Below are 241,821 nucleotides of genomic sequence, written 5' to 3'. Positions count from 1 at the left end.
TGGGCACTGTCCCTAAGCTTTTGTGCTCAAAGCTGGCTCTGTACCACTTGAGCCACAACTCCACTTCTGGCTTTTTGGTGTTAATAAAGAGTCTCATGGACTTTCCTGCTTGGCTGGCTTCAAATGTTGATCCTCAGCTCTCAGCCTCCCAAATAGCTAGGATTACAGATGCAAGCCACTGACACCCAGCCCATTTTAAAAACAGTATGCAAGCAGGTGTTAAGGGGCCTGGATTCACTTAGACAAAAGTCTCCATTTGTTAGTCCTACTTTTTGTAGCCCTGTCCCCTGCTTCCTACAGGAGCCAAGGCCTGGGTAGTTGGGAGTAAAGCCTAAGGAGGATACAGTGGCAACAATCTCCAAGCCTCTGGGCCAAGGCTGGATAAACATATCCCATACCCAAATACCCATTTATAAATAACTTTTTTTTTAGGGGAAGTAGTGTTATTTGAACTCAGGGTTTCATGCTTGCTAACAGGCACTCCACCCCTGAGCTACTCCATCAGTCCTATAGCATTTGTTATTTTCCAAATAGGGTCTCACTGTTTACTCCTGGGCTGCTTCCTTTCCTCAGTGCATGATGGCATGTGAGCTACTGTACCATTGTGCTTCCCTTGCATTTTAGGATGACAGATGTATCAACTATGCCTAGGCATTGACTGGATTGCAGTTGTGAACTTTTATGCCCAGGCTGGCCTGGAACTGTGATTTTCCCCGATCTTTGCTTCCCTAGTAGCTAGGACTACAACTTGAGCCACCACCATACCCAGCTCACAAATATTTTCTGCTATCAAATAATGGTGGTGAGCAGACCACTTTGTTTTAAAATTTTCATTTGTCATGAAAGCCAAATACTTTTTTTGTAAGACAGCCAGGATCCTATATTTTCTGTCATCTTTTTCCTTACCTCTTGCTTAGTCTTCAACCCATTATAACCTTCTACTCTGAACTTCCCTGGTAAAGATTATCACTAAATTGCAGAATCACGGTGCTGCTGTTCAGTCTTTATCTTAATCTTCCTCTGGGCAAACCTCTTTTTTTTTTTTTTTTTGGGTCTGGTTGTGGGGTCTGAACTCTGGGCCTGGGCGCTGACCCTCAGCTCTTCTGCTCAAGGCTAGCAGTCTACCACTTGAACCACTTTCGGCTTTTTTTTTTTTTGGTTCGGTCGTGGGGCCTGAACTCTGGGCATGGGTGCTGTCCCTCAGCTCTTCAGCTCAAGGCTGGCGCTCTACCACTTGAGCCACAGCGCCACTTCCGGCTTTTTTCTTTTTTCTTATGTGGTGCTGAGGAATTGGACCCAGGGCCTCATGCATGCAAGGCAAGCGCTCTACCACTGAGCCACCTTCCCAGCCCTCCCTTGTGGTTTTCTGGTGGTTAATTGGAGATTAGTGTCTCTTGGACTTTCCTGCCTCGGCTGGCTTTGAACTGTGATCCTCAGATCTCAGCCTCCTGAGTAGCTAGGATTATAGGCATGTGCCACCGGCACCTGGCTTTTTTTTTTCTTTTTTTAAGTTTATCTTTGCAATACTGGGGATGGGGGATGAAGGTTGAACTCAGGGCCTTGTGATTGCTAGCAGGCACTCCACTGCTTGAGTTATGCCCCCAACTTTTAGCTTGGTTTCAGATAGGGATCAGTGACTTGAATCTTCTATCTCTGCATCACTAACACCAGGGATTATGGGAATGTACGGCTACACTCAGCCCTCCATAGGCTTATTTTTCTTTTTTGTCTTTTTGTTGGTGCAATATAGGGACTTGAACTCAGACCTGGATGCTGTACCTTAGCTTTTTCTGCTTGAGGCTGGCAACTCTACCACTTGAGCCACAGCTCCACTTCTAGCTTTTTACTAGTTAATTAGAGATAAGAGTCTCATGTACTTTCCTGCCCAGGCTGTCTTCAAACCAAGATCCTGAGATCTCAGCCTCCAGAGTAGCTAGGATTACAGACAAGAGCCTTGGGCACCAATCAGACCGGTGGTAGCAGATAGATACAGAGGTCCACTTCCTAAAGTTGCAACCATCCAGGGATTCTCATCACGTCCTGTTAGGCTTTCCCTTAGCTTCTCCGATCTAGGACAATCTAGAGGGATGTGCAGGAAGGTCCTAGGGAGCCTGATCCACTAATTTTGCATCTGCAATTAGTGCTACTTTACCCCCATTGAAGAGAGGCGCTCTTCGTTTTAGGGTTTATTTCCTCCAGTTCGGACCAGGCGGGATAGTAGAGTGGGTCAAGTGTGAGAGTCACGTCAGAAGAGCAGAGCTCCAAAAGGTATCAAGAATGGCTGAGCCGGGGTGCAGCGCCCCTTGGCCAAGCTTGGGCTTCCCTTGGCCCCGCCCCCTTCGCTAAGCCCGACCCACTTTGGGGCGGGACCTCCCGCTCCAACCAATTCTAGGAGCCGAACCCTGGCGGTTTGTACTCTTTCTTTCCAATGAGAAAAAAAGGAAGCAGCTTGGCTCCAATGGCCAATGGGAGGAGGCGGCGCCCGGTTGTCAGGCAGGTTTGTAAGAGTTCGGGCCAATCGGAGACGCAGCCACCGCTCGACCCGGGCGCAGCGCGCAGGCGGTGGCGGAGAGACGCCGAGCGGGCCGAGTGCGGCCGAGCAAAGCCGGAGCCGGAGCCGGAGCCGGAGCGGGGCCTCAGGAGCGGGGCCGGGTCCGGACGGGCCGAGATGCCCTATAAACTGAAGAAGGAGAAGGTGAGCGTGGCCTTTTCCCCCCTCCGCGCCTCCGCCTTGGGGCCTGCGTGGAGCTCTGGGAGGGGCCCGAACCAGGCCCGGGACAGCCCCGGACTGACCCTCCCGTCCGGCCCCCTGCGGGACTCCCGGGGCCGGCCCTCCGCCCTCGCGGCCGGCCGGACCCCGTCGTCCGCGCCACGGCTGGGACAGCTTCCTCTCCTTGCCCCCACGTCCACCTTTCTCCCTTCCTCCGCCTCCTACCCCCGGCCCCGATAACTCCCCTCCTCCCTCCAGATCAGCCCCCCTCAGGTCACTCCCCTGCTTTTCCTCCTCGCCTCCCTCTCTCCCCGGTCCCCCCGCTGACTCGGGACAGCCCTGATCTGAGACTGCACCTCCTTCCCGAACTGCTCCTCCACCCCCGCCCTGCGCAGCCCCCTTCCCTCCTTTTCTAACCGGCCTAGGATGGCCTCCCCGGTTCCTCCGGCCCCTTCTCAACGCCAAGCCCCCTTGCTCTAGAATAGCGCCGCTTTCTCTCCTCCACCCAAATCTGGCCTAGGCCCCTCCCTCTAGTTCTTCCTTCACATACAAACTTGTAAGCCAGGACTGAGCCCTTCCTTCTGTGGATGGAACCCCAGAACGATCATCAGTGCTGGAAAGGAAAGTCCCTGGTGGTACAGATGAGGAGACTGAGGCTCCGACCAGGGGGAGGGAGTTGTCCAAGGTCACGTATCCTGCTGGAGGCCCAGCTGCAATATCAAGTCTCCTGACTTTAGGGCTCTCCTGTGCCAGTACTCTCCTAACTGGTATCAGCTGCCCCCTAACCGCCCCCCCCCCCCCAGGTTCATCCTGGACCAGACCCTCTTTCCTAGTCTGAGTAAGCTCCTTCCCTTAGGCCCACACTTCGCATAACCTTTGCATTTTTCCTTTGCACCAGTGTTGGATTTCTCCCTTTCCTGGGCCAGCAATAACCTCAAACGGGGTTATCCATCCTGTCTGAATAGTTTTCTTCCTACTTGCAGACCAGCCAACCTTGGACATCTATGCTTCTGACCCAAGCTATTTCTTGATTATTGTAATTTGCAGTGCAGGGGATTGCATCCAGAGCCTTGCATAGGCTAAGCATGTGCTCTACCACTGAGCCATCCTTCTGGCTCCATTGGGCATTTTCTTGATGTTGCTTTCCTTCACCTTCCTCTTCTACCTCCATACCGCCTTCACCTGTTCCTCATCCTTGCCTTTTTCTACCCTTTTGTTTCCTGCTGTTGCTGATGTCTGACTCAGAGGTGTGGTTCCTTTGAGGTACAGATTTACACAGAGGATGCTAGGATACCAGCTCCAGCCTCCTCCAGCTTCTCCTTTCCTAGGGATGGCCCCTTGAGGTTGGGGCTGGCTCTGGCCTAGTATTTGGCCACCCCCCTGATGACTCCAGGGGCATACTGCTTCCATTTGCCCTCTGTTTGATTGAGTTGCTGGGTTGCCATCTCTCACCATCTCAGTCAAATGATCCTGAGGCTGTTGAGTATTTATCAGACAGTTCTGACTCTAGGTTGTTCCCTAACCTCTCAGGGCCTGAGATTCTAAGCATAGAGTTGGTGATGGTATGCTTAGGCACCGGACCCCTGAGGTAGTGAGCTGAACAGGGTTGTACACCCCAGCTAGGCCCTGTCCTGGAGTGGGCAGATTAGCTGTAGGCAGTATACACACAAGACAGCTACACTGAGAGCTGGGAGGCTTGGGATTTCTGGGAAGTGGTGGGGTTACCATCCATCTGTAGTTTGTATTGCATCTGATGGACCAGAGACCGTCCCATCTGCAGAAAGCTTTTGCTTCCCAGATGCCGTGAAGCAAAGAAATTCTTAGACTTGCTAGGATTGTGGTGTATTCAGTTGAGAAAGGGTTTTCGAAGGATTGGGGTACATAGAAGGCAGACAGACATAACTGTGATTCTCCCCTGTGAGATTAACTTCTTACATTTGGTTTTTGACTGCATATGGCCTCTTTCAATGGCTGGCAAGTTGTGAGGGGGAGAGAGATGACAGTGTAACTGAGGTTTGCCTGAATGGGATGGCGGCACAGAGCAGGGTGTGTAGGTGGAGGCTCTTTATTGCTCATCCATCACCTGTCCCCCTTTCTCCTTCATCTCTGCTGGTCCTAGTCCTTGCTATCCTTTGGTGCATCTTCCTGAAGCCTTCCCTAAGCTCTCAGTCAGTACTGAGCTGTCTCTCCTCCCTGGTTCTGCAGAAAATACTTGCTAGACCACTTAGGGCACTTTTCTGTTGAGCCTCGGATGAGAAATGATTGTGGAAAAGTCCTGTCTTTCCCCTTTGAGATAATAACCATGCTCTCCTCCAAGCTCTCCTTTGCACACAGTAGGTGCTTAGTGAATCAAACTTTTTTGCATCTCTTCCCTTCTCGTCTGTTCTCATCTGGACCTATATCTCTTATGCTCCTGGGTAATGCCCCTCTGCTCCTTGCCACCTTCTTCTTATTTATAATAATAGTAGAATATTAGGATTTGCATGTACCAGACACAGAACTACAGGGAATAGGTACTGTGATTGTTAGTGTTTAATAGATGGGGAAATTGAAGCTCATAAAAGTCAGTTAAGCTGGGTGGCTTATACCTGCAAATCCTAGCTACTGTTCGGGAGGCTGAGATCTGAGGATCTCCATTTGAAGTCAGCTTGAGCATGGAAGTCTATGAGGCTCTTATCTTCAGTTAACTACCCCAAAGCCAGAAGTTAAACTGTAGCTTAAGTAGTAGAGTGCCAGATTTGATCAAAAAGCTCAGGGACAGCACTTAGGTCCTGAGTTCAAGACCTAGGACCAGCACACCCACACACAAAGGAAATAAGAGTTGAGCCCCACAGTGCTGGCCCCCAACCTGTTCCTAACCACCAATGTCATGAGCCCTTGATAGCTGGATTGGGCACTTCCCCTGTTCTGCAGGAGCTGGGGAGCAAGGCGTGGGCCCTGCCTTCCCATGCCCACTCACACCCACACACCAAGGCAGGCGAGTCTCTCAGACATTCCCTGAGAAGTATGTCTCAGGCATCCTGCTGAGCGCCACAGGGTGGGTGGAGGGTTACAAAAAGAATAAGTAGTTTATGATCAAGTGCACAGACCAGACTTGTATGAAGATGGGTCGGCTGTGTCTGGTGTGTGCAGACAGATCCCCTCACTGGTGTGTCCCTCTCATTCCCCCCACCCTCAATTCACCCCTTATCTGTTTTTCTTCACCCTGTGAGCTACTGACAGGGCTTTGTGGCCAGTCTGGTCAGAAGGCAGAGGGACAGTGCTCAGCCAAAGAAGAAACTCTTCTTTGCATGAGGCTCCTCTGAACCCAGGAAAGGCGTTTTCCCTCCCCACCCCCAAGAAGCTTTCCCCTATTCCAGCCCACACAACTTTCTTCTCCCTGAAATCCTTTTGCCCCCACAGTCACAATCACTTGATTTAACACTTCTTGCTGAAGGGGCTTGGCTGCTATTGAATTGCTGACTCTAGGAGCTGGAAGTGATTTCCAAGATCAGCCAATCCAGTTCTCATTTAAGGCTTGAATCCTTTTGCAACATGCCTTAGTGGACGTCACCCAGCCTTTGCTTGAATGCTCAGGGCTGGGAGCTTTCAGCTTCACTAGGCAGCCAGTTTCCGTGCAACTGGTCCGTGAGAAAATTCGTCCTTGTTTGGAGCCTCAGCCCGTCCTCTCTATACTTCAGCCCACTGTTCTTGTGCCCCTGATTCTGCACGGACAAGTTGCATCTTTAGTCCACATGACAGCCCTTCAGTTGCTGGTTAAGATCCATCTCCTTCCCAACGCTCCCCCCCCAGAGCTCCTCCCTTCCATTGTTAACTATCCCAGTTCCTGCAGCTGTTGCGCTTTTGAATTCACTGCCAGTATGGGTTGCATTTCCCCTTGAGAAAAGCTAAGGATTTCTCAGCTCAGCATGGTGGGGCATGCCTGTAATCCCCGCCAGCCTGTGTAGCTATGCAGAGGCAGGATAATTATGAGTGTAAGGGTAGTCAAGCCTGGTGCTAGTGGCTTAGGCCTGTAATTCTAACTACTCAGAGACAGAGTTGAGGATTGGAGTTCAAAGCCACTCCATGCAAGAAAGTCCAGAAGGCTCTTACCTCCAGTTAACTGGGGGAGGGAGGTGAAAGCTAGAGCTGGGCGCTGGTGGCTCACGCCTGTAATCTAGCTACTCAGGAGGCTGAGATCTGAAGATCACGATTCAAAGCTAGCCTGGGCAGGAAAGTCCATGAGACTCTTTTATCTCCAATTAACCAGTAGAAACTGGAAGTGGCTGTGGCTCAAGTGGTAGAGCGCTAGCCTTGAGCTGAAGAGCTGAGGGACAGCGCCTAGGCTGAGAGTTCAAGCCCCACGACTGACAAAAAAAAGCCAGAAGTGGAACTGTGTTTTGAGTGGTAGAGTGCTGGCCTTGAGCAAAAAAGCTCAGCAACAGTGTGTAGGCCCTGAGTTCAAGCCCCAGGATCAACATGAAAAGAAAGAAAAAGAACAAAAAAATGTAGTCAGGATGATTACTTATAGTGAGTTCCAGGCTTGTCTCAGCTACATGGTGGAGGTGGGGGTGGGAAAAGGAAAACTGGGATTTCTCATAGCTTCTCCCATAGCCTGCTGCTGACTGAGTCGGGTCCTCCAGGCCCTTTTGGTGCTACCAAGTCCGCACAGGTCTGTTAAACTTATGAAAGTCACCTGACGATTTGTGTTGAGCTTGCAGTCAGAGTTGCATCCCCAAAGTTGTTTTTACATTTTACATTTTCCCCATCCTGTCCCTGTACAGTTGCTTTTGTTTTGGCCCAAAGCATAGGAAGAGATGCTGGGCAGGCCAGGGCTCTGAGCCAGCTGCCAGGTTCCCAAGGGAAATTTCAGACTAGTGTTCACACTTCCCTAACAATTCAGGGCTTTACCTTCATCCTTGTTCCTGTGCTGGTTGACTGAGTTGCTCTTGGCATTTGAGGTGAGACTTTTCCTAGATCTATTAGTATCCCCTCGTAATTCTTGTCTTGATTTTTTTCTGTGTTGGAAAGCTCTGAGGGGTGGAGAGCTGGCAGTGTGGCCAGGGTTTTCATCTCCTTGTCTGGGTACTACTTGTGGCATCCTCAGATACTTCCTGGTCTTCTAGGTGGTCCAGCAGGGGAAAATGGGAGAGGGCTTCTTTATCCTAAAGCCTGTTATTTGTCTCCCAGTGTTTTCCCCTTAAGCTTCCTCTCCTTGATTCTGACCTGACCAAGAGCTCTCACAGGCCTGACACAGGCACCAGCGTGGGGAGGTGACAGATGAAAGAGCATACTCACATGTTAGGGATGACTTGTCTGTGTGTCCCCCCCGCCTCCCCGGCCCCCATACATACCAGGAATGGACACGTGGATTCATTGGTTGATTCAGTTAGACATAGTTGCAACAAAGACCTGAGGAGTCTAGACAAGTCTCCACTAACCCAAACTCCCTCTTCTCCCTGCAGGAGCCCCCTAAGCTTGCCAAAGGCACTGCGAAGCCCAGCAGCTCAGGCAAGGATGGTGGAGGCGAGAACTCTGAGGAGGTAATAAATGTGGATGGCTCTGGTTGTGGTACAGGTGTCAGCTCCCGCTCCTTGATGGCCTGTGGGCCAGAGTTATCGATTATCAGAAGGGAAGGAGACTTCCCCAGCCAGGGAGGAACCTGGAGGGCCCCTGTGGCTGCCCTCCGCAGGGCTCCCTTTGTCTGGTACGTGCCAAATAGGCTCTCTGATTTCTTTTTTTGTTTTTTGTTTTTTTGAGGTCCAGTCGTGGGGCCTGAACTCTGGGCCTGGGTGCTGTCCCTCAGCTCTTCAGCTCAAGACTAGCACTCTACCACTTGAGTCACAGCGCCACTTCTGGTTTTTTTCTTTTTGGCTTATGTGGTGCTGAGGAATCGAATCCACAGCCTCATGCATGTAAGGCAAGTGCTCTACCACTGAGCCACCTTCCCAGCCCTCTCTGATTTTTTTTTTCAAACTCTTAGATGCCTGTGAAAATTATTTTTCTGTCATTTTTGAGTGTTTAAGAATTCCTTTTCCAGGAATTAGAAGCTTGGCTCGAGCGGTAGAGTGAGAGTTCTAATCAAAAAGAGAGTTCCTTTTTTTTAGTGGTTGGAGTGTGGCTCTTTGGTAGAGCACCTGCTTAGCATGCTTAAGGCCTTGAGTTCAATTAGAAGTGCATATAATAAAGGAATTCCTTTTTCTTTGGCCAAAACTCTGGCCAAAGGGTATCTGGTGTGTGGTATACACCTGACTACATATAAGAGGCTCAGGCAGGAGGATCTCGAGTTTGAGTCTAGGCAAGACTATATAGACCCTGACTCAAAAAAAACAAACCAGGGGCAGGGAATGTGGTTGAGTGCTTGCCCAGCACTCAGCACCACATAAACAGAAAAAGCTGGAAAGTGGTGCTGTGGCTCAAGGGGTAGAGCACTAGCCTTGAGCTGAAGAACTCAGGAACAGTGCCCAGGTCCAGAATTCAAGCTCCACAACTGACCAAAACACACACACACACACACACACACACACACACACACACACACACACACACACACACACACACACACACACACACACACACACACACACACACACACACACACACACACACACACACACACACACACACACACACACACACAGCTGGGCACTGGTGGCTGGTGCCTATAATCTTAGCTGAGATCTGAAGATTGTGGTTTGAAGCCAGCCTGGGCAGAAAATTCCATAAGACTCTTATCTCCAGGAAATTAGTCAGAAGAAGCTAAAAGTGGAGCTATGGCTCAAATGGTAGAGTACTAGCTTTGAGCAAAAGAAGCTTAGGGACAGCAACCAGGCTCTGAGTTCAAGCCCCATGGCAAGCACAAAAACAAAACAAAACAAACCAACAAAAGGCTAGGTGATCCTGGGTCCCCGGCAGAGGGAAAAGTCCATAAGTGCTGGATGGTGTGCTGAGTAACATGTCCTAGTTCAGAGTGGGTGGGGTTTGGGAGTGCCGGGTGTCCCTGAGTTGGACAGGGCTGGGCCCACTACTCTTGGTCTCAGCCGAAAGAGAGCATGAGTGAAGGCCAGTTATGACCAGAGGTTAGCACAGCTCAGCAGTCTAGGTCTATAAAGCAATAAATGGCAAGTGAGGGAGCCACAGAGAGTGGAAGGGCTTAAGGAAGTCCAGGTATGCCCATGAACATCTGAGGAGGACTCGGGTTGGACGTGTGGACCCTGCAGCTGTCCTGCGTGCTAATGGCACTCTCCCTACTTTTGTCTAGAGCAACAGAGGGGGACAGGAAACAGGCCTTCATTAGCTATGGGAGGTCTTGTATTTTCTTGAGAGGAGACTGATGGGCAAGTGTTTAGATGTCTCTGGCTACTTCTGGCACCTATCACTTTTCACTCTGGGTTTTAGGCCTCCGAAGAGTTGGGGACCACAGAAATTGCTCTTTCCTGTGCCCTTCCCCAGTAATCTGAACTTGTGTCTGGACTGTCCTTATCTCTCTACACTGTAACCATTTGTTCCCTTCTAGGCCTCTCCTTTAGGCTGTGAACTCAGGGTGAGAGCTGAGGGTTATCCCTCAGGCTTCACAGTAAATGCTTCTAGGACACACTTTCAGGGCTCAATCTCCCCTGTAGGACTGATGGCATCGGCCTCTCACAGGGAAGGTAGTTGGGAGCTAGTGACTGATATTTAAGCCAGCAAGAGAGACTTAGAGCCAGGATGTAATGGCAGAGAAAAGATTTATTTAGGAGGCTATTCCAACCTTTACCTAACTAACTCGTCCTCTGGTACATTGGATGTCATTCCTTGCCCATCCACCTCTATCCCAAGACATGGTCAGGGGTTGTGGGCTGTTCTTTTATTTTTATTTTGGTGGTGTAAGACTTGAACTTAGACCGGGTACCAGTGGCTGTGGCTCAGGCCTATAATCCTAAGTACTCAGGAGGCTGAGGTCTGAGGGTTGTGGTTCAAACACAGCCCAGGAAGGAAAGGCTGTGAGACTCTTTTATCGCCAGTTAACCACCAAAAAAGCCAGAAATGTTGCTGTGGCTGAAGTGGTAGAGTGCCAGCCTTAAGTGAAAAAGCTCAAGGACAGTGCCCAGGTCCTCAGTTTCAAGCCTTAGGACCATCACCAAAAAAAAAAAAAAAGAGGGGGGGGTGGCGTGCTGGGAAGGTGGCTCAGTGGTAGAGTGCTTGCCTACATGCATGAGGCCTTGGGTTTGATTCCTCAGCACCACATAAGCAGAAAAAGTAGGAAGTAGCGCTGTGGCTCAAGTGGTAGAGCGCTAGCCTTGAGCTGAAGAGCTGAGGGACAGCGCCCAGGCCCAGAGTTCAGGCCCCACGACTGCCAAAAAAAAAAAAAAAGCTGAGACCAGTAGATTTCTCCACTGCCTTTTGAACAGTTCTGCTCAGTAGTCTTTTTTAAGCCTTTTAGAAGAGGAAGGCTTAAGTCTTATCTTGAGCTGTGTTTTGTGAAATGCTGCCCAGAGCTCATCTGTATGGGGCAGCTACAAGAATTTGCCATGATATTCCAGAAAAGATATCTCCCTGCATAGATGCTGGCGAAGTTGGAGACCAGATGTGAAGCTGTTCTCTCTTTCTTTTTCTTTTTTTTTTTGCCAGTCCTGGGGCTTAAACTCTTGGCCTGGGCACTGTCCTTGAGCTTCTTTTGCTCAAGGCTAGCACTCTACCACTTGCACAGTGCCACTTCTGGCCTTGTTTGTGTACATGGTACTGAGGAATTGAACCCAGGGCTTCATGCATGATAGGCAAGCACGCTACCACTAAGCCACATTCCCAGCCCTAATATATCTTTTTTACTGAACAATTATTTCGTGCTAGTTTCCAGAGGCAGCCATCATAAGTTACCACAACCTAGATGGCTTAAAACAATAGGAGCCAGGTACTAGTGGCTCACACCTGTAATCCTAGCTACTCAGGAAACTGAGATCTGAGGATCACAGTTTGAAGCCAGCCAGGGAAGGAAACTGTGAGACTCTTATCTCCAATAAACTACTCAGAAAAGGCCAGAACTGGTACTGTGGCTCAAGTCATAGAGCACTAACCTTGAGCACAAAGAGACTCAGGGACAGTGCTCAGGCTCTGAGTTCAAGCCCTGGGATTGGCAAAACAAACAAACAAAAATAACAACAAAAGAATAATAGAAATTTCTGCTCCAAATTTATGTTTAAAGTAAGGAGTATGAAGGCAAGGTCCACCAGGCCATGTCCTTCCGGAGTGCTAGAGAACTTGTTCCACACTTCTATCCAAGCTTCTGGGGCTTTCAGTAATCCTTTGCACTCCTTGGCTTATAGATGCATTGTTTTCAGTGTCTGCCTCCATCTTCATACTACATTCTCCTCTGTGTGTGTCTCTCTCTGTCCAAATTTCCCTCTTAATAGGACATCAGTGATTAAGGACACCCTAATCCAGTTTGACCTCATTTTCACTTGATTATATCAGCAAAGACCCTGTTTCCAAGTAAGGTCACATTTACAGATTCTAGGTGATCATGAATTTGGGGGGACACTGTTGAACTCAGTATACTATGCACCAGGGACTGCTTGTATTAAGTAATTTGCCCCACCTAAGGTTCTGATATTATCACCTCCACTTCACAGGTGAACCTGAGGGCTAGAGATGTTAGATGGCTTTTACTTGGGGAGTAAATGACAGAGCGGGGATTCATCCTGGGCTGTGGCTCTGCAGCCAATTCTCTATGGGCTTAATAAGTGATGTGCTGGCTCTAAAATTCTAGAAGAGAATCCTAGAATGGAAAAGAGTCTCAGGAGATCTGGCAGGACTCACTGTGACCTTCTAGGGTCTTTCCTGGTCTGTCTTTAGAGAGAAATCCATGCCATGGAATCTGGTGCATGCTGTGCTGTCCTGGGTTTTGGGTACAGAGACAGAGGGAGGAAGAAATGATTTCCCACTTCCCCACTCACCTCTTTAGGGACATCTTCCTTAATTCTTGCAGGCAGAATTTGTAGTTCAGCCGTCTGTCTTCCCATAGCCTTTGTGGCTCTTTCTGTTCTATTTCCCTTGTACCATTAGCTGCTTTTGCGGCTATCCCACCTATCCTGTGAGCTTTTTGAAGGCAAGGGCCATGTCCTAGTGACCTTTTCATCTTTGATGCTTAGCATGGTGTTTAGTGAATAGGGAAGGAAGAAAAGAATCAGCTGGGGGGTCTAGCTCAGAGGAATCGTGCTTGTCTAACATATGCAAGGCCCTGCATTCCATCCCTAGCACTGAAAGAAGAAAAGAATTCAACCTGGCCAAATAGAGCTCTAGATGTCACCTGGGAGAGAATGCCTCTGTGGTTTTGGAGGTTTTAAACTACATTATCTTCATTTGTTAGGCCAGTTAATTCACTATATAAAAGATGCAACATTTAACCTATGCATTTTGAATTTTATTTGAGATGGGAGTTTCACTGTGTAGTGCACGCCGCCTCTTACCTCATGATCCTCCTGCCTTAGCCTTCCACGTGGCAGGGATTACAGGCATGTACCACTTTGCTCAGCTTCTATTTCTGTGCATTTTGTGTTTCATTTTTCTCTTACAATACTTCAGTGCTTAAATTATATTCCAGTTTTTTTATATTTAATTATCTAGGTTTAGTGTACTAATGGTGGCTGTGTCAGGATTAGGTTAGAGGAGGATTTGTTCAGAGAAAGGAGGTTAGTTGGAATCAGCTGAGTAGAACCATGGTCTATAAATTCAGGGCACCACTCAATTGCTGGAGGCTTGAATTTAAGAAGGTTTCCTGGAGTACAGATCCTGATGTGAGTTTGGAAACAAAAGAGAAAGTAATTTGGGCCTCTATAGAGTCTCAGGAAGATTACACTGGACCCAAGTAGAGAGTAGAAGTCAGACCTGGCTTTGGCCATTGGTCAGTCACGCCTCCTCCCACCCACGGAACCAGCAAAGTACAGAGGAAGCGAGAGGCTGAAGAGTTTAGGAGAAATGCTTGGACATGAAGTGTGGCTGACAGATCCCCACACTTACCTGACGAGCATGCTTCCTAGTGAGGGGCGGGCACACAGAGGGCACCTCATTGGGCCTCAGCATCAGGGGCTCTGCCAGCTAACATGAGAGCCCAGGTCCTTGTCATACTGGGGTGGCCTCATGTATAAGGCTGGGCAGACTAAGACTGCTCAGAAGCTTTCTAGCCTCTCCAGCCTTCAGTAACAATCCTCCTGTAGAAGAAACTTTAGGCATTAGCTCATTGGCTTTTTGGGCATTATAATTTGTTTTCTTTTTTCTTTTTTTTGGGTCCGGTCATGGGGCTTGAACTCTGGGCCTGGGTGCTGTCCCTCAGCTCTTCACCTCAAGGCTCTACCACTTGAGCCACAGTGCCACTTCCGGCTTTTTTTTTCTGCTTATGTGGTGCTGAGGAATCAAACCCAGGGCCTCATACATGCAAGGTAGGCAAGGGCTCTACCACTGAGCCACCTTCCCAGCCCTCTTTTTTTTTTTTGTTGTTGGTCTTGGGGCTTGAACTCTGGGCTTGGGTGCTGTCTCTGAGCTCTTCAGCTCAAGGTGAGTGCTCTACCACTTGAGCCACAGCACCACTTCCAGTTTTCCAGTGGTTTATTGGAGATAAGAGTCTCATAGATTTTCCTGCCTGGGCTGGCTTTGAACCTTGATCCTCAGATCTCAGCCTCCTGAGTAGCTAGGATTACAGGCGTGAGCCACCGGCGCCCGGCTTCTTCTTTTTTTTTTTTAAATCCATACAAGCCTGTTCTCTTGAAACCTTACTAGGAGAGTTGTTGGGAAATGACTGATCTAGTCAAACACTATCTATTTTTAAAATTTATTTTTGGCCCATGCTGGGGCTTGAACTCAGGGCCTGGGCCTCTGTTCCTGAGCCTATCTGTGTTCAAGGCTAGTGCTCTATCACTTGAGCCACAGCGCCACTTCTGGCTTTTTCTGTTTATGTGGTGCTGAGGAATTGAACCCAGGGCTTCCTGCATGTTAGACAAGCACTTACCACTAAGCCACATTCCCAGCCCTAGACGTCTGGCTTTTTCTGTTTATGTGGTGCTGAGGAATCAAACTCGGCTTCATGCATGCTAGGCATCATTCTGCCACTAAGCCATATTCCCAGCCCCATCTCCGTGTGTGTGTGTGTGTGTGTGTGTGTGTGTGTGTGTGTGTGTGTGTGTGTGTGTGTGTGTGTGTGTGTGTGTGTGTGTGTGTGTGTGTGTGTGTGTGTGTGTGTGTGTCCGTCCTCATGCCTGGTTCCACAGCTTTTTGTTCATTGGAGATAAGTGTCTCATGGATTTTCCTGCTTGGGCTGGCTTCTAACTATGATCATCAGATCTCAGCCTCCTGAGTAGCTAGGATTACAGGCATAAGCCACTGGCCCCCAGCAAATACCCTCCTTGTTAGCAGAGAAAAATGAGGCCCTGCTTCTCTGAAAGACGCCTCCTTTCTTTCAACATTCCTCAGTATGAAAGTCATGGAGGTGTGGTGTCTCAGACTGACACTGCGTCCCTTACCCTAGAATCTCTAACATTTTTCCTCCTCCCTCTGCTGCTGGCGCTGCACAGCCAGTGCCCTCTCCTAAGGACAGGAGAGGAAGGGATTGTGGGGCAGAGCTTAGACAGAAACTGGTAGCCTTGACTCTTAGTCAGCCTCCCATTTATCGGAAGCCTGTTGGTACCAGTGCTAGGAGTCAAACCAGGGTCCTTGTTTTCAAAGAACTTGTCTAGAGGGGATGACACATATGGACTGAGCTAGAGGTATCAGTAACTAGAGTAGCTAGAGTGATCAGATCAATAGAATAGACGTAGTTACAGAAGGTTGAGGGGTGGCACCCAAGGGTCAGAATGAACTAAGAAAGGTTCTGGGAAGAAGGCAGGACCTGGCTCCTGAAAGATGCAATGGTTTCCTGGTGTCTTTATGTTCAAACAATGGGAATAATGGACTGGAAAGATCATTTGAAGTGTGCTAGCACAGGAAGGAATCTCCAGGTGCATGCACTCCTAAAATACAAGTGTGGAAATAAAGATGGTATCAGTAGTAGCTGCAGCAGCAGACTGCTATCCCTACTTGTTATATTTTTCTATGTGCCGTGTATATTTGTTTCAGTTCCTATTATGGCTCTATAAGGTAGGAACTATTGTCATTGCTATTTTACAGGTGAGGAGACGAGGAGAACTCCTCTAGCTCGGCTAGTAATTTGCAGTGTCGAAGCCACGTAGTCTGGCCCCAGTGTGTCCTTGAGCACTAAGCTTCACAGACAGGATTTGGTTGTTCCTAAGGCAGGGAAATGGAGGCCCGAGGCAGAGGAGATGTTTGCCAAGGCCCTTCTACCTTCTTTCTACCTTTCTCTCCGCTGTTCCTAAGGTTTGACTCCTCTACCATTTATACAAAGGAAGACCCACAGGGGACCTCGTATTGTCCAAGTAAACTGACACTGGCTGAATACGGGTCACAACATGAGACGTGTGTGATGCTTGCTCCTGGAAGAAGCCTTCCTTGTGTTCCCTGTCAAGCCAGTGTCTGGGACTGTTATTTTAGAAGGAGGAGCGTGAGATGGCCCAGGGGTAATGAGCTGGACCCTTGGGCCTACCTGGGGCCTGGCCCATTGTTCTTCCATTCTTTTTTTTTTTTTCTTTTGGGTCCAGTCTTGTGGCCTGAACTCTGGGCCTGGGTGCTGTCCCTCAGCTCTTCAGCTCAAGGCTAGCGGTCTACCACCTGAGCCACAATGCCACTTCCAGCTTTTTTCTTTGTGCTTATGTGGTGCTGAGGAATCGAACCCAGGGCCTCATGCATGCAAGGCAAGCGCTCTACCACTGAGCCACCTTCCTAGCCCTGTGTTCTTCCATTCTTTCATTCCCCAGAGAAGTCACAAACTCTGTAGAATTTTATGAAATACATGGAATATACAAAGGTTAACATTTTTTACACCTCTCTCTTAATCTAAAGGATTCCTAATTCTCCTATGATTTTACTTTTCAGTATTGGGGATTGAACTCTGGTGCTCTGCCATGAAGCTACATTCCCAGGCCCAATGACCATTTTTTCTGATTTCTGTCACCATCCATCAATGCATTTTGTTTACTCATGGGCTGGAATAAGAATGTTGAAGGCTGCTGACACACAGGCAGGCAGAGGATCCCATTTAGGAGATGGGACTTCTTGACCATGCCTTCCAGGGCTACAGCCCAAGGTTCTCTGTCCTTGGCCATCTTCCTTCTGGGCAAGGACAGCGGCTTGCTACCTGTGAACAGGCAGAAGCAGATTGGGGAGCAAGTAGCCCAGGCTTGGGGTGGAAGGGAGATGTTGGGAAGCTGACTTAAATGGACTGCTTATTTGACTAGGCCCAGGCTCAGCCCCAGGCTCAGCCCCAACCCCAACCTCAGTCTCAGCCACCGGCATCCAACAAGCGTCCCAGCAATAGCACGCCACCCCCTACACAGCTCAGCAAGATCAAGTACTCAGGGGGGCCCCAGATTGTCAAGAAGGAGCGAAGGCAAAGTTCCTCCCGCTTCAACCTCAGCAAGAACCGGGAGCTACAGAAGCTTCCTGCCCTAAAAGGTATTTGTAGATATCCAAGGGACTTAGAGGTGCTGAGTATTGGATAAATGATCCTGGGCAGGGGGGGGTTATCTTGGAAAGAAGGAAGTTCTAGGGAATCTGAGGGGAGTTCTATAAGGGGGGCGGGCAGTGGCAGGGTGGGAGAGCCCTGTAAGGTTAGCGGCGTCTAGCCTGGAAGATGGTAGTGGTGGGGAGGACTTGACGTCTGGGCCCCCACAGATTCACCAACCCAGGAGCGGGAGGAGCTATTCATTCAGAAGCTGCGCCAGTGCTGCGTCCTTTTTGACTTCGTGTCAGACCCACTCAGTGATCTCAAATTCAAAGAGGTGAAGCGGGCAGGACTCAACGAGATGGTGGAGTACATCACTCACAGTCGTGACGTTGTCACTGAGGCCATCTACCCCGAGGCTGTCACTATGGTGGGCATAGCAGAGGGATGCCGGGGATTGCGGGGGGGAGGGGGGGTTGGAGGCCTGGAGAAAGTTGGATGGTGTTCTAAGCTGGACCCACCCTTCAGTTTTCAGTGAACCTCTTCCGGACGCTGCCACCTTCATCAAATCCCACAGGGGCTGAGTTTGACCCAGAGGAAGATGAGCCCACTTTGGAAGCTGCTTGGCCACATCTCCAGGTACCAGGCCAGGGGGCAGGATGGCTGTGGCTGTAGGGAACAGGGGCATTCAGAGGCCTGCAGCAAAGTGGGTATCTGCATCTGCCAGGTCTTGGGCTCTACCTCAGTAGATGCTTCTTTCCCTCCACAGCTTGTATACGAGTTTTTCTTACGTTTCCTGGAGTCTCCTGATTTCCAGCCAAACATAGCCAAGAAATACATTGACCAGAAGTTTGTCCTTGCTGTGAGTCCCTGAAGTTCCTGTCCTTCCCCTCTCTCATCTGCAGTCTCTAGCCCACATCCATCACCTGTGTCTTGCTGCACTCCTCCCTTAGGCTAAGTGCCCTGGGGCTTCTGCTGTGTCTGGAACAAGAACACCATGGGAGGGAAGAGGGTCAAAAAGCCTACTGCAGGCCTGGTGCCAGGGGCTCATGTCTGTCGTCCTAGCTACTTGGGAGGCTGAGATCTGAGGATCTCAGTTCAAAGGCCAAGCCCAGGCAGGAAAGTCTGTAAGACTCTTATCTCCAATTAAACACAAAAAGCTGGAAGTGGAGCTGTGGCTGAAAGTAGTAGAGTGCTAGCCTCAGACACAAAAGCTCAGGGACAGTGCCTAGGCCTTGAGTTCAAGCCCTAGGACCTGCACACACACCCACACACACAAAGCCTTCTGCACCTTTAGGAAGTTTCCAGTGTAATGGGAAAAATCCAATGCAGTGCTGCCCCCACGCAGTGTATATAACATGCACTCCCACGTGCCACATGGGATAGAGCAGTCCAGTAAAACTTGCTTCCAGCTTTCCAAACGTGCCCTCACGCTATCTCAGAGGACCTCTCCCCCAGGCCCAGCCTCCCCTGACTGCTGCCTGTCTGCTTTCCTCCCTCCTGCTCCCAGCTCCTGGACCTATTTGACAGTGAAGATCCTCGAGAGCGAGACTTTCTCAAGACCATTTTACATCGCATTTATGGCAAGTTTTTGGGGCTCCGGGCTTATATACGTAGGCAGATCAACCACATCTTCTACAGGTGAGGCAAGGGGTCTGGTCTAAAGGGAGGTGGGGGCTATAGAACGCTAGAGGGACATCAGGGCCAGTGTCAAGAGTGCATGTCCCTTCCCTCAGGTTCATCTATGAGACAGAACATCACAATGGGATTGCTGAGCTCCTGGAGATCCTGGGCAGGTAAGAGGTGGGTTTGGATCAGGGCACAGTTTGAATCTGGCTCTTTGGTCCTAAAAAATAAAATCCTCCCTTCACTCCTAGTATCATCAATGGCTTTGCCCTGCCTCTTAAGGAAGAACACAAGATGTTTCTGATCCGAGTCCTGCTTCCTCTTCACAAAGTCAAGTCCCTGAGTGTCTATCATCCTCAGGTGAGCTGCCTTCCTCCTAATAATCCCCAGCGCAGCTGAGATGGAAATGGGACAGGGAAGGAAGGCATGGAGGGGGTGGGCCAAGTCCTCTTCTGTACCTTCGCTTGTGTTCTGGGATCTTGTCTCTGACTTCTATGAGACTTCCCAGGCCCTGCGCTTCATCGTTCTTCCTCACCTTTGGCAGTTGGCGTACTGTGTGGTACAGTTCTTGGAGAAGGAGAGCAGTCTGACTGAACCAGTAAGTCCCCTTCTGGCACCTATAGCCTATTTCTTTTTTTTTTTGTCGGTTGTGGGACTTGAACTCTGGGCTTGGGCACTGTCCCTGTGTTCTTCAGCTCAAGGCGAGCGCTTTACCACTTGAGCCACAGCGCCACTTCTGGTTTTCTAGTGGTTTATTGGAGGTAAAAGTCTCATGGACTTTCCTGCCCAGGCTGGCTTTGAACTGCAATCCTCAGATCTCAATCTCCTGAGTAGCTAGGATTACAGGCGTGAGCCACTGGCGCCCAGCTAGCCTATTTTTCTTTTGCCAGTCTTGGCGCTTGAACTCAAGGGGCCTGGGCACTGTCTCTGAGTTTCTTTTTGCTCAAGGCTAGCACTCTACCACTTGAGCCATAGCGCCATTTCTGGCTTTTTTTGTGTATGTGGTACTGAGGAATCAAACCCAGTGCACGCTAGGCAAGCACTCTATCACTAAGCCACATTCCTAGCCCTAGCCTACTTCTTACTACCCTAGGTATTGCTTGCAGACTATACCTGGTTTAAAAAAAAAATTCTGTAAGTGGGTGCTTAGGAGAGATGGCCTGATAGGTGATGTGGTTTTCTCTCTGGAGAAGTAAAACCTGCATATACCTAGAATGTATCCAAGCCAGAGAAACACGAGTCATTACCTATCCCCAAATGATACTCAGCCAGCGTAGGGCTAGGAGAGGGTCACAGGAAGGCTTCGTAGGGAAGCAGCAGTGCTGAGACTCTACCCTCATGTCCTCTTTCAGGTGATTGTGGGACTTCTCAAGTTTTGGCCCAAGACCCACAGCCCCAAGGAGGTGATGTTCCTCAATGAGCTAGAGGAGATTCTGGATGTCATTGAACCCTCAGAGTTCAGTAAAGTGATGGAACCACTCTTCCGCCAGCTTGCCAAGTGTGTCTCCAGCCCCCATTTCCAGGTAGAATGCAGCCCCAGGGTGCCCCAGCTCCCACCGCCCTGCCAGAGGGAAGCAGGCCTTCTGACAGGTACGCAGTGCCCCACCAAGTCCCCCCTTCTCCCCACCAGGTGGCTGAACGCGCCCTCTATTACTGGAACAACGAATACATCATGAGCCTCATCAGTGACAATGCTGCCCGCGTTCTCCCCATCATGTTCCCCGCACTCTACAGGAACTCCAAGAGCCACTGGAACAAGTAGGGCACTGGGCAGGGGCTGGGCATTGGGAATCTGGAAGAACTTAAGTGCTAGGAATGTTACCTGGGTACTCAGCAAGGAGAGCTGGCACCACTGCATATTGATAGGAGGGATTGAGAGAAAAGATGCCATATAAGAGATCTCTGCACTATCTAACAGCAGAAGAGACATCTATATACATTTATCTATACATACATACATACATACATATATATATCACTGCTTCTTGACCTCAGATATCCTGCTCTGGAGATAGAGAAGCAATGTGAGCTGCTTAGAGCACATAGGTAAAGCATCTGAGTTGTAAAAAGGCTTTCCTGCTAAAAGCCAGCCTTGTGTTGTGCCGACACAGCCTATCATGTTGCTAGAGGCTATTTGTGTGGGTTAGAGCCTTGGAACATGGGGTGGGGGAAAGGGGAGACTAGTGTACCAAGATTTGTAAATGCACCTCTGAAGTCACCTGTTCTGGTCAGAGTTGAGTGCTGAAGTTTGTGATCTAAGAGTAGAACGAGAAAGCTTTAGCAGAGACATCTCTGAGAAATGAGTAAATGGAAAGGGCATGCTCTGACCCCCTGTACATCTTACCTCCGTGGCAGGACAATCCATGGACTGATCTACAATGCCCTGAAGCTGTTTATGGAGATGAATCAGAAGCTGTTTGATGACTGCACACAACAATACAAGGCAGAAAAGCAGAAGTGAGTATATCTCTCCCTGGAGATTTTTCACCTGCCTTCTCTCAAGCCCAGCCCCAATCCTACTTTTGCTCCCTCAGGGGCCGCTTCCGAATGAAGGAGAGAGAAGAGATGTGGCAAAAAATTGAGGAGCTCGCTCGGCTCAACCCCCAGGTGAGACTTTTCTGCCACTGTCCTGCACTCTTGGGGTCGGGGTGCTGGAGGAAGAGGACGAAGCAAACACACTGCCTCCGCTCCTTTCAGTATCCCATGTTCCGCGCTCCTCCACCACTGCCCCCCGTGTACTCCATGGAGACAGAGACCCCCACGGCAGAGGACATCCAGCTTCTGAAGAGGACGGTGGAGACAGAAGCTGTGCAGGTTGGGGAGAGTACCGGGGGTAAAAGGGTTAGGGGGTGAATAACAGATGGGGGAGGGAGAAGCAGGAATAGTAATCAGTATGAGAAAGAAGTATGGCCATTTTGTCTTCTCCATGTCCACGAACAGATGCTAAAAGATATCAAGAAGGAGAAAGTGCTGCTTCGGAGGAAGTCAGAGCTGCCTCAGGACGTCTACACCATCAAGGCACTGGAGGCGCACAAGCGGGCGGAAGAGTTCCTAACTGCCAGCCAGGAGGCTCTCTGACCCCCTCACCTTCCCACAGGGTCACAGCCCACTCAGCCCTGGGACGCTGCCCTGGCCCTCTACCCTCTGCTCCCTACTGGTTGACTCGGGGCAAGGTAGCACCTCTCTGGCTACTCTAGAGGATGCAGGCACTTGAAGCGGGGACACCCAGTGTGGTCCCTCTTCTCCCCAAAATGTGTTCATGCCTCCCTGTGGCTACAGTACAGGCTGAGCTTTGAAATGCTCAGTGCTCAGACTACCTGGGGATGCCTGTCCCCTTCCTGCTCCTATCCCCCACAGCTACTTGAGGCTGCTTTGAGAAATACACACGGAATCATACTCTCCTCTCCATCCTCCTCTGAACTCTAGGTGTCTCCCCTCCTGCTGCACAGGCATTAGGGAGCAGCAGGGGGTTATTCTCACCAAAGTTACTTGTACATCAAGCTCCACGGGCCCCTGGAGTGGCTGGAGAGGAGCCTATCCCCAGCAGCACAAATAGGCCCCCAGACCCAGCAGTGTGTGCGCTGATGGGGTTGTATTATTTCCTCTTAACCCCTGCCTGACAAAGACAACACAGAGGTCAAAGAAGCAAAAGTCTAGGCCATGGACACTACATGGTGAATATAGGGCCCAGTGGACCAACTAGGGCAGGGCATAAACAGCGTGTCCCTATGACCCCCCCTTTGGTGAGCAGCAGCCCTGGGATTGAAAACACAGAAGGGACCACCCTGTGGCTGACTGCTTTCCTGTGCTATTGGTTCCAAAGTTAGAAAGAAGGAAGCAGGGAGCAGTGCCCCGAGCATGGCTCCCCCAACACCTATTTATTTCTTAGTTTGTGCTGATGCTGGGCGGGCCCTCAGTCATCCCCTTTAAGCACCTTGGAGGAGAAACAAGGGGCTGAGGAGGGCTGGACCCATATTCCAGGGGCACAGGCAGTGTGGCTTTTGGCTGTGTACACAGGGTGCTTTATTCTCCACAGAGTGATACATGCTACGGTAGGTTGGGCTTGGGCCGATGTCCCCATATGTACAGAACCGAATAAAGTGGGTCTCTGAGAAGTCTGATTTGCCTTGATGTGAAAAGGAGATGGGGAGGGTGGAGATGGACATTATAACCAGAGATGTGTTCAGTCCTGTCCTGGTTCCGGCCTGGAATGTAGGGAGATAAGGCAGCTCTTGAGATGGTCACTTCCAGGCAGGAGATGCCTGCCGGGCTTGGAGGGCTTTCTGTACCACATCTTCCCACTGGGCATCCGATATCTCCCGAGCCCAGGCAGGAACCCCTGGCGCAGGCAGGCTTACTCCAGCCATCGTCCTTTTCACCAGCTCTACGTGTTCTGAAATCACAGCCAGAGGCTGGTTAGGGGATAGAAAAAATGGGACCAGCTCCTCACAGCAATCCTTGAGTCAACCCTGACTTACTGGATCACCTCCAAGTTTAGTCGAACAGGATCGAGGAAGTCTACAAGCTGGTTCACAAATTACGGTTTTAGGGACGAGGTATGCCTCACTAACTTCCTTCTAACAGCTTGGCCTGTCCATTTCCCCCACAATTATTTCCAGGTGAAAGGATGGTCTTTTTTTTTTTTTTTTTTGGTCGCTGTGAGCCTGAACTCTAGGCCTGGCACTGTCCCTCAGCTCTTCAGCTCAAGGCCAGCACTCTACCACTTGAGCCACAGTGCCACTTCCGGTTTTCTGGTGGCTTATTGGAGATAAGAGTCTCACGGACTTTCCTGCCCTGGCTAGCTTTGAACCGCGATCCTCAGATCTCAGCCTCCTGAGTAGCTAGGATTACAGGCGTGAGCCACCAACGCCCGGCTAGGGTGGTCTTTCTTACCTGGGTCCATGGGAATGGAGCTGTGGCTGCTCAATGCTGTGGCTCCCTCCTCATCTTCATCCTCACTCTCTAATGGTGGATCTGGCAGGTGCAGCCCCAGGGCCTGCAGAGCCAGAGAAAGACAGTCTAGGTCCGGCCTTTGAGCAAATTCAGCTTCACCTGACGGGAACAATCCCATCCTCCATACCTGGATCCGATCCTGGATGTCAGCAACTACATCTTCTCCCTCACCCACTGGTGCCAACTCCACCTCTTGTTCAGGATCTTGGTTTAGGGGCTGGTAGGAGTAGCCAGCAGGACCTGCCCCGGTTTCCTCCTGTTCTTCCTCAGGTTCTTCACCGCTCCAGTCGCCGGTGCCTTCTGTAGGGCCCTGATGTGGCCCCAGTTCCTCTGTCTGATTGGGGAAGATACGCTCAGGGCCCATGGTGTCTCCCCCAAGAACTACTGCTGCCATCCGGGCAGGGGCTGCAACAACAAGGAGGCAGGAGGACAGGGATTGGATGAGGCCGGCTCACGTTCACCCTGTTATCCGGCTCCTGGCGGCTCTCCATCTGGTCTCCATCTACGTCCCCCGCCCCCGCTCGCCTCTCCCAAGGTTCCTGCCCGCCCCCGCCTCTCCCTTCCCACCCCAGCCCGGCCCCACCCGCCTCACTCCCACAGCTCTCAGCCACAGCCCCCATTCGGGGCCCAGCCCCTCGCCACGCCCCTCCCCGACTCGGGGGATCCCGAGTCCAGACTCCCCCGGGGCAGGGCGTACCCGCCCTCTCCTCCCCTCTCCGGAGGGCTCCCATCAGTACGGCCCGGGGCCGAGGAGCGCCCCCCACCCGCCCCCACCGACCCGCAGCGCCGGCGTTCCCGCGCGCCTCACCCTCTCAGAGCCCACGGCCGGACCCGCACCTTCACTTCCGGCGGGACGGGACGTGCTGGGGCGCCTCGGCCTCTGGCCCCGCCCCGTGCCCCAGACTGACGCGGGCGAGGACGAGGAATCCGCCCCTTGCCCCGCCTCCGCCATCCCCTGCCCGGACAACAAAGGACTACATTACCCAGTGGCCCCCACGGTCTTGGACATCTACCTGCACATGCGCAGAACTCGCGTTGGCGGCTGCCCACTTCTCGCTTTCGATCTTTAGGAAAGCTGCGGACTACAAATCCCGGAAGGCGTCGGGCAAGCAGCTCCGGCCGCACGTGCGCTCCCTGCTGCTCGCCGGAAGGACAGAGCCTGGCTGTGTTTATCTCGTTGGGCACCGCGGAGTCGGTTGGCGCGCAACGGGTTCTAGGCTGCAGGCAGCGCGAGGATCCGCGGCCCCGCCCCGGCCCGGCCTGGCAGGTAGACTCGGATGGGTTGAAGGGCCCGGAGGAATTGGGAGGGCAGGCGACGCCCATGCTCGGAGCCGAGGTGGTGGGGGAGGGGCGGGGCGGGGAGGTGGGGGTGGGGAGGCACTAGGGGGATGACGGGAAAGGAGAGTGTTGAGGGGCCTGGCAGGGCTGCGGGAGCATGGTGAGGGGGCCGGCGGGGGAGGCCTGGCGGCTGGGGGAGGGAACCGGGTGGGAGGGAGTCTGGGTTACGGAGACGAAGACCGGGAAGCTGGCTTAATGGAAGGGAGTGGGGGGTGTGGCGTTGCGGGGAGAGGAGGCTGGGGTGGAGGGTAAGGGGGGGAAGGAAGCATGAATAGTCATTTCAGGGGCCAAAGTCCAAGATGGCAAGGGAACAATGAATATCAGGGTGTTTTGTTTTTCTTTCTTCCCTCCGTGGAAGCAGAAAGATGGAGGGCTGTCGACCTTGAAGTGGTGGGAGAAGGAAAAAAGGAGAAAACCTGAAAGCTCTCAGGAGATCAAGAAGGGCCACCAATGACGAGTGGAAATTGCAAGAGATCAGGGATGGGGTGGGTACATTCAGGAAATAAGCTTAGTGATGGAGATGGGGCCACCCAGACACGGAGCCTCCGAGCCTGAGGCTTGTTCTTCTTGAGTTTAAGTTGCCCTTATGAAAGAAGCTAAGGTTCCTTTTCCACCTTGGCTGGGATCGCTTCTCTTCAGCTGTGTGCGCATTTTTAAATTTTAATTTATGGGGAGACTAGAGGGTGGGGGGGGGGACACAGAAGAAAGCCTTCCTTCTTTCCTTCTTAAGATCTTCAATCTCCTGCCCCTATAAGCCTAGATCTAAGGTATTTTGGACAGAGAGGTGGAGTAATGGAGTGAGAGTAGCTTCTGGCTGGAGCTGTTTCAGGTTAGACAGGGTGGCTATTTAAGACAGATGTGAGTTGGGGGGGAGTAGCTTGAGTGGGTAGGACTGGTAGTCTAGAGGAGTGAGAGCTATATCTTTCTTTCAAGAGGGTCTCCCTTACTTGGGTGGGTTTGAAAAAAAAATTCTCCTGGTTTGAGGTTCTCTCTGGTCTGTCTGCCAAGACTTTTTGAACAGGGAGCAAGTGATCTGCCCAAACCCAGCAGGTGTCTGCCAGCAAAGACATTGCCAATTTCAAGAGGATTTGTCTAAAGGCACCCTCAAATAAACTGTTATGACTAGGTTGGCAGATTGTCTTTAAGAGACCGTGACACTTCATGCTTGGATCTTTTTCTTGTCTTGCCCAATGGAATTTTTTACTTTTTTTTTTGTCGGTCATGGGGCTTGAACTCAGGTCCTGGGTGCTGTCCCTCAGCTCTTCAGATCACGGCTAGCACTCTATCACATGAGCCACAGCGCCACTTCCAGTTTTCTGGTTGCTTATTGGAGATAAGAGTCTCATGGAGGGACTGGGAAAGAGGCTTAGCAGTACAGTGCTTGCCTCCCATGCATGAGGCCCGGGGTTGGATTCCTCAGCACCACATAAACAGTAAAAAAGGCCGGAAGTGGCACTGTGGCTTAAGTGGTAGCATGCTAGCCTTGAGCTGAAGAGCTCACAGACAGTACCCAAGCCTAGAATTCAAACCACACAACTGACGAAAAAAAAAAAGTCTCACGGAGCCTGGTGCTGGTGGCTCACGCTTGTAATTTTAGGTACTCAGGAGGCTGAGATCTGAGGATCAAGGTTCAAAGCCAGCCAGCACAGGAAAGTCCATGAAACTCTTATCTCCAATAAACCACCAGAAAACTGGAAGTGGTGCTGTAGCTCAAGTGGTAGAGAGCTAGCCTTGAGCTGAAGAGCTGAGGGACAATGCTCAGACCCAGAATTCAAGCCTCATGACCGCCAAAAAAAAAAAAAAAAGGAGTCTCTTGGACTTTTGTGCCCCGGCTGGCTTTGAACTGAGATCCTCAGATCTCTGCCTCCTGAGTAGCTAGGATTACAGGCATGAGCCACTGGCACCCAGCTACACCCTCCCCCCCCCCCTTTCCAAAGCACCTCCTGCTATCTCTGTCCCCCTTTTAGGGACTCAAGTAGGGAATCGCTGCTAGACAGGGTTTATTCTCTACTACAGCATACAGCATTAGGATTGGGGAAGTGGCAGGAGAAAACCCCTCTTCCCTACCCCTAATCCCAGTCATACATACCACATAATCCCAGGCAACTGGCTTAAGTTTCTAGTCCTGGCAATGTATGCGGCACAGCTGTCAAAGGAACTCCTCGTGCCTGTGGGAGCCCTGGGTGATCCAGGGACAAGAGCTCATCTTGACAAGAACTCGCTGTGAGGGACCAATCAGCTATGGTCACGTAGAGTTCCTTGTCCTGGGTAAGGGCACTCTTCTACTCTCAAATCATCTTTGCTTTAAAGCACCTGTGCCAGTTTTCAATGGACTGGCTAGGCTATTAATAGCTGTGAGTATTTTGAGATCCCTTTCCCCACCTTTAAGAGCATGGAGATTCTTCGAGAGGTGGCAGTAAGCAGAGGAGGGCTAGAGACAGAAGAACACACCCCACCTGGGAAGGGGGCTTGGAAGCTTGTGCTAAGCCAAGGACAGGGTTGAGCCTGTACGAGTAGGGGGCCACTCTGATCAGCAGATTCTGAGTTGGCAATCAAGTTGAGGTGGCCCCACCCTTCACTGTGGGAGAACACAGGGCCAGGGCTAGCTCCTTGACCTCGGCAGCTCCCCTGGGGCAGGGCCTGCCACCTGAGCCGTGACTAGTAAACCCTGCAGAAGGGTGTGTAGGAGAGCCACCAGGGTTACTTTTGGAGGCAAGGGCTGGTCCTGGGGCTGTCCCAGCTGGGCAGAAGACTGGCCTAAGGAGCCTGTGGTGCTGACTTGTGTGCAGGTAGCAGAGGCAGCAGGCCGTGCCGGGGGGGCATGTTGCTGTAACCTGTGGCCCAGGGGATGTTACGGTGGACAGTGCATCTGGAGGGCGGGCCACGCAGGGTGAACCATGCTGCGGTGGCTGTTGGGCACCGAGTATACTCCTTCGGGGGTTACTGCTCTGGTGAAGACTACGAGACGCTGCGACAGATAGATGTGCACATTTTCAACGCAGGTGAGTCTTTGCTGGCACTGCCCCTGCGCGCCTCTATCAGGGAGAGAGGAGAGCGGGTACCTGAGTGCAGTTCAGTGGTGATTCCTGAGGCTCAGGGGACCGGGGAGGAATATCAGATTTGGCCGAAGGTGGGCAGCCTGGAGCCAAGTTCTTAGGTCTGAACAGAGCCGTTCCCACAGTGTCCTTGCGTTGGACAAAGCTGCCCCCAGTGAGGCCCGCTGTCCGTGGGCAGGCGCCTGTGGTACCCTACATGCGATATGGACATTCAACCGTCCTCATCGACGACACAGTCTTCCTGTGGGGTGGGCGGAACGACACGGAAGGGGCCTGCAATGTACTCTATGCCTTTGACGTCAGTGAGTATGGATCTCTATGAGACTGTGTTCCTCTAAATGGTGCCTTAGGAGCTTAGGAATAATGGTGTGGCTGGGGGGTGTTTGGGGAGTTGGGTGCCCTGGGATTGAAGAGGAAGTGACCTCACTTGCTGATCTAGGTCATTGCCTCTCTCCCTCAGATACTCACAGATGGTCCACTCCGCGAGTGTCGGGAACAGTTCCTGGGGCCCGGGATGGGCATTCAGCTTGTGTCCTGGGGAAGATCATGTACATTTTCGGGGGCTATGAGCAGCTGGTATGTCTGAGAAGAAATGAGAGGTTCCGTGTGAGAATGAGAAGGAAGGGGAAGTTAGCATGGTGGGATGGAAGGGTCAGAGAGTCAGAGTGAGACCACTGGCACTGTCTTTTTTTGTTTTTTGTTTTCCCTTTCCTCTTTCCACTCAGGCGGACTGCTTTTCCAATGACATCCACAAGCTGGACACAGGAACCATGATGTGGACCCTTGTTTGTACAAAAGTATGGCTTTGCTTCTTTTCCCAGATCCCACCCTTCATTGAAGAACTCGTAAGAAAGCCCAATGAGAGCAGATTCCCCCCCCCCCCCCATCTGACCCACTTCCTTTCCTCTCTCTCTCTGCTCTTGTCCAGGGTAACCCTGCACGCTGGAGGGATTTTCACTCCGCTACAATGCTGGGCAATAAAATGTATGTCTTTGGGGGACGTGCAGACCGCTTCGGGCCATTCCATTCCAACAATGAGATTTACTGCAACCGTATCCGCGTCTTTGACACCAGAACTGAGGCCTGGCTGGACTGTCCACCCACTCCAGTGCTGCCCGAGGGGCGCCGGAGCCATTCTGCCTGTGAGTGTCTGCTGCTCTCCCGCAGCCTCCCTTGTGCTGCCTGCACACTCTTGACATTTCTCTGTCCTTCCAGTTGGCTACAACGGGGAGCTGTACATCTTTGGTGGCTATAACGCAAGGCTAAATCGGCACTTCCATGACCTCTGGAAGTTTAATCCTGGTAAAAAGCACTGCCTTTAGGAGAACAGTTGAGATGGGAGAGAAAGAATAAGTCCTGAGTGGGTGAGGAGGGGATGAAGCTATATGGACTGGGCAGGTTTTGAATGTCCATATACACTTCTTTTTAGTGTCCTTTACCTGGAAAAAGATTGAACCGAAGGGGAAGGGGCCATGTCCCCGCCGGCGCCAGTGCTGCTGTATTGTTGGTGACAAGATTGTCCTCTTTGGGGGTACCAGGTAAGGAGGAGAGAGGCTCATCATGTCTGTGACTTACAGGAGAGAGTGAAGTATTAGAGCAAGAAGGCCTCATAGGTAGTTTTTTTTTTTTTTCCTCCAACCTTGCTCTCTTTGGATCCCTCCAGCCCATCTCCTGAGGAAGGCCTAGGAGATGAATTTGACCTCATAGATCATTCTGACTTACACATTTTGGATTTTAGTAAGTATAGTTTCTTCTGAGGTGCTGCAGCTATTGGGAGCCCTGGTCTTTGGGTGGTGACAGCTAGGGCTGGCCCTGTCCCAGTCTTTGACTATCTCCTTCCCCTCACCCCTCTTTTAAAGGCCCTAGTCTGAAGACTCTGTGCAAACTGGCTGTAATTCAGTATAACCTGGACCAGTCTTGTTTGCCTCATGATATCAGGTAAGGCCAGTGGTTGCAGGGTATGGACTAGTTGAGGGTGAGTAAGCAGCACAGGTGTGCGTAAGCAGCACAGGTGTGACCTGATTAGTTCCAGCCCAGTATGGAGGACAGTTGTTTTGTTTTGCTACAGAGGACACGTAGTTCTTGTGAGGAAAGAGAGGAAGAGGTGAAGGCATAACACCTTTATTATCATAGAACAAAGCTGTCAGCTGCATATATTATAGGAAAAAAAATTTAAAAACTTAATTTTTTTTTTGATCAAGCTCCCGGAGACCTGAGCCTATAGATTGTTAATATTGTGAGAACAGCTGATTAAATTTTAGAACCTAGCCACAAAGAAAAGACAAGGCTTTGTTTTGGGGGGGTGGGGTGGGGAGGGTGGGACTGGTACTGGGGATTGAACTGAAGATCTGGGCACTGTCCCTGAGCTTTTTTGTTCAAGGCTAGTGCTCTAACACGTGAGCCACAGCTCTCCTTCCACTTTATTGGTGGTTAATTACTGATAAGAGTTGCAACAGACTTTCCTCTGAGCTGGCTTTGAACCACAGTCCTCAGATTTCAGCCTCCTGAGTAGCTAGGGTTACATGCATGAGCCACCAGCACCTGGCAGGTTTAGGAGCTTTCAGAACTAAGGGAGGCACTGGCTGTTCTCTTTGGTTTCAGTACTTCAGTTCAGATCAAGCATCAAATACTTTTTGTGTCATTTTGCTCTTTGGATTATTCTGACACTCTCCCTCTCCTCACCATTTCACGAAACCTGAGTCTGCATATACTATTTTTTGGTACAAAGTATATAGGCTGGGACTGGTAAAAAGATCAGACTGGCCAAAGATGGACACATGAGCAACTAACTAACTAGGTTGTTTTTGGTCTAGGCTTAATGAGGTATTTAGTGAGCCTTTATATATTAAAAATTGTAGAAAAAGTACCTTTTAATGTTCAGGATGGATGGAAAGGCCTTGAACTGGTGGAAATTGACAACAGAAATGGAAAGCTGGGTAGGGCTACTTGGTTCAACCTGAGCAGAGCAGGAAAGGTGGATTGGGACATGTACTGTTATGGGTATACCGATCCCATCGGCTTGAATTCAGGAGGGGAAAAAAACACACACACAATGAGTCCACATGAGCTTGGAGGTGGAGGAGTAGGGGGTATTGGATTTGATGGTGGGTGAAGTCTGACCGGTAAGCTCTAAAGACTACGGAAAAGGTGGTTGTGGGTAGTTGAGCTTTAGACTGGTATGGGTATAGTTTCCTTCAAGGAATTCTGGGCTTACCCCCTTCTGTTTTTTCTGCTTGCCATTCATTTTTGGTCTTCCAGGTGGGAGCTGAATGCCATGACCACCAACAGCAATATCAGTCGCCCCATCGTCTCCTCCCACGGATAGGAGGAAGTTTGTGCCGCCTCCCTTCCTGAGCCTGCCATCGTCTTCACTGCCCCCGCCCATCTCTCACTTGCCTGCCCCTTGGGACCCTGGACTCAGTATACCTCCACGTGGAGTTGTTGGACTAGAGATGTTTTCTGTGCTGTGAATTCAGTGGGGAGCTGTGGGGGAAGGGCTAGGTCCCTCCTCCCTTGGGCCTAGGGCCCCCTCCCCTTGGTGCTCTGTTCCCATCCACCTTTCTCCGACTGCTCCTGGGTCTCTGCTCTGCCCCTGGCCAGCCAGGTGGCCAGGCTCTGCTGGGAAGGGAAGGGAATGGGGAGAAGGGAGAAGCAAGCAGTGTCGGAGCCTCAGGAGCTTCCCTCTCCCCCTCCTGTCCCCTGCCCTGCTTGTGATGCAGCTGTTGGCGCGAGACCTCCTTCTCCCTGACCTGGGAGGCGGGACCAGCAGATATCCCATCCTCCAAGGAGCTGTCGCTGGTACCCCGAAGCTCAGCCAGCTCAGATTTTATAAAAATAAACTAAAACCTCCCTACATGTGCCGTGTGTTTCTGGAATGCCGTGGAAGATGGCAGGAGTTTGCAGTGGGACGGTGCAGCCAGAGGCGCCCTGACGTCCCGGCTTCTTAGCCTAGTGGCCACTCGACCTCCAGCAGCCTCGGGGTCAGACCCCAGCAGCCCGCGCGCCGTCTTCCACTGGTTCAACGTCAGTCGAGCGGCGTCTCCGGACGCCGGAAAGGGCGGGCCTAGGGCCGCCGTAAGCGGAAGTGGCATCATTAGTTTCCGGAACGTCGCGGGAGCCGATGAGGAGAGCCGCTTCTCGCGCGGGACGCGGGGCCCAAGGGCCCCCGAAAGATAGGAACAAAGTCAGGAGCCCGGAGCTCGGGGCTGGGTCCCACGACCCGCCGAGGGGTGAGGACACAGGGTTGGGGGTGCGCCCCGGAGCCCGGGAGGGCCGGCGCTGGGCGCCTCGCGGGGTGGCGGGAAGCGGGGAAGGGTCCTAGCGGAGGTTACCCCCCCCCCCCCCCCCCGAGCTAGACTGCCGCCACCGGAGCCGAGGGTAAAGCGGCCGGACGCCAAGACAAGCCGAACTCGGGCGGCTCACACCTGTCATCGTAGCTACTCTGATGCCTGGGGATGGAGGTTTCAAGCCAGCCTGCGCAGGAAAGTCAGACGCTTCTTACCTTCAACCCCCAGGGCCGGCACACACACGCACACACAAAGCAGAGCTGTGGCTCAAATGGTAGAACGCCAGTTTTGGGTGAAAAAGCCCCAGTGCCAGGCCTAAGGCCAGGCGCCCATAGCTCATGCCTGTCATCCTAGCTCCTCAGGAACTTGAGATGTAAGGATCGAGATTCGAAACCAGCTTGGGCAGCAAAGCCTGAGAAACACTATATCCAATTAACCAGCAGAAAAGCTGGACTGAAGGTGTGACTCAAGTGGCCATCAGTCTTGAGTGGAACAAGCCAAATGAGTGTGAAGCCCAGGGTTCAATATCCAGTGCAGAGGGGAGGAGGCAAGAAACAAAACAAGACCATGTGGCCAGTTGTGTGGAGAGGAGCCAGAGCTTTGTAGATTAGTGACACCAATGGAGGCTAGATATATGGGGGTTTTCAGGCCTTTATAAGATGTATGGCTTTTGGGTTTGAGCAAAATGGAGGCTATGGAGGGGCTTTGAGTTCAGGGGTGACATGATAATTTATGTGAGGGAGTGATAATGTCATGTTTTCTTCCTTGCATCTCTCAGGCTAAAATGGAGAGCATTGGTCTGAGAAGAGTAAGATTGGAAGTTGAGGGTCTAGTTAGAAGATGAGGGCACTGTCAGAACGAGAGACATGCTGAACTATCAGCCAGTGCCTTGGCAGTGATAACTTGTTCAAGGGAGACAGACTCCTGTGAAGGAGTAATTTAAGAGAGGTGTAGCTTGCTTGTCCTCTGGTCCTACATCTTTCTTAGCAAGGTGAGGCCCCAGCTCAAACAGCTGAAATGTAACAGAAACACCAGAGCCGCTTGGCACTTGTAATAATGATGAGAGGAACAGCTCCATAGGGATGGGATATCTCTTTGGCCGTGGGAGATGCTGGCCTGAGTTGAATGACTCTCTCTTCCCTCCTCCCCATTTCTGCAGGCATGTCTGACTTGTCATTTGAGGAGCTGTTGGAATTGCAGAACCAAGTGGGAACCAAGGCATACAAACAATTGGTAGCTGGAAAGAGCACTGAAAAGCAAGGTTCTAGGCAGTCTTCATGTGTTGCAGATAAGCACAAGTAAGGAACAAATTCTGTCCTCAGAGTTGGGAGGGTACCTAGGACCTTGAGCAGGTGTTGTGTTTTCTTGGGTGGCAGATTAAAGCCTTTGTTGAAGACTGGAGTAGCCTTGACCCATCCTTTAATTTCTCTATAGGCCTCTGGAAATGTCAGCCAAGGTCCGAGTGCCATACTTACGTCAGGTTGTTCCTGTCAGTAAGAAGGTGAGGAAGAGTGAGGAAGCACCTTCTTGTGGAAAGGAGACCAAATAGATACGTTGTATATTCTCTCTACTTTCTCCAAAGGTGGCCCGGGACCCCCGCTTTGATGATCTGTCAGGGGAATATAATACTGAGGTATTCGACAAAACATATCAATTCTTGGATGAAATCCGAGCCAAGGAGAAACAGGTGTGCTGCATAAGACTGGTTCCCACCTGTGCCCTGGGTGGGAGGCCATGGCGGAGGGGAACAGCAAGTGTACTGGTGGGCACATGTTATTCTGTAGCCTGGTTTTTTTTCTGTTCAAATTCTTCATTTTTTTTTTTTTTTTGTCGGTCGTGGGGCTTGAACTCTGGGCCTCGGCGCTGTCCCTCAGCTCTTCAGCTCAAGGCGAGCGCTCTACCACTTGAGCTACAGCGCCACTTCCGGTTTTCTGGTGGTTTATTGGAGATAGGAGTCTCACGGTCTCTCCTGCCCGGGCTGGCTTTGAACCGCGATTCTCAGATCTCAGCCTCCTGAGTAGCTAGGATTACAGGCGTGAGCCACCAGCGCCCGGCTAAATTCTTCATTTTTTAAAAATTAATTAATTTATTTTGTTTATAGGGTACCAAGGAATCAAACCCAGGGCCTCATGCATGTTAGGCAAGCACTCTACTGCTAAGCCACATAGGAATTCTTCATTTTTTTTAACTGTGTGATTATCAAGTAACTTAATCTCTCTTGGCTTTAGTTTTTATTAGTTTTCTAGTTAGTGTATTTTTCTTAATTGATATATAGTAATTGTACATACTCATGGGATACAGGACATTTCAATACATGCATTCAATCTGTAACAAACAGATCAGGGTATCTGTCATACCTATTAATTCAAACATTTGTGTTGGGAGCATTAATAAACTCTGCTAGGGCTGGGAATGTGGCTTAGTGGTAGAGTGCTTGCCTAGAATGCATGAAGCTCTGGGTTCGATTCCTCAGGACCACATAAATAGAAAAAGCAAGAAGTGGCACTGTGGCTCAAAGTGATAGAGCACTAGCTTTGAGCAAAAAAGCTTAGGGACAGCTCCCTAAAAAAAAATTAGTTGTTAGCCATAGTTACTCCACTATGCTATATGGAACCTTGGAAGTCATTCTTCCTATTAACTATATGCACCGATTAACTGTCCCCTTTCCAACCTACTTCCCCACATCCTCCTTCTCACCTCTAATAACCACTACTCTCCACTACTTCTTAGAGATCAGTTTCAGAATATGTGGTGTTTGTCTTTCTAATTAATTTTCTTTTTTTTCTCTTTTTATTTTTGCCAGTCCTGGGGCTTGAACTAGACGTGGGTTCTGCTTCTGAGCTGCTTTTGCCCAAGGCTGGTACTCTACCATTTGAGCCACAGTGCCTCCAGCTCTTTCTGTTTATGTGGTATTTAAGGCCTAGAACCCAGGGCTTCATGCATGTTAGGCAAGCACTCTGCCACTAAGCCACATTCTTAGCCCTCTAATTAATTTTCTTTTTTTTTTTTTTTTGTTGGTCGTGGGGCTTGAACTCTGGGCCTGGGCGCTATCCCTCAGCTCTTCAGCTCAAGGCGAGTGCTCTACCACTTGAGCTACAGCGCCACTTCCGGTTTTCTGGTGGTTTATTGGAGATAGGAGTCTCATGGTCTTTCTTGCCCAGGCTGGCTTTGAACCGCGATCCTCAGATCTCAGCCTCCTGAGTAGCTAGGATTACAGGCGTGAGCCACCAGCGCCCGGCTCCCTCTAATTAATTTTCTAATCATACAAAGGATAAGAGGTGTGGGAGTACAGCTTAGTGGTAGAGCTTGTGCTTAGCTTATGCCAGATCCTAGGTTCAATGTCCAGCACCCCCCCCCCCCCCCACACACACACACAAATTCCTTTTTAATTTTTTTTTTTTTTTTTTTGGTGAGTCATGGGGCCTGAACTCTGGGCCTGGGTGCTGCCCCTGAGCTCTTCAGCTCAAGGCTAGCGTTATACCACTTGAGCCACAGTGCCACTTCTGGCTTTTTCTGCTTATGTGGTGCTGAGGAATCAAACCCAGGGTCTCATGCATGCAAGGCAAGCACTCTACCACTGAGCCACCTTCCCAGCCCCACACGAATTCCTATCATTACATTATTTTGTGAACCTATTAGAAATAATGCTTGCCACAGGATCTCAGCTAATGCTTACACACACTAACCATTCTACTCATTTTCTGCTGTGGAGCTGGTGAAAAAGCAATTGAAGAAGCACCGTTCAGGGGAGCAGCATGAGAAACTGCAGCAGCTGCTTCAGCGAATGGTGAGTGGTTGATAGTAGTGGGTAGGTGAGGAGAGCAGTTCAGAGCAGGAGGTGGTTGAGTCCCTCCTGTTCACCATCGCATCTTCCGATTCTCAGGAGCAGCAAGAAATGGTACAGCAGGAACGCAAGAGGCAACAGGCATTGCACCTAGCCCAGAAGCAGGAGCGGCGTGCTCTGGCCCAGCAGGGCCATCGGCCCTACTTCATGAAGAAATGTGAGTGGGACCCAACTGTATGGTCAAGTCACTGGGGTCCATGAGATTCTTTAAGGATGGACTCCCCGCTAACTTGGTGAATAGAAACAGTAGCAAGAGTTAAAGCCAGTTTTGTGTCCCTAATTAGGTCATGGCAGGGATCATCATGTATCTCTTATAAAAGAAATCGTTTTTATATACACATTGCTGTCTCACCCTCCTCTCTACTTCTGGCCACCCCACCTTCTACATACATGCTAGGCCAGGCACTTAGGAACAGCTCAGAGTTAGTTCATTTGATAAGGACTAGAGTCTTGTAAAGAGTATTAGCTTAAGGTGGGCTACGAAGGTGACTCAGGGGTAGAGTGCTTGCCTCGCATGCATGAGGCCCTGGGTTCAATTCCTAAGCATGACATAGCAGAAAAAAAGCCAGAAGTGGCACTGTGGCTCAAGTGATAGGGTACTAGCCTTGAGGTGAAGAGCTGAGGAACAGCGCCCAGACCTAGAGTTCAGGCCCCATGACTGACCCCCCCCAAAAAGTTAGCTTAAGCCAGGTGCTGGTAGCTCATGCCTGTCATCTTAGCTACTCAGGAGTTTGAGATCTGAGGATCTCGGTTCAAAGCCAGCCTGGGCAGGAAGTCTGTGAGACTCTTATCTTCAGTTAACCACCAAAAAACTGGAAGTGGCTCTGTGGCTCAAGTGGTAGTGCATTCACCTTGAACTGAAGAGCTCAGAGACAGCACCCAGGCCCATAGTTCAAGCTCCATGACTGACACAAAAAAAACCCTAAAAACAAAACAAAAAAGTTAGCTTAGGCTGGGGATGTAATCAGTGATGGAGTATTTATTTAACAGTCATCAGACCTGAGTTCAGCCTATAACAAAACATACACGCACACGCACGCTTGGTCACATACACCAGTGAGCTCCACACAACTCGTGTCCCAGCATAAGCACTGAGGATTAGCAACCTGAGCACAGAAAGGTCGTCTTTTCCTTTGCTCACCAACTTGCTTTCTCCCTTTTCACCTAGCTGAACAGCGTCAACTGGCCCTGGCTGAGAAGTTCAAGGAGCTGAAACGCAGCAAGAAGTTGGAGAATTTCTTAAGTCGAAAGAGACGTCGAAACGCAGGCAAGGACAAGAGACATCTCCCCTTGAGCAAAGAGTAATAAGAAACTGTCTTCTGTCTGCACTGTCTGAGAAAGACATGGATCTATGGTGACCAGGCTACCTGTTCTTGTTTTTTCCTGTTTAAAAGCTCTTGAATTAAGAGAGAGCTCTTGGACAACTCTTTGGGCTGGAAAAATAAGGGGAACAGCCTTCTGCCAGGCTATGCTGCCAGTTTGGGTGGTTCATCATGTCCTCGTGTCTGACTATTCTCGCCTCAAGTCAGTGATGCTGGTACAAAAGGAACCATGGCATTTGCTCGTGGTCCCAGGGCTGGGACTGTAGGAACCATTTCATAAAGTCATGTTACATGTCTTTTTACTCTTCTGTTTTCTTATGGAAGATCTAAAATCACTGTTTTAGTGGACTCCCAGGGAGGCCCTGCCTTCCTTCTACTTCCTAATCATGCCATCAAATTATGAATCCTTCGATGGATTCCTTGATTTGCTCAAAGCCCTCATGATCCAGTCACAGCACCAGCTTGGGACCAGGCCTTCGACACATGTGTCTTCGGGGGACACCTTGTATCTGAATTGAAACAGTGGGGATAAAAAGTTTCCCTGTTAATATGTGAATATAGTTGGTCCTCTCTTTGAGACTAGAATTTATACAACTCATGGCCTAGAAAACCCTTGTGCTAATAATTTAGTTGAAAGTAGCCTCTGGTTGTTAGTGTCCCCAGGAACCTGCTAGAAGCAAATGCAATCTTTTTTTTTTTTTTTTTGGGTCTGGTCGTGGGGCCTGAACTCTGGGCCTGGGCGCTGTCCCTCAGCTCTTCAGCTCAAGGCTAGCGCTCTACCACTTGAGCCACAGCGCCACTTCCGGCTTTTTTCTTTTTGCTTATGTGGTGCTGAGGAATCAAACCCAGGGCCTCTGGCATGCAAGGCAAGTGCTCTACCACTGAGCCACCTTCCCAGCCCCGCAAATGCAATCTTTTAAGGAATGTTCTTTATATCCAAGCTTTAACAAGGAATTGTGGCCTGCAACTGGAGTCCCAGCTGCTCAGATGGTGAGGCAGGAGAATCACTTGAGTGCAAGGTTTTGAGACTTTTTCAAAAAGAAAAAGAGTTGGTGCTAATAGTACATCCTTGCAATCCCAGCTACAGCAGGAGGCTGAGATCTGATGATTGTGGTTGAAGCCATAACACCAGGCAGGAAAGTCCAAGAGACTCTCACCTCCAGTTCACCAGAAAGCCAGAAGTAGAGCTATGCCTCAAGAGTAGAAAAGCTAAAGGATAGCACCCAGGTCCCGAGTTCATATATATGCCCCAGTCCTGGCATATAAACAAAAAAGAAAATTTCACCTATGAAGAAAAGAAAGGTCCTGTACCAGTGGCTCATGCCTGTAATCCTAGCTACTCAAGAGGCTAAGATCTGAAGATCATAGTTCAAAGCCATCCCAGACAGGAAAGGCTGTGAGACTGATCTCTAATTAATCACAGAAAAAAGCTGAAAGTAGAGCTGTGACTCAAGTGGTCAAGTGCTAACCTTGAGCAAAAGGAGCTCAGGGACAGTGCCCAGGCTGAGTTCAAGCCCTAGGACTGGAAGGGGAAAAAAAAAAGCTGGGTACAGTGTCTGACATTTATAATCCTATCTAATCAGGAGAACTGAGGTTCATGGCCAGCCCAGGTAAAAACTCATGAGGCCCTCATCTCAATCAGTAAAAATATAGGTTGAGTGGTATATGCCTCTAACATCTACAGCTTAGACTGTGCAGGAACTGTAGGTATAGCAGCACAGGGCAGAATCCCTCAGCCAGTGCATGCTGGCCTGCCTGCCACAGGAGGCAGATCCCAGAGGAGGGCAGAAAACTGGTACCTGAGCACTAGCTCATAAATAAGCCTGGCTCGCACCAATGAAAGGCAACCTTCTGCTTCCAAGGAGAGGTACCTAAGTGACAAACTGCAGCACCAAATCCAGAACGCTAAGCCCGCCAGTGATACCCTGCCTCCTGCGCCCTCACGGCAGCCAGGGGCCAACAGCACCTGTGTGAAGTGCCTCCAACAGTGAGTGAGTCCTGGAATACCCACTTCTATCTGGCCTTCCTGTACCCTGTAACCACCTCTTACCTCCCCCCCAAACTTTCATAGCTTTCTCCCTGTCACTACTGGACTGTGAAAAGAGTTTCAGATTCTTCACTTGTCGCTAGTGGCTCTGCCAAGGACAGGACTCCACTCCTGGTCCAGGCACTAGTCCTCTGCCTGCCTAGCCTTGCCTCTGTAGGGCCGCCAATCCTGCAGCATACAAGTCTTGCTTGGGGGCTAGACTGGATTTAAGGGTAGGATGTGTAGCCCACTTAAGCAGAGGAGAGGAGCCTGTAGGAGGAAGAACAAACTGAGCTGGTTTCACTCTGGCCTGCTTGGATACAGGTTCCTGGGTGCCTGCAGTGGCTGTAGACATCTCTTATGTCTGGCCCCTGGACTCAGTGCTGAGAGGTGGCCAGAATGAACTCATTGGCAGCCTCCGCTGTGCTTCCACATCTACTCCCCCTGTCTCTGGTCCAACTCCACAAGGAAAGAAAAGGAAGCCCAGCTTGATAACCTGCCCAAGTTACAAAGCATCTGGCCAGTAGTGGAGGTGGGCTTGGGACTTCAGCCCACCAGGGTGAAAGCATTTCTAACTGCTCATCCTCGAAGAGGCTGAGCTCATCCAAGGTCATCTAATCCCTTGCCAGGAAGGGGGTGCTGAGACACAGATTCCCTCCGTCCTTTAGGCCTCACCTTGACGACTCCTTGCATGCCAGGCCACAGCCTCAGTGCCAGTAGACTCCTTCCCCCAGCAAAGGGAATGCCCCTTCTCCAGACTCACCACACAGCTCACATAGCAAATTCCTGCATTTTATTTCTGTAGAAAGCCCTGGCCAGGCCTACCCTAGACCCCACCTCCAGGACTATCGGAAGGTGGAGAAGCTGTGAGTGCAGGAGGCATAGGGCACACCCCGGGAACGGATCTGCAGGGTGTGGAAGGTGAGGGGTGGGTTGGGGCCTGAGATGCCAGGGTTTAGGGACTCGGTGTGGGGCTCCATCACGGTCACAGGGACTGCGTAGGACAGCATATAGGGCCGATCATCATGGCGTCTCAGTGTTCCTTTGCCCAAGAGATGCAGGATGCACGAGAGGACGTCAGTGCTGTTGCATGCACCTCCCTTGCCAAGGCTGCTGACCAGACCCCTGGGAGGACACGGGCCCTTCTGCCAGGCCTCCAGCACCTGGTACCAGAGACCAAAGGGAAAACAGGTCAGAGGCCCTAACTTTGCCCCAATTGGCTTGCATTCCAGTGATGCGTCCCTGAGACACATTAGGTAAACCCGGTTTCACCTCTCCCACATTGACAGGCTGCACCACAAATGCCTGCAACACCCACCACCAAGCACGAGCTACACCCTCCTGCACCAGTGCCTACCACTGCCTACCAGGCAGACAAGCTGGTCAATGTGTAGGCCCTCGTCCCCGTGGGCCTTGACAATCCGGACAACAAGGCAGTTGAGAAGGTTCCGTCTCTTCTCCAAGTTCCGGCCCTCTTCATCCTCAGCTTTCAGGTATGTCTGAGGTGGGACAAGCCACACGTCGCCCCTCCTTGGTCTGGGCTCCTTACTGCCATCTCGTATCTTGAGCACCCCTGAAATAAACACTGGTTGTTTGGCGGGGGCCCTCCAGGGGGCCTGATTTCGGCATAGTTTGTTCTGTGGCACTGATTGCGCGTACCTCCTGGTACATCCTTCTGTTCCTGGAGGTCCAAGGGGCCTCTTGAAGAGGTGAGGGGCCCAATTGCCTGATTCAACATGTCCACAGGGAGTCCCGAAAGTGCCAATAGGCTCTCAACAGATACCACCTTAGGAGGAGAGGCAAGAAGCTTTCAGGGACTCCCTAGAGGTGGAGAGAAGAGGATGAAGGAAATTAGCAAAAGTGAGAAAGGAGAGGAAATGGCCCAGGTTACCTTCAGGTCATTGAGATACAGCAGCAGCCACATCTGCACAGTGGACACATGGAGAGTCTGGTCCCCAAACTGCAGCTCCGCCCGGCCCAGCCACGTCCACTGCAGTCTCCTCTGCAGACCTCGCTCTAGGGTAGGGTGGCTCTGACCTGGAGAAGTGGCAGGAAGGGGATGGGAGACAAAGAGTACAGAAAGCATGGAACATGTGTGTGTCATTGGCCAAGTTTTGCCCTGCTGACCTCAGCAAAACATGTAGCCCCATCATTTATGGATAGGGTGGCTCCAGATGTGAGATTCCAGACCATCTCAGCCTCTCTGGGCCCAGCTCCCCGGTAAATCGTAGGCAGTCCTGGGTCAGACAGGCTTATTTGTGTCTCTGAGTAGTGCCCATGTTTGTTTGTTTTAAATATATATGTAGTGCCTGTACTGAGGTTTGAACTCATGGCCTGTGCATTGTCCTTTAGCTTTTTCACTCAAGGCTGGTGGTCTACCACTTGAGTCACAGCTCTACTTCAAGCTTTGTGCTGGATTCAGGCTGGTTCTGAACTTTGATCCTCGGACCTCACCCTTTTGAGTAGCTAGGATTACAGGCATGAGCCACCAGTGCCCAACTAATGCGCTCGTGTTTTTAGGCAGACAAACCATGAAGTGAGGAAGGACCGGCTGAGGCTCTCATCCACCTGCAGTATCTTACGGGGAGCGGAAACTCATTTCCCATGTATCTGGGAGCTCCTGAGGGAAGCTGCTGAGTCTCCTGTTGCTGCCCAGCTCAGGGACCAGCCCCTAGTGGGGAATCTGGGACCACAGATGACTGGTTGGAAAAGAACCACACTCCCACTGTAATTGAAAATCTTTCCTGGAGCCAGGCACTGGTGGCTCATGCCTGTAATCCTAGCTACTCAGGAGACTGAGTTCTGAGGATCGTGGTTCAAAGCCAGCCTGGGCAGGAAAGTCCATGAGACTCTATCTCCAATAAAAACCACTAGAAAACCGGAAGTGGCGCGTTGGCTTCAGCGGTAAAGTGCTCGCCTTGCGCTGAAGAGCATGGGGACAGCGCCCAAGCCGAGTTCAAGCCCCCATGACCAACCAAAAAAAAATAAAAAGGAAAAAAAAAGAAAATCTTTCCTGGCAGCCTCACTCAGGCAGCCTCCTACCGCCACTTACTGGTCCCTCGCTGAGGTTGCTGGGATTTGGCTTCTGAGAGCATCTCTACCCCCAGCCAGATCCCAAGCTTCTCCCTTTCTTCTCAGATCCACTTTTTCCTCCTCAGATCATCTTTTCCTCCATTGGCTAAGGGAGTCTTGCTCCCTAAAGATTACGTTCTTACCCACCCAGGCCCCCATCTAGTCCCTCCCACCTGGCTACTCACTCGTGTTGTAGAAGTTGGAGTATCTAGTCAAAGTGCCCCTCAGGGAGGGGGGCAGGCAGGTTTGGGGGTCCAGAGTGTGACAGATGGAGTCAACAGGCCAATAGCGTGGGGACAGGACAATGACAGACACTTTTGGCATTGCTCCTTCAGAGTAGAGGTCCGCCTCCCCTTCCTCCTCTTCTTCCTCCTCTTGTTCTTCTTCTTCCTCCTCCTCCTCTCCTTGTGTCATGGCTATGGCTGCTGCTAATCCAGCATCCTCTACCTTCTGGCTTTCACGTTCCTGTCCATTGGCCTCATTGCCCACCTAAAGAGGTACAAAGTCCCCAGATAGCCAGGCCCACCTTGGGCCCATGCTACACATGCTTTTCTTCCTCCCTACTATTCCTGGTACCCACCTGGCTTTTCTTCTCTGTATCTTCCAGCTTCAGGAGTTCCTGATCGAGCTGCTGGAGCTGGTAGACATCGAACTGGTGCTGCAGCTCCTCCGAGGTACTCAGGCTCTGCAGCATCTGCTGGGGGAGGCGGTTGGGGAAGCAGAGGCCGATCTGCTCCAGCACGGCCCCCTCCAGCCAGCTGAAGCCCATGTTCAGGAGCCGGTCTGACATGTAGTGCCTACAGGACATACAGCCCCGACGGGTCTCAGGGTGAGTACAAGTACAGCCCATCCTCTCCCTCCAGAGCTCCCATCTTACCTGTATCTCAGATTCTCGGGATCCATCAGCTGACCCTGCCCCCTCCTCCCTCAAACTCTCTTGGGTCACACTCACTGGTAGTAATGTTCAAAGGTGGTGGCTATCTCTAGACCGGAGAAAATTAGGACAGTTTCCAGGCATCGTTGCAATTGTGCCAGCATCTCCATTCCCCGGGCTCCACCAATCCGGCTGCCTTGAATTCGCTGGTCAATGTTCCGAGCAAACTGCTCACTCACCTGGGTGTTTCCAGAGCAGAGGAAAACCATGAGCCTGGCATGGTAATGCATGCCTTCTAAGATCCTAGCATTTAGGAGGCTGAGGCAGGAGGATTTTGAGTTCAAGGCCACTATCAACTATAACTGTAACCGCCACAGGTGAATAGCCAGTGGGAACAGTGAGAAAGCTATCCACCTGGTCAGTGCTTTTTTTTTTTTTTGGTACTAGGGTTTGAACTCGGGCTTTAGTGCTTACTGGCCAGGTAATTTACCACTAGAACCATGCCTCCAGCCTATGGTCAATCTCTCATTTTTGTTCTGAGGATCCAATCCAGAGCCTGGTACATGGCTCTAAAACTGAGCTATAACCCTAGCCTGACCAATATCTGCATTATGCTATTTTATCAAATCATAAAAATTGCATTGGCACTGGTAACTCACGTCATCCTAGCTACTCAGGGGGCTGAGATCTGAGGATCACGGCTCAAAGCCAGCCCAGGCAGGAAAGTCTATTAACCACAGAAAAACCAGAAGTGGCACTGTGGCTCAAGTGGTAGAATGCTTACCTTGAGCTGAAGAGCTCAGGGACAAGTGCCCAGGCCCGGAGTTCAAACCCCATGACCGACAAAAAAAGAAAAAAAATAGATGCTATCCCTTAGGATGACATGCTGTAGGTTACAATTTTTTTCTAATATTCAGTAACATGGTTCTAGACAATGACATCTGAATCACTGACGAGTAGTGAAGGTGGGCCATTTGGGAGAGACAAGGAGGGGAGAGACCCGGGTATCTGGTTTGAGGGACGGGCACTTACGTGGGCAGCTCTGAGAAAAGGGAGCTTTAGCAGAGCACCAGCACAGCCATTCTGCAGTGCCAGCAAGAAGGCTGCTCGTGGGCCAAACAACTCAGAGCTGGACTTCTGGAGGTTATAAAAGCGCTCGCAATAGCGTGGCACAAAGTCATCGTCCTGCCAGTGTGAGGTCAGAAAGTTGTTCACCTGAAAGGAAGGAGCATAAGTGTGAAGAGGCACTCAACAAGCCACCACAGAGCCCCCAACCCCACGCCTGCTCCCGCCCACCTTCTCCTCTACCACAGCCTGCCAACAGCGGGTCAGGTTTCTCATGATGCTGCTGGGCAGGCCCCGAGTAGCCAAAGAGCTCCAATCATGGCTTCTGTTTCTACCCTCTGTGGAGGTAAAGAGGCAGAAAAAGAAGGTCAGCCTTAAGTCAGGTTCCAGCTCACACCTGCAATCCTAGCTACTCAGGAGGCTGAGATTTGAGGATTGTGGTTTGAAACCAGCCAGGGCAGGAAAAATCTGAGACTCTTATCTCCAATTAACCACCAAAAAGCTAGAAATGGAAGTGTGACTCTAAGGGAAGAGTGTCAGCCTTGAGCAGTACAGACAGGGGACAGTGCTCAGGCCCTGAGTTCAAGTGCCAGCAGCAGCACCAAAAAAGTATCTCAGCCTTTCTGATACACTGCTATCCCCTCCTACATGTGGATGAGATGATAAACTGGAAGTGTGTGATAAACTGCTTTGTGTGAGTGAGAATCCAGGGAAATGCTCCTAAGCAGAGCTCCTGCGGAGGACCCCTAGTACTTACTAGGCCGAGGGGTGGCCACCACTGGGGGCGCTGTCTCACAGGGCTCCACGTGCACCAGCAGGTGGGTGAGGCGCCGCACCTTAGAAGAGAAAGCTGCTGCCCGGCTCTGGGGGTTGTGAGCAGTCTCCCGACATTCCACATACTGGTCCAAGAGCCAGCCCAGCGGGCTAGCTCCATGCTCATCTGGTGGGTGAGGAAAATAAGCCGTGTCATCTCTTTAGAGAAGCGAAGGGGTTGGATTCATCTGTTTCAGAGAAAGAACAACTAGACTTAATGACATGGGGGAGGGAGGAGCCCTGGGCGAGAAGACAGGGGAACTGGGGTGACCAAAGAGCCAAGAGCGTAACTCAGATGTTTCTGAAGGTTTCATTAGTGAGCAGGTGGCAGGTGGTTACCAGGAGAGGTGATGTTCTGCACCAGGGGGCTGACCAGGGCCTCCCAGCAGGTCTTGCCCAGTGCCTGGGCGGCTTCGTCATCAGGGAGGAAAAGATCAGCGAAGGTCTGCTCCTGGCGCAGAGCTCCATTGAGTCTGAGCCAAAGGAATGAAGGAGCAAGGTGTCAAGACTCAAGGATTAAGTTGCTCAGTGCCCATACCTAGCGGGTTTGCCCCCGAGCACACAGCATTTCACAAGTGCTCTGGGCTGACTGCTTTACTCATTCCCAGCTTGCGGGGAGGTTTCTTTTTCCTTCCTATTCTCACGCCAATTAAAGCCCCATCTCACTTCCTCCTGAGAGCCCTACCCCAGCCATTTGTGACAACTTGGCCTACCATACAGACTGGCACACGGGGTTTCACACACCTGGTGCTCAGGTGCAGGAGGCTTCTGCGGTCCTCTGCTATGTCCTGGCTCCATGCCTGTGCCCGAACCATGTAGAAGAGGCGTGTGTGACGACATAGCTGCTCCCGGAACACTGGCCAGAAAATGGGCTTCGGGCCCAGGATCTCCAAACCCCGAATGCGTGTGTCAATGCCACCCTGTAAAACACACACACACACACATACACACACACACACACGCACGCACACACACACACAACACACACACACCTGTTTTCAGTTGCCCACAGCTAAGACCCAGGCACAAGATTTGCAACCGTGTTGAGGCTCAGGGCTGGGACAAGGCTTAGTGGCAAAGCACTAGCCTAGTGTACATGAAGCCCTTGGTGCCTCGATCAATTGCAACAAAATATATATGTATATAAAATATACATGTATATATTACTTATATATACATGTATATAAAATATACATGTATATATTACTTATATATACATGTATATAAAATATACATGTATATATTACTTATATATACATATATATATATTTACACACATAAACTGCTGGGCTCTGGTGCTCATGCCTATAATACTAGCTACTCAGGAGGCTGAGATCTGAGGATCACAGTTGGAAGCCAGCCCAAATAGGAAAGTCTTTATCTCCTATGTATCACCAAAAAGCCAGAAGTAGTAGAGTGCTAGCCTTGGGGACCAAAGCTCAAGGACAGCACCCTGGCCCTGAGTTCAAGACCCAGGATTGGCACACAAAAAAATATATGACCCATACCCAGGAGCCAAACCACACCCTCTGGCCCCACCTGCTGGCAGCGCTTTATACGGATCTGGATGATGGGCCAGAAGCGAGTGAGGTTCTCCAGGAGGGTCACCCGGCTGGCACAGGGCATCACGTTCACCTGGAAAGGGACAGAAGATGGAGTGCCAGCTTCAGCCCCCATGTGCCTCCCTTCTCCATTCCTAGGACATAAGGCTTCTGACAGAAGGCCCCTAACACGGCCCCTAACGCTACCCGACTGCTCGCAGCCTGGTGCTGTCACACAGGCACAGAAAAAGGACTCCTTTCTATGGGGGTTAAGACAGGACATTAGGAGCTTGAGGCAGATTCTGAGAGGGGTGGGCTAATGGCACAGGAGACCCCCTCCTACCGAGTTGAGTTCCGTGTTGAGAGTACTGGCGCTGTCCCCGCCGCACACCACCACCCGGGCTGGCATGTAGCTTGAGTCCTCACGGGCCACCAGTAGAGTGAGCTTCCTGGGAGTGGGGGAGGAGAAGCCTCTGGAAACTGGAACCTGTCGTATGCATGCAAACAAGAGCCCAGGGGACTCTCTGGCCAAATATAGAGGGGTGATGTTTCCCCAAGACACAACAGGGAAGTCACGAGCAGGCACGGGTGTGAGGAGGTATGTGCGCATGTGCAGAAGCTTTACCTGACTAGGACACCACGACGCATGTGCAAGGTGATGTGGTGAGACCCTGCACTGCCCTTTGACTCCCAGTATGTCTTGGGGTTGCGGTCTGTTAGCTTGCAGGCACGGTGTGGGTTGGAAGACACTTCCACCTTCTCCCAGCATTTGTCCTTCAATTCCATATTGGAACCTAGAAGTGAGTGGAAAGAAAAAAGGGTCACAGCCTGCTAGGTTATAAAGGTATAAAGGAAGCTTGGCACCAGCGGCTCAACCTGTAATCCTACTGAGGAGGCAGAGGTTTTTTGGTTGTTGTCGGTCATGGGGCTTGAACTCTGGGTCTGGGCACTGTGCCTTAGTTCTTCAGCTCAAGGAGAGTGCTCTACCACTTGAGCCACAGCGCCACTTCCAGTTTTCTAGTTGTTTATTGGAGATAAGAGTCTCATAGATGTTCCTGCCCTCACTGGCTTTGAACCATGATCCTCAGATCTCAGCCTCCTGAGTAGCTAGGATTACAGGCGTGAGCCACTGGCACCTGGCCAGGAGGCAGAGATGCAAGGATCTTAGTTTGAAGTCAGTCCAGGCTGATAAAATCCAAGAGACTTATTGTTTTTGTGTGTGATGGTACTTAGCTTTTTCACTCAAGGTTAGTACTTACTACTTGACCCACACCTCCACTTTCAACTTTTTTGGTGGTCAATTGGAGATAAATCTCTTTTGGACTTTCTTGTCTAGGCTGGCTTTGAACTGCTATCCTCAAATCTCACCCTCCGGAGTAGCTAGGATTATAGGCGTGAACTTCCAAGGCCTGGCTTCCAAGAGACTCGAATCTACAATTAATCACCAAAAAGCCCCAGAACTGACACACAAAATAATGCAACAGGGAGATGGTATAGGGTGGGGGTGCTGAGCAGCTGGGGAGGAGGCTCAAACCTTGGCATAGGTATCTGAGGAACACATCAAAAAAAGGGATCTTGATGGGGCGGTGGGTTCGTCTGTGGTCTTCGATCTGCCCCAGCACTATCTGCAATGAGAACATCAGAGGAAGCAAGTATGGGGGCTGAGAGAAGAACAGGGAAAGACATGGAAACACAGAGGGAGCAAAGGCCAAGCAGCAAGGGGAGGCGGAGGAAGGTGGGAATGTCCAGGCTCACTGGAGTCACTGCTGCCACCAGTTGCAGAAGCGCATCCCCTTCCCTGCCACGGCTTAGGTCCCAGATTCTTACGTAGCGCTGCCCTTCCCCCTGACCTGGATGCAGCCACCCAGTATGTTGGTGGTGAGCTTCCGGTAGAGGTGGGCATGCTTCTCACACTTGAACACCATGTCCCGTAGCTCCTGAGCCATTTCCAGCTTTCCCAGATGCTTTTCTAGGGCCTTGGAGATGGCATCTCGGGCCCCCAGCTGGTTCAGCACCACAGCATAGTCCCTGCTCGCTGAGGTCAGGTGGTGGAGGAAGAGGATCAGTTCCTGAAGCACCTGGGAAGGGGCATGGTGGGGGTAGTGAGTATGGGGGCAGGCGTGGGATACAGGGACATGTACAGTGGTGTATTCCTATGGTGGGCTGAGTGCTAGGGTGCGGTAGTGAACAAGACAGGTGAGGAAGTGAAAAGACAAGGATGGGGAGACACCGAGAACCAGGTGCAGTTAGGAAGGCACAAGGGAAGAACCAAGGGGCTCTGCCATTCTGGGATTCTTGGCTGCTGAATATATTGAGAAGATGTGCAAAGAATCATGGGTTGTCCCATTCAGGCCCAGCTGTCCCCAGAGCTAGTTGGTAGGCTGTGTTCTGAGGGGACTCAGAGGGACTGGATTTCTGGGTGGATCCTCAGTGAGACCACTTCAGAAACTAACAGCCAAGGGTGTGGATACCTACTGTCACCATGACCCTGTTTCTCTGGGCTCTTCCAGAGCCACGTGCCCAGGCTCTCCTGTAACTTTTTTTTTTTGGTCTGGTCATGGGGCCTGAACTCTGGGCCTGGGCGCTGTCCCTCAGCTCTTCAGCTCAAGGCTAGCGCTCTACCACTTGAGCCACAGCGCCACTTCCAGCTTTTTTTTCTTTTTGCTTATGTGGTGCTGGGGAATAGAACCCAGGGCCTCATGCATGCAAGGCAAGCGCTCTACCACTGAGCCACCTTCCCAGCCTCCTCCTGTAACTCTTACAGTGGATTCTGGTATGTGATCAACCCCTCTGCCTTCCCCACTTCCTTTCCCATCCTCCTACAGGCAAAAAAAAAAAAAGCCACTGGAGCTCTTATTCATAGTTGCACAAGAAAACATAAGACACAATAATTAATAATACAGTGGAACCAATAAGGGGTGGAGGGTATTGAGAAACCAGAAATCAGGTGGAGCACAAATTCCCCACGGATACCTTGTTAAGAGTGTTTCGATTTGTGAACCATGTGAATGTATTACCTATTTAAAAAAATAAAATTTTGTTTTAAGAGCAAGACTTCAACCAAGAGCACAAAGGCTCTGTCATACCCTCCCAGCCTTGCTCCAGAGCTGTGCCTAAGAGGCTGACCTTGTGTCTTCCCCCTCCCAGCATCTCCCAGAAATAGGCCAAAGGTACCTCTCGGTCCGTGTTGGGGGACCGCAGGCAGACCATGCAGGCGTCCATGGCTTCATGCCACGGAAGTAGCAGTGCCTCGGAAAAGTCCACCAGCTGAGTTAGGATTCTGGAAGGCAAGGATGGAAAAGGGAGAGAGCTGTGCAGCTGGCCTGAGGTCTTCTTTGCCCAGCCTTACACCTCACCAGTCCCCCACCTCAGTGCAGTCAGGTGCAAGGTCTTGTTGGTGGCCGGAGTGTCGAGGCTTTGCATCAAGGCGAGGAAGGGCTGGGGCTGCCGCTGGAGCTGCAGCAAACATGGCTTCACCTCATCCTCCCGGCATCCCTTGGAGCTGAGGGCTCGCTCCAGAGCCACAAGGAGATTCCCAGCAGGACCCAAACCCTCCACAAGAGACTGCAGGGCAGGGCTGGGGCTCTGAGGGGGTTCTTTTACTATAGAAAGATGAACATTGAAAAAGAATTGGCCATTCTTAGTGATCAAAGGTTCAAAAAGGATAAATTGATAAACTTTTTCTCTAGTTTATCTTAAAAATAATTCTTTTTCTTTTGATGCTGGGATAGATTTTCAAAAAACAAAACAAAACTCTGTTGGAGGGTGGGCACTGGTGGCTCACGCCTGTAATCCTAGCTACTCAGGAGGCAGAGATCTGAGGATCAAGGTTCAAAACCAGGCAGAAAAGTCTCTAAGACGTATTTCCAATTGACCAGCAAAAAATTGGGAGCGGAGGTATGGTTGAAATGGTGGTGGGCCAGCCTTGAGCAAAAACTGCAACAAGAGCCTGGGGCCCTGAGTTCAAGGCCCAGTACCAGCACACAAAAATCTGCCAGGCAGGGTCTGGTGGCTTATTCTGTAATCCTAGCTACTCAGGAGCCTGAGATCTGAGGACTGCTGGATTCAAAGCCAGCCAGGGCAGCAAAGTCTCCAATTAACCACCAGAAAACTGGAAGTGGCGCTGTGGCTCAAGTGGTAGAGCGCTCACCTTGAGCTGAAGAGCTCAGGGACAGTGCCCAGGCTCACAGTTCAAGCCCCACAATCGACAGAAAAAAAAAAAATCTGCCAGGTCAGGCTGGGAAGGTGGCTCAGTGGTAGAGTGCTTGCCTTGCATGCATGATGCTCTGGGTCCAATTCCTCAGTACCACATACACAGAAAAAGCTGGAAAGTGGTGCTGTGGCTCAAGTGGTAGAGTGCTAGCCTTGAGCAACAGAGGCTCAGCGACAGTGCCCAGGCCCTGGAGTTCAAGCTCCAGGACCAACAACAACAAAAAAATCTGCCAGGTATTAGTGGTTCACACCTGTAATCAGCTACTCATGGTCTGAAGCCAGCCTAGGCAGTAAAGTCCATGAGACTCTTGTCTCTAATCAACCACCAAAAGCTGGAAGTGGAGCTATGGTTCAAGTGGTAGAGCACTAGCCTTAGCAAAAAGCTCAGGGAGAATGTCTAGGCCCTGAGTTCAAGCCCCAGGACCAGCACATAAAACAAAAATCTGTTGGAATTTTCTGACTTTTATACCTATTGTTCTTTCATTTTGTTCTGCATTCTGAGCTGAGACTATGTTGCCCAGGCTGGTCTAGAATTCCTGGGCTCAGGAGCTGGGATGGCTTAGTTGTGGAGTGCTTTGCCTAGATACATGAAGCCCTGGGTTCGATTCCTCAGTACCATATACACAGAAAAATCCAGAAGTGGTGCTGTGGCTCAAGTGGTAGAGTGCTAACCTTGAGCAAAAGCAGCTCAGAGACAGGGCCCTAAGTTCAAGCCCCAGGACTGGCAAAAAAAAAAAAATCCTGGGCTCAAACAATCTCCTAGTTCAATCTCCTGAGCAGCAGGGACTACAAGCACACAGCTTTCCTCTTTCATCCTCTGAGTTTTGGATCTTTGCCAAAGCATCGTCTCTCTCAGATAACATCATGTAACAGTTAGCAGAGTTCTCCCTACCATTTAAACACCTGCTGGAAGGCAGGCCTGCTCAGCACCTACCTTCCATTTTGTCTGTGTCTTCGGATTTCAGAGGCTGCGCTTGGGCTCCCAGAAGGGTTGGGTAGGCTGGGGGCCTTGCCAGGGCCTCGGGCCCATACCTCCTGTAGATGCGGCAGTTGAATAGGTCCCTGAGGGCACTGTCATCAAGTCGCCGTGGCAGAGCCACAAGCAGCTCCTGAGCCAACTCAATGGGCACAGCCAGTTCAGGCAGGATCTCTTCATTCAGGACATGCTATCAGGAAGAAGGTCTCAGTCAGCAGCAGCCCTCGCTCAGAGGTAGGATTGGGGGAATCTATACCCACGTTCCTCTCCAAACCTCTCATAGCTGGCTCCTCCCACACAGCTCCTCTGAACATTCTGGACCCCTCTTTTCAGCAGCTCTGACCTCCAGTTCCCCTCAGAGCCTTGCGAATGCCTATGACCACCCAGCCCTGGAAGTAGTGTCTGCAGCCTCGGAGGCTCTACCTCCCCATCCATGTTGTCCTGTAGGAGCTGGACAACCTCCTGCCGATCAGAGCTCTCCAGCTTCCTGACGAAAAAGAGGAGCTCCCACCATTCCGCCTGGGTCAGGTGTTCACTCTCTTCAGCGTCTTCTTCCTCAGGCAGCACATAAGGCACCGCATAGAGCTCCATCATGGGCTTCCAGTGCCAGGAAGGCAGGGCTGGGAAACAACACACAGTCCTGCCACTGCCTACTGGGCCAGATGACTGCCCCTCCCCATCCCAGCTGACCCCTGCTTGCTCCCAGCACTCACCTCCACCCAGAGCTCCACTGACCACTGCTCCATGGAACTCATCAGCCTCAACCACATCCTCAATGTCTTCTTCAAAGCCCAGGATTTCCAGCATGTGCCAGTGTACCCAGTAGGTGCGGCCCGTCGACTCCCACAACACCTGACAGTCAGGGCAAAACAGGAGGGAAGTGGAAGAGAGGGCTCAGTGGTGACAGTTTATGCCCCAATGCTAAGGACAGCCTGGGGAGGGAGTGACCCCTCCCTAGCAGGTTTGGAAAGACCCCCCAAATGGCCAAACGCTGACCTATGGGAAACATGCACCCACACCAAAGGAGCCCTTTCTCTTCTAGGATGTATTCGGCTGGGCCTCTCAGCCTATCGTCGATGGCATAAGAGCCCACACTCCATCTGGCCTCAAGCACCCCATCACCCCAATCCTGATCTGTGCAGGGCTCTATTTTTTTTTTTAATTTTTTGTCAGCTCAGAGACTGAGTGCTGTCCTTGAGCTGTTTTTGCTCAAGGCTAGTGCCCTACCACTTTGAGCCACAGTTCCACTTCAGTTTTTGATTGGTTAATTGATGATAAAAGTCTCACAGGGACTTTTCTGCCCAGGCTGGCTTTGAACCACGATCCTCATATCTCAGCCTCCTGAGTAGCTAGGATAACAGGCCTGAGCCACCACTGCCCAGCCTTTGTAGGACTCTTAATTACACCACTTTCTTCCCGGGTCTGAGCCTCCTCTATGCCTCAATAGTCTCTGCTCTCCAACTGGTGCCTTTTTACCACCTGATTTTACTGAGAATTTGTTCCTTGGGTGGCCCACCAGAGTCCCGCTGTGTAGAAAGCTCAGGCGAAGCTTCATCAGAGCCCCAAGGCTTGTTCTCTCACCTGCACAGGGGGCACACCATTGTTGCTCTGCCGGAATTCACCCTCGTCTCCAGCACTGATTTCCTCATAATTCTCCAGCATCCGCACTCGCATCCCCGGCTGCAGCATGTCCCGCACATACAATGCGTAGGTATTGCTGCTTGCAAACTCAGTGGGAGGGCGAAACTGCCTCGACCGCCTGAAGAAGCGATGGGCCTGGAAGGGTGCGGCCCCTGGGCTAGCATCTTCAGCCCGAGGCCGGAAGATGGAATAGGGGGCCCGTGGTGAGCTTCCTGGTTTGCTTGAGGCCCAGTCCCAGCGCATGGCCTGTACCAGCTCCGAGATCAAGGTGCCCATGGCCATACTGAATTCCAGCTCCAGCCGACCCCTCTCCACACTCAGTTCTTCAGGAGCAGGGTTGTTCTGGGCTCCTGCCTCCCCTGTATTGTCATTCAGCTGATCCAGGAGGGAGGTGACATGCAAAAAGTGCTTCACCAGGGAGAAGAGCAGCCTTCCCGGGAGCTGTGAGATACAACCCATTTTGGTTTCAGCCCCTTTCCTCAGTGCTCTGTGTCGAGTACAAAGCCTGGCCCTTCACTCTTGTTCACAGTTTCCCCCAACCCATTCCCCACAAGATACCTGTGGCAGCTGAATGCCCTCGAAAGACATAGGATGTTCGGAGAGAGTGGCCTGTGCAAACAGGGCTAGCAGAGCACAGCGGCTATCAAAATCCAGGTGTTTCTCAATGGCCTCTTGCTGACTCAATGACAGAAGGATCTGGGTCCGGGTCCCTGGAACCCACATCCCAATCAGTAACTGCTCTCTGCCCTCCTTCTTCCGAGGCATTGCTCCTAGACTGTGTACAGTTCCTTCACCAGCACTCAGTGGGAATGACATATTTGTTGATTTGCTTCAAACGCCAAAGTTTACTATCTTATTCATACACACACATGCACACGCACACACACACAATCTGCAGTAGTCAAAACTCTAAACTTCTTTTGGACAGAAAGCCAATTAATATAAGGTTCTTGAAGATGCAGACTGTCCTTTCTGCACACATGCCCCCAACCCCATTCCCCCACCCACTTCTTACAAACTCTACAAGAAAGGCAATAGAATCATTTACGTACTGATGAGGTCAGAGGCTCCTGCCACAGTGTCCTGTGTGTCCCTGAGCTGACCCAGCCCCTCTCTGGCTCTCCCTTCCTCCCCAAGCTGCCCCTCACCAGCATCATGGGAGGACAGGGCTTGTATCATCCGGCCTGCGCTCCAGCGGACCTGGTAATCCGGACTACTCAGCATGTGCATGAGCAAGTCCAAGACCCTTGGGTCTTTGAAGACCCCGGTGAGGGGCTCGATGCTGGCATAGGCACTGAGCACATGGACAGTGTGAAGCAGAGGAGCAGGAGGCATGGTGCCCACACACTCCTCCAGCTGCCGGAGAGCCCTCTGAATCAAGGACTTCACATCTGTCTCCATCTCCCCCAGCACAGATTTGTCCAGGGCCCCGGCCTCTGCTGCAGATTCCTGAGAAGGCCCAATGACTTGGCCATCTTCACCGAGCATCTTGTGGCAGTTGGCATAGATCTCATCATCAGACATCCATAGCAGGATGTGCTCGGCCTTGCAGTCCACTTGACCTGAGTCCCCATCGTCTCCACGCCTGAGAATGAGCCAGCGGATCTGGTACTCAGGGTGTCCGTCGTGGCCCACCCGCTGTCGGACCAGCTCATCAGGATAGGCATGCAGGCCGGGCCCCAGGGGCACCCTGAATTCCCTGTAGCGCAGTTCCCCCACCATCCTGGTACCTGGGGCAACACAAGGATAAGAGAACAGGCAAGCTAGCATGAGAGGGAGGTCAGGAAATCAAGGACATACAGGAGTTGGGGAAGCAAATGTGGCAACAGCTGTTGCGCTGGGTGGGGAAAAGCTGGGCCCAGAAGTCGCACGATGTTACTACTACTACTACTAACAAGGCCAGGCAGAGGAACTTCATACTGTTTGTTCTCAGAACAAAATTCGGGGGCCAAAAGGTGGGTCTCCAAGGTCTGCAGCTTGGAATAGGTTGATCTGGAGAGCTAGGGCGCCAAGGCAGTTATGAGGTGACTCTCAATGCCTTGAGGCGGGCAGCAGCAGAAGCAGCAGCAGAGGTGCGGGTGGAGGCAGAGGCGATGTTTCAGGCTCGGGGAGAGAGGTCCGGAGTGTGCGGGAAAGGGTGCTATCTCTAAAAACGGAAGTACTGGGGATCCCGAGTGGCAGGACGAGCGTCCCAGAGCACTCATGGTGGCGTGGAAATGCGAGGCGCGACGGAGTGGGAGGAGGGGGTGGGGAGCCAGAGGCGCCCAGGACCCGAGCCACTGGAGCAGGGGGGCTAGGGGTGCCGCCGCAAGGCCGGGGAGAGGTGCACAGGAGCCCCCGAGGGTGAGGGCGCGAGGCTCGGTGGACCTGAGCAGCCCAGGGCCTGCGCCGCGGGGTGGGGGGCTAGGCCCAATAAAGGAGGACCCCCAGGCAGGCGGGGTGGGAAAGGGGATGCTAGGCCGGGGGCGCGGGGTAGGGGCAGGGAGCGGCGGCGGGGCCCGGGCCACCTCAGAAGTCCGCCGGGGTCCTGGCGCGAGGCCTGTCCTTCGCACAGCTAGGGCCGCGGCACAGACGATGGCGGCGCGGCGGGCGCGGGTTTGGGCCCCGCCTGGGCCCCCCGAAGGGGTCGAGGCCGAGGCGGGAGGGGGCGTGCCTCGGCGGGGCGCGCGGGCGGGCGGGGGGCGTGGCGCGGGCCCGCGGCCGCGTCCTCGGCGCCCCGGCGGCTGGGCGGGGCGGGGCCTGGCCGTGGCAGGGCGGGGCCCGGCCCCGGAGCCCGCCCCGCCCCGCGCTCACCCGGGAGCCGCAGCTCATTTCCGCCGCATCCAGCGGAAAGCAGGGGGCCCGGGAGAGCGCGGGGCGGGGCCGCGAGTGCCACCGCGGCGGGGCTGGCGCTGGAGCCGCCTCCGGCCGTGCGCGCCGCCCTTTCCTCTTCCTCCGGATCCTCCCTCGGGCCTCCCTCTCCACCCCCTCCCCGCTTCCGGTGCTCCCGAGGCCCCACCGGGAAAAGGTCGTGGAGGTCACGCTGCTCCCCCCCTCCCGCGCTCTCCGCTCTGCTCTCTCGGACCCGTTTATTTATTCGGTTGACCAAGTCTGTGCGCCCCATAAAATAAGAAAGAATAGCCGGGCGCCGGCGGCTCACGCCTGTCACCCCAGCTCCTCAGGAGGCTGAGGTCTGAGGACCGCGGTTCAAAGCCAGCCCGGGCAGGAAAGTCCGTGAGACTCATCTCCAAGGAACCTCCAGAAAACCGGAAGTGGCGCTGTGGCTCAGGTGGTAGAGCGCTGGCCTAGAGGACAGCGCCCAGGCCCAGAGTTCAAGCCCCGCGGCGGACAAAAAAATAAGAATAAAGCCAGTAGCAGATAAAATGGGGGAACACTTTATTAAAATGAGTCCATGGGTGTCAGCCCTGGGCAGCCGCAGAGGGCAGTTTCACGTAGCTCTTCATGGGGGGCAGTGGTCGAATCTTCCGACCAGCCCAGCCTCCCTTGCGGTGCCACAGCCCGCTGTTAGGCCTCTTGCCCAGCCAGCGGTTCCGACCCGCTTTGCCAATGACGCGTTTGTTATGATCCACGTTGGATACTCGGCCTACTGTTGCTATGCACGTATCGAGCACCTAAAGGAGAAAGGAGAAGAGGATGCACTGCGGGGAGGGGAGGGGGGCCGGGGAGACCCTCTACTGACAACCCTTGCTGGGAGCCTTATCTTCAATGGGCCAGAGGAGAGGGAGAGCAGGGTGTATTGAATCCAAGCCGTGGGATCCTAGGGTAGGAACTGGGTTGAAAAGAGGTATTTCTACTTATTCCATTAAGGTGTCTGCCTGACAAAGCATGCTCTGTCACGCGTGACAAAGGACAGGTGCAGCAGGAGGCCCTGTGAAGAGCTCCGTTCCAAAGATTCTCCCTTTGCGGCTCCACCCACCTATGACCTCATACTCACCTGCATCTGCCTCTTAGAGGGCAGCTGGATAATGGCTGTCCCGTTCACCTTCCGCAGCAGCACACCACAAGTCCCTGGGGAAGGGAAAAGCAGCTTTGCCACCCTCCACAGGGAGGCATACCCCTGTATCCTTGCTCTGCCCTTTAGGAGCAGATACAATAGAGAAGGCAGCATATACAATATTTTACATCAAAAACCCCAGCAAGCAACAATCATCCTTATGTTCCTTCCCCCCCCCCCTCTGCAATACTGAGGGGTTATTTTGTTGTTGTTGTTGTTTGTGCCAGTCCTGGGGCTTGAACTCAGGGCCTGGGTGCTGTCCCTAAGCTTTTGTGCTCAAGGCACTAGTGCTCTACCACCAGAGCCACAGCTCTACTTCCAGCTTTTTGGTAGTTAATTGGAGACAAAGAATCTCACAGATTTTCTTGTGTAGGTTGGCTTCAAACTATGATCTCAGCTTCCTGAATGGCTACTATTACAGGTTTCAGCCACAAGTGCCCAGCAATTCCAGGGTTTGAATTCAGGTTTTGCACTTGCTCAGATTGCTTGCTCTACCACTTGAGCTATGCATATCTGCAGCTTGGCTTTTTAAAGGTTATTTTGAAGCCGGGCACCGGTGGCTCATGCCTGTAATCCTAGCTACTTAGGATGCTGAGATCTGAGGATCGTGGTTCAAAGCCAGCCCGAGGAAGAAAGTCCCTGAGACTCTTTTTTTTTTTTAATTTAATTTTATTTTATTTGTGAACATACTGTACAGAGGGGTTACAATTACATGGGCAGGATCCCTGAGACTCTTATCTCCAACAAACCACTAGAAAACCAGAAGTTGCACTGTGGCTCAAGCGGTAGAGCGCTCGCCTTAAGTTGAAGAGCGCAAGGACAGAGCCCAAGCCCAGAGTTCAAGCCCCATGACCGATAAAAAAAAAAAAAAAGTTATTTTGGAGTCAAAGTCTCTAGAACTTTTCTGCCCAGACTGGCTTTGAACTTTGATCCTCCAATCTCAGCCTCCTGAGTGGCTAGGGTTATACATGTGAGCCACTGGTCTCTGGCTCATTTATTCTCTTCTACTCTACCAGTGGACTAGATGTAGACCCATAGGTCCAAGGAATTGCGACTTCAGTACTCCTTAGTGTTCCAAATTATGGGACCTGGGGAGACCCTTTCCCCATACCTGCAGCTCGGATGTACTGGGCTCCTCGGCCTGGCTCACTTTCCACATTGTTGATGAGGGTGCCGACGGGCAGAGCCCCAAGAGGATGTGCATCACCTTCTTGAGCAGCAACTAAAAGACAGAATTTTATCAGCACTAGAACCTTTGAAGTCCCAAGCCCATGCATCTGGTAGCTACCTCTTACCTGCCATTCGGCCTATGTGGTTAGAATTCAGGATTATATCTCCCACCTTCATGTTTTCTGTGGCAATGATCCAGCGTTTCCGGCCTCCCCCAGCAACCAGAGCTATGTCTGCTGACCTGTTCAGGATGGTGGACAAGGGAGCAAACCATCAAGGAAGTCCCATGTTTGGGAATTTACCCTCCAGTCATTCATACCACACTATCACCATCCCAGGTTCCAAACTTGCCTACAGGGATCATAGCGGACTACAATAACCTTCTCCTCAAAGGGTCCTGGCTTGGTCTCCTGTTCCGGCCGGAACCGCAGGAAATCAATCATGCGATAACGCTGCTTGTGGCCTCCACCAATACCATGCACTCGGATGCGGCCTGTAGTCAAGACAGTCAGAGACAAGATCCGGTCAGACCATTTCCATTCCCAGCACTAGGAAGAGACTTGTTCAGGGAATAGTGTTTCCCAATATTATGGCACAAAAAGAAAATGATATAGGGCTGGGGTGTATCTTAATGCTGAGGCCTGTGGTTTGATACCCAACATTGGGGAAGATGGGGAAGAATAAGAAAGTGAAAAAATTTTCATAGCATGATAGGGAAGGTGGTAAGGCAACACCTATATGGATCTTGATAAAAATAGAATTCTTCTAGCACTCAGGAGGTAGAGATAAGAGGATTATGAGTTCTGAGGCCAGCTTGGGTTACATAGTGAGACTCACAAAACAAAAATAAATACTGGGAACCAGTGGCTCACACCTGTAATTCTAGTTGCTCAGGAAGCTGAGATCTGAGAGTTGAGATGTGAAGCAAGCCTGGACAGAAAAAATCTACTTGACTCTATATGTAATTAGCCATCAAAAAAGCTGAACTGAAGGTGTAGGCCAAATGGTAGAGTGCCAGCTGTGAAGGAAAAAGTAGAGTGAGATTGTAAGGCCCTGGCACCAGCACACAAAAACAAATAAAAACACAAGGTCTCAGATATCGTTCAATGGTATAGTCTTTGTAGCAAGTGCTCTAAATCTGATCCTCAGAACCACAAGAAAAAATATCCTGTAAATTCTTTTCAAATTACAGAATTCAGTAAGTTTTAAAAGACTCTAAATTATACGTAAGTAATTTCAACTGTTGTAAATTTGGATAGGTATGAAGAAAAATGCAAGACATTTGCTATATATAGCCAGTTGTCTGTTAGTTTTTATTTCAGTCTAGTTTTAATGATGTTCTACATGTATAATGTAGGATGTATGTTTTCTAATTATATGCCTCTGCCACTTTTCAAAGTAACTTATTATACACATCTATGGTCCTAGCATGTTCTTTTTCTTTACTACTTAAGACCCCAGGCCCTTTCTCCCACCTGTGTGGTCTCGACCTCCAGACTTCCTCATCTTCACTGGTTTAGTAGTGTAAGTAGTACGACTCTTCCAGGACACAAACTTGGCACTAAGGCTCGCAGAAGTAAGCACCGGACGGCAAGGGAGCAACATAGAGGCAGGTGGCAGCTGAAGGAGGGCATTACTCATCACCTAAGGATAAAAAGAAATCTCTCAGGCTAGGTGCCAGGGACTCATACTTATAGTCCTAGCTACTCAGGAGGCTGAGATATGAGAATCTTGGTTCAAAGCCAGTCCCGGCAGGAAAATCAGTAAGACTTTTATTTCCAGTTAATCAGCAAAAAGCCCAAAGTAGAGGGGTAGCTCAAGTGGGGGAGTGCTAACCTTGAGTGAAAAAGTGAAAAGGGCCCTGAATTCAAGCACCAGTACCAATATAAAATAAAATAAAAAGCCCCAAACAAAAACTCTCTCACTTGAGAGCTAATTGAAAGAGAAGCATCAGAGAACCAAGTCGGAGGGCCCAGACCAACTTTAGCTTGTAATCTACTTTCTTTTTGGAAGTGTTCTAGACCAGCTGACCAAAATCTTCACCCTTCCTAGCCTGCCTAAATACCAGTACTGAATGTTTATCCAAATATGTGTGTTGATTGCCTCTCCTCATTCAATCTTCTCACCTCTGAGGCATGTTTACAATGTGTTCTCTTGGTCATCTCCCAAATTTGACTTAATCTCTCCTCCAGGAAGCATTTCCTTCCCTGAATAACTTCCACATATCCATACACTGCCACTAATACTTATGCCTTTTGCCCTCTTCATTATGGTTCCAGAAGTTTCCCACATTTGAATGGAGGGAAGTGATTTCTGTCTTGTTCTTTGTGTTTCCAGGATTTCATAGAATAGATTGGCCTGCCAAACTCTGCAATCATCAGCTTGAAAAATCTAAAGCAGCAAGATTGAGTTTTCGGTGACTCACAGTTGCCCACACTGGGCCTGAGGATATCTTCTCCTGAGATCTCTATCTTTGGCATCTGGTCCTGCCTGCAGTCTCTACTTTCAGCAGTAGCTCATGCTTGTAGGGGTCATAATGGTTAAGAAGCACGGGCTCTGGGGAAGACGCTGTAGCTCAGTCGTAGAAATAGTGCTTATCATGAGCCAGTACCTGAGTTCAATCCCCAGCATACACACGCACACACACATACACCCACAGGCTTTGAAGCCAGACTGACATTAGGTTGTTCGTGAGTTTTTCTCACCTGTGAAATAGGAATGACTACCTAACAGTGATTGAAAGGCGCTCATCTGAAAGGCCTATTCCTAATACCTTGCATTGCAATCGTAGACAACTTGTGGTCTGCATATGCATTTGCACACCAATATCTCGCCCTATGAGAGAGCAGCACCAGGAGGGATTGCCGGCATCCTCCACTCCCCACCCTGACCGCCCGCTCTACAGGTATCAGGCTCCTTTCTGGGTGAGGCGGATTACCTGGGCTGCAGGGAGCACACTAGGAACGGGGGCGGAAACAGCGGGGGGCGCCAGGCTCAGAGAGCCCAGGGCGCGGGTCAGGGCCCGCAGAGCCATGCGGTGGGCCGGCGGCTCGCGCTTCAGCGCGTCCTCTTTACCTTTACCCGGACTGCCTGGCGCTTCGAGAGGACGTCATCGTTCCGGTCAGCGTCGCGGTCCAAATTCCGTAAAGGGAGGCCGCTCCCGTCCCGCCCCCGGAACGTAGCCACAGCCAATCGTCGGGCGATGTATATACCACGTGACCGGAGAGCCGGCCCCGCCCCTCGGAGCCGTCAAAACAATTGCCTCGAGCGGCAGCCATGATGCTCTTAAAGGGGCAGTACCGGCAAAGACGACAGCCAGATCGACAGACTGCAGGTGAGTCATTGAGGGCGACCCCGGGACTGAGGTCCAAGGTCTCAGGCACCTCTTATCCTGCACTTTTTGGACAGATAAACAAATCCTTCCGCTAAAGCTCACAAAAACTCCAGTCTCGAAAACTCCGCCCCTCGCCATTCATCCCCGCCCCTCAACGTTCAGACAGACGGACGGACGGACGGCCTGCCCCGCCCCCGGCGCAATGGCTGGGCTCCGTGACCTCGGGCTGTCCGCTGTGGGGGCCTCGCGGGCCTCGGTCGTTCACCCCCGCTTCCCTCCCCTGGGCCCCAGACTACCTCACTTTGTCTCCATCCTGGGCCCCAGGGCAGGTTAGCAACTCGGGCGTTCCTGTGCGGCAGCTCCAGATGCCGGAGACCATTTCGGGCTCCACCTTTGCCCGTGACCCGGCAGAAGCTCTGCAGACTTCCCAGTCTTCCTGACCGTCAGGCCCTTGGGAAGCACCGTAAGGTGATTCTTCTCAGGCCTGTTAGTAGGTGGTGGTGACCAAGCCATGACTGTTTACTGGGCTGGGAGTGACCAGGTCTTCCTCCTCACCCTTTCCCGAACACGCCCCCTGCCTCAGGTCTCCGATTAAATCTGTCTCTCACCCTCTTCTGGGGAGAAAGTAGCTCCCCGGGACCTTGAGTGGGAAGTTGGGTTAAGGAAGAAGGTGGGGTGTTGGTCGTCGCTGAAGATCTTTAGGCACTGGGAGGGTGTTTGTCGGGGCAGGGCTCTGTGCCAGGTCCTCTCGGTGGTTGTGAAGTGGTGGAGAAGGGTGGGACCGCTGGACTTCTGGACTTTGTCCGGGCTGATCTTTCTGAATTCCTCGCTCCTAGTGCTCCTTCCTGGCTTGGGCCTGACAACTTAGCCAAGTGCTCTGCTCTATATATACTGGTAAGGGGACTTCAAAGAGGAGAAACCAGGCAGGCGCCTTTGAGGAAGGAGGAAGACAACCTGAGTTGTCGGGCGTGGGAAGCATGGGCTTGAGGGGTAGTGGGAAAGGAACAGAGGAGACCATCTTTGAGCTTAGTTTGACAGGTGATAAGACTGAAGACCTCAAACCTTTTGGAACCCTTACATCTGATTCCTGTGATGAAGACTGTTTTCTTTCTTTTTTTTTTTTTTTACCCCCATCTAGCTATTCCTTTCTTTCTTTGCTTGAAATTTCTGCACAATTCCTGAAATTCCTGTCTGCTTGTTCCCTTTTGAAGCTTTCCCCATATCCTCTTTGATCTTTATAGTGCTGTCTCTAGCCCTCCCTTCCTTTTTCTAGAACAAGCTCTCTTTGTAATTCCTGGGTTTTTGTTTGTTTGCTTTTGCTTTTTGTGCTAGTACTAGGGCTTGAACTCAGGGCTAGGTGCTGTCCTTTAGCTCTTTTGCCGAGGCTGGCACTCTACCACTTGAGTCACAGCTCAACATGTAGATTTTTGGTGGTAAATTAGAAATAAGAGTGTAATGGACTTTCCTTCCTGGGCTAGCTTTGAACCATGATCCTCAAATCTCAGCCTCTTGACTAGCTAGGATTACAGGCTAGAGCCACTACACTTGGCTGTTTAGTTCCCCCCCCCACCCCCACCTCTGTTTATTTGCAGTACTGAGGATTGAAATCAAGGCCTTGAGCTTGCTAGGCAGGCATTCTATCACTTGCCACTTGAGCTACACTTCAAGTTCTTTGTTTGTTCTTATGTCCTACGTTCTTCTGCTAGCTCCAAGCAACTTTGTTTGTTTACAGAATTCTTTCATTCAAGTCAATTCCTCTCCCTCACCTGACCTTTTGTGTTCTGTGGTCCAGGCTTTTTCTATACTTGGTCATACCCTCTCTCCAACTCAACCACAGGGTCCCCCATATTCCTGTTCCTTCCCTTGGATTTCCTCCATCCTCTAATTGAGGTGCTCAGCTTCTCTCTCATCTTCACCCCATCTGACTACTGTTGTTTCTCCCCAGCCCAGAAGTCCCCCTGGCCAGGATGTCTGGCCTGGTGTTGGGGCAGCGGGATGAGCCTACAGGACACCGGCTCAGCCAAGAGGAGATCCTGGGGAGCACTCGGCTGGTGAGCCAAGGGCTGGAGGCCCTCCACAGCGAGCACCAGGCTGTGCTGCAAAGCCTGTCCCACACCATTGAGTGTCTGCAGCAGGGAGGCCATGAGGAAGGGCTGGTGCATGAGAAGGCTCGGCAGCTGCGCAGGTCTATGGAAAACATCGAACTGGGGCTGAGTGAGGCGCAGGTGAGAGAGCAGGACTGGTGCCAAGTAGTCCAGTGTGCAGAGAGGAGAGTTGGTCTTACTGGAATTTTGAGGTCATTGGGATAATTTGTCTGGGATACTGTCATTCATTCATTCATTCATGTATATATGCCAAAACGCTTCAGAGGCCCTAGAGATACATCACTGAACACAACAATAAAAATCTTTGCAATCTTGGAACTGACATTCTAGCTAGGAGAGACAGACAGCATGCAAATAAGTAAATGGTTCAGTATACCAGTGATAATTGTTAAGGATAAAAAGAAATGTAGCCAGGTGCCAGTGGCTCACACCTGTAATCCTAGCTACTCAGGAGGCTGAGATCTGAGGATTGGGGTTCAAAGCCAGCATGGGTGGGAAAGTCCATGAGACTCTTATCTCCAGTTAACCACCAGAAAACCACAGGTTGTGCTGTGGCTCAAATGGTAGAGTGCTCACCTTGAGCTGAAGAGCTCAAAGACAGCATCCAGGCCCAGAGTTGAAGTGCCAGGACTGACCAAAAAAAAAAAATATATAAATCAGGGAAGGGGACTAGGAAGAAGAGTGTACAAAACTAGATAGGGTAGCCAAAAAAGGTCTCCCCAAAAGGATAACATTTGAGCAAAGAGTTGAGGGAAAGGGAATACAGGAGATGAAGGTCCTAAGCAGAGAGTAAAGAAAGAACAGGGCCCTGAATTGGGGCCTGCCTAGTGAGTTCAGTGAACAGCATGGGCCATTATGGCTGCACTAGAATGGGTAAAGGGAAACAGTAAAAAATGAATCCAAGAAGCTGGGCACCAGTGGCTCACGCCTGTAATCCTTGCTACTTAGGAGGCTGAAATTTGAGGATCCCAGGTCAAAGCCAGCCCAGGCAATGAGGTGATCTTTTGAAGGTATACTCATTGCTGCTACTCCTACCTGCTGGCTTCTCTGTCTGAACCCTCTCACTTAGAGGACTGAGTCTCACAGTGTAATCTTCCTACCTAGGTGATGCTGGCCCTGGCCAGCCACCTGAGCACAGTGGAGTCAGAGAAGCAGAAGCTGCGGGCTCAGGTGCGACGGCTCTGCCAGGAGAACCAGTGGCTCAGGGATGAGCTAGCGGGCACTCAGCAGAGGCTCCAGCGCAGTGAGCAGGCCGTGGCTCAGCTCGAGGAGGAAAAGAAGCACCTGGAATTCCTGGGGCAGTTACGGCAGTATGATGAGGAGGGACACACTGCGGTGAGCATCCCGAGGTGGACTGGGGGAGGGACAGGCAGCCAGGACCATGATACTGGCCATTGCCCAGTATCTTCCAAGGCCAGCAGGAATCCCCAACCTGTCTTCATCTGGCAGAATTCCTTTTTGGAGTCCTGGCAACAGTGCCAGGTGACAATGATGGGGAGGAGGGGCAAATAATGAGTCATCCAATCAGTTAAATGTTTTTGTTCCAGACACTTGTGTATGCTCCTGGTGAATGGGGCAGATTGTTATATGTTTGAGAGGAGAGAGACAAGGGATTGGACCATTCTGATCCCAACCCTAAGTGCTACAGTTAGGGAAAGCAAGACCCACGTATTACATGAAATTTAACCCTTAGTGAACAGCCATATGTGTGTCTCTGTGCCTAATATAGTGCAGGAAAGTGTGCAGAGGAGATAGCAAGAGCAGTGGAAGAGTTCTTGCCTTCTCAAGTTTACAAAGCATCTTTAGGGAGCTGGGCTTACACAGGGGCACAAGTAGCAAGTACTCATTCTGGATGAGTGGTTCAGTCAGCAGGAGAGGAATGCCAAGGTGATAAGGTCCCCCGGAGCTGAGAAGGATTCACAGGGTCGAACAGTATTTTTTTTTTTTTTTGTGCCAGACCTGGGGCTAGAACTCAGATTCTGGGCTTTGGTGCTCAAGGCTAGCATTCTACTGTTTGAGTCACAGCTTTACTTCTGGCTTTTTGCTGGTTAATTGGATAGCTTCTCTGACTTTTCTGCGCAGGCTGGCTTCAAACAGGGATCCTCAGGCCTCAGCCACCTGAGTAGCCAGGCTTACAGGTGTGAGTCACTGGCACCCAGCTTGGATAGTATTTTTTGTTGGGCTGCTCATATGAGTAGATTAGAAGTTGGGATTGTTTTAAAGGATGATCAGAGGGAGAGGAACTTTCTAGATTAGGGAAAGGTTATCACAGATGAGGCTCCAGGGCTAGAGAGATGATCTGTCTTAGGGAATGTGATCATTTGCATAGGGCACACTGGGGATGCTTGTAGAAAGGGTTTTGTATTAGGCTATAGTTCCTAATAGGTAAAGCACATTTTTCCAGGGTGAAAATGGGTTAGACAGCAAGGGTTGGGCACTAAGACTAGAATAAGCAGTGGCAGATGATGGGCCCAAGGTTGGGCTAGACACTTTAGTTATGTGTCAGTGAGATCAGACACACTCCCTCCCATCTGGAGAGACAGAACAGACATGTAATCAATGTAAACACATAGGGACGAACATGGGGCTATAATTATGAGTTCAGCGGGAGAGGGGGAGACTGGAGAATGAATGTGGTTAGGAAGGTAAATTTCTAGATGCAAAATAAGGGGAAGTCTTGAGATTTTGTCCAAAACATCCGTGGTGTGACAAACCAGAGAGGCCTGAGCGTGGTTGGGCCCGATGCTGGCCTTTCCTGTGTGCAGAGGCAGAAACAAAGGTCTTTTCCTAGATCCCACGTCAGTGATTTTATGACTTAGAGGGGCCCCTAGAGAAACTGCTGGGGCCTAACATGCTGCTTCTTCCGTCCAAGGAGGAGAAGGAGGGCGATACCACCAAGGATTCCTTGGATGACCTCTTCCCCAATGAGGAGGAAGAGGATGCCAGCAATGGCTGTGAGTCTGCCTCTGGATTTGGAGGGTGATGAGGGAGGCTGGAGGCTGGCTCCGCGGGAGGAGGCTAGCCCCAGCTGTGGCTCACATTGTGCATAGGTGCTCACCATCTAGAAATAGGGTTTCCACTCCCCATGGAGAGGGCGGAGATGTAGTCTTGCTTAGCTTTTGTGTTCAAGGCTGGTACTCTACCACTTAAGCCATACCTTCTCTTCTGGCTTTTTACTGGTTAATTGGAGATAAAATTTGTCTCAAGGATTTTTCTGCCTACATGGGTTGGAACTGTGATTAGAAAATCTCAGCTTCCTGAGTAGCTAGAATTACAGGCATGAGCCACTGGTGCCTGGTTTTGTTCTTACTTTTCCTAGTGGGGACAGGGCCTCCCACCCCCTCCCGCTTATGCTTATTGAGTAGATGTGTGTGGAGTGAATGAATTACGGGGGTGAGTGATAGGCACATAGGACAAGGGAGCAGGTGTGAAAGAACCATGGCAGAAGCTGGGCGCCGGTGGCTCACGCCTTTAATCCTAGCTACTCAGGAGGCTGAGATCTGCGGACCAAGGTTCAAAGCCAGCCCAGGCAGGAAAATCTGTGAGACTCTTTATCTCCAATGAGCCACCAGAAAACCAGAAGTGGTGCTGTGGCTCAAGTGGTAGAGCCTTAAGCTGAAGAGCTGAGGGACAGAGCCCAGGCCCAGAGTTCAGGCCCCACAACACACACACACACACACACACACACACACACACACACACACACACACACACACACACACACACACACACACAAGAACCATGGCACACACACACACACACACACAAGAACCATGGCGCACGCACACACACACACACACACACACACACACACACACAAGAACCATGGCACACACACACACACACACACACACACACACACACACACAAAAGAACCATGGCAGAGGCACTTCTTAGAGAGCTAGATGGAGGGTGGTGTACAGACAAGAGGAGGGCAGAGGGCAGATGACCAAGAACCCTCTGCAGAAGTGTCCTGTTCACCTTTGGGGGTGGATTAGTGTCCCGTGGGCAGGGCGCTGCAGCAGCCCAGCAGGGTGGATATGAGATCCCAGCAAGGCTTCGGACACTGCACAACCTGGTGATCCAGTACGCAGCTCAAGGTCGCTATGAAGTGGCCGTGCCGCTCTGCAAGCAAGCCCTGGAAGACCTGGAGCGCACTTCGGGCCGCGGCCACCCTGACGTTGCTACTATGCTCAACATCCTCGCCTTGGTGTATAGGTGAGCACCGCCCTCCTCCACCACCCAGAATCCCCTCCACATCTCTCCCCTGCTCCCCCTTTGGTTTCCCTTCCTTTTTTCCACTGGGTACCTCTCCTGCCAGCTGGGCCTCCCGGATGTACCGCACAAGATTGCTCCCTCTAGGACCAGGACTCTTTTGTTTTGTTTTGTTTTTTTGTCAGTTGTGGGGCTTGAACTCTGGGTCTAGGTGCTGTCCCTGAGCTCTTCAGCTCAAGGGGAGTGCTCTACCACTTGAGCCTCAACACCATTTCTGGTTTTCTGGTGGTTAATTGGAGATAAAGAGTCTCACAGATTTTCCTGCCTGGGCTGGCTTTGAACCTTGATCCTCAGATCTCAGCCTCCTAAGTAGCTAGGATTACAGGTGTAAGCCACTGGTGCCCAGCAACTCTTACTTTTTTTGTTGTTGTTGTTGGTCATGGGGCCTGGTGGGGGCTTGGGTACTGTCCCTCAGCTCTTCAGCTAAAGGCTCTATCACTTGAGCCACAGTGCCACTTTCCAGCTTTTTCTGCTTATGTAGTGCTGAGGAATCAAACCCAAGCCTCATACATGCAAGGCAAGTGCTCTACCACTGAGCCACCTTCCCAGCCTGAACTCTTGCATTTTCTATACCCAAGCTTTGAACTCAAAACACTCATTTCTCAGACTCTTTGCTTCTCTAATTTTCCTTTGGAGAGGTTTCTACCCCTCTCTGTTTCTTTTTCTTTTTCCTTCTCTCTTTTTTTCTTTCTTTTTTTTTTTTATGCCTGTCCTGGGGCTTGAACTCAGGGCCTGGGTGCTATCCCTGAGCTTCTTTTTCTCAAGGCTAGTGCTGTACCACTTGAGACATGGATCCACTTCCAGCTTTTTTGGTAGTTTATCAGAGATAAGAGTTTTATAGACTTTACTGCCTGAGCTGGCTTCCAACCGTGATCCTCATATCTTAGCCTCCTGAGTAGCTAGGATTATAGGTGTGAGCCACCAGCCTGATTTGTTTCTGTCTTTTGCTTTTCAAGACTGTCACCTCCCTTTGAAATAGCACATGCTGGCTGGGAATGAGGCTTGGCTGGGAATTAGGCTTAGTCGTAGAGTGCTTACCTAGTATGCATGAAGCTCTGGGTTCAATTCCTCAGTACCACATACACAGAAAAAGCCAGAAGTGGAACTGTGGCTCAAGTGGTAGAGTGCTAGCCTTGAGCGAAAGAAGCTTGATCACAGTGCCTAGGCCCAGAGTCCAAGCCCTAGGACCGGCCAAAATGAATAAATAAATAAATGAAAAGGAAATAGCACATGCTCTGTAGTCCGATGTAGTGTGCCAGTGAAGGCCTCTGATGGCCCATGCCAGGCTGTGTGTCTCCAGTTTCTAAGTGTACTTCAGTCTTTTTTTTTAATGTAAATTTTAATTTTTTGCTGGCCCTGAAGCTTGAACTCTGGGCCTGGGCACTGTTTCTGAGCTTCTTTTGCTCAAGGCTAGCTCTCTTACACCTGAGCCACAACACCACTTCTGGCTTTTTCTGAGAAGTTTATTGGAGATAAGAGTCTCATAGACTTTCCTGCCCAGACTGGCTTTGAACTGCAATCCTCAGATCTCAGCCTCTTGAGTAGCTAGAATTATAGGTGGGAGCCACCAGTGTCCGGCTATACTTCAATCTTTCCAGAGGGAAGGAAAGAAAGAGATGCTATGCAGGGGAGGGTGGAGTTTAGGGTAACTCAGAGTAACATCTGTCACTTTATCCTCTTCAGGGACCAGAATAAGTACAAGGAAGCTGCCCATCTGCTGAATGATGCCCTCAGCATCCGGGAGAGCACGCTGGGCCGAGACCACCCTGCAGTCAGTATCCCCAGTCCTTCCCCCTCCTATATTACTCATTTGTGATCTCTTAGCTTCTCCATCTGGATCCTCAATCCACTAACCAGGGCTGCTTACGAAGGAGACATGATCACTCTTTCCTTCCAGGCTCTGATCAGTAAGCCTGCTGGTTCTCAGTTCTGAGCCAGAATAATTCCTTTTTGTGTTTGTGTGGTACTGGGGTTTGAACACAAGGCCTTTTGCTTACTAGTCAGGTGCTTTACTGCTGAGCCACATCTCCATTCCTCTTTTGCATTGGTTATTTTTATTTTACTTATTTATTTTCTGGTTGGTCGTGGGGCTTGAACTCTGGGCCTGAGCGCTGTCCCTCAGCTCTTCAGCTCAAGGTGAGCGAGCGCTCTATCATTTGAGCTACAGCGCCACTTCCATTTTTTCTGGTGGTTTATTGGAGATAAGAGTTTCACGGACTTTCCTGCCCAGGCTGGCTTTGAACCGCAATCCTCAGATCTCAGCCTCCTGAGAAGCTAGGATTACAGGCATGAGCCACTGACACCCAGCTGGTTATTTTTATTTTTATTTTGTCAGTTATAGGGTTTGAACTCAGAGCTCATACTTAAGTAGCTTGCTTCACTGGTGTTTTACCATTTTGAGCTATGCCTCTACTCTGACTTTTTGGTCATTATTTGGGAGATAGAGTCTTACAGGCTTTTCTTCAAACCATGATCCTTTGGATCTCAGCCTCCTGAGTAGCTAGGATTTTGGCACAAGCTCCCCGTGCCCATCAAGAAGAGTATTTGAGGGTTGGGAATGTGGCTTAGTGGTAGAGTGCTTGCCTAGCATGCATGAAGCCCTTGTTTGATTTTTCAGTACCACGTAAACAAAAAGCTAGAAGTGGTGCTATGGCTAAAACGGCAGAGTGCTAGCCTTGAGCAAAAAAGAAGCTCAGGAAACATGCCCAGGTCCTGAGTTCAAGCCCTAGGACTGGCATAAAAAGAGGTAAGAGGAGGGGCTGGGAAGGTGGCTCAGTGGTAGAGTGCTTGCCCTGCATGCATGAGGCCCTGGGTTGGATTCTTCAGCACCACATAAGCAGAAAAAGCCAGAAGAGGCACCGTGGCTCAAGTGGTAGAGCACTATCCTTGAGCTGAAGAGTTGAGGGACAGCGTCCAGGCCCAGAGTTCAGGCCCCATGACTGACCAAAAAAAAAAAAGAGTAATTTATAATATAAGCACCTATAATCCTAGCTACTCAGGAGGTTGAGATCTGAGGATTGCTGCTCAAAGTTAGCTCAGGCAGGAAAGTGAAAGTCCCTGAGATTCTTATTTCCAGTTATGCCTCCGCAACAATCTCTTGAGTTCAAGCCCCAAGACTGGCACAAAGGGAGAGGGAGAGAGCCAGAGAGGGAGAGAAATAATCTCCAATAGATATAGCATACCAACATAAATGGTGGATTGTTAAAGTAGATAAAATGAGAAACTCTATTTTTGGAAATGAGTCCTATCTTGATATGCCACCAATATGTCAAAGGTTTTCCTTCGGGTTTGGTTGTCTGGACGACTTTCAGAAGTTGGCAGAGCTGTCCCACACATGCAGAACATCTGTAGGTTTCTTGCCTTTCCATTAGTAATAGGCAACCGAAAAAGAACAACTTGAAAATTTTCTAAAAATCCCCTTAGAGGAGAATGAGGGAGAGCGAAGGGAGGGATGGTGTTGTCCAAGAAGCATTATACTCATTACCTAACTTTTGGAATTTTAATCCCTCTGTATAGCTCCTTAATTCCAACACTTTTTAAAAAATCCCCCAAACCCAGTGGAGAAGGCTCACGTCTGTCATTCTAACTATTCAGGAGGCTGAGGATTGCAGTTCAGAGCCAGCCAGGGCAAGAATGTCTGTGAGACTCTTATCTCCAGTTAACCACCCAAAAGCCAGAAGTGGAGCTGTGTGGCTCAAATGGTAGAGTGCTAGCCTTGAGCACAAAAGTTCAGGGACAGTACCCAGGCCCAGAGTTCAAGTCCCAGGGCCAGTACCAAATAAAAATAAGCTGGGTGCCAGTGACTCGCACTTACAATCCTGGCCACTGAAGAGGATCATGATTGGAAGCCAGCCCAGTCAGAAAAGTCCCCATGATACTTTTTTTTTTGGTCGGTCATGAGACTTGAACTCTGGGCTTGGGTGTTGCCCCTGTGCTCTTCAGCTCAAGGCCAGCACTCTACCGTTTGAGCCACAGTGCTACTTCCGGTTTTCTGGTGGTTTATTGGAGATAAGAGTCTCATGGACTTTCCTGACCGGGCTGGCTTTGAACCGAGAACCTCAGATCTGAGCCTCCTTAGTAGCTAGGATTACAGACGTGAGCCACCGGTGCCCGACTCCATGATACTTTTATCTCCAATTAACCACTCAACACCCACAAGTGGTGCCGTGGCTAAGGTGTTAAGAGTGCTAGCCTTGAACACAGAGAGTCTCAGGGACAGTGTCTAGGACCTGAGTTCAAGCCCCACAGTGGATAAAAAAGTTAATTAATGGAATGAAATAAAAATATTTCCCTAGAGGGCGCTATCATCCCCATGGGCTCTGGGATCCATCAGCAGTTTCCCTTCCCAGTCTCTGGCTAGGCTCTTGATCTTGTCTTGGGCCCTGGTCTGTGTGGGAGAAACCAGGTTCTCCTGTCCTTTGAAGCACCAGTGTGTGACGGAGTCAGGCCTTGCTTTGCAGGTAGCAGCCACACTCAACAATCTGGCTGTACTGTACGGGAAAAGGGGCAAATACAAGGAGGCAGAGCCACTGTGTCAGCGGGCACTAGAGATTCGAGAAAAGGTATCCATACCCTCCCTCTTGACCCTTCTCCATCCTTTCCTCTGCTAATACCCTTCCTTGCTACTTTTTTTTTCTAACCCCTTCATCCCTGCTTTGTACCCCTTTCCTCCTCCTCTCCCTCCTTTTTTTGTGATACTGGGGTTTGAACTCAGGACCTTGGTTTGCTACCCAAGTGCTCTGTCTACCACTTGGGCTACACTTGTAGTTCTTGTCCTGTGTTCCTTTCCTTCTGCTACCCACACTTGTATGCCAGGGCACCCCACACACATCGTCATAGCTGTTTACCTGCCTCTTTTGTTCCTCGCCAGGTTCTAGGCACTGACCACCCAGACGTGGCAAAGCAGCTGAACAACTTGGCCCTCTTGTGCCAAAACCAGGGGAAGTATGAGGCCGTGGAACGCTATTACCAGCGGGCACTGGCCATCTATGAAGGGCAGCTTGGGCCAGACAACCCTAATGTAGCTCGGACCAAGAACAACCTGGTAAGAGAAGAAGGGATTAGGTGGCTGGAAGGAAAAGAAGGGACTGGAAAACATCATGGGAGAGGGGGAGGGACAGTTACACCATACCTATCTCTGGGGCTGCCTTTGGGCTTGAAGAAATCACCATTTCATCCCTGTGGTAGAAGTTCAAGAACCTCCTGAGAGGCTGTTAGCAGTGTGGCAAGGATTTCTGGGGAAAGTCATATGGATACCAAGAAGTAGAATTACTCAAAACTGATGACGGTCTTGTTTCCTTCCATTTCTTGCTTCTATGTTTTGGCCTTTCACCTGCCAGGCTTCCTGTTACCTGAAACAAGGCAAATATGCAGAGGCAGAGACTCTATATAAAGAGATCCTGACCCGTGCCCATGTGCAGGAGTTTGGGTCTGTGGATGGTAAGTGGTGAAGGCCTGAGGAGGAAAAGAAATGTTGACCAGCCGGGCGCTGGTGGCTCACGCCTGTAATCCTAGCTACTCAGGAGGCTGAGATCTGAGGATCGCGGTTCAAAGCCAGCCCGGGCAGGAGAGACCGTGAGACTCTTATCTCCAATAAACCACCAGAAAACCGGAAGTGGCGCTGTAGCTCAAGTGGTAGAGCGCTCGCCTTGAGCTGAAGAGCTGAGGGACAGCGCCCAGGCCCAGAGTTCAAGCCCCATGACCGACAAAAAAAAAAAAAAAAAAAAAAAAAAAAAGAAATGTTGACCAAAGGTGGGTTCCCAGGGAGAAACAGACCACTGTAGCCTAGTCTTGTTGACTCCTGGGTCCAGTTTTTTGTTGTTGTTTATTTTGCCTGTCATAGGGCCTGAACTCTGGGCCTGGGCACTGTCCCTCAGCTCTTCAGCTCAAGGTTAGTGCTCTACCACTGGAGCCAGAGCGCCACGTCTGGCCTTTTCTGTTTATGTGGTGCTGAGGAATTGAACCCAGGGCTTCATGCATGCAAGGCAAGCACTCTACCACTGAGCCACATTCCCAGCCCCTGGGTCCAGTTTTTTTGCTTTTGTTTTGTTTTGTGAGCAGAAGAGAAGTTTATTGGAAAGACAAATATGAAAGTGTCTGTGGAAACAGACAGAAGCAGAGCTGGTGATTCTGTTTTTTGTTGTGGTTTTGATTTTTGTTTGGTGCTGATACTGGGCTTGAGCTCAGGGCCTGGGTACTGTCCTTTAGCTTTTCTGCTCAAGGCTAGTGCTCTACACTTGAGCCATAGCTTCACTTCCAACTTTTTTGGTAGCTAACTGGAGATAAAGAGTTTCACAGGTTGGGCACTGGTGGCTCAGCTTGTAATCCTAGCTACTCAGGAGGCTGAGATCTGAGGATCACGGTTCAAAGTCAGCCCAGGCAAGAAAGTCCATGAGACTCTTATTGCCAATAAACCACCAGAAAACCAGAAGTGGCACTATGGCTCAAGTGGGAGAGTGCTAGCCTTGAGCTGAAGAGCTGAGGGACAGGGCTCAGGCCCAGAGTTCAAGTCCCATTACTGGAAAAAAAAATTTTACAGACTCTCCTTCCCAGGCTGGCTTTGAACCGAGATCCTTAGATCTCAGCTTCCTAAGTAGCTAGATTACAGGCATGGGCTACTGTGCCTAGCTCCTTTAGCTTTTTTGCTGAAGGCTACTTACAGCTTTTTGGTGGTGAGCTGGAGATGAGTCTAATGAACTTTTTTTTTTTTGCCTGGGCTGGTTTCCAACTGTGATCCTAAGAACTCAGCTTCCTGAGTAGCTAGGATTACAAGGCATGGTACCCTGCTTTTCTTTTCTTTTCTTTTTTTTTTTTTTTTTGCATTGGGGGAGCGGTGGTGGTGGTGGTAGTGGTAGTGGCAGTGGTGGTATTATGGGGCTTGAACTCAGACTGGGCACTGTCCCTAAGCATTTTTGGCCCCAAAGCCAGTATTCTACCACTTAAGTGACAACTCTGTTTCCAACTTTGTGGTGGTAAATTGGAGATAAAAGTCTCAAGGATTTTCCTGGTTGGCTTCAAACCATAATCCTCAGATTTCAGGCTCCTGAGATGAGGCTTTTTTTAAAAAAATAAATGTTATGTGTTTTCTCTCACTTTGGGAAGCTGGGGGTAAACAAAACAAAACAAAACCAAACAAAGCCATCCATTAACTAGAGAGGTAGAATGGAAAGGAAAAAGGGAGGAGGAGGGGACAACAAACAGCAACAGAGGTGGTAAATATGACTGCAGTATATTACATGCACGTATGGAAATGCTGCTCTGTGGCTTTGTCCAACAGTTTCCTCTAACTTCCCACCCCATGTATCACCCACAGATGACCATAAGCCCATCTGGATGCATGCAGAAGAGCGGGAAGAAATGAGCAAAGTGAGTGGGGGTACCACGCCTGGGGAACTTGAGGCTCCCAGAGCCTCTGCCTTGCTCCTGCCCTTAACCCAGCTACTCCACTCACTTCCTACCCCAGCCCCAGCTGCACCCTAGCCCAGGCTAGTCCACCCCCAGCATCTGTGTACTCTCATCTCTGGCTCTCCTTCTGCTGCAGAGCCGGCACCATGAGGGCGGCACACCCTATGCCGAGTATGGAGGCTGGTACAAGGCCTGCAAAGTGAGCAGGTAAGCTGCCAGAGATGAGCGCTTTGGCCTCTGAGGATGCCTTCTTCCATCTAAGCCCTGATTCCAGCCTCCAGGACCTTGTATTCTTTTACCCTTTGCCCTCAGCTCTGCTTCGCACACTCTCCCCCTCCCAATTCTTCCCTGCTTTCTTTTCTGAACCATTCTTCCTGCTTTCCTGGATTGCACTCCCATAGCCCCACAGTGAACACTACTCTGAGAAACCTGGGAGCTCTGTATAGACGCCAGGGAAAGTTGGAAGCAGCCGAGACCTTGGAGGAATGTGCCCTGCGGTCCCGGAAACAGGTGAGAGGTCCATGAAGGAAGGACTCTGGGGACAAAGGACAGCTGAGGCTTCTTGTGAATTTCTAAGAATAAGAGAAGAGGCTGCTGGGGAGGATCGCGGGGAAAGGCAGGCAAGGCAATCTTGTGCTGTGGTGTGGTGGTTCTAAGCGTGTTCTTCCTCTAAACCTGACTTTTGTAGTCAGGCCACGGAGTTCAAGATTCCCTTCAATAAATGCAACCATGTAAGGGGAAACCCTTCCCTTTGACACGGGTGATGTGGGTGCAGCCCTAAGTTAGAATTTTTCAAATTGTGGGTCTCTACTGATTAGTAGGTTGTAAAAATTCAGTGTGGGCCCTGGCTCAAATTACACGTATGTGCATCTAGGAATGCACTGTAAACAGAAAAGGTGAATGTTGCTAGTAGTCGTATGCCGGGATGCCATAAGTAAGGGAAAATGTTGTCCTTGTGAGGGCTGATGGTGAAAGAAAGATGGAAGGAAAGCCATCCCAAGGAGCTAAGGAAGTCCCAGCTCCTTCCTTCTCCTTCCAGGGCACCGATCCTATCAGCCAAACGAAGGTGGCAGAGCTGCTTGGAGAGGGTGATGGGAGGAGGACCTCTCAGGAGGGAGGGGACAGTGTGAAATTCGAGGGAGGTGACGATGCTTCTGTGGCTGTGGAGTGGTCAGGGGTAAGTGTGATCATTGCTCCTTGGTCTCTACCACCCTGTCTTGCAGGCTCTAAGTGGGCCATTCTCTAGGTTCATGCAAGTTACACGGGGGTTCATATCCCCCTTTCCAGTTAGCCTATCCCTTCAGGCACGCTGGCTTTTGATAGGGTTCTGTTCTCACTTAAGACTTTGGGGACGTGGACACATACGGAATAAATGGAGTGGACTTAGAAGGTGATCCGCACGGGGTCCCTTTAGCTCCCATCACCTCCCTCTCTCTGCCAGGATGGCAGTGGGACCCTGCAGAGGAGTGGCTCTCTGGGCAAGATCCGAGATGTCCTTCGTAGAAGCAGCGAACTTCTGGTGAGGAAGCTCCAGGGGACTGAGCCTCGGCCCTCAAGGTACACAGTGAAGTTGAGCTAGGGCAGAGCAGGCAAGCAAGCCCTTGTCTGTGATTCCCCTTGGCTGCTGATCTCTGGAGAAGTGTCTTGGGGAGACCCACGGAGGAGGTCAATGAGGTGGCCATGGTGAGTCTGGGCAGAATGGGCAACCTGGGATGCAGGTCCCTGAGCTGATGATCGTACCTGGTGTGGAGAAGAGAAATAGGAAACAGTGGGAAGGCACTGGTTTGATTTTCTGTGGCAATGCCTACAAAGCCCCACTTTAGGACTACTCAGAAGACAGGACATTTCAGTTCTTTCTTTCTCCATTGTAGCAGCAACATGAAGCGAGCAGCTTCCTTGAACTTTCTGAACCAACCCAATGCGGCACCCCTCCAGGTAAGAGGAGGGCAGTGAGCACAGGGGTGCAGGGAGAGAGGGCTGTTGGCACCCAGACAGGCCCAGCGGGAGTCCGAGAAAAGCAGGGATGGTGAGCCAGGAAACTGGAGTCCTTGAGGAAGCAGGCTAACAGTGTGGTGTTGGAGTGGCAAGTACTAGACACAGTAGCAGGTCTCTCAGGAGGAGAGTGGGAACTGACGTTCTCTAAAGTGGTTCTTGGAGGCTATAAATAAGCCAAGAATGCTTTGGGGATGCTAGCTGCTTTTTCTCTTTCTCGGCAGCCACCTTACTCTTCACTTTGGGAACTTAGGAGGTGATGGGAAAGGAAAAAGAATTACTTAATCTCTCTTCGAGAAAACAGCAGTAATATTTCAATGGTACATGATCTCGTGTGTCAGCTCATTCAGAGTACATGCCAATATTGTGTGTGTGTGTGTGTGTGTGTGTGTGTGTGCGCGCGCATGCGCGCGCACACATGCGCACGTGCCAGTATTGGGGCTTGAACTCAGGACCTGGGTGCTGTCCCTTAGCTTTTCCCGGTCCAAGGCTTGAGCCATAGCTGCACCTCCTGCTTTTTGGTGGTTAATTGGAGAGAAGAGTCTCATGGACTTTCCTGTCCAGGCTGGCTTTGAACTGCCATCCTGAGATCTCAATTTCCTGAGTAGCCTGTCACTGGTGCCTGGTAATGCCATTATTCTTATGACTCCACGTGGCCTTCTGGAAGAATCCTAGCAGAGGTTGACTAAAGCCCTAGAGCTTGAGGTTGAGGTTATAGGCTCAATGCTAGGTTCAGCAGATTGCAGCTGTGGGTTAGAAGGATTCAAAGATAGTCATCAGGAGGGTGGAAGGCCCAGGCTGATCAGGTGGTGTGGTATTTTGTTCCAGGTCTCCCGGGGCCTCAGTGCCAGCACCATGGACCTCTCTTCAAGTAGCTGACATTCAACTTGTCTTCCTGAAGGCCTCTTGGGCCCACACAGGCCTCACAGCATTCCCCATTGCTCCTGACTCCTCACCCCACGTTGGGACAGTGAAGGGGGAGCAGTGCAACCAGAAGGTTGCGGCTGCCTGTAGGGTCTCGGCTCCCTCCTCAGGAATCTCCCTTAGGAAAGACCCTCAGGACACGCTAGCCCCACCCTGGAGTCCTCCAGAGTAGTTGGCTCTGAGGTTCCCAAGGTGGGCACAAAGCAAGGATGATGCATCTCAGAGCTGCATCTCAGAGATGCTTCAGGCTATTCTGCCAGAGGGTTTGGGTCTGGCCAGCCAATCTGCCTTGCCCTGGCCTCTCTTGTCCCATCCCCTCTGCTGCCTCACTTCAGGTCCATGTATTTCACATTTCTTAAATAAAAGAATCAGGTAACCTTTCTGCTGCTTGAGTCCTGATTGATGAGGGCAGGACACATGGTTGTGTTGGGGCCTTCACAGGAGGGAGAGGCAATGATGGAGGGACAAGGGAGAACTGTTGATTCTTGCATCTCTCTCCTCTTCCTCTGCCTAGCTCATACCCACTCCAGCAGGGCCTGGAGGAAGGCATCTATCTGGGGGATGGGAAGGAGGCCCACAACCCAAGGAGAAGGTGCTGTGGACTGTTGTCAGGGACATGTGGTGGCCATGTGGCAGGACCCTGGAGTCCTGGCGCCACTTCTCCTGCCTGTGAGGCCCTCTGTGGCTTCCCCTCCTCCTCCCAGCTGCTTGGGGGAGGGAGGTCTGAGCAGGCCTGGGGGGCCCTCCAGAGCCGGAGGGGGACAAGGCACCATCCATCCCCTCTCACATATCCTGGAGGCCTGTCAGCAGCTGGGGCCCATCTTCTAAAGCTTGACTCCTCCTGACCCGCCTCCTACACCCCTTGCTGCTTTCACAACAAAGAAAGAATGTGGGGGTGGTGGCCCTGGGGGTGGGGGTGCCTGGAACAAGGGCTGTGCTGGGCCTCCCCATAGCTGGAGACTTGGCCATGCCCTGACACAGCCCAGACTGCCTGGAGATGGACTTGGCATGGATTTGTTTAACAGTCTTCAGCCTGGCTCTCTAGAGCCACGACGTTTCTACCCTTAGGTTCAAAGTAGTCAAGAGCCAAACCAACCGGACCCCAGCCCACCCTGTCCTCCTCCTGCTCCCTGTCCACGGCCCACCTCCAGGTTACCCAACGTGGGGATATCAGGGACGCCCTGCTGGCCTGGCTCATCTAGGATTCTGGGGAAACTAGATCAGACCCTCCGGGTGACCTCCTCAGGGAGCAGGGAATGTCGGGAGCCACTTGGGTTCCCCAGATCCCTGCGGGCAGACCAGGTGGTGGGCACAGGAAACGCGTCCCTACCTTACCCAGGTCTCCTCAGAGCCGGGTTCCTCCGTGCTCCCCAGCCCCCTCCGTTCCTGCCCTAGAGTCCTCCCCTCGACTGCGAGCTCCTCCCAGCCACGGCGGGGAGGGGGCGCCGAGGGGCGGGGCCTGGCGGCGGCGGCGGGGAGGGGGCGCCGAGGGGCGGGGCTTGGTGGCGGCCGACGGAGAGGGGGCGCCGAGGGGCGGGGCCTGGCGGCGGCGGCGGCGGCGCGCGAGGACTCGGAGGTGCCCGGCGCGCGCGGCTCCAGCTCGGGACGCCTGGGGTTCGGGCTCCGGCTGCTGCAGCGGTGCCCGCGCTCCGGTGCCCGCGCTCCGGTGCGTCGGCCTCCTGGGCCCGCCACGGGGCGCCGTCCGCGCGCCCGCCGTGCGCCCTCCACCCACCTTCCCCGGTCCCAGCGCGATGGGGTCCGCGGGCCGGCTGCCTCTGCTCGGCGTCCTGCTGCTGCCGCTGCTGGGCGGTGAGTCCCGGCGGCCCGGGGTCCCGGGGGCCAGAGGAGCCGGGGAGGTGGGTGGGGCGGGGGGGCGGGACCCCCGTGGTCGGGTTGGGGGCTGGTGGCGGGGGCTGGGAGGCGACCCCAGTGGGAAGGACGCGGCGAGACGAGGGTCGGGAGCCCTCGGGGTCCCTTCTCCCTTCCCGCCCGGGGCGTATGTTCCCAGTCTCCGGAGACTTTCTCCCGGGTTTCCCGGCCTGGGACTTTGCTTCCCAGTTGCCGGCTCCCGGGCCCGGGGTGGGGAGTTTCTTTTCGGGGCGGGGGTCCCCCACCCCCGCGAGAGGTGCGGGGTGCGGGCTGCCTGGGGGAGGGTGCGGGGAGGCGCGGCGACCCCCGCGGGCGCAGCCCAGGTGAGCGCGGCCGGCCCGGCCCGGAGCCCGAGCGACCTGCGGCGCGCAGCGCTCCAGCTTTGTTACCTCCGCCGCTCCCCTCCCGCAAGTTCCGGGGGACGCCGGGACCCCAGATGGCCCTGCCCCAGAGCGCGGAAGGAGGGGAGAATAAAGGGCTGTGCTATCTCCCCCGGCTCCTGGGCCTGAGCCCGCTCCGTGCCAGGGTGGAATCCCGGGAGCGCAGGGTCCTAGGCTGCCTCGGTGACGAATGTGCGAAGGCCTCTGCCAAAATCGGGCATGGCCGGCCTGCCAAGGTGTGGACAGGGTTTGTTCTGTTCCTTCCTGGATTTCCATTCTGTCTGTCCTCTGTGAGGAAAGAAAACTCTCCCTCAGGACAGAAAGGCTTTAAACAAGAGCTCCCTGGCTCAGACTTTTCTTGGAGGGCCTCAGCATTTTGACCAGGGTGTGGATCCCATCTCTAGGGCAAACTGGACCCCCCCCTCCCCCCGCCCCCTGCCCCGTTCCCTCCTGCAGCTTTTATTTCCTGTCTCGATCACACCTGAGTGTCACCATTGAGGTGTTGGAAAAGTGCTCTACAGGAAATCACTTTGCTGCCCAAAAGTAGGTCCTAAAACAGCCTGGTCTAGAAATGATTCCCCCCCCCCCCCCCCCCCCGCCCTCTTTTCCAAACACAAAATCGTGGGTGGTGGTCCTTAAAACAGCTCTGTTTGGGGATCTGCCTAGTTTATCACTTTCCCCCTCCTTTGAAGAGCTGCAGTGGGGAGGGCAATTGCCTTTCCTGTCATCTTCCTGGCCTGCCAACTGTGAGAGGGGGACCGGCTAGTAGGACTAATCCCCCCCCCATTGTAAAAGGAGAGCTAAATGTAACCCAGGAAAAGAACCAGCCTTGGGCGTTATTCATAAACGTTGTTTCTGGAATTGCCCTTGTGTTTCTTCTGATGTGCATGGTGGTTATTGCTCATGGCAGAATCCACATCTGCTCCCAGAGGAAGTATGGAAGTTTTTTTGCACAGCTAGGATGGGGCCCCAGCCATATGGGCAAACAGCCTGAGCTCACAGGCCTCCTGGGTCGCCTGGTTGGGTTTTGGAGTGTGGTTCTACCTGATGTGGCTGCTTTCCCGGCTGTGGGCAGGAGTTCTGAAGTCAAGGGAGATTCTGGTGGAGGCTGTCGTTCAGTGATGCTAAATTCCTTCCATGAGAAGAAGTCTCTGATGTTCATGGAAGTGAATCTGGTGTTGGGTAGTAGTGGGGGGGAGGGGGAGTTAGGGCAGGCTGAGGGCTTGGGACAGGAGGTCTGGCATCTCCTCTGGGGGCTAAGGGGGATGTCTCAGCTCAACAAAGGAACATTTTAATGAGAGCCTTAAATCAGTTCCACCAAATGTGCCTTGGTGTGGAACCTGTCCATGTGCTGTAAACAATTTCAGACAAGGCTGAGGCGCCTCCTGTCTTGCAGTGAAATCCCAAGACTCTGCTACCCAGAGGCATGACTTCAGGGGCAACCATTTTATTTTTCAAGATATTTTATCGTTACTATAAAGCTGATGTACAGAGGAGTTACAGTTACATAAGACAGGTAAAAAGTACATGTCTGTTTGGACAATGCCTTTTCTCAGTTTTTCCCTCCCATCCCCACCTACAAGTTGTATAGTTCATGTTCCACATAGTGTTTAGTGAGTACCATTGCTGCATTCACCCATTAGCCCTCCATTTCTGTGTACCCCCACATTCTCTAATTTTCTTTTTCTTCTTAAAAAATAGATCACAGTACATTTTTTCCCCATCTCATGCTTCACTAACTGATGTTGTAGCAAGATCTCTTAGTTAATAAGACTGGAATTAGGAACCTAGGCTGGTAAGCTTTGTGGATTAGACCATTTTGAAGTTTGGGTAATTATGCTGTAAATGTCTCAGTTACTTTCCAAACTTAGAGATCCCTGGTGTGATAAATGTGGGGGGGAGGATGGGGGAGGGAAGAGAAGGAGGAGGAGGAGGACGAAGAGGAGGAGGAGGAGGAGGAAGAGAGGCCATGGCTTGACTTCTGAGATCTGGGATTTGTAACACTCTGTTGTGGCTAGTATTCTATGCATCCCCGTCCCCATACTTCCCTCCCTGGATTCTTTCCTCCAAGTTCTAGTTTCTTTGGGGGAAATTAAGTCGTCATATTCTGGGATTTGCTGTCCTGCAAATTCCTCAAGCAAATTCTTCTGTAGCCTGTAATTCAGGCCTGGGATTTGCTTTTATCAGTCCTGCCTTTTCTTAGCTGGCAGGAGGGCAAGCAAGTATGAGCTCCCCTTCACTTCCAGAGGGTATGGGCAGACTCCTGGCCTGAGCAACGGGTGGACAGAGCTCAGCTATGGAGTATTTGACCCAAACACAAATTTCTTTCTTTTTTTTTTTTTTCTTTTTGGTCGGTCGTGGGGTTTGAACTCTGGGCCTGGGCGCTGTCCTGAGCTCTTCAGCTCAAGGCCAGCGCTCTACCACTTGAGCTACAGCGCCACTTCCGGTTTTCTGGTGGTTTATTGGAGATAAGAGTCTCATGGTCTCTCCTGCCCGGGCTGGCTTTGAACCGCGATCCTCAGATCTCAGCCTCCTGAGTAGTTAGGATTACAGGCGTGAGCCACCAGCGCCCGGCTCAAACACAAATTTCTTGACTTCTCAAGTTTGCCTCCTTTGTAAAGATGTTTCCTTCTTGGAGTTGTGCTGAGGATAGAGTGGAACGAAGGGTATAAAGGCCCCTTTCTTGGTCTTCCCTCTTCTGTGGTGTGCTCCCAACATACCTTTTCTAGCTTTACAATCATCCCGACCTTCAACATTCCCAATGTCTCCTGGAGCCCTCCATTCCAGCCAACTGGCAGATCTGCCATCTCCTAAGACATAACCTGTTTTTCTTTACTCTGGACTAATCCCCCCATCTTTCTTTGGCCGAACACACCTCTACTTCCTCCCAGAAGCCCTCCCTCTCCTGCTAGAGAGTGGCCACCCATAGAACTTCTCTGGTCTCTGTCATATTAGGACACCTTCCATATTTTCTTCCTGGTGGGGCTTAATTTTACTGAAGACCTCCCCTGTGGAGTGCAGGACAGTACCTTATTTATAGCGGATCCTTATCTAGGTTCATTAAAAATGGGAGTGAACCTTTTTGGTATGAGATAATGAAGGGCAGATTAAACTTCCCTTTTGGATTTTAGGCATTGGGGGGTCTTTTGTGTCCTGCTCAGCTTTTCTGGGGTGGAGTTGCCTGGTGTTCCTCCTGGAAACTGATGAAATGAAGGAATCAGATCCTCCTCCCCTCGTTTCTGGCGGGCTGTCCTTTGTGGTAACTTCTGAATTTTGATGTGGTAGAGTTTCTGGCCCTCTCCTGCAGTTCTGGGCATGAGCAGCCACCTTTGCGTATGAAGCTGGCTTACCTTGAAAGATTGGACTTGAGAAACTGCTGCTGAGGCTCCTTTTGCAGTGAACTGTATAGGGGTCTAGATTTTCCTTAACTTTATTATCAAAATAAGGCTCAAAGTCAAGTGACTTAAGCATTCTCCGAGTCAGAATCACAACCAACCAACTAACCTCCCTCCCTTCCTCCTTTCCTCCCTCCCTCGCTCCCTTCCTTCCTTCCTTCCCCTCCCTCCTCCTTCCTTCCCTCTCTTTTTCTCTTTCTCTCTCTCCCTCTCTTTCTTTCTTTTTTTGAGACAGTGTCTCATGTAGGCCCAGGCTGGCCTCAACCTCCAGATCTTCCCGCCTTAGCCTTCTGAGTGCTGGAATTTCAGGGATGCACCACCATGCCTGACTACAGTCCATATTTTAACAAGACTCCAAAGGTCCCCAAGTCCTGGGCTAGGGCATCCCTGCTTAGAAATAGAAATTCAAGGGTTTTTCCTCTTGCAACTGGGTAAACTAGGGCTGGAGACCTTGCACAATATTTGAAGATTTGCTTTAAATAACTGAGTTCCTGTGAACACTCTTTGGTGTGATGTGTAATATCGCAGCACTTTGGGTTTAATTTGAATTAGATTTTACCGAGACCCTTGCCTACTGAATGTGTGAATCTGGGAGCTTTACAACATTAAATGTGACTCGTAGCTTCTCTTGGAGCCTCTCAGCTTTCCCTGGAGGAACATGCATCTCTATTTCTCTCTCATTTAATTATGTATGAATTTATTTATTTAGCTGCTGGACTTGGGGTTTGAACTTAGGGCCTGAGTATTGTCCCTGGGCTTTTCCACTCAAGGCTAGTGCTCTACCACTTTGAGCCACAGCTCTGCTTTTTGGTGGTTAATTGGAGAGAAGAATCTGATGGGGTTTTACTGCTGGGTTGGTTTCAAACCATGATCCTCAGATCTCAGCCTCTTGAGTAGCTAGGATTACAGATGTGTGCCACCAGTGCCCAGCTTCCTTAAAAAAAAATACATATACATATATATGTGTGTGTGTGTATATACATATGTATATATATTTGTATATATGTATATATACATACACACACACACACACACACACACATATGGGAAGCCATTGGAGACATGGGGTTTATTAGGCAGGAGTTTGGTTGAAGAGTGACTTTTCAGGAACACACTTGGGAGGCCAGCCTTCGCTGGGCTGTTGTTAGTCTGAATCATTTCCTACTGGGAGTTAGGGGCTTGTGTGCCTTTGTGTTTAAGCCAGCGCAGTGTCTGGAGGTCTCATCTGAGGTGGAGGTTGGTTGGTTTAGACCTCTAATGTGTGAGCCAAGAGCAGTTTGGACCCATGGTTTCAGTCTTTGGTGTTTTTCTGATGGAAGAAAGGGTCATGAAGCAGGGTTGGGTGTCCTTGGCCTGGGTCCCTCCACCTCTCTGATCTCCCTAACCTCAGTTGCCTGCCTCTCTGCAGCTGTGCCTGGGCACTGCCCCTGGCTGGAGCCACGTGGTGGGGCCATGGTTGCTGGCTCAGGCCCTCGCTTGCCCTGGAGTTGCTGCCTGTCCCTCTCCACTGCTGCGCTTGGTCTTTTTTTTCTGAGGGTGTGGGGGTTCTGCTTTGTGACTGGGTTGATGTTCTGTCCTGGGGTTCCCTAAGTTCACTGCTGAGTGCACAGGCCCTGCCGAGCCCCCCGGCACTTTGGTGGAGCTGGCAGGGGGAAAGGGGGGGGTGAAGCTTGCCACGGCTAATCAGCGGTTTGAGGAAGCCCTCTGTAGTATGTCACTTTTTCCATCCTCCTTCCTTCTCTGCACTTAGGCCATTTCCCTCCCAGTACTGCTGCATAAACAGCATTGGGGTAGGGAGGATGCTTTGTTGGAAGGACACACACACACACACACACACACATATACACACACAAACACACACACACACACACACACACGCCTTCCCTGCTGTTTGCCTTTGGAGTGCCAAGGCCCTGTCACCCTGTGCAGTTAGGCGAAGCAAACCTTGAGAGAATGCACCAGGGAGTGGGGCGTCACCGCCCAGGTGCCCTGCGCAGCCCACGCTCCCGTCGGAAGCCTAGGCCCTGACACGCAGGCTGTGCCCTCACTGGTTTAAGTGTGTGCATAACTTGTGCAAACTAGGACCCAAGTCACTGCGTAGGAATTCTGAGTCACGTCTTAGGAAGGTGTAGCTAGGTACAGATCGAAGGGCTGGGCGTTTGGCTCAGGTGGTAAAGCACCTGCTTGGCAAGCGTAGGCCTGGGTTCTTACCCTAGTACCACAAAGAAAGCGTGGTGAGGGGTCCAGTGGGAGGGCAGGTAGCGGGAGGCACTGGTTCCAATGGGCCTAACTGTACACCGTGCGATCCTTCCTCTCATTAGGACGGTTGGGGGCAGGGGCTGGAAAGCATGTTTTCTTTTCTTATTCTTTATTAGATTATATTGTATATTTTGAAGAGCTCATCTCAGTCACATAGTTCAAATTTCAAAAGGAAATTGCATTTATGAAGAGCATCCTAGGAGATTCTTCCTTCACATTCAAGTTTGAGAGCCGTCAAGGGAAAGGAAGAGGATTTGCCGGTCTGAAGCGAGGGTGCAGTGCTGAGAAAGAGGGTGCTGTGACTGTCGAGGGCCTTAGAGGAAGGAGTCCATTCAAAGTGTTCCAGTGCCTTCCATTGGCGAAGCCTTCTGAGTCACAGTGGGAGCTAGGCGGGAGACAAGACAGAAATGTGAAGCAGATGAAGTGGAAGGAAAGACGCCATTTGGTTAAAGGCAAAGTAGCGTAGGAGAACATTCCAGAATATATGGGACAGTAAGTCTGAGATATATAGCAGGAACAAACGGGGAACGAGGGGGTCAGAGAGGAGAAAGGAGCACACGCTAAGATGGAGACAGCGGCTGCTTCCTGAGTGCTCTGCAGGCCGGACGGTGGAATCTGCAAAGCTGGGTGGCGACCACCAAGGTCACACAGCATCCGTGTGGGGTAAAATAAGGCAAGAGGCAGCCGTAGCCCTGCCATACGTGTTTTGCCATATTCTAGTCCTGGTGTAATTGCTGTGCAGCCACATGGGTGGTTAATTAGACCTTTCAGAACCTGTTTCGTCTGCTCAGTGCAAATGATCAGATCCTTGCCTGCATCTACCAGGAAGAGTGTGACAGAGGGGCTCCCCAGCTTTGGAGAAGGTGGGGGTGCTAGTCCTGAGGGCTCTTCCTGGACAGTCTCTTCCTCCTGTCTCCAATCAGGCTCAGCATGTCTCTTCAGTCCCTGGCCTCTGGGATGGTTTGCCAGCATTCAGCAGAGTCCCTGCTCCTTGACTGGCAGTGCCAAAGATGATTTTCTCCTTCACATGTACAAGTTTTCTTCTCTGGGGTGTTGGGGACAGAACCCAGGCCTCCTATTGTGCATGGTGCCAGGCAAAGCCTGTACCACCATGCTATACCCCTACCCCACTCCCCAGAAGCACAGATTTGCGAAGTCAGGCTCAGTGTCCCCGCTGCAGCTTAGAAATGTGCAACAGCCACTTTGCATTTCCTGGTGGGGACTCTTCTTCTCCTTCCAGTCCAGTAGCAGATTGTACCGAAGGGGTCAGTGTTGGTTCAGGACCTCCATCTCCTGCTCCAGGGAGGGTATGACTGCTTTCTGCAGTCCAGAGATGCTTCTGGTACCAATTGGAAGGGTCTCTCGTTCCCCGTGGCTCTGTGGGAGTGTGGGTACTGCAGTCACGCCCTGTGGTCAGAGCTGCCTCTCCTCCAGGAGACATGCTATCTGTTTGTTGGGGTGGCGGTGTGAAGGAAGGCTGTTGCTCCACTGTGGGACCGCTGTGCTGGCCTTGCTGCTCACACAGTTCTTTTGTGTATATTAGAAAAGGGACATCTGCTGGGGTTTCTGCTTGGTGGAGTACTTGCACTCCCAGCGCGGCAAAGCAAAGAGAGAGAGAAAAAAAAGAAAAAGGAAAATAGGTTTCACCACTTTTAGTATCTGTAACTCTGTACCAGGGCTCAAGACTTTGGCTAGTGGGAACAAATAGTATTTACACACACACACACACACACACGTGCTCTCCCACTTGAGCCACACACACACACACACACACACACACATACACACACACACACACACACACACACACACACACACACACACACACACACACGTGCTCTCCCACTTGAGCCACAGCACCACTTCTAGTTTTCTGGAGGTTAGTTGGAGATAAGAGTCTCACGGCTGTTCCTGCCTGGGCTGGCTTTTGAACTGTGATCCTCAGATCTCGGCCTCCTGAGTAGTTAGGCATGAACTACTGGGCACCCGGCATCTATGATTTTTTTTTGTGTGTGTGTGCCAGTCCTGGTGCTTGAACTCAAGACTTGGGTGTTGTCCTTCAGCTATTCTGTCCAAGGTCAGCCACAGTTCCACTTCTAGCAAAAAAGAAATTTTGGGGAGGGGAGCAGGATGGCTAATTGGAGATAAGAATCCCATGGACTTTCCTGTCTCAGCTGGCTTTGAACCACAATCCTCAGGTCTCAGCCTCCTGAGTAGCTAGGATTAAAGTCGTGAAGCACCAGCACAGGGCAGTATATAAGTGTAGATGTTAGAGCCGTGCTGAAGGCCCTTTGCTTCTCAGCTGATGGCCGTAGATGATTTTGGTGATCTGTTTTGGGTTCCTGTCCTTGCCTAGAGTATATTTCAGCCCGGTCTCTGCAAGCATCCAGTCTCCTGTGATAAGGGTTTGGAAGGCGCTGAGGCCTCAGGGAAGAGGACACATCTCTGTCTTCATTGTCTTGCTTCCCTGGGGTGATAGTACAGCCTCCTCAGCTCCCTGGGCCTCCTGAGCCTGGGAAGTCCTGGAACATGAGGCCCTGACCTGGGGAACTGGAACCTGCTTCTACAAGTCTAAACTGCTAGGTGTCCTGGGCAAGTCCCATCTTCCATCTCCAGATTTCAGCTGGAGGATGGAAGGCTCTGGAAAGCATGACCCCAGTGGTACCTCTAATCTCTTTCTGCCAAACGTCACAGATTGTCCTCCTCGCCCTCCACTGTGGTGAGAGACTTCCATCTGAGGGCTGCATTTTCTTCTGTGGGCCCCAGTGCCTTTGGACCTGACCAATGGGCAGTGTCGGTGTTGGGATGTAACTTCTGGGTACAAAGGGAAATGCACAGGTTGCAAGTAGGTTTTGGAAAGGCTTAGGAAAGAGTTCTTTATTAGGGGAAAACAAAAAGCTTTTCTCTTAGAGAAAGAGATAGAGATCCCTAGTGTATACCTACTCAGCCTCCTTTTTCTTTTGCACAGAGAGAAAATACTTTTTTTTTTTTGGTCAGTCGTGGGGCTTGAATTCTGGGGCTGGGCACTGCCTCTCAGCTCTTCAGCTCAAGGCTAGTGCTATACCACTTGAGCCACAGCGCCACTTCCGGCTTTTTTTGCTTATGTTGTGCTAAGGAACCGAACCCAGGGCCTCATGCATGCAAGGAAAGCGCTCTACCACTGAGCCACCTTCCCAGCCCAAAGAGAGAAAAGACTTAAAGACAGCCTTGAAGCTGGGCCTGGATGGCTCACACATGTAATATTAGATACTCAGGATCATGATTTGAAGCCAACTCAGGCCAGGTAGCTCATGAGACTCTTATCTCTAATTAACCACCAAAAAGCCAGAAGTGGAGCTGTGGCTCCAGTGGTAGAGCACCAGCTCCTTGAATGAAAAAGCTAAGGGAGAGTGCCGAGGCTCTGAGGTCAAGCCCTAGAACTGGCACTCATGGGTGCGTACACGCATTCACCCCCCCCATCCACACCCACACACAAAGAAAGAAAAGAAAGAGGGGCTTGAAGCTGGGAAGAAGGGCTGGATATGCTTTGGAGAAGAGCCTTCCCTACAATAACCCACAACAGCACCCTGCTTGGTAATTTACAGAATGTTCCCACCCATGCTGACATTGGGCTGTATCAACAAGGGTCAGAGAGGCAGGACAGACGGTGGGTGTTTTGGTTTTGCGAGGGGTTTATTTGGTTAGGTAAACTGAGGCACAAAAGAATGGGGTACTCAACACTATAGATAGGTGGTAGAGCTGAGATCAGAGTGTCTTCCTCGGCCAGGTCCCCTACCTACAGCCTGTTCTGGTCACCATGGCTTTGGAGGAGAGTACAAACTTTTTTTTTTTTCCTGGTCATGGGGCCTGAACTCTGGGCCTGGGCGCTGTCCCTCAGCTCTTCAGCTCAAGGCCAGTGCTCTACCACTTGAGCCACAGCACCACTTCCAGCTTTTTCTGCTTATGTGGTGCTAAGGAATCGAACCCAGGGCCTCATGCATGCAAGGCAAGCGCTCTACCACTGAGCTACCTTCCCAGCCCAGAGAGTACAAACTTTTGAGAGAATGTTTTGAGGGACCAGACCACACTCTGGGTGGGTTCAGGATCAGTCCTGCTAGAGTGAGAGGGTGGGAAGATCTTTGTGTTTTCTAGGCCAGGAGTGTGTCAGTTTATACATTCAGCTCTCTTTTGAGCTCCTGCATCTCAGATTGCTACCCATCTTCCTTTTTTGGTCACAAAGCTGCAGAGTTCGGTTTTTCAGAGGTCCATTCAGAGATTTGTACTCGTCTTTCTTGTTGTTGTTGGTCATGGGACTTGAACTTGGCCTGGGCACTCTGTACTTGAGCTTTTCTGCTCAGGGCTAGCACTCTCACTTTGAGCCAAGTTCTACTTCCAGTTTCCTGGTGGTTAATTGGAGATAAGTATCTCACAGACTTTCCCGTCCAGGTTGGCTTTGAACCATGATCTTCAGATCTCAGCTTCCAGAGTAGCTATTATTAGGATTATTGGCGTGAGCCACCAGTGCCTGGCTTTGTACCTGTCTCAAAAGTTTTTAAGAGTTATGACCAGGCTGGGTAGTAGGCATGGTGGTGCAGGTCTCTAATCCCAGCCTTGGGAGGTAGAAGCAGGAGGATGAAGTTTGAGGCCAGATGGTGGGGATTACCAAGTGACGTACAGATCAGCCTGGTCTATGTCATGAGACGACCATCTTGGTCAGACTATGTAGTCTAGAGGTCTGGAACACTGACTGAATCCCCGGTTTGAACTTCTCTCCTTAGTCTCCTCAGCCTCGTGCCTGTAGAAGGTTGGACTACAGGCCCTGGCTTGTAGGTGCGCTGCCACATTCCGTGCCACATTGCTACCTGTTACAGGTGTGTACACTGGGCTGTACTGTGCTGGGACCACGTAGGTGGTAACGGAGTCATTCTTGCAGTGGGTTTAGTGCTGCAGGGCTGGCACCTAGAGCAGAGATGATGACTTAGGAGTCAAGGTTTTTTTTTTGTCAGTCGTGGGGCCTGAACTCTGGGCCTGGGCGCTGTCCCTCAGCTCTTCAGCTCAAGGCTAGCGCTCTACCACTTGAGCCACAGCGCCACTTCCGACTTTATTCTTTTTGCTTATGTACTGCTGAGGAATGGAACCCAGGGCCTCATGCATGCAACGCAAGCGCTCTACCACTGAGCCACCTTCCCAGCCTCGGAGTCAAGGTTTTAAATGCATGTTCTGAAGAGATTGGACTAAGGCCTCTGACGTTCTGGAAGATACAGGTTTTATTGGGCTAGGTCTGTCTCCCCTGGGCTGAGCCGTGGACTGGAAAGGGCTCTGCTGAGTTCTTTCTTCTGCCTCTGGGGGTCTCATTTTCTAGTGCAAATGTGACTGAGTTTCTCTAGGAACCATAGTGTCTTCTCTGTCTTGTTCTTGCAGGATGCAAAGCAGGGACTCTGGTGATCTGATTCCATTGTAGCTGTCTAGTGTCAAAAACAAAGCAGAGCTGTTTCCCAGAGCAGGAGGAGGGAGAAGACGAGGAAGGAGAGGAGGAGGAGGGAGAAGGCTCCTTCCGACCAACAGGTCCCTAAAGAAGGTGATGGACGAGGATGGCATTTGGAAGCCAGAGTTCATTCCCAGCCACCTGAAAAACAAAGCATGGCACATACAAAGAGAACCTTGTCTTGCAGTCCTGGGGTTTGGGGGTGGGGGCGGCGGCCGGGAGACAACAAAATGGTGCTGGTGTTGTAGTCCCAGCTAAAAAGACCAACCTATTTTTTTTTTTAACCAGTTTGGTTTATTTGGAGATTACACCAGTGGTTAAGCCAATCAGGTTTTGGGGTCTGTGATCTGAGCTCCTCCCCCACACCAGGGGGCAGCAGGAGCAGGGGGAGGGTGCTGTCTGGGACAGGTCTGGGGGGGTCTGGAGAGGATGCTTCCCCCCCCACTGTCTCTGCCTCCCCCACTTGAAAATTCCTTCTTAAAACAATGCTTTTATTTAGAAAACACACGCCCACTTTTAGGAGAGCTGGATTTCTGTCCTGCCATGGAGAATTTGCCCCCTTTGTTGCTGCTTGAGAGCCGGGGTGCTGTCAGCTGCTTCCTTAACCTTCTTTACCTTTGTCTCCAAGCCCTTTGAAGATGGTCCTGCCTAGGCCGCCATGCCGCCACGCCGCCCGGCTCTGGCTCCAGGCAGCAGTTTTAGGCGAGTCTCTACTTGGGCCTTCCCATGAAACTCCCCTTTCCCACCCTCCGCAGCTGCGGCGGCCGGTGACCCAGAAGGGGTAAGAGAGTGTGGGCGCAAGGGGCACCCCTCTCCACCCTTCCCGGATCAAAGGAGCCTTCTCGGGAAGCTGGGAACTACCTCTCCCAAATAACCCCACCAGTGAGTAAACAGCCCCGGCCCCTGGAAGCTTTTGAAGCCGGTGCTGCAGGCCACGAGGAATGCAGAACATTTTGTTTTAGGGGTGGACTTGGGTTTCCACTGCCTTCGGTATTTGCAAATTTGAAACAAATGCCCTCATTTATCAGCCAGCAGGCTGGGCAGTAAACGGGGGCTGTTTCAGGGCGTTTATGGCTGTCACAGGTATTTGTGGAGAGAGAGACCCCAGCAGGTCTGGGGGCAAGATAGAGGGTTTATGGTTAGGTGGGTTGTACAAAGGTTCCAGCCAGGTCTGGGGTGGAGGGTTGCTGTTAGGTGGGCTTTGTTATAAAAAGCCTTGTAGTCCCCTGCTCCCCGCCCCCCAAGTGTGTCCTCTGCAGACAAAGGAGTTTGGGAGGGTGTTTATCCCCCTCCCCTTGGTGGGGGGGGGGGGGAGGATGCTAAGGGCCGGTCCCCACTTGGCTGCCAAAGGATCAGGTTTCCAATGAACCTTTCCTTCTCCCACTCTGAGGACTTGAAAGGCTTGTTAAATGTGCTTTAAATGTAGCAAGTTGGTGGAGAGGTCCCCTCCCCTCACTCTATGCCAGTTTTACAGGAGAGGAGCTAGGGAAACCTGTTTTCCTTTTGTTGTTTCTAGAAGTCGGATCTGTAAAGTATGACCCAAGAAAAGACCCTGGTTTGGTGCTGTTTGCCTTTAGAGGGGCAGTTTAAAGCGGAATCTGTCCAAACCCACTCCCCCCACCTTGCTCCAAGAAAATTCAGAAATCCATTGAGGAACTCATTTTTGATATCACAACATGGTTGACAGTTCACTTCTCTGAACCTTAATTTCCTCTGTGTGTGTGTGTGTGTGTGTGTGTGTGTGTGTGTGTGTGTGTGTGCATTCGCATGCATGTGCCAGTCCTGGGGCTTGAACTCAGGGCCTGGGCACTATCCCTGAGGTCTTTTGCTCAAGGCTAGTGCTCTAGCACTTTGAGCCATAGTCCACTTCCAGTTTTCTAGTGGTTTATTGGAGATAAGAGTCTCAGACTTCCTGCCCAGTCTGGCTTTGAACTATGATCCTCAGACCTCAGCCTCCTGAGTAGCTAGGATTACAGGTATGAGTTACCAATGAATGCCCAAACTTTCAGTAGAAGCTGCTTTCCATGTAGACTGGCACATGAATGACATGATGCTTATGGGAATCCGTGTGTGTGTGTGTGTGTGTGTGTGTGTGTGTGTGTGTGTTACTTTTAAATCCTCAGAAATTAAGAACTATCCAGCAAAGGAGCTAGTATGGTAGCAAGCTGTGTTGTCATGGAAAGAAGGAAATGACTGTTTACAGTCTCCATTTAAAGAAGGCTGGGCTATTCCTGGGGGAGACTATAGACATTCACTCCAGGAATTGATGTTTGCTCTTTGAATCAGGACTGAGCAAGATGAGAGTAAGACTTCGATGTTGAGGACTCCAAAGAGGCCGGCAGTAAATGTCAGAAGCTCAGGAGGATAGATACATGAACGGGGCAACCTGGAGACCTACAGGAGACATGGGGTATTTCCTCCCCTAGACAGCACACTCGTGTGGGGTTGATTCTAACTGTGGAGACAGCCAGGGCCAGTCATTCTGGTCCCTGCTACCCCAGGGTCACGGAAGGCCGCCTTTACCTCTTGAAGATTCAAGTAGTCCAAAGTCCTGGGAATTAAACAACTCTGTGTGTGTGTGTGTGTGTGTTGTCATTGGGAGCAAATAATCCAGGGCTTTGTACATGTGAGGCAAACACTCTACCCTCAGCACTATTGAGACTTTATTTATTTTGTGCTAGTACTATGCTTGAATTCAGAGCCTTATGTTCTCATTTGGTTTTTCTACTCAAGGGTGGCACTTTACCAGTTGATCCACACCACCACTTCTTTTTTTGTTGTTGATGAGTTGGAGGTAAGAGTCTCTCTAGTTTGTCTGCTGGAGCCTCCTAGGAGCCAGGTGCTGGTGGCTCATGCCTGTAATCCTGGCTACTTGGGAGGCTGAGCTCTAAGGACCACGGTTCAAAGCCAGCCCAGACAGAAAAATCTGTAAGACTTTCTTATCTCCAATGAACCACCAGAAAACTGGACATGCTGTGGCTCCAAGTGGCAAAGTGCTAGCCTTGAGCAAAAGAGCTCAGGGACAGCGTCCAGGCTCTGAGTTCAAGCCCCAGGACCCACAAAAAAGAAAAAAGAAAAAAAAATCTCAGCCTCCTGAATTGCTAGGATTATAGGTATGAGCTACCAGCTCATGAGCTACCCAGCTACAATCACTAGCTAAAAACAAAACCATTTCCACTTGAAGTTGGTTGAGTCTATGAGGTGGAACCTTATAGATAAAATCCTGTCTGGAGCTCAGGACACCAGGCAAATAGCTGTGGGTGTTCAGTTGTCCTGAGTTTTAGGCTCATGCCACCTGATTGCGCATCCATGTCTTTTATCCATGGCTAGGAAAACCTGGGAGAACTTGCAGGGACCTCTGCAGGTTTCCTGCCTGTGACTGGCATCATGGGTGAAGACAGTTGGCAGCCGGATTAACAGCAGCCTGTTCTGGGCCCAGGCCGCCCCTCAGCCCCAGAGAAAGAGGTGTTGATCAGCCTGACAGGGCAACATGTCCCCCCTGAGTCCCCAGGTTGGAAATAAATTAGTTAAAAGTTGCTCTTAGACTAGCCTGACAAATTGCTTTCAGTTTTTGTTGCCAAAAGAGAACTTTGAAAACCGGGTGTAAATTGGGTTATTTACACTGTGATGTTGGTCCTTCCTTGAGGCTGGTGAAGGAGGGTCAGCGTCCAAGTGAGCTTTTCAGGTTCTCTGTTGCTGAGTTCTCCGGGCACCTGGCCTCAGGTGGGGCTGCTGTGGGGGTGGGCCTGTCTCCAGAAGTGCCCTTGAGTGCAGGATGTGTGGTGGCTGGGCTGGCCTTTGAGGTGCCTGGGACCAGCCCCTTTCTTAGATCAAAGAAATACCTTTTGTTTTTCTGCTCACACTTTTCTCTCTGCCCTGGAGCTAGAGTCATAAAGGGGGTTGAGATGTGAGGGTCTGCACCTGGTCCTTGGGAGTGGGAGTGGAGTGGGGGGGGATAGGGGCCCGTGGGGGGGGTCTTCCTCAGGCTGGGTACTTCCTGTTTTCTCCTCCTCCTGCCCTGGATGTACTGGGGGCTGCCTGGGCTAGCCTGGGCACCTGAGGTTGTAATGAGCTGCCCACCTACTCTGTAGGGTACTGTCTGAACCGGGTTTTAAGCCGGTGAAACTAGCCCCACAAAGGCGGATTTCACTCCAGGCTAAGTGTTTTGTTGCTGAATCATTTGCATTCATTAAAAGTAGTGAGGGGTGAGCAGATATTTAAGGCAACAAGACTGGTTTGCTGGCGCCCCTGCCTTGGAACCTCATTCAGAATTCTTGGGGGCAGGGGGAGAGGATGGGCGCCTCTCACTCCAGCTTACTTAACTTCTGACTGCCTTGGGCATAGGCCAGCTACTAAAATATGAAAAATGTTTGTCCAGCAGCCCCCGGAGCTTGGCCAGACTGCCCTAGCCAAAGAAAATACATACTTACAATTCATTATTTAGCCTCCTCCTGGGCTTGCTTGGGATCTCGCTGGTGGGGAGGGGGAGGGAGATGAGGAGGTGGGCGGGGAGGGGGGAGGCTCCTATGTCTTTTGAGGGGAAGTAAAGCCCTAGAGCAAGTGTCTTTACACTGCCCCCTCTAGTGTATTCCTTCAATTCCCTGCTGGGTAGACATTAGATTGTATTGGAAGCTTTCCTATTTTCAACATGGTCACCAAAGGCAGGTATCGGTGTATTGATCTGTGCCCTAGTGCTCTTGTGTCTCATGAGCTTGTTAGAACTGTGTGCGCCATTGGTCTAGTTTTTGTGGGGAGGGCGTTGATAACTTTCACTAGACTCTTTTTCTTTTTTCTTTTTTTGGTGGTCATGGGAATTGAACTCAGGACCCTGTCCCTAAGCTCTTTTTGCTTAAGGCTATTGCTCTACTACTTTGAACCACGGCACCACTTCCAGGTTTCTGGTGGTTCATTGGAGATAAGAGTCTCATGAATCCCTAGTTCCCAGCCTCCTGAGTAGGTAGGATTATAGGCGTGAGCCACTGGTGCCTGCACACTAGATTCTTTAGTTCTGTTACACAAGTGTGCAAGCCACTTGAGATGGAGGAGATGATGGAGTGTGGTTCAGGTGTGTGGTATGGCCAGGAGGACCTGGTCATTTGTCATTGAAACATCTCCAATTAATAACCATTACTAATAATCATGCCAAGAAAGCAGCTTGACCAAGCGTTGTCGCCCCAAATTTGATAGCTGGATGGAGTCTTGTCATTCTAGTCTCTTTCTCCACAGGCCCAGCACTGTCCCAGACGTGCATGGTAGTCGCTCAAGAAGTTCTTGGTTTCCATAGTCCACATCCCCATCCTGGAAGTGATTTAACCTTGCTGAACTCATTTTCTCATCTATGGGATAAAAACGATACAATCTGCCCCCAAACACATTGCAAGCGAGGGCACTAGCAGGTGCTTTCCCAAGGGGCAGCTGGGTGTTGCTGGTGTGGGAGGTGAGCCCTTCCCTGCAGGCCTCCCTAGCTCTTCGTGGGACACAGCTTTGGAAGTTCTATGGCATGGCTAGCTGTTTCAACTTATTTCACCTATTTAATACTGTACCATGAGCTGCCCCCTGAATCTGTTCTCTCTGTCCACCACTAAGCCACATTCCCAGCCCTACTGGCTTTTTTTGGGGGGGGGGAGTCAGTCTTGGGGCTTGAACTCTAGGCCGTCACTCAGCTCTTCAGCTCAAGGCGAGAACTCTGCCACTTGAGCCACAGCTCCACTTCTGGTTTTCTGGTGGTTAATTGGAGATAAGAGTCTCATGGACTTTGCTGCCTGGGCTGGCTTTGAACTGCAATCCTCAGATCTCAGCCTCCTGAGTAGCTAGGATTATAGGCATGAGCCATTGGCGCCCGGTCCTATTGGCTGTTTTTTTTTTTTTTTTGGTTGGTGGTGGGGCTTGAACTCTGGGCTTGGGTGCTGTCCCTCAGCTCTTCAGCTCAAGGCGAGCACTCTACCGCTTGAGCTACAACGCACTTCTGGTTTTCTGGTGGTTTATTGGAGACAAGAGTCTCACAGTCTTTCCTGCCCGGGCTGGCTTTGAACCATGATCCTCAGATCTCAGCCTCCTGAGTAGCTAGGATTACAGGCGTGAGCCACCAGCACCCAGCTCTATATTGGCTGTTTTTAAGATAAGTATTTCCCAGCCAGGTACCAGGGATAGAGCAGAGCATGTGATGCGTAAGGTCTTAGTGCTGAGAACTTATTCTTCATTAGGGAGGATTACTACTTAAGAAATTAGTAATTACACTAGTAGTTAATTACAAATGTGATCATTACTATGGGAGAAGATTTTAATATCCACCAAGGATTACCATACCTGATGATATAAGAAGAAATCTTTGCTAAAAAAAAAAAAATAACTGAAATTTATTCAAGAACCATTAGAATAACTGAAAAGACTAGCTACTATGAAAAAAAGTTAAAAGAAGTTGAATGTGGTAGTACGTACCTGCAATCCCATCACAAGTTTGAGTCCAGTGATACACCTATCTTAAAAAATGTTGAGGAAACAGAGTTCAAAGTATTAGGTAGACTCTCAGAGAAGCAAGCATCAGGTGGACGACACACCTGTGTCCTGAAGTAACGCAGCCTTGCTCCTCCCAGTGCTGGCTGACAGTGTGGAAAAGGAAACCACTACTTAGAAATGTTGATGTAGTCGGGCACTGGTGGTTCACGCCTGTAATCCTAGCTATTCAGGAGGCTGAGATCTGAGGATCTCGGTTCAAAGCCAGCCTGGGCAGGAAAGACTGTGAGACTTCTATCTCCAATAAACCACCAGAAAACCGGAAGTGGCACTGTGGCTCAAGTGGTAGAGCACTGGCCTTGAGCTGAAGAGCTGAGGGACAGTGCCCAGGCCCAGAGTTCAGGCCCCACGACTGACCAAAAAAAAAGAGAAAGAAATGGTGATGTACTTTTTTATTTATTTATTTTTTGTCAGTGTGGGGCTTGAACTCTGGGCCTGGGTGTTGTCTCTGAGAGCTCTTCAGCTCAAAGCTAGCGCTTTACCTTGAGCCACAGCGCCACTTGCGGTTTTCTGGTGGTTAATTCGAGATTAATTGGAGTCTCACGGACTTTCCTGCCTAGGCTGGCTTTGAACCGTGATCCTCAGATCTCAGCCTCCTGAGTAGCTAGGATTATAGGCATGAGCCACCGGCGCCTGGTGTTGATGTACCTCTTAACAGAAATATTGGCCAATTAAATCTAATGTATTCAGAGATAATGTGCCATAATCAGCAATGTAGTCCAAAAATGGCTTAATCTCATAATTCATGAAAATAAGTCAGGAGTCACACAATTATTTCAGTAGAGGCAAATCTGTACCCATTGCTGATCTGTCCATCCATCCATCCATCCATCCATCCATCCATCCATCCATCTATCCATCCATCCATCCATCCATCCATCCATCCATCCATCCATCCATCCGTATTGAGGATTGAACTCATGGCCTCGCACTTGCTAGGTATGTGCTTTGCCATTTAAACTATACCTCCAGCCCTTTTTCCCCTTTTTTGCCAGTCCTGGGGTTTGAACTCAGGGTCTGGGCACTGTCCCTGAGCTTCTTTTGCTCAAGACTAATACTCTACCATTGGAGCCACAGTGCTACTTTTGGCTTTTTCTGTTTTTGTGGTACTGAGGAATCGAACTCAGGGCTTCAAGCATGCTAGGGGAGCACTCTACCATTAAGCCACATTCCCAGCCCCTAGCCCTTTTGATTTTAGGTTGTTTTCTATAGAAGCTCTCAGTTTTTGTTTCAGATGGTTTGAGACCACTAGTCTCTTACCTGTGCCTCCCATGTAACTAGCATGACAGCTGTGGACCACCATGCTCAAATTATATATTTAGTACTGGTACTGGAGCTTGAACTCAGGGCCTTGCACTTTTGCTCTGCTTTTTTGCACAAGGATGGTACTCTACCATTTGAATCACAGTTGCACTTCTGGCTTTTTGCTGGTTAATTGGAGATAAAAGTCTCTTGGTTTGGCTGGCTTTGAAACTTGATCTTTACTCCTCCTGAGTACCTAGGATTACAGAGCTGAGCCAGTGGCTGGGAGTCTTCTTTTTTTATTTTGTTGGTTGTGGGGTTTGAACTCAGGGCTTGGGCACTGTCCCTGAGCTCTTTCTCTCAAGGCTAACACTACCATTTTGAGTCACAGCTCCACTTCCAATTTTCTGGTAGTTAATTGGAGATAAATCTCAAGGACTTTTCTACCTGCACTGGCTTTGAACTGTGGTCTTCAGATCTCAGCCTCCTGAGTAGCTAGGATTACAGGCATGAGCCACCAGTGCCCAGCTAGGAGTCTTTTTCTTTTTTTTTTGGTCGGTTGTAGGGCTTGAAGTCTGGGCTTGGGTGCTCAAGGCGAGCACTCTACCGCTTGAGCCACAGCACCACTTCCGATTTTCTAGTGGTTTTTATTGGAGATAAGAGTCTCACGGACTTTCCTGCCCAGGCTGGCTTTGAACCGTGATCCTCAGATCTCAGCCTCCTGAGTAGCTAGGATTACAGGTGTGAGCCACCAGTGCCCAGCTGGGAGTCTTTATAGTGGTAAAAATACTAAAAACCTTTTGAATACTAGGATATTGAATAGATTATGAATAGTCAATGTACTCACATACAGTGATTGATCTGAGTGAATTAGAACTATGTGAATAAATAGAAGTAGGTATCTATGATTTTTTTTTTTTTTTTTTGGGTCCGGTCCTGGGGCTTGAACTCTGGGCCTGGGCACTGTCCCTCAGCTCTTCAGCTCAAGGCTAGCACTCTACCACTTGAGCCACAGCACCACTTCCGCCTTTTTTCTTATGTGGTGCTGAGGAAGTGAACCGAGAGCCTCATGCATGCAAGGCAAGCGCTCTACCATTGAGCCACCTTCCCAGCCCCGGTATCTATGATTTGTTACACTAGTACAACAGCATTTTTTTTTTTTTAAAGAAAAAATGATCAAGTATTAGGTGTTCTAGATTGGATTGTGTTCCCCCAAATGTTCCTTTTTTCCTTTTAGCAGTCTTGAGATCAAGCCCTGGGCCTCGCTCATGCTAGGACAATATTTTGAAATCCTAAGCTCTGGGATCTGTGAATGTGACTTTGTTTGGACTCAGTCTTCACAAATATAATAAGCTAAAGTAAAGCTATTAAGGTGGGTGATAGATCTGTGTGACTTGAGGTGCCCATTAAGAAGAGAAGGTAGAACCTGGCATTGGTGGTTAATGCCTGTAACCCTAGCTACTCAGGAGCGCTCTACCACTTGAGCCACAGTGCCACTTCCAGTTTTCTGGTGGTTTATTGGCGATAAAAGTATCATGGCCAGCCGGGCGCTGGTGGCTCACGCCTGTAATCCTAGCTACTCAGGAGGCTGAGATCTGAGGATCACAGTTCAAAGCCAGCCTAGGCAGGAAAGGCCATGAAACTTTTTTTTTTGTTGGTCGTGGGGCTTGAACTCTGGGCCTGGGCACTGTCCCTCAGCTCTTCAGTTCAAGGCCAGCGCTCTACCACTTGAGCTACAGCACCACTTCCGGTTTTCTGGTGGTTTATTGGAGATAGAAGTATCACAGTCTCTCCTGCCCGGGCTGGCTTTGAACTGCGATCCTCAGATCTCAGCCTCCTGAGTAGCTAGGATTACAGGCGTGAGCCACCAGCGCCCGGCTGGCCATGATACTTTTATCGCCAATAAACCACCAGAAAACTGGAAGTGGCGCTGTGGCTCAAGTGGTAGAGCGCTCGCCTTGAGCTGAAGAGCTGAGGGACAGCGCCCAGGCCCAAACCAGGGCCCAGCCCCAAGACTGACAAAAGAGAGAGAAAGAGGGGGGGGGCAGTACAGAGAAATATGTGGAAGGAGGGAAGTCAAAGGAATGAGGTAGCCGCAAGGATCAGGAGAGAAACCTGAAATACTCTTCAGTACCTGGAGGAGCAGCGCTTGGATTTTGCACTTCTGGCCCTAGTCCTGGAAAAATCTCTGTTGTTTTAAGCTGCTCAGGTGGTAATTTGTTAGGACTGCCCTAGAAGAGTCACGGAGCAGGTGTGCATTATCCAAGCCTCATAGCTGCACCTGCACTCTCCCATGACAAAGAGCTTCTTGAGTCTGTTTTCTGTCCTCACAGCCACCTTGGAAACAAGGATGCAGTGCTAGTGGTTTCCAGCCCGGGGACAGTGCGTGCAAGGGAAATCGTCATTATATCTCGTTTGCCTCCCTGGGCCCAACCAGGGTCCTGGGTTATTCTGTGAACTCAGAACCGGGAGAGTTGCTCGGCGTGCTCTGATCGTGCCTCGTCTCTGGCTTCTCACTTGGTTGTGTTTTACAACCTTGCTTCTTCCCTGCTCTAACCTTCCTTTCTGTTCCTTCCCCTTCACCCCTCCCTCCCCCTCTTCCTGCCCTCCCTTTCTTTTATTTGTGCCAGTACTGAGGCTTGAACTTGTGCTCTTCCTGCTCCCTTAGCCTTTTACTTGAGCCTCACTTCCACGTCTGGCTTTTTGTTGGTTAATTGGAGATAGTCTCAAGAACTTTCCTGCCTGGGCTGGCTTTCGTGGTGATCCTCAGATCTCAGGCTCTGGAGTAGCTAAGATTATAGGTGGCTGGGATTATCTGTGAGTGAGCTATAGGCCCCTGGCCAACTCCCATTCTTTCTCAACGGCTTGTGCTGAGGCCCCTTCTGGCAGCATTCTTCTGTGACTCCCCCTCCTCACTGTCTGCGAACTTTCCTTGTGCTCTGTATCCACCCATCACACCTCGTGACTGAGCAGCACTGGGCAGCTGGTGGCTCACAATAGGCCTTTCCCTGGAGTCAGTCCACCTGAGACTAGACCCTGTGTTTGTCCTTTACTAACTTTGTGACCTTGAGCAAGTTGCTTTGCTTCTCTGCCTCAGTTTGCTCATCTGCATAATGGGTTTTAGTGCCTATCTCAATGGGTGGGTGTGAGTACTAATAAGATAGTAAGGTTACAGTGCTTGGACCAGTGCCAGGTACATAGAAAGGGTCAGTAAGTGTTAGCTATTACTGTAATTATATGTTTACTTTTCTCACTCCCCCACTAAATAGAGATACTTACAGACAGTAATTGTGTGTTTCTCTCTTTCCATCCCCAGTGTCTTACGGGGGTACTTGGCGCATGGTAGGCTCTAAATAAATGTTTGTTGAATTAATAATGATAATTAATGTAATTTCCTACCGGGAACTCATACTGGGCTTTGACCCTCTGCTGGTTCCACGACATACACGGATAGTGTGGCCAGAGGATCTAGTTCAGTTAAGACCCAAATAAGCAGGTACCTGTGTCCCACTGACAGACACTTGCAGAGAAGTGTGGTCAGGTTTTCTTTTTTTTTTTTTTTTTCTTTTTGGTTGGTGCCCATACTAGAGCTTGAACTCAGGGTCTGAGCACTGTTCTTAGCTCTTCCTTTCCTCCTTTTCCTTTTCCCTTTCCTTTTCCTTCCTTCCTTCCTTTCTCCCTCTCCCCCTTCCCTCCCCTTTCCTTCCCTCCCTCCCCTTCCCTTCCCTCCTTCTCCCTCCCCCTCTCTCCCTCCCCCTCTCTCCCTCCCCCTCTCTCCCTCCCTCCCTCCCTCCCTCCCTCCCTCCCTTCCTTCCTCCCTTCCTTCCTTCCTTCCTTCCTTCCTTCCCTCCTTCCTTCCTTCCTTTCTCCTTCCCTTTCTCTCTCCCTTTCTCTCTTTATTTCTTCAGTTGTGGGGCTTGAACTCAGGGCCTGGGAGCTATCCCTGAGCTCTTCCACTCAAGGTTAGCGACTTTGAGACACAGTGCCACTTCTGGTTTTCTGGTGGTTCATTGGAGATTAGAGTCTCATAGGGACTGGGATATAGCTCAGTGGCAAAGCACTTGCCTAGCAAGTGCAACATCCTGGGTTTGATCTCCAGTACCAAAAAAGAAAAGACAAAAACAAGTTTAAAAAATGCAAAGAAGAGGCTCAAGGACTTTCCTGCCAGGGGCGGCTTTGAACCTCAATCCTTAGATCTCAGCTTCCTAAGTAGCTAGGATTATAGGTGTGAGCCACCAGCGCTCGGCTTTATCCCTTAGCTTTTTTTTTTTTTCCTTTTCAAGGTTTTTTTTTTTTTGGGGGGGGGGGGGTCCAGTCATGGGGCCTGAACTCTGGGCCTGGGCACTGTCCCTCAGCTCTTGAGCTCAAGGCTAGCATTCTACTACTTGAGCCACAGTGCCACTTCCGGCTTTTTTCTTATGCGGTGCTGAGGAATTGAACCCAGGGCCTCGAGCATGCAAGGCAAGTGCTCTACCACTGAGCTACCTTCCCAGCCCCTATCCCTTAGCTTTTTCCACTCAAGGCTGGCACTCTAGCACTTGAGCCATACCTTCTGGCTTTTTTGCCAGTTAAATGGAGATAAGAATCTCAATGACTTTCTTGCCCAGGCTGGCTTCCAACCGTGATCCTCATATCTCAGACTCCTGAGTAGCTAGGGTTACAGGCATGAGTACTTACCAGTACCCTGTGTGTGGTGAGCTCTGGAATCCCCCCTGGGGATTTAGGATCAGATCAGGAAGGCAGGTTGGGAGCACAGGAAAGGCTGGACAGCTCTAGTAGGTGTAATAGACAATTCAGGGAGCGGCAGAAGATAGAACAGTGCATTTATACCAGGATTTCCATCGCCGGAACCTTGTTACCTATCTTCCGCCTTACGTTTTCCAGCTGCATCCTCAGGAGCTGCTTAAATTTTCAATAATGAAGATCTAGAGGCTTCGTCAGGTTCTTGAATTTGATTATTTTCTCCCAGTGTACTTCTTTCAGTAGGCACCTAATATCTGACTGTTTCCCTGGAATTAACAGCCACTAATAATCACTGCCAGAGCCATTATTTCAAAATTAGAAAGATTGTAAAATGCTGATAGTCTATTTATTAGTGAGAGATTTCTATAAAGACAGATCGCTCATTAGCTGCATTACCCTGAATGCAGCCACTATTTCATCCAAGAAGGGGAAAATAAGTGCTTGATTCTTGACCAGTTTTCAAAGGGGGCCAGTGAGAGGCTTTAGGATTGTTAAGAAACAACATTATGAACTCATGATTTGTGTGTGTGTGTGTGTGTGTGTGTGTGTGTGTGTGTGTGTGTGTATTGGTCCTAGCTACTCAGAATACTGAGATCTAAGGATCATAGTTCAAAGCTAGCCTGGGCAGGAAGGTCTGTGAGAGATGTTTATCTCCAAATAACTAGTAAAAATCCAGAAGTGAAGCTGTGGTTCAAGAGACAGAGCACCAGCTTTGAGTGAAAAAGCTAAGAGGACAGCGCCCGGGCCCTGAGTTCATGCTCCAGTACCAGAGCACATGTACTCACATGCACAGGCGCGCGCGCGCACACACACACACACACACACACACACACCTATAGTCCCTTAGGAGGCTAAGGTAAGATGATTGAGAATTCAAGGCTCACCTAGGATACCGAGATCCTAGCTCCAAAAAATAAAAACTCTGAGTCTGGTAACATAGTAACAGCAACAACAAGGCAGGTCAAGATCTCAAACTCACTTAGTACTGTGTACCAGGCACTGTGCCAGACATATTGCCTGTATTAACATGTGAGTTTGCTCTTCATAACTAGCCAGTGAGGCTGATGCCTTAATGAGCACCATTTTATAGATACAAAACCAGATGCTGAAAGGCTGAATGGTTTGCCCCAGGTCATCCTGCGATGTGAGCACAGGTGGTCTGACTCCATCTAGCCCCTGAGCTCCTCACCCCCATCTCTATCCCACCAGTACTGGGCCAGGGCCTTGGGGCTGGGTAAAGCCCTTTAAACTTCCCAGAGGCCTTTGTCTTGGCAATAGCCCTGCAAGATCCAGAGAGCAGGTGGTACTAGCCGCTCTTTTTTTTTTTTCCTTGCAATCTTCACACTTGTCTGAGCCATGCCTCCAGCTCTTGCTACTCTATTTTAGTTCATTTTTCTTTTTTTTTTAAATCTTTGGTACCAATATTGGGGCTTTAACTCAGGGTGCTGTCTCTGAGCTTTTTTTTTGCTCAAGGCTAGCACTCTTAATACTTGAGCCACAGCTCTATCTCCAACTAATTTGCTGGTTAATTGGAGGCAAGAGTCTCACAGACTTTTCTGCCTGGGCTGCTTTGAACCTTGATCCTCTGATCTCAGCTTCCTGAGTAGCTAGGATTACAGGCATAAGCCATCAGCGCCTGGCTCTATTTTTGAGGTAGGGTCTTTCTTTTTGCCTAGGTTGGCCTAGACCATAATCATCCTATTTACACTTCCCACTGTGGCAAATTTTTCTGGTGAAATGAGATCTTATGAACTTTCTTATTGTCCTGGAACCATAACTCCAGATCTGGGCCTTCTAAGTAGCTGGGATGACAAGTAGGTAACCCCTGTGCCAACTTTTGGTTAAGATAGGGTCTTGTAAACATTTCTATCTGGGCTAGCCTGGAACCCACGAGTCTCCTGATCTCTGCCTCCTGAGTAGCTAAGCTTATAAATGTGAACCACTGCGTCTGGCTGTTTTATGCGTGGGTATTGATGCGTGAAGAGCAGGATGACTTACACAGAGCCAGGCCTAGGATGTAGGACTTTTTGTGTTCGGTACCTGGCACTTGTTCAGCATCCAAGTAGAACCTTATAGGAACTGTATTCCCCTTAGACAGATGGAAACATGGTTGTTTCCTTCTCCCTGAGATTACCAAAAGCTTCGGGGTCTGGTGAACACCAGGGAATTAACTTCTGGCTCTAGGTTGGGGCCTGGGCCTCGTATGTCTCACAACTGAGTCCAGGCACGGCTGAGTATATTACCCTGACTTGAGCAGCAGACTGCCCGGCGAGGGCTTCTGAGCATCTGGGTGGAAATCCTCTCATTGCCTCGCTCCTGGCCTAATGGCTCCGGCCATTTTTAGATGTCAGGAAGTTTAACAACATGGCAAATTTATCTTGGTGAATAATGGATGAGCCTAAGGAAGGTCCTGTACTCTTCCTGGTGAATTATTTACCAGGAGTCTCTAATTGGAGGGCTGTCCATTATAAATGGTCCAAATCTGGCATAGCGAGAAACTTTTCCCTCTCCTATCACTCTGTCTCCCACCTGCAGACAAGCTGTAACTTTCCATGTCTGCTGCTACCCCGGGCAGCCCCCCAGGGCCTGCGGCCAAGCACTGTCTTGAGTCTGCAGTCCCCCTCAGTTGCTGGAAAGGGTCCCCTTCCGGCAGGGGCTTCCCTCCTGGAGACACAAGATAGACCTGTGAGGGGCAGCTGGTGCCATTGTGGGTCTGAGGCCTGTGCTATGGGGCTGGACATTGTGTGTGCTTATGTGGATGTGTGTACACACACGTTCTCTGTCTTTGTCTTGGTTCTGTCTCTTTCTCCGTGACTCTGTTATTCGATCTTTGCCTCTATCTTTCTCTGTCTGTGCTCTTTACCTTCTCCTGCCGCTTTATCTCTTCTCTTAGTCTGTCAGTCTTTTTCTCCTCTCTCTCTCCCTCTCTCTCTCCCTCCCTCTCCTCCTTTCTTTCTCTCTGGCAGTCTCTCCTCATCTTATTAGCACCATGCCTCTCTCCCTCTGTCTGTCTGAAATAGTCTTTGTCTGTCTGTCTGTCAAGATTTTGCAGGTCCATAGCAGGCACTTCCTGGAATGGAGGGATGACTAGTTCCAAACTTAAGTGAAGCCAGGTCATGGTGCCTTCCAGACCCTGACTTACAGATCAGCAGAGGAGGCGTGAAAGATACTTGGGGGTCTTTGCCATGTTTTTGGCTATTCGGAGCATTCACTGCATCCTTCTCTGTGGAGCTCTTTCTCCTCCAGCTTTGTGCGTGCTGTGCGTTCAGCTGGTTTGCCCCCAGGGTCGGTCGTCTGTGCACTGTAAGCATCTGCTGATGAGTTGCAAGTTTTTGCTGCTTTTAAAAATAACTTAAAAGGGGTTGTTTCTGTTCTTTATCCATCAGTTTATGCTTTTTTTCATCTGTTGTTATTGATTGAAAGTACGCATTTTGCTATCTTTAGCCAGAATACATTTTCAGAATGGCTGAGGGTTTTTTTTTTTTTTTTTTTTTTTTTTTTGTCAGTCCTGGGGCCTGAACTCTGGGCCTGGGGCGCTGTCCCTCAGCTCTTCAGCTCAAGGTTAGCACTCTACCACTACAGCTTTTTCTGCTTATGTGGTGCTGAGGAATAGAACCCAGGGCCTCCTGCATGCAAGACAAACGCTCTACCGCTGAACCACCTTCCCAGCCCCAGCTAAGGTTCTTAAAAGTGGCTTTTTTTTTGTTTGCGTGCGTGTGCGTGTGTGTGCATGTGCGTGTGTTTGTGTGCGTAATGAACTCAGGTCCTAGGCACTGTCCTTTAGAGTTTTGTTTTTGCTCAAGGTTGGCCCACTACCACTTAAGCCACAGCTCTCCTTCTGGCTTTTTGCTGGTTATTCGGAGATATGAGTCTCACAGACTTTGCTGCCTTGGCTGGCTTTGAGCCACCATCCTCAGATCTCAGGATTATTGGTGTGAGCCATTGGCGCCGGCTGGGATGAGAACTTTTGATGGCAGGGACAGATCGGCTGCTGGGAGGGGGCAGTGTACAGCCCCCACCCCACCCCGAGAGCCCAGCAGTTAGTTAGGCGCGAATCGTTGTCTCTTTAAACCAGTAGCTCTTCCAGGCAACTTCCTGCCTACTCCTTTGGCCAGATTCTTTTGTTTTCCCACTTTGGATGTGAACGTCTGTCCTTTTAGACTTAGGAGCAGCCATTCTAAGACCCCCCCCCCACTCCCCGCCCCCTCCAGGAAGGCTAGTTTCGAGAGCAGCTGTTGATCAGGCAGGTGGGGCAGGCTCTGCCCCTTTGGAACGGAGGGCTGGATGGTGGGCCCTGACTCCCAGGCTGTGCCTCCAGAGCAAGGGGTGCCCTGGCGCCCTGCACACGTGTTAGACCTGGCCGCGTGTCCCCGGGTGTGTGGCGAATGCAGGCCGTTGCCACAAGCCCTGAGCGGCTCGTGCTTTCCACATCACCACATAGCACAGCGGCTTGCTCACATTCCCCACTCTTGGCTGCTGGGGAAGTGGTTTGCAGATCACTTCTAAATATAAAAGTATGAGGCTGACTCTCTTGTCCCTTTGAAACCAGCTGAGAGCTAGCTTCTCAAGTGACTTTTGGGGCTTGGAGAGAGAAGGAAGAAAACAGAAGAAGCTGGTGTGTGTGTGTGTGTGTGTGTGTGTGTGTGTGGTGCGCGCGTGCGTGTATCTGTAGGTTTTGAAGGTGCTCAGATACATGGGGCTAACAGGGTTCTCTCTTGCATGCACAGAAGAGGTGTCATTTTTTCCCTGTGTGTGCTGGGGTTTGAACTCAGAACCTCACAGTCTAAGCTTGGCTTTTTTCACTGAAGGTGCAAGCCACAGCCCCACTTCTAGCTTTTGCTGGTTAATTGGAGATAAGAATCTCACAGACTTTTTCTGACCAGGCTGGCTTTGATCAGATCCCAGCCTTCTGTGTAGTTAGTATTACAAGTATGAGCTACCAATGCCGGGCAAGAAGAGAGGGGTAGATTTAAAGATGGACTTTCACTGGGTGCTGGTGGCTTACACCTGTAATCCTCACTACTAAGGAGGTTGAGATCTGAGGATCAGGGTTGGAAGCAGGAAAGTCTTTGAGACTTTTATTTCCAATCAACCACCATAAGCCAGAAGTGGAGCTGTTGCTTAAGTGGGTAGAGTGCTAGCCTTGAACAGAAAAGCTCAGGGACAGCACCCAGCATCTGAATTCAAGGTGGAAGAAAAAAGTCTGACTTTCAAACTGCACAGGTCTGTTCAGACATCTGTTTGTTTAAAAAAAAAGAATTAATGTGCTTCCTCTGCCCCAAAACCCAACAGTACTTTCATCCTCTGATAAAAACAACCTGTGGAGGTGAAGAATCCTCAAAACAGTGCTGAATGAAAAGCAGTAGGAAACAGGGAAGATACAAATTGCAAGAGCATTTCTATAAGTTCAGAACACTAGCTCACAACTCACCCATCCGTGCTGGAAGAACACATATACACAAACGGATTTGCATTAAATAGGGCAGAACGAGGGTGGTGGTGGTGGTGGTTAGTGAATGGAATGGCAGGCAGCCTGCTTGGGTGGCATCCTGGAAGGAATGCAGACTTAGGAGCCAGGCAGATCTACAGGCAGGTCCCAACCCTGCTAGTTCAGAGGTTCCCAGGGACTCCTCTCATGGACTCGTACAAGATAGTACTGACTGGTGTTGGGAAAAGTGCTTTGATCAGAAACATGTCCTTGCACTGGGCCTGGCAAGAGGCTAGACAGAGTTGCTAAGGCAGTGCCACCTAATGGAACTCTTCTGTGCTGCCAGTGTATGGCCACCTTGTGGCCTCTGAGTACCTGAAATGTGGCCAGTGGGATGGAGTCAGAGGAAGTGAATTTTCAGTGTCCTTCCTTCCCTCCTTCCCTCCCTCTTTCCTTCCCTCCCTCCCTTCCTTCTCCTTCCTTCTCTTTCCTTCCTTCCTTCTCCCTCCCTCCTTCCTTCCTTCCTTCCTTCTCCTTCCTTCCTTCCTTCTCCTTCCTCCTTCCCACCCTTCCCCCCTCCCTCCCTCCCTACCTGTCTGCCTGCCTGCCTGCCTCTCTCCCTCCCTCCCTCTCTCCTTTTCTTCCTACTGGAGCTTGAATTCCAGCCCTTGTGTTCTTGCTTGGATTTTTCCACTAAGGCCACTTTTCCACTTGAGCCACATCTCTGCTTCTGGCTTTTTGTTGGTTAATTGGAGATAAGAGTCTTACAAACTTCTTTTTTTTCTGCCTGGGCTAGCTTTGAATCCTCAGATCTCAGCCTCCTGAGTAGCAGGATTACAGGTGTGAGCCACCAGTGCCTGGCTAGCCTTTATGCTAGCCTTTCCATCTACTGACTGAGTGGGTGGACTTCGTTTCTGTGCCTGGATGTACAGGCTGAGGACTACTGAGGGTCTTCTTGGGGATGAGCTCAAGGCTCATTCTATTTTTTTTTTTTTTTGTCATGGGGCCTGAACTCTGGGCCTGGGTGCTGTCCCTCAGCTCTTCAGCTCAAGGTGAGCACTCTACCACTTGAGCCACAGCACCACTTCCAGCTTTTTCTGCTTATGTGGTGCTGAGGGCTCCAACCCAGGGCCTCATGCATACAAAGCAAGTACTCTACCACTGAGCCACCTTCCCAGCTCCAAAGCTCATTCTTGTCTCTCCATCCTTGCCCCTTTCCCTGGGGTGAATTTTACTCCCGCAGGCCTCTCTCTGGCATCTTCAGGAGACAGCTGGCCGCTGGCTCACTCACTCTCCTTGGGGCTGAGAATGGATCTCCTAGGCGTGGAGTGTACAGAGCATTCTTGATTACCCCAAAGATCTAGTCAGTCCCTTCTTTTCCTCGTTCACCTCTGGGAGGGAACTCCTTAGGTCAAGGCCATTTTCATGTGAATACACAGTTCTCTAGGGCTCCCCACATTTTTAATTTCCCTGAAAAACAGGCAGACTCCTGTGGGTCTCTTCCTAGCTTGTGTTTTATTTAAATATCATAGAGTCCTGCATGCTGGAAAAGAATCTCTCAATCTGTTTTGAGCTAGGCTTGCCTTTAGTCCCAGCTACTTAGGAAGCTGAGGCAGGATGATGGCTTGAGCCCAGAACTTTGGGGTCAATATAAGCAATAATATAGCAAGACCCCATCTCAAAATAAAAGTCAGTCTCAAAGCTGTTATCTTCCTATTAAGAACTATGAGGCCAGGGCTGGGATGTAGCTCAGTGGCAAAGTACTTGCCTAGCAAATGGAACATCCAGGGTTCGATTCCCAGTACCAAAAAAGAAAAGACAAAAAAAAAAAAAAAAAGAACTATGAGGCCCAACAAAGAAAATGAAGTTGGCAGGTAAAGACAGGTGAAGGATAACATATCAGCTCAAATGGATACTTAGCTGACTTCATTTCCCCACACATGCACTCTGGTGGCTTGAGTACCAGGAGTGGTCCAGAAAAGCGGGCACCATGCTTGTCCTGCGCTTGAACTTAGCAGTCACCGCAGAGTCAGGGTGTCAAAAGCACAAACTGGCCAGGTACTGGTAGCTAGCTATTCAAGAGACCTGAGGATCATGGTTTGAAACCGGCCTGGGCCTGAGCAAGAAGTGGAGCTGTGGCTCAAGCCATAGAGTGCTAGCCTGGAGCACAAAAGTTCAGGGACAGTGCCCAGGCCCCGAGTTCAAGCCCCATGAGCAGAGAGTGCGTGTGCATCCATGCTCTCTCTCTCTCTCTCTCTCTCTCTCTCTCTCTCACACACACACACACACACAGAGGCGTGTGACCTGCAGGGACATTGGAGGAGGGAGGCGGACCTCCTGGGGAGGGTGAGCTGAGCTGCAGGATCCTCAGCTGCCCCACATCCCTGCACCTGCCTTACAGAATCACTCATAATTCCTCATGGGGCCGGCCCTACATTTGCCAAGTGATGGCTGGCTGTGTAGCCAAAGGCCAGCTGGGGGCAGCTTTGGGGAGTGGCCCCTGTGGCTCTGCAACTGTCTCCCTGAATCACTGCAGCTGATGCAGTCTTAGGCCTTAGGCTTTCCTTTTTCTAATCTTACAGCCTGAAAGGGGCTGGTGATCAGCCAGGGTCACCCTCCTAGCTAGTAGGACTAGAGCCCAGGTCTCCCTACCGGACGTTCCTTCTACCTGACTGCATACATCCTCTGTATGGTCTTCCCCCTCCCCGCCCCCTTGAACTCAGGGCCTGGCACTGTCACTGAGCTCATTCACCAGTGTTCTATCACTTTTGAGCCACAGCTCTACTTCTGGTTTTTGAGTGGTTAGTTGGAGATAAGAGTTTCATGGGGACTTTGCTGCCCAGGGTGGCTTTGAATGGCGATCCTCAGATCTCAGACTCCTGAGTAGCTAGGATTACAGGTGTGAGCCACCAACACTGGGCCCTGACTGTGTTTTTGTCCATTGCTAGTTCCTTAGAAACTCCACAGCCATTTGAGGTGAGGCATGTGTACCAAGTCCAACCTCGCCCCAGCAGGAGACAGGCTGGTTCCAGGGAGAGGTGGGCGGCCCCTGGCTGTGGGCCACATCTGTGGGCGCTTTGCCCACTGAGCTTGGATCCACGTGACACAGGACACAGACTCTCCTGTGATGTCCCCACTTCAGGCCCCCCGCAGGTGTGGGCCAGGCTGGTCTTGAGTTGTGGTTTGGCCCTAAAGTGGGAGAACTGGCCTGCTGGGTTATTTCTGCCCAATCCCTGGTCATCTCTCTCTGTTCTCTAATCCGGATGTGGGAACCTCTCCAGCTATGGATGGTGAAGTGCTAGAACTGGAAAAGTTGGCAAGATCCAGACTCTGCTCCCTCCTGTTCTGCTCAAATCAAGAGCCAGATTGGGGCGGGGCAGGGCAGCAGGGCTCCTGTTGGTGAGTGGGAGGCCATTGTAAACCCTAGGGAGAGAGACTCTTTATCTCCTATTAACCAACCAAAAGCTGGAAGTGGAGCTGTGATAGAGCATCAGCCTTGAGCAAAAAAGCTGAGAAGCTAGGCGCTAGTGATTTCTGCCTGTAATCCTACCTACTCAGAAGGCTGAGATCTGAGGATTGTGGGTCAAAGCCAGCCTGGGCAGAAAAGTCTGAGGCTTTTTTTTTGGGTTGGTCATGGGGCTTGAACTCTGGGCCTGGGTGCTGTCCCTCAGCTCTTTAGTTCAAGGAGAGCTCTGTGGCTCACTTGAGCCACAGCGCCACTTCCCGTTTTCTGGTGGTTCATTGGAGATAAGAGTCTCATGGACTTTCCTTGCCCAGGTTGGCTTTGAACCGTGACTCTCAGATCTCAACCTCCTAAGTAGCTAGGATTACATGCGTGAGCCACCAACACCAGATTCTGTGAGACTTTTATCTCCAATAAAACTATTCAGAGGGGCTGGGAAGGTGGCTCAGTGGTAGAGCACTTGCCTTGCATGCCTGAGGCTCTGGGTTCAATTCCTCAGCATCACATAAGCAAAAAGAAAAAAGCTGGAAGTGGCGCTGTGGCTCAAGTGGTAGAGCGCTAGCCTTGAGCTGAAGAGCTGAGGGACAGCGCCCAGGCCGAGTTCAGGCCCCACGACTGGACCCAAAAAATAATAAATAAAACTATTCAGAAAAAGCCAGATGTGGCGCTGTGGCTCAAGTGGTAGAGTGCTAGCCTTGCACAAAAAGAGTCTCAGGGACAGCACCCAGACCCTGAGTTCAAGCCTCAGGACTGACACCATAAATAAATAAGTAAATCTAAGAGACTTAGAGGAGGAACACAAAGGTGCAATGTCTGTGTGCCTTTGATCATATAATATTTATCAAAATTAACTCTTGACATACAAATGAGGTTTTTTTCCTGTGTTGCTGTTTTCTTTTTTTTTTTTTTTGGTCCTATTTGTTCATTTATCCCTCTTTGGGAGAGTTAATGGGGCACAGAACTGAAGGGACAAAGGATGAACAAATGCGGCAGTGGTACTTACTGGACACGGTGTTGAAAATGAACTATGCAACTTGTGGGTGAGGATATGAGGGAAAAATTAGGAGAGAATGAGGGCAGGGGTGACATTGTCCAAAAAGAAATACACTCCTGGGGCTGGGAAGGTGGCTCAGTGGTAGAGCGCTTGCCTTGCATGCATGAGGCCCTGGGTTCAATTCCTCAGCACCACATAAGCAGAAAAAACCGGAAGTAGTGCTGTGACTCAAGTGGTAGAGCGCTAGCCTTGAGCTGAAGAGCTGAGGGACAGTGCCCAGGCCCAGAGTTCAGGCCCCATGACAGACAGAAAAAAAAAAAAAAAGAGATGTACTCTTTGCCTCACTTACCTATCATTCCTCTGTACATCATCTTTATAATAACAATTCAAAAATAATTTTTAAAAAGTGGTGTTTTTTTTTTTGGTCGGTCCTGGGGCTTAAACTCTGGGCCTGGGCAGCTGAGGTGGGTGCTTAGAACTGGAAAACGTAAGAGTCACTTCTTGCTGCTACCTTCTCCCCATAGCGATTATGTTGATGTGTGTGTGTGCATATGTACACGATGTACACATGGGTTGATTGGGCCCGGAGCCAGAGAACAACTAAGAGAATGGGCACCGGACTAGCTGCTTGGGGCTGGGGGGGGGGGGGGCGGTGTGGAGAGGAGGAGCATGTATGGAAGTTGGGCTGCTGCTCACTGGCCCTATCTTGGGGGTTTGGGGCTGGAGGCTCTGGCCGGCAGGTGTCTGTATATACATAGCTGCTAGGGAGCTAAGGAAGTGGCTTGGAAAATGTCCTTGCTGGGTACTCGCAACCCAGGCTTTGTTGGTGTCTGGCCTGGTGTAGGCAGATGGCTCTGCCTGCCTTGTTTTTGCCCAGGGGCTTTGTGGGCTGCCGTGGACAAGATACTACTAGGGAGGCAGCCACCTCTGTGTGCACCATCCTGTGTGGGTTTTGATGAATCCACTTAGTCCTCACGTAGCCTGGGTGATAGGCCTGGGACCCCATCTCACAGCAAGGAGGAGGGTGCAGGGAACCCACTTGGAGGCAGCTTCACTGTGCACCATGAGTATCCTCAGTGTAGCTTCTTGAGGACATTTGTAGTTGGGGTGCTGTGTGGTAAGGCTCCCTGGTATGAGAGGGTGAAGCCTTGGGAGGCCCAGGATCCGGTGCGCCACCAGAGAAAGCCTATCCCAGACCCCAGACCTAGGGGGCATCTTCAAGTCTGAGAGATGGGGCCGGAGTGCGCCACCTTGAGGAAGGTACCAGTCATAGCCTTCCTCCTCTGCCATTGCTCTCCTCCACAGTCATTGCCTCCAGCAAAGCTTCTGAAGCCTCCTCCCCTTGTCTCTGCCCTCCTTTCTGAGGGCTACCTGTGACCCTTCTGCCAGATTCCCAGTAACTAGCATGATGGAGCAGGGCATCATCTCCTGCAAGCCGTGCTGATGGACAGACTGGACACACTCCCACTGTCTTCTGAGCAAACACGGGCACCGGTCAGCCTCCAGAGTAAGGAGCCTCATGGTCCAGTTGTTCAAAGAAGGGGCTGGTTGAAGTCTGTAGGCCGCCCTCCCTGCCTTGTGAAACATCTAAAGTCTACCCCAGCCAAGCACTAACCAGGACCTGCTGTGAGCTGACGTCAGGACAGAGGCCCCCGCAGGGCTGGCTTTGATGTTTCCCAGGCCCTGGCTTGGGGGTGCAGGGGGCTCTGAGTGGCAGTCTGGGAATGCAGCATCTCTTACCACAGCGGAGCAGCGCACCCCGGGCCCCAGGAGGAGATGCTGGAGGCCGAGGTGGGGGTTGGTGGGGCAGAGCTGGGGTCCATATGAGCCATGCCAGCTCCTCTGCAGCTCTGGTTTCTATGGCAGAAAGTCTGTGGTTCTGTAACCCCAGGGCCTGTTCTGTCCACCCTTCCCACCCCCAATTGCTCTCTTTAGACCTCTCCCCTGTCCCCTGGGCAGGATCTGAGGCCTTGTTTGACTGGTGAGGAACTTTCTGATGTTAGAATTGCACACTGATTACTCTTCATATTGCGCAAGTCCTGTGCCTTTGAGAATGTCAGTCCTTAGGCGAGAAGGGTGAGCATGCGATCATGTCACAGCAGCTGCTTTTCCTGAAAGGCCAGCTCTGGCCAGGGCACTTCACACTGTACAGCATTTTGGCTCATGCCACCTTGTGTGCAAGACAGAGAGAATTGAGGCACAGACAGTTTGTCACTCGCCCAAGGCCAGACTCAGCTGAATGTGATAGGCTTTGAGTCTGGCCCATTGTAGGTGAACTTAATCACTCCTGTGCGTTGTCCAGGCTCCTGGCTTCCTACCATGTCTGTGAGAGCAGGATATGGGAGGAGGGGGCTTGACTATCGGGCTAGCTAGCCTACACTTAGCTTTTATTTTATTAGTAGTAGGGAGTTTGAACTCAGAACCATGTGCTTACTAGGCTAGACCCTGAGCCACACGTTCAGGCCTTGGCTTTGCTTTTTGATGAGCATCCTGGAGTTCTAGGTCAAGGGCTTGCAAGATTTTAGTGAGTCACATTTGCAGGGGTTCACAATCAGGGGCCTGTCTGTCAGTCTGTGTCATGGGAAGTGTTTGGGCCCATACCTCACTGAGATTATTTCAGTTCAGTCAGCATGAGCCTGGTATTGTCTCCAAGAGGCGTGCCTGCCTGGCAGTGGGGAGGTGGCACCCGTGTTGGGGATCAGATACTTCCGGGCAGGGCTGGGAAGAGTGTGGGGTTAGCAGTTGGCTTCCTTGGGTTGTGGTTCTGGCTTTGCCACACACACACACACACACACATGAGCTATAAGCTCTTGGGCAGATCCTTCATGTTTCTCAGCCTGCCTTCACCCATCTGTCCTATGCGGGGGTTGTATCAGCAGGGGCCGAGCCCCACCCCGGTGGAGCATGTGGAAATGTGTAGGGGAGTGTTTGTGTTGGCACAGCGGCTGGGGGTACTCAGCAGTGCCTGGAGGCAGGTTTCTTAACTGGCATGCTGGGTGGGATTACCTGGCATGGCGGAGAATTGTCCTGCCCAGAGAACCAACAGGGCTCAGGGAGAAGGAGTAGAGTTGCTCAGAGGCCTGTTACTGTATCCAGAGATGGGGGCTGGTATCTCTCGGGAGGTTGGGAGAGGGACAAAGAGCAAAGAGGGACAAAGGGGAACTCCTCACCTGAGCCCAGCCCTGGAGGATCCAGGACTTCATACTGACTTTATAAGAAAACTGCCAAGTTCCCACCTCTAGGAACTTGAGAGAATGAGACCAAGACAAGGCTCTCCCAGCTCGGGATGGGGGAAGGCACTATTAGCCTTTTCCTGCCCACCTGAAGGCAGAGTCTGCTTCTTCTGGGTGATGGCGACATCCTCTCCCATGTTCAAGACCCAGCAGCTCTCGGCCTCTGCAAGGCAGCCACGTGGGCCAGGAACAAAGCCCAGCGTGTTGCCCTTGATGCCACTCAAAGAAACCACCCACCTGCCTGGCCCTGCCCTCCGCCTCCCTAGCATCTGTTGCTAAGTACAGGCACTAGCTCTTCCCTTTGTTCCCACTGGCTACTCACTCCCTTTGTGGCTGGGCCGAATGAGTGTGGTACAGGAGGCTGAATGGCTCCAGCGAATGTTTGCGACAACGTGGCTCACCTCTCACCTGGAGCATGGGAAAGGTGGCATTGGACACGGCTGGATTTTTGAATCTGAGAACATGGAAACCCAAAGCAGCTCCTAGGGGTGCTGGGCTCAAAGGTCATTTCTGTTGTTGGCACCTTGGGCGTGTGTTAGTGCAGGTAATCTTTCCAGGGTTGTCTTGGGGCTAGGATGGAATGTTATGCAATGTCCCGATTGTGGGGATAGTGGTAAAAGGTGCCTGGTTCTCAGCCTGATGTGAAGATGGCTGAGCATCTGGTTGCGCTGGCGTGAAACTGTTTCCCCCAAGGCCTTGTGCCACCAGCCTCAGGGCCCCTTCCTCTTCTTCATTCCCCAGGCACTAACAGCCCGTGCCAACTACTCGGCATTTTTGTGACGACCACCAGACCCTGTTCAGTTGTCCCGTGTCCCCTCCAGACTTGGGGCCCCTTGCTTGAGGGGACGCTTTTTATCGTTGTATCCTGTAGAGCACCCAGCCCAATTCCAGTCCCTCAGCGGACTTGGCAGTTATACCACTGCCCTTCACACCTGTATTTTGGTAACTTCCCATGTACACAGCCCCTTTCTTCCTCCTATGTACTGGTGGCTCACGTCAGGCTTGAGGCTGCAACTCCTCCTGACTCTGCCTCTGCTGTGTCCCCACTGGCAGGTACCCAGGCTGCCATCATCTTCATCAAGGAGCCATCCTCCCAGGATGCACTGCAGGGTCGCCGGGCGCTGCTCCGCTGTGAGGTTGAGACCTCAGGCCCAGTGCACGTGTACTGGCTGCTCAACGGGGCCCCTGTCCAGGACACTGAACGGCGTTTCGCCGAGGGCAGCAGCCTGAGCTTCGCCGCTGTGGACCGGCTGCAGGACTCCGGGGCCTTCCAGTGTGTGGCCCGGAATGATGTCACGGGAGAGGAAGTGCGAAGTGCCAATGCCTCCTTCAACATCAAATGTGAGAGTCCAGGCTCTGTGCCTGGTGCCCCTGCCCGGTCCCTCCATACTGAGTCTAGGGGAGCCCTCCTTTGCCTCAGTCTCTCCTTTTGCCAGTTAAATGGGGCAGTTCTGCTGAGCTCTTTTTGTTCATGTGGAAAAGAAATTAGAGGTTTCCTAACCTCTTTTTCTTTTTTTGATGTTGCACATACTAAACATACACATGCTATAACCGAGGACTCTCAGTACTTCCACAAGTTGGGTGGGTGCACGCGCATGCGCACGCATGTGTGTGTACATTTACATACTGGGGCTTGAATTCAGGCACTGGGTGCTGTCTCTGAGCTTTTTCTGCTCAAGCCTGGCACTCTACCATTGAACCACAGCTCTCCTGGCATTTTGGGGGTTAATTTAAGAGTCTCATGGACTTTCCTGCCCTGGCAGGCTTCAAACCAGGATCCTCAGATCTCAGCCTCCTGAGTAGCTAGGAGTAGCTATTTTTTTGTCCTTTAAGTATGAAGCCCATTTTTTGGCTGGGAACTTTCACAAATGGGAAGCACAGTGACGGTTTGGGGGCGTGTCACGCTTCAGCTGGCGGTGACAGGGTTGGCACTCTATGTGGGACTGCATCCTCAGCCTCAGCTTCTCTGGGCTCTGCTGTGAGCTTGGCGCCAGAGGCTCAAGGTTCCGTGGTTGGCTGCTGCTGGTTCTCCTTTCCCTTGGCCTCGTCGTTCTTGAACCGCTTGGTCCTCAGCTGCCAATGTGGCCTCTGCTGCAGGGATAGAAGCTGGTCCTGTGGTTCTGAAGCACCCAGCCTTGGAAGCTGAGATCCAGCCACATACCCAGGTCACACTGCGTTGCCACATCGATGGACACCCTCGGTAAGGAGCCAAAGAGGGTGGGGCGCAGACAGGTAGGGGTGTCTCCCAGTTCCTAGATTCGTGCACATTTCATTCTGTAACCACTTCCCCACCCCAGTGTTCTTGGCTTCTCCCCAAATGTTCTCTGACAACCGCTTGTGACCCAGGAAGGGCCAAGGTTGTGTAGGCAGTGATCCTGGACTCTGTCCCGGATCTATTTGATTCTGTCCCTGAATTAACGTGTGTTCTTAAGCAAGTCACCTTCCCTCCTCTGCCTTCCATTTCTCTACTTGTGAACAGAGGTGTCTAGTTTGACTCTGGTTTTTATTTTTGGTTCATACTGGGGCTTGAATTCTGGATCTGGGTACTGTCCCTGAGCTTTTTCACTCAAGGCTGGTACCCTACTACTTGAACTCTACTTGTAGCTTTATGGTGGTTAGTTGGAGATAAGAGTCTTATGGAGGGGCTGGGCACTGGTGGCTCACGCCAGTAATCCCAGCTATGCAGGAGGCTGAGATCTGAGGATTGCAGTTCAGACAGGAAAGTCCTTGAGACGCTTCTCTCCAATTAAACACCAGAAAACCAGAAGTGATGCTATGGCTCAAATGGTAGAGCGCTGGCCTTGAACTGAAGAGCTCAGGGACACCGCCTAGGCCCAGAGTTCAAGCCCCACGACTGACCAAAAAAAAAAAAAAAAAAGTCTCATGGATTTGTCTGCCCAGGCTGGCTTTGAATCTGGATCCTCAGATCTCAGGCTTCTGAGTAGCCAGTATTATAAATATAAGCTACTGACATCCCTCTGATTCTGTATGCCCCTCTGCTGGCCATTGAAGTCTCCCCTCTCTCCTGCTGCTGACCTCCTCTTCTCCTCAGGCCCACCTACCAGTGGTTCCGAGACGGGACCCCTCTCTCTGATGGTCAGAGCAACCACACAGTTAGCAGCAAGGAGCGGAACCTGACGCTCCGGCCAGCCAGTCCTGAGCATAGTGGTCTCTACTCCTGCTGTGCCCACAATGCTTTTGGCCAGACCTGTAGCAGCCAGAACTTCACCTTGAACATAGCTGGTGAGCCTGGCATGGGCTGGAGGAGATGAAGCAGAGGGCTGGGAGGGAACTCACCACCCTACCTGCTCACCCCTCTCTGCTTTTTCCTGCCTCAGATGAAAGCTTTGCCAGGGTGGTGCTGGCACCTCGGGATGTCATTGTAGCAAAGAGCGGGGAAGCTATGTTCCATTGCCAGTTCTCGGCCCAGCCACCCCCAAGCCTGCAGTGGGTCTTTGAGGATGAGACTCCCATCACTAACCGTACTCGGTAAGAATCCATCTGGGAGCCTTCCAGTACTGTGACATGTGTTGTGTACTGCACATGCGTGCTTTCCAGAAAGGGAGATGCCATTCAATTCCAGTCACGCATACATTTGTGCATGTAGTGCTTCAGATTTCCAGCAGGTGGCAGTAGAGTGTTTTACAGTTGCAAACCGAGTCCAAGGAAAGGGAAGAGCCTCTGGGAAGGGCTTTTTTTTTCCCCTCCCCATTTCCTACAAACACTCTGAGCCAGAGATGGCTCTACTCCTCGCTTATTTCCCACATGTTTCTTCTGGGGGTAGGGAGAGTAGAAACCCAGGGATAGGAGAGATAAACAGGAGCTAATGAGGTCACAGCCTAGATAAAAAGAAAGGTCTAGGAACACACACACACACACACACACACACACACACACATACACACACACACACACACGCACACACACACACACACATTCATGCTCATACTTTTTGGAAGCAGTAAATGCCTATAGAAGGTGTTGGGAGATTCCAACCCAGCTTTAGGGACTTCTGTCCTTGTCTAAGGACAGAAAGAAAAGCGAAGAATACCTCTGTAGTGCCAGGCATGTCCATGGCCCCTGGGCATGATTCTTTATGCTAGGGCCTAAGGCTCTGTGGACATCATCAGTAGTTGATGTATTTTGGCTGAGGGTCTCTTGTTTCTGGAGCTGGACTCCTTATCTGCTTGGCCCTGCGGAAAGATGGCACCCTTCCATCCTAATAGTTGTACACTGTAAGTTATGCTTTCTCTCACATGCACGGTACATGAGCAAGAGCACGCATCCATGCATCTGCACAGACAGGAGCACACAGCAGCCTGGAGTGTGGGCTTTCTGCCCTCATCCCAGCCCACTCCTTCCTCCACTCTGACCCTGGTGGGATGGGATTCCATTCCCTTCCAGGAGGAGGCCTATGGCCACTTCTTCCAAACAGTGCTCTGTCTCCTCCACAGCCCCCCCCACCTCCGCAAAGCCATGGTGTTTGCCAATGGGTCCCTGCTGCTGACCCAGGTCAGGCCACGCAATGCGGGGGTGTACCGCTGCATCGGCCAGGGGCAGAGGGGCCCACCCGTTGTCCTGGAGGCCACGCTTCACCTGGCAGGTGGGTTCTTGGTGCTGAGGTGTTGCAGGAGAGAGCAGTCCGCGTTGTTGGTGTACAGGGGTTTGAAGCACCGTTGGGGGGCGGGGGAGGATGCTAGAGTTGGAGGGATGAGAGGCAGAGGTTACGGCTGGAAGTTGCCTGGGCTTGCTGTGGGAGAGCATCAGGCTTCATGGGATCCGCAGTAATTGCGCTGTCCACGTCCCACTCGTATCCTTACAGAGATCGAAGACATGGCGCCATTTGAGCCACGCGTGTTCACAGCTGGCAGTGAGGAGCGTGTGGCCTGCCTGGCCCCTCCGGGTCTGCCAGAGCCCCGGGTGTGGTGGGAGCACGCTGGAGTCCGGCTGCCTGCCCATGGCAGGGTTCACCAGAAAGCCCACGAGCTGGTGTTTACCATTATTGCCGAGACTGATGCCGGTGTCTACACCTGCCACGCAGCCAACCTGGCTGGCCAGAGGCAACAGGATGTCAACATCACTGTGGCCAGTGAGTACTTCTTCCCTGAAGCTCGAGAAGATGTGGAGGGGGGAAGCCCAGGGCCCTGGAGGTTTTGAACTCTGAGAGTGATAGAGGTGCCCCTGGTGAGCAAGCCAGATCTTTACTCTGGCTTCTCGGCTACCAGCACCCAGCTAAGACCAGCATTTTAAGTCCTGTCTCTGTTGTGTATTAGCAAATCATCACTACTCCTTGTTTTATGGGTTTTTTTTGGGTAGGTCATAGGGCTTGAACTCAGGGCCTAGGCACTATCCCCCAAGCTCTTTTGCTCAAGGCTAGCACTTCTACCACTTTGAGCCACAGCTCTTTGATGGTTCCTTTGAGATGTGAGGCTCAGGGACTTTCCTGCCCCAGGTTGGCTTCAAACCATGCTCCTCAGATCTCAGCCTCCTGAGTAGCTAAGATCACAGGTGTGAACCACCAGCACCCAACATCATGACTCCTTCGAACCTCTGTTTTCTTAGCTATAAAATGGGTAGAGGAATATATTCCTTGGAGGTTCACTGTGGCAGTAATGGGAGGACGCTGGCATCCAGGTCTTCACTCAGGGCTGACAGCTGCAGTGTCAGCCGAGCCCCCGGGGGTGGGGTTAGAAAGTCAGGGCCCAATGTGCAGTGAGAACTTTCTGGAGATGGGACCTGTTAATCAGCCTTCACTGTTCCCCCTTGTCTCCCTAGCTGTGCCCACATGGCTGCAGATACCCCAAGACAGCCAGCTGGAGGAAGGCAAACCAGGCTACTTGCATTGCCTGACCCAGGCTGCCCCTAAACCCACAGTGGTCTGGTATAGGAACCAGATGCTCATCTTGGAGGTGAGAAAGGCTAGCTGCTTGTGAATGGGGCATTCTCGCGGCTCTGTGCTCACCCCAGAGCCCCGCTGCCCCTGAGGCTGCTTCCAGGAGATGGCGTGGGTTCAGGCATTAATAAGCCAGTCATGCTCGCATCTGTGCCCTGCAGGACTCACGATTCGAAGTGTTCAAGAACGGCACCTTGCGCATCAACAGCGTGGAGGTGTACGACGGGACGCTGTACCGCTGCGTGAGCAGCACTGCGGCCGGCAGCATTGAGGCCCAGGCCCGGGTCCATGTGTTGGGTGGGTTGGGCCAGAAGAAGGAAGGGAGGGAGCAACAGGCCGGGCCTTGGCCTTTCACTGCCTCAATTCTTCCTCTTCTCCCCACCTCCTCCAATAGAAAAGCTCAAGTTCACACCACCGCCTCAGCCGCAGCAGTGCATGGAGTTTGATAAGGAAGCCACAGTGTCCTGCTCAGCCACCGGTCGAGAGAAGCCCACTATTAAGTGGGTACGAGCAGGTGGGTACCGTGTGGGCCCTGGGTGGGGCAGGCAGGACAGTCGACTGGTCAGGTGCTTGGCATCTAAGGGCCAGCAGGGCGTCCAGGACTGTACTGCAGGGTTTGGGAAAGATCAGGGATGATTTTTTTTTTTTTTTATAGTCCAGTGGGGAAGGAAAAAGTAAGGCCCCAGAGGGGTCAGATGGTTGCATTAGGTAACAGTTGTTGCTTTGGTCTGCACAGAGCTCGAAAGCCCTGCTTTGTAACACTAATGGTAACTTGACAGCGCTAGAAAATTTTGGGAGGAAAAGAATGCACAGACCCATTGTGCATCATCTTTGAGGGGGTGTGTCCTGTTCTTTTTCTATCAATCTTTTTGTTTTTGTTGTAATACAACTTTTTTTTTTTTTGTCGGTCGTGGGGCTTGAACTCTGGGCCTGGGCGCTGTCCCTCAGCTCTTCAGCTCAAGGCGAGTGCTCTACCACTTGAGCTACAGCGCCACTTCCGGTTTTCTGGTGGTTTATTGGAGATAGGAGTCTCACGGTCTTTCCTGCCTGGGCTGGCTTTGAACCGCGATCCTCAGATCTCAGCCTCCTGAGTAGCTAGGATTACAGGCGTGAGCCACCAGCGCCTGGCTGTAATATAACTTTTCATTTCTTAAATTTTGCATAAGACACAGTGTGTGTGTGTGTGTGTGCGCGCGCACACACATGTGTGCATGCATGTGTGTGCATGCCTGCGTGCTGGTATTAGAGCTCTTTTGCTCAAGATTGGTGCTCTGCCACTTGATAGCTGCACATCTAGTTTTTTAGTAGTTAGTTGTAGATAAGAGTCTCATAGACTTCCCTGCCTGAGCTGGCTTCAAACCGTCATCCTCGGATCTCATCTTCCTGTGTAGCTAGGATTACAGGTATGAGCCATTTGGTACCCAGAACTATATTGTTTATAAAATAGTTCTGTGCCTCAAACCCAACTTTGTGCACCTTTGTGCATGCTAAGTAAATGGGCTACCAGAGTTACAATCTTAGTTTTTTGTTTTTTGTTTTTGTTTTTTTGGACAGTCATGGGCCTGAACTCTGGGCTTGGGCGCTATCCCTCAGCTCTTCAGCTCAAGGCTAGCGCTCTACCACTTGAGCCACAGCACCACTTCTGGCTTTTTCTGTTTATGTGGTGCTGAGGAATTGAACCCAGGACCTCATGCATGCAAGGCAAGAGCTCTACCACTGAGCCACCTTCCCAGCTCCCAGAGTTACATTCTTATCTCAACTGCATATCAATTCATGTTTTTTTTCTCTTTTTTGTTTTTTCTTTTGAGACAGGGTCTCAGCTATGTAGGCCATTTGACCTACAGGCGTGATCCACCAGCAACTAACTATATATTCTGTTTTTGAGTATTGCAATGCTACCCAGTGATTGGATTAACTGCAATCTACTTAAATATTCCCTAAGTGTTAGAGATTTGGGTTATAAACCACCTTTCTCTCCCTCTCCCTCTCCCTCTCCCTCTCCTCTTTATTTCTCTCTCATCCCAGGGCTTGAATTCAGGGGCTAGGCATTGTCCCTGAACTAGGATTACAAGCATGAGCCACCAGTGCCTAGCATTCTCTCTTTTTGTGGGTATTTCCTTACCCCCCCACCCCCAGATTTAAGTTTATTTTCTTTGAGAAGGAATCCCAGAAGTGGAATTGTGTATACAGGGGTGTGAACATCCTACAACCCTTACACATTTGCAGTGGGAATGACTGTCATGTCATGGATTCTGCAGAGGACGTGAGCTTCCTCTGCTCAGCTCTGTAAGCCCTTTCTGGGTGAAGAGTACCAGGTGGATCCAAAGGCTGAGATGGTGGCAGGGAGAATTAGTTGGCTCTACAAGTGAGGAATAACAGGAAGTCCTTGGCTCAAGACCAAAAGTCCAATTAGGCAGAAGCCAAATGTTGCATGGAAGCACAAGGAGGTGAGATTACAACAGTAGAAAAGAAGTCAATAATGGGGTACCACCTGGCTCAGGAGTCAGCCCTTACCTGTGGGTAGCCAGAAATGCCCCCCCTTTTTTTGTTTTGTTTTTTTGGTCATGGGGCTTGAACTCTGGGCCTGAACTCTGTCCCTCAACTCTTCAGCTCAAGGCTAGCACTCTACCACTTGAGCCATTGAGCCACTTCCAGTTTTCTGAGTGGTTTACTGGAGATAAGACTTTCCTGCCCAGGCTGGCTTTGAACTACGATCCTCAGATCTCAGCCTTCTGAGTAGCTAGGATGACAGGTGTGAGCCACCGGCGCCCAGCACCCCTTGATTTTGAGCAGGGGTTCATGACTGAGAGCCTTGAAGCCACTGATAAAACTGTCGTGCATCTCACAGTTCCTTCCCATTGCCCCTGCAGATGGGAGCAGCCTCCCCGAATGGGTGACAGACAATGCTGGAACGCTCCACTTTGCCCGAGTGACCAGGGATGATGCTGGCAACTACACGTGCATTGCCTCCAATGGGCCACAAGGCCAGATCCGGGCCCACGTGCAGCTTACTGTGGCAGGTGTGACCCTGGCGGAGCCCCGAGGCCAGGACTGGCAGGCCCAGGGGTGAGGGGAGCAGCCGCTTACCCCTTGCCCTCCCCTGTTCACCACTCCCTGCCCCTTGTTGGTCTTTCCCATGCAGTGTTCATCACCTTCAAAGTAGAGCCAGAGCGCACCACGGTGTACCAGGGCCACACGGCCCTGCTGCGGTGTGAGGCCCAGGGAGACCCTAAGCCTCTCATTCAGTGGAAGGGCAAAGACCGCATCCTGGACCCCACCAAGTTGGGACCCAGGTAGGGCAACCTCTCTTCTGTCCCCACCTCCACTCTCCAGCAGGCGTGGCTCTTTGGGAGCTGGCCCTTGGGCAGTGCTGTGGCTTTTCTCCTGGTAGGATGCACATCTTCCAGAATGGCTCCCTGGTGATTCATGATGTGGCCCCTGAGGACTCTGGCCGCTACACCTGCATCGCGGGCAACAGCTGCAACATCAAGCACACCGAGGCTCCCCTCTATGTTGTGGGTACGGGCTGGGGAGAGGGGGTCCTACAGGAAGTGGTGGGCCTGACTTCTTATCTCACCTTGCACCCGTCTCTGTACAGAGATGACAGTTAAAGCATGGTCACCATGCTACCACACAGTCTTAGATTCCTTGCTCAGAGCTGGACAGTCACTTCTTTTAACATTCTATGTCTGGGATATGAGTTAGGTGTGTGGGGGGGGAGGTATTCTTTTCTTCAAATGCTTTCTCCTGCAAATTTATGAGAGGGGAAGATATATCTTAGCTCATGGCTTCAGTCTGTGATTGTTTAGACCTGGTGCTTTGGGCCTGTGGCATAGTATACTACAGAAGAAACATGTAGTAGAGGTCCATTCACCTCGTGCCTGGAAAATGAGAGGGAGATAGCTGGGATCCCAGTGAGCTAGCTTCTCTCCCTAGGCCCCACCCCAATGAGCTGACTTCCTCCCATTAGGCCCTATCCCAAATGTCCTCACTTTTTCCTGCTAGGCCCAACCTCCTAAAGGTCCTACCACTTCCTAGTAGCATCACGGCTGAGACCAAGCCTTCAACACATGGACTTTTGGTGAAAGGTGGGATGGAGAACATTCTAGATTCATATAATAGGAAGGCAAGGTGCCTTTGAGCTGGAGGGCCAAAGATGATGTGGAAGGTAACAACAGGTCTTGGTCTAGGCCTTTTCTACTAACCAGCTCTATGCTCTTAGAGAAATTCATACTGTCTGAAACTATAAGATGATTTAGCAGGATTGTTCTCCTAACAGTGAGCTATGTAGAAGTGAGGTAGTCAGGTCCCTTTATTGAAACCAAGGGTGAATGTAGGAGTTGGGAGGCTCCTGTGTAGTTTCTGTAGACTGTCGCTCACCTGATAACTCATGGCACCTCTCTCTCCTGGGCCATTGAGAGCTCGTAGGCTAGAAGTCCTTTCCGAAGATAGGCTTTATTGTACTGGACAATGACTGGGATTTTAAACTGGAAGCTCCTAAGTGCTTCTCTTCAGAGCCAGCTTGCAATTATTAATTCCCTTAGGAATCTTGCTAAATAATGGGGAGTTTATGGTGGCCTGATAGCTTTTTACATTTGTCCCATGTCTTGGATTCTGACGGACAGCTGGCTTGGGAATCACTGGCCTCACCTTAAAACCCACCTTTGACCTCAGTGGGGGGTGAAGACCTGCTGACCCCTGTGACGGGGTCCACAGTGAAGGCCGTGGTCCTCCCTAGGTCTCTGACAATTAATCATTGAGTGTCTAGTGATCGTCATGTATGTGCTGCGGGTTTAGTACTGAGAGAGAGCAACCCCTGCTCAGACCTATGGGTGTGTCTTCTTCAGACAAGCCAGTGCTGGAGGAATCAGAGGGCCCAGGCAGCCCTCCTCCCTATAAGATGATCCAGACCATTGGACTGTCAGTGGGTGCTGCAGTAGCCTACATCATCGCTGTGCTGGGCCTCATGTTCTATTGCAAGAAGCGTTGTAAAGCCAAGCGATTGCAGAAGCAGCCAGAGGGCGAGGAGCCAGAGATGGAGTGTCTCAATGGTGAGCCCCCTCACCTACCCCCCTACCCCCTCACCCCCACTCCAGGAGGAAATGGAGCCTTGTGTGTAGAGAGCCCCTCCCCATGGGCAACTGTTGAATTTTTTTAAATGGCAATATTCTAAGGCCTGTCTCACCCTCTCCTCCAAACTCCATTTTTTTTTTTTATCCTGGGGCTTGAACTTAGGGCCTAGGTGCTGTCCCTAAGCTTGTTTTGCTCAAGGGTAGTGCTCTACTACTTGAGCCATAGTTCCACTTCTGGCTTTTTGAGATGTTTAATTGAAGGTAAGAGTCTCATGGACTTTTCCTACCTGGGCTGGCTTTAAACCGTGATCCTCAGATCTCAGCCTCCTAAGTAGCTAGAATGACAGGTGTGAGCCACCAGCGCCCAGCTCAGACCCCATCTTTGTAACAGTGGGATGAGCACTTCCATGTAGCACTGAATGGACCAAGTTGGCAGGTGTGGGAGAACAGGGGATCGAACTGAGGTCCCAATGCTGACCAGAGTGGCGTCTCACTGGGATATTGCTGTCTCCTCTTGCAGGTGGACCTTTGCAGAATGGACAGCCCTCCGCAGAGATCCAAGAGGAGGTGGCCTTGGCCAGCTTGGCCTCTGGCACCATGGCCTCCAACAAGCGCCACAGCACCAGTGACAAGATGCACTTCCCTCGGGCCAACTTGCAGCCCATCACCACCCTGGGTATGTTGCCATGGCTACGGGGGCCCTTACTTCACTGCAGGAGAGTACCGCCTTGAGGCCCGGTGAAGTGCTGGTGGCTGACTGAAGTCCGTGAAACCTTGCCTATTAGAGATGGTGGAACACAGGTGGAGGTCTCTGCCAGGTATTCCCTATACCTCGGTCACCCCTCCACAGGTAGTGTCGTTCCTGTATCCTGCCTGTATCACTTCATGTTTTTATTACATTTGACTCCCTTTTTGAAAAAGACCAAGGTTGGCTTTGTTCTAGGAGAGAATGTGAGAAATTATAGGTTTGTGACAGTTACAAATGTTCCTGTATGCTAGGAAAAAAATTTAATTATTAATGCATGTTTATCACGAGCCACTCAATTCTCATGTCAACCACTTCCTTGGGAAATGCTTTTACTCTGATTTTTTTTTTTTCCTTCTTTTTGGTGCTGGTCCTGGGACTTGAACTCAGGGCCAGGGTGCTGTCCTAACTTTTTTCTGTTCAAGGCTGGTACTCTACCACTTAAGCCATACTTCCACTTCCAGCTTTTAGGTGGTTAACTGGAAATAAGCATCTCATGGACTTTACTGCCCAAGTTGTTTTTGAACCATGATCCTCAGATCTCAGCTTCCTAAGTAGCTAGGATTACAGGTGTGAATGCCAACACCCGGCTTCCTGTTGGAGCCACGGAAGCTCACAGACCCAGGACTAAAGTGGGCCTGGGTGGATATGAGGGGCAGGCGTACAGCGAAGCCCCCTTGTTGTATCAGAGGCCATAGGCTCCGCCCTCAGTCAGCAGTTTCCTTGCCTGGGTGAAGGCAGCTGGCTGATGGGAGACCTTTACCCACAGGGAAAAGTGAGTTTGGGGAGGTGTTCCTGGCGAAGGCACAGGGCCTGGAGGAGGGCGTGGCAGAGAGCCTGGTGCTTGTGAAGAGCTTGCAGAGCAAGGATGAGCAGCAGCAACTGGACTTCCGGAGGGAGTTCGAGATGTTTGGGAAGTTGAATCACGCCAACGTGGTGCGGCTGCTGGGGCTGTGCCGCGAGGCCGAGCCTCACTACATGGTGCTGGAGTATGTGGATCTGGTACGCTGTGCGCCAGCAGCCTATAGATGGTCAGCTGGGCAATGTGCTGACAGGGAAGGGGAGGTCAGAGGCTGTAAAACTGTGGAGGTCTTTTGTATGGGTGCCACTCCTAGGGTTTGCTCAATGCCTGGGTGCTGTCGCTGAGCTTTTTACTCAAGGCTGGCACTCTGCCATTTGGCCAGCTGGAGATGAGAGTCTCATGGACTTAACTACCCTGGTTGGCTTCAAACCAGGATCCTTAGAACTCAGCCTCCTGAGTAGCTAGGATTATAGATGTGAGCCACTGCACCCTACTTTTTATTTACCTGCAGTTGATCTCTCGTGTCTGTGTCTGGGAATTGTGCCTGAGTTCTTTCCCTTCGTACTCCAGATATATTCAGGTTGTCCTTCTGACTGGTTTTCTTTGGTGTCTTGACTTTTCTTCCAAGGGCTTGTCAGCACTTGAGAATAAGCTTGTCAGAACCTGGCTGGTCTGTCTTTCTTCTCCTTTCCTCTTCTCTATCCTTCCTTACTCCTTTCTTCCCCCTACCTAGTCCTTTCCTGGCCTGTGCTGGCATCTGCTTCCAGCCTTTTCTTCTCCACCAGCTTGTCATTGCCAGGGCCCTTCCTCTTCATTTCCCAGCTGCTCTAGGCCCTGACTCCCTTGGTTCTCAAACTACTGCTTGGCAAGTCTCCCTGGCCTGGGAGCGGGCTGGGTGGGCATCAGGTCAGGGCTTTTCACTGCCTACTGGCCGGGGCTCTTCAAGTGCTTGCTTGGTCTGATGCTTTAGGGCCCCTGGTTGAGTTCTGCCTTGACAGAGGCTCGGCTCTTCCCTTAGGGAGACCTCAAACAGTTCCTGAGGATTTCCAAGAACAAGGATGAAAAATTGAAGTCACAGCCTCTGAGCACCAAGCAGAAGGTAAGAACAAGATGGAGGAGTGGGGAGGAGGTTCCTGAGGGTAGGTCAGGATCAAGGACACTCTAAGGGGCCAGGCCCTCTGGTAAGTACTTCGTATGCTAATTATCATCTTAGTCCCTGAGATAGACTTTGCTTCTCCCCATTTTCTGTGCAAAGTATCTGAGGCTTAGAGAAATGACTTGCCCCAGTTGTGGAGCCTAAAAGTAGCCTTTTATTGTTATTGTTCTTGTTGTTGTTGTTGTTTTGGGTGGTGAGGCTTGAACTCTGGGCCTGGACGCTGTCCCTGAGCTCTTTAGTTCAAGGTTAGTCCTTTACCACTATGAGCCACTTCCAGTTTTCTGGTGGTTAATTGTAGATAGTCTCACGGACTTTCTTGCCTGGGCTGGCTTTGAACTGTGAACCTCATATCTCAGTCTCCTGAGGAGCTAGGGTTACAGGCACAAGCCACCGGCGCCTGGCTTAAAAATACCTTTTTGCTATTGTGCATTGTCCTGCCTTTGCGCAGGAGCTTCCTGTCAGAGGCACCTGCTTGCCTGCAGTGAGTGTTAAGCAGAGATGCAACAAGCACTGAAGTCTGGGGACTGCTGGGCCAGCTTTCTTCACCCTCAGTTGGAAGGCCATTCTGTGAGTGGGCATCGTTGGGCACTTAAGGTGCAGTGGGGAGATGAGGTAAATGAGGGGACGGCATTATAGGCTTAGGGGTTGAAGCACAACACAGGAAGTGAGTGGGAAGCATAAGAGACATGGAAATCATCTAGGTGGACAGACAGCTGTGGTTTCCTGGTAGAGAAAGCCATTTGAGTTCAGTTCTCAAGGACCGGAAGTAGTTGAATGACAGGAAGGGGAGGGCTCCTGAGAGAGGACTCATACCTTGATTTCTGTGGCTAGGACAGGGATATAGGCTGATAGCTTAGAGTAGGGGTACATGCCTTTCTCTAATTGCAGTATTCCAGATGCAGAGGCAGTAAGATCCAGAGTTGGAGGCCAGCCTGGGTTGTGTAGGCAAGGGAGGCCTTGTCTCAGAAAATGAACAAGAAAAACAAGACAAATTGGCAGGAAGGAAGTTAGTTACTTCTGTCACGTGACCTGAGATATTCTGATTGAAAGTCATTACCACCACCACCACCCCCCCTTTGCTAAGTATCTTGCCCATGTTTTTTTTTTCTATTTATAGTCCTGGCTACTCAGGAGGCTAAGATTGAGATAATTAGTGTTTCAGGTCAGCCTAAGAGGGGGGAAAAAAAGTCAGACTCCCATCTCAACAGAAGATGCTGGGTATGGTAGCTTGTACCTGTCATCCCACCTAGACAGAAATCATAACTAGAAAGATAAGGATCTTATCTGGGCAAAAAGTGAGACCCTGTTTTAAAAATTAACCAGAGCAAGCCATGTGCCGGTAGCTCATACCTGTAATCCTAGCTACTCAGGAGGCTGAGATCTGAGGATCATGGTTCAAAGCCAGCCTGGGCAGGAAATTCCATGAGACTCTTAGCTCCAATTAACCACCAGAAAACTGGAAGTGGCACTGTAGCTCAAGTGTGGTAGAGCACTAACCTTGAGCTGAAAGCTGAGGGACAGCATCCAGACCCAGAGTTCAAGCCCCACAACGGACCAAAAAAAAAAGCAGAGCAAAAAGATCTAGAGACTTGGCTCAGTGAAAAGTGCCTCCCTAGCAAGCATGAAGTCCTGAGTTCAAACCCCAGTTCTAACTGCCAACAAAGAAAGGAAAGCCAGGTCCTGAGAACTGGCATGACTGTAGGTGATGCCCATTAGAGAAGCTGCTAAGATGATGTCGGAAGACTGAGGCAGGCAGAACGGTGACCTGCGCCTGCCCCGTGGATCATCTGCATGACAGGCAGGGGCAGGAACCGCTTCACACATCTGGAGGGCCATGTTGTATGCAGTCTGAGGCCATGGGAGAAACAGAAAACCCATTGTGAGACCAGCTCAGCAGTGTCACAATGGGTGAGCAGGTCTTGAGCAAGCCCTTGGGTGTCAAGCTGGAAAGGAAGGGGGATGGGGGTGGCCTTTCCCAAGATCAGGACTCTAAAGCAGCATTTGAAATTTAACCTAGTGACCATCTGAGGGCATCTTGCCCAGTATCAAGGAAACCCTTCATGGGCTTGGGTCTACCAGAATTCCCCTTTCACTTAGCCCAAATCTCCAGAAGCACTGCTTCTCTGGAAAGATATCAAGTTAGTCACCACGCCAAGTCCACTCTCTTCTGTTTCCTTTGAGTAGCAGCAGATTGTTCAGCTGTGCGCTGGCTCAGAGGGAGCAAGCCCAGTGAGGGCATGTGGCCAAAGCCTGTGTCTATTAGTACAGACAGGACGGAATTACAGGTGTGAGCCACTAGTGCTCAGAAAGCAGCAAGTTTTAGTTTTGTACTTTAAAGAGTATAAAAGGTGCTGAAGATGTGGCTCAACACAAGGCCCAGAGTTCAAATCCCAGTACTGCAAAAAAAAAGGCATAAGAATGGTTTGAGAATCTCTTACAAATCTTCATCTGGATTGACTTTGTATTTTACCCCATTGGGTGGCTGGCTTTCGTTCTTTCTTTCTTTCTTTCTTTCTTTCTTTCTTTCTTTCTTTCTTTCTTTCTTTCTTTCTTTCTCTTTCTTTCTCTTTCTTTCTCTCTCTCTCTCTTTCTCTCTCTCTTTCTTTCTTTCTGTCTTTGGGCTTGAACTCTGGGTCTGGATTCTGTCCCTGAGCTTCTTTTGCTCAAGGCTAGCACTCTACCACTTGAGTCACAGCACCATTTCCGGCTTTTTCTGAGTAATTATTGGAGATAAGAGTCTCACAGACTTTCCTGCCTGGGCTGGCCTTGAACCATGATCCTTAGATCTTAGCCTCAGAGTAGCTAGATTTACAGGCATGAGCCACCAGCACCTGCTTATCCTGTTCTACTTTTATGTCTATAAGTATATTATTATATTTAAAGTTTTTTCTGAGGGACTGGGAAGGTGGCTCAGTGGTAGAGCGCTTGCCTTGCATGCCTGAGGCCCTGGGTTCAATTCCTCAGCACCACATACGCAAAAAGAAAAAAGCCGGAAGTGGCGCTGTGGCTCAAGTGGTAGAGCGCTAGCCTTGAGCTGAAGAGCTGAGGGACTGCACCCAGGCCCAGAGTTCAGGCCCCACGACCGGACCCCCCCCAAAAAAAAAGTTTTTTCTGAAAAATTGAAAATAAGTTAATGACAGACTTGAAGTTTTGCAGTGAGATGGATGTGTGTAAAGCAATGTGACATTGGATCTTGGCTTGTATTTGATCACCAGTGATGTTGGGCACTGCCCATGTTCTTATCTTTACCCTCCACAATTGCATTATGTGGTGGGTGACTTCTCCCTTCTCTCTTAGGAATCCTGAGATTGACTCTATATACCAGAAGAAATACATAGCATGCCAATGATTTAGCCAGTGATTTCCATGGGTCCCAGGGACCCCTTTTCTTTTCTTTTTTTTGGGGGGGAGGGGTCTGGTTGTGGGGCCTGAACTCTGGCCTTCAGCTCTTCAGCTCAAGGCTAGCGCTCTACCACTTGAGCCACAGCGCCACTTCCGGCTTTTTTCTTTTTGCTTATGTGGTGCTGAGAAATCGAACCCAGGGCCTCAGGCATGCAAGGCAAGCGCCCTACCACTGAGCCACCTTCCTAGCCCCACCCTTAGCTTTTCTGTTTGCCTCATTTGCGTGTGTGTCTATGCATGTGTGCTATTATTGGGGCTCGAGCTCAGGGACTTGAGTTGTCGCTTGGTTTTTTTCTTTCAAGACTGACATTCTACCACTTGAGCCACACCTTGACTTCTAGCATTTTGCTGATTAACTGGAGATGAATCTCATTAATTTTCCTGCCCACGCTGGCTTTGAACTGCAATCTTCACATCTTAGCCTCCTGAGTAGCTAGAATTACAGGCATGAGCCTGGATTAGGAAACTGTCAGGTTAGGTGACCCTAACCCCAGCCTTGGGCTCTTCTGACAGTCCCCTTTCTCTCCCCAGGTGGCCTTGTGCACCCAGGTGGCCTTGGGCATGGAGCACCTATCCAACAATCGATTTGTGCACAAGGACTTAGCTGCTCGCAATTGCCTAGTCAGCGCCCAGAGACAGGTGAAGGTGTCGGCCCTGGGTCTCAGCAAGGATGTATACAACAGGTAGAAGAGCCTAGGTGTGGGTCCCCACTCCTTCCCTAAGGGTGAGGGGCAGATGGCAGATATGGTTGAGGGTGCAACAACAGATGTGGCCCACTTAGTTGACACTGGAGGGGTCAGGAGGGAGGGTGCCTTTCCATCTCTAACCCCAGGTGCAGCCAACTTTTGGTAGGAGGTCCAAATCCCTGATGCCTAAATTTTCTCCAGTGATGACAAAACATAGCCAGGCCCTGGTGGCTTACTGCTGTAATCCTAGCTACTCAAGAAACTGAGATCTAAGGATCACAGGTCAAAGCCAGCCTGGGCAGACAAATCTCCATGGAGACCCAGCTCCAAGGAGGGCCAGGAATGGAGTAAGTCTGGCCTCCAGGCCACGGCCCCATGCACTTCCCTCCTGTGTTGCATCTCTATTGCAGTGAGTACTACCACTTCCGCCAGGCCTGGGTACCGCTGCGCTGGATGTCCCCGGAGGCCATCCTGGAGGGTGACTTCTCTACTAAGTCTGATGTCTGGGCCTTTGGTGTGCTGATGTGGGAAGTGTTCACCCATGGGGAGATGCCCCATGGAGGGCAGGCAGACGATGAAGTATTGGCAGGTAGGCATTGGTGTTCCCAGGGGATGATTCTCTCTCCCTCTCCCCCCACCTCCCTCTGTCAGTGCCCACGCTGGTATTTAGGAGATACATAGATAGCGCCACTCCAATTCTCAGAACACTGAAATGTGGGCTGGGACATAGCTCAGTGGTAGATTGCTTGCCTAGCATGTGTGAGGCCTTAGGTTCCATTCCAGTAATGGGGGGAAACATAAATAAAAGAGAGGTATTCACTAGACGTTATGTTGAAAATGAACTGTACAACTTACGAATGGGGACAAAAGGGAAAAAGTAGGAAGAGCAAGGGAAGGGGTTACATTGTTGAAAGATGTACTCTTTATCTGACTTTCATAACTGTAGCCCCTCTATACATCACTTTTACAATTTTAAAGAAGATACAGAAGTGCTTTCATGCTGGTTGGCCAGTAGTCCTGTCCCAGCTGTTCTAATGTCTGGCCTCGGCTCCTGCAAGAACCTCCCCTAAGCTTGGAGAGGATAGTCACCCCCGTTTGGTTACAAGATTCTGTGTACTCTGAGTCAGTGCCCACCTGTCACAGCCACACCCCAGATCGCCCCTCACATGGCTGCTTGTGGGATCTTTAGGCTTCACCGGGTATGTCAGGTCAGTAAGTATTTGGCCTGACTCTCTGTCTTCTGTCCTCCCTACAGATTTGCAGGCTGGGAAGGCTCGGCTCCAGCAGCCTGAGGGCTGTCCTTCAAAGCTGTACAGGCTGATGCAGCGTTGCTGGGCCCTCAGCCCCAAGGACCGGCCCTCCTTCAGCGAGATCACCAACGCCTTGGGAGATGGCCCAGCAGACAGCAAGCTGTGAGGACGGAGCCCAGTAGGCTGTGCCTCAGGACATCTGAGGGGAGCCTGTAGCATGACGGGCAAGATCCCTGTCTTCCTCCTTGGCCCCGGGGTTCCTGCCAGAGCACAGCCGGTGCTAAGGTCTGGGCAGTGCCTGGGCTTGTCTCTTCCTCCCCTTCAACCCTTGGACAGGCCATTTCTAACCCAGACTGGGTTACTAGGCTAGCCTTGGGCTGGGCATCTTTCTCTGCCACCCCTTCCCTCATCAGGGACAATATGGGAGCCTCAGGTAACCCCAACTTCCGGCCAGGTCAGAACTTCTTGGCCTTCTTCCTTTTGGCCAGGTCCAGCTCTGCCATTCATCTGCCGACTTTGCCTAGGAGGGCTAGGCTGGGGATGAGCTGGGTTTGGGGAGTTCCTTCATATACTCAAGTACTAGGCTAGCTCTGGACATACAGGGCCAATGGGCCTACCTGGGGGGTCTAAACCAAGATTGTGGAGGATACAGCAAGTGAGTCCTCCCCTTTGAGGCTTGTGCACACTAATCCAGACCTAGGCCTTCCCGTGCCCTTCCCTCCTTTCCTCATCCTAAGTGCCTGGCAGATGAAGGAGTTTTCAGGAGCTTTTGACACTATATAACCCGCCCTTTTTGTATTGTATGCACCACGGGCGGCTTTTATATATAATTGCAGCATGGGGTGGGTGGGCATGGGGCGGAGGGGTGGGCTCTGGGGAGATGGGAGAGTGGGCCACCTCTGCTCTCACTTTTGTTGTTTCGGGTTTTTGTTTTGTTTCTGTTTTTTTTTGGTTTTGTTTTGTTTTGTTTTTTGGTTTTGTTTTTTTTTTACACTCGCTGCTCTCAATAAAGAAGCCTTTTTTTTTTTTACAACCTGTTTTTGAGATTCATTCTCTGCTTTTGTTCACAAATGTTGTTCCGTATTTCTCCTCGCGGGTTGGAAGGGGCCCTGTGCCTTCATGGAGTCCGGTGGGCGAGGGGACTACCCAGTCGGTAGATACTGGTCCTTCCCTCCAGTTCATAGGTGGTTGAGAGTATGTTCCTATTTTGCAACCTAGTGAGAGCTGCCAGCTGCTGGCTGCTGCCTGGTCTGGTCCTCATGCTCAGGTAAGGAGGGGTGGCGGGAAGACAGGTGACACTAGGCTTGGAGAAGGGGTTAATAGCAGATGCAGGCTTTCAGACCCTTTAAAAGTCTAATAAGCTGCTTGTAATCCCAGCACTTGGGAGGCAGAGGGCAGAAGATCAAGAGTTCCAGACTAAGCCAGCTCACATCTATAATTCTAGCCACTCAGAAGGCTGAGATAGGATCGCAGTTCAAAGCCAGCCTGGGCAGGAAAGTCCATGAGCCTCTTTTTTGGGGGGGTCAGTTGTGGGGCTTGAACTCTGGGCCTGAACACTGTCCTTGAGCTCTTCAGTTCAAAGCTAATGCTCTTCCACTATGAGCCACAGTGCCACTTCCAGTTTTCTGGTGGTTAATTGGAGATAAGAGTCTTTCAGACTTTTCTGCCTGGGCTGGCTTTGAACTTTGATCCTCAGATCTCAGCCTCATGAGTAGCTAGGATTACAGGTGTGAGCCACCAACACCTAGCCCTAAGACTCTTATCTCTAACTACCAGAAAACTGGAAGTGGGACTGTGACTCTAAGTGGTAAGAGTGCTTGCCTTGAACAACAGAACTCAGGGACAGCACCCAAGCCCTGAGATCAAGCCCCACCACTATACTTCCACCCCTCCCCCCAAAAAGTTCCAGACTTGTCTAGGCAGTATAGCTAAACCCTATCTAAAAACAACTATAAGGAGTACAAACTCTGGGAAAGGGCTGGGATTATGGCTCAATGGTAGACCACTTGCCTAGCATTATCAAGGCCTGGGTTTGGTTATCATCACACCAAGAAAAAAAGACTGGGATAGAGAGGAAGTTGATGGATGGACCTGAGATGTGCTTGGTGTCATTGCTACAGGACCTACAGCCCCTCATCCTCTTACCTTTGTGTCATCTGCCCACACTGGAGCATGCTTTTTTTTTTTCTTTTGTTGATCCTGGGGCTTGAACTCTGGGCCTGGGCACTGTCCCTGAGCTCTTCAGCTCAATGCAAGCACTCTACTATTTGAGCCACAGTGCCACTTCTGGTTTTCTGATGGTTAATTGGAGAGAAGAGTCACATGGATTTTCCTGGCTTTGAACCATGATCCTCAGATCTCAGCCTCCTGAGTAGCTAGGATTACAGGGTGAGCCACCAGTGCCCAGCTTGGAGCTTGCTTTTATGCACAGGCAGAAACAACATGAAGGTCTGTTAACAGTTTATTGGCCAAAATAAGTCACATAGTGAAACCAAATGTCATCACCAATAGGAGATACTGCAGTCACATAGTAAAAAGGGTATATGCACATCATCCCTTGGGTATTGGTTCCAGAACATATAACCTCCTACCTGTAGATAGTACCAAAATCTGCAAATAGTAGGACTGTTTGCATAAGGCCTCGGGTTCAAACTCTAGTGCCACCAGAAAAGAAAAAAAAAAAAGTTCTCAAGGCTCTGAGGCAAGATGATATGTTTGTATATAATATATACATCTGTCTGTATGCAGCTGTTTCCAGCCACCCAAGGTAGAAGCAGGAGAGGATGGTGACTTAGATGCCAGCCTCAGCCAAGTTTGGACAAAATTAGTAAGGCTCTATCTCAAAAAAACAAGAGCTGGGAATATGGCTTAGTGGTAGAGTGCTTGCCTATCATGCATGAAGCCCTGGATTCAATTCCTCAGTACCACATAAACAGAAAAAGCCAGAAGTGGCGCTGTGGCTCAAGTGGTAGAGTGCTTGCCTTGATCAAAAGAAGCTCAGGGGGCTGGGAAGGTGGCTCAGTAGTAGAGAGCTTGCCTTGCATGCATGAGGCCCTGGGTTCGTTTCCTCAGCAGCACATAAGCAGAAAAAAAAAAAGCTGGAAGTGGCACTGTGGCTCAAGTCGTAGAGCTGAAGTCCTTGAGCTGAAGAGCTGAGGGACAGTGCCCAGACCCAGAGTTCAGGCCTCAGGACCGGACAAAAAAGAAGCTCAGGGACAGCACCCAGGCCCTGAGTTCATCCTTAGGACTGGCAAAAGAAAAAAAAAAGAAGGAAGGAGCTGGGAAGGTGGCTTAGTGATAGAGTGCTTACCTTGCATGCATGAGGTCCTGGGTTTGATTCCTCAGCACCACATAAGCAGAAAAAGCTGGAAGTGGTGCTGTGGCTGAAGTGATAGAGCGCTAGCCTTGAGCTGAAGAGCTCAGGGACAGTGCCCAGGCTGAGTTCAGGCCCCACAACCGACAAAAAAGAAAAGAAAAAGAAAAATGGTCTCAATAACTAAAATTAGAACACAGTATATCTTTCTAAAAAAAAAAAAAGGCATTAAAAGAGTTAGGGGGCCTGGCTCAATTAGTAGAGCACTTTCCTAGTATACACTAGGTCCTGGGATCGACTTTTTAGTGCTGCAAAACTTTTATACAACAATATTTAATCTTGCTTTTTTTGTAATACCCATTAATGTATTACTTTAAATGCTAAATTGGTGTCACTTATCAGTACCCATGAATAAGTCACAACCAAGTGCTTTATTTAATCTTAACAACAGTTAAGACTGGAAACATTATCTTCTGCACACATTATCCTTAAACACGTCCAGTGTGTTTAAAGGGATAGGAGATGAAGTAACTTCATCTCTGAAGTAATCTCTGGAATGAAGTAATTTACCCTAGGTAGCTCCAATTAACTACTCACTGACCTCTCAACTGTATGCTTTACTCTTTATCTCAGGAAATCTGAATCGAGTCTGGAGGGATAGGTACCAAACGCTGGTGACACAGAATGGTGATTTGGGATCAAGTCGTTAGTTACCAGGCACAAGATTTAACAAGAGACAGATACCAGATTTGCATAATTTCCGTAACGCCCTTAGTCCAAAGTATTTTCACAACAGGCCTAGACCCAGATCCTGAACCTAAGCTTTACAGCACCCTAGATCTAACTCAAAACTAAACAAACAAAACAACCAACTTTTTCTTCTGTGCTCCTTCGCAGGGAGCATGCCCGCGTGCAGATGGGCTTCCCTGAACTTTTCTGTCCAGCTATACTTTCAGGCCTTCCGCTGGCTGTGGGGTGTGCTTTTTCCTCCGGGACCACCCCCTCTTCCAGCCCAGCCAGCAGCTGGAAGTCTTCACTGATCTCCATCTCTCCTCCCAGCCCCCACCAGGGACCGAAGAACGACGGTCTGGTCTCTCTCCCCGGGCCTTTTCCAGATGTAAGTCTGCCAAAGACACCCCCCCCCCTCCACCTCTTTCCCGCCCCCGAGTAAAGGATGATGAATGAGGACCTGGGAGCCAGACTCGTGGGAAACTGTTGATGTCTTAAAAAGAGGCGAAGGAAACGCAGGGGGAAGGGCAGAGAGTCGACGGCACTCAGGCCCCCTTCCTCCTTAGTAGGAAGGGGTGGGAAAGTGCTCCAATCAATCCCCGAACACCTTCACGGAATTGAACCGTATCTTCTCTCCTATGGCAAACCCTCAAGAAACTCGGGGATTTGCCAAGTGTTTGTCTTTAGCTCCCTCCCTTCCGCAGTCGCAACTCCCCTGGTCAACTCGGGCTGGCTAAGTGTTGGTCTTTAGCTCGATTCCCTCCGGAGGACTGCACTCCCGTCCTTCCCAGACTTCCTCTTTGCTAGTCCCTCCCAGTTCTTCACCATTTTCGGGCTGGGGGGCGGAGCGTTGCTGGCTCCCTCCGGCTCCTTTAAGAGGACTTGGCTCCTCCCACCTCGGAATCGCGTTCTGACGCGGGATGACAGCAGCAAGTTCGGTATGTCCATGCAAATGAGCTCTCCCTTCGGGCCAATAGAAAGCGGAGGTGCCGGAACCGCGGACCAATGGGGCGGGGGCGCTGGGGCTCACCATATAAGGAGCGGCCTCGCCATAAAAGGAAACATTGTATCTCTTTATATGGGGGGAAGGGTCGGGGGATCCCTCCGCCGCCAGCGCGTGGTCCCGGCCCCCTCCACCCGCTGTCTCGGCCGCGGCCAGCAGCCCCTGCCCCCCGGGGGACGCTGACGGCCGCCGGGCGCGCCGCCCTAGCAGACGGACAGGGGGCGCTGCGCCCGGCCTGGGGCAACCCGGGCCACAGGGGCAAGAAAGTGAGGGCCCAGGTCGGCCCGGGCGTGCAGGGGCCCCGGGTTCGCAGCGGCGGCCGCGGCCGCGAGAGCCGCACCAGCAGTAGCAGCAGCGCGAGTGCCGGGTTGAGCCGAGAAGCCCATGGCGGCGGCGGCGGCGGCCCCGATTCCTCGCTGACTGTCCGTCCGCCCTCCTGCATTGAGCGCCATGTTACCGAGCCAAGCTGGGGCCGCGGCGGCTCTGGGCCGGGGCTCAGCCCTGGGGGGCAGCCTGAACCGGACCCCGACGGGGCGGCCGGGCGGCGGCGGCGGGACTCGCGGAGCTAACGGGGGCCGGGTCCCCGGGAACGGCACGGGGCTTGCACCGGGCCGTCTGGAGCGAGAGGCTGCGGCAGCGGCAGCAACCACCCCGGCGCCCACCGCGGGGGCCCTCTACAGCGGCAGCGAGGGCGACTCCGAGTCGGGCGAGGAGGAGGAGCTGGGCGCCGAGCGGCGCGGCCTGAAGCGGAGCCTGAGCGAGATGGAACTCGGCGTGGTGGTCGGTGGGCCCGAGGCGTCGGCAGCGGCCACCGGGGGCTACGGGCCGGTGAGCGGCGCGGTGAGCGGGGCCAAGCCGGGGAAGAAGACCCGGGGCCGCGTGAAGATCAAGATGGAGTTCATCGACAACAAGCTGCGGCGCTACACGACCTTCAGCAAGAGGAAGACAGGCATCATGAAGAAGGTACGGAACCCCGAGGCCAGCCGGCCACCGGGGACCGGGCGGGCGGGGACGCGCAGGGGGAGCCCGGGAGCCAGGCAGAGGCGAGGCGGAGGTGAGAGGCGGCGTGTCCGCAGGAGGTGTGTAGGAGGGGAACGGCTGTACCGGGGGTGGGGGGGTGAGGGGGGGAGATGGAGAAAGGGGAGGGGCCGCCAGAGAAAAGTGGGGAGAGGGGACACGTCTGGGGAGTCGGGAGGGAAAAGGCGCCGAGGTGGGAGTGACCGACTTCGGGGAGGAAAAAGAGGGCCCCGGTGGGGTGCCGGGGTGGTGAGCCGCAGCCATGCCGGGGGACGTGGGGGCTAGCAGGTCCAGCGATCCCTGGTGTTCGGGATGGTGGGGGTGGGGGCGTCGGGAAAGCTGGGGGCAGAAGAGATGGTGCAGGTGAGGAGGTTGTGACAACCGTGAGCGAGCCTGTGTAGGAGGAAGGTGGGCACCACCGGAGGGGGGGTCAGGCCGGGTGAGGGACCAGGTGAGGGTGCAGAGCCCCGAGAGCTGGTGGTCCTGCTTTGAGGAGCCAGCCGGGACCAAGTCCCGCCCTGGCCATGTGTCTTGCTTGCCTGTGCTTTCTCTGGAAACCTCGTGCTCCTGGCAAAGACTGGCGTTCGGAATCGCCTGCCTTTGGAACAAGTGGGGTTTCCAGCCCCAGAGCAAATCAGTGCGTGGAGTTGGGAGAGAAGTCAGAGAGAGTGGTAGAGGTACCCAGACATTCCTCCTGCCTATTATCCGGAGGAAGGTGGTAAGGACAGGGAGGCAGAGAAACTAGGAAACAAACTAGGGAACATCCGTTGGCTGATGTGTTTTATCCGTCCAATGGAGAAATCGGAGCTGCTTTCCAGGTGGGTTGTGGAACTTCGTTGAGAGTATGCGATGGCATCCCCCCGGGTCTCCTTCCGGGGCTCATCCGAGTATTTGGTGCTAAATCAGATTCCTATCGCTAGTCATTTCAGACAGCTTTGTGTCTGTGTCCCTTGTCACTTATCATTGGAGAAGATGTCACTTATCATTCCTTTCTTATCCCTCCTTCAGAGGAGGGCTTTGGCAACAGGTTAGGATCTGTGCTGTTTCTGGAAGGAAAGGTGGGGGGGCAGCGTGGGCTTAGGGGGTCCCCTATGGCAAAATGATGTGAGGATTGAGTGTGGGAGGGATCTAGCCTGTCCCTGTGACTGCGGACAAAGTGGGCCTCTGTGTGAGGCTCCAGGCTCCAAGCAGTGTTGGAGAACAGTTAACTGGATCCCTCCATGTCCCCTGAGGTCATAGGCTCCATCCCTGGGGGGCTGTGACTGTGCTTGGGGTATCTACAGGTCGTTGAGACCACTCCCACAAGGAGAAGCATGGGTAGTTTTTCTACTCCCAGCTCACCTTCAGATATCCCAAGAGGACTGCTCTGCTGGAGTCATTAGAGGAAAGTCCTGTGGGAGTCGGGGCTGGAGATCACCGGGTAATGATTCTCTTTCCTACTTCCCAAGGAAGGTCAAGAGAAAAAGTTTTGCTGACCTGCCCATCTCCTTCCCTACTCCCAGGCCTATGAACTGTCCACGCTGACAGGGACACAGGTGCTGTTGCTGGTGGCCAGTGAGACAGGCCATGTGTATACCTTTGCTACCCGCAAACTGCAGCCCATGATCACCAGTGAGACCGGCAAGGCATTGATTCAGACCTGCCTCAACTCGCCAGACTCTCCACCCCGCTCAGACCCCACCACAGACCAGAGAATGAGCGCCACTGGTTTTGAAGAGACAGATCTCACCTACCAGGTGTCGGAGTCTGACAGCAGTGGGGAGACCAAGGTGTGTTTGTGTCACCTCTGTGAGGGAAGGGAAAGGAAGAGGCCCCTTTCCCTCCCTAGCCCAGTACGGGTAAATAGGGGCCCATGGATGTGGAGTTGTGGAGTTGAGCTGGGTGAGGGCCCCTTTTTCCCAGGGCGCAGGTGTCCATCCTCTATTCCTGACAGGAGGCCGGCCCCCTAGATAAGCGGGCGGCCTCCGTGCCCATATAAGGCCGGCTCGGGCTCCACGCCGGCCTCCCGCCTGCAGCCCGCCTGCCTGGCAGGGCCTTTGCATTCCTCCCGCCAGCTGTCTCCCCACTGGGGGCGGGGGTGTAGCTTAGCCCTGCCCTCCTGGCAGGCTGGGGCGCCTCAGAGTAGGAAGGGAGCAGGTTCCAGGGTCCTGGGAACACAGCACCGTTGGCAGATAGGCCCACTGACCTGGCTAGGGACTGACTCCCTTCCTAGCTAGCTGCTTATGCCTTCAGGGTGTCGGGCCCAGGCAATTAGCTAGTGCATTTGCCGGCTGCTAGGGTTGCCGGCCTTAGTTACGCCACCCCCCTTCCTTTTGCCGGGTACCGGGTAAGGAGAGGGGGCGGGGCTTCCTTCTTGCTGTCTGGGGAGCTCCACCTTCCGGGTGGCCCTTAGGTAACTGGCCAATGGGAAGAAGCGGCACTGTTTGCCTTAGCAACGCCTTCGCCAATCAGGGACCTTGAGCTCTGCTGCTTAGCAAACATCCCGTGCTGCTGACCTAACACTAGCTTTTTGAGCATTTGGGTCTAGGCTTGGTGGCTTGGCTTGGTGACTTAGTTCTCAGCTCCTGGTTTCCTTCTTCCCCTTCTAAGAACAGAGGCTCCCTGGGGGAAAGAGTCAATGTTCCAGGCTCCCCCTCTAGTAGTTGGATTAATTTATTCGAAGAAAATTCTGGTGAATGAGTAAGTTCCTTGGTAATTTAAGGATTAAGCATTTGGCATAAAGTTACTTCATTGCCAAACCTCCAAACCTTAACTTTCCTGAAAGTCTCCCAATCCCTGTCTCAGAGCCTGGAAGATCAGAGCTAGAAGAATCCTTTTGAAGAGAACATAGTAGCTCAGCCCTTACATTTACAGGACAGGACAACACAACCGAGTCTCAGAAAAGGGAAGAAATTATCTGATCTCAGGATCACACAGATGGTTATTGCCAGCACCAAGAATAGACCCTAGAACAGAGAACACAGGGATTCAGGGGATTATGGTGGTGGCTACCATAATTACAAAAGCAGCAAGTATTTGAGTCTTCTTATGCTTCAAGTGCCCCCTACCCCAACTCCAGTCCTGGGGCTTGAACTCAGGACCTGAGCACTGTCCTTGAGTTTTTTGCTCAAGTCTAGTGCTCTACCATTTGAACCACAACTCTACTTCCAGATTTTTTTTTTCTGGTCTTGATGCTTGAACATTGGGGCCTGGGCACTGTCCCTGAGCTCCTTCTGCTCAAGGCTAGCATGTTACCACTTGAGCCACAGTATCACTTCTGGCTTTTTTTTGTGATTTAATTGGAGATAAGAGTCTCATGGACTTTCCTGCCCCTGCTGGCTTAGAACCTCTAGGATTAGTTGTGAGTCCCCAGTCGGGGTAGGTTTTATCCCTCTTTTTTTTTTTGGTTGGTCACAGGGCCTGAACTCTGGGCCTGGGCACTGTCCCTCAGCTCTTCAACTCAAGGCTAGTACTCTACTTCTTGAGCCACAGCGCCACTTCTGGCTTTTTCTGTTCATGTGGTGCTGGGGAATCGAACCCAGGGCCTGATGCATTCAAGACAAGCACTCTACCACTGAGCCACCTTCCCAGCCCTTATGCCTCTTTTAAAGAGATAGGAAACTAAAGCACAGTGGCTCCATAACTTGTCCAAGTACCAGCAGCAGATAGATGGTAGAGATTGGATTTGAACCCAGGAGCATTGATGTCATTCTGGAGTCTCAATTCATACAAAGCTACTGCAGGGTGGAAGCTGACTGTTGCATCTTTTCTCTGGGTATAGGACACACTGAAGCCAGCGTTCACAGTCACCAACCTGCCCGGTACCACCTCTACCATCCAAACAGCCCCTAGCACCTCCACCACCATGCAAGTCAGCAGTGGTCCCTCCTTCCCCATCACCAACTACCTGGCACCAGTGTCTGCTAGTGTCAGCCCCAGCGCTGTCAGCAGTGCCAACGGGACTGTGCTGAAGAGTACAGGCAGTGGCCCTGTCTCCTCTGGGAGCCTTATGCAGCTGCCTACCAGTTTCACCCTCATGCCTGGTGAGTCGCAAGGGGCAGGGAAAGATTTGTCTTCCCTGGGACAGAGGGAGCATGCTGAGTAGTTTTAGGGCTGGTACCAGGACAACCTCTTTCTCTGTGGAGAAGGAGGCTGAGGGGTGGTCAGAGCCTGAGAGAAGCTTCTTATGTCCCATTTCTTACCGAGACCCCTGCTGTCTTTGAAACTTACTAAAGTTACAACTACACATTCTGGCCTTGTCTAGCCTAGTCCTATTCCTTTATTGCCATGGAGACAGTAGACATTCTACTTCCCTGTCTTATCTCTTGTCTGGAGGGAGATCATGTCCTTGATGGGTCAGTGCCAACTTCTGGGTCAACTGAAGAAGGTAGAAGCAAGGCCTGGGGCAAGAGGAAGAGGGCAGAAACTGGAGAGGTGATTCAGGGCATGATTTCTTGGCTCCAGGAAAGATAGAGATGGGAGTTGGGGACCAGTGTGCCAGACCCAGTCATGGAGTTTTTAAGTGTGTTTGGTACAGGTGACAGCTGGGCATGATGGAGCCCAAGTAAGACACTGTGTCTTGTAGGTGGGGCAGTGGCCCAGCAAGTTCCTGTGCAGGCCATTCAGGTGCACCAGGCGCCACAGCAAGCGTCTCCCTCTCGTGACAGCAGCACAGACCTCACGCAGACCTCCTCCAGCGGGACAGGTATGACTTGGATCCTTCTCTCTCTCCCTGCTTTTCCTCCCTACATGAGGTCCAGCAGAAAGTAGCCAGCAATGCTCCTCGCATACCTAAGGTTGGGAGTTAATGAAGAATACACTGAGGCTCTTGGCTTCATGCTTATGGGAAAGTCAGGTGAGGATAGTTGGGTTTTGAATTCCAACTTGTGGTGGGCCATTATGGACCTCTGAAGCTACCTCCTCCCAATTTAGAAAGGAGAAATTGTTTTCTTTTCTTTTGCCAGTCCTGGACTTAAACTCCAGGCCTGGGCACTGTCCCTGAGCTACTTTTGCTCAAGGCTAGCACTCTACCACTTGAGGCACAGTGCCACTTCCAGCTTTTTCTTCTTTTTGGTTGGTCGTGGGCCTGAACTCTGGGCCTGGGCACTGTCCCTCAGCTCTTCACTTCAAGGCTAGCGCTCTACCACTTGAGCCACAGCACCACTTCCAGCTTTTTTTTTTTCTGCTTATGTGGTGCTGAGGAATCGAACCCAGGGCCTCATGCATGCAAGGCAAGCGCTCTACACTGAGCCACCTTCCCAGCCCCACTTCCAGCTTTTTCTGTGTATGTAGTACTGAGGAATGGAATCCAGGGCTTCCTGCATGCTAGGCAAGCACTCTACCACTAAGCCACATTCCCAGCCAGAAATCATTTTCTTAATTACCCAGAAAGACTTCTAGAGCACTGGTCTCCTTGTGAGATAAATGATTTGGTATATTTCCTCTCGGGTTATCTTTGGCCACACTCAAAATTATTTTACCTGAGAGCTTGTGGAAATGCAGAATCTTAAATGTCACCCCGAATCTATTGAATGAAAATCTGCAGGATCAATGACTTGTGCATTCCCAGGTAACTACATTCTGTTTAAGTGCTTATTTAAAGGTGAACTAGGGGGCTGGGAAGGTAGTTCAGTGGTAGAGTGCTTGCCTTGCATGCATGAGGACCTATGTTTGATTCCTCAGCACCACATAAGCAGAAAATGCCAGAAGTGGCGCTGTAGCTCAAGTGGTAGAGTGCTAGCCTTGAGCTGAAGTGCTCAGGGACAGAGTTCAGGCCTCATGACTGACCAAAAAAAAAAGGTGAACTGGGAGCCAGGCATGGTGTTGCATACTTGTGATCCCAGTTTTTGAGGGTTAGAGGGAGAAGAGTTGTGAGTTCAAAGCCAGCTTGGGCTACATGGTGTTTGAAGCCAACCAGAGCTACATTGTCTCAAAATAAAAGGTATGGTGTGAATTTGCTAGGGTGAGTTTAGAAAGACGAAGGAGAAGAAGGAATAAGAACAAATACAAGCTGGGCACTAGTGGCTCACGCCTGTAATCCCAGCTACTCAGGAAGCTGAGATCTGAGGAATGCAGTTCAAAGCCAGCCCGGGCAGGAAAGTCTATGAGACTCTTATCTCCAATAAACCACCAGAAAACCAAAGTGGCCCTGTGGTTCAAGTGGTAGAGCGCTCACCTTGAGCTGAAGAGCTGAAGGACAGCGCTCAGGCCCAAAGTTCAAGCCCCATGACTGACAAAATAAGAAGAAGAAAAAGAAGAGGAGGAGGGGGAGGGGGAGGAGGGAGAGGAGGAGGGGGAGGAAGAGGAGTAAGATGAGTACCAGTGGCTCATGCCTGTAATCCTAGCTACTCAGGAGGTTGAGCTCTTAGGATCACAGTTCAAAGTCAGCCTAGGCAGAAAACTCTGAGACTCTCCAATAAACTACCCAAATAAAGCTGGAAGTGGAGCTGTGGCTCAAGTGGTAAAGCACTAGCCTTGAGCACAAAAGAGGAACAGTACGCAAGCCCTGAATTCAAGCCCCAGGACCAGCAATAACAACAACAAAAAGTTTCATTGCTGCTAGTCATTGTAGTGACAGGGTCTGGAAACAGTTCAGTGGATGGACAATCCTATTAGATTGTACAAAGGACACAGCACAAGAGAACAGTTTTTTAAGGTTGAGTCTTTTATGTTCAGAGAAAAATGAGGCTTTTCTTAAGGATAGATGCAAAGGAACAGCCCCGTCAACTCCTGCCCCAGGGACAGAGTACAGAGACCCCAAAGTCTTGAGTCATAGGGTGGGATTTATCAGAAGGGATCAGTTCTTAGCTCACTGATATGCATCTGTGTTTTCTAGTGACGTTGCCTGCCACCATCATGACGTCATCCGTGCCCACAACAGTGGGCGGTCACATGATGTACCCTAGCCCCCACGCGGTGATGTATGCTCCCACGTCAGGCCTGGCTGATGGCAGCCTCACCGTGCTCAATGCCTTCTCTCAGGCACCATCCACCATGCAGGTGTCCCACAGCCAGGTCCAGGAGCAAGGTGAGGGAAGGGGCAGGGCCAGAGGAAGGAGGACCTTTTCCTCCCTTACTGTCGTCCCACATGCGCCACCCATCCTCGTCCACTCATGCAACACTTACGCCCCTTACACCCACACATACCCTCACCCATGGGGTGAGAACATACTGGGCCGCCCTCCCTTGGGCACTGAAGTCTGAGACTAACCAGTCACACATGCGTCTTTCTCAGCACTTCCTCAGTGGGGGGAGGGGAGGGTGTGCTCCTCCTGGGCAAGTGAGTGAGTGTCTGGTTCTCCATGCAGGTGGCGTCCCCCAGGTGTTCCTGACCGCACCGTCTGGCACAGTGCAGATTCCTGTCTCTGCAGTCCAGCTTCACCAGGTGCGTATAGGCATTTCTCACCCCTCCCACACCGCCACGTCATCCTGAGCCCTGAGCCGCGCTGAGCTCATGACCACGTGGTCCAAGCCAGACTCCTTAGCTGGGATGGGGGCATGTTTTTCTGCTCAGGTATGTGGTGAGTAGGTAGGTAGGAGTCTGAGCTGGCGGGCGGTTGTGCGGGCGGTTGGTCCTGCCTGCCTTCCTCACCCCCCCCCCCCATCCCCCTTTCCCTCCCAGATGGCTGTGATAGGACAGCAGACCGGGAGCAGCAGCAACCTCACTGAGCTACAGGTGGTGAACCTGGACGCCGCCCACAGCACCAAGAGTGAATGATCCGTCCGCCACCCTGGACAGATGGCCCACGGGATGGCACCACTTATTTATTGTTGCCTTTTCACGTTTTCTTTACACACATGTTGACGGGCCACAGGAGGGAGGCGGGAGAAGGAGTGGGCAGCTACAGGACTATGCCCTCTCACTCCAGCCAAAGAAATGGGCCTGCCTGCCTTCCCTCCCCGTCCTCCCTCACCCTCCTCCCCTCCTTCCTGCTCTGCCTCCCATTTCTATTGATGGTGGGGCTCTCCTCCTCTCCCCCCCCCCAAACTCCCTGTGCCAGCTTGGCTCGATGTTTGCCATGAGTATTAACTTACCCAACAGGACGGTGCCCCCCACACCCCGTTCCCACTCGCAGACCTTCTGTGGGACTGGGCACTGTGTCCTCCCCTGAGGAAGCAGTTTAGGGCCCTCTGTCCAGCCTCCTTGCTGACCCCATGTCAGTACTATGTCTGCCACAGGCTTGGTCAAAAGAGCTCTGCCCTTGCCCCTCAGGGAGCCAGCTGGGGAGATGGGAGCTTCTTCCCTCCCGCCGCCTCCCTCTGCCCTTTCAGCTCCTGAGGAGCTGGGCCTGCGCACTGGGCAGGTTCCTGGGGCCACCTGCCCTGCTTTGCCGCTCCCATGGACCTCCAGGGGCTCTGGGGTTGGAGGAAACCACCAGCGTTCCCTTCTCCCCCTTGTCTTCCCCCCTCTCCTCCCAGCTGCTTTAAAGTTGATTTTGAACTTTTTATTTGAGGAGACGAAGTGAAAACAAATCTATAAATATATATTTTTAAAATATTTAACTTTTTTTTAATGGCGTTTTTCTCATCCCCCTCCCTGCCCAAACTCCCCCTTCCCTGGGGAGCCCGGGCTCCCCAGAACTGGCTGGGCCCCTGGGGAACAGAGCTACCCCATGAGCAAGGGTCCACCAGTTGTGGCAGGGGAGATTCTGGGATTGCCGGTCCTGGGTTGTTTCCAGGAAGAAAGCCCCCGGGGAGGAGCCCTCAGGCCATGCCCCAGTGTTTGGGCTGTTGCTAGGGAGAGGGAAGAGGGAGACCAAATATGTGGGGTTCAGGGGGGGTGGGAGGGTGTCAGGTCGAGGCAACTGACTTCATTTGTGCCACATGCATGGGCATTGCAGCCTTGTGCACCCCCAGGCCTGCAGCTGCCTGGGGCTCAAGTTGCAGTGAGCAGGGTGGGGTCCGGGAGGTGGGGGGGGGAGAGCAGGACTGAGAGTGGGGGGGTCAGAAGTAGGAGCAGCTCTAGGGCTGAGTGCCGCAATGGGGAGCCAGCAAGGGGCAGCTCTCCCAGGAAGTGAGCAGCTACTGTAACTTTTTTAAATTAAGACAAAAAAAGCCTTGAAGAAAATGACTTTATTTTTCTAAGTGTAACCTCAGTATTTATGTAATTTGTACAGGGGCCATGCCCCACCCCTCTCTGCCCCCTGGGGGTAGTCCTTGAGGGTGGGTCAGCATACGGGGAGGGTCTTTTACCCTGTGTCACAGCCGACCTTCACCACCTGTATCCAGAAAGGAGGCTTTTTCCAGACTGGGGCAGCAGATGGGGTGGCGTCTTATGAACCCTACATGGCTGCCTTCAGTAGGAACAAGCCTACTTCTGTGGTTAGATGAGGGGGTGGGGAAGATATTTACGCACAGCCTAGGTATCACCAGGGATGATTTGCCGACATGTTTGGGAACTCCTTAAGCTCTAATCCCCATTGCTGTCTTGCCCCAGTCCGGGGTACTAAGATGGAAGTCACCTTTCTTGGCTTTCTTCTGAAGATAGCTGGGGCTTATGGGTGACTTTCAAGGCTGGGGCATGGCAAATCAGGCCGGAGTGGGGGAGCTTGGGACTCAGGTCTGTAACTGCCCAGCCCCTTTCTCTGCTCGTTTCTCTCCACAACCACTCACCCCCCCCTCCCCACCACCCATGGAAGGAGATGTTGGATTCCTTTTCTCCTTCTCACAAAAGACAGACCCAGTGAGTGAATCAGGCAAAGTGCTTAATAATGTGTGTTGTGTGAGCATGGCCTTGGGAAGAACGGGTGTCAGGGATGAGGTGGCATTTCCATGTGCAGCGACCCTTGGTGTTTCCCTTCCTTGGTGGCTCTGGGGTGTGTGTGCGTGCGCGTGAGCGTGCCTGAGTGAATGTGTGTGAATGTAGGGTGTGTGTATCAGTGGTTTCTACTTCCCCTGGGATGCCATCCCAGGAATAGTGGACATAGTCACAGTCCTATGTACAGAGCTTTCTTTTGTATTAAAAAAAATTACTCTTTCAATAAATGTATCATTTTTGTGCACAGACTGGGGTCTTTGACTCTGTCTTTGGGGTCTTTTCAACACAAGAGAGGTGAACATGAAACAATCCCCAAAATTCCTCCAAGAAGTAAGTCTGGCTGCTTGCTGAAAACGATTAAAAAAAGAAGAGTACCTGGGCTGGGGCTTGAACTCAGGATAAGAGTACTCTCCCTTAACCTTTCTCACTCAAGGCTGCATTTCTGGCTGTTTGCCGGTTAACTGGAGGTAAAAGTCTCATAGACTTCCTTGCCTGGGCTGGCTTGGAATTGTGATCCTCCAATCTCTGCCTTCCCAGGAGCTAGGATTACAGGCATGAGCCACCAGTGCTTGACTTGAAAATAGCCGTTGAGGGGAGTTTTGAGGCTGTTGGAAGTCTTTGTGAAATTGGAGGGGGGAGGCCTTCTTTGTCCCTGTGCAGGGTTTTGCTCAATGCTTAGACCAGCACAGAGTTGGACCGTTTTCATTAGCAGGCCAAGCGGTCCAACCAACCAAAATATTAGGGAAACCTATGGGACACGCAATTTAACTGAAAAATCCGGGCAGCCCTAGGGTGCGAATGTGGGTGTGAATGACCCACAGTGGATGCTCCGATGGAGGATGGAGGAAGTCGCAGTGAGGGGTGGGGGGGAGGGGGCTTCATGCCCGGTGGGCTGGAAAGCGCCGCCCCGGACCCTCTGGCAGCGCACCGCTCCCCACTCCCTCTCGGCAGGGGCGTGTAGCCACCCGCGGGCACTACGCATGCGCCACGCGCGCGCCGTTCCGCCACGCTCGCTGGGCGTGATCCGCGGTGGGACCCGTAGCCGCCCGGCCCTGCGTGCAGTCACCGTGTGACCCGGAAGGGGGCTGCTGAGGAGGCGGGACCGGGGACGGCGGCAGACCGGTTGCTGGGTTTCAGCGAGGGCCAAGCCTGGCGGTGGGAGGTGAGAGGTGAGCTCTGCGCTGCAGACCCGGTCTTTCCCCCGCCTCGTCCCCGTGCGGTCCCTTAACCCCTTTCGGTGGGGGCTGACGAAAGGACATTGGTCGGGTCCTGTCACCCTGTGGGCCGCGACCCCCTCACCCTTGCCCCGCCCCCTATTGCCGCGGCTGCGGTGGCTGCCCGCCCCGCCCCGCCCCGCCCCGCCCCGCCCCGCCGGTCCCATGCGTGGGCTTGACTTTGCTACCTGCGTGCGTGCGTGCGTGCGTGCGTGCGTGCGTGGGGAACTCATTCAGAGCGTCCAGACCTCACCTCCGTCCCCTAGTTTATCGCTGCCCGACTGCCCCTGACCCCAGGCCCCTCCTCACCCCCAGCCCCGGCCCGATCTGCTGCGCATCACCCACTCCCTGGTTACCTCCCGGCCTTCCCACGCTGCGGCCTCCTGCCCCGTGGAGGTCCACATTTTATGAGTCTTCACTCCTTTCTTCCGCTTGTCTTCCTTCCCTGTACCTTGACATGCCCCTGGTCCTGATAGCGCCTCCCCCCCCCCCCCATCTTACCCACATCTTGCTTAACCTTCTATTCTCACTCGCATGATTACATGGCTGTATGCCCACATACCTCTTCCTGATCATTTCTATTTACCAGCTTAACTTTTGGGTTGTCTGAAGACTATCCCTACCTTCTCCAATGGAGAGCAATATTAGATTACATTTGGTGATGTGCTAAATCCTGTCAGAAGTGCAGTATATTACATGACAGTAAGTTTTTGCGACGCCTAAATGGGGTGAGTTGTGCATATCATCATTTTGCCAGGGAGCTCAAAGTAGATAGTAAGTGAAAAGGGATTTCAGAGTCACATTTATCTGACCTTGAAATCTACTAAATTGCTTCTCTCCTTACCTCATTCCCTACCCTCAACCCCATGAGTACTATGTCCATCTATATCTATTTGATCTGGACCTTTACCACACATCTAGCCTAAGTGCAGAGTGACTTGGTCTTTTTCTCCTACAATGCTATCTGTTCCTTAGGCTGCTCCCTTTTTCACAAGACATACTTTTCCAGTCCAGCTATCTGCCCTCACACCCCACCTCCTTTCATTTCTTTTCTCTTTATCTTCATGGCCCACCTCTTTAGAGACTCTGTCCTGTCTTTTGTGCTCCTTGTCCTGCCCTTTCTCCAGCCTCCTTTTTCACATTCTGGCCCCACTATCTCCAGTCCTTCCTGTAGAACCATGTCATCCTTCTAAGTCTTGATCTGTATCCCATACACTCATACCCATCCTACTAGTCTACCCAGATAGTCCTGTCAAACTATTATTTTCTGTACTGGAATTTTCAGATTACTCTTCTCATTCTTTGTAACTGTTGCCACTTCTTTATGAGTGTGTATGCGTATGGTGCTAAGGACCTAACCCAGGACTTCATAAATGCTAGGTAAGTGCTCCTCCTGAGTTACATGCCTCACTCCCTTCTTCTACTTCGTAAAACTCTTTATTTCACCTGGTCAGTGTTTTCACTCCATCTCTTATAAATTCCAAAGTGTGTTCAGCTGTATATTCCATCATAATATTTGCCTTTTCAATTTGGCTTGTAAAGTATATAGCCTACCAATCACCACCCACTGGACCTATGTTCCAAGGTTCTGTCACACTTGGTGGAATCTTCCTCCCCCCCCCCCCCCCCTACAGCTTTATTTTCTCCTGTGTACTCCAGGAGGTGAGAATGGTAGTGGAACGACGTACTGGAGACCTTATGGTGCCCTTGGGGCCCCAGCTGCAGGCATATCCTGAGGAACTCATTCGGCAGAGGCCTGGACATGATGGGCATCCTGAATACCTGATTCGATGGAGTGTCTTGAAGTGTGGGGAAGTGGGCAGAGCGAGTGTGGAGGAAGGCAGGGCAGAGCACCTCCTCATGTGGCTGTCAGCCCCAGAGGTCTATGCCAACTGCCCTATGCTGTTGGGTGAACGGACACTATCCAAGGGACCTCAGTATGAACCAGCTGGGGCTTCAGGAAGCTTTCCCAGAGACCCAGGAAGCCTGGATGAAGTGGCAATGGAAGAGATGGAGACTGATGTGCGGGCACTGGTACGCAGGGCTGCCAGGCAGCTGGCAGAAGGTGGGACTTCCAGCCTTACAGCTGCTGTGCTCCATACCATTCATGTACTCAGTGCCTATGCCAGCATTGGGCCCCTCACGGGGGTTTTCAGGGAGACGGGAGCCCTGGACCTTCTCATGCACATGCTGTGTAATCCTGAGCCTCAGATCCGTCGGAGTGCAGGCAAGATGTTGCAGGCTCTGGCAGCCCATGATGCTGGTAAGAGACAGAAAGAGAAAGAAGGAAATCATTGGAGAGAATGGGGCCACAAGGAGTTAAAAACAGAAGAGAGGAGAGATTTCCCAACTAGTATTTTTTTTTTTTTTTGCCAGTCCTGGGGGGCTTGAACTCAGGGTCTGGGCACTGTCCCTGAGCTTCTTTTGCTCAAGGCTAGTGCTCTACCACTTGAGCTTCAGTGCCACTTCCGGCTTTTTCTGTTTATGTGGTATTGATGAATTGAACCCAGGGCTTCATGCATGCTAGGCAAGCACTCTACTACTAAGCCACATTCCCAGCCCCCAACTAGTATTTTTAAAATAGCAATTTAGTGCAAAGAAAACATTAATAGGTAATTAATTAACTGCATAACCAGCATAAGTGATAGCACTTGGTTTATTTGGCCATTCTCAAAGATAAAAGAGTGTGGGGTAGATTGTATTTTCTAAACTGTGGATTGAGACTTACTAGTTGATTGTGAAATCAGTTTGATGAAATGTAATGAACTTTTTTGTGCCAGCCCTGTAGCTTGAACTCTATGCCTGTATTATCCCTGAGTTTTTGTGCTCAAGGCTTGCATTCTACCTCTTGAGCCACAGCTCCACTTCCTGCTTTTTGTGATTAATTGGAGATAAGAATCTCAGCCTTGGGGCTGGGAGGTTAGCCCAGTGGAAGGGCGCCCGCCCAGCACGCGCAAGGCCCTGGGTTTGGTCCTCAGCCAGCACTGGGGGAAAAAATAAAGAATCTCAGACTTTTCTGCCCCAGCTGGCTTTGAACCGAGATTCTCAGATCTCAGCTTCCTGAGTAGCTAGGATTACCAGCGCGAGCCATTAGCACCCAGCTGTAATAAAACACATTTGTGTGTATGTGTGTATGCCAAGTATGGGGCTTAAACTCAGGGTCTTGTGGTCTCACTTGACCTTTTTATTTAAGTCTAGCACTACATTTCCACTTCTGGCATTTTGCTGATTAATTGGAGGTGTATCATGGACTTTTCTGCCTGGACAGCCTCCTGAGTAGCTAGCTTGACAGGTGTGAGCCATCAGTGCCTGGCATAACCAACTTTTTTTTTTGGGGGGGGGGTCCAGTTGTGGGGCCTGAACTCTGGGCCTGGGCGCTGTCCCTCAGCTCTTCAGCTCAAGGCTAGTGCTCTACCACTTGCACCACAGCGCCACTTCTGGCTTTTTTCTTTTTGCTTATGTGGTGCTGAGGAATCGAACCCAGGGCCTCTGGCATGCAAGGCAAGTGCTCTACCACTGAGCCACCTTCCCAGCCCCAACCAACATTTTTTAAAGCCTTAAAACATCAGTAGTTGTAAGTTTTGTAGTGTGACATATAGTTCAGTTATATGTATGTATATTTGTGCCGGATTATATGTAAAATGTATTTCTTGCTGTGGATCTCAGTCACAAAGCTGTTTCAAAGGCTGTAGGGAAGGAGAAAGCCTAGGAAAGGCAGGGAGAATTGGGGGTTGAGGAGAAGATATGGATTGGGTATGGCTTTCAGGGAGTCGGGCTCACGTCCTTCTGTCACTGAGCCAGCAAGATGGCATCGAGCAACACATGGATTTTGACAGCCGCTACACTCTGCTGGAGTTATTTGCAGAGACCACATCTTCTGAAGAACACTGCATGGCCTTTGAGGGCATGCATCTGCCTCAGGTACTCTGCCAGGGTTGCAGGAATGCTGAGTACAAGGCTGTGTATGTATGTTTGTGTGTGTGTGTGTATGTGTGTATGTGTGTATGCCTATGTATGTGTACATAGACACATATATAAGACATCTTCATATTTATATATGTATCCCTATCTATTGATTGATCTATTTTTCTATCAGTCATGGACTTTTCTTCCTGGGCTGCTAGCTTGGAACTTCAGTTTTCAGATCTCAGCCTCATGAGTAGCTGGAGTTACAGGCACAAGCCAGCAGCATCTGGCATAAGGCAGTATTTCTGAGAACTGTGATTCAGGACTGGGTTAAAATTAAAGTCTACCACTTGAGCCATATCTCCACTTCCAGCTGTTTGCTGTTAACTGGAGATAAAAATATCATGGAGTTTCCTGCCTGGGCTGGCTTTGAACCTTGATTCTTAGATCTTAGTCTCCTAAATAGCTAGGATTACAGGCATGAGCCACTAGTGCCCAGCTGGTAGCAATGTTTCCTATAAGTCCTGTATGTTTCTTATACACGTTAGTCTTGGGAACTTCAGGGGAGGAGCTTTTGCATTTGTCTGCACAGGAGGATCTTGAGGGGAAGGGGTGAAGTAAGGAGAAGGTGGATTTAAACCAAGAATTGTGTCCTATAGATTCCAGGAAAGCTGCTCTTCTCCCTGGTGAAGCGCTACCTGTGTGTCACTTCCCTGCTGGATCAGTTGAATAACAGTCCAGAAGCAGGAGCCGGAGACCAGAGCTCCTCGTGTCCCTCAAAGGAGAAAAGCCGGGCACAGCGGGAGCTAGAGTTCAGTATGGCAGTGGGCAACCTCATTTCAGAGCTGGTGCGGAGCATGGGCTGGGCTCGGAACCTTAGCGACCAAGGCACATTACCACCCCGGCCACCCAGGTCTATCTTCCAGCCCTGCATTTCAGGGGCCCCCCTTTTACTGCCTACCATTGTCACTACCCCCAGAAGGCAAGGGAGAGCCTTCCGCCAGCGCTCTGAATTTTCTAGCCGGAGTGGCTATGGTGAGTATGTGCAGCAGACATTGCAGCCAGGGATGCGAGTGCGGATCCTGGATGATTACGAGGAGATCAATGCAGGGGATGAGGGCGAGTTCCGGCAGAGCAACAATGGCGTTCCCCCCGTGCAGGTGAGCCACTTGAGTGTCAGAGGGCTGTGGGGATCTGCACTGGGTGGGGCGCAGTGAGGTTTCCGTGTCAGAGGCTCTGGTATGCCACCTAAAGAGAAACCCTTAGGGATATTGGAGTGCTGAAAGGGAGTCAGCAAATGAGGGGTGCCTTGCAAGGCCAAGAGACTTCAGGTGAAGTCATAGAGAGACTCATGACCTGGAAGCAGAAGCAGTATGTTGATATGTCCCCATCACTCCCACTCGTAAAGGAGTCTGGGAAGGAGGGTGGAAGCAGAACTAAAGGTCCAAGAAAATGAGGGTCCTGCTTGAGAAGACGTGCTGTGAGGGTCTAGCACGTAGAAGGTGCGGTGGCTTGACAGGGGTGACTATCAAGGTTGGGAAGAAATGGCCCACTCCTCAGAAGGGAAGGAAGCCTAGCTTAGTCCAGGTGTGTATTTGAGGGTGTGTGCTAGGTCTGGGCCTGGGCATGTCCTCCCAAGCCTTCACAGCCCCAAGCTGGGAGGCCTGAGCCTCTCCCTTCCCTCCCTCCAGGTCTTCTGGCAGTCCACAGGCCGCACATACTGGGTGCACTGGCACATGCTGGAGATCCTGGGCCCTGAGGAAGCTACTGGGGATTCCACTTTGTCTGCTGTGGAGAAGGGGGCAGGGGCTACTGCGGTGGGTGCAGGTAGGCAGGAAAGAGGACCTGGATAGCATGTCTCTAGCCAGAGGAATGTTGTCTGACATGAAACTACTTCTGATGGAGCTATCGAGGACATTCAGAAATGGATCCTACCCCTGCTAGGTGCCGATGCCCCAGTGCCTACATCCTCGACCTTTCCCGCCTGGGACTGGAAGCCTGCAGACGGCCTCTACTCTTTGCCATACCTCCAGCCTGAGCCTCAGAAGAATGAGGAATCCGGTTTCTTGACTAAGGCTGAGTGGTGGGAACTACTTTTCTTCATCAAGAAGTTGGATTTATGTGAACAGCAGCCAATATTCCAGAATCTTCGGGAGAAACTGGATAAGGTATGACAGATCTGAGATACCTGGAATAGGGAGGGATACAGTTATGGGGTACCATTTAGGGCAAGGCTAGAACTAAAGGTTCAGGAATATGGGGTCCTACTTGAAAAGACTCACTGTGAGGGTCTAGTACATAGAATCCTATGGTAGCGTGGCAGGGCTTGGCCACCCTTCCCATTACTATCCCTAGGACCTGTGTGTGCTTGTCCATGATATACATATCCTTTGTGTTGACAGGCCCTGAGTGAAAAGGCCCTAGGTGAGCTCTCCGTGCCCATAGAGATGGCTGAGGGTCTGCTGCAGGTTCTCAGTAATCGGTTTGAGGGCAGCACCCTCTGTGACCTGCTCAACTCTCAGATCTACACCAAGTATGGGCTGCTACCTGATGAACTAAGTAACTTGTCTTCACGAAGTCACTCCTGTACCCCAGATCCAGAAGAGGAGTCCAAATCAGCAGCCAAATCCTTGGAGGAAGAGACTGAGTCCCCCAAGGCAAAGCCTGAGCCCCCTAAGGCAGAGGCAGAGCCTGCCAAGGCAAAGTCTGAGTCCCCTATGGCCCAGAGTGACTCACATCTGTTTAACCAGCTTCTGGTGACTGAGGGGATGGCTCTGTCCCCTGAAACCAAGGAGGAAGCCAGTGGTGAGTCGGGTTTCTGGGAGGCAAGGGTGAGGGCAAAGACAAGTTCTTTGTTGGCCCAGGAAAAGGAGGAGATGGGGAGAGAAAGCCGTGGAGGAAGGTCCCTTTTGCAGGGGTCTTCCTAGCCAGGCCTCTGTCTTCTTTTTGGTCTTGATTGTATCAGTCACGACTCCTTCTCTTCAGTATCCTGGAAAAGGAGGGTCCATTTTGCAGGTATTTCTATTGTCTCTGCTTGACTCAGTCCTTCACACAGAACTGGAAAAGTTCCAAGCACAGTAACAACCAATGTTTGTCACAAACAAAAAATGCATTAAAATGTGGGTAGGATAGGGGCTGGGAAGGTGGCTCAGTGGTAGAGTGCTTGCCTCACATGCATGAGGCCCTGGGTTCGATTCCTCAGCACCACATAAGCAGAAAAAGCTAGAAATGGTGCTATGGCTCCAGTGGTAGAGCGCTCACCTTGAGCTGCAGAGCTGAGGGACAGCATCCAGGCCCAGAGTTCAGGCTCCACAACTGACAAAAAATAAATACATAAATAAAATAAAATATGTGGATAGGATAACTGGGCTTGACTTTTAATGACTTCCAGTTTAGAGGTGCCACAATTCTCTTTGCCACTGCTTCTTCCCCTCCGATTTCAGAAATGGCTAGAGCCTTGCGGGGGCCTGGTCCACGCAGCTCCCTGGATCAGCGTGTGGCAGCAGTTGTGGCCACCGTGCACATATCCTGCCCAGACACAGATCTGCAACTTTCAGGGCTCTCTGCCCTCTCTCAGGCTGTGGAGGAACTGACAGAGCAGGATCACCCACTGGTTCGCCCTGACAGGTGGTTGAGGTTAGCATGTTGCTGAGGGAAGAGGTTTGGGTTGGAGCTGTGGATGGTCAGGACAGTGGTGGAGGAGGGAAAGAAAAAGACATCAAGGGCTGGGAATGTGGCTTAGTGGTAGAATGCTTGCCTTGCATGTGTGCCCTGGGTTCAGTTCCTCAATACTGCATAAACAGAAGGAAAAAAAAAGGCATCAAGAACTAGAAAGGTTAAGGGTGCTGAAGGAAGGCCTGTAGAACAGTGGTGGGGGGTGGGGGTTGTTAGTATTCTTGGAGCCCTACTTAGTGTTTTATGATCATTCTCTTATTAAATCTGCATTGATAGCATTATTCTTTTTATTATTAATATCCAGTATTATTATTATTTGAATTTTTGGTAGTTGAGATAAAAATCTCATGGACTTTCTTGCCTACACTGGCTTTGAACTGTGATCCTCAGATCTCAGGCTCCTGAGTAACTAGGATTGTAGGCATCAGCCACCAGTGGCTAGCCCTTGTCATCTATCTCTTTGGTTACGCTATATCAATTCCAAAATTTTGATTATTTTATGTTTATAGTTATATTTAGATGACTGTATGCAAATCTGCCACTTTTTTCCCAAACATCTCCTGATTATTCTTGCATATTTTTCTTCATTTACCTGAATCTCCCTTTTTTCTTGGCAGGACTGAGGATTGAGTTCAGGGCCTCATACTTGCTAGGCGGTGCTCTACCATTATACCTCCAGCCTGTTTTCACATTGGTTATTTTCAAGTAGGGTTCCCTTTATGCTGGGAGCAAGCCTGGGCTCTGATCCTCCTACTTTTGCTTTTCTATGTCCCTGGGGATGACAGGCACATGCCACCTTGTCTAGACATTGTGCCTTCCGCATAGCCAGGATAATAAGCACACACCGCTGCACCCAGCCATTGGTTGAGATGGAGTCTCGTGGACTTCTTTTTTTTTTTTTCTTTAATCAGTTGTGGGGCTCGAACTCAGGGTCTGGTGACTGTCCCTAAGCCTCTTTGTGCTCAAGGCTAGCACTCTACCACTTGAGCCACAGTACCACTTCCTGTTTTTGAGTGGTTAGTTGGAGAGAAGAGTCTCACAGGGACTTTTCTGCCCAATACTGGCTTTGAACTGCAATCCTCAGATCTCAGTCTCCTCCTGAGTAGCTAGGATTACAAGTTTGAGCCACTGGTGCCTGGCTGGTGAACTTTTTTTCTTCCCATGCTGGCCTCAGACCAGGATCCCCCAAATAATTAGCATTATATATTGCAGGCACCACAACCAGGAATTGCATTCAAGCTGTAGCTCCAAAAGATAAGCCAAGGGTTGTAATCACTTTGCTCTTTTGCCTCCTTTAGGAGGTAAGGGGAGAGGCGCAGTTGGACTGCAGAGTGGAGAAGATTGGTAGGGAGACTGACAAGGAGGAGAGAGGGAGAGAGAGGGCTCGGTCTTGATGAGGCGGGGTGGGCAGGGCATCAGATGGCGTCAGGGCTGGGAAATCATGTAAACTCCTTGGAATGAGGAGCCCCAGGGTCTCTTCTTTTCTCAGAGAAAAGCTAGTGAAGACACTGGTGGAGCTGCTGACCAATCAGATGGGAGAGAAGATGGTCGTGGTCCTAGCTCTGCGCCTCCTTTACCTGCTTATGACCAAGCATGAGTGGCGTCCGCTCTTTGCCAGAGAGGGTGGCATCTATGCTGTGCTGGTTTGCATGCAGGAATATAAGACTTCCATCTTGGTGCAGCAGGCTGGGCTGGCGGTGAGTGTGCTAAGCTTGTAGAAGCGAGCAATGGATGAGACAGTCAGATGGGAGCTACTGACCATTGACAGTACCTGGAGGAGGCACTGTGGGGAGTTAGGGTATATAGATGCTGGAATGGAACGACAAAGATTGATTTAAGAGTGCAGTCTGGACAGTCTTGGAGATGGAGCGAATTTTTGCAGAAAGGTAGGAGTTTTTAAGAAAGATGCTCAGGTTTAGAATTGAACAGCAGGACACATGAGGTGGCCACTGAAAAAATATTGCAGAAATTGGTACAGGGAAATTAAGAATCAAGTTTGTAGGTATGTTGTGTTTTCTCTCATGCCTTTTTAGTTATAGTTATACATCTTATTAAAGACTGATGTTCAAGATTAGACAAACTAAAGGATTTTTTTTATCCTTTTATCTGAGTGGTACCCTCACACAGTAAATACTTCCTCAAGTGATTTGGGTAAACAAAGGCAGCATTGCCATTGCTTTGCCACTCTGAGCAGAGACTAGGGAAGGGAGGCCCTGGTCCAGAAGACTGACTTCCTAACTACCCTAAACAGAAATGCAAGCTGCTGGCCTGGTGCAGGCAGTGTGTCTCTGTATAGCTTGATGGTTCCTGATGAGCACAGGTAGGCCTCAGCCCGAGGAGTTCTGAGGCTGGATTCCAGCAGTATAATGGGAGCAAGTAGACAGGAGCCTATGAGCATGCATCTGCTCGGAGTGGGCTCTCCTGGAGAGGCCAGGAGCACTTCCTTTACCAAGTCAACCAGGTCTCATCCCAGGAACAGCCAGGCATCCAGATGCTAACTTCTCGGGTCCTCTCAAATTGTGTGACCAGACCACAGCACTTACCCCTAAACTCTTAACTGTAACTTTCCCAGAATAAAATCACATCATCTTGTTTATAACTTGAGGGGGCTACAGAACAGCTCTTTGTGACAGAGGATGTGGAGACCAAAGGGAGAAGGCCATGTTACTAGGTAGCACTTTTGGAAGGCCTGGCTCACATGGGGAACCATCCTAAGATTAGTTGTAGACCAACCCATCCCTAGTGGGTGTCTTCTAGCCCTTTTACCAACAGAGGCCTTCTCCATTCTAAGATACAATGTTCATTTTAACTTGATTTTTCTCTGTAGCATCAGTAAATAAGTTTCAAGTATTTTTCCTACAATTCCAGCCATTCTTCTCGTGAGACAACTGTTGAAATAGGCTGGATACCGATCTGTTGGCTAAGGACAGGGGACCGAGGGTTGAAAGAGTTCGTATGCAAGTGGTAATTGAAGCTGTGAAAGTGGATGAGGTTGCTTATGGAGTGAGCACAGAGTAAAAGAGGAGGGACAAGGAGCTTCAGTGTCCAAAGGCAAAAGAACCACGGAGATTTAATAGGAAAGCAGGAAGCTATGAAGGCCTGGGACTCAGGAAAGAAAGGTTTACAAAGGAGAGTGGCCAGCTGAAATGGGAGGCAGCTTCAGGGAAAGCCTTTGGAATCTAGAGGCTGTGAAAGGGCAGTGTTGTGAGGGGAAAATTGGGCAGGGGAAGCCAGTCCACCTGGGTAGCAAGGCAGAGAGAAGTGGCTGGCGGATTTTACCATCCACTCTTGGGTTGCTATTTGCTATCTTTCATGTCCTTCCTTCCTTCCTTCCTTCCTTCCTTCCTTTCTTCCTTCCTTCCTTCCTTCCTTCCTTCCTTCCTTCCTTCCTTCCTTCCTTCCTTCCTTCCTTCCTTCTGTTTCTCCTTCTCTTCCTTTCCTCTTCAGTATCTGATAACCTGTACCTCATGTTCCATTTCTATCGCTTATGCTAATCCATCTTGCAAGCAATTCCACTTCCCAACATTTGAGATGTAGAATGCTGACCCTGGTGCCCTCCTTCCATGGTGGCTTAGTCCACCCCTAACTCTGCTTCCACATCCCCCCTGCAGGCATTAAAGATGCTGGCCATTGCCAGCTCCTCAGAGGTCCCCACCTTTACTACTGGCCGAGATTCCACCCAACCTTTGTTTGATGCCCAGATGACCAGAGAGATCTTCGCCAGCATTGACTCAGCCACACGTCCAGGCTCTGAGAGCTTGCTCCTCAGTGTTCCTGCAGCTGTGATCCTGATGCTGAACACGGAGGGGTCAGGACATTATTCTCTGGATTCCTAATAAGTCCCACGCCCCACTAGTCTCTGCCTCAGGCTCATAGGTTCCACAGAAATTCCCATTATGACCAGGTGCCTGTGGCGCATGCCTGTGATCCTGGCTATTCAGGAGGCTGAGATCTGTGGATCAAGATTCTAAGCCAGCCTGAGCAAAAACAGTTCCTGAGACTTTTATCTCCAATTACTCACCAAAAAGCCAGAAGTGGAGCTGTGGCTCAAGTGGTAGAGCACCAGCCTTGAACAGAAAAAGCTAAGGGACAGCACCTGGGCCCTGAGTTCAAGCCCAGTAGCAGTAAAAAACAAAAAGTAAAAAAGAGAAATTTTTCTTTATTGTCACCTCTGAATTAAACTAAACACTAGTGGGCCCTTCTTCAAGTCATTGGAAGAGAAGCCAAATAGCGACAGATAGAGAGATTCCTAGAGAGGGCAAAGAGACCCTGATCTCCTTTCAAGGTGCTGGGAGGAGTGGCCTGAGGTTAACATTGGGAAGTCCTGCCTCTGTGGGAACACCAGAGCCCCTCCAACTGTTCTATCTAGAGATCAATTTCTGCCAATTTCTTCCCGGGTCATCTCTCTCTTCCCAGGTGCTCTTCTGCGGTGAGAAATGGCCTGCTCCTGCTCAACCTGCTTTTGTGCAACCACCATACTCTAGGAGACCAGATTTTAACACAAGAGCTGAGAGACACCTTGCTTAGGCACTCAGGGATAGCGCCGGGGACAGAACCCATGCCTACCACCCGCACCATCCTCACGATGCTTCTCAGTCGCTACTCAGAGTCGCCGAGCAGGCCTGAACATTCAGGTACCATCGTGGAGGGGGTGGTCTGCTGAGAAATCATGCCGTGCCAACCTATAGTCAGGAAAGCTGAAGCTTACATACTAGCCTCTCACTGGAAAGACACAAGGAATCTTCAGGAAATGAGCAAGATGTTTATTGCTCAAGGTAGATCTTAAGTAGAACTTGAGCAAGACAAGAAGACCCAAGTAGGTGCAAAGAAGTTGCCTTCTCTGAATGGCTCTAAACATATGTGGAATCCTCTCAGTCTTGGCTAGGTTTGGCCCAGTCTTACTGGACAGTAGAAAACTGGTTGAAATTACATTCTGCGAAAGAATTGTAATTTATGGTACAGAAAGTTTGTGATTCGGAGCCAAGGTATAGCACAGTGGTGGAGCATGGCCTAACACTTGTAAGACCGTTGGTTTTTATCTCCAACACTGAAAAAAAATTGAAAAAGGTTTCCAAATAGAATCATAAAATATGGGTGTCACAGGGAAGAAACCTTTTGTGGTTTTTTTTTTTTAAGTGAAAGACAAGTATGGACAGATACATAAATTAGTAGTATTTATCTTTTAATCTACAAATTTAAAGCCACCATGCTAGGCAGGTTAGGGCTGTAATTATAACAGCTAGTATAGATTATAGCTAACATTTAATAATAGGTAATTGAGATTAAGAATTTGTTATAAGCCAGGCACTAGTGGCTCATGCCTGTAATCCTAGCTACTCAGGAGGCTGAGATCTGAGGATTGTGGTTCAAAGCCAATCCAGGCAAGAAAGTCCATAAGACTCTTTATCTCCATGAAGTGGCATTGTGGCTCAAAGTGATAGAGTGTTAGCCTTGAGCAGAGCTCAGGGATAGTGTTCAGACCCCAAGTTCAAGCCCCATGACAGAAAGAAAGAAAGAAAAAGAGAGAGAGAAAGGCATTTCCGATTAACTACAAAAAAGCTGGAAATGGTGTTGTGGTGGTATAGCACTAGCCTTGAACAAACAAGCTCAGCCTTGAACAAAAAGGCCCTGAGTTCAAGCTCTGGGACCAGGGGCATGTGCTCGCGCACATGCACACACACACATACACACACACACACACTCACACACACACATGCATACATTTAACTTAACAATATTTTGTTATACTAGATTTTTGTAGTTAAATCTGTATTTGGGACCAGAAAAGAAAAATCTCTCATAGGTTGGTTAAAACTGTAGACATACTTGCCAGGTGTAGTGGCTCAAGTCTGTAATTTAATCCTAGCTACTTGGGAATCGAAGACTGGGGAATCTGGTTTGTGGCAGCTCAGGCATAAAATTTCTCAAGATTCCATCTCAACCAACAGCTGGGCACAGTAGTTATCCCAGCAACAAAGGAAAACACAAACAGGAAGATTGAAGTCCAGGCCAACCTGGGCATAAAATAACCAACTCAAAAGAGAACTGGTGGAGTGGCTTAAGCAGTAGAATGAGTGCTTAACACACATGAGACACTGAGTTCAAACCCCAGTACCACCAAAACCAAAACACACTATAAACAACTTTAATATGGGAGAAACATTTTTGGACCTTCCCTTTTCTCAGTTTGACTGACTTGTGAGTTTCCTCTTCATGCACATTTTTTCCTCTGGTGTGTCCGGCCTGCAGCACTGGAGACCACAAGCACCCAGGGTCAGGATGGGTCCCCCGAACTTCTGATTAGATCCCTGGTGGGGGGCCCATCTGCAGAACTCCTTCTGGACTTGGAACGCATGCTGTGCCGGGAAGGCAGCCCAGGAGGGGCTGTGAAGCCCCTCCTCAAGCGCCTCCAGCAGGAGACCCAGCCCTTCCTCCTGTTGCTGCGGACTCTTGATGCCCCTGGGCCCAACAAAATTCTGCTGCTGACGGTGCTCAGGTGAGGGTCCTGTTCAGGGGCCTTGCTCTGGGATCGAGGGACTGAGAGGACATCACTTGTTTCTGTCCCCTCACAGGGTCATGATCCGACTGCTGGATTACCCGGAGACAATGGTTCTCTCCTGGCATGAGGTCTTGGAGCCTTGCCTCAACTGTCTGAGTGGCCCCAGCAGTGACCCTGAGGTACCAGAGCCCTAGTAAGGCAGTGGCTGGGGCACCACCTGCCTTACAAGGCTCTGGGTGCACAGCAGAGCCTTTCTGGTTGGGTCTGGGGACAGAGGGTAAGGAGGTTAGCATCATTATAGGATCTCTGGAAACAGTCCACGATCTGTAATCATGGAGTGAGGCTCAGGCAGAGAGTTGGCTCTGGGGGATAGTATGTCTGTGGCAGGAAGAAACCTAGGCAACTGCTCAAACTCTGCCCCTGCCAGCCCCCACTGGAGTCCCTGCACTCCAGGATTCCAGTCCACTCTGTTCTTGGTGGACTCCTTTCCCCGGACTTTGAGATTTCTTCAAAATCTCTGCTACCACCTGTCCTTCACTAGACTCTGCCATCACCCTTTGTTTCCCACAAACTAATCCTTATGGCTCTGGACTCAGATTGTTCAGGAGCTGACTCGCTTCCTGCACCGCCTGGCTTCTATGCATAAGGACTATGCAGTGGTGCTCTGCTGTTTGGGAGCAAAAGAAGTCCTCTCCAAAGTCCTGGACAAGCACTCCACTCAGCTGCAGCTGACTTCCGAGCTTCGGGACCTGGTGACAGAGTGTGAGAAATATGCCCAGCTCTATAGCAACCTCACCTCCAGCATCCTGGCTGGCTGTATCCAGGTGAGGGCCAGAGACATAAGAGAAGGGCACTCCATGTGCCCCTCATCGGGGTCCCTGTTAGCAAAAGTGGCGGCAACTCTGGACACTTGTTCTCTAATCTTTACCTTATGGGATCCTAGCAAAATGGGTTGGGTGGAGCTAGGAGTTGGTGGCCCACACCTGTAATCCTCAGGAGGCTGAGATCTGAGGACATGGTTCAAAGCCAGCCCGGGTAAGAAAGTCTGTGAGACTCATCTCCAATGAACCACCAGAAAACAGGAAATGGCGCTGTGGCTCAAGTGGAGCACTAGCCTTGAGCTGAATAGCTCACAGTGCCCAGGCCCAGACCCACGACCAAAAAAAAAGAAAAAAGTCAAGTTTAATACTCTCTTGCCTCCTGACCATTTTTCTCTATCCACATTTCTATGTGTTTCACTCTATTCCTTCCTCTTCCTCTCTCCCTGCCCCATAATGTTTGTTCTGGCTGCAGATGGTGCTGGGCCAGATTGAAGACCACAGACGAACCCACCAGCCCATCAATATTCCCTTCTTTGATGTGTTCCTGAGGCATCTCTGCCAGGGTTAGTACCATCATCTACTTTCTCCTGGAGCTCCTCCAGTATCTGCTCTCCCCTTCTGAAGCCTCCTGGTCCCCAGCCCCTTTCTTTCTACCTTAGCTAACCAGGCTGTAACCTTCACCCCTTCCCACTCGCTCCTAGGCTCCAGTGTGGAAGTGAAGGAGGACAAATGCTGGGAGAAGGTGGAGGTGTCTTCCAACCCGCACCGGGCCAGCAAGCTGATGGACCGCAACCCTAAGACATACTGGGAGTCCAACGGCAGCACTGGCTCCCACTACATCACCCTGCACATGCACCGTGGAGTCCTCATTAGGTGTGACTCCACCCTGTGGGTGCCTGCACATGCAGATATTCTGATCTATTTCAGTGGATGTCTCTGAAGCACTCTCCCACACAGCTCCATCTCACCCCTATTCCTGATGCACAAGCTAAAACCCATTTTGTGCAGTGACCAGACTGAACACATATACCTATGTTTGCTTAGCTCATGTAGATATGTCCTCCCTAAGCCTGGCAACTGGCACCCCACAGCTCCAGATAACACTGCCCTATGCTTAGAAATCATTTATCCACTCTTCATGGATAACTGTTTAATGCTAGTCTTCTTTTTTTGTTTTTTTTGGGTCCGGTCGTGAGGCCTGAACTCTGGGCCTGGGCACTATCCCTCAGCTCTTCAGCTCAAGGCTAGCGCTCTACCACTTGAGCCACAGCACCACTTCCAGTTTCTTTCTTTTTGCTTATGTGGTGCTGAGGAATTGAACCCAGGGCCTCAGGCATGCAAGGCAAGTGCTCTACCACTGAGCCACCTTCCCAGCCCTAATGCTAGTCTTCTATGCCTGGAATATAAAGCTGTAGAAATACAAGAAGAGCAAAGTACAGTTTCTGTGGCCAGGGAACCTTCCCTCACAGCGGGCCAGAAAATCAGAAAGCTGGGTATTGTCTTCCACACCTGTGATCTCAGCACTCAGGAGACTGAGGCAGAACTAAGTGTTTGAGGCCAGCATGGACTACATAAGAAAACAGCAAGGACTGAAGCATAGCTTAAGTTGTGTGCCTGCCTAGCAGGCATGAGACTTGAGTGTCAACCTCAAAAAAAAAAAAAAAGTTGGGTCCTGCTTTAGCACTCTTTAGAATTTGCTGATTGATGTCAAGAACTTTTTCTCCAAAGCTAGCTTGCTTTGCAGGGGAGGGCATCACTTCAGATAAGGAGAAAGAAAAAAGAGGGGAAAACAGGTGAGGGAGGCTTCAAGGTCAGTGCATACCCTGGGTCCCCACATGAGGCATCAGGGAAGACTTCATTCCAGAAGGAAGCCTTGACTAGAATGAAGTTGGGGATGTTTTTGTTGTTGGTTTTTTGTTTTTGGAGGAGGGGTGTATACACCTGTCCTGGTGCTTGAAATCGGCCTGGCTGCTGTCCCTGAGCTTTTATGCTTAAGACTAGCACTCTACCATTGGAGCCACATCTCCACTTCCAGCTTTTAATTGGAGATAAGAGTCTCATGGGCTTTCCTGAGCAGGCTGGCTTTGAACCACAATCCTCAGATCTCAGCCTCCTGATTCACCAGGATTACAGATGTGAGCATCCAGCTAGACAGGTTTGAAGTCAAAATTACCTAGATCAAGAGGGCCCAGCTGACACTGCAGGGAAAGTGAGTATGTGTGCACACTGGAAGGAAGGTACAGGAAGCTGTGTTGGAGAAGTGTTTAAAAATGTTTGGGCACGTGATTCACAGTGGCAGAGACTGATCACAAAGAGATTCATCAGCTAAGAAGAGTCAGGTTTTGGGGGTTTTTTTATTTTTGTTTTTTTTTCTGAAATGGGGAACTGTTGAAGGAATTTTTTGGTAGTATTGGGTTTAAACACAGGACCTCATGTCGACTAGACTTTACCACTTGACCATGCCTCCAGCCTGTTTAGCTTTGGTGGTTTGTAGTTCAAGAGTCTGGCTTTTTACCTGGACCAACCTGGATCGCTAGCCTCCTATTTATACTTTCTGTGGAAGCTGGGATGATGGATACGCAACACTGCACTCAGCTTTTTCTGTTGAGAAACTTTTTACAGAGAGGATGGCCTTGACCTGTGATCCTCCTGATCTCAGCCTTAAGTAGCTAGGATTACAGGTGTGAACCACAGTGCCAGGCTCCATTGAAGGATTTGAAGAAGGGAAGAGACATTAGATTTTTTTCTTAATTCAGAAAACCAGTACTTATGGAAGTTTGAGCTAGAGGCCAAAAAAGAAGTTGGAAGGTTGATTTGATGGTCTGTAGTTGAGAAGTGCCCCAGGTATTCAATTAGGTAGAGGGTCTGGTGTCCCAGGAGGGTGATGGTGGGGGACACTGAGTGGTAGTCTACTTGCCACAGACGTTGGATGAAGGACATGTTGGGATGAAATATCTTTGAACTAGGACAGGAGTCCTAGCTTTGATTTTACACCTTTTTCCTCTCTCAGGCAGCTGACTCTCCTGGTAGCCAGCGAAGATTCAAGTTACATGCCAGCCAGAGTGGTGGTGTTTGGAGGGGACAGTGCCAGCTGTATCAGCACGGAGCTCAACACGGTGGGGACCCTAGCATCCCACTTGGCCATACTCCCTAGCCTTCCATTTGTCCCAAGGTTGTGAAAAGGGCCAGCCACTGGGGGAATGGCTGTTCCCTTCCTTCTGGGGAGGGCTGCTTGCTGGCAGTGGAAGTGGAATCCCAATCATAGAACCTTGTAGGTCCCTGAGCTTGGTGCAGGAGTAAAGACACACAGCATGCCCGGTTTGTTTGCTGTCAACAGTCTTCAGCTCCTCTTTGGGTGACAGCTCCCCCTGCCTCCTCTCTCCTGCCCTGCCAGGTGAACGTGATGCCTTCTGCCAGCCGAGTGACCCTCCTGGAGAACCTGAACCGCTTCTGGCCCATCATCCAGATCCGCATAAAGCGCTGCCAGCAGGTGGGGCCAGGAAGAGGCTGGGAGCTGAGGACAGGGAATCCACACCCCTGTCTGTGGTACCTGCTGGAGGCTAGGACTTCAGTCAGGGCTCCTTCTCCTGGGGCTTCTCCAGCCGCTCTGGGCACAGGACCTGGCTCTGGTGGCAGGTGGTAGCTTAGGTGACAAATGAATCTGTGTTGCAGGGTGGCATTGACACTCGAGTTCGGGGTTTGGAGGTCCTGGGCCCTAAGCCCACTTTCTGGCCACTGTTCCGGGAGCAGCTGTGCCGCCGTACATGTCTCTTCTACACAATTCGAGCACAGGCCTGGAGCCGGGACATAGCAGAGGACCGCAGACGCCTCCTCCAGCTCTGTCCCAGGTGGGTGGGGCATGAAGGGGGGTGGCAGCTGGGGGAACAGGGCATGATGAGAAGGAGAGGTCAGGAAGAGGCTGCCGTGGAAATCTGCAGCTAGGACATAAGGGGAGTTGCTGGGGTAAAGCGGGGGGGTGGGGAAGAGGCCCAAGCGTGGGCACCTGGGAACTAGAGTTGCTTTGCACTGCATGCCTGCCTTAGGGAAATCTGTCTTTTAATCTTTGGCCATATTCTCACTTGTCTCCAGACTGAACAGAGTTTTGCGTCATGAACAGAATTTTGCTGATCGCTTCCTCCCTGATGATGAAGCTGCCCAGGCACTGGGCAAGACCTGCTGGGAGGCCCTGGTCAGCCCCCTGGTTCAGAACGTCACCTCTCCTGGTAACCACCTGCCACCTGCCCCACTCACCAGCGCCTTATCCTTATGCCCAGGGGTCACCTGAGTTAACACACTTGGTTCTCTTAGTTCCTGAGGCCTGTCACCTCAATGCTCCTCTCTCCTTCCCACCCCAAGGACTGCTCCCTGAGACTCTGGTATTTGACTCTTCCCCTCCACGCTACCCCTGCCCAGTTACCATGTCCCCAGGCTCCAGGTGAAGCAAACCTTGGTGAGGAGAGGACTAGGGCCCTTGGACCCCACAACCCTTATTTCTCTTCCCTTCTCCTCCCCCCTTAGCTCTCTGTTCCTGGTTTTCTGTGGACCCCTGCTCCTGACCTGTCTTCTTTCAGATGTGGAAGGTGTAAGCTCCCTGGGATGGTTGCTGGATCAGTACTTGGAGCAGAGGGACAATGCACGGATCCCCCAGAGTCGGGCAGCGACCTTCGCTTCTCGAGTTCGCCGCCTGTGCCACTTGCTGGTTCATGTGGAGCTCCCTCCTGGGCCTTCTCCTGAGCCATCTCCTCGGCCCCGTGAGTCCCGCGTGGCCCCCGAGTTGTGAATCTGCCCCTGTGGGGATATCTGGCTCCTTTTCTTCTGCCTTTCTCAGCTCCCCACACCTCCTGGACTTCTCAGGGGATAAGCACTTGTGACCCCTGGATTCCCCCGGAGGCAGAGATGAAACTCCTTCTTTCTCTGTGTCTCTGCAGTTGGCAAGAACAACAAGGGTCGGGACCGGAGCCCTGGGCCTTCGCCAGTGCTTCCAAGCAGCAGTCTGAGGAACATCACCCAGTGCTGGCTCAGCGTGGTGCAAGAGCAGGTAGGCAGATGCAAGCTGAAACTGGGCAGGGCGGAGGGTAGGATTCGCTGCTTAGTTTTTGTTTTTTTTTTGGGTCCGGTCATGGGGCCTGAACTCTGGGCCTGGGCGCTGTCCCTCAGCTCTTCAGCTCAAGGCTAGCACTCTACCACTTGAGCCACAGCGCTACTTCCAGCTTTTCTCTTTTTGCTTATGTGGTGCTGAGGAATCGAACCCAGGGCCTCATGCATCCAAGGCAAGCGCTCTACCACTGAGCCACCTTCCCAGCCCCTTGGTTTTTTTTAGTATGAGGTTTGAGGTTCTTGCAAGGCAGATGTTCTATCACCAAGCTACACTTCTAGCTCTTTTAGTCTTGAGCTCAGGACCTAGGTGTTGTGCCTTAGTTTTTTGTGTTCAAGGCTAGTACTCTACCACTTGAACCACAGCCCCTCTTCTGGCTTTTTGCTGGCTAATTGGAGACCTGCCTGCTCCAACTGGCTTTGAACCTTGATCCTCAGATCTCAGCTTCCTGAGTAGCTAGGCTTACAGGAATGAGCCATACACCCTGGTAAGTTTTTAGATGGAGTCTTGCTTTCTACCCAGGCAGGCCACCTAGATGGCCATTCACCTACTTAAGGCTTCCTGTTTCATTTGGATAACAGGCATGTGCCACCATGCCCAGGTGTGGGTCGAGAAGGGGTCTCATGAACTTTTCTGCCCAGGCTGGCTTCAAACTATGATCCTTTGGTTCTCACTGTGGGTCACCAGTGCCCAGCTTCCTTTGGTCACTTCTTGGTCTTTGTTCTCAGGTCAGCAGATTCCTGGCTGCAGCCTGGAGGGCTCCAGACTTTGTGACTCGTTACTGTAAGCTCTATGAACACTTGCAGAGGGCAGGCTCAGAGCTGTTTGGGCCCCGGGCAGCCTTCACACTGGCTCTGCGCAGTGGCTTCTCAGGTGCCCTGCTACAGCAGTCTTTCCTCACGGCTGCTCACGTGAGTCCTGCCCCCACTTCCTGCCTGCCCTTTCCCCTCATTCTCTCCTCATTCTCCTACTCCACTCCCTCATCCCTGGGTGTCACTGCCCTTTCCATTTCCCCCAGATGAGTGAGCAGTTTGCCAGGCACATTGACCAACAGATCCAGGGTGGCCTGCTTGGCGGCGCCCCTGGAGTAGAAACCCTGGGCCGGCTTCAGCGGCACCTGGAACCCATCATGGTCCTTTCTGGCCTGGAGCTGGCCACCACTTTTGAGCACTTCTATCAGTGAGTGCAGGTCTGGCAAGGCCTGGAATCTAGAGGGGGAAAGAGCCTCTGATGGGAGATGAAGGAAGCGGTGGGAGGAGGAGAATGAAGTGTGGAGCTGGGTGTGAAGGGGTGAGGTGGAGCCTGTGACACAGGCCGGCTGCACCATAGGGACCTACCTTCTCGAGGGATGGGCCTAGAGTGTGCTGACATCCCACTGAGACTTGGCCCGACCCCCGTGTGTCCTGCAGGCACTACATGGCAGACCGGCTCCTGAGCTTGGGCTCCAGCTGGCTGGAGGGGGCCGTGCTGGAGCAGATCGGCCTCTGCTTCCCCAACCGCCTCCCCCAACTGATGCTGCAGAGCCTGAGCACCTCGGAGGAGCTGCAGCGCCAGTTCCACCTCTTCCAGCTCCAGCAGCTTGACAGGGTACTTCTGGAGCAGGAAGATAAGGAGGGACAGGGACTGCTGGTAGAGGAGGTAAGAGCAGGGAGAAGCGGGAGCAGGAGAGCAAGACTGGACTCTAGAAGGGAGCCCATGCATCCTTGACATCCTTCTCTTCAGGAGGAAGAGGAGGAAGAGGAGGCTGATGAGAAACAACTATTTACAGACGATCTGAATCCAGTCGTTTCTATAATGGTCCTGTCACCACGCTGCTGGCCTGTCTCTCCACTCTGCTACTTGTACCATCCCAGAAAATGCCTCCCTCCGGAATTCTGTGATGCCCTTGACCGCTTCTCCAGTTTCTACAGCCAGAGTAAGAAGTTGAGGAGAGGAAACTGAGATTGAGGTCATCTTTGGGGTGGAAAGAGAGGAAATGGAGAGGACCATTGGGCAGAAATGTGCAGATGTGAATAAAGACGGAGTTTCTGGGCTCCATAGTATGAGGGAAGGGAGCAGAAGGAATGTAGTATGACCTCATCATTTCTGCCCTCCTTAGTTCCTTCAACTTCCTATAAATCTGATTTTCTTTTTCTTTTTTTTTGTCGGTTGTGGGGCTTGAACTCTGGGCCTGGGCGCTGTCCCTCAGCTCTTCAGCTCAAGACGAGCGCTCTACCACTTGAGCTACAGCACCACTTCCGGTTTTCTGGTCGTTTATTGGAGATAGGAGTCTCACGGTCTCTCCTGCCCGGGCTGGCTTTGAACCACGATCCTCAGATCTCAGCCTCCTGAGTAGCTAGGATTACAGGCGTGAGCCACCAGCGCCCAGCTTGATTTTATTTTTCTATCTCAGTAATATGCATTCTTAACTTCAGTCTTTTGGAACTTCTTTCCAAATAAAAAGTATTTAAGACTACTTCTTTTTCACTCAGTACTATTTTAGCTTCATCCTTTAGGGTTTTTTTCCTCTTAAGATTTAAAAAAAATTGGCATAACTATTATTCAGTAAGATGTACATAATCACAAGGCTTCATGGATTATTACACCCACAATCATCCACACATACTCATCTCCTAGATCAAGATACAGAACATACTTGTAACCCATGTACCTTTTCCCCCAAAAGATACCATATTATTCTTCCCTTTATCAGCATAGATATTTTCCTGTATTTGTACATGATATCGAGTTTGAATTGTACATCTGTCTTCTGGCATGTTGCATAATGTCTGTGGGAAATTTTTGGGTGTATTATATCATTAGTTTATTGTTTTGTATTGCTGAGTCGTATTCTATTGTATGAATATGTTTATTTACCTTTTCTGTTGGTGAGGGCTATTTGGAGTGTTTTATAAGTTTTTATTACTGTTACATTTTTGTGCCCATCCTGCTTGAACTTAGAGTCTGGAAACGATCCTTGAGCTTTTTTCGTTGCTGTTGTTCAAGGCTGGTCCTCTACCACTTGAATCATACCTCCACTTCTGGCTTTTTGGTGGTTAACTGGAGATGAGTCCCATGGACTTTCCTTCCTGGGTTTGCTTTGAACCGTGATCCTCAGATCTCAGCCTCCTGAGTAGTTAGGATTACAGGCGTGAGTCACCAGTGCCTGGGATGACTTGTCAGTTTTTAAGAAGTATATTTTTAATTCACTAGACTTTTTTTGTTTAATTGTATTTTTGTTTTAGATTTCTACCTTCCCTCCATTGAGACCTCTTTTGTAAACTAGCAAATGGCTAAGTTTTATAAACTTTCCAGGTATGAGTAAGTAAAATATGGCCAGTACAGTGACAAATATCCCAGTTACACAGAAAGTGGAGGAAGGAGGATCCAGAGGTCAAAGCCAGCCCACACAAAGTTAGCACCACGCTATCTCAAACATAAAATACAAACCAAAGGGCTGGAGGTGTGGCTCAAGTACCTGAGCATTTGCCTGGCAAAGTAGAGGCCTGGAGTAGAGTCTGGCAGTTTACTTCGTGTGTGTGTGTGTGTGTATATGTGTGTGTGTGCGCGCGCGCGTGCGCGCGTGTGTGCATGTGTGTGCGCATTCCTGCACAGGCTAGGACTTAAACTCAGGGCCTTTGGGTGCTGTCTCTGATTTTTTTTTTTCTCAAAGCTAGTGTTTTATCAATTGAGCTATAACTCCACTTCCAGCTTTTTGTTGTTGTTGTTGGTCGTGGGGCTTGATCTCTGGGCCTGGGTGCTGTCCCCCTCAGCTCTTCAGCTCAAGGCTAACACTCTATCATTTGAACCACAGCACCACTCTCGGCTTTTTCTGCTTGTATGGTGCTGAGGAATCGAACCCAGGGCATTATACATGCAAGGCAAGCACTCTAACCACTAAGCCACCTTCCCAGCCTCATACTTCCAGCTTTTGATGGTTAATTGGAGGCAAGAGTCTCACAGACTTTCCTGCCTGTGCTGGCTTCAAACCGTGATCCTCAGATCTCAGCCTTCTGAGTAGCTAGGATTACAGGCATGAGTCACCGGCGCCCAGCCCTGAGCCTCTTTTGCTCAAGGCCAGCTGTCTACCACTTGAGCCACAGCGCCACTTCCAGCTTTAATAAATGGCAGATAATATTTTGTATTAGAATTTAAGCTTCTGAGGAGACAGTGCCTTTAGAATATATCTTCATTAATAGCACTATGTGGGTTTTCCTGAAGTACAGTTTATACGAAAAAGCTGAATTTTCCCATTCGTTTTTTGTTTGTTTGTTTGTTTGTTTGTTTTTTGGTTGATCATGGGACCTGAACTCTGGGCCTGGGCACTGTCACTCAGCTCTTCAGCGCAAGGCTAGCACTCTACCACTTGAGCCACAGCGCCACTTCTGGGTCTTTCTGCTTATGTGGTGCTGAGGAATCGAACCCAGGGTCTCTTGCAAGCAAGGCAAGCACTCTACCACTGAGCCACCTTCTGGCCCTTTTTTTTTTTTTGGTTAGTCATGGGGCTTGAACTCTGAACCTGGGCACCATCCCTAAGCTCTTCAGCTTCAAGGCAAGTGCTCTACCACTTGAGCTACAGCACCACTTCCAGTTTTCTGGTGATTTATTGGAGATAAGAGTCTCATGGGGCTGGGAAGGTGGCTCAGTGGTAGAGCGCTTGCCTTGCATGCATGAGGCCCTGGGTTCGATTCCTCAGCACCACATAAGCAAAGGAAAAAAAAAGCCGGAAGTGGCGCTGTGGCTCAAGTGGTAGAGCACTAGCCTTGAGCTGAAGAGCTGAGGGACAGTGCCCAGGCCCAGAGTTCAGGCCCCACAACCGGACCCAAAAAAAAAAAAAAAGAGTCTCATGGACTTTCCTGCCCTGCTAGCTTTGAACCACAATCCTCAGATCTCAGCCTCCTGAGTAGATAGGATTACAGGCATGAGCCACTAGCAGTCAGCTAGGTTTTTTTTTTTTTTTTTTTTTTAAATAATATGTTCATTGGTTTCCTTCGAAGATGACTAATGAGGTTTATTGAAAACATAGATCATTATAAAATCCATCATGCTGGGCTCCAGTGGCTCTGCTAGCCTTGAGCTGAAGAGCTGAGAGACAGCGCCTAGCCCAGAATTCAAGCCCCATGACCAACCAATCCATCATTTTGGATTTAAAATTTTTGTGTGTTGGTAACACTTGACCCCTACTCCGCCCTCCCCCTCCCAGGTCAGAACCACCCAGTTCTGGACATGGGGCCACATCGACGGCTGCAGTGGACGTGGCTGGGCCGGGCGGAGCTGCAGTTTGGGAAGCAGGCGCTGCATGTGTCCACTGTGCAGATGTGGCTGCTGCTAAATTTCAATCAGACTGAGGTACCTCAGCCCCGAGCCGCTCCCAGTCATCTCTGACTCCTCCTGAACTCTGGTCCTTCTTCCACCACTCTTCTCTATTTTCCCTTCCTCTTCCTCCCTCCTGATTGGCCTTGTTTCTCCTCACCAGGAGGTGTCAGTGGAGACCTTGCTAAAGGATTCCGACCTCTCCCCAGAGCTGCTGCACCAGGCCCTCCTGCCCCTCACCTCTGAGACTGGCCCTTTGACCCTGCAGGAGGCACAGAACTTTCCATCTGGGGGTAGGCCAATGGGGGCTGGACTGAGCCTGTGCTGCAGAGTGGGGGACTCTGGAGGTTGGGGAGATGGTACCAAAGATCACAATGTTGTAGGATTCTTAGTCCTCACTCAGATATCCCTCCTTGTCCCTGGGTCTCTGACTTGGGCCTGGGTTCCAGGGGTACTGCGACTTCGTGAGCCTGGGACCCCGTCCAGTGAGGAGGCCCTGTGGCTGATACCACCCCAGACATACCTGAATGTAGAGAAGGATGAGGGCCGCACCCTGGAGCAGAAGAGGAACCTCTTAAGCTGCCTTCTTGTCCGTATTCTCAAAGCACATGGGGAGAAAGGCCTCCACATTGATCAGCTGGTTTGTCTGGTAGGCGCAGTGGGGACTGTGCTGGGGGAAGGAAATGTCACTCCTGGGGTTGGGATAGAACCAGAGGTCCTCACAAGGGAAGGAGACTCCCATGAGACCTCTGTTAGCTGACATTTGCATGTGGATTTGCTATTCCTGACAGGGCAGTAGGCAGAAAGTAGAGGTAAGACATAAGCGTTGACCACATGGACAATGAAACCTTTAAGTCTTCACAATAATCCTACAAAATGGATATCATTATTTTATCCCATTTGAAGATAAGAAAACTGAGGCACGGGAAAGTTAATAACTTATTCAGAGTCTCATGGCCAGTAAATGGTGAGCTAGTCATTGAACCCAGGTCTAGGTAAGAGTAGCCTCCTTGTTTCTTTCCTCCCATCCAGGTGCTGGAAGCCTGGCAGAAGGGTCCAAATCCCCCTGGGAGCCTGGGTCGCGCTGTTGCTGGGGGCGTGGCCTGTACCAGCACCGATGTCCTCTCTTGCATCCTGCACCTCCTGGGCCAGGGCTACGTGGAGCGCCGTGATGACCGGCCGCAGATCCTGATGTATGCCACTCCAGAGCCCATGGGGCCCTGCCGGGGCCAGGCAGATGTCCCCTTCTGTGGCAACAAAAGCACCAAGACCTTCAAGCCTAGGTAGCCATCTTTACCTCTGTCCCCTTCAACCAAGTCAAACCCTCCAAAGCTCACTTGTGGAGAAACATTTCCTGTTGTTGTCTTTTTTTTTTTGTCAGTTGGGCTTGAACTCAGAACCTGGGTGCTGTCCCTGAGCTCTTTTACTCAAGGCTAGTGCTCTACCACTTCGAGCCACAACGCTACTTCCAGTTTTCTGGTGTTTAGTTGGAGATAAGAGTCTCATGCATTTTCCTGGATGGGCTGCCTTTGAACTGTGATCCTCAGAGCTCAGCCTTCTGAATAGCTAGGATAACAGGCATGAGCCACTTGAGCTCGGCTGCTTTATTTTTTTCTATCTCTATTATTTCTCCTGCTTCGCAATTCTTCATTCTCCCAGCACCACCACCTGCTTCCTTGCCAATCAGGAGCCTTGCTTTCCCTATCCTAGAGCCAGCCCTTGGGTGAAGAACCAGACACGCTGACTCTTTGATAGATGTCTCTCATTGTAAGGAAATAGGAAATACTCTGTAACTATGTATGGGAGTATTACCTTAGCACTCTGCTCCTTGAAATACCCAAATGTTCAAGTTCATTCTGCTGGGCATTTGTTATGGACCTCGCTAATCAGTCAGCACCCTGACGCTTCCAGCATTACATCCAATTCACCAGCAGCCATTGTGGCACTGCTGTTCATGCCTGCTGTTTGCATGGCACACAAAGTGAGTTCTCCAAAGCAATCTTTCTTGGAGGTTATCAGATGTAGACCTATCACCTGGAAGGGTTAACTGTAGATCCTGGTTCATTGATATACTCTTTGTTTTTTGTGGTTTTTTTTTTTGGGGGGGGTCCAGTAGTGGGCCTGAACTCTGGGCCTGGGCTCTGTCCCTCAGCTCTTCAGCTCAAGGCTAGTGCTCTACCACTTGAGCCACAGCACCACTTCCGGCTTTTTTCTTTTTGCTTATATGGTGCTGAGGAATCAAACCCAGGGCCTCAGGCATGCAAGGCAAGTGCTCTACCACTGAGCTACCTTCCCAGCCCTCATTGATATACTCTATACCTGTATCATCACCTGTAGCAAGGCTGGACACTCCTGTTTGACACGAGAGATGCTGTTGCACCTCTGGGTGGGGGCCTGCAGTGAATTGTCCCACCCACTCTCCTTCACTTTGCACCCCAATCCCTGCAGGACTCCCCATCATTGCTACTGCCAGCCAAAGTGCTCTGTCCTGATGCTGCTTGGGTAGTTATTCTAACACTGCTGGGGCAGGTGGGGAGTTGAGGCCTTGGGTAGGGGTCAGTCTATAGGTTATAAGCAGGGCATCAATACTAAGCACTGTCTCTTATCTCCCTCCAAGCCCAGAAGCTGTGGTGGCCCTTGCATCTCTGCAGCTGCCTGCAGGCCGCACTATGAGCCCCCATGAGGTAGAAGGGTTGATGGAGCAGACTGTGCGGCAAGTACAAGAGACACTGAATATAGAACCAGATGTGGCACAGCACCTTTTGGCTCATTCCCACTGGGGTGCCGAACAGTTGCTACAGAGCTACAGTGATGACCCAGAGCCACTACTGCTGGCAGCCGGGCTGTGTGTGCCCCAGGCCCAGGCCGTGCCCACACGCCCAGACCACTGCCCTGTCTGTGTCAGCCCCCTGGGCCCCGATGACGACTTGCCCTCCCTCTGCTGCATGCACTGTTGCTGTAAGGTGAGGCCTCCCTGTCTCCTGTGTTTCTGCCTTCCTCCTGAATGCAGGTGCCTTGAAACCTCTGGGATCTGGCTCAGCACTGCCATTTTTTCTAACCTGGATGATGTTGGGTGCATCTCTCGCTCTATTTTTCTTATATGTACATGGTATACCAGGGTTACACACCAAGCTCTGGGTCTCCTCTCCCTGTCACTGTCCTTCTCCTTCTCTTTTTCCTTCTGTCTCTCCTCTCTTCTCCCCTCTCCCTCTCTCTTCTCTCTCTCCCCTGTCCCTCTCCCCTCTCACTCTTCCCTCTCCATTTTTTTCTCCTTCTGTCTTCTCTTTTTTTCTTTCTTTTTTCTTTTCTTTCTTTCATTCTCTCACACTCACTCTCTCCTTTCTTTTGTTGTTTTTTTTTTTTTTTGTCGGTCATGGGGCTTGAACTCTGGGCATGGGCGCTGTCCACGCGCTCTTCAGCTCAAGGTGAGTGCTCTACCACTTGAGCCACAGACCACTTCCAGTTTTCTGGAGGTTCATTGGAGATCAGAGGCTAACGGACTTTCCTGCCTGGGCTGACTTTGAACTGGGATCCTCAGGTCTCAGCCTCCTGAGTAGTTAGGATTACTGGCGTGAGCCACCGGCGCCTGGCTCTCTCTCTCTCTTTCTCTCATTTTCTTTCTTTGTGCCAGTCCTAGGGCTTGAGCTCAGGGCCTAGGTACTGTCTGTCCCTGAGTTTTGTTTTTTTTTTTGCTCAAGGCTAGTGCTGTATTACTTGAACCACAACTTCACTTCTGTTTTTTTGGTGGTTAATTGGAGATAAGAGTCTCAAGGACTTTTCTGCCCCAGTTGGCTGCAAAGTACAATCGTTAGATCTCAGCCTGCTGAGTATTGAGGATTACAAGTGTGAGCCACTGGTGCCCAGCTTGGGTGAGCTACTGGTGTCCCTTAGGTTAGTTCCTCAGCTGTGAGTGGTGCATGCTTCACACTTTTCAGAGGGTCTGTGAGGCTCCAGTGATACAATATGGTTTTCTTTTTTTTTTTTTTTTTTGTCAGTCGTGGGGCTTGATCTCTGGGCTTGGGTGCTGTCCTTGTGCTCTTCAGCTCAAGGTGAGCGCTCTACCGCTTGAGCCACAGCACCACTTCTGGTTTTCTAGCGGTTTATTGGAGATAAGAGTCTCACAAACTTTCCTGCCCGGGCTGGCTTTGACCCACGATCCTCAGATCTCAGCCTCCTAAGTAGCTAGGATTACAGGCTTGAGCCACGGGCTCCCGGCTTCCTTTTTTTTTTTTTTATTGTGAAAATACCATACAGAGGGGTTACAATTACATGGGCAAGGTAATGAGTACATTTCTTATCAAGCATTGTTGCCTCCTCCTTTGTTTCCCCTCCCCCCCCCCCCCTTTTTTTTGTCGGTCATGGGGGCTGAACTCTGGGCCTGGGCACTGTCTCTAAGCTCTTCAGCTCAAGGCTAGTGCCCTACCACTTGAGCCACAGCGCCACTTCCGACTTTTTTTTCTGCTTATGTAGTGCTAAGGAATGGAACCTAGGGCCTCATGCATGCAAGGCAAGCACTCTACCACTGAACCACCTTCCCGGCCCTACAATATGGTTTTCTAACTCTGCTGCATGTTATAATCGCTAGGCACTTGTAAAGGTCCTCAGCCTTAGAATATACCCAGACCAATTAAGTCACAACCTCTGAGAGGAAACTCAGGCATCTAGAGTTTTAAGTCTCTCAGGTTATTCCAATTATCAGCCAAGTCAGAGAATGTGTGTGTACATATGCATATATGTTTGGACATGCATATATCATACAGACTATGTGTTAAGGCAGTTTGTAAACGAGGAAAAGTTATTAGTGACTGGAGTTTAAATATTTTCTTATCACCACTCAACACCTCATCTCAGAACACCACTTTGCTTATCATGTATTCTCATTTACTTCACAGATAAAAAATGGTATAGATCAGAAAATAGCACGACAAGAGGGAGGAAGGGCATTGAGGGAAGACAGGCCTGCTGCTAGAAAGCAACACAGGATAAGCAGTAGACGGGGAAATGACCAACTTCAGAGGCGGGAAGAAGGGGGCGAGTGCCGGGCCCAGAGTGCTGGGCCCAGAGTCTGAAAGCCCTGCCTCCCAGCTCTTCCAATTCACATCACACCTGCCCAGGGGCTCACCTTAACAGGATTGCTCCCTGCTGCCGTGAACTCTAGCTGCCTCTCCCAGCGCCCCCCAGTGGTGGGTGATGAGACAGGCGCCTCTGCATGTGGGTGCTTGCCTTTTCCCTGTCCCCTTTGCTCTGCTCTTAGATGCTTCTCACCTGGCTCCTTAGGCCCCTCCTTGTTTTCTCTGTATGTTTACTCAACTGAAACGTATCATGGACCCACTATATGAATGGTGCTGCATGCTGGATGAGGGAGTGAAAACCCAAACAAGAAGTGATCTAAGAGCTTCTAACAACAGCAGCCAATACTTACAGGGCTCATTCTGGGCTGGGCACTATGCTGCATGTATGCACTTTTCTACTTACTTGTAGGCTGTTCTGAGGTAGGAGTTTTCATACCTCCAGACCTTATTTGTATTTTTTTTGTCCGGTTCTGGAACTTGAACTCAGAGCCTGGGCACTGTCCCTCAGCTTCTTTGTGCTTAAGGCTAGTGCTCTACCAGTTGAGCCAAAGTGCCACTTCCAGTACGGGTTATTTTTGAGATAAGGTCTCATTTCTGCCCAGGAATACACCTGAACTCTAATCATATTTTTTGTTTTCCCATTGTGGCCTAGATGATAGGTGCGTATCACCCAGCTTCTTCCATTGGAATAGACTCCAGCAGACTTGTCTGTCTAGCTGACTTTGAGCCATGATCCTCTGGATCTCAGCTTCCCAAGTAGTTCAGGGCAGGTTTTTTTTGTTTTTGTTTTGAGAGGTCTAAATGGGAGTCATGATTAAAAGGCCAACGAATGCAGGCAGACTCTCATCACAAAGACCTGCAGCCCTGCGAATACCATGAGAGTAGAAGAGGAAAGAAAAAGCAGAAAACTGTAACAACAAACCAGATGAGCTCCAATGGAGAGCTGAAGTGGGCTGGCATGGTGCTGGAGAGGAGACAGGAGACAGGACACCAACACGAAGCCCTGTGGCAAGGCGTCATGGGGCCTGAGCTGGTCCAGACCTAAATAGGGTCAGGGCAGGGGGCAGGGTCACAGGAGCCTGAGAGTTCACGACCCAAGACTAGCAGGTCCAGTAACCTATTGTCCAACTTCCTGCTTTGCAAGGCAGGGAATTTTTTTTTTTTTTTTTTTTTTTTTTTTTTGAGAAAAATAGGAGCTGTGTGGCTCTGAGGTTTGAGCTGCTTGCTGGACATGGTGGGACAGGCAAGGTAGTCAGTAGATTTTGAATTTGGAATGAAATGGAAGAGGCCTAGATGACATTACCCAGGAAGGAACAAGCAGCAGGCTGAGCCCAGAGCCTCTGCCGCCCAGCGGAGATGCACACACAGGCAGCCTGAGAAAGTGACTGAGAAAAACAGGCTGATTGAAAAAAAGGCTCAGCGAAGTAAATGAGCAAGTCCCAGCTGAGTGGCACAAAGAGCAAGGCCTGAGAAGTCAGAGGAAGACAGCCCAGTGTCTGGGGCGGGGGGGGGGGGGGGGGGGGGGCGGGGGGGGGCGCGGAAGGGGGCAGGGTAGGGTCGGAGAAGGCTTCCAGTGTGAACTCTGCCAGAGGATCGGTGACAGCACTGGGTCTCCACTTGGACTGACAATGGCAAAACCCTAAGTCGAGAGGCCCCTGTGGGGAGTGGGGGACTGCCAGACTCAGATGCTAGGATTCTGTCCCAGAGGACTGTGGGAAGCCCAGGGCACTGCACGCCTGCAGGTGCAGGCTGTGAATTTTACGGTCAACTTTCCAATTTGTGTGTGTGTGTGTGTGTGTGTGTGTGTGTGTGTGTGTGTGTGTGTGTGTGTGTGTGTGTGTGTGTGTGTGTGTGTGTGTGTGTGTGTCCCTGCCAAAGGTTTAGCTTGGTTCTTTTCTGGGCATAAAAGTTGTCTAGTCACATGCTTCATGTGTGTGCTGGAGCCTTATGCCACAGCTGCAGGACTGGTCATTTGGGAAAGCTCAGCTACAGGTGGTAGAATGGAAAGGAGTTGTTAATGGAGTATTTTAGGAGCTGATTTCCAGCCGTGTATATAGTGGCCTGCAGGAGGAGAGGGTGAGGAGGAAGGCCGTGTATCAGGAGGCTCTTGCAGTGGGTAGGGATGAAGCATAAGGGCCTCTGATGTAGGGTGGGGCAGGGTATGGGAGTGAGAGGAAAGAACTGGGGGGGGGGGAGTATCTGTGGAAGGCGTGGTCCTGGGGAGGCTGGAACATCAGGATAGAGATGTGGAGATGAGATCAGAGCCCTGCTGCCCACACAGGGGACTGTAACTCAATGGGGGAAAAGCTACCCACTTTCCTAGACCTCCTTTCTGTCGACCTTCATCAGACCTTTTGCTGTGATGAATACCTGAGAGAAACAATTTAGGGGAGGAAAGATTTCTTTGGCTCATGGTTTCAGATAGTTAAGAGTCGGCTGGCTCCATTGCTTCTGGCAAGGCAGAAACATGAGGGCGGAAGGGCATGGCCGAACAGAGCTGCTTCCCTCAGAGACAGGAAGGGGCCAGGGACAAGATGCCCTTCAAAAGTAAGTCCTTTGTGACTTACTTTCTCCAACCAAATTCCACCTTCCATAGTCCTCCTACCACCTCCCAGTAATCTATTCTGTTTTGGCATTGGAGATTGAACCCAAGGCCTTGTGCTTGCTAAAGTCTGTTTGGGTTTTCCCCCCTTTTCTCTCTCTTTTTAAAAAAATTATTTATTCGGATTTTGAATGCATCAGTGCTAGTCCACTGACAAGGGCCTATGATCAGTCACTTCTCAGAAGACGCATCTGTGAGCATCGTGACTGTGAGCATTCATCCATGAGCCAAAACACAACACTGATGTCTCCATCGTTTTCTTTCTTGATTTTTTCTTACCCACTTCCTCCATGGCTGTCCAACAGTAATTCTAATTAAGCCAAGACCCAACCCCTCACATCCTCAGAGACAACTATAGTGAGGGTCCATCCCAGGAAATGCATGGAGGCTGGAAGGCGGATCTGCGGAGGTGGATCTAGGAACAGGCTGGCTCCGGCTTTCCATGTGGCCAGTGGCTGGGAGGAGAGGCGCCGGGTGAGGTACAGTGCCCCTTTCTCTGAGCAGCCCCCTCCTTGTGTTCTCCCAGTCTTGCTGGAATGAATATCTGACCACTCGGATCGAGCAGAACCTTGTGCTGAATTGTACCTGCCCCATCGCCGACTGCCCCGCCCAGCCCACCGGCGCCTTCATCCGGGCCATCGTCTCTTCACCAGAGGTCATCTCCAAGGTAGCCCCCTCCCGCTGAGCTGAAGAGGGCAAGCCCCAGAGGACGGCTGGCCTGGCACTGTGCCTTGGGGCAAGCCATGTCCTCATGTTGCGGCATGTGTGGCCCACAGTACGAGAAGGCCCTGCTGCGAGGCTATGTGGAAAGCTGCTCCAACCTGACCTGGTGCACCAACCCCCAGGGCTGCGACCGAGTCCTGTGCCGCCAGGGCCTGGGCTGCGGGACCACCTGCTCCAAGTGCGGCTGGGCTTCCTGCTTCAACTGTAGCTTCCCTGAGGTGGGTGCCCCCTCCCCGCCCCATCCCTACCCAAGAGACTTACTTAGACTCCTCCCCTACTCAGCACCCTCCTTGTGACCTGTCTTCATTCTCCCACTGGTTGAACTGTGTCTCCCTCGACCCCACCCCCACCCCCACCTCGTAGGTTCTCATGTGTCACCTGCCTTCCCATGGAGGGAAGAGTACTGCCCTACTAGGGCTTAGCTGTGTCCCTGCCTCCCTCCTGCTCCAGGCACACTACCCTGCCAGCTGTGGCCACATGTCCCAGTGGGTCGATGACGGTGGCTATTACGATGGCATGAGCGTGGAGGCCCAGAGCAAGCACCTGGCCAAGCTCATCTCCAAACGCTGCCCCAGCTGTCAGGCTCCCATTGAGAAGAACGAGGGGTGTCTGCAGTAAGAAGGGGTGATGGGGGCATCAGAGGGCAAGGGAGAAGCGGGGGAGGCTGGCAGTAAGAGACAGGTTTATCATGAAGCTCGCTCATGAAATCAGTCACCCCTCAGTGCTTCCCCCACAGCAGCTTCTTCCTTTATCTTGGTGTTCCTTCCCCCACTCTGTGTGTGTGTGTGTGTGTGTGTGTGCGTGCATGCGCGTGCGCGCTCAGGAGTGCATGCCAGCCACAGTACCGGGGACTGAACTCAGGACTCTGAGATCTTTTTTTTTTTTTTGGTCGTGGGGCTTGAACTCTGGGGCTGGGCGCTGTCCCTCAGCTCTTCAGCTCAAGGTGAGCGCTCTACCACTTGAGACACACTGCCAGTTCTGGTTTTCTGGTGGTTCATTGGAGATAAGAGTCTCACAGACTTTCCTGCCTGGGCTGGCTTTGAACTGTGATCCTCAGATCTCAGCCTCCTGTGTAGCTAGGATTACAGACATGAGCCACTGGCACCTGGCCTCTGAGATCTTTCTTTTTTTTTTTGGGGGGGGGGGTCTGGTTGTGGGGCCTGAACTCTGGGCCTGGGCGCTGTCCCTCAGCTCTTCAGCTCAAGGCTAGCACTCTACCACTTGAGCCACAGCACCACTTCCGGCTTTTTCTGCTTATGTGGTGTTGAAGACTCGAGCTCAGGGCCTCAGGCATGCAAGGCAAGCACTCTACCACTGAGCCACCTTCCTAGCTCCTCTGAGATCTATTTTGCTTGTTTTTTTTTTTTTTTCCACTCAAGGCTGGCACTTTACCACTTGGGCCACACCCTTACTTACATCTTTGGCTTCAAACCAGTCCTCAGATCTCCTGAGTAGGGAGGGTTACAGACGAGCCTTCTGCCCTGATTTTCCTCCCCCTACTTTTAAGTTTATACAATATGGGGAAGTGCAAGAGCAAGGATGCATGCAGCGTGGTGGATGGAGGCGGAGGATGGAGGCCAGATGCCTGGGTCATGGTCTCTGGTGCTGTGGTCAGGCTTGCCCAGTAGGTGCCCTCTGACTGGCTTGCTTCCTTCACAGCATGACTTGTGCCAAGTGTAACCATGGATTCTGTTGGCGCTGCCTCAAATCCTGGAAACCCAATCACAAGGACTACTACAATTGCTCAGCCATGGTAAGGGGCTGTGTCCGCTGTGTGACCATGGTTACAGGGACAAAGGCTCAGCAGAGAGAAGACAGGAACCACTTTAGTCTGTACTGAGCAGTTTTTCCAGGGGTCTTCATCTTTAGAATCGCATGGCTCCCTTGGAGGGAGCTGCAGAGAGGCAGGGGAGGGTGGGACATGGCAGGTGCCAGCACAGAGCAACGAGTCTGGAGTCGGCCTGCTCCAGCATTGTGTGTAGCTCTGGGCATGTCTCAACATGGCCACCTGTGAAGGGGTTCGTGGGACGTGGCCTGCCCAGGCAGGAGGATGAGATAGAGATCTTCCGGGTGAAGTGGCTGTTCTCACTCTTAACTGCACCCTATCCAAACAAATGATCCAGCCCCCGCCCCGCATGCCCGTACAGGTGAGCAAAGCGGCTCGCCAGGAGAAGCGGTTCCAGGACTATAATGAGAGGTGCACTTTCCACCACCAGGCCCGGGTGAGCAGTGGCCCCGGGTGGGTGGGGGAGGCCTGAGGGCTGGGCCGGCTCCCTGGGGAGGGGCAGGCTGCACCGCAAGGGGCTGTGCTGAGCGCCTTCCTTGGCAGGAGTTTGCTGTGAACCTTCGGAACCGGGCCTCTGCCATCCACGAGGTGCCCCCGCCCAGATCCCTGACCTTCCTCAACGATGCGTGCCGAGGCCTTGAACAGGCTCGAAAGGTTGTGGGGCGGGGGAGGGGGGTAGGAGGGCCAGGGACAGGAAGGGGGGAGGGGGAAGCACTGGCACCCAGCCTCAGGCAGGAAGAGCTGACTTGGGGCTCCCGTAGGTGCTGGCCTATGCCTGTGTCTACAGCTTCTACAGTCAGGACACAGAGTACATGGACGTGGTAGAACAGCAGACCGAGAACCTGGAGCTGCACACCAATGCCCTGCAGATCCTCCTGGGTGAGCCGGACGCCTCTCCTCCGCCCACCGCTAGCATCGGCTGCCCAGCCAATTAGCTCGCACGGCCAGGCCCCCGCCACACCTCCCCCAGTCCCCAATGCCTGCGGGAGGGGTCAGAGGCCACAGATGTTCCCAGCATCTGGATGCTGGGCTGCAGCCTCTGGTACTTAGTGGGAGGAGGGCGTGGCTGGGATGGGGAGGAGGGAGTCAGCCCGGTGTCTGCCCCCCTGCAGAGGAGACGCTGCTGCGCTGTGGAGACCTGGCGTCCTCCCTGCGCCTCCTGAGGCCCGGCTGCCTGAGCACGGGCCTGGAGCTGCTGCGTCGGATCCAGGAGAGGCTGCTGGCCATCCTGCAGCATTCCACCCAGGTGCGCCGGGCCCTGCCCTGGGTGCCTGTCCCAGCTCCCCGCCAGCCTGCGGGGTGCATCTCTCAGAGGACTGTTGTAGATGTGGATGAAGATCCCGGGTGTGAGGGTCTCCCTGGTTCTTCCCAGTCTAGTTTGCAGGTGCCCAGCTCACAGCATGCTCTCGGTACTCTCCGAGGGTAACGTGGGCAAAAAAAGACACGAACATATGCCAGGTGCCTTGAGCACAGGGAGCCCAGCTAGAGAGCCTTGGAGAGAAGGCGCAGGCAGGCAGCCGGGGAAGGGCCGGGTCGGAGGGAGCCTCGCCCGCAGGAGACGCCAAGCCACAGGCCCAGTGTCCTCTGCGCGCCTGCTCTACGTGCTCCCATCTCCTCTCAGGACTTCCGGGTCGGTCTCCAGAGCCCATCAGCCGATGCCCGGGAGCCAAAGGGATCCAACGTGCCCAGCAGCCAGTGAGTAGAGCGGGGCAGACCCGAAGCGGGCAGCGGGGGGCCGGCCTGCTCTGAGTGTGGTGACCCTCCCCAGACCCCAGGGCTCCTCGGGGCTGGAAGCAGAGGAGGAGGAAGAGGAGGAGGAGGAGGAAGAGGACGAGGATGATGTGCCTGAGTGGCAGCAGGAGTTTGATGAGGAGCTGGACAACGACAGCTTCTCCTACGACGAGGAGTCGGAAAACCTGGACAGAGAGACGTTCTTCTTTGGTGACGAGGACGAAGACGATGAGGGCTATGACTGAGGGGAGGCGCAGGAGACGCCTGGAGCAGCCCTGCCAGCGTCTCGGGCGGGGGGGGGGGGGGGGGGGGGGAGTTGAGCGTTTCCGGGCAGGGGGGAGGGGTTCCCAGCGTCCCGGCACCTTCTTCTGTTTACTGAATAAATTTCCTTTTTTTCACACATTTTTCTGGAAGCAAGCTGGACAGCTGCCCCGGGGCTAGTCGCGTGAGCTCCCCGGACCTCTCCTTCCAGCCAGCTCCCCTCACTTACTGTTTATTTATTTAGTCAGTTGTGGATCTTGAACTCTGAGCCTGGGCGCTGTCCCTCAGCTCTTCAGCACAAGGCTAGTGTTCTACCACTTGAGCCACAGAATCACTTCCGGCTTTTTCTGTTTATGTGGTGCTGAGGAACTGAACCCAGGGCCTCATACTTGCACAGCAAGCACTCTACCACTGAACCAACTTCTCAGCCCCTGTTTTTGTTTGTTTGTTTTTTTGCCAGTCCTGGGGCTTGAACTCTGGCCTTGGGCGCTTTCCCTGAGCTTTTTGTTCAAGGCTAGCACTCTACCACTTGAGCCACAGCACCACTTCCAGCTTTTTCTGGTGGTTAATTGGAGATTAATAAGAGTCTCATGGACTTTCCTGTCTGGGCTGGCTTTGAACCACAATCCTCAGATCGCAGCCTCCTGAGTAGCTAGGATTACAGGTGTGAGCCACTGGTGCCTGGCTTATTTACTGTTTCCTTTAGCCTTCCAGATTCTTCTGTCCTCACAAACAGCCCACAGCAGACCCACTTGACCTAAGCTGACAGGAGATGAAGGTCTGTGTGGCCAGATTCAGCTCCAGCCTGGCTCCAGCCCACACCTGCCTTCTCCAATTCCTTAGTGAGATAACCGACACTTTGGGGGCTACAGACGTTTAGAATCTGTCGGCACCCTAACATGAGCCAGTGGCTAGTACCTGTAATAGTTGCCAGTCAGGAGACAAAGAACTGAAGGATCTTGGTTTGAAGCTAGCCTGTGCAGAGAAGTCTGAGAGACTTCATCTACAAAATAATCAACAAAAAGCACAGTTGGGAGGGATGGCTCAATTGGCAGAGAGCCAAGCAAGCAACCCAAGTAAGTGAGGCCCAAATACTGCAAAAAAATAAATAAAATTAACCCACACCAAATAATGGAGTGGTGTGGGAAAGGGTTATTACTGAGTTTTGCTGCTCCACTGTGACTACAACACAGACAGACAAGCCTGGGCAGGGGCAATACCAGAGCCATGGCAGAGGTCGGAAGGATTTAATGGGGGGGGGGGGTGGGTTAAGTCCGGCAGTTCAGTCCCTGGGGACAGCCACCCGAGCAGAAGGCTCAACCTCAAAGTATCGGTCCAGCATGGCCTCCACCTCTTCCTCTTCATAGTCCCACACCTGGAACCTTGAGCCATCCGCTGCTCCCCGGATCATGGCTGAAAGCACTGGTGGGGAGCAGGGGTGGGGTAGGGCCACCTCCTTTTCACTGTTCCCCACTTCACAGCTGCCCCAGCCACCAAGGAAGGAGCAGCAGGGTTCACAAAAGCCATAGGGGAAGATTGGGGTGCTCACCTCGGCCAGACCGCGGGCGGAACAGACACAGGATGTTCTTATGGAGGGCCACGGCCCGGCCAAGCTCGTAGCCGACACCCAAGGAGGGCTGCGTCACCTCAGCCACAACCACTGGGGAGAAAGAGGAGCGCTCAGCCCTGGACCTGGGGTTCATGGGCATGTGTAGAGGGAATTCTAGGGAGGCCCCAGGAGTCCACCATCCCAGAGGAGGGAGGAACTCACCATCTGCCTGCTGCAGCCAGGCCAAATCCCGCTGGTGGATGTGCCGGTCACCCCCAGCGGCCTCTTCTCCTGTGGGTCAAAGAAGCTGGTCAAGGACGCTTCCTGTCCCAGCTCAGCGGCTCCTGTCCTGGCCCTCCTCCACATCCACCCTCCTCAGGGAGGCGTGTGCTAGAGGATGCCCAGGGCCAGCTCCGCCCCAGAGCCCTTCAGAAAGGAGGAAGAACGGAAAAGCTTTAAGAAAAATTCAGCCAGGCTCCTGGTGGCTCATGCCTGTCATCCTAGCTACTCAGGAGGCTGAGATCTGAGGATCGAGGTTCAAAGCCAATCCGGTCAGGAAAAGTCCGTGAGACTCTTATCTCCAATTAATCACCAAAAAAACCAGAAGTGGAGCTGTGGCTCAAGTGTTAAAGCACTAGCCCCATGATGAAAAAGCTCAGGGACAGCGCCCAGGCCCTGAATTTAACCCCAGAAAAGGGAGGGGGGGGCTCACATGGGAGGGGGGCTTGGAAGAGAGGCTCAGAGGTTTGAGATCAGCCTGGGTAACATACTGAGACCAAAAAGTAAAGATGCAAAGGCTTCATGTTGGGGCTTTTCTTTCCTTCTTCTTCTTCTTTTTTTTTTTCTGTGCTGATCCTGATGCTCTAACTTGGCCAGGACACTGTCCCAAGGCTGGTACTCTACCACTTGAACCACAACTCCACATCCAGCTTTTTGGTATTTAATTTGGAGATGAGTCTCATGGACTTTCCTGCCCTGTTAGGTGGAGCAGGAAAACCAAGTAAAGGTTTTCTGAGAACTACAAAAGAGTTCTAAGCATGATTTTCAAACTAAGAGGTGAGACTGAGGTGGAAAGGCCCAGAAGCCCACCAGGGGCTGAGGATCACTCAAGCAGACAGGGGAGCAGGTGGTCAGAGAAGTGGGGTCTAAGAGGGCTGATTCTTTGGCAGAGAGGGGGCGTGGTCTGGGATCAGGGGTGGAGTGGGACCTGGGGCAGACAAAGCGGCCCAGCAGAGCTGCGCTCCCTCTTCCCCCATCTGCCACTGGGCAGACAGCTAGAGGGGGAGGGGGGAAGGCCTGAGGTCTAGGGTGTCATCACCTTCAGCCCCGGGCGAGCACTGGGCCTTGAGTTCAAGCCCCAGCGCTGGCAACAAAACAAAACCCCTGAAAGGAAAGAGAGCCAAGACAGAGGCCCATGGCTCACTCCAGTCATCCTAGCTACCCAGGAGGCTGAGATCTGAGGATCACAGTTCAAAGCCAGCCTGGGCAGGAAAAGCTGTGCAACTCTTATCTCCAATAAACCTACTCAGAAAACCGGAAGTGGCTCCGTGGCTCTGGTGGTAGAGCGCTGGCCTTGACTGAAGAGCGCAGGGACAGCGCCCAGGCCCAGAGTTCAAGACCCACGACTGACAAAAAGGAAAGAAAGAGAGCAGAACGGTGGGATCTGGGCAGACGCGTGTGTCCCCCGTGTCAGAGGCTGGGCGGCGACAGTGGGGTGCGCCCCGGGCCCCCCACCCCTGCGGGGGCCCCCCACCCCGAGGGGGGCCCGACCCTCACCCTGCGCGCCCAGCTCGGCGGCCGCCACGTGCTCGGTGAGCACCGCCCCGAAGCGCCGCAGCCGCCGCACGATGCGCGCGTACAGCGCCCGGTCCTCCCGCCCGCCGCGGATGCTCCCGCAGAAGTACAGGCGCCGGCCCCGCGGCTCCCCGCCGCCCCGCGGCCCCGGCCCCGGCCCCGGGCCCACCGCCGCCGCCGCCGCCGCCGCCGCCATCACCGCCCACGTGACCGCCCCGCTCCCGCTCCGCAGTGCGGCCTGGGGCCCGGGAGGGGCGGGGCCGGGGGCGGGGCCGGGCGGCGGGGCCCGGACGAGGGGGGGGGGGGGGATGCCCGCGAGCCCCACCCGCCACCGCTCCCAGTAGGGAACTAGGGGGTGAGAGGAGAGGAGGGGGACAGCCTGGACACGGGCACACACACACACACACACACACAGTGAAGGAAGGGGTGACATTGTCCAAAAAGAAATGTGTGCATTACCTGACTTAGGAAACTGGAACCCCTCTGAATATCATTTTATAATTACAATAGAATTTGATAATCAAGCCGGGCGCTGGTGGCTCACGCCTGTAATCCTAGCTACTCAGGAGGCTGAGATTTGAGGATCGCGGTTCAAAGCCAGCCCGGGCAGGAGAGACCGTGAGACTCCTATCTCCAATAAACCACCAGAAAACTGGAAGTGGCGCTGTAGCTCAAGTGGTAGAGCGCTCGCCTTGAGCTGAAGAGCTGAGGGACAGCGCCCAGGCCCAGAGTTCAAGCCCCACGGCCGACAAAAAAAAAAAAAGAATTTGATAATCAAAAAATGATAGACTTTACCCTCGTTTTATTATGACAACAGCATACATACATAAGAAAAAAACCCAAATAAAACAAAAGGCAGAGTCCTGAGACACTCAATCCCCCCTTCCCCCAGGAAACGCCCAGCTTCTGCATTCTTCTTGACATAATGACTAAAATAGGAGTTCACGGACAGAAGACATGGTAATATTCATCTCTTTCATGTACCAGAGTTTGAATTCAGTACTTTAAGCGCAGCTGATGCTTTACCATTTGAGCCATGCCTTCAGCTCTGTACTTTTTAGTTAATTGGAAATGTAATTTCTTGAACTTGTCTGTCTATGCTGGCTTCAAACCTCAGTCCTCTAGATCTTAGCCTTCTGAATAGGTAACATTACAGCATGAAGCCACTGGTGCCCAGCTGCAGTAATAGTGTGTGTGTGTGTGTGTGTGTGTGTGTGTGTGTGTGTGTGTGGTGTGTGTGTGTGTGTGTGTGTGTGTGCTGGTCCTGGGGCTTGAACTCAGGGCCTAAGCACTGTCCCTGAGCTTGAGTTTTAACAGTTTCCTGCCTGGAAGATTTCAAACCTCAGTCCTCAAATCTCACCCTCCTGATTAGCTAGGATTACAGGCATGAGCCACCTGAGTATAGCTCTTAACAAATTTTGAGGTACACAGTACTTTATTGTTCAGTATAGACAGTGCACTGCACAGTGGGTTTGTAGAATTTATTCATGTAGCCTAAGTAATACATTACATCCATTCAACAACTAGTCCCTGCTTTGTCCTAGCCTTTGAAAACCACTATTCTCTGCTTCTGTGAGTCTGACTACTACAGGTACTTCATATATCTTGAACTTATATAATATCTGTCCTCCCGTGACTGGCTTATCTCATTTATCATAATGTCCTTTGGGATCATCCATATTGTACACTTCCGGATTCAAAATATAAAACTCTGGTAATATATAACTCAGTATGATATTAGAGTAAATATAGATAGTCCAAAGGAGCAAAATGGAAAGCTAAGAAATAAGGCCAACTGATTTTTTTGTGTCTATGTGTAGGCTGTGGGGCTTGAATTCAGGGCCTGGCCACTGTCCTTGAGCTCTTTTGCTCAAAGCTATTGCCCTACCACTTTGAACCACAGCACCACTTTCAGTCTTCTGGTGGTTAATTGGACATAAGTCTCATGAATTTTCCTGGCCAGGCTGGCTTTGAACTGGAATCCTCAGATTTGAGCCTCTTGAGTAGGGAGGATTACAGGCATGAGCCATCGGTATCTGTCCAAACTGATCATTGACAAGAGGAATAAACTGGGGGGCAAGAGCCGCCTTTTCAACAAGTGGGCCGCGGGGGGAATTGGGTGCCTCTGTGTAAATTGTAGAAGAATTGAATTGGACTCTTTCCTTACACAAATATCCAGGCAAAATGGACTGAAGACTTAAATGTAATGCCTAAGACCGTAAAACTCATGGAAGAAAACATAGAAGAGAACCTCTTTGGCATGGATCATGGTGACTATCTTCAGATATGAGGCAAAGCATAGAAAATACAGCTGTGAAGCCAGGTGCAGTTGGCTCACGCCTGTATTCCTAGCTATTCAGAAGACTGAGATCTCAGGATATTAGTTCAGAGCCAGCCTGAGCAGTAAATTCCACGAGACTCTTTTTTTTTTTTTTTTTATTGTGAACATACTGTACAGAGGGGTTACAATTACATGGGCAAGATAATGAGTACATTTCTTATCAAGCATTGTAGCCTCCTCCTTTGTTTACCCTTCCCAGCCTCCCCCCCCCACCACCACCACGAGACTTATCTCCAATTAACCACCAGAAAACCAGAGTGGTGCTGTGGCTCAATGTGGTAGAGCACTAGCCTTGAGCAAAAGAGCTCAGGGACAGTGCCCAGACCCTGAGTTCAAGCCCCACAACTGACAAAAAATAAAACATAAAAATTTCAATTAATAAATGAACAAAAGACATAAATGGATATTTCTTCTCCAAAGGAGACACACAAATAGCCAACAGACATATGAAAAAATGTCCCATATCAGTATTGGGGATATGGAAATAAAGACTGCAGTTAGATAGCATTTCACCTTCCTGCTAGGATGGGTAATAGTTAAAACACAAAAAGTTATAGTGACTTGGGGCGCCGGTGGCTCATGCCCGTCGTCCTAGCTACTCAGGAGGCTGAGATTTGAGGATCACGGTTCAAAGCCAGCCTGGGCAGGAAAATCTGTGAGATTCTTATCTTCAATTAGCCACCAAAAAGCTGGAAATGGTGCTGTGGCTCAAGTGATAGAGTGCTAGCCTTGAGCAAAAGAAAGTCAGGGACAGTGCCCTCTGGCATGAATTCAAGCCCAGGATTGGCAAAAAAAAAAAAAAGAAAGAAAGAAAGAAAGAAAAGAGAAAAAAAAAAGAAAAGAAAAAAGAAAAAGAAAGAATTAAAAATATCAGTGAGAAAAAAAAAAAAATGTCAGTGAGATTGTGGAAGAATTCAAATCCTCAAACACCATTGGTAGGAATTTAAATGGCACAACAACTATGATCTAGCAATCCTGCTTCCAAAACAACTGAACTCAAAGACCTCTAAATGATGTGTGCATCCCCATGAACATCCTAACCTTCAAGATAAGGAAAAAAAGTGCTAAGAGGAAAGTTTATAGCTATGAGCACTTACCCTACACTAGAAACAAAATAGGAGAGAGATTGCAAATATACAGCCTGGCTTGGAACCTCAATCCTCAGATCTCAACTTCCTGAGTAGATAAGATTATAGAAGTGAGCCATCAATGCCTGGCTAATAACACTCTTGCTTAGATTTTTTGCTCAAGATTGGCACACTGTCTACCCCCATTTCTCTCTTTTTGCTCATCAATTGGAGGTAAGAGTCGCATGGATTCTCAGCCTAGGTAGCTTTAACCCTCAATTCACAGAGCTCAGCCTCTTGAGTAGCAAAGAGTACAGACATGAGGCACAAGTGCCTGGCTTCTTATTTTTTCAGATTAACTCTTGAGTTTTTACCTGGGGCTGGCCTGAGTCCAGAACTCTCCTACTTCCCACCCACCCCACCCCCACCCCCACCCCCACCGGTCAGTCACAGAGCTTGAACTCAGGGCCTGGGTGCTGTTCCTGAACTTTTCTGCTCAAGACTAGCACTCTAACTAGCCACAGCTCTACTTCTAGTTTTTGTGGAGTTTTTTGTTCAGTCTTGGGGCTTGAACTCTGGGCTTGGGCACTGTCCCTGCTGCGCTCTTCAGCTCAAGGCGAACGCTCTACCACTTGAGCCACAGCACCACTTCTGGTTTTCTAGTGGCTTAGTGGAGATAAGAGTCTCATGGATTTTCCTGCCCTGGCTGGCTTTGAACGGTGATCCTCAGATCTCAGCCTCCTGAGTAGCTAGGAATACAGGTGTGAGCCACCAGCTCCTAGCTGATTCTCCTACTTTTACTTCCTGTAGAGCTGGGATTACAGGCTTGGACCAGCATACCTGTCTTGTTCTTACTAACTTCATGCTGGGGCTGGTTTCAAACTGTGATTCTCCTTGATGTCATAGTTTTAAAAATGGGATGTTTTGCCGGGCGCTGGTTGCTCACGCCTGTAATCCTCGCTACTCAGGGGGCTGAGAAATGAGGATCATGGTTCAAAGCCTGTCAGGGCAGGAAAAGGCCGTGAAACTCTTATCTCCAATAAACCACCAGAAAACTGGAAGTGGTGCTGTGGCTCAAGTGGTAGAGCACTAACCTTAGGCAGAAGAGCTGAGGGACAGCACCCAGGCCCCGAGTTCAAAAGAAAAAAGGGATGTCCTTTCAGAGCTGTCCCAAGTTAGAGTGAAGGCCTTCCTACTTACACAGAATAACCCTGGACATGGGATGCCCTGAGAGGTTGAGCAAAGCCATTCCCAAGTTGCTTACCACATGGCTGAGGACAATCCCAGAGAGGGAGTTAGCTGGGAGCAGTCAGCCCTCCATGCCTCAGGCAGTTGGGAAAAAGATACCTAGATTTTGTTGGACATTCCAGGGGACTGAACTCTAAGCCTTGTACCTGCTAAGCAAGTGCTCTGTCACTGAGCTTAGTCTCCTACCTAGTTTTTGGAGAGGAATCTGAATGATTGAATGAAAATCCAATCACAACACACGAGGCCCTTTATGAACATGCCCCTGTCTCTCCCCAGTCTCCATGGTTTGTTCCCCTTCTGGAAGCTTCTCCCTCCCTTAGGCCTGGTCACACTCCTCTGCTGGCAAATCCCCACCAATCTATCACATTACTTTGAAAATGCCTCCTCTGAGAAGCCCCCCTTGGCTACTCCTCACAGATGTAATGAGCCTTCCTGGGGCAATCAGGCCCATGGACTTTGGAGCCAGGGTTTGAATCTCAGCTCTACCTTTTGCCAGCTGTGTAATCTAATGCAAATTATTTAATCTCTCTGTAGCTTGATTTCTTGGTCTGCTAATAGATAACAATAGTATTTTTAGCTCATGGGACGGTTATAAAGATTAAATGAATGAGTAGATGTAAAGTTAAAACTGGTAGAAGTGAATAGTGGCTAGTGCTTGAAGAGTTATTGGTGTGTGTGTGTGTGTGTGTGTGTGTGTGTGTGTGTGTGTGTGTGTGTGTGCACCAGTCCTGGGGCTAGAACTCAGGGTCTGGGTTCTGTTCCTGAGCTTTTTTTGCTCAAGGCTAGGGCCTTACTCTTGAGCCAAAGCTCTCCTTCTGCCTTTTTGGTGGTTCGTTGGAGGTTAAGTGTCTCATGGACTTCCCTGTGCAGGCTGGCTTTGAACCCAGTCCTCGGATCACGGCCGCCTGAGTAGTTAGGGCTACAGGTGTGAACCACCAGTGCCCATCTTGAAAATACTCGGGATGCACTTGTTGAAGCCATACACGGCGGGAGGCAGCAGGGGCCGAGAAAGATGGGGTGCAGAGTCTACTCAGCGCGTGTTGACTACTCCATCTGTCAGAAGTGGGGGGTCGCTTTCTGGGCGCATGTCGGACAGAGTTTTTCATGTCACAATAAAGAGTGTGCAGCTTATTTAGTCTTCGATGAGAAACAACGGCAGAGCATGTCAACAGAAGGCAGCCAGACCCGGAGGGAGGGAGGGGAGTCAGGTGAGGAGGCGCGTGAGCGGTGGTGGGTCCAAGGTCAGGATGGTGTCAGGATGGAGGCAGGTGGCAGGCCATACTGAGCACGAGGACGAGCGGTTACAGGTGAGGGGAAGAAGCTGTGTGTTCCCGGGTGACACGAACACCTGGTGACGGGAGCGGGAGGCTGCGGGGTTCCGGCGGGGAGCGCCAACCTGGGCGCGGGGCAGGGCAGGGGGGAGCGGGACGGGTGGGGTTGGTGGGGCAGGTAGGCGCGAGGGTTTCCGAGGAGGGCACGGAGGGGTCGGGGCGGGGGGGCCCCGGGCCGGAGGTGTGCCCGGCGCCGGCAGGGCGGGTCGTGATGTCAGAGCCAGCCTGTGAAGTCAGGGCGGGCGGCGGGCTGGTGATGTCAGGACTGGTGCTGATGCTGGCGGCGCGGTGCATTGTGGGCAGCTCCCCGCGCCGCCGCCGCCGCCGCCGCCGCGGCCGTCGCCCGAGGAGGATCCGGGCCGGGCCGGGCCGGGATGGTCCGGGTCGGGAGGCCGCCGCCGCCGCCGCCACCGCCGCCGAAGGGAGCGGGCCGCCCCGCGCCGCCCTGAGCCGCCCCCGCCCCGCCCGGGGCCCGGGGGATGCGCCGCCCCGGGCCGCCGCCGCCGCCGCCGCCGCCGCCGCAGCCGCAGCCGCAGCGGGCCCTGAGCAGGTGAGGCGGGGCGGGGCGGGGCGCGGCGGGGCGGGCGGGGGCCGCGGCCGGGGCGGGGGGGGGCTCCTGGTCGGGGTGGGGGGGAACTCTCCGGGCCCCCCTCCCTCCCCGGCTTGGCTCCGCTCCCGGAGCGCCGGCCCGGCTCCCCTCCCGCTGCCGCCGGAGCGGGGACGCCGGCCTACACCGCCTGGGCCGCGGCCCGAGGCCTGCGGCGGCCCCCGCCCCGCACGCAGACCCACCCTCTGCGGCCCGCCTCCGGGGAGCCACCGTGCGGGGCTCTGCTCACCGCTGTCGCGGGGCCCGTGGCCTCACCCGACTCTGTCACCGCTGACAAATCACTTCTCGCCCAGCCCCGGCTCCCCACCCCCCGCCGCCCGCGGGCCTCGACCTCCCTGCCCTCGGTGGGGGCCTGGGGGGCCTGCCCCACCCCCGCCATCCTCCCTTCTCCCCAGGCTCTGACTGGCCCAATCCCCTCCCAGAGTCCCGTTACCCCTTCCCTTCCCTTCCCCTGTGCCTCTCCCCTCCGCACTGCTTTTCACCTGCTCCCACTACTCCAGCCAGGGGTGCGTTACCTTCCCTCTCCTGGGCTCCCCGATTTCCACACACACACGTGGCTCACGCCGGGAGTAGGGACCCGTCCACCCTTATGTTCACACTCGGTGCCTCACTCTCCAGCACTTAGGTTTGCGCCGCCACACCACCTCCGGTCCCAAACTCTCCCACAGCTGAAGCCTTTTCTTGTCCTTCCTTCCTTCCTTCCTTCCTTCCTTCCTTCCTTCCTTCCTTCCTTCCTTCCTTCCTTCCTTCCTTCCTTCCTTCCTTCCTTCCGTCTTTCTCTCTTTCTCTCTCTCTTTCTTTCTCTTTTTTCCTTTCTTCTCTTTCTTTCCTTCTTTCCAGTACTGGGACTTGAACTTAACATCTGGGCACCATCCCTTAAGCTTTTTCCACTCAAGGCTGGTTCTCTACCACTTTTGCCCTAGTTCTTTGGTGGGTAATTGGAAATAAGAGTCTCCCAGAGTTTTTTCTGTCTGGGCTGGCTTTGAACCCCAATCCTCAGATCTCAGTCTCCTGAGTTACTTGGATTACAGGCCGGCTTCATCCATGAGATCTTTGTCACTGCATGACCATAATGCTGTTCATCCTAGGGCGCCTACGATGTAGTGTGGAACGGGTTTCTCTTGTGGTTTCCGGCCCAGTCCGGCGTAGTCCCCAGAGACACGTGAGGACAGACAGGCAGGTCTCCCCTTTCCCACCTCACCTGTTAGATTTTCCCATCTCTGGGAGCAGGACACAGACTTAATTCATCAGCCTACAGCATCCATTCTCAAGACTGTAGGCTCAGCCCAGGCCACTCAGTTCCACTTCTTTTTACATTATGTTTTACAAACAGCTTCAGTGGTTCTGTGGGTCAAACCCAGGGTCTTGAGCCTGTTGCCCTCTCTGCCCTCCTAATTCCTGGTGCCCCATATGCCATTTGGGCAAGAGGGTAGAAGGGACTGGAGGAAAGAGCTCAATTTTGTCATTTCAAGAAAGAATTCTTCTCCACCTGTCCAATCACGACCTGTTTAAGGATATCTCCACACCATCACACCCATCCTGCCCTTATCAAGATTTCTAGATGTGGAGCTCTGGGAAATTGTTCCATCCCCAAGGAAGTCAGGTCTGTATTGTTCCCACCCCACCTAGGGGCAGCTTTAGCTACTTCCCTTCTCTTCCATCTCCCTCCTATCCCATCACCATCCTAGGGGACTTCCTGTTTCTCCTCTGTGGGACTCTTCAGGGACACAGTGACAGAACAGCATGCAAAAAGTATAGGAGGAAGAGAAGATGCAGAGATCCCGATACAACTCTTATGCTGGGTTGACGGAGATCTCGGAAACCCTCCTGCCATCACATGGGCTACAGCACAGGCACACACACACACACACACACAAAGCACACAGAAGAACACACATAGGGTGACATTGTCCAAAAAGAAATGTACTCATTACCTGACTTAGGTAACTGTAACTCCTCTCTACATCACCTTTATAATAGCAATAACAATAAACACACACAGGCAAATGCCTAGACACACAATACATAAACAGACACATAGGCATGGAAAACACACAGATACCCTGATGGACACACAGACAGGACACACAAAGACACAGAGGCATCCCTGCACAGGGACACACATGGATGTATACACATGCACACACATTTCCCTGGGTAAGCTGTGCCTAGCTTTCCTACCTCTCACAATTGAGACACTTCCTCTCATATCCAACTTCTGTTATCCTAATGCGGTGGAAAATGGGTTCCTTCTGGTTGATTCTTAAACAGACCCAGAAAGGTGTGATTAGAGGTTCACCCACTGCTCACCCAGACTTGCTTTCTGTTAGATCGCTCCACTGTCCTGTGCTCACCAATTTACTCTACCTCTGTCTCTCTGGAGTGGCCACAGGACTGCCGCTCTTTGGAACTCTTGCGCCCATCATCCGTGTTCACCCCTGACTCACATCCTGGCTCTCCAGCCCCAGGGCTCTCAGTGGGGTCAGCTCCCAATGGGATAATGTCCTGAGCCACGCAGCACCCTCCTCCTCCAGCACTATCCTTAAGAGGCTACCATGCATCTCATTTCCTTGATGATCACATCTCCACGGCTGATTAGCAGGTCACTGTCACCTGCATCTCCCATGGGTCACCCCCTGGTTAGCAGGTCTTCCCTTTCCACCAGGCCTCCAAGGCTCAGCTCCCCGGGTATTTTGTGGCAGGGGAAACACGTGGGTATTAGGGACCTCGGAATCACTCAGCCGGGTCCTTGTGAGCAGGTCTCCCCTGCCCAGTGTGAGTCCCAGCCTTGGTAAGTGAGTCTCACCCACATTCCTTAGCACATGTCTTCTTTGGCAAGTTCTTAACCCTGTGGTTTGTTCATACATCACTGTCTTCTCCTTTTATACTTGATTTTTATTTATTTATTTTATCCGTTGCTGATGTTCACATCTCCAGTCACTGACCTCCACTCGGAGGTCCCCAGTAACCGGGAGCATCTGCTCCGGGGGCCTAGGAAGGCTGCCTGCCCGCTGCCTGGAGCTCCCCTCCCTAGGTGCCGGGTGGTCCCGGACCCCCAGCCCCGCCGCTCACGGCCCCTCCTCCCTCCTCCCGCAGGTAGATGGCCCCCCCAGGCCAGGCCCTGCGGACACCCCTCCCTCCGGCTGGCGGATGCAGTGCCTAGCGGCCGCTCTTAAGGACGAAACCAACATGAGTGGGGGAGGGGAGCAGGCCGACATTCTGCCGGCCAACTACGTGGTCAAGGATCGCTGGAAGGTGGTGAGTGGCCGGTGGGCAGCGGAAGGGGGCGGGAGGAGGAGGGCGGCCCTGAGCCTGTGTCCTTGGCCCCCCTCTTCTAAGAGGAAGGTGTCCCTCAGCTCATTTGCATACTGCTTGCCGGTTATTATTTTTGCCCACACGTGTGCACAATCGCTCTCTCTCCGACTCCGCCCCCTCTCACCCCCTCCCGGGCCAGGTCACGTTGGTCGGGCCTGGACCACTCCTGGTTGGATGTTGGGGCCGGCGCCGCAGAGCCGAGGTGGGGGGAGGGAGGGCGTTCCTGCGCCGCACCTGGGGAAGGGCAAGGACGAAACATGTGTTCCTCCGCTTCCGCAGCGGACTAAAAAGCCGGGGTCTGGGGAGGGCGGCTCCGCAGGCTGCTCCCACAGTCCGTGCTCGGTCTTCTCCATCTGCCCCTCCCCTTGCCGGGTCCTGCGGCAGGTGCAGCGCGCCGAAACTACATCTCCCAGCGTGCTTTGCCCCTCCAGCCCCGGGCTCGAGGCCGCTGGGCCTGCTGGGAGTTGTAGTCCGAGCCTCCTCCGGGACCAAGTGAGCTTCTGGGGAATCACATCGACTGCCAGTCATTCCCGCTCCCACCCCCACCCCCCCTTCTTTTCTGTCCCTCCGGGAGCTCTCTGGAGTCTTCTGCACTATGGGGGCGGGATGGAGAATAGTTTAGGTGAGAAATTGCGAGTCTGCACTGGAGTGCAGAATTGGGAGGAGGGGAGACAGACCGAGGTCAGGTTGGACCTGTGTGCTTTGTGTGTGCGCAAGCGCGTGTGCACCCCCGCGTGCTTTGGTGAGGGGAGGCTCTGGGCACCGGGGTGCAGAATCGGAGAAGAAGGTGGGGCTTTGGTGTAGGCGGGTCTCCATGGCAACAGTCACCCGGACCCCGCCATGCAAGGTCCCCTAGAGGTCCAGGAGGAGAGGCCAAAGTGATGGCGTTTTCAGAGACGGGGGAACTGGAGGTGGGGGGGGGATTAATGGGAAAGACCCCTAGGGCGATGGCCTGCAGGGGTCTTCCTGGGAGGAAAAGGTACCTCACAGATTGGGGGCGGAGCCAGGACAGTAACAAGAAGAATAAGAGTGAGAAGTGTTCTGTAGTGAGAACTGAGCCATCCTCCTCCAAGACCCCCTGGGTCTCTGGCACAATAGCTTAGTTTCTGGCAGATGGGAGGCAGAATGACATTTGCACTGAAAGGCAAGAAAGACAGTGTTCACACACCACACACACACACACACACACACACACACACGCTGAGTTGAGGCTTTGTCAGGCAAGAATGGAGGATGGATAGAGAGAGAAACGGCAAGGGGAGGTTGGGGGGAAGGCAAGTGTGCATCTTTGTCATGATGCCATACCTCCTACCCCAGTCTCCCGGTTCTTCCTCATGGAGTACTCGAGAGACTAGGTGCCAGATGGCCTCTCATTTTCTGTGAGGGGATTGAACAAGAGCAGACTGCCCAGAGATGGGCTGTGGCCAGGAGAAAAATGGGGGTCAGTGGAACGAGAACAATATCCTTACGGGGTGCTTCAGAGAATCAGAACAGTAAACAATAATAGTAAAAACTTAGCACTTGTTTTGTACCCTTACTGGGGCCAGGTGCAGGGCCAAATGCCCCACGGGTTCTCTCAGCACTTGTGGATGAGATCCTGTGACTCCCCCCCCCCCCCCCCCCCCGCACAGGTGTGCAAAATGGGCATAAGATGCATTTTTTATCTTCTGACTTTTAAACAAAGGAAACCATTTTCATGAGTCCCCCAGAGTCACTGGACGCAGCAGAACAGTGAGGGTAGATACAGCACAGAGGAAGGAGGGTGAGGATTGAATGGATGTGTACAGACACTAGGAGGCAATAAGGGATGGAGGGAGGAGAAATAGGTTCTCAAATGAAGGCAGTAGAAAAATACCCTTGGGCACCTGGGAGCAGGGGAGTAGGTGTCAGGAGTGTCTTAACTGGCCGCAGCCTTTCTTCTTTCCCTTCAGCAAGATGGCTCATCAGAGTTTGGATTGCAACACTCTGTCTGTCTAGGTATTTATTTCTGTGGTGATACTAGGACTTGAACTCAGGCTCTACCTCTAGTCCTTTGTGCTGTAGTTATTTTTTCTTTATTTTTCCAGTACTGGGTCTTAAACTCAAAGCCTAGTACTCTCACTTGGCATTTTCCACTCACAGCTGGTGCTCTACCACTTGGGCCGCACTTCCTCTTCTTGTTTTTTGCTGGTTAATTAGAAATAAGGGTCTCTTGGCTTTGCCTACCTAGGCTGGCTTCAAGGTCCAGATCTACAAGTAACTAGAATTACAGGCCTATAAAAAATCACTGGCATCAGCTATAATTGGTTTTTTAAATATGTTTTGCATTTTTGCCCAAGCCCATGAATGGGCTTCTTTTGCTCAAGGCTAGGCTTCTATCACTTGAGCCACAGCACCATTTCTGGCTTTTTCTGTTTACATGGTTCTGAGGAATCGAACCCAGGGCCTCATGCATGCGAAGCAAACACTCTACCACTGAGCCACCTTCCCAGCTTCTCTTTCTTAAGCCAAACTACAATGCAGCACTTTCTCCATGCTCCCCCATCACAGCAATGGTGTCCTCACCTTCTCAGTCTCCTAGGACCTCTGCAGGAAATGATTTTTAAGCTCTTCTTAAGTTTGTTCATTTCCAGCCCAGCTCTCTGCCCTCCTCTCAGGAGGAGGGGTCAGCCGCACTGCACCGTTCTTTTCCAAGTTCCTTCTGACCCTGTTCCAACAGAGCAACCTGTGCCAAGGAGGAGCTCATCCTGGTTTGGGGTATCAGACTGGGGTCTTTTGCAATGGGCATGGGCAGTAGACATCCTTTGCTGAATCCTGCCCCCTCCCAATACTGTCTCCCTCCAGTGACATCTTTCAGGAGACTTTCAGGCCCCAGGAAGCCTCAGCTCCCACCCTGAGGCTTAGAGGTCCTGGAACAGGTTTTCCTTTAGGATGGCATTTGCTCAGACAAGGCAGAGGCTCAGGGAACTCCATAGTCATTGTTGTGGAAGCAAAAGATTTAGGATGGCTCATGATCGCTTTACTGTCCTACAGAGGCAGGTTTGCTCCGTGTCTACAGGGAGTCACAGACCTCTTGCCTTCTCCTACTGCTCAGATATCTGGTCCTGGTGTGTGTGTGTGTGTGCTGCGCCATCTGTCTTACCTGGTGTAGGAAAGGAGGTGGGGGCCTCACTCTTGTGGAGACATGGGCTTCCCCCGCTTTGAGGTTGCTGCCTGCCTCCTTCCCCATGGAGCTTGTATAAGCAAGGGGGAATGAGGTGCTGTTCATACTGATCCTGAGAAGTCCATCCCCCCATCTCCACAGCTGAAAAAGATCGGGGGTGGGGGCTTTGGTGAGATCTATGAGGCCATGGACCTGCTGACCAAGGAGAACGTGGCCCTCAAAGTGGAGTCCGCGCAGCAGCCCAAACAGGTCCTCAAGATGGAGGTGGCGGTGCTCAAAAAGCTTCAAGGTGAGGCTGGGCTGTCAGAGGTGATGGAGCCGGGGGCTGGGAGAAGGGAAGGCATTAGAAGCTGGGGCCAGGGCCAGGGCACAGTGGTTCAAGCATTAGTCCTGGCTGCTTTGAGAGGCAGAGATGGGAGGAGCTCAGAAAAGTTAGAGAGCTTCCGCCTCAGTCAGTGGCTGGACGGGGTGGCCGTCCCCGCACAGCAGCTGGGCGCAGTGCCAGGGACAGCCTTCCTCAGCAACATCAGGGAGGACAAGTAGGAGGATCACAGCCCAGCCTGGCTGTGGCATGAAGTGAAAATAATGGAGGCAAAAGGGGCAGGAAGTAAGGCTCAAGTGGTAGAGTACCTGCCCAGCCAGCATGAAGCTCTGAGTTCAGTTCTTAGTTCTGCCAAAAATAATGTATAAGTAAAGTTTTTTTAAAAGAAAGAAAGAAGAAAGAAAGAGGGCTGGGAAGGTGGCTCAGTGGTAGAGCACTTGCCTTGCATGCCTGAGGCCCTGGGTTCGACTCCCCAGCACCACATAAGCAAAAAGAAAAAAGCCGGAAGTGGCGCTGTGGCTCAAGTGGTAGAGCGCTAGCCTTGAGCTGAAGGGCTGAGGGACAGCGCCCAAGCCCAGAGTTCAGGTCCCATGACCGAACCCCCCAAAAAAAAGAAAGGAAGGAAGAAAGAAAGAAAAAGAAGAGAAGAGCAGAGCAGAGCCTGGGGGAAGCCGGGTGCCAAGGGCTCACGCCTGTAATTCTAGCTACTCTGGAGGCTGAGATGTGAGGACTGCCGTTCACAGCCAGCCTGGGTAGGAAAGTTGGTGAGACTCTTACCTGTAATTAGCCATCCAAAATCCAGAAGTGGAGCTGTGGAGCAAGGGATAGAGTGCCAGCCTTGAGCAAAAAAATCTAAGGGACTGTGCCTAGGCCCCGAGTTCAAATCCCAGTGCCAGCAACCAACCAACCAACCAACCAGGGGACAAAATGCCATGTGGCAGAGGAAGGGGAGATGGAGGGATGAAAGGGACCATGAGATGAGACACGGACCGGATAGGGTCCCATGTGATAGGGCGAGAGTCAGGGAGTGTGAGAGAGCAGGTGGATTGAAGGGTGTGTGGGGGGGGAGGGCACTCAAGGGGCCGGGGCTGTGGAGGGGGGAGCAGGACTGGAAGGCCCCTGTCTGCCCCCAGGGAAGGACCATGTGTGCAGGTTCATTGGCTGTGGTAGGAACGAGAAATTTAACTACGTGGTGATGCAGCTGCAGGTGGGTGCGCCAATCCGCTCTCCCCAGGAGCTGCGGCTTTGACCCGGGCGGGGGGTGGGGGTGAGGGGGGTGGGAGGGTGGGGAGTGGGGGGGTGGGGGGGTGGGGGGTGGGGGTGGGGGGCGTGGTCCCAGGGCGGGAGGCGAGAAGGGGTGGTCCCAGGGCGGGAGGGGGTGAGGGGGCGTGGTCCCAGGTCGGAGGCGGGGAGGGGCGTGGTCCCAGGCGGGAGGCGGGAGGGGGCGTGGTCCCGGGACAGGAGGCGGGAGGGGGCGTGGTCCCAGGGCGGGAGGCGGGAGGGGGCGTGGTCCCAGGACAGGAGGCGGGAGGGGGCGTGGTCCCAGGCCCTGTGAGTGAGCGGTGGGGGCACAGCTGAGGAGGTCTTGTCCCCGCCTCCCACCAGGGCCGGAACCTGGCGGACCTGCGCCGCAGCCAGCCGCGGGGCACCTTCACGCTGAGCACCACGCTGCGGCTGGGCAAGCAGATCCTGGAGTCCATCGAGGCCATCCACTCGGTGGGCTTCCTGCACCGGGACATTAAGCCGGTGAGCGGCGCCGCCCCAGGCCGTCTCCGCCTCCCAACAGTGGCGGCCCGGGAGCCCCTTGTCCTCTCCACCTAAGCCCCCCTGGCTTCCCCTTTGGTGTTCTCCGCTCCTGCTTCTTCGTCCTGGGTATTCCCGGAAGCTAGAAAGCGAGGAGGTCGAGGAAGGACCAGGCGGGGAGGGCTGGAATTCCCTGTAGTTGATTCTTGTGGTGTCATTTTTGACCTTGGTGTTACCAAAAACCAACCAAACAAAAACCCTCTCATTTGAAGGGAGGAAAGAGTTAAAAACTGAGCTGGGGCATGGCTCAGGTGATAGAGCCCTTGCTCACCCGCACAAGGCCCTGGTGCAAATCACATATGGTAAAAAAGAGATGATAATAACAATTAAATTGAAAAACAAAAAATTACAGCAATAATTTTTCTGTACTACTTCTGGAGCCCCAACTCAGGGCCTGGACCCTGTCCTTGAGCTCAAGGCTAGCACTCTAACACTTGGCCACAGTGCCTCTTCTGACTTTTTGATAATTAATTGCAGTAAGAGTCTCATGGACTTTCCTACCTGGGCTGGCTTTGAACCACAATCTTCAGATCTCAGCTTCCTGAATAGCTAGGATTACCGGCATGAGCCACTGGCACCCAGCTACAATAGTAATTAAAAAAAAAAAAAAGCCAGACTCACGCCGGTAATCCTAGCTACTCAAGAGGCTGAGATCTGAGGATCTCAGTTCAAAGGCAGCCCAGGCAGGAAAGTCTGTGAGACACTTATCTCCAATAAGCCACTAGAAAACCAGAAGTGGCACTGTGGCTCAAGTGGTAGAGCGCTCCCCTTGAGCTGAAGAGCGCAGGGACAGCATCCAAGCCCAGAGTTCAAGCCACGACCCACAAAAAAAAAAAAAAAAGCCTGGCACCAGTGTCTCACCATCTCTAATCCTAACTGCTCAGGAGGCTGAGATCTGAGAATTGCTGTTCAGAGCCTGCCTGGGCAGGAAAGACCTTGAGCTCTTACCTCCAAATAACCAGCAAAAACTCCAGAAGCAGAACTGTGGCTAAAGTGGTAGACCAGTCTTTAAGGAAAAACCTCAGGGACAGCTCCCAGGCCCTGAGTTCAAACTCCCCAGTTTCAGCACAAAAATCAATAAGTAAATGAAAACAGAGAGCTAGAAATGTTAATTGAATGGCCCATGACACACAAGATTAAAGCTGGCCTACCTGAGAGCAGGGCAGTTGCACTTGGACCGAGAAGGGTTCGAAGCTGGGGTTCTACTTGCTCTGTAGTCTCAGAGAAGTCCCTCATGTCTTTGACCTTCAGTTTTCTATCTCAAAAATAAGTGTTGCTGGATACCAGTGGCTCATGACTATAATCCTAGCTACTTAGGAGGCTGAGATCTGAGGATCATGGTTCAAAGCCAGCCTGGGGAAGAAAGTCTATGAGACTCTTATCGCTAATTAATCACAGAAAACAACAAAAGTGAATCTGTGGCTCAAGTGGTAGAGTGCTAGCACTCAAGACCAGAGTTCAAGCCCCAAGACCAGAAAAAAAAAAAAAATAACTGGGCACTGGTGGCTCACGCCTATAATCCTAGCTACTCAGGAGGCTGAGAAGTGAGGATTGTAGTTTGAAGCCAGTCCAGGCAGGAAAGTCCATGAGACTCTTATCTCTAATTAACCACCAGAAAAACTGGAAGTGGGGGCTGGGAAGGTGGCTCAGTGGTAGAGGGCTTGCCTTGCATGCATGAGGCCCTGGGTTTGATTCCTCAGTACAACATAAGCAGAAAAAGCCAGAAGTGGTGCTGTGGCTCAAGTGGTAGAGTGCTAGCCTTGAGCTGAAGAGCTGAGGGACAGTGCCCAGGCCCAGAGTTCAGGCCCCATGACCAACAAAATAAAAACAAACAACACAAAAACTGGAAGTGGTGCTGTGGCTCAACGTGGTAGAGCACTAGCTTTAACAAAAAAAGCTCAGGGACAGTGCCCAGGCCCTGAGTTAAAGCTCACAACTGACAAAAAAAAAAAAAAAAAAAAAAAAAGATAATCATACCTGTCCTGCAAATGAGACACTGAACCCTATGGTCCCCATGTTCATGAGTATGTTTTCCTTGTATGGGGTGTTTGGGGGATCGAGGGCCTTCCCCACCTGCAGAGCAAGCTTGCTTGCATGCATGCTCCTCCCCCCCTCCCCCCCCCAGTCAGTTGTATGGCTCTTTTGCTTAAAACTAGCACTCTACCACTTTGAGCCACACCTCTACTTTGGGTTTTCTGGTGGTTAATTAGAGATAAGAATCTCAGGGCCTTTCCTGCTTGGGCTGGCTTTGAACTGAGATCCTCAGATCTCAGCCTACTGAGTAGCTAGGATTACAGGCTTGAGCTATCAGCACCTGGCCTCTCTCTCTTTCTTTTTTTTTTCTTTGCCAGTACCTTATACTCACTCATGGCTGCTCATGGATGGTGCTCTTCCACTTGAGCCAGACCTCCAGTCTTGCTTTTTTGGTACTTATTTTTGGAGATTGAGTCCTATCAACTTTCCTGCCTGGGCTGGCTTTGAGCCACAATCCCCTGGCTCTCAGCTCCTGAGTAGCTAGGATTACAGGCATGACCCCTTGGCACCTGGCTCAGAGCTCTTCCTTGGGAGCTTCTGAGTGGAACCTGAACTCACAGCTGCCATCTTCTTCCAGTCAAACTTTGCCATGGGCCGGCTGCCCTCCACCTACCGGAAGTGCTATATGCTGGACTTTGGACTGGCCCGGCAGTACACCAACACCACAGGGGACGTGAGACCTGTGAGTACCTCCTCTCCAGCTGTTCGGACAGCACAGGGCTCCCCAGCATCCCTCGGGAGACCTTTCACCTCCTTCCCTGCCATGCCGGAGCTGGCTTGGCCTTGTCTTCAGCGTCAGCCTACGCTTGTGGATGTTGACCTTCCTGTCCATTCCGGGTGGACAGCAGGGTCAGGACATGGATGTGAGCCTGGAGTCAGAGGTGACTCCTGGCTGGGTGCGCGGGAGCAGGCAGGCTTTGTGGCAGGGGTGGAACGTGGCAGAGGTCAGGGGACAGCAGGCGAGGCTCCTGCTGTGGTCTCTTCTCCCACAGCCTCGGAATGTGGCCGGGTTTCGAGGGACAGTTCGCTATGCCTCGGTCAATGCCCACAAGAACCGGGTGAGTGGCCAAGGCTGGAGGGATGGGGCACAAAGGTCACGGGTGGCGTGGGCTGCTGGGGAAGAGTGAGGTCGACCCATGTCAAGGTCAAGGTGGCGTGGGCTGCTGGGGAAGAGTGAGGTCGACCCATGTCAAGGTGGTTGGGGAAGAGTGGGGTAGGGGCTGTGTGGAGGCTGCCACTGACGGGGCCCTGGATTGAAGGAGCTCCATTCGCTGCATCTGGTCTGCACTCACCACACAGCCTGTGGCCACAAAGCACAGACAAGTGATGTGTGTGTGTGTGTGTGTGTGTGTGTGTGTGTATTCTAGTATGGGGCTTGAATTCAGGGTTTCAAGCCGTCCCTTTTTGTTTGTTTTTTGTTTTTTTTTGTTTACGATTGTTATTCTACCACTTGAATCTGTTGTTTTCTTGTTTTTTGTTTTGTTTTGTTTTTTGCTTGGCTAATTTAGGAGTTAAGAGCCTCACAAAGTTGTCTTCCTGGGCTGGCTTTGAACCATGATCTTCACATCTCAGCTTCCTGAGTAGCTAGGATTACAGGCGTGAGCCATCAGCACCCAGCTCAGACCAAAGTTTTGACTGAGGTTCTGTGTGGTCTCTGAGGGTTGGCTGATGGTGCTGTGGCCTCAGAATGACCCCAGATCTGTCCATCAAGGGCTGGCGTCGGGCCCTTCTGATAGATAGATGTCCCTGGGGGAACGGTGAGATGTGTGTTCTCAGGGAAGGACTGAGGTGACCCCTTCCCTCTCCCAGGAGATGGGCCGCCATGATGACCTGTGGTCCCTCTTCTACATGCTTGTGGAGTTTGCAGTGGGTCAGCTACCCTGGAGGAAGATCAAGGACAAGGTGAGGCCCCCACAGCCGGTGGAGGAGGTTGGGGGGTTGGACAGGGCAGCAGGCTTCCATCCCCCCTTCTCCCCTCCCCCCCATGCCCTCTTGCTTCCAGGAGCAGGTTGGGATGATCAAGGAGAAGTATGAGCACCGGATGCTGCTGAAGCACATGCCCTCAGAGTTCCAGCTCTTCCTGGACCACATCGCCAGTCTGGATTACTTCACCAAGCCCGATTACCAGGTGGGCGCCGGCCGCCTGCTCACAGAATCCTTACGTAGTCATTGTTTCCCTTGCAGTGGCTGGGGTTTGAATTCAGGCCTCACAGTTGTTAGGCAGATACCCTGCCACTTAAGCCCTGCCCCGAACTCTTACCTTGCTTTAGTTTCCTCCCCTGCCCCAGGTGGAGCCTCACTTCCCCTCCCTCCCCCAGAGGGTCAGCCTTGGACCTACAGTCTTCCAACCTATGGCCAGGGCCTCCTGCAGACACTGCACCATGCTCAGCTTATTGGTTGGATCTCGTTGACTTTCTGCCCACCCTTGAACCACAACACTCCAAATCAGTCTTTACCTCTGAGTAGCTGAGATTACAAGTAGAAGCCACCATAGCCACCCTATGGTAACTGTGTCATATTTCTGCATGGCCGAGTGGCAGGCTTGCACGCACTAGCATCAACACAAGCCACCATCAGAATGGCTCTGACATTACCAGTTGATAGAAGTTTTTCAACTCTACTATGATTATATGGATCCAGATTCATATCCAAAGCTTGGATGACTGAGGCCTCTGTGTGGTGCGTGACTCCACACTCCTCACTCCACATCCAGTCTCTTCAAGGCACCATCTCCACCCATCATGGGACCCACTGAACTGATCTGAGGGTGGCGGGCAGGGGTGGGGGGGATGTGTGAGCTGGACACAATGCTGCACATAACGGGGGGAGGGGAGGGGGAGGGCACAGACTGTGTCAGGCCCACAGGTGAGTCCTGCCAGCAGAGAGCACCTGTGTTCCACAGACAACCAAGCTGAAAGAATGATCTGGGCACCTTAGAGGTTCTGTACCTTCCCGCTACCTCCTGGACTCAGAGCCCCAGTGGCCTGCACAGAGGCCTGGGGATCCTGGCTTCCCCAAATCACACAGCTGTGAGCACTCACCCATAGCTGCCAGGGATGTAGAGTTGGAAGATGACTGTGTGAGCCATGCGAGTGGGTGCCTTGTGGGGCACTGTGGTGCTGGAGTCTGGCATCAGAGAGGACAGGCAGCCAGCAGTCACGAGCAGGAGGAAAGCCCAGTGGTCCAAGGCCAAGGGGGTACAAGTGGCAGAGACTCTGAGGGACAGCCCTCAGGTCTCAGAGGACTTGTGTCAGTTGATGGGGCTTCATCCAAGATGATCATGTGCATGCTGATTTGCATACATTGTGCATGTTTTTATTTCCAATCAATGTGCCCTTCTCCTCCCAATGCCTCCTCTAGACCCCGCTCAGTCCCTGAATGTTCCTCTCTTCCCCACCTCCCTGCAATCCCAGCGACTGCCCCTTCCACCTGGCTAGCCCCGGGATCACCTTTCTGTCCTCCCACCACCCCACCCCTGCAGTTGATCATGTCAGTGTTTGAGAACAGCATGAAGGAGCGGGGCATTGCCGAGAATGAGGCCTTTGACTGGGAGAAGGCGGGCACTGATGCCCTGCTGTCCACCAGCACCTCCACCCCACCCCAGCAGAACACCCGGCAGACGGCAGCCATGTTTGGGTGAGTCTGAGCAGGACCCATGGAACAGGGGCACCCAGTGACCCCCGCCTGGAGCTGTCACCCACCGAGTGCATCTCCTCCTGCCGGGGCACTCTGGGCTGCCTCTCCTGGCAGAGGAATTCTGGAACTTGGGGGAATCCTGCCACAGCACACACTGGGTGTCCTCTGCGGGATCCACCATCATGGATCTCCCAGAGAGCCACAAACCTTAAGAGAAATGTCAGAGCCCTCCAGTTTCTCGTTGATCATAGCTTCCCTTACTAAAAAAAAAAAAAAAAAAAAGAGAGAGAGAGAAGCTGAGCACCAGTGGTTCATGCATGTAACCCTAGCTACTCAGGAGGCTGAGAGCTGAGGATCAAGGTTCAAAGCCACCCTGTATGTGTGTGTGTGTGTGTGTGTGTGTGTGTGTGTGTGTGTGTGTGTGTGAGGGGAGGGGGGAACCTTTGAGACTTGTCTGCAACTAATGAGCAGCCACACTGGAAATGGAGCTGAGGCTCAAGTGGTAGAGTGCTAAGACAAAAAACTCAGAGAAAGCACTCAGGCCCTGAATTCAATCCCAGGACTTGCAAAAAAAGAAAAAAAAAGACATTGCTTGAGGATTTCCCAAATGGCTCTTTTCAGATCTGTCTGTGGGTTAAAGGAAGCCAGGCACTGACAGCCAGTGGCCATTGAGCAGGACCTTGAAAACCCAATCCCCAGGATCTCCTGAGCAAATGGAGCGAGGGGGTGTGTCAGTGCCTGCTGACGTGTCTCCTCGCAGTTCCTGCCAGCTCCTGGTGGTCTGGTCTCAGAGGCCTCGTGGGTAGGGATGGCAATGGGCTTAAGACTCGTTATCCCACTGGGGCCTCCCGTGTGCTATCCCAGGGGAGGCCTCCGGGGCTTGGGCTGGCAGGGGAGCGTTGGGAGGAGAGCAGCCGCAGGCTTCATCCGTGGCCCCTCCTGACCTCTCCAGAGTGGTCAATGTGACGCCCGTGCCCGGGGACCTGCTCCGGGAGAACACGGAAGACGTGCTCCAGGGCGAGCACCTGAGTGACCAGGAGAACGCACCCCCTATCCTGTCTGGGAGGCCCACCGAGGGGCTGGGCTCTGGGCCCCACCTTGTCCCCCACCCCGGGGGTCCCGAGGCTGAGGTCTGGGAGGAGACTGATGTCAACCGCAACAAACTCCGGATCAACATCGGCAAAGTAACTGCAGCCAGGGAGGGGGTGTGGGTGCCTTTCCCCATCTGGATCCCCATCCTGGTCCCCCACTTCTCCCCCCAGCCCTGGCTCAGTTCCTGGTCACCTCCATCATCCTGCCTTTACCCCAACTCCCGCAGCAGCAGCACCCCTCCGTGCCTGTTACCCCGGAGACCCTCCGCCCGGCAGCCCTGCTCACGAGCCTCCCCTTTTCCTGCAGACCCCCTGTGTGGAGGAGGAACAGAACCGAGGTGTGGGGATCCCCAGCTCCCCAGTGCGAGCTCCCCCAGATTCCCCAACAACTCCAGTGCGTTCTCTGCGCTACCGCAGGGTCAACAGCCCAGAGTCAGACCGGCTTTCCACTGCAGCGGACGGCCGGGTGGAGCTGCCCGAGAGGAGGTGGGTCTGCCGCGTGGGTGGGGTGCGAGGCACCCCTCTGCCTTCACAAGGCTGGTCTGCAGAAAGGTCAAGCGGGAGACAGAGTTGGGGGCCGCTCCCCCTGGGTCGGGGTGGGTTGCAATGGATGAGGGCTGAGTGGGGCATCCCAGGGGACCCCAGCTGTGTGAGGAAGGGTGGGGCTACAGCTCAGGCCACGCCCCGGCCTGGGAGGGAGTGGATGGGTGGACGCACTTCCAGAATTCTTTTCCTGGAGACTGGAGACAGACACCTGAAGAACAGGAGATGTGACTTGGGGGGACAGGAGGTCTAGCTGAAGGGCGCAGGAGGCTGCCGGAGAAAAGGACAGGCCACGCGAGGGACCTGAAGTGGGAGAGGGAGGGGCTCGGTGGGAACTCGGCTGGTGACGGGAGGTGGAGAGCGTGGGGCCACACAGGCTTTTGGGAAGGTGGGCTGGTTTTTTGGGGGTGAGGGGAGGGCAAGCTAGTGGTATGTGTAAATAAGGCCATAAAATTAGAATGTACGCAGTTTGAGAAAAGTGAGTGAGTGGGGGGCGGAACTGAGGCCTAGTCAGATTTGGGGAGGTCTGAGTACCAGATGAAGGAATGAATGCACGCTCGGTTCTTGGGTGTGGCGCATGTGTGCAGCTGGGGATGATGAGGCCAGGCCTGGGGTGGTGAAGCCAGCCAGGCCGCTCTGGAGCATGGCTGTAGGCAGCCAGAATGCCATCTGTAAACTTGGGAGGCAGCTGGTGGGTTGGCTCTGGAGGGCAGCCCCGACAGGTGTGCGTGCACAGGGGCAGGAGCGCCGCGGGCTTTAGGAAGATCACGTCCTCTGGGGTGTCCCAGAGGACAGAGGAGGATTTATTTTCTGCAGGTTTACATTCCTGGAACAAGGTAAGCATTGGGAGCATTCACTGAGTGGACGGATGAGTGGATGGGTGGATGAAGGATGGATGGGTGGATGATGGATGGGTGGATGATGGATAATGGGTGGATGGAAGGATGGTTGGACTAAGGAAGGCATTCTTTCTAAGCCATGAGGTTGACAGGTAACAGTGCAGGATGCCACGAGCCTGGCCCGGGGTGGAAGAGGTGCTGGGATCAGGAGGTTCAGAGCCACACTCCACTCGGTTGCCCCGGCTCCAGAGAGGCCAGGCACTGAGTCCCCGTGGGTGGCCTTGCAGGTCACGGATGGACGCCCTCGGCTCCCCCTCGCGCCAGGCCTGCTCCTCCCAGCCCGCCCAGATGCTGTCAGTGGACACCGGCCACGGGGACCGGCAGGCCAGCGGCCGCATGGACGTGTCGGCCTCCGTGGAGCAGGAGGCCCTGAGCAACGCCTTTCGCTCCGTGCCGCTGGCCGAGGAGGAGGACTTTGACAGCAAGGAGTGGGTCATCATCGACAAGGAGACGGAGCTCAAGGACTTTCCTCCAGGGGCGGAGCCCAGCACGTCTGGCACCACGGACGAGGAGCCCGAGGAGCTGCGGCCGCTGCCCGAGGAGGGCGAGGAGCGGCGGCGGCCGGGCCTGGAGGTCACGGTGCGGCCGCGAAGCCGGGGCATGCACACGCTGGCCGAGGAGGACCTGCGGCAGATGCCGCCCCAGCCCCTGCCACCGCAGCTGAGCCAGGCTGACGGCCGCTCCGAGGCATCCCAGCCCCCCACGCCCGGCAGCCCCTCCCACTCACCCCTGCATTCCGGACCTCGCCCTCGACGGAGAGAGTCGGACCCCACAGGGCCTCAGAGACAGGTAAGACTGGGCTTCATGACTACGTCCGTCCCCAGGTGCCCCAGTCCATGCGCAGGCCTGGCGCAGCCAGCGCCACCCGGGCACCCGTACCCGCGGGCTGTGCTGGAGGCAGACAGAGTTAAAGGCTGGAGACCATACTTGGGGGTCAGGGGAGGCTTTCCAAATGCGGAGTTGAATCTGGTGTTGTGAGCAGGGCAGCCAGGTGACAAAGCAAGAGAAAGACCCTGCCGGGCTTGGATGGTACTGCATCTGACTGCAGGTCACAGCAGATGAGGCTTTGGGACGGGGCCTCAGGTCTGTCTGTCCCAGGGACCATCCCAGGGAGGGGACAGGCTTGCTTCTCAAAGGCTGGGTGAGCCAGCTTGGAAACAGGAGGCCACCATCACGTTGGTACTTCGGAATGACTTTGTGTAGGAATAGGACTGAGGGGGAACAGGACTAGAAGCAGGAAGGCCTCTTGGAGGGCGGTCAGTCACAGGGGAGTGTCCTGGGCTGGGGCGGAGGCTGTGGACACTGGCCAGGTGAATATAGCCTAGAGATGTTGAGGAGAGGCCAGGAGGGCTGGCATGGATGGCAGCTGGGGGAGGGGCTTCTCAGCGGTTGCCCAGGATCCTGAGTGTGAGTGACATCATCCCTGAGTGGCTTTGGAGGTGGACATGAGAGGCCCCAGTGCCTGCGTTCTTCCATGTGGAAATATCTGGGGCGCAGGAGAGACTTCTTGGATTTGGGGGTCATTGAGTGTATCACCCAAGAGGACTGTGAGTGGGAGAGCCGAGGGGCGAGGGGGGGGGAAATGGTGGGAAATGCTCACGTCTGGAGCCATGAGAGCAAAGGGAGGCTGAACGGTGATGGACAGGAGAGCCAAGGCCAGGGAGCAGCCCCAGGGGAGGCCTTGGAAATCAGGAATGAGAGGACTTTTGGGTAGCTCGGAGGCAGACTCCATGGGCAGAGGGGGCAATGGGAAGGTACGCGCCAGTGCGGGCAGGACTCTAGGGCACAGAGAAGGGCTCATGGAGACCTGAGTCCGGCTCCAGTGGCCCCTCCTTCTTTTGAGACAGGGTCTTAATACAGCCCAGGCTGGCCTCAGACTCATGATCCTCCAGCCTCCCCTGTAGCCAGAATGACAGGTGGGCTCCACTGGACTGAGCTCAGTGGCACTCATTTTTCCTTTCTTTCTTTTTTTCTTTGTGTGCTGGTCCTGAGCTTGAACTCAGGGCCTGGGCGCTGTCCCTTAGCTTTATCACTCAAGGCTAGCACTCCACCACTTGGGCCTCAGCGCCACTTCCAGTTTTCCGGTGGTTCACTGGAGATAAGATTTTCCTTTCCAGGCTGGCTTTGAACTGCTATCCTCAGATCTCAGCCTCCTGCGTAGCTAGGATTACAGGCATGAGCCACTGGCATCCAGCCTAGTGGCACTTTTCTTATATGAGAGACAAGACCGCAAGGCCAGGGATGGATCAGATGGTACCTGAATTGCAGATGCTGAGGCAAGGGTCTGAAGTAGGTCTCATGGTATTTGTGATGGTCTACTGCTGACAAAGACAGGCTGTGAGAATAGGCAGAGGATTGCCACTGGCCTAGCTAGTCTTGTGGGAGGGGGGAGGGGCAGAGGCTGACCTCTGACCTGGGAAGTGGACACTAACGTTTGTACTGTTTGCCAAATGAAGCCTGAGGTCCCTCAGAGTGGCTGGGGCTGGAAGGGGTCAGGCCATGTTGCAAGCACGACAGGGCGTGCACGAGGTGATCCTGGAGGTGCCCAGCACAGAGCTGGGGGTCAGTTCTGCCACTTGCTTAGATTGGAGGTGGCCTGGGATCATGTGTCTATCCTGGGAAGGACAGCTCTGAGAGGTCCCTTCTAGAAGAGAACTTCTAAGCCATGATCTTGGGGTGCACACTCTTACCTTACCCTGGATATTGGAAATTGGGGATTCAAAAAGTGGGTCCCACGAGTCTCCACGCCGGGATGATGTCAGCTGAGGGGCCGGGGTTCAGGGCCTGGTTCGGTTACTCCCTCCTGGGCCACGTGGGCCAGTCACTGTCCCAAAGTCTCTGACTTTGTCCTCTGCCTCACGTTTCTAATGTCGTGGGAAGCCTCACCCGGGGAATTCTGGCCGAGAGGGAGAGGAGAGATTTGGGGGAGCAGACACAGGCCTGCTGTGCAGTCAGTCTTGGGTTCTCACCCCGTGCATGCCATGGAAGGGGAAATGAGCTTGTCTTGTGGGGTGATGCGTTTGTGGGACTCAGTTTCCCCCATAGTGTGTTAGTGCTCTATGAAGGTGTGCATGCATTTCTGTGTCAGCCAAGCATTGGCGTGTGTGTGTGTGTGTGTGTGTATGTGTGTGTGTGTACGTGAGTGCACACGGTGCATGGGTGTAGTGTATGTGGGTCTGCGAGTATGCAGAGCGCCTGCGCCCAGAATGTCAGAGCTGGAAGGACAGCCCTAACGGCAGCACCAACGCCACTGGCCAGTGCCTGGCTGTTGCATGCTCCCTCTGAACGGGCAGCCCTGCTTCACAAGGAGAACAAATGGAGATTCAGAACGGCTGCGTTTCTAGCTCAGGGTCATCAGCTGATACAGGGCAGCTGGGTCCAGGGTCTGAGGCCTGTGTGTTGAGCAAGCAGAGGGGCAAAAATGGGTCACAGAAACAGATGGGGGGTACACAGGATCAGAGAGAGCCTGGAGACAGACAGACAGGGACAGAGACACAGAGAGAGACACGCAGAGCTCAGAGACACAGAGAGAGAACAAAATGACAAGAGAGATATATAGAGAGATACAGAGTCACAGAGAGACAGCGTGTGCACGCACCTGTGCGCGTCGGCTGGCAGGCCCGTGTCGGCAGGCGTGTGTGTGTATGTGGGCGCATCAGGTGTGTGGTATGTGCTGTGCATGCCTGCGGGCATGGGGCAGCACACAGAGTTAGGCAAGACCTTTGTTCTTCAAGGGCAGAGGAGGCCCGAGACTTGAGCTGGCGTATCTTTTCTGTCTCCGCTTGGGCTGGTGGGAGGTGAGGCTGGGGGGCCCGCCCCTTGCTCATGCTGCGATGTGTCCCATGACTCTCCACCCCAGTGACTAGAAGTCTCTAGGGATACCAACCACCATCCTGCCACCTGTCCTTGAGGCACCCTGCGAGGCCTGGCGTGGTCCCTGGGTGGTGTGAACAGGGTCGCTGATGGCAGTCATGTGGTATGTGGTAGATGATACCAACCAAGCAGGGGTGCACATCTGGTGTGTGGGTGTAGACACGTCAGGCTCTGTTCCCGGGGTGGGGGGGGGAGGGAGGGTTTCAGGTGCAGACAAAAAGAGGGCAGGGCCCGCCCGTGGGTGACTTTGGGGGACGCTGCTGCTGACTGCCAGGCACCTCTGGCCTGAGTACACAGACATTTTCTGGGAAGCCACCAACATTTTCTGGAAAGTCACGAGCTGGGCAGTCTGCAAGGGGCTGGGGACAAAGCTCAAGAGGCTTCATTCACAGCCTCTGCTTTCGGAGCCCACAGGCCAGCGGAGGGGAGGCAAAGACCTGGGGATGGACAATTCCAATCAGGGCCTCCAGGAGAACGGGAACGCCTCTCTGATAGGATGGCAAGGTTGTGGGAAGCTGGGGTGCTTTGTAGAGGTGGCTTTCCAGCTGCACCTTGAGGACAAGGGGGTGGCCACAAGTGGCCTGGCGCGGAAGGCAGGAGCCTGCTGACCTTCAGTGTCAGCCTGGAAAGCCTGGCGGCTGACCATCTTGGGCTTGGAGGTTACACTCCTGCACCCACACGTGCTGAGAGGGGGCATGGGGCCCCCCGGGCTCCCTTCATCCTCACTGCAGACAGGATTAGCCTGGAAGGATTCTAGACTTGGCCCCAGAAACAGGCAGAGGATTCTGTTGGAATCTTCTTGTTCTCCCTACTCTGCAGGCATCACTTGACATCAGTAGCAAGGGATACAGGAGCTGAGTGAGGTCACTGTCACATCGCAGCTAAAGTGACCTCAGTCCCAGGAAGAGCTCGGGGGTGGGCTGGGGGACCGCTTGCCTAGGGTGGTGGCTGGTGGGCCAGCCAGCTGCCTTCAGAGGGCGGGGCAGACGCTTAAAAGATGTGGATTCCCCCCCCCCCACACACACACACATCTGTAGGTCTGAGGAATGACAGACATATGGCACAGCACCAACGCCAGGCAGGCTCGGGGACCTCTGTCCTCATACCTTGTGAAGTAGAAACCATTTGACCCCATGTTAAGGAGAAACTGAGCTGGGTGCTGGTGGCTCACGCCTGTCATCTAGCTACTCAGAAGGCTGAGATCTGAGTACTGAGGTTCCATGCCAGCCGGGTAAGGAAAGTCCATGAGACTTTTCTCCACTAAACTACCAAAACAGAGTTGGAGCTGTGGCTCAAGCAGTAGAGCACTATCCTTGAGCAAAAGAAGCTCAGGACAGTGCCCAGACGCTGAGTTCAAGCCCCCGGACCAGCCCTCTGTCTCTCTGTCTCTCGGTCTCTCTGTCTCCCCCCCCCCCCCCCCCCCCCCCCCCCCCGTTATCCAGGCAGATCAGTGGTGGAGCTGGGGTTAAAACATGAGTTTTAGTTCTGTGGCTTAGAGGCAGCGCCTTGCCTATCCTATGCCAGGCCCTGGGGTCCCCCCCCCCCCCCGCACCTCAATGCGCAAATAAACAAAAGTCGTGGGACTGCAGTCCCCAGCCCCTCCCGCGACGGGCTGTCCTCGAGCTCCTCCGACCTCACCGAGCGCGGCCGGGCAGGGGCGGGGCCGCGTTCGTCACCGCACCGGCCGGGGTCGGTGGCGGGGCCCTGGGAGGGAGGCTCGGGTGGGTCAAGCCCGGACGGCGTCCCGTCCCGGAGGAGGTGAGCGGCGGGCCGGTCTCCGCAGGGAGCCGGGCCGGGCTCGGAGGCGGAGCCGGCGCGGCGCGGGGGGCTGTGAGCGGCGGGGGCCCCGAGACGAGCTGTCCAGTCTGTGCCTGACGCCTCTCTTCCCTCCACTCTCTTGGTCTCTTTCAGTTGGAGGAGGACAGACTCTCGGGGCACTCCCTCCCGCGGTACAGCCCCCTGCGACGACTGGCGTCCTCCGTGTTCTCCTCCTCCACGCTGGAGACCGAGCATTACCCGCACCCCGGCGGCGGCGGCTCCTCCGGGTCCCTCATTCAGCGCAGCCGCTCGGCCGAGAGCAGCCCCGTGCGGGCGCCGCACCGGCGCCACGCGCCCCTGGCCGCCGGCAACCACAGACTCGTGCCCTCGGTGCTCCGCATCTCACGGTCCCAGCTGCAGCAGGTGTGGGCCCGGTTCACCCACAAGACCTAGGCCGCCCCCCCCCCAGGGGACAGGCGGGGGGCAGGCGGAGACAGGGTCCTTCCCGGGGACGCAATAACCACGGCACAGACTCGCCGCCCTCCCGCCCCGCGCAGTACCCCCAAAGCGGCGGCCCCACATGCTGTAGCCCCGCCCCCGGCGGCTCGGGCCCCGCCCCCAGCGGCCTGGGCGCCGCCCCGGAGGCTCGGGCCACGCCCCCCGGAGCTCGGGCCACGCCCCCCAGAGGCTCGGGCCACGCCCGATGGTGCAGGGCGGGTGGGCGCCGGGCTGGAGCCCCACTGGACACCGCGTCAGGGAGGGGTGGTGGAAGTGTGCCGCCGCTCTGGCACCGGGCTTGTGGTTGATCTGCGGTCTCTAGGCTGGGCAAGATCTGCCCCCTTCCCACTCCGCCCCAGGCTGGTGGGGGAGCAGGGTCCTGCCAGCAGGCTGTGGCTGTGTCTTTGCTTACCTGTCTGGTGGCCAGCGAATGGGATAGAGCGAGGCCTGGCCAGCCTGGGTGTGTGTGTGATGGGACGACGTCTTTATACCCAGTAACGGGGGGGAGAGGGGGACAGTCCCCAATGCCCTGGTGAGTCTTCCCTATGCCATGGTCACAGAGGTTCGAGTCCCTCCCTCCACATCTAACCCTAGAGAACCAGGGCTCAGTCCACTGCGCGTGCACGCAGGAGCGCACACACGTGCGCACACACGCATTTCCATTCCTGAGCTCCCCTGGTTGACCCAGCTCCTCAGGCGCAGGAGACAGATGTGGAGGGTTCAGGATCTGCCCTTAAATCCCTAAAGGCATCTAGACCCCAGCAGCGAGGGGACCCGGACTAAATGCATGTATAGATGGGATCCCCGTGGGACCGTGAGCTCAGCAGCAGCACTGGCATCTCAGGACAAGTCCAGACAGGAGCAGCTCACCCCTGTATCACTGGGGGTCCCTGGTCCCTGGTTGGTGCCCAGGGTGGTGGTGGGAGGAAGTCAAGATGTCTGTCTCCTGCCCCGTTTTGCCCATTTCTCTGCCTGCGGCCAGTTACCACAGGGATGCCAAATTTCCCTTTCCCATGCCAGCCAGCACCTCCATTCCCCCTGGTGAAGGTGTCAGAAAGGGTGTGGGAGGAGAGGAGACCTGATATGCAAAACAGTGGGTTCCATGCGATTGTGCCGTGAGTGTGCATGTGTGTGTGTACACTTGATGCTCGTGTGCATGGGTGTTTGCACATGTAGCAGCACCCTGCATAATTTGCGAGTGTCATTTCCAGAAATCTCCAGGTGACTGGTAGGAAGGTTGCTAGTGCTGCAGCCTTGTGTGTGTGTGTGAGAGAGAGAGAGAGAGAGGAGGCACACGTGCATTGTTAGGGAGCCAGAAGGTGTTGGTGCAGTTCTTGGTAATTTCCTATGTTCCACTCTCACCCGGCACTCCCCTCCCCCCTCCCCCCCCCCCTCCAGCTTCCACCTCTGATGTCAGCTTCCTCCTCTACTCCCCAGATGCCTATGGTTCCTTCCTATGGTAGGGTCCCTGGCCAGCCTTGCAGGGCAAGGGGCTGTAAGTATGGAGTATGGTAGGCAGTGCCAGGGCCCAGCTGTCTTGCAAATGACCTGCATGGTAACAAGGTTTGATGCTTCATCTGCACAAACCACTCCATAGACCAGTGACTTTTCCAACCCCCTCACCCTCCACTTTTCCCCATCTTTTCTAATGAGAGTGTCTGGGGCCAGAGCATCTTCTCTGTCCATCACAGGTTCGTGTGTGTGTGTGTGTGTGTGTGTTGGTACTGGGGTTTGAACTCAGGACCTTGGCACTGTCTCTTAGCTTTTTTCCCTCAAGGCTGGCCCTCTACACTTGAGCCACAGCTCCACATACAGCTTTTTGGTAGTTTAGTGGAGATAAGTCTCTCACAGACTTTCCTGCACTGGCTGGCTTCAAACCTCAATATTCAGATCTCAGCCTCCTGAGCAGCTAGGATTACACATGTGAGCCATCAGTGTCTGGCCATCCCAGGGGCTGGCAGTCCCTCTGGGAAAGAACAGAAAACAAAGCACAATGGTGAGGACTGGGGTGTCCTGTGGCCCCCCTCCCCTGCTTCTGGCATGGCCCCTTATTCTCTGGCCACCCCCCCCCCCCCAGGTGGAGGCAGGGATGAATGAGGAGGGTGTGCTCGCATCCACTCCACAGCTTAGCAACACCAGGGTTCCATAAAACAAAGCATTCTGCGATCTGGCATCCTTTCTGGAGAGTTCCACTAGCCACCCTGTGTGACCAGAACCTCCTCGAGGTACTCTAAGATCCCAAAGTGCCTTATGACTTACCAAAAGCAACGGCACTGGCTTGAGCCTCGTCTTAAAAGCATTACAATTACTGAATCCGAAGCCTTCCAGGTGGGGGCCGCCTAAGCATTCCCCATGTGACCCCAGCCCTCCTGATACCCTTAAAGCATAAAGCAAGATTCAAAACGTGGGTCCTTCCTGGGACATCCTTTTGCATATTCTCTGGAGTGGAGCAGTGCTTTGTAAGCTGGGAGCAAGCAAAAAAGGGAATCTCACTATTGACTGTCTTTCCAGGGTGGCTTCGACATTGGGGAAGCGCTAAGGTCATTTGAGCCACCTGTGTTAGGTCAAGAGCCAGGCAGGGTTTGGGGCTGCACAGCCTGGCTTCTAGGTAAGATAGACTGTTTTTTTTGCTGTAGGATTTTTTTCCCCCAAAGTGCAGGCCAGAATGTGTGGAGAAATGGTGCTGTGCCTGGGGAAGGCGCCCTCCCTCCCCTCCCCAAAGTCAGCTTTGAAAACAGACAGCACTCTGTTGTACTTTAAAGGTGGTGTTTTTGTACTTTGTACCCACACCCTGCACAGAGTGTGTCCTCTAGTTATTTATTTTCTATTTAATTTAAGTCACTGGCACACAGGGCTTTATCATGTGTCAGGCCAGGATGTGAGCACTTTACAATATTAACTCTTTTAAAACCTCAGACTACCCCATAAGGTAGATCCTAGCATTACTGCACTTAACAGATTAATCAAAGACATATAGAAAAGCCGCCGATGCTGAGTAACAGGGCTGGATCCACAGGCATCCATATACACTTGGTCTGTGTATTGCTTTTCTCATGGTCCTTTCTGGTCGGCCTCCTCTCATGCTATCTAGACACGGGGGAGTCGTCTCTGAGCCATCCTTTCCTTCCTAACCGCACGTGGCCAGGGATCAGCTGGAATGGCTGGACCCCATCTCCCTAGTGCCCCCTCCCTCAGCCCCACAAGACCCCAAGCATCCCATAGCAGCTCTGGGGATAAAGTGGGTAGACTGGGTGGTGAGAATGCAGGTGCTCGAACCCCTGACCTCGGCAGTGCTGGGCAGGCTCACGGGGCAAATACTGGCTTCCCTGAGCACTGGTCAGGAGACTTTGAACAAGTATCACCAACTCACCCGGGAACCTATCTGTGTCAGGGAACTGGCAGTTTGGGGACTGTGGTAAATTGGGGTCACAGCCCATCCCAGTCACTTTCCTCAGTTCAATTGGCTGTTGCCACTGTCTTCCTATTTTTATGTGAAATCTCCCGATTTTTAAGGGTTGGCGCCAAAAACTTAGATGGCTGGCATCTGATTTTGAGAAACGCAAGCCCAGAGCAGGATTTGTAAAGGAAAGATGTGTGAGAGCCAAACAAGGCCGGTTTCTGGGAGGAGGGCCCGGGGAGGCCTCCGCCACCAAGTGAGCCTGAGCAGAACTGTGGCTGTCCAAGGGGCACTAGCATCTTCCATAGGGTGGCGCCATTGGGTGTGCTGTGTGTGTGTGGACACACGTGCCCTGGTGCGTGGCACGGTGGACTTGTTTTTGGCGAGGGGAGTAGGACAGTGTTTTGGTTTGTTTTGTTTTCTCAGCGGGTTCTGTTGAATTCCCAATAACAGGCACATCCTCACACAGCTTGGGCCACAGCAATAAGCACTCAGCCATCCACAGACACACCCTGAGCCCAACAGTCTCCCTCTGCGTTTCCAGTTTGGGGGACAAACTGACCCAGCCCTGCCCCGTGGGTGGGCACCTCTGAGCCAAGCTGGCCTCACCCCCCCCTCTGCCCTGACAGGTCCCCTTTTCTGGGGGAGGGTTGGTGCTGTCTGCTCAGGCAGGGGGGTGGGTGCGGGAGCCCCTCCATGGATGGGTCGGGTGGGTCAGGAGCGCACCCCGCTTCAGGACTGAGTAATTGGCTTGTGGGTGGGGCCACAGATAACGGTGTATTCTATTTGCTGCTGTTCTGGGGATGAAAGCGTAGATCTCCAAGGAGGGCCTCCCGAATGCTCCCCCACCCATCGTACCCCAACACCAAGTAGATCTGGGACACTCCCAGCAGCGGGCCAGGACTCTAGTCAGCCTCTGAGATGTTTAACGTATCCTTCTGTGTGAGGAAAGGGGGCACCCCCCCCCATTTCCCAGCCCGGGAGCCCTTGGCGGAGGGTGGGAGTGGGTGGGACTCCTCTCCTCCCCTCCCACTCGGTTCCGCCGTCCCTCGGGGTGCGCAGGGAGGGGTGCGGGTGCGGGGTTCGCCCGGCCACCGACGCCTCGCGCGCGCACATACACGTGCACACACTTGGTCCACGGGGTTCCCGCACTAGCAGCTCCAGGTTTCTAACTGTAACCCGACCCCGCCCGGCCCGGCCTCTCTCCACGAATGTAGTCGTCCGTAACCAGCTGCTACGGCGCCAGGCCGGGGCTGCCAGGGAGCCCGCCCGGCCCGGCCCGGCCCGCGCCCGCCTCGGCGCCCACTTTCGTTCGCTTCGCCTCCCGCGGGCTCGAGGCGGGGGTCGGGCAGGCGCGAGGCCGGGCGGGCGGGGCCGGGCCTGGTGGGACTCGATCCCCCCTCGCCCTCCTCCCCACCCCACCAGCCTCTTGGGCCGGGGCGGGCGCGCCACACCCCGCCCCGCAGTTGGATGCCAAAGAGCCCAGCGTGGAGGGAGCCCCGCGCCCCTTCGCCCCCTGCCCCCGCCTCTGCCCGCACCCCCTGCCTCACCCCGTCTAACACCAAGGGCCTTGGGGGTCCCCACACGTCCTGCTCCCACTTCCGGCTCTCTCCCCCCACCCCCCGAAAATAAAACTCAGGGACCAACATCCGCTTCCTTTGCACTTGCTCCGTCGACGCCTCGCCGGCCGTGGGGCCTCCGTGGGCCTCTGTGGGGAGGGCGGACCCAACCCGGCCCGGAGCGGACAGTATTGGACAGGAGGGGGCCGACCCCGCCCCCTGCCCGTGGATGGTGCGGCGGGGAGCTCAGCCCCGGCCCCCTGAGCGCCCCCTCCCGGCCCCTCCTCTCCAGGCGAGGCGCCCGGGGGCGGGGCGCGGAGGGGCGGGGCCGGCGGGCGAGGGGCCCCTCCCGTTCATCCCTACCCCCCCCCCCGCAGCCCTCCCGCCCCTCCGCACTGCAATAACTGTATTATACGCTTGCACTGCCCGCCCGCCCGAAGCATGCACGGAAACACGGCCCGCGCAGGCGGGCGCCCGCCCCCCCTCCTCTCCGGGTGCGTCCTCCTTCGTGTGCACAGCGGCGGGGACCCCGGCCGGGTAGACAAGCATGCACTGAGCCCCGCCCTAGACTGCGAGTACTGTACAAAACCAACACTTGAAACCGACGCGCACAGCGGGCGCCGCGGGCGGGGCGGGGCCGGGCGGCACGCGCCCCCCGCGGCCCGCGACCCGCGGCTGTGCGAGGGATCTTGTGCCTTTTTAAGTCCCTGTATGTTCATGCAGACAATCCGGAGAGCTTCTGTACTACCAAATCCTGATTAAAGACGCCTTCCAGGAGCCTGTGCCTCGGCTGCTTTCTTTCCCCGCCGCAGACCCCAGCGGGCGGGGGCGCGGGGCGCGGGCTGGCCAGCCGCCCGCCGATCCGGTCCGCCTACCCGGGGGGCCCCGGGGCCCTCCCCAGCCGGCCGTTCTGGGGAGAGGTGGTGTGGACTCCGGTCTCTGCCCGCTAGCCAGGGAGGGAGGAAGAGAGTCAGACCCATCGCTCCGTCCTCGGTCCTCGGTGGGCTGAAGCGCTGGCCGCGGCCGCGGTGGGCGGCCCGCCTCTCCCCGGTGCGTGCTGGGGATGGCGGAAGGCGGGCCGCGGCTGCACCCAACTCCTCCTCGGCACACTAGGACTCTCCCCTCCCCCACACGCCTCGGACACCCCCACACCCCCAGCCAGGTGGAGACAGGGAGGCCCGCAGAGGTCAAGGGCTGGCCTGGTGGAGGGGGTCAGGTGTGGGGTCTGTGTAGCCAGGAAGCTCTTCGCTGGTCAGAGCCCCCACCCGGGGGGGGGGGGACTCTAGGCTTTGCGGAGATGCGCGGAGGTGGGGGGCAGCAGACCCAGATGCCCCTGAGGAAGGTAGCTGCTGGCTGAGGCTGCGGGGAGGGCACTTGACCCACACCTTGATCCACCTCTCAGGCCCGGCTTCGGGGTTGGGGAGGGGAGTTTTTCTCAGGGGCAGGGCGGGCTACCCCCTCCCCTCCTGCTTTTGTCACTCAGCCCATCCTAGCCCCCCCCCCCCCCCCCACTCTGAACTGATACGTGGTTCCAGGTCTTTGGGTTTGGCCAGGGTCCTAGCAAGGAAGTCTCTCAGTCACTGGGCCTGGGCCTGCCCCGGGGGCGGAGCCTCTCTCCAGGATCAGAGTCACAGAGCACAGTTTGGTAGGTGGCAAGGGAAAATTGGGGTCTTGCCATCCTAGTCCTTTCACTTCTGCTGTTGACGAGAATAAACATGGACTTGGGCTGGACCCTGAAGCCGGGAGCTCAGCCCGCAGCTATCTGGATGGAGCGGGAGCTCGGGAGCTTGGTGGAAGGAAGGGCTGAGGAGGTCATTCTCTCAGCTTCGGTAGCCACCTCCCCTCCCCCGAGGATCCAACCCTTACAACCTCTGTCTTTTGCCAGACTCTGAATCACCATGGAGGCCTGAGAGACTTAAATAAGCAAATTAGAATCATAAAGGTCCGCTGCCCTGGGAGGAGAGCATGGAGGTGTGAGCTCTGCCAGCTCTCTCTGCTCTGCTGGCACCTGGCCCAGTGCTGGGGTAGGGTGGCATCACTGCTGCATTCCTCACCCCTCCCGTTGTCCACAGGCCTCTGGGGCAAAGTACAAAGAGGTCCTGTACCAGTTGGCTGTGAATGAAGACAGGGCCAAGTGGGCATATAGCTCGCTGGCCCACCGGGGGAGGCAGAACTTGAGGCCAGGCTCTGAAGGGTGTAGAGGCTGCAGACAGAGCTGTCCCCACTCAGCTTCGCAGCCCTTCCTCCCAAGTTCCTCGGCGTGGGATCTGGGGTGGAGGCTGGTGAGGTGCTGGATGTAGCCTGAACCCTGGGCGTCCCTGGCTGACCTGCTCAATCTAGACCAATGCCACATCTGTGCCACTCTCGGGCCTTGGTCCTTTGGTGACCATTGAGGATTGCTTTTGGTTGTCATTTGTCCACTCTGCTGGGTCGGAGGAGGCGAGGATGGAAGGAGAGAGCGTGCTAATCCTGACTGCAGTGTAGGCGCTGTGTGTTGGGGGGAAGGGGTGCCACCTCCGGGTGGGAATTTTGCTGACAGGTTTCAGGGGAAAGAGTGGTCCCAACAGCAATGTTCCCGACATCAGAAATGCACCAGGGAACATATGCAGAGTTCTACAGAGGGAGGGGGACCTGGTGGGGACCTGTGGTGTCCTGCTGGCAGGGTGCTAGGTGTGTGTGGGGGAAGCTGGGCAGGAGAGAAGAACGTTTTCAGAGCTGTGCGCTGTCCACCTGGCCCTGGCCTTCAGTGCCATCACCTGCCTCGTGTCTCCACTCACCAGAAACTTCAAAGAGCCTCTTCTACCTTCTTCCAGCCATTCTGTCTGACGGACACACTGCTAAATGGGCATGGCAAAGCACCCTAGCCTAGCACATAGACAGTATGTGAATGAATGAATGGGAGAGTAAGAAAGAATGAATGGCATGGAAAAAGAAGAAAGCATTTGTCTGGGGCTTCCATCCAGGGTCCCAGTCTTTCCTCACTGCATTACTCCCCTGCCCCACCAAGTCCTCACAGGTGGCGGATTACAGGGAAGATGGTGGCAGGTGGGGAGGGGACCTCACAGCCTTGGCAGATGCTAAGCTTTGGAGATTTCCTACCTCAACCTCCACCAGCCTCTGTAGCGGTACTTTGTACTGAAGCCTCAGCCAGCAGAGTGGCTCCTTTGCCTGCTGCTACAGGTATGGTGTGGAGACCCTACTAAGGCTGCAGAAGGACACAGTGGCCTCTGGGCCAGGATGGAAGGAGTGGGAAGGAGGAGGGAAGCCAGGGAGAGAGCTAGCATTTATTGAGCTGTCTGTAGGCCAATTGCTTCCATGACATACATTCATTCATTTGTTTGTTTATTGCTGATACTGGGACTTGAAGGCAAGGTCTCGTGCTATCTTTTAGCTTTTTTGCTCTTGGCTGGTACTTTACCACTTGAGCCACATTTCTCCTTCTAGCTTTTTGGAAATAAGGATCTCTTAGATTTATCTACCTGGGCTGGCTTTGAACCAGTGTCCTCAGATCTTAGCTTCCTGAGTAGCTAAGATTACAGGCGTGAGCCTCCAGCATCCGACACATGACTTTCTCTCCATTTCTTTGTGTGTTATAGACTTGGCACACTGTGTGCAAAGAAAAACCTTGTGTATCTTGTTCAACACTGGACCCACAGATTCCTAGCTTGTCATGCAGCAAGAAAGAACAGCAGATGTCCAAAAGGACTTCTGGAATTAGTGAATGAAGAAATGAATGAGTGAATGCATGAATATATGAAATCTCCTTCAGATGTGCTCTTTGTGGGAAAGAACACTGTATAAATCCATGCACACAGACAAGAAGGGCGCAGGCAAACAAGTGGAAGACAGAGTTGTGACGTGTGCTTGGTGGGGTGGACAGGAAGGTTTCAGGGGACAGCATGTGTTGCAGGCGAGCAGGGGTTTCTCATGAGAATAGAGGGGATGAGGGGGGACCCCTAGGCAAAGAAGCTGCCTGGGCAAAGTGTGAGATCCAGGCTGTGCCCTGAGAAGTACTGGTAGCCCCAGAAAGACTGGGACACAGGGCAGGGGACAGTCAGGCCTTGGCAGAATAGAGCCAGGTGTGGTAGAGTGTGGGGTTTGCTCCTCTACCAAGCAAGAAAATGTCACCTGAGGACTGTAGGGGTCAGAGAGAGATGGAAGCAGATCTGAGTTCTAGAAAGAATGATCACCTGGGCAGCTGTAAGAAGGATGGCTGGCAGTGGAGGGTGGAGACGAGCAGGCACAGACATGGTGAAGTGGTGGAAAAGCTGGTGTTGGCGATGTCAGTGTCCCCGGGCCTTTGGGACTGGATGGGCTGTGTCGTTGGGTCAGGAAGACAGAGGCCCAGTGTGTTTTAGAGGCTAACAATGTGCCGAGCACTGTCAGTTCCCTCCCGCTGCGGAGCGAAGCTGTGTCAGCCCTCACGGGCCTGGTGCATTATGGGTGCCCAGGGATGTCTGTGGGGTGAACAGGGCAGAGCCAGACAAGGCACCGAGGTGAAGGGGAGAGGGGAAGTCCTGCTCAAGTGCCTTTCTTGTCCGGAAGGAAGGAGGCAAATGGAGGATGTGGTTTACATTCTTTCAACACTCATTCCATTGCCAAGGCTTCTGCCCAAGGTTCCCCAGAGGAAAAGCGAATTGTTTAAATCTGCATGCAAGTTGTGGACTAGACCAAGTCTTGGCTGACAGGCGATGCCGGGACAGGAGGGAAGGGCCTGCGTGCCAGGGTGAGACAGGACAGCCCTAACTTTGCCCTTGTCCAACACGGGCTCCGGTGATCCTGGGCAGCTCGCAGGCTGGGGTTAGAGCAGCCAGTCACTTGTGGGCCAGTACAGGTGTGGCCCAGCACAGGCAAAGCCCCTTGGGAAATGACACAGATTCCTTGCCTGGGTGCCTCACCTGGAAAGGGAAGGGTGATTTTTTATTTTTTATTTTTTGTCCTGGGGCTTCAACACTGGGCCTGAGCGCTGGCCCTGAGCTTTCGCTCTCCAGGCTAGCGCTCTACCACTGGAGCCCCAGTGCCACTGCCCACTTCCAACTTCTTGTTGCTAATTGGAGATAAGAGTCTCAAAGGAGCCGGGCGCTGGTAGCTCATGCCTGTAGTCCTAGCTACTCAGGAGGCTGAGATATGAGGATTGCAGTTCAAAGCCAGCCTGGGCACGGAAGTCTGTGAGACTCTTATGTCCAATAAACTGCTCCAAAAACTGGCGAGGTAGCTCAAGTGGTAGAGCACTCGCCTTGAGCTGAAGAGCTGAGGGACAGCGCCCAGGCCCAGATTCAAGCTCCACGACCGACAAAAAAAAGTCTCAAAGACTTTTCTACCGGGGATGACTTCAAACCTCAATCCTCAGGTCTCAGCCTCCGGAATAGCTAGAATGACAGGTGTGAGAGCCCCAGCACCCAGCTTGAGAAGGGTGATCTTAATGGCAGTCATTCTGTTACTAATTAAATACTCCGGTTGGTTCTGGTGTCAGGATGAGCATGGTGAAGAGAGGGGAAGGTAAGTAGAGAGGACAGGGAGAAAGAAAAGCGAAGATCAGGATCAAGGTCTGGGGCCTAGAACTTGGGGCACAATCATTGGGGCCCTACTGAGCACTTCAAAGGTGCAAGAGAGCAGTGCAGGCTGGGAGGAGGTTACCGACACCAATGAAACACATTCTAGCATCCTGTAGACCCTAGGTCCTGGCCCGGGGGGTGTCCTGGCACAGGGGCGTGTCCTAGCACAGGGGCGTGTCCTGGCACAGGGGCGTGTCCTGGCACAGGGGCGTGTCCTAGCACAGGGGCGTGTCCTGGCACAGGGGCGTGTCCTGGCGAGTGGGGTCAGTTGAGCCGGTGACCTGAGCGGATCCGTGTGTCCCCTTGCAGATGTTCTCCGTGGCGCCCCCAGCCGAGGTGAACGGCCTTCCTCGAGCTGTCCCTCTCAGCCTGCCCTACCAGCACTTCAAGAGAGATCTCTCCGATTACCGAGAGCGAGCGCGGCTGCTCAACAGGGTCCGGAGAGTGGGCTTCTCCCACATGCTGCTCACCACCGCCCAGGCCGCTGCGGCTCCAGTGCATCCTCAGGCTAATGGGAGGGAGGAAGAGGAGGAAGAGCAGGAGGAGGAGGAGGAGGAAGAGGAGGAGGAGGAGGAAGAGGAAGAAGAGGAGGAGGAAGAAGAGGAGGAGGAGGAAGCAGGGGTTCCGGGGGAGGTGCTGGGGCCTCGAAGTGGTTCTAGCAGTGAGGGGAGCGAGAGGAGCACAGACCGGAGCCAGGAGGGAGCACCATCCACGCTGCTGGCTGATGATCACAAGGAGGGCAGGGGCCGGGCTTCCATGGCGGACGGGGACCTGGAGCCCGAAGAAGGCTCCAAAACGCTGGTGCTGGTGTCCCCCGGCGACATGAAGAAGTCGCCGGTCACTGCCGAACTGGCCCCTGATCCGGACCTGGGCACGCTGGCCGCCCTCACCCCTCAGCACGAACGGCCTCAGCCCGCGGGCAGCCAGCTGGACGTGTCAGAGCCGGGCACCCTGTCCTCCGTCCTCAAGTCTGAGCCCAAGCCTCCCGGGCCCGGGCCGGGGGCCGGGGGGGCGGCGACCCCTGGGCCAGGGGGCGTGGCCGCGGCCTCCTCCCCCTTCACCAAAGTCGAGAGGACCTTCGTGCACATTGCCGAGAAGACCCACCTGAACGTCATGTCTTCCGGAGGACAGGCCTGCAGGCCGGAGGGGGGCAGCGGCGGGGAGCCGGGGCCCGAGGGGCCTGCCGAGCGGGGCCCCGGCGAGGCGGGGGCCCCCGCGCCCCTGGAGGATGGGTTGGACGGCGCTGAGGGGGAGCGCCGCGCTGGCTCGGTGCCCCCCGGGCAGAGCCCCGCGGAGGGGGTCACACTGCCCAATGGCCCGGCCCCGGCCGCAGGACTGGCCCCTCCAGTGTCCCCAGCGGAGCCGCGCCCCAAGAAAGGGGCCGCGATCTCCCCCAGCCTCCACGCCGGGCCCGGCCCCCGGCCCCGGAGCCGGATTCCCGTCCTGCTGTCCGAGGAAGACACGGGCTCCGAGCCCTCGGGCTCGCTGTCGGCCAAAGAGTGGCGGAGCAAACGGGTCCGGCCGCAGCCCGACCTGGCGCGGCTGGTGATGGAGAAGCGGCAGGGGCGCCTGCTGCTGCGCCTGGCCTCGGCCGCCTCGTCGTCCTCCAGCGAGGAGCCCCGCCGCGCCTCGGAGACGCTGTCCGGCACGGGCTCCGAGGAGGACGCGCCCGCCTCCGAGCCCCCGGCCGCCGCGCCCGCCAAGGCCTGCCGCGCAGCCGCCGCGCGCAGCCGGATCCCCCGCCCCGTCAGCGCGCGCGCGCCCGCGGCCCCGCAGACCCCCGGCCGACCCGACACAGCCATCACCAGCAGGTGAGAACCGCCCCCCACCGCGGGCCCGCGAGGAGCGAAGGGGGACCCTGAGACCTCGCCCGCAGAGGCCCCTCCATAGCCTGGGCCAGGGCCAGGGCTCTGGGAGGTTCCAGAAGGAGCCTCCACCCTATTCCTGCCGGTCGCTCACTTCACTCGGGCTCTGTCCCGGGCTCGAGGGAGGGGACTGGGCCACGTCCGTCATCCCAGCTACTCAGGAGGCTGAGATCTGAGGATCGCAGTGCAAAGCCAGCCCGGGCGGGAAAGTCCGTGAGACTCGGATCCCCAATGAACCTCCAGAAAACCGCAACTGGCGCTGTGGCTCAAGCGGTAGAGCGCTGGCCTTGAGCTGAAGAGCTGAGGGACAGCGCCCAGGCCCAGAGTTCAGGCCCCGCCCGCCCCAGCCCGCACCCTCGGGGCTCTGACCGCACGTCTCCCTTTTCTTTCTCGCCCTCCGCACCCCAGCAGGCGCCAGCTGCAGAAACCCCCCGGGTCCACCGCGGCCGCCGACCCGCGCCCCAAGCCCGCGCCTCCCGGCCGCAGCGCGGGCCCCGGCCCCGTCCCAGGGCGGGCCCGGGGCGCCAGGCCCGCAGCGCCCCGCAGCCCCGGCCTCCCCCACGCCACCCCGCGCCACCCCGGGGCGGCGCCCCGAAGCCAGTCCCTGCCCCGCAAGGAGAGCCCCTCCCCGTCGCACCACGCCCGGCCCGCGGGCCTCCCGCCCCGGGGCCCCCCGCCGGCCCGGGCCCCGCCCGACAGCACCCCCACCCCCGCGGGCCCCAAGAAAGGACCCCGAGGGAAACTCCAGACTCAGCGCGCAGCAACCAAAGGCCGGGCCGGGGCCGCGGAAGGCCGGGCGGGGACCAGATAATGACGCCCGGCGCCCTCTCCGCGGCGCCCCCAGCCCTCGCCGGGCCCCCCCCACTCGCAGCCGGCCAGCTCCCAGCACAGCCTTACGCCACCGCGGCCCCCGCCTCCCCCCGCACCCGCCGGGACGCGAGCACCTGTGCCAGGCCGCCGCCCAGCCGCCGGCCCGGGCGGTCCGCGTCCCGGGGGAAGGGGGCTCCGGTCCCCCCTCAGCCGCCGCCCCGGGAAGGCTCAGCCACTTTCCACCCAGAACTCCACTTCTGGGGATTGTCCCCCTGCCCCCCACCAGGCCCTGGCTGCCCTCCGCGGGGGGCCCCAGGACCCTCTGCTGACCCCCCACCCCGCAGCGCCTCGCCCCCCTCCACGCCCGCCTCCCACCACCAACACCCCCCCACTCTTTGGGAGAAACAGCCTCAAATTCCGGAAGTGGAATTTGCTTTCCTGCTCCCCACAGTGGTCCTGGTGTCGGGGTGTCGGGGTGACGGCCCAGCTGCCGGGCTGGGAAGGTGGGGTAGCGGGCCCCGGTTCCCGGGCCCCCGGGGGGAAGGGTGGGGGCAGCGCCTGCCCTGAGGGCTCGTCTTGGGCAAAGGTTTCCCACGGAGCCTGGAGGGAGTCCTGGAGAAGGTTCCCCTCCTCGCCGTGGCCGCGCCCAGTGCTCAGGATCCCTTTCCACGAGGAACTCTTGCCGCGCCTGCCCGCAGCGCGGCCTGCTGCAGCCGCAGCCAGCCCTTCGCCCCAGGACAGCAGTTGGGGGCCGTCACCTTCTGTGTGGCCCTTGGGAGATGTGGGGACCCGGTCCTGGCGCGTCCTCCCTGCGCGGGGAGGGGGCTGAGCCGCGGCATCTCCCCCAGGGGACAGAAGAGCAGAAACCCGGCAGCCGGCTCACCGCCGCCCCGAGGCAGAAAGGCCCTTGTCCCTTCCAGTGTGTCCCGTGATAGGTGCCCAGCCCCGACCCCGCGCCCACCCTCCCTCCCTCCCTCCCTCTGCTCACCCTTCAGCCTGGACCCCGAGCCCAGAGCCCAGCCGTGCAGCCCATGCTCCCTAAGGATTGTGGCCCCTCCCATCCCACCATGAGCCTCTCCCCCCACCAGACCCCCTCCTCCCACATATCCTCCATCCTCAGCTCCCCGCAGCCTGTCTCCTGGCCACAGAGGGTAAGCTAAGACATCCAGGGAGAAGGCAGGCTGGCCATGGCACGTCCCTGTGGCCTGGCCACGCTTGCCCACCATCGCCAGAAGGAGGCCCACACGCAGTTTGGTGGCACCAGCTGAACTGCTTGAGAGCCCGCGGGCTTGGGCAGCTGCTTCCATGCCAAGAGGGTAGCCTTTCTGCAGAGCAGCCCAGGGAAGGACACGAGGGTGGACAGCCTTCCAGGTCCATCCCATGCTGATGCAGAAGCTCCCAGAACACTCAGGAAACCTCTCCACACACAGCCCTCCTTGCCAGCCAAGGCCCTCGACTGCCCTCTGGGTCTGCAGAGGCTGGAAGAAGGCCGCGCCCTGCCACTCCCACCTAGGGCTGCTCTGAACGACAATCAACTCATGCCAGGTGGGACCGGGGCATGACCCCGGTGCCCAGGTCCTTGCCACCAAACGAACCGTGAATGTAGGGCCCCCAGCCTCACCTCTGCCCTAGGACCAACGCTACCCTGGCTTGGGGAGGGGACTGTCCCCTCTCCCCATCTACCCTGTCCCCAGCTGCCATCAGGGCCAGAGTTGGCAGAGATCCAAAACCCTTCCGCCCTTGGGATCCCGGACCTTGCTAGGGCTCTCACCTGACCCCAGGCCTCTGAGTCACTGAATGTCCCCAGGTGAGTGGGGAGGAGGGAGGGCAGTGGAGGGGGCAGCTAGGGGACTGTGTGCCCCTACCCCCCAGGGCAGAGGGACCCACATCTTCCAGTGTCCCTCCCTGCAGCTGCAACAGGCCCCCCCCAGGTCCTGAGCCCCTCCTCTCTGAGAGTGTCACTGGACCCCTCCGCCTGTCCTAGCACCGCCCCCTTTCCTCCCAGCACTCCCCTGCCATCACAGACAGCCTCTGTCACAGGCTCCGACATAGGATTTGCTCCTCAGAACACACCTTCCCTCCCTTGCTGACCCCCCCCCCCCCCCCCGCGCCCCATGTCAGAGGGGCACAGGAGAAGGGCCAGGGCCAGGCACATGGCACCCTGCTTTCCCCCGGGTCCTTGCAGGGGCCTGCCCTGCTCAGCCTGCTCAGCCTTTGGGCGAGGGGAGGGGGACAGGGAGTAGCCACCCCCCCTCCCTAGGAAGCCACCAAGAATGTTTACATGCCAAACAGAATGTAACACCTCCCCCCCCACACACACACCTGTCCCAAACATTGCATGGCCTCCGCCCGCCCTGCACCTGTCCATCCCCATCGGACTCTCTGGAAGCTGCTGTCGTGATTAGAGCGGGTCTTGGAAGGGAAGTAGCCATCACACCATTAAAAAGCCTGTGGACCTTTGTTTCTTTTGGCCTGGATTCTTCTTCCCTTTAAGGAGGGCAGGGTGTCCTCCTCCCCCCCCCCCCCCCAAGGGATGGAGTGAGGAGTACTAGTTATGAGCAAAGGGGCAGGGACTAGGAGTTCAGAGGAGATAGGAGCTTTGGTGCGGTAGAGGAAATTTGATCAGGTAACCACACAGGCCGAAGGCGGCTCTCTTGTTATCCCCCTAATAGCAAAGCTAGTGTTCTTGGGCCCCTGGTTGTCCCTGCTGAGGGCCAGCTCTATGTCTGGCTGGATGCACAGCAGGAGGGAGAGACGCCACATTGCCCCAAAGGTAGCAGACGAAAGCAAGTGCTTGGAAGATCCTGAAGGGCAGTGGCTCACAGAACATTACGATAGCAGATCTCATCCACCCTGCAGACAAACTTTACCCTGTGTGTGTGTACTTCTTGTGCACACACACACAGTGTCCAAGATCATTCGTGAAACCTTGCTTTGTAAAGCTGAAACCCCCAAAGTTCTGAAAACTGGGAGCTTTTTCACTAGATTGGTTCAAACTCAGCAGGACACTGGTGGCTCAAGCCTGTAATCCTGGCTACTTAGGAGGCTGAGATCTGAGGCTCACAGATCAAAGCCAGCCCAGACAGGAAAGTCCATGAGACTTATCTCCAATTAACTACTAATAAAAATAAAAATAAAAAAGCTGAAAGTGGCTGTGGCTCATATGGTAAAGTGCTAGCCTTGAGTAAAAAAGCTTAGTGCCTAGACCCTGAGTTCAAGCCCAAAGACCCTCACACACAAAAAAAGAAAACATTGGTTTAAACTCATTTGATATTAAAAAAAAATCTGACAAGACAGTTTATAATCTTTATTCAACTTATGTTTTTAGTAAAAACTTTTTTTAAGACAGTCTGGCTATGTAGTTCATCCTGGCTGGCCTCAAATTTACAATCCTTCTTTCTTAGCCTCCTAAGCACTAGGGTTACAGATGGGCACCACCAGGCCCAGTTCAGTGGAAATAGTGTCTTTCATTATGGGGCTCTCTGCTAGATCCTATTAAGATAGGTTTTTGTTTTTGTTTTGTGTCAGTATTGGAGCTTGAGTTCATACTGGTCTTCCTTACAGCCAGCACTCTACCATTTGAACCACACTTCCAGCTCATCATTTTCTTGGTTAATCAGAGATGGATTGTCACAGACTTTTGTTTTTGGCCAGGGCTGACTTCTGTCTCTAAGTATTCCCCAATCCCTCTCTTTTTTTTTTTTTTGGGTCCGGTCGTGGGCTTGGGCGCTGTCCCTCAGCTCTTCAGCTCAAGGCAAACGTTCTACCGCTTGAGCCACAGCGCACTTCCGGTTTTCTAGTGGTTTATTGGAGATAAGAGTCTCACGGACTTTCCTTGCCTGGGCAGATTTTGAACCATGATCAGATCTCAGCCTCCTGAGTAGCTAGTCTTACAGGCGTGAGCCACTCGCGCCCGGCTTGCCATGGTCTTTCACATATGCATGTACTTTATTTTAATCAGAACAGTGCCCTGTCTGCCCATTGCTCTGTCTGCCCATCTCCCCATTCCCTTTACACCTTTCAGTAAGAGTTCTCATGCCATCTTCGTATATAGATGTAACATCTTTTGATATTATTCATATTCCCTTATTCTTTTATGTCCTATTTAATGGCTATGTAATAATCTATGATACAAATGTCCCATAATCTTTTTTTTTTTTTTTGGTCATGGAGCTTAAAGCCTGGGCGCTGTCCCTCAGCTCTTCAGCTCAAGGCGAGTGCTCTACCACTTGAGCCACCACTTCTGGTTTTCCAGTGGTTTATT

At 52.4% G+C, this 241,821-nt stretch overlaps 12 protein-coding genes across 24 annotated transcripts; 8 read left to right on the top strand and 4 right to left on the bottom strand.

Annotated features, from left to right (window-relative positions):
• Positions 1-2,516: 2,516 nt before the first annotated feature.
• On the top strand, positions 2,517-22,954 carry Ppp2r5d (protein phosphatase 2 regulatory subunit B'delta). Of its 2 annotated transcripts, none has more exons than XM_042671814.1 (16): positions 2,517-2,695; positions 8,152-8,232; positions 17,008-17,224; positions 17,444-17,643; positions 17,742-17,852; positions 17,983-18,075; positions 18,724-18,854; positions 18,950-19,009; positions 19,091-19,199; positions 19,384-19,437; positions 20,192-20,362; positions 20,470-20,597; positions 21,195-21,296; positions 21,374-21,446; positions 21,537-21,653; positions 21,780-22,954. In XM_042671814.1, the coding sequence occupies exons 1-16, from the start codon at positions 2,669-2,671 to the stop codon at positions 21,915-21,917; spliced, it is 1,812 nt and encodes a 603-aa protein (XP_042527748.1). In that variant the 5' UTR covers positions 2,517-2,668; the 3' UTR covers positions 21,918-22,954. The 2 variants fall into 2 exon arrangements, with proteins under 2 accessions (XP_042527748.1, XP_042527750.1); XM_042671816.1 differs by having other exon boundaries at positions 2,518-2,695; positions 8,155-8,232.
• On the bottom strand, positions 22,833-24,780 carry Mea1 (male-enhanced antigen 1). 3 transcript variants are annotated; one of them, XM_042671817.1, is made up of 4 exons: positions 24,630-24,780; positions 23,920-24,197; positions 23,733-23,835; positions 22,833-23,232 (listed from the first exon to the last, which is right to left on the bottom strand). In XM_042671817.1, the coding sequence occupies exons 1-4, from the start codon at positions 24,742-24,744 to the stop codon at positions 23,081-23,083; spliced, it is 648 nt and encodes a 215-aa protein (XP_042527751.1). In that variant the 5' UTR covers positions 24,745-24,780; the 3' UTR covers positions 22,833-23,080. The 3 variants fall into 3 exon arrangements, with proteins under 3 accessions (XP_042527751.1, XP_042527752.1, XP_042527753.1); XM_042671818.1 differs by having other exon boundaries at positions 24,601-24,685; XM_042671819.1 differs by lacking the exon at positions 24,630-24,780 and adding an exon at positions 24,557-24,612.
• Positions 24,781-24,847: 67 nt separating this feature from the next.
• Klhdc3 (kelch domain containing 3) lies at positions 24,848-32,041 on the top strand. Of its 3 annotated transcripts, XM_042671809.1 has the most exons (12): positions 24,862-25,059; positions 25,492-25,615; positions 27,920-28,132; positions 28,312-28,488; positions 28,647-28,762; positions 28,912-28,983; positions 29,115-29,328; positions 29,402-29,488; positions 29,616-29,724; positions 29,850-29,923; positions 30,046-30,124; positions 31,445-32,041. In XM_042671809.1, exons 3-12 carry the CDS (start codon positions 27,979-27,981, stop codon positions 31,509-31,511), a joined length of 1,149 nt encoding a protein of 382 aa, XP_042527743.1. In that variant the 5' UTR covers positions 24,862-25,059; positions 25,492-25,615; positions 27,920-27,978; the 3' UTR covers positions 31,512-32,041. The 3 variants fall into 3 exon arrangements, with proteins under 3 accessions (XP_042527742.1, XP_042527743.1, XP_042527744.1); XM_042671808.1 differs by lacking the exon at positions 25,492-25,615 and having other exon boundaries at positions 24,848-25,059; XM_042671810.1 differs by lacking the exons at positions 24,862-25,059; positions 25,492-25,615 and adding an exon at positions 25,211-25,230.
• A 253-nt stretch (positions 32,042-32,294) lies between these two features.
• On the top strand, positions 32,295-37,934 carry Rrp36 (ribosomal RNA processing 36). 2 transcript variants are annotated; one of them, XM_042671812.1, is made up of 7 exons: positions 32,295-32,415; positions 33,632-33,770; positions 33,907-33,973; positions 34,055-34,159; positions 36,185-36,259; positions 36,356-36,473; positions 37,485-37,934. In XM_042671812.1, the coding sequence occupies exons 1-7, from the start codon at positions 32,307-32,309 to the stop codon at positions 37,619-37,621; spliced, it is 750 nt and encodes a 249-aa protein (XP_042527746.1). In that variant the 5' UTR covers positions 32,295-32,306; the 3' UTR covers positions 37,622-37,934. The 2 variants fall into 2 exon arrangements, with proteins under 2 accessions (XP_042527746.1, XP_042527747.1); XM_042671813.1 differs by lacking the exon at positions 32,295-32,415 and adding an exon at positions 32,599-32,667.
• Positions 37,935-40,435: 2,501 nt separating this feature from the next.
• On the bottom strand, positions 40,436-56,485 carry Cul7 (cullin 7). 2 transcript variants are annotated; one of them, XM_042671799.1, is made up of 26 exons: positions 56,366-56,485; positions 54,911-55,588; positions 54,417-54,568; positions 53,799-54,299; positions 52,931-53,069; positions 52,641-52,837; positions 52,176-52,407; positions 50,397-50,631; positions 50,204-50,309; positions 48,880-49,107; positions 48,564-48,654; positions 47,655-47,823; positions 47,373-47,478; positions 47,028-47,123; positions 46,233-46,408; positions 45,828-45,961; positions 45,433-45,615; positions 44,907-45,013; positions 44,643-44,825; positions 43,689-43,849; positions 43,317-43,533; positions 42,922-43,225; positions 41,556-41,701; positions 41,324-41,450; positions 41,032-41,237; positions 40,436-40,827 (listed from the first exon to the last, which is right to left on the bottom strand). In XM_042671799.1, the coding sequence occupies exons 2-26, from the start codon at positions 55,578-55,580 to the stop codon at positions 40,510-40,512; spliced, it is 5,184 nt and encodes a 1,727-aa protein (XP_042527733.1). In that variant the 5' UTR covers positions 55,581-55,588; positions 56,366-56,485; the 3' UTR covers positions 40,436-40,509. The 2 variants fall into 2 exon arrangements, with proteins under 2 accessions (XP_042527733.1, XP_042527734.1); XM_042671800.1 differs by having other exon boundaries at positions 55,007-55,588.
• Positions 56,486-57,209: 724 nt separating this feature from the next.
• Positions 57,210-62,133, bottom strand: Mrpl2 (mitochondrial ribosomal protein L2). Its single transcript, XM_042671811.1, has 7 exons — positions 61,961-62,133; positions 60,498-60,666; positions 59,374-59,515; positions 59,148-59,263; positions 58,964-59,074; positions 57,793-57,866; positions 57,210-57,469 (listed from the first exon to the last, which is right to left on the bottom strand). Exons 1-7 carry the CDS (start codon positions 62,054-62,056, stop codon positions 57,257-57,259), a joined length of 921 nt encoding a protein of 306 aa, XP_042527745.1. The 5' UTR covers positions 62,057-62,133; the 3' UTR covers positions 57,210-57,256.
• A 142-nt stretch (positions 62,134-62,275) lies between these two features.
• Klc4 (kinesin light chain 4) lies at positions 62,276-79,436 on the top strand. Of its 6 annotated transcripts, none has more exons than XM_042671807.1 (16): positions 62,276-62,356; positions 64,302-64,581; positions 65,566-65,796; positions 67,334-67,415; positions 68,460-68,679; positions 70,420-70,507; positions 73,197-73,298; positions 73,607-73,780; positions 74,076-74,175; positions 76,049-76,101; positions 76,277-76,347; positions 76,542-76,650; positions 77,180-77,317; positions 77,582-77,697; positions 78,012-78,075; positions 78,961-79,436. In XM_042671807.1, exons 2-16 carry the CDS (start codon positions 64,324-64,326, stop codon positions 79,009-79,011), a joined length of 1,857 nt encoding a protein of 618 aa, XP_042527741.1. In that variant the 5' UTR covers positions 62,276-62,356; positions 64,302-64,323; the 3' UTR covers positions 79,012-79,436. The 6 variants fall into 6 exon arrangements, with proteins under 6 accessions (XP_042527741.1, XP_042527736.1, XP_042527738.1 ...); XM_042671802.1 differs by lacking the exon at positions 62,276-62,356 and adding an exon at positions 62,565-62,824; XM_042671804.1 differs by lacking the exon at positions 62,276-62,356 and adding an exon at positions 62,845-62,850.
• Positions 79,437-80,685: 1,249 nt separating this feature from the next.
• Positions 80,686-137,881, top strand: Ptk7 (protein tyrosine kinase 7 (inactive)). The gene is made up of 20 exons (XM_042671982.1): positions 80,686-80,865; positions 119,093-119,380; positions 120,137-120,239; positions 121,092-121,282; positions 121,378-121,528; positions 122,494-122,642; positions 122,862-123,128; positions 123,815-123,948; positions 124,094-124,229; positions 124,327-124,446; positions 126,803-126,952; positions 127,075-127,225; positions 127,324-127,451; positions 128,780-128,983; positions 129,525-129,680; positions 130,519-130,751; positions 131,570-131,650; positions 135,641-135,792; positions 136,206-136,384; positions 137,051-137,881. The coding sequence occupies exons 1-20, from the start codon at positions 80,808-80,810 to the stop codon at positions 137,209-137,211; spliced, it is 3,192 nt and encodes a 1,063-aa protein (XP_042527916.1). The 5' UTR covers positions 80,686-80,807; the 3' UTR covers positions 137,212-137,881.
• A 4,306-nt stretch (positions 137,882-142,187) lies between these two features.
• Srf (serum response factor) lies at positions 142,188-153,091 on the top strand. The gene is made up of 7 exons (XM_042671927.1): positions 142,188-143,053; positions 144,610-144,876; positions 146,868-147,129; positions 147,672-147,791; positions 149,922-150,113; positions 150,394-150,470; positions 150,708-153,091. Exons 1-7 carry the CDS (start codon positions 142,541-142,543, stop codon positions 150,801-150,803), a joined length of 1,527 nt encoding a protein of 508 aa, XP_042527861.1. The 5' UTR covers positions 142,188-142,540; the 3' UTR covers positions 150,804-153,091.
• An 838-nt stretch (positions 153,092-153,929) lies between these two features.
• On the top strand, positions 153,930-191,558 carry Cul9 (cullin 9). Its single transcript, XM_042671870.1, has 41 exons — positions 153,930-154,012; positions 155,717-156,320; positions 157,824-157,978; positions 158,623-159,123; positions 159,655-159,790; positions 159,908-160,131; positions 160,366-160,768; positions 161,407-161,599; positions 163,128-163,335; positions 165,250-165,446; positions 166,055-166,272; positions 167,888-168,134; positions 168,211-168,316; positions 168,734-168,961; positions 169,431-169,521; positions 169,660-169,831; positions 171,969-172,074; positions 172,353-172,448; positions 172,631-172,806; positions 173,048-173,181; positions 173,530-173,709; positions 173,887-173,996; positions 174,782-174,964; positions 175,072-175,232; positions 175,463-175,691; positions 175,776-175,968; positions 179,236-179,381; positions 179,509-179,638; positions 179,795-179,994; positions 180,378-180,628; positions 181,963-182,308; positions 187,546-187,686; positions 187,796-187,960; positions 188,193-188,356; positions 189,402-189,495; positions 189,890-189,964; positions 190,072-190,182; positions 190,290-190,407; positions 190,641-190,774; positions 191,150-191,223; positions 191,297-191,558. Exons 2-41 carry the CDS (start codon positions 155,726-155,728, stop codon positions 191,502-191,504), a joined length of 7,599 nt encoding a protein of 2,532 aa, XP_042527804.1. The 5' UTR covers positions 153,930-154,012; positions 155,717-155,725; the 3' UTR covers positions 191,505-191,558.
• A 1,209-nt stretch (positions 191,559-192,767) lies between these two features.
• Positions 192,768-195,901, bottom strand: Dnph1 (2'-deoxynucleoside 5'-phosphate N-hydrolase 1). The gene is made up of 5 exons (XM_042671886.1): positions 195,867-195,901; positions 194,846-195,030; positions 193,292-193,360; positions 193,070-193,180; positions 192,768-192,942 (listed from the first exon to the last, which is right to left on the bottom strand). The coding sequence occupies exons 1-5, from the start codon at positions 195,899-195,901 to the stop codon at positions 192,803-192,805; spliced, it is 540 nt and encodes a 179-aa protein (XP_042527820.1). The 3' UTR covers positions 192,768-192,802.
• Positions 195,902-204,543: 8,642 nt separating this feature from the next.
• On the top strand, positions 204,544-237,704 carry Ttbk1 (tau tubulin kinase 1). The gene is made up of 14 exons (XM_042671872.1): positions 204,544-204,715; positions 208,056-208,203; positions 209,370-209,443; positions 209,842-209,982; positions 212,651-212,755; positions 213,066-213,131; positions 213,883-213,975; positions 214,076-214,201; positions 215,555-215,709; positions 216,662-216,893; positions 217,108-217,286; positions 218,470-219,031; positions 235,192-236,693; positions 237,159-237,704. The coding sequence occupies exons 1-14, from the start codon at positions 204,608-204,610 to the stop codon at positions 237,556-237,558; spliced, it is 3,891 nt and encodes a 1,296-aa protein (XP_042527806.1). The 5' UTR covers positions 204,544-204,607; the 3' UTR covers positions 237,559-237,704.
• The last annotated feature ends 4,117 nt before the right edge of the window (positions 237,705-241,821 follow it).

The sequence above is a fragment of the Dipodomys spectabilis genome, unplaced genomic scaffold (genome assembly GCF_019054845.1).
Source record: "Dipodomys spectabilis isolate Male_0828 unplaced genomic scaffold, ASM1905484v1 ptg000669l, whole genome shotgun sequence".
Taxonomy (NCBI): Eukaryota; Metazoa; Chordata; class Mammalia; order Rodentia; family Heteromyidae; genus Dipodomys; species Dipodomys spectabilis.
This window is presented reverse-complemented; position numbering and strand designations above follow the sequence as displayed.

Bases quoted from the DNA above. Each gene is read 5' to 3' on its own strand.
- Ppp2r5d (XM_042671814.1), top strand. From the start codon at position 2,669: ATGCCCTATAAACTGAAGAAGGAGAAG. The intron at 19,200-19,383 runs GTGAGCTGCCTT...CACCTTTGGCAG, and splicing joins TGAGTGTCTATCATCCTCAG to TTGGCGTACTGTGTGGTACA. The intron at 20,363-20,469 runs GTAGAATGCAGC...TCTCCCCACCAG, and splicing joins TCTCCAGCCCCCATTTCCAG to GTGGCTGAACGCGCCCTCTA.
- Mea1 (XM_042671817.1), bottom strand. From the start codon at position 24,744: ATGGCGGAGGCGGGGCAAGGGGCGGATTCCTCGTCCTCGCCCGCGTCA. The intron at 24,198-24,629 runs GTGCGGGTCCGG...TTGTTGTTGCAG, and splicing joins CCGTCCCGCCGGAAGTGAAG to CCCCTGCCCGGATGGCAGCA. The intron at 23,836-23,919 runs GTATGGAGGATG...CTGGCTCTGCAG, and splicing joins ACATCCAGGATCGGATCCAG to GCCCTGGGGCTGCACCTGCC.
- Klhdc3 (XM_042671808.1), top strand. From the start codon at position 27,979: ATGTTACGGTGGACAGTGCATCTGGAGGGCGGGCCACGCAGGGTGAAC. The intron at 29,924-30,045 runs GTAAGTATAGTT...CCTCTTTTAAAG, and splicing joins CTTACACATTTTGGATTTTA to GCCCTAGTCTGAAGACTCTG. The intron at 30,125-31,444 runs GTAAGGCCAGTG...TTGGTCTTCCAG, and splicing joins TGTTTGCCTCATGATATCAG to GTGGGAGCTGAATGCCATGA.
- Rrp36 (XM_042671812.1), top strand. From the start codon at position 32,307: ATGAGGAGAGCCGCTTCTCGCGCGGGACGCGGGGCCCAAGGGCCCCCG. The intron at 36,260-36,355 runs GTGAGTGGTTGA...TCCGATTCTCAG, and splicing joins AGCAGCTGCTTCAGCGAATG to GAGCAGCAAGAAATGGTACA. The intron at 36,474-37,484 runs GTGAGTGGGACC...CTTTTCACCTAG, and splicing joins GCCCTACTTCATGAAGAAAT to CTGAACAGCGTCAACTGGCC.
- Cul7 (XM_042671799.1), bottom strand. From the start codon at position 55,580: ATGGTGGGGGAACTGCGCTACAGGGAATTCAGGGTGCCCCTGGGGCCC. The intron at 41,702-42,921 runs GTGAGTAGCCAG...CCACTTCTCCAG, and splicing joins CTCCAACTTCTACAACACGA to GTCAGAGCCACCCTACCCTA. The intron at 40,828-41,031 runs GTAGGCAGTGGT...CTCTGGTACCAG, and splicing joins TTGACCAGCTTGTCTGCCTG to GTGCTGGAGGCCTGGCAGAA.
- Mrpl2 (XM_042671811.1), bottom strand. From the start codon at position 62,056: ATGGCTCTGCGGGCCCTGACCCGCGCCCTGGGCTCTCTGAGCCTGGCG. The intron at 60,667-61,960 runs GTAATCCGCCTC...TTTTATCCTTAG, and splicing joins GTGTGCTCCCTGCAGCCCAG to GTGATGAGTAATGCCCTCCT. The intron at 57,867-58,963 runs GTATGGGGAAAG...TCCCTTCCCCAG, and splicing joins CCAGTACATCCGAGCTGCAG to GGACTTGTGGTGTGCTGCTG.
- Klc4 (XM_042671807.1), top strand. From the start codon at position 64,324: ATGTCTGGCCTGGTGTTGGGGCAGCGGGATGAGCCTACAGGACACCGG. The intron at 65,797-67,333 runs GTGAGCATCCCG...CTTCCGTCCAAG, and splicing joins ATGAGGAGGGACACACTGCG to GAGGAGAAGGAGGGCGATAC. The intron at 76,348-76,541 runs GTAAGCTGCCAG...GCACTCCCATAG, and splicing joins AAGGCCTGCAAAGTGAGCAG to CCCCACAGTGAACACTACTC.
- Ptk7 (XM_042671982.1), top strand. From the start codon at position 80,808: ATGGGGTCCGCGGGCCGGCTGCCTCTGCTCGGCGTCCTGCTGCTGCCG. The intron at 123,129-123,814 runs GTGAGTACTTCT...TTGTCTCCCTAG, and splicing joins TGTCAACATCACTGTGGCCA to CTGTGCCCACATGGCTGCAG. The intron at 127,226-127,323 runs GTAGGGCAACCT...TTCTCCTGGTAG, and splicing joins CCCACCAAGTTGGGACCCAG to GATGCACATCTTCCAGAATG.
- Srf (XM_042671927.1), top strand. From the start codon at position 142,541: ATGTTACCGAGCCAAGCTGGGGCCGCGGCGGCTCTGGGCCGGGGCTCA. The intron at 147,792-149,921 runs GTATGACTTGGA...TGTGTTTTCTAG, and splicing joins GACCTCCTCCAGCGGGACAG to TGACGTTGCCTGCCACCATC. The intron at 150,114-150,393 runs GTGAGGGAAGGG...TTCTCCATGCAG, and splicing joins CAGCCAGGTCCAGGAGCAAG to GTGGCGTCCCCCAGGTGTTC.
- Cul9 (XM_042671870.1), top strand. From the start codon at position 155,726: ATGGTAGTGGAACGACGTACTGGAGACCTTATGGTGCCCTTGGGGCCC. The intron at 157,979-158,622 runs GTACTCTGCCAG...TGTGTCCTATAG, and splicing joins AGGGCATGCATCTGCCTCAG to ATTCCAGGAAAGCTGCTCTT. The intron at 179,639-179,794 runs GTAGGCCAATGG...CCTGGGTTCCAG, and splicing joins ACAGAACTTTCCATCTGGGG to GGGTACTGCGACTTCGTGAG.
- Dnph1 (XM_042671886.1), bottom strand. From the start codon at position 195,901: ATGGCTCAAATGGTAAAGCATCAGCTGCGCTTAAA. The intron at 193,361-194,845 runs GTGAGGGTCGGG...TTTGACCCACAG, and splicing joins CGCCGAGCTGGGCGCGCAGG to GAGAAGAGGCCGCTGGGGGT. The intron at 192,943-193,069 runs GTGAGCACCCCA...GCTCCCCACCAG, and splicing joins CCGCCCGCGGTCTGGCCGAG to TGCTTTCAGCCATGATCCGG.
- Ttbk1 (XM_042671872.1), top strand. From the start codon at position 204,608: ATGCAGTGCCTAGCGGCCGCTCTTAAGGACGAAACCAACATGAGTGGG. The intron at 212,756-213,065 runs GTGAGTACCTCC...CTTCTCCCACAG, and splicing joins CCACAGGGGACGTGAGACCT to CCTCGGAATGTGGCCGGGTT. The intron at 216,894-217,107 runs GTAACTGCAGCC...CTTTTCCTGCAG, and splicing joins TCCGGATCAACATCGGCAAA to ACCCCCTGTGTGGAGGAGGA.